Consider the following 202,286-nt stretch of genomic DNA (forward strand, 5'->3'; position numbering starts at 1 on the left):
CTTTGGTGCGCGTCCCCGCCTGGAGAAGAGTCTCACGGGCTCTGCTCCAGGTGTGACGGCACCTCTGGATAAAGGCGTTGAGGGGACCGTGACTTCAGATTCCAAACTGAGAAAAACTGTGTGGTAACCTACACTACATTCGAACGGCGACAGACCCGTGGATGACACTGGTAACGTGTTATGTGTGTACTCAACCATAGACTGTTGTTGACTCAAGGAGGAAGGATTCCTGGAGACCAAACATCGCAACACTCTCTCCAAATCTTGGTTGGCTCTCTCAGTTTGACCATTGCTCTGCGGGTAAAACCCCGAAGATAAATTAACAGTTGCTCCCAGAAGTTTACAAAACTCGCCACAATTTGGACACAAACTGGGGACCCCTCCCAGACACCACGTCTGTCGGTAGGCCATGTAACCAAAAGACTCCTTAGCTGAGGGTAATTTGGGTAAGGGAATGAAATGGGCCGCCTTCGAGAACCGTCTTGCCCTGGGAGGGCGGTAATAAAATCTAGTGCGATGTGGGACCAGGGTCTCGAAGGGACTGACAGCGGTTGTAATAACCAATCCGGAGGGCGATTTGGAAGTTTTACCAGTGGCACAAACCGAGCAAGCCAAGACAAAATCGCGGATGTCGCGAGCCACACGTGGCCACCAGAATCGTTGCCTGACCAAAAAACTGGTACGGTGAACTCCTGGATGACAGGCTATGCTGGAACAATGACCCCACTGAATAACGCCGAACCAATTTCTCTCTGGCACAAATAACCGGTTCGGTGGGCAGTCGGGCGGAGGCGTTACCCCTTCCAAGGCAGACAAAACCTTCGATTCGACCTCCCACCTGAGAGTGGAGACGAAAAAGTCTCGGGTAAAATACACACTCGGAGTAGACGGGCGTACGGATGGATCAAAAATACGAGATAAGGAATCGGGTTTGATGTTTTTAGAACCCGGGCGGTACGAGAGAGAAAAATCTAAACGTCCGAAAAAAAGTGCCCACCGAGCCTGCCTAGAGTTGAGTCTTTTGGCAGTTCTGATGTATTCTAAGTTCTTGTGATCGGTCCAGACAATGAAAGGTACCCCTGACCCTTCCAACCAGTGACGCCACTCTTCCAGCGCTAATTTGACGGCCAACAACTCTGTTACCAATGTCATAATTACGTTCGGCAGGAGTTAAACGATGGGAAAAATGCGCAAGGGTGCATCTTATCATCTGTGGAAGCGCACTGGGAGAGAACTGCGCCTACACCCACCTCTGATGCGTCGACCTCTACCATGAACTGACGTGATGGGTCAGGGGCCACGAGGATGGGAGCTGAAACGAAGCGGCTTTTCAGGTTGGCGAATACAGCCTCGGCTGTATCGGACCACCTGAACGTAGTTCGGGGAGAGGTCAAGGCGGTCAGAGGTGCGGCTAGTTGGCTGCAATTGCGAATGAAACGCTAATAGAAATTGGCGAATCCCAGAAACCGCTGTAGGGCCTTACAGGAATCTGGGCTTGGCCAATCTATCACAGCCATAACCTTGTCAGGATCCATGCGCACTTCCTCAGATGAGATGATGCACCCTAGGAAAGGAACAGACTGTGCATGAAAAACACATTTCTCCGCCTTGACAAAAAGCCCATTCGCTAACACTCTCTGAAGCACTCATCTGACATGCTGAAGATGATCCTGGAGAGAAGAAGAAAAAATCAATATGTCGTCCAGGTAGACATATATGAATTGGTCGACCATATCTCTCAGCACGTCATTGACAAGTGCTTGGAAGACCGCTGGGGAGTTGGAAAGCCCGAAAGGCATGACCAAATATTCAAAGTGCCCCCTAGAGGTATTAAACGCGGTCTTCCATTCATTGCCCTTCCTTATGTGGACCAAATGATAGGCATTACGTAAATCCAATTTCGTGAAGACGGACGCTCCCTGCAACCGCTCGAAGGCTGAAGACATCAACGGTAAAGGATAAGTATTCTTCACCGTGATGTTGTTCAGCCCTCGGTAATCAATACACGGTCGCAGAGATCCGTCCTTCCCCACAAAAAAGAACCCGCCCCCGCTAGAGATGAGGAAGGACGGATGAATTAGGAAGCTAGCAAATCAGAAATATATTTCTCCATAGCCTCTCTCTCTGGGACAGAAAGTGAATATAATTTGCCTTTAGGCGGAGACGTACCCGATACTAAATCTATGGCACAGTCGTAGGGACAGTGCGGAGGAAGAGAAGCAGCACGAGACTTACTGAACACTCTCCTTAGGTCCTGGTACTTCACGGGCGCGTTAGACTAATCTGCTGCCTCCACCTGGAACACAGACACAGGAACAGACGTACAAGCAGACAACAAACAAGACTCATGACACGCATTACTCCACTCAGAAACAGAGTTGTGGCCCCAATCCACCCTGGGATTGTGCTTGGTGAGCCACGGATGTCCCAGAACAACGGGTGCCAGTGGAGAGTGCATGATGTAGAAGTGTATTGTCTCAGTGTGGTTGCCGGATATGATGAGCGTGAGATGGTCAGTGATGTGTGCTATGTTGGGAAGTGGTTGGCCATTGACCAAGATGTGATGATGGAGTGGTGAGAAGGGGATTTGAAGTTTCTGATCTAGTCCAAAGTCCATGAAATTCCCTTCCGCTCTAAAACAAAAAATAGTGATTTTTATACTTTTTATTGCAAAGTAACACTGTCCAACAGCGATACCCACAGGTGAAGTTACAGCGGGTTTCCCCGAGTCCATTACATTTGAACAAATCTGCCAAAGTCACGAATTACGAATTATTCAAAAAGCAAGCCATGTGAACAACTTAATCAGAATATTGTCTTATTCAGAATAAGGTCAATAATTAGATTACTGCTGTCCATGTAAATGTAATCAGTGTGTGTGTGTGTGTGTGTGTGTGTGTGTGTGTGTGTGTGTGTGTGTGTGTGTGTGTGCGCGGGCTTAATAAACATTTTAAGGAACATTAAATGTGTGGCAATTAATATCTTAAGTTTTTGGTTTAACTACATGTTAACATTTACATTTAATCATTTAGCAGATGCTTTTAGAGCAATAGAAGCAACAAAACAAACAAGGCCAACAACCTGTAAGAGCTGTAAGAAGTCTCAGTTAATTAAGCACACTATGGTAAATGGTAAATGGACAGCATTAATAAAGCGCTTTTAGCAGACCCTATGGTCATCCAAAGCGCTTTACATCTTGCCTCACATTCACCCATTCACTCTCTCATTCACACACCAATGGCGGTGTCAGCCATACAAGGCGCCATCCAACTCGTCTGGAGCAGCTGGGGTTAGATGTCTTTCTCATTGACACCTTGACACTTGGTCAGGTGGAACCTGGGATCGAACCACCAACCTTCCGGTTTGTAGACAATCTACATGAACAACTGAGCCATTGACAACTGAGCCCCTTACAAACATTTTTTTTTTGTTTTTGTTTTTTTGGACAAACAAAATTTAAATGAATAGTTGAGTGCTATTCTTTATTGGTCAGGTGCAATTGGAAAAGATGTGTCTTAAGATGTTTTTTAAAAAATGGCTAGAGACTCGGCAGCACGAATTGAGGTGGGAACGGTCCAGGAAAATGACCGTAAGAGTGATTTCATGCCTCTTTGGGATGGAACCACAATGCGTCGCTCACTCGCAGAACGCAAGTTTCTGGAGGGTGTGTAAGTCTGAACAAGTGAGTTTAGGTATATTGGTGAAGAGCCATTGGTTGCTTTGTAGGCGAGAACTAGTGCGTTGAATTTGATGGGAGCAGCCATTGGCAGCCAGTGCAGTCTGTTGAAGAGAGGCGTAACATGCGCTCTCTTCGGCTCATTAAAGACCACTCTTGCCGCTGCATTCTGGATCAGCTGCAAGGGTTTGATAGTGCATGCTGGAAGCCCAGCCAGAAGAGCATTACAATAGTCCAGTCTGGAGAGAACAATAGCTTGAACCAGGAGTTGTGCAGCCTGTTCTGATAGGAAGGGTCTAATCTTTCTAATGTTGTATAAAGCAAATCTGCAGGACCGGGCTGTTGCAGTAATGTGGTCAGTGAAGTTTAACTGGTCATCAATCACAACTCCAAGGTTCCTGGCTGTCCTGGATGGAGTTATGGTTGATGAACCAAGCTAAATGGAGAAATTTTTATGAAGTGCTGGGTTGGTTGAGAAAACAAGTAATTCTGTCTTTGCAAAATTGAGTTGAAGGTGATGCTCCTTCATCCAGTTAGAAATGTCTGTCAGACAGGCAGCGATACGAACACTGACTGTAGGATCATCTGGTTGAAATGAGAAGTAGAGTTGTCATCAGCATAGCAGTGATAGGAGAACCCGTGTTTCTGAATGACAGAGCCTAATGATGACATGTAGATGGAGAAGAGAAGTGGTCCAAGCACTGAGCCCTGAGGAACCCCAGTAGCTAGATGATGTGACTTAGACACTTCACCTCTCCATGACACCCTGTAGGACCTACCAGAGAGGTAAGACCTGAACCACTGGAGAGCAGTTCCTGAGATCCCCATCTTCACAAGTGTTGACAGGAGGATCTGGTGGTTAACTGTCAAAAACAGCAGACAGATCCAGTAGGATGAGCACTGAGGATTTGGAAGCTGCTTTTGCCAGTCTCAGTGCCTCAGTTACCGAGAGCAAGGCAGTCTCGGTTGAATGGCCGCTTTTGAAGCCGGATTGGTTGTTGTCCAGGAGGTTGTCCTGTTCAAGAAACATAGAGTTGATTGAACACAACTCGCTCAAGTGTCTTTGCAATGAAAGGCAGAAGGGATTCTTCTGGATTCTTCCGGTCTGTAGTTTTCTAAAAGTGCTGGATTCAGAGAGGGTTTCTTAAGCAGTGGGGTTACCCGAGCCTGCTTAAATGCTGTGGGAAAGGTTCCCGTGTGAAGAGAAGTGTTGACAATGTGAGTGAGCGCAGGAGTGATTGAAGAAGAAATGGCCTGAAGGAGTAGCCTGGATGCCAGCCGAACTTAGCCCCGCCCACAACATTTTTTAAGGTCGGGCAGTTTGGTCTGGCCCTGCTCCATAGAGGAGTAATTATAGCCGAACTGAAACTGTTCGAACCAATGTAATCATCAGGGCGGGCTTTAGACGATGACGGACAGATGATCAACAGTAACGTAATCATCCGTCATCAAAGGGGCTTGGATTATATTTGATTGAATACTAAACGGAGAGCTTGTTTGTATATGCATTCACCATCACAATTTCTCTCAGAAATGATGATCATGTTGTGTAAGTACTCTGTGTATCATTAAATTATTTTATTTTTTTACAACACCGGCAAAGATCGTGTATTCCAGCCTGATTCCAGCGCGTGTGCAGACAGGGTTGCCAAGTTTTTACAACAAAACCCGCCAACTACTAACCCTAAACAATAGCTTCTCGGGGGGTTCTCCGAGGAAAAAATGGCGTTTGGGGGGTAAAATGTGTGTTATTTTGGCAAGGTTGCCTGCTAAAATTCGCACTCATGGGTCTCACACAGGTCTCACATAATAGTCGCTTCAACCCGCGGACATAGAAAACAACCCGCGGACTTGGCAACACAGTGCAGTTGAACTCTGTTGACATTTGACAATGCATCGCTTCGTTGCTCTGATTGGTTGTAGGTCTATCCAATTGAGGTCTTTCCTGGTTTGGTTGAAACACGCCCCATAATCACAGCCCAATGGAGCAGTTTCAGACTCATATTCTGACTAGAATTGACGTCAGGTCCACGTCAGGCTACTGAAGGAGGTGAGTGGGTATAGGATCAAGTGGCGAGGTAGTAGGGTGATTGGAAAGGATGAGTTTAGAAATATCTGCCTCGGAGAGCGGAGAGAAGGATGGAAGTGTGTTCGTGTTAGTTGTTGAGATGTGTGCGTCAGTTTGTGATGAGGAGAACTGGTTGCTGATGAGAGATGTTTTGTTTGTGAAAAATGATGCAAAAGTCATCCGCTGTAAGAGTTGATGAAGAAGGGGGAGGAGGAGGACAGAGGAGAGAGGAGAATGTTTTATAGAGTGTGCGAGAGTCCGAGCAATTGTTGATTTTGTTGTTGTAGTATGTTGTTTTAGCCATGGAGACATTTGTGGAGAATGAAGAGAGAAGAGACTGATACAAGGTAAGGTCAGTATAGTTTTTAGATTTCCGCCATTTCCTCTCTGCCGCCCTGAGTCCAGAGCGATGTTCACGGAGAACAATGGTTTGTTTTCAATCCTCAAATAAAGATTAAAACGGTCATGAATCAGCGTATTGATTCATGATTTGGATCACCAGTGTCACGTGATTTCAGCAGTTTGGCACGCAATCTGAATCATGAACCAATACGCTGATTCATAACCGTTTGAATCTTTATTTGAGGTTTGAAAACAAACAGGGTTTGTTGGTCTCATGACCAATTTGCATCATGCTAAAAAAGTCGGGTGTATCAGTTGAATGAGAAATATGAATGAGTGTGTTTGTGTTCTGTTCACAAAGAGGCGTGATCATCATTTCAATGACTAAAACATTAAGATCAACTTTGTTCTTCACATGAAGATGTCGTATGACTTCAGAAGACGTGGAATGCAACATAAGTTAAAGGGTTAGTTCACCCAAAAATAAAATTGATGTCATTAAAGGGGGGGGGGGTGAAATGCTGTTTCATGCATACTGATCTTTTTACACTGTTAAAGACTTGGAATCCCATACTAAACATGGACAAAGTTTCAAAAGTTAAGGTGGACGTTTGATGGGAGTATTTCTTTGTCAAAAATACTACTTCCGGTTAGTCATAAGTTTCGGCAAGTTTTTTGCGATCATGCGTCCACTTGACGTTAATGGGGGCGGAATTTCCTTGTATGGGCCGTACGGACAATTCTACCGGAAGAGCGTGAGAGAGAGAGAGGGAGAGAGCGAAAGTAACAGGCTACGCCCATCAAAGCGCTGGCTCGTAGGCTGCGCTGCACAGGTGATGTGCACATAACAATGTCACCAAAAAAGTGGGTTTTTGGTTGCCAGACCAAGACAGTCCTGCACAGATTCCCCAAAAACCCCGCGGTAAGGCAACAGTGGATGGAATTTGCTTTTCTGGATCAGCAACTGAGCTGCGCGAATGTTTATATCTGTTCGCTGCATTTCGGTGCCGACTGTTTCATAAACAAGGCCCAGCTTGACGCCGGATTTTCCAATCGCCTAATGCTGAATAATGGAGCAGTCCCAACGATAAAGGTCCCAACGTTAGAACCGCGGGCGGTGAGTTAGACTGCTTCAAATGTCTGTGTTTTTGCCTATGCCCATCAAGTAGCCCAAACATGATCACGTAGTTACTATATATATTACTATATATAGAAATTGATCAATGGAGCATGCGATGTGTAGTGCGTGTACATTTGTTTAGCTGGCCACTATATGTGTAACTTTATGTTTGTGTATTGTAAAAGCACTCCAAACAACAATACACAAAAAGTGGGGAAATATGTTGAACTAAATAAGCGCGCTTCTTCATTCAAATGCGCTACTATTCCGTGTCTTTCTATGTAAACACTAACTTGGTAAATGGTAAATGGACTGCATTTATATAGCGCTTTTATCCAAAGCGCTTTACATTTTTGCCTCACATTCACCCATTCATACACCGACGGCGATGTCAGCCATGTAAGGCGCCATCCAGCTCGTCGGGAGCAGCTGGGGTTAGGTCTTGCTCATGTCTTGCTCATGGACACCTTGACACTTGGTCAGGTGGAACCGGGGATTGAACCACCAACCTTCTGATTTGTAGACAACCTACATGAACCACTGAGCCACTGCCGCCCCCTTAGCCTTAACTTAGCCTGCCGTGCAAAACCAGTCCGCTTAATAACGTTACAATTGTCTACACAAACCACGCGTAAACACACACACACGTGCACAACTGCACTTCCCACATGTACACCTTCAAATACAAAAATACGACGATATAATTCAAGTATAAATATGTAAATAACACAAGTCGCTAAGCATATTATATAGTTAGTGTATAACTTGTACCACATACAGACGTCCTGCTCTAGTCGTTTTTGCTGCTGCTCCTGTTCAACTGCAGCCTCTGGGTCTGAATCCGGATCATAGATGGATGGCTGTATCTGATTAAAAGCCATATTTTTATTTTGAATAAAGTTTTTCCCGCTGTTAGGGATGACACAGCTTTACGACGCACTCGACTCAACACAATAGCAGCGGCGCGCACACGTCATTATTTAGCTCCGCTCACACGATACGCCCCCACCCGCTCGGCTTTTTTCGGAAAGACTCGGAACAGCGCATCTTTCTTATATAATTATAAAAAAAATAAAGACTTTTCGGAGATATGCAGGATGCAATGCTACTCTATAGGTACTCAAGATTGACATGACACTGACTGGCTAATTATTTTAGTCTATAAAGTTTTAAATATGGATATTTTTCTTACACAAACCCATCCCTTTGCTTCAGAAGGCCTTTATTAAGCCCTGGAGCCATGTAGAGCAGTTATATGATGTATAGTATTATCGACTTCAGAAATGTGACAAGAAGTCACTGCTATTATGAAGACTGGAAGAGTCAGGACATTTTTTTAATATAACTCTGATTGTATTCATCTGAAAGAAGAACGCCATATACCTTGAGGGTGAGCAAATCATGGGGTAATTTTTAAGTTTGGGGTGAACTATCCCTTTAATGATTTTCAGTTTTGTTCAAGGTAATTAAAGCAACAGTTTTTCAATAATGGAAGAATATTAAAAGTATGGCATTTGGGGTAAAAAGTGCCCCTACTGTCGGGCACAATAATTGGCATGGTAATAAGCAGTCGCTGACTTTTCCATTTGGTTACATGAAATGGTTTCCGATGGGAAATATCATACATTAAGTTGGGTTTCCTTTCCTTACCTAAGCGGTAATCACCATGTTTATATTGAAGCAATCTTATTTATGTAACATATTCCACTGGAGGCAAGTTGTAGTTAAACCCAAGTGCAGCATTTATTAAATCCAGAACGTGAACAGAAAGACAATGAACATACTTGGCATATAATCGTCAAGAACCATCCACTCACCAACAATGGTAGAGGTGATAATACTCGATCAATTGACAAGACAAACATAAGGACTATACAGAGACTAGGAGAGCACATGATGACAACCAATGAACAACCAGAACCAACCAATGAGAACATGACACATAGACAAGGGAATCAGAACAAGAAACATTAAACTAGGGATCCACATGACATAATCAAGTAAGGGCAAGGTCAAATGAAAAGAACCAGGAGAAATGACAAAGTAAAAAGGCATGTATGGGTGTTAACCAAAAATTGTCATACGTCCAGGAGGGTGAAAGAGTGGAGGTGGACCAGGGGGAGGGATAGAGGGTTAGGCCAGTGAAGGGGAAATGGACAAGGATTGAGGAGCAATGGCTGCTCTGGATGCTGTTCATTCATTCATTCATTCATTCATTCATTCATTCATTCATTCATTCATTCATTCATTCATTCATTCATTCATTCATTCATTCAAAGTTTACTCAACAAACTCTGTTCAGTCAGTTTTTGAGAAGGTTACAACTTGTGTTCAACATAAGCCCCTTTCACACTGCACGTCGGACCCGCAATATTCCCGGAACATTGCCGGGTCGCCTTCTGTGTGAAAGCAACCACGTCCCGGCATTGATTACCGAATTCGACCCGGGTCGGGGACCTAGTAACATTGCGGGGTTCGACCTGGGACGAGCGCTGTGTGAACAAAAGCCGAAACTAATGCCGCAACGTGTACGTAGTTATCGTGCGACTCCTAGAGCTTGTTTTTTCAATAATTCAACCCTGCAGTGCCAGAAGAGCTCGTCGGTGTTTTAAACGCAGAGAGTGTTCGTATACAAAAGAAACTAAAATTAAACATGCAGAAATGTGCGCAAACTGGACACAAGTCGAGACCACAAAGCTCCTTACTATCCGCGCTGAAGCTGAGATCGCTCACCATTATACGTCACATCCGGATGTCACGTGTCAACTCGACCCGTGACCGTTACGGGTTGTGTGTGAAAGCGCACATATTACGGTATTTCGCTGGCAGTGTGAATGGACCAAATCTAGCGGCCCGGGAACAAATGCCGGGTCGCATTATCCGTGTATTTGCCGGAATCGCAGTGTGAAAGGGGCTATATAGTATCAGAAATGAAAACAATTAAAGATATTGAAATTTCAACATCATTTGGTTGGCTTTATGTTGTTATGACTATTTGTATAAGGGAATATGATTATTAAATAAGGTTTTAGAAGAAGTAAAGTATCTTAACAATGTAACATGGGTTAGACGGTCCGTTTACAACCAGATGGTGCAACTTAATTACTGACTTTACCTAACCCAGCGTAAATTAAGCCAGAGGAACATAATATATATATATATATATATATATATATATATATATATATATATATATATATATATATATATATATATATATATATATATATATATATATATAAAAAAATATATATATATATATATATATATATATATATATATATATATATATATAAAAAAAAATATATATATATATATATATATATATATATATATATATATATATATATATAAAAGAAGCCATCTTTGTAGAACCTTTTGTCATAGATACGTTAATTGTACTTCTGCCTAATTTCCCCTTATATATATATATATATATATATATATATATATATATATATATATATATATATATATATATATATATATATATATATATATATAAAAATATACATATATACAGAGAAGATTACTGATAAATTATCTTTACGAATAAGTTTATGATTATTTCGACATATACTACGTTATTATTAGGCTATATATATAAGATGTAGAAGATGATCTCAATACAGTTAGATACTAAGTAGTAATTTGGAAAATGTTATTATTATGACTTACATAATCATATTTTATACTCAACTACGGCGGAAACGGCCTTTCAATTCAAACATGACTTGTGAACTCTACTGTATCGCCAGTGCTTCTGCATATCGAGATTTAAATAAAGTTTGCTGTATTTGAACAAAATGGCGGCGCCCGTGTAGCGGTGTGAGTCTGTCAAATGTCAGTGTATCGTGTGTTTATGCGGCACCAGATGGAAGCTGTGCATGGATTTATAATATATATCACGTGGAAAAGATCGTGATATATCGGGACAGGTCCCATTGTTTGTCGATGGTTGTCGTGTAAGTAGAACGCGATCCTTCTGTTATTATCATTTGACAGCTGATGTATTCCTCACGTGCTCCTAGAAATGCTGGCTTTCTTACTGAAACTTAATACTTTAAGAATAACGTAAGGCTAACACATCCCAATGCTTTAGAGCTGAGCTGGTGTGGCTCTTTTAACACTTATTATTATCATATCTAACATTGTGTTGTATTTGGAGTTCAAGATCACAATGCATCTTTCATATTGCAAGATGGGTAACCATAGCAACGTGAACATCTCCCTCACTTCTCTTGCACACACACGAGGCCTTGAGTGTGTGTGAGCTTGTGGGCGGCTGTCAGAGAAACCCTTGTCCTCTAATGTAACCGTACAGTATGATTTCAAGAGCCGCATGTGCGTCACAGGTTCGCAGCTGTTTGATAACCCAGGTCACTGGATGAAATGACTGCTTATAAAAGGTAAAAATGCAGTTTCATGATGTATTTCATGCTGGTTCATGGGGACAGGCCAGTGATTTTAAAGGCGGTATGAAGTTGCAATCGTCATTTCTTACCTGCTGTGACGTAGTGACAGGTTGCCCCGCCCTCGCGCCCCTTAACACGTCATCACAAACGAGAAGAGATGTAAGTGCAAGTAGTAATAGATTATATTTACACTAAGTAGAAATAGCAGTATTTTTCTTTTTGTGTGTGCAATAAGTGTGAATAGTAGTTGGTTGCTATTTTAACTTAGGCCTATAGTAGTGTCAGATTTGCACCTCTGTGTTGTTGTAAATTAAACGGTATGGAATATTATGGCGAGTTAATTATTTTATTTTATTAAAATTATTAAGTGGATGTCGCCTTTTTGAGCTAATAAACCCTAAACACTTTATTTTATTTTATTTCTGCTTTTCAAATATTTTCTTTTGGGATGCACAATATATTGGCCACCATTTCAGTATCAGCTGATATTTTTTATATGTCACCGTTATCGGCCCGATAAAAAAATGGCCGGGATATTATAGCCGATAAGTAATGTTAAATAAATGATTTAATTCCGCCGAGACACTTCAGATGCACACTTCACCATGATGGGTTTTAATTGCTTGAAATTTGATTGAAATCACTTCAAAAAAAGAAAATACAGTTCAGTGCAACAAGTCTGTCATATAGACTACATAAAATCATAACGTGATAATTATAATTGTGTATTTGGGGCATTGCATTAATGGTGAGACTCATGCTCTCAAAAATTATATTAAAAAAATTAGGATTTAGATTTATTGGCTTATATATCTGTTATCGGCTTTCAAATATAAAGTATTATCAGTATCGGCCAAAATGTTCATATCTGTGCATCCCTTATTTTCTTCATTTTTATTGAAAATAAAGGTTTCCGATCTGATACGTGATGCGAAAAGGGAGTAGAGCGAGTTCGGCAAAAGACAGAAACAAGCTTGGGTCGATTTGTGTCAAATTTCTGCTACACAAAAATGTTACCTGTACACTATTGCTATTGTTGATAATCCAGCATCTTCCTTAATTTTGTCTGGCCCAATGAGACGTCACTGGGCGGAGTTAGTGTAAATAGCCTCTGCCAATAAGGCGGCCTATTTGCACTTAGTAAAAAATAATGATGTGCAAAGATAAATAATTTATAATAAATACTGCAATTGTCCATAACAAATTGTAAAAAAGAGAAAGTTTGTAATGTTAGTAATGGAATGATTCATTACTTTTTAATGAGATCAATATGATGGCAATGGGCAGAGGTGGAACTCTGAGGCCCATTTCAAGGAAACATTCGGACAGTTGCACCTGAAATTACTTTATCTCTGTTATATTTACAGTGTTATCTCATACTCTAGTCTATTTCTAAATTCAGTTTGTCTCTTTAAACAGAACTATTGTTACAATTATGACCGAAAACAAAAAACGCATTCATTCTTCATCCCTCAGCTAAAATAATATGAGACTAAAATTGGTAGTAGGTGACCAATGAGTTAGTGATTGAATCATTTAGTCAAATGATTTGTTCAAAACGGCTGGTGACAAAACTGGGACAAAACTGAAGTGAGTGAGCCAATCTTTAGAACGATTTATTAAAACAACGAAAAGCAATGGCTCTACTGTTTGGAATTAGCCTAGAAATCTAGACGCACCCTAGCGGCAGCAAATTTAATTTGCCCGCAAGTGTGGTCTAGCAACCCTCAATTCCTATCTGAGCTGTATTCCTCAGAATCTGGACGGCCCAATCACATCGTGTAGGTAGGCTATAGAGTCGGTGGGCGGGGCCATAATGACGACGGCTGAGTTGCGTTTGCGTGCTTCTAGTAACACAGTCTTCTAGTAAACACAGAAACTGGCGAACTGCGGCGGTCTTTCGAATCAGCTCTGCCCGCGCCTCCGGAAGACTTGGAGTTAAGCTTTCCTCTGAGAAAAGAACAAAGAGCGGCACTGAAGTCATTCTTAAAAAGGGAAGATGTGTTCGGAGTTTAGCCGACCGGATACGGCGAATGTTCAGTCAGCGAGGAGCGAGCTCCCCTTCAAGGGGGTAATCTAGCGCTCGGAAAGCGTTCCACCCCTAGGGGCTGCCATTGCTAACCAAGCCATCACCTGCTGATAGCATCCCATTGACTCCCATTCATTTTTGAGTCACTTTGACAGTGAATAACTTTACATCAGAGGCGTTTAAAGACTCCATTTGTCCATTGTTTATTTCTAAAGAAACACGACAATGCATAAAAGGCTCCGTTACCTTGTATCTTACACTATCGCCCCGTAGAAGCTGTTTTTGTAAAAATAGGCTAACTATTGCGTCATAACCAACGCGACTCTGTCGCACAGTTGAGAAATTACCGTATAGACAGGAGGAGACGCTCGCAGGCAATCTTCTACTGTCTATGAGACAGTCGGGGGGACGTGGAGACATAAAGTCTGATAAAGTCAAAGGGGAAGAATGGAGAGAAGCCCATAGTGAGCGAAAAGCAACGGGAGAAAATATTTAAACAACGTGATTCAGATTTCACTTTCCACAACTACTAGAAGACCTCCAGCTGTCAGACAGGAGGCTCACGTCACATCTACGTCGTCAAGCTCAGTCTGAGCCTGCGCAGTTCGCTCAGCCATCAGGAAGTGAGTGCTCCTCTACTGACATCACTTAACGCCGTAGAAGGCAATGGGATCCCTCCGTCCATTTCTTTTACTGTCTATGCTCCCCTTCACCGTCGTTGCTCCGGTTGGTGTACCGCTATCCTATCGCGTGCAGAGGGAGTTTGAAAGACAACCGTTTATCCCGCCCCTCGGGCGGTTTCCAGACCAAACATCTTGATGTGGGTCTGGCTTGTCAGGCTAGTTTGGAACTATTTTCCTAGGCAAAATAGAGGAAAAACAGAAAATATCATGTCTAATATGTAAATCACCTAATAGCTTATTAACTTATTTAACTTAATTGTTGTATAAAAACAGTGTCACCTGCAAACGTGCTGAAATGAAAAACAGTGCTTTTGCTTGTGTGATATTGCTTATAAATATTAAAAACAAGAACTTATACAGACACTTTTTTTGCACCATGTCTTGTTTTTTTTAATTAATTTCGGTGGCATTTTTGCCCCCAGCCCCCGTTCATTTCTGACTCCTGGTGTGTGTGCGTCATAATGGCGGGGGTGGGCCTCTTAAAACATAGCAAAGGCTACTGGTAATAGGTTGACAGATAACCTGATTTACCTGTTTTTAAGGCAAACCATTGTTTGTTTGTTTTAAGGCTCTGGTCAATTTTGAGTTTTGGGGCTATTTTGCATCTTCTTTTAGGCTAGTGGAAAGAAAACATCCAGGACACTCATTTAAGTGTTTATTTTATTTAACTTTATTCATTTGCGTTTTTTAATTACAATAAAAGGCCGTTTTCTCAAAATGAAGTCAGAAAACTTTACTTGCATACACCAAACTTTACACTTGTACCCCTATCTAATATATCTGCAAGGTTTTACAGAGGGGTTTGTTCATGAATAATTCATGCACATTTTATTCCTTAAAAACATAGATTTTTTTTCAGGCTAGTAACATTATTTTCTTGTTTTTTGGGAAAAAACAAGAAATTCAAAATCCCCTCTGCAAAAACATTAACTCTAATATGGCAACAAAATAAAACTTGGCTTTATATCCCTTGTTGAGATTTCTCTTCTGGATAATTTTTTTAATTTTTTTAATTTAATTTTGTTACTTATTCAAACATGCAACAAAAAAGTTACCGTTTTGTCTAAATGTGCTGTGATTAATCAGCTAATGATTATTAGTTTACTCCTTAACACCTGCTGTCTTTTTTAATGCATAATATCAGTTAAAATTTACAACAGAATAAAGATGAACGTTTTCTATAACTTAAAGATAATATAAAATACAATGCTTAATGCTATTTTTACTCAGATTTAAAGAAGGATCCATTAAGCTAATTTTGTCCTAGAGTGAATAATATAATGCTTTTTCATGAGAAAATAAAAGTAACTCTCCTTTTTCTTTCTTTACTTAAACGTTTCACAGTGCTCTACATGCAATGTGTTTGTGCAGATTGTGCTGGTGAATTAGTTTTGTTTAATGTGACCAGTATAGGAGTTTTAGTAGGTGTTAAAACATTTGTTTCCAAGGGGACAGGTTTATTGCCACCTTACAGTATTGCATGTTGCTATAGTGACGCTGCAATATATCAGAGTCTATTTGTTTCTCTGACAGAACAGACATCTGAGCACAATATACCATGTCAATCTGTTTAAATGAAGAAACATTATATATACACTACACACACACACACTAAGGCTGTGCGATATTGAAGAAAAATGCGATATGCAATATCTTGTTAAATAATGCAAATATTCGATATGCAATACAATATTGCTATTAGTGTGTAAAATCTATTTAAATTATATTTAAAAAATATATTTAAAAACTGAGAATGATATTATTAATGTGTTTCACATTCTTTCTGGGTAAAAAAAAGCATCGCTACAACTTCTGAAAGTGACCAGGAGTGTTTTAGCAAAAATGAATGTCACCAATCTGACAATATAATTTTAAAATCAATGTAAACAAACAAAAAATGTAATGCCAATATTTAAAATATCAAAGCCTCTTTGCTTGACTTGGAAATATAATTCTATCAACCTAAAATTTTACATCAAGAACATCCAGGTAAAAAAACCTCCTGAACTAGGGGTGGACGATTATTTTATTTTATTACTTTATTTATTAAAAATAAGAACTAAAAACAGTAGTCTTCATATGCATTAAATATACACTGTGTACAGACAGCAGCAGGTTTACTGTATTAGCAGACTGTCGCTTTAAGATCTAATGCACAGATCCTATTTATACGCATTTGGCTTTTTTCCCCAGCGGATATCGTTCACTTAAAGCATAACCGACTGAGTTTACATAAATATCCATCAATACAGCCATTTTGACATAACTGTGTGTGTATTCACAATTTTGAAGTAGCCTTTTAAAATCATTCAGATATTGCGTGCCGATATGTACATTTGCGATATTTCGATATATTGCACAGCCCTAATATATACTGAGATGGTGAATTAGACATGCATTAGACATCAGGCCATGCTGTAACCTTACTCTTTTTACTCTTTAGTTGTCAGGTTCCCAGTGTAATCACTGACCGCCTGCGCTCCTGAAGGTCTCAGAGTCCCGCCGATGGCTGTGTGGAGGGTCGCTGTGTTCCCGTGGAGGCGTGTCCAGCTGATCCGGGTCAGCGTCCGAGGGCTGTTCAGTGAATGTGGGGAGTGGGAGCGGGACTACAGGGCCGAGACTCGGCGGCGAGTGGAGCAATGCTGGAGCGGCCGCATACAGGAGCAGTGGCAGACGCATGAGGCCGCTCAGGTAAATTCGGTCATGATGTGCAGTGGATGATGGATTCTCATATGGAAAGGTGCTCAGAGCTTGTCTGGCTATCACCATCGTCATCTGAGACATCAGAGAGTGACCAGTGGCTAGCGCTCTGAAGAGAAGTTTGTCCCTTTAGGGCTACCGTAGAAACACAGCGGCACAAAATGGCGACTTCACTTTAAGGGACCTGCGGTGTGTGTAGATAGAAACTCATTCTAATGTAATAAAAACATAACGGTTCATTATTTAAGGTCTTTATACTCCAGTGAATACATAGTTATGCATATTATATTGCATGTAGATCCTTATAAAGCTCTCAGTTCTTTTAGCTGTGCAAAAAATCATATCATATTCAAATAATTTTCGTATTATTTTTATGTATTCATGTAATCATAAACACAACGCATACAGTCGAGCTATGGCGAATTAAGTCTCGTACATGCACAGAAAACTGAATTTAACACCACAATTTTGAAACAAATTAGGTTAAATATTTAAAGAGGATTACCAATATTTCAGGACTGTACGTTAAAGGTTTTTGCACATAGCACTGGTGCTAGAGAAGCTGAAAGATTTGTAGCACAAAAGTAAAAAGTGTAAGTAGTGCAGTTCATCACTTCAACAAGCATGGGACTGACAAAGGAAATGAATGTTCAAAATAGGGCACACACAATACAAACCTTAACAAGAAATCTTTTCACACAAACATTTTCTTTATTTGCCAAAAATTGCATACTGCAGTAACATAACACTTCTTCAGTCCAAAGTCAGTTTTGTTTATATAGCTAAATATCACTGATCACAATGTGGAGCACTTGAAAATACTTCTCATTTTCATAAGAAAAGTCTCATTTTATTATAAAATATAAAATTATTATGATAAAAATAGGTGATGGTCATTTCTTACGTTTTGCCAGGAAATATTTTTACATCCACTGAGAAAAAAAAAAAAAAAACTCCTGTAGGCCTATTTTTTCTACACTGGAGAAAAACGAATGTATTCACGTATATTTTCTTTTTTTTCTTGTTTTAACCAAAAGGGTGTTGTGAGAATTAGTGAAGCATCAGTAAAGTCCACGATTTTGAAATAAATTGTTGTGGCATCGGATAATAAACCTAAACTATGACTGTTGACATATGAAAAGTCCTCACGTCTCCTACACAGCCTGAACATGACGTGTGTCCATAAGAGTTGCCGTTTTTGCTATTCTAAAGTGTCTTTGTTTACCTGCAGTCCCAATGATTCGGCTCCGTCAGTTCTGCCCGACAATGAACATGTTTGGACAGATGCAAATGTTGGGGGCGTGCATATAAACAATCCCCAACGCTTGCGTCACGGTTGGCGTTATGTTGAGAAGCGCTTTTTTTCCCGTGGTGTTTTTGATTCACGAGATTTACATAAGAAGTAGGAGGCAATGAGACCCACTGTATGTGATGTCCATGCACTGAACTCTTATTATTTCACAATGGCAAGGTTAATTCAATTTTTAATTGTCTCTATGTCAGATGAAGCATCACTGACTGGCTTAAACCATGGTGGCATAGTGTGCATTTATACAACAATAATAAAGTAATGCGTTGACATAAAAGGGAATTTACTATTGATACTTAAGTACTTTTAAAATACTTCTGTACTTTTACTTGTAAAAATCAGTTTTTACAACTTTCATTTGTAGTGGAGTAATATTTGACCTAGTGTTGTCAAAAGTACCGACCGCGATACCAAATCGGTACTGAAATGTTAAAAATATGACGCTTCGAGCGCTGTTGAGCTGTAATCGTAAACACCTCTGACTGGTCATTGTGCTCACGCGCTCATCGGATGTGCCTATGATTGGCTACAATGATCAACGCACGGCAGCGGCTTGAAACAACACGGAAGTGTTTGAAAAGTGGTTTGAAAGCGGTAGCGGGAGCGTTTGAAAGCACAAGCAGGTGTCGACCAGCGGACCGGTAGGCTGATGACACCTAAGTTTCAAACGCTCTGTGTGTATCTGTGCAAGCGCTCCGTGAAAAGCGTCATTGATGTATTTTTACAACATGTTTGCGAAGCGCTGATCAAAGTAGCCAAACATAGACCTATTTGATGAGCGCGTGAGCACAATGGCCAGTCAGGGTGCTTTCACACCTGCCTCATTTAGTTCGGTTGAATCGTACTAGAGTTTGTTTCCCTCTTTGGTGCGGTTCGTTTGGTCAGGTCTGAAAGCAGCAATCGCACTCGGGTGCGCACCAAAAGCGGACCAAACAAGCGTACCGAGACCTCCTGGAAGAGGTGGTCTCGGTACGATTTCAAACGAACTCTGGAGCGGTTTGTTTGTGGTGAGAACGTGATCCGACCTCGAACAGAACCAACTGCAAAAGTACTGATCATTTTTGGACTGAACCAGCTGCCGTAGCTGCGCTGACATTGTGTGCATGATATTATTACCTGAAAGATCGTTGGCAATATTTTCGGAAGATGGAAGCATGTCAAGAGTTAATAATTAATGCACGCCTCCTCTTGAAGTGACGAGCGATGCGCGCTCGCCGTCTGCAGTGCATTAGAACGTTGTTTTCACGTCGCATCCGCGCTTCATTATAGAAATGTTTTGTTTGCATACTGTGGTTAATACACACAGTGTAGTAGATTATTGCCAGGGACAAAACTGGCCCGCGCAGTCGTCTCTCCATAGTGTTATTATAGTTTGCTGGCTTTGCCTCTCCTGTTGGAATTTTCCCACATGTAAATTCTGACCAATCGAAAAGCAGTTTAGGAAATACGCCATGGCCAATGAGTGATGTGGATGTTATCACATGCCTGCGTTTTGGTTCGTTTCAACTGGTTCGGACCAAAGCAATCAGTGTGGTGTGAAAAGGAACCAAAAAATCTGAAAAATGCAACAATGTATAATTGTTTGCCCTTGGTTCGGACCAAATGAACCGAACTAGAGATGTGAAAGCACCCTCAGAGGTGTTTAAGATTCCGCTCAACAGCGCTCAAAGCGTCATATTTTTAACATTTCAGTACCGAATTGGTATCGCGGTCGGTACTTTTGACAACACTAATTTGACCAGTAGTACTTTTACTTTTACTCAAGTAATAGAGTTGTGTACTTTGTCCACCTTTGCCTGTTATAAATGTGTGTTATTCATTGATTGAGCCACTCTGAAGCGCTGTCGCGTGAGCTTGTTGAAGCAAATGTTTTTTTGTGCTACTGAGAAGGTGATTAGCTACACAAGATTGGGTTTACAAATCATTTTTAGAAGGAGTGTGATTCTTTTTCCGACTCAGTGATTCTTTAAAAAAAAAATTCTGACATGTTGGCATTATATCTTTCACTTGGATGTTGGATTGTGGTGTGATTCTTTTCTATACCCACTGTATACTGTCTTTAAATTGTTTCGACTTTAATTTAGAGAGATTACAATATAAAATATATTGAAAACTTTAATGTAAAAAATGGATGAATGGATGCAACACATAGATAGAAATTAGGGCTGCAGGATTTGGGGAAAATATATAATTGCGATTATTCTGGGTAAAATTGCGATTGCGATTTAAAATGCGATTATTGTTATTATAGTTTTTTACAAATGAAAAGTGTGTGTATATAACATTTTGTGTTTTTATATTAATGTGACTAATAATAATAATTATGATTATTATTACTGCTAAAAATATTTTTAAAAATAAGAAATATTACCATTACAATAACATTTTCATAATTACAAATAAAAAAGAGTATGTCAGAATAAATATAACAATATAATACTAACACTAATTATTATTATTATTTTTGTAATATTTTACAGAAAACTTATTTTACAAAAAAAAAACAACTGCTGGGTTACCTATTAATATGCAGACAGCCTATGACTAAAAAACATTAGAAAGGTCTAAGCCTAAGGAGTTATTCTTAAAGTCTGTCTTTCATATGAAATACGAACCTCTTGTGCATCCACTGTGGGGGAAAAAACTCCTGTACATTGAAGAAAAACATGGATTGTCCAACAAATTTCTAATTTTTTAAGTTTATTAAGTTTTAAAATACATTAAGCATTATTTTCTTATTATTGATAATAATATCTTATTATTATAACCCAAAAGTTTTTAATTCATACTGAAAGCCAGAGGGCGCCCTCGAGCGGAAAACGCCACATTTGCCTCAGAGAAGTAATTGACGTTAATTTTCAGGAAACCCCTGATGTGACGCTAACGCTGTAAACAGAGAATAGGCCTATGTCACACTTCCTGCTTCCGGAACGCGGAGTAGGGAATCATAACTTCCGGTCGTTTCTAGCAATAACAATAATAATGGCAGCCTCCGCCCGCAGTTGTTCTTGTAGTGTACCGGGTTGTTCTACATCAGGACGTAGACAGCCATACCTCAGTTTCCACGCTTTCCCAAAGGATGAAACACTCCGCAAATCTTGGGTAAGATTAATAAAGAGGGATGAGGGCCCTTCTTTTCATATTCTCCGGGACAGCACTTTCGTTTGCAGTTTGCATTTCGATACAGACAGCATATACGTCTCAGAAAGTGGTCGGAAGCGACTTAAAGTTAATAGTAGACCTACCCGGTTTCCTTGGAATAACTGGGGGAACTTCGGGGAAGTTCGCCCGAACTGCCACTTCCATATTAACTAAATCTGACACTGCAGTAATAGAGGGAAAGATTATCACACCATACAGCAAAATATATGGCAATTGATAGCCTATGACAGCAACCCAGCCACATTTCCCCCCAAATAATATTTCTCAAATATGTTCTATCAGTAACCTGGAGCTTATCTGACATGCTAGCTACATTTACCTGTACAGTAACGTTAGGCAGTGCCAAGTTATGCTAACTTACTCAACATCTCGGGGCTCGTCAGGCAAAGTTTCGGAGCCACTGAGAAACTAAATACACATTACTACCAATGATTAAAAAAAATGTTTCGATTAATTAAAAAAGGATGTTTTATCTGACACACATATTAGACCTATGTGACACATTTATGAGCTATAAATACACGTGACTTTGACAGTCAAGCTAGCTAGCGACAGCGTGTCAGCAGAATTCAAACGCTTACCTCTGTAGTTGAAAATGAATTTCTCCCAGAAGAACTTGTACCCCTTTCGCAGTTTTGAAGTCTCTACTTGAGAGTGTTCATTCACAATTCGAACTACATCCTCGTAAGTGACTTCAGGCAGATTGCGGAGAGACTTGGTCAAGCGGTATATATCAGCCTCCGCCATTGTATACCGCTAACCGGAAGAGCCGTATCCCCACTCCGAGACGTTCTTCCGGTCTTCAATTGTAGCGTGACATTGGCCTATAGAGACGCTTTGATTAAACATGACGACAATAAACACGACTGCAGCAAAATATGGTGTGTTTGAGTTCTTCAAGCCGTCAAGGGTATTTTCATAGTAATAAAGTGTATTATAATGCAGTGCTGATCCACATAGAATACTACAAAATAACGCATCGTCTGCCTCACTCTGATGAGAAGCCATATCAGCTCACAAACACTCGACTGACAATATGAAGTGAGGTAAAACGTTATTAAACGTTGTCTTTAGTTGAACAGGTTTATGAACGCTTCACTAGTTTGTGAAGATGTTTGACTCGTGTTGCTTTTTCAAACACGTTATAAGGGACTCAAAACTCGCAGTCTTTCAGACGGAGCAGCTTTTATCACAGAGCCGCTCTTCGCTAACAGATTTATTTATTTAATTACAATCGCAGCCTTTGAGCTTTCATAATCGCACACAAGCCAAATCGCGATTGCGGTTCGATTTCGATTAATCGTGCAGCCCTAATAGAAATGGATGGACACAGATAGACATGGATGGATGAATGGATGGATGGACACAGATAGACATGGTTGGTTGGATGGATCAATGGATGGACAAAGATAGAATTGTTACCCATTCACATGCATTATGACTGGCAGACAGCAACGGTTGGAGTAAAAAATCTTCATTTGTGTTGTACTGAAGAAACAGACACACCTACATGTTGGATGCACTGGGGGTAAGCAGATAACAATAACATTTTCCTTTTTGTTATTATATTGAGATCTATGGCATTATATTGAGATCTCTGGCATTATATTGAGATCTCTGGCATTATATTGAGATCTATGACATTATATTGAGATCTCTGGCATTATATTGAGATCTATGACATTATATTGAGATCTCTGGCATTATATTGAGATCTCTGGCATTATATTGAGATCTCTGGCATTATATTGAGATCTCTGGCATTATATTGAGATCTCTGGCATTATATTGAGATCGTGGCATTATATTGAGATCTCTGGCATTATATTGAGATCTCTGGCATTATATTGAGATCGTGGCATTATATTGAGATCTCTGGCATTATATTGAGATCTCTGGCATTATATTGAGATCTATGACATTATATTGAGATCTCTGGCATTATATTGAGATCGTGGCATTATATTGAGATCTCTGGCATTATATTGAGATCTCTGGCATTATATTGAGATCTATGACATTATATTGAGATCTCTGGCATTATATTGAGATCGTGGCATTATATTGAGATCTCTGGCATTATATTGAGATCTCTGGCATTATATTGAGATCTATGACATTATATTGAGATCTCTGGCATTATATTGAGATCTATGGCATTATATTGAGATCTCTGGCATTATATTGAGATCTCTGGCATTATATTGAGATCTCTGGCATTATATTGAGATCTCTGGCATTATATTGAGATCGTGGCATTATATTGAGATCTCTGGCATTATATTGAGATCTATGACATTATATTGAGATCTCTGGCATTATATTGAGATCTCTGGCATTATATTGAGATCTCTGGCATTATATTGAGATCGTGGCATTATATTGAGATCTATGACATTATATTGAGATCTCTGGCATTATATTGAGATCTATGACATTATATTGAGATCGTGGCATTATATTGAGATCTCTGGCATTATATTGAGATCTCTGGCATTATATTGAGATCTCTGGCATTATATTGAGATCTATGACATTATATTGAGATCTCTGGCATTATATTGAGATCTATGACATTATATTGAGATCTCTGGCATTATATTGAGATCTATGACATTATATTGAGATCGTGGCATTATATTGAGATCTCTGGCATTATATTGAGATCTCTGGCATTATATTGAGATCTCTGGCATTATATTGAGATCTATGACATTATATTGAGATCTCTGGCATTATATTGAGATCTATGACATTATATTGAGATCGTGGCATTATATTGAGATCTCTGGCATTATATTGAGATCTCTGGCATTATATTGAGATCGTGGCATTATATTGAGATCTCTGGCATTATATTGAGATCTCTGGCATTATATTGAGATCTCTGGCATTATATTGAGATCTATGACATTATATTGAGATCGTGGCATTATATTGAGATCTCTGGCATTATATTGAGATCTATGACATTATATTGAGATCGTGGCATTATATTGAGATCTATGACATTATATTGAGATCTCTGGCATTATATTGAGATCTATGACATTATATTGAGATCGTGGCATTATATTGAGATCTCTGGCATTATATTGAGATCGTGGCATTATATTGAGATCTCTGGCATTATATTGAGATCTATGACATTATATTGAGATCTCTGGCATTATATTGAGATCTATGACATTATATTGAGATCTCTGGCATTATATTGAGATCTATGACATTATATTGAGATCTCTGGCATTATATTGAGATCTATGACATTATATTGAGATCTCTGGCATTATATTGCGATCGTGGCATTATATTGAGATCTCTGGCATTATATTGCGATCGTGGCATTATATTGAGTTCATTATTTTTTTACAGTCTATGGTTTGTCCCCTAAATTGAATATCCACGGGCACCAATTGAATATCCTCGGGCGGACTACCCATCCTCCACCTCGGCGCTGGTCGGGCGGCACCCCTGCTCGGGACCTGGGAGGGGGAACAGGCTTAGAGGTAGAATGGGCGGGGAAAGGAGGAGAGAGAGAGAGAAGAGAGAGAGAGAGAAGAGAGAGAGAGAGAGAAGCTGCTGGCAGGGGCTCGCCGACCCCGTGACACGCCACCATCTGGTCCTCCGCCAACTGGATGGCCTGATTCGCGGCGAACTGCTCCAGTACCATGCGATCGAAGACTTCCTTGACGTCGCTTTCGCCGGCCATCAGCCACTTGCGGCACGAGTCCCGGAGCTGGCGCGCAAACACGAAGGACCGGCCTGACTCTTTGAGCGCCAGGGTCTAGAACCACTGGCAATGCTGTTCCGGGGTCCAGCCGACCCGCTGTAAGATGGCGCGCTTGAGGTCGTCATAAACCAAAAGATTCTTGACTGGCAGTTGGTGTGTGGCTACCTGCGCTTTCCCCGATAACAGCGGCAGTCATCCTTGGGCCAGTCCAGAGCCTCGGCGGACCTCTCGAAGAGGTCGATGAACGCCTCCGGATCGTCCATCGGTCCCATCTTCGAGAGCGAGATGGTGGTAGCGGTATCGCTGGCGCGTCTGGGACTGGCCTGAACCTCCCGGTCTATCCAGCTCTGGAACTGCTCGCAGTCCTCATGTTGGGCCTGGAGGAGTGCCTCGAACCTCTGTTGCTGCTCCTACCTGATGGCCCGCAGATCTTGGTGGGTTTCTTGGTGGAGGCCCGCGAGCGATTGCACAAGGTCCGCAAGTGGGGTGCGTGACTGAGTCTCCATGGCTGCGTGAAACTTCTTCCTTCCCGGGTTTTCGGCACCAGTGTGGTTCGGTTCGGCAGTGTGAGGGGTGTGGAAGGAAGAAGACGGGATCGGCTTGACTGGGTCTCGTAACCTTTCTTTAATTCAAGTAGTAACAAAACAGGCACACGTAGGCGCGTACTCAAAACACTCGATATGGATTGCTCCAGTTCTCTCTTGTTCCTCTCCGGTTCTCATTCAGCCTCTTCCGTTCAGGCAATGGCTACGAGATCCCAGTCCAACTCTCTCTTTCCTCTCTCTCCCGTCCGCCGGCTTTATGCCGTCTCTCCACGGCAATTACTGCAATCAGACACAGGTGTTATTTATTTGCACTTGACCCACTTACGCCCCGCTTGGCTCCGCACGCTCTCTCCCTCCACAGACTCCGTCAAACCACGCCCCCTTGCCGCAGTGGCATTTTATTGAGATTGTGGCATTATATTTAGATATATGGCATTATATTAAGATCTATGGCATTGTATTTAGATTATGGCATTATTTTCAGGTCTATGGCATTCATATCTATGGCATTATATTAAGATCTATTGTTTATCCCGAGGTTTACTGCAGTCGACCGGATCCGGGCCTTGTCTGGATTGGATGGTGGACCTGCGTCTGGACATGATCAGCTCATCCTGTAGTGTCAATTGGTGTCTCCTCTGAATTTGCCTCACTGGCACGTCATCCTCAACAAACCCGTCTCCGGCGCGATGACTCAGATCTTTCAAGTTTTCATACTCTTGTGTAATCGACGCGCCATCCTAGATAAAACTGCGTGATACCCAGAAATTTGTAATATTCGGATCTAATATGATTTCTGACCGGTAAGGTTGCCAGAATAATAATCATACACTGTCTGTTAAAGGGTTAGTTCACCCAAAAATGAAATTGATGTCATTAACTCCTCACCCTAATGTCATTCCACACCCGTAAGACCTCCGTTCATCTTCACACACAGTTTAAGATATTTTATATTTTAGTCCCAGAGCATAATGCAGTCTATGTGCACTTTACTGTCCATGTCCAGAAAGCTAATAAAAACCAAATATAGTCCAAAAATATAAAAAACTATGATTTTATTCAGCATTGTCTTTCTCCTCCATGTGCCTCCAAAAAGAATCAAATTGATCGATTCACTGATTCATTAACCGTTTGATTCTTTTTTGGAGGCACATGGAGGAGAAAGACAATGCTGAATAAAATCGTAGTTTTTGTTATTTTTGGACCCAAATGTATTTTGGATGCTTCAAGAGACTCTAATTAACCCACTGATGTCTCATATGGACTACTGTGATGATGTTTTTATTCCCTTTCTGGACATGGACAGTAAAGTGTGCATTGACTGCATTATGCTCTGGGACTAAATATAAAATATCTTAAACTGTGTTCCGATGATGAATGGAGGTCTTACGGGTGTGGAACGACATTAGGGTGAGGAGTTAATGACATCAATTTCAGTTTTGGGTGAACTAACCCTTTAATAGGCCAGAGGAGAACCGGCACCCAGACTGAGTCTGGTTTCTGCCAAGGTTCATTTTTCTCCATCATGCCCTGATGGAGTTTGGGTTCCTTTGGTCGCCTTTGGCTTGGCTTGCTCAGTTGGGGACACTGAAATTATGATCCAAATGATTATTTAACTAAATATACAAATAAAACTAATTAATTAGGTCTTATTTAATTCTATAAACTATAATACTGATCTGCCAACATTGTCACTATATGATAAATTAAAATAAGCTGATAACATCACTGTTTTCTCCAGCACGACTGTACAGCCAAATCTAATTTTGTTGCAATATTGTCCTGTTTGACACTGTGAAGCTGCTTTGAAACAATTGTCACTGTAAAAGCGCTGTATAAATAAAGCTGATTGATGGATTGATTGATCTATGACATTATATTAAGATCTATGGCATTATATTGAGATCGTGGCATTATATTGAGATCATTAGCTTGGATCATTAGCTTGGTAGCGAATGTGCGAATCGGTGGGCGGGGCTAAACAGGCAGTGATGAACGTTGATCTTCTTCTGTAGAGGCGGAGCTTCAGCACATTCTGAGAGCTCTCGTTTTCTGGGCCTGGTGTCTGTAAAAGCTTTTCTTTGACTAACAAGGACGTTTTCAGCTCGGAAACTTACAGGATAATCTTATATTATCATGACCTTTTATATATATCAAAAACTCATTGGAAAGTTTATTTCTCAATTCATCACCTTTAATAATTCTCTTTTTAAAGTTGGGAGGTGGGTGTTTTCTCCGTATGGACTGTAGAGTTACAGTGTGTCATTTCTACTTTAAAGTGTTTCTCCGCTGAGATTTTCATTCAGATAATCCCTTCCGTCTCCCAGAGGAAGCCCTTTGTACAGTAAGAAGTCTGGCTTCTGAAGCATTACTCTTTGTTCAGGTGACCTTTTAGCCGTATATATATCTGGCTTTCAGTGGCGTTGATGTGTTTTGGTCTGCTCTCGTGAGCACGGCGTCTCTCCGTCATGTTCCTCACTTCTTTAATGGCATCTTTTAAAGATGAAATCGTGGACTAAAGCTCAGGTCTAGATGTAAATGTCAATATATTTCCAGGCATTTACATCTACACACAACTTTTATAATCACCTTATTAAATGTTGACTTTTATGTCATATATATAAGTTCAACCAATTACTCCAATCAATCAGAATACTAGACTGTTAGATCTATATCTATCTATCTGTCTGTCTGTCTGTCTGTCCGTCTGTCCGTCCGTCCGTCCGTCCGTCCGTCCCAATTTATGTGTGTATATATATATATATATATATATATATATATATATATATATATATATATATATATATATATATAATTGTGTGTGTGTGTGTGTTGTTTGTATGTACATATTTTAAAACTTTTTATTTTATAACACTTGCCAAGATATTAGAAGTGTAGTAATATTGTTATGTGTTAATGTTGGTTTCATATGGTTTAAAACATTTTTTTTATACAATTTTCAAGAAAGGCTAACTCTACAAAAAAGTGATAACACATTTTCCTTACACCTTAATCTTTTTAAAAAAGCAAAACATATTAAATGTATTATTCAATTTAATCGATTTTTATATCATAAATTATAATAAATTTATAAATATCATAAAAATCTGCAGCCTGAACCAAGTTGTCATAAAAAGGTAAATTTTTATATTGTGCGTATTAACCTCGACACAGTCTTTATTATATAATTTCTTGTTTTTTCCCCAGCATGCTAGTTTTACCGTATGACTTTGTTGGGCGTATCACACGGCTGTCATTAATAAGCTTTGGACGATTTCTTCTAAAATGTAACCTTAATACAGAATCTTATATAACCTTAGTAATAAATAATAACAAAATATTTGCCAATAATAAAAAAAACTTTTATTTTGCATAAAATCATCTTTTGACAAATTATCTTTCTCATTATGATATCAGGTCAGTTGTTATACCGTGACATTTTTGACTGTTGCCATATAAAAAATAAAAATAAAAAAAGGTTTCCTGTTTCCTCTTAAAGTGCGGTTTCACTTTGCAGTGTTAAGCATCTGTAAATGGCCGGAGATGTGGTCTGACTGACATCCATCTGGTTTGTCTCAACCCCAACATGCATCTCAAGTGCACATGTGTTGCTTAGTGTTTTCTAAAATATACTGTATATTTAATTGTCAAAGTAAAACAAAAGTGCAGAATGTCCTTTTTCACTGATATCAAGAATTTTTGCGGCGGTGTCTCTGTGCTGGTTTGAAGGCGCTCATGGCGTGGCTTCTAAAAATAGTCTGACTCGGAGCCGAGACCATTTAACACCTTTTGCTTTGATTCCCCAGACATGTGTGCAGCATCTGCTGGGTTTTACATTAACCATTCTCTCTATTGTTTTCTCACACTGTTTGTCTTCACATGTTCTCACTACACGAAGGGCTTCTTGTGCAGTCATTGTGCTTTAAATAAAAAATATGGTTCTCTTGTGCTCTGAATAGATTCCAGTAGGGTCGAGTCTGTGTAAACTGACCTCAATTGTTTATGTACCAAATTTATCAGAGTTTGCACTTGCCGTACACCCACCTGAAGACTGATTCACATGCATGAAGGGAAAAGCTTCTCGGAGAGATGCGGTGGAGATGCATTCTCCTCCGAAATGTGTCCTTGTCTTTTTCAGCTGCTGAATAATTCAGGCCTTTTTGACCCGTGCTGATTAATGCTTTCCCAGTGCGGCGAGCTTCTTCAAAGCCGTCATGAATCATTAAAACTGCCGTGGAGAGCGTGACTGAATGTATGAGCCTAAGCGTTTGTCGCAGGTCAGCCTGCGTTTAAACAAGTAATGTGAATGCCTCATATTAGTTTGAGCTCTGCTGTGAGAACTACTCGACGATATTAAGTCGTCACCTTGAGTTGCCGCTTCACTAAACGGGATTGCATGCTTTTGACCAGGATGATCCTGCCCGAATTTTACGACAAGTAACGTACAGTAACAAAAGTACTGTTTCACAACCATGTTTTGGACTTATTGCGAAATATTGTCTGCAAATCCAGTCTCGTTTACAAACGAATCATTGATCAGAAATGAAGGAACAAACGCGTAATGTCTACCCCATGTAAGCTGGATCTTCATTAAAAATAAAGTTCATCCATGCATTTATGCTGTATGATTATTGCTTAGAATGTAGGGCTGTGCGATATTGAAGAAAAATGCGATATGCCATAACTTGTTAAATAATGTGATATTCGATATGCGATACGATCTTGCTATTAGTAAAATGTAGTGTAAGTGTAGTGTCAAATCTATTTAAATTATATAAAAACAATTATTTAAATACTAAGAATGAAACAATTTTTGCTTCACATTCTTTCAGGGAAAAGAAAGCATCGCTACAACTTCTGAAAGTGACCAGCAGTTTTTTTTTTTTATGTCACAAATTGTTCACGTCTCGGTGTGTGTGTGTGTCAGACAGTGCGAGACTGCAAGTTATTGTTTTTTGCACATTATTGCATTAAATAACTATTTTTAACATCAAGCAAGTCCCCTAAGTATCAGTTGTGTGCCCAGTCTATTCTCTGCTCAAAGCATCGACCTAAAACGTACACTTTTCACAATGTCGAAGTAGCCTATTAAAATCATTCAGACATTTCGTGCCGTTGCGATGTACATTTGCGATATTTTGGTAATTTCGATATATTGCACAGCCCTAGTTTGGTGTTAAAATGCCAATGTGAACGCTAACTGGACCAGGACTAATTGTTATTTAATTTTTTTGTGGTCTGGACCAAATTAAACAAGTGAACCGAACTACAAGTTTGAACACAACTTTAAAGGGTACATAACACACACCGTTTCTGGCAGTCTCATGTTAATCTTGAGTACCTGTAGAGTAGTATTGCATCCTTCATATCTCTGAAGAGTCTTTAGTTTTATCATATTTATAAAATTGTGTGTGTGTGTGTGTGTGTGTGGGTGCATGCTCATCCGGGAGAAGTATCCATACAAGAAATTCTGCCCTTTATGACGTCATACATTATACTCTAAAAAAACGTTTCGAAACTGAAGGAGTGTGTTTGGCACAGAAATACTGTCATTTGTTGAACTTGTCTTTTGAAACGTTGGCCATGTTTAGCATGTGAATCAACTCTTTAACAGTGTCAATAAATCAGAAAGCATGGCATAGCATTAAACACAAAATGTTTACTTAAAGGGTTAGTTCACCCAAAAATGAAACTGATGTCATTAACTCCTCCCCCTAATGTCGCTCCACACCCGTAAGACCTCCGATCATCTTCACACACAGTTTAAGATATTTTATATTTAGTCTGAGAGCGTATCTAAGTGTATGCACACTATACTGTCCATGTCCAGAAAGGGAATAAAAACATCATCACAGTAGTCCATATGAGACATCAGTGGGTTAATTAGAGTCTCTTGAAGCAGAGAAAATACATTTGGGTGCAAAAATAACAAAAACTACGACTTTATTCAGCATTGTCTTCTCTTCCGCGTGTGTTCTCAAACCTCAAATAAAGATTCAAACGGTTATGAATCAGCGGATTGATTCATGATTCGGATCGCGTGTCAAACTGCTGAAATCACCTGACATTGGTGATCCGAATCATGAATCAATACACTGATTCATAACCGTTTGAATCTTTATTTGAGGATTGAAAACAAACCCGGAAGAGAAGACAATGCTGAATAAAGTCGTAGTTTTTGTTATTTTTGGACCAAAATGTATTTTGGATGCGTCAAGAGACTCTAATTAACCCACTGATGATGAACGGAGGTCTTACGGGTGTGGAACGACATTACGTTGAGTCATTGATGACATACATTTAATTTTTGGGTGAACTAACCCTTTAAAAGGAAAATGCACATAATAACACTTTTGTTTTTTTATGTTTAGAGCTCCCGGAAAAAGTTTTACGTCCTATCCATGTTCCCGTACCCTTCGGGCCGGCTCCATATGGGCCACGTGAGGGTTTACACCATTAGCGACACCATCAGCCACTTCCAGAGGATGAGGGGCCATCAGGTAATTTTACTCTTAAAAAAACAGTAATATCAGAATTTACAAGGCTCTGTCATCAACACACACACACAGTTTGATGATTTATCCATTTTTATATTCACCCACCCACACACGGACACACCAAAACACATTCCCATGAATGTAAAAGCTGCAGTCAAGGTCTGCTGGAATGATGTGTGTTTTAATTATGAGGTGTCTGAATAATGGAAACGGTGCGAATATGTTCTTAATTAGAGCTGCTCCTCCAACTTTGTCATGTTCAGAATGTGCTCACAGCTTTTGAACGGCACTTTCTAAAAGGACCGATGGCATCATCTGTGAGAGTAGAAAAATGCTGTCAGTTTATAACAAGGAACGGCAGGTCATTACGGTCATCATTATCCTGATGCCAGACTGATGGAGGATGTTTTTTAAGGTTGGATGCGGTGACCTGAGTGTATATCACTGCTTGATTAATTGTATGTCATGCTACCTGTACATAAAGTAGTATTTAGAAGACTCATGTTGCTGGTAATTCGACATGATTTATGATATAAATATATATAGCTCACACCTGGTACAGCATTGCACTTGTGATGTAGAGCGCTCAAACACTATTCATGATAAACAAGTTAGAAGCAAGTTCAAAATGGAATGGTTGCTTCAGCAGGTTTTTGTTCAGGATTACATGTTTAAAAGGGATTTAGTGTAGGCGGTACTTTATTTTCAAGCGCAATAGAGCATTAACCTTTTAGCTTCACTCACTGGACATTTCACTTCTGAACTGCCCTGAAACGACACAACAACCAATGCAACCAATTCAAGCGTCGTGAAACAAGCAAGAAGCAACATAATATAATTTTGCAAAAAAAAAGTATTTGAGCCCGGGTTGGTCTATTTTTAAATCAATACGTTTTAAATAAAAGTTTTTTATTTCCTTAAATTACTTTCTTTTTTAGAACTTAATTTAGAATTAGAATTAAACCTTAAAGGGGGGGTGAAATGCTGTTTCATGCATACTGAGCTTTTTACACTGTTAAAGACTTGGATTCCCATCCTAAACATAGACAAAGTTTCAAAAACTAATGTTGGACGTTTGATGGAGTATTTCTGTGTCAAAAATACTCCTTCCGGTTTCTCACAAGTTTCGGAGAGTTTTTTTCGAGTATGGCTCGACTTGACGTTACTAGAGCGGAAGGTCCTTGTATGGGCCGTACGGGCTCTTCTCCCGGTAGGGTGCGCGCGCGTGACTAGAGCACGCCGTTAACAGTCTCTCAGCTGCAGATCCAGTCGTCCGTGAACACTTATGACGCGCCGCGCTCCACTTTATTCCTATGGGTGACGTCGAGCGACTTCAACGCTTCAGCACAGCATTCCGGGAAGGCAGCGCTGCATTTGAACCGATTTGAACGCAGAAATGACGGGAAGCTTCACAACATCGCTTCAGTCGCGTCTCAAAATGGATTTACACGCCACTGCTGTCAGGACTTCACCAAATCATACCAAAGGAGTGTGTTTTTGACGGAGCGTCCCAGCGATAAAGGTTCGGTCCTGCTTTGGAAGCAGCCGGTGAGTTAAACTGCTTCAAATGTCTGTGCTTTTGGCTACGGACGCATGAGTAAACATCAGTAAACGACACGATCGCGTGCTTCGTCATTCAAATGCTCTAACGGTTACTCCATTGTTGTTCTGGATAACGTTACAGTATTCTGACGTGCAAAACCGTTTTGCTTGCTACTTCTAAGGTCTAGTCGCATACAATAGTCCATAAACCGAATCATGCCCTCATAAACTGAGAGTAAAGACACAGAAATGTGGAGAGGCCACTAAATACAGTAACTTAAGCCTAGTTCAGACTGCACGATTTTCAAACTCGTCGGGTCACTGCTCTATTCACACTGCATGACTATCTGGGGTATCATTCAGTCACTGCTGTGTCCACACTGCACGATGGTTTGACGACAGAGGAGTTCACACTGCATGACTGAACAAGAGGAAGAATCGCCGACAACTCTCTCTCTCTCCGGTGCGCAAACTACCTTTCCCAAACACACGTGCGATGTGCCGAGTAAACAACGCGAGATCACACGTGCGTCAGACCGGAGTTCTCGCGCGAGACTTGGAATTGTTATTAAAAATGATAAACTGCACAAAGTTTGCTTCAAATTGTATGTGCGCTGATTTGTGGAGAAAAAGAAAAAAGATTATGGCGGAAGAAATTGTTGGAGAGACAGAGGGAGCCAGGATTGTGTTCTGCAAAGACAGTTTGAGGTAAATAAATAATTATTTAATGCGCTGCTGCTGCGGCTGGATGTGCAAATGTTTGGGCTTTGTTTCTGTTTGATAGAATTGTAAATATATCTATTAAAATACTGATATTCTGCTCTATAACTCCTCCCTGAACGTCCTGCTGCCCTGTATCTCACTCTCTCATTGGCTGTCGGTCATCGCCGATGTAATTTTCAGTCAGAACGCAGTTCACACAGCAGGAGTTTGAATCGCCGACAGCTCCAGATATTTAGCATGCCAAATATCTCACCGGCGTCGGCGACTCGTCGGCGATTCTCTCTGATCGCGTCTTTGATTATTCACACTGCGTGATTGTCACTCGCGTGCACGAGCACCGATTTGCCTGTGATCTCGGGCATTTGTCGGCGATTTCGCAAAACCTGTCGGCGACTCAAAATCGGGGCAAAAATCGGGCAGTGTGAACTAGGCTTTACATACCACAGAGACGGACGTCCTGATGTTGCCGTTTCTCCTGTTCAATTTATTTCTCCCTCAGATTTGATTCTGGATCATTATCTGTATTAGCTGAGATAGATGGGTTTCTCCACGCTTGAGGACGTCACCGCTTTGCGCGCTTGAAATAATGAAAAGACAATGCAGAAAATCTGAACGAAAGTGGCGGAAGACAAAACTTGTAGTCCATTATAACATCTATAAAGACAGCCTTCATGCTTTCAATGTTGAACTAGGCAAAGCTAGACAGACCTTCTTCTCAAATATTATAAACAAACACATAAACAACACGCGCACTCTTTTTGCTACTGTAGACAGACTAACAACCCCCCCGAGTCACATTCCCAGAGAAATGCTCTCAGACAGCAAATGCAGTGAGTTTGCTTCCTTCTTCTCAGAGAAAATCAAAAATATCAGAAAGGCGATCAGCACATCCTCTAGTTGCTCTGGGGTCAGTCAGATCAGACCAAACCCTCGGAAAATTACTATGTCTGATTTCGAAACAATTGACGGTAAAATTTTAGAAGACACAGTACAGCATCTTAAAACATCAACCTGCACCCTTGACGCACTCCCTACTTGTTTTTTCAAAAGTGTGTTTAACTGTTTGGAAGCAGATCTCCTAGAAGTGGTGAACTCCTCACTTCTCTACGGGACTTTTCCAACCGCCCTTAAAACTGCAATAGTTAAGCCTCTTCTGAAAAAGAGACATCTAGATAACTCCATACTGAGCAACTACAGACCAATCTCAAATCTCCCCTTCATAGGCAAAATCATCGAAAAAGTTGTTTTCAATCAACTAAACAAATTCTTAAACTTAAACGGATTCTTTGACAATTTTCAATCTGGTTTCCGACCGCATCACAGCACAGAGACAGCGCTCATAAAGATTATAAATGATATTCGCTTGAATACTGATACAGGCAAAACATCAATTCTGGTTCTACTCGATCTCAGTGCTGCATTCGACACTGTTGACCACAACATACTTCTAGACAGGCTGGAAAACTGGGTCGGGCTTTCTGGGATGGTCCTCAGATGGTTCAGATCATACTTAGAAGGGAGAGGTTATTATGTGAGTATAGGAGACCATAAGTCTGAGTGGACGTCCATGACATGCGGAGTCCCACAAAGGTCAATTCTAGCACCTCTCCTGTTTAACCTGTATATGCTGCCACTGAGCCAAATAATGAAAAAGAACAATACTGCTTACCACAGCTATGCTGACGACACCCAGCTCTACTTAGCACTATCACCTAATGACTACAGCCCCATTGACTCGCTGTGCAAATGCATTGATGAAGTTAACAACTGGATGTGCCAAAACTATCTTCAGTTAAACAAAGACAAAACTGAAATTATTACATTTGGAAACAAAGATGAAATTCTCAAGGTGAACGCGTATCTTGAGGCTAAAGGTCTGATAACAAAAAATCAAGTCAGGAATCTTGGTGTAATTTTGGAGTCAGACCTGAGTTTCAGTAGTCATGTCAGAGCAATAACTAAATCAGCATACTATCATCTGAAAAATATTGCAAGGATTAGATGTTTTGTCTCCAGGCAAGACTTAGAGAAACTGGTTCACGCTTTCATCAGCAGTAGGGTGGACTATTGTAATGGCCTTCTCACTGGCCTTCCCAAAAAGACCATTAGACAGCTGCAGCTCATACAGAATGCTGCTGCCAGGATTCTGAGTAGAACCAGAAAATATGACCATATCACACCAGTCCTCAGATCTTTACACTGGCTTCCAGTTACATCTAGGATCGATTTTAAAGTACTATTACTTGTTTATAAATCACTCAATGACCTAGGACCTCAATACATCGCAGATATGCTGATTAAATACAAACCCAACAGATCACTCAGATCAGCAGGATCAAGTCAGTTAGAAATACCAAGAGTTCACTCAAAGCAAGGAGAGTCTGCCTTTAGCTATTATGCCAGCCGTAGTTGGAACCAGCTTCCTGAACAGATCAGATTTGCTCCAACAGTAGCCACATTCAAATCCAGACTCAAAACACATCTGTTCAGCTGTGCATTTACTGAATGAGCACTGAGCACTGTACGTCCGACTGATTGCACCTTATCTATGCATCATTTTTTAAATAATTTTTTATAACTGTTTTAGTTTACCTGTTCTTTTCTTTGGTTATCATCATTTTATTACTATTAATTCTCTTTACATTGTATTCTTTTTCTTATGCATTTTTTAGCCCTATTTTAATTCCTTTCTATGTAAAGCACTTTGAATTGCCATTGTGTATGAAATGTGCTATATAAATAAACTTGCCTTGCCTTGCCTTGCCTTGCCTTGCTTGTCATTCTTTAGCTCCGCCCACTCGATACGCCTCCTTTTTTTTTCCGGAAAGACTCGCTACAGCCTATATTTCTTTTATAAATATGATAAAACTAAAGACTTTTCGGAGATATGAAGGATGTAATACTACTCTATAGGTACTCAAGATTGACATGAGATTGACTGAAACTGAGTGTTTCACCCCCCCTTTAAAATAGTCAAACTAGAGTTCCTACTCTAAATTCTGATTGGGCAATTGATGCACAAACCCACTGTAAAATAGAAAAAAGTCCCTTTAAGGTCATCTACTAATTAGTAGTTACATATACACTCACCTAAAGGATTATTAGGAACACCTGTTCAATTTCTCATGAATGCAATTATCTAATCAACCAATCACATGGCAGTTGCTTCAATGCATTTAGGGGTGTGGTCCTGGTCAAGACAATCTCCTGAACTCCGTCAGTCTCTCTTAAAAGTGCTCAAAGGAAGGAACAGTGGAGAACCGGCCACAGGGTCATGGGCGGCCAAGGCTCATTGATGCACATGGGGAGCGAAGGCTGGCCCGTGTGGTCTGATCGGTGCTAATTCTAAAGGGACAGTAAAATGTACACGGCCATTCATAATGGTGCTTGTCCATTGGCGTGGAGCAGAATGACTGTTTTAAGTTCATTCCTATGGAAGCACAACTTTAAAATGAATTAATTGAAAACACTCACTCTGCTCCGCACCATTGTAAATGCCTGTGCGGCCGAGAGCATTTTACTTTCACGATTTAACGGGGCGGCAGTGGCTCAGTGGTTCATGTAGGTTGTCTACAAACCGTAAGGTTGGTGGTTCAATCCCCAGTTCCACCTGACCAAGTGTCGAGGTTTCTATAAGCAAGACACCAAACCCCAGCTGCTCCCAATGAGCTGGATGGTGCCTTACATGGCTGACACCGCCATCGGTGTATGAATAGGTGAGTGAATGGGTGAATGTGAGACAATATGTAAAGGGATTCGGTGGCCATGGGTCTGTTGAAAGCGCTGTATAAATGCAGTCCATTTACCATTTAAACGTGAGGTGCAAAAGAGGGAAAACTCAACATCACCTCCTCCCAGTGATACCTGTATTACTGGTGCTGGCACACGTCGCTATGTAGCTATTGTGAATGTGAACATACAGGTCCTTCTCACAAAAATTGCATATTGTGATAAAGTTCATTATTTTCCATAATGTAATGGTAAAAATTTAACTTTCATATATTTTAGATTCATTGCACGCCAACTGAAATATTTCAGGTCTTTTATTGTTTTAATACTGATGATTTTGGCATACAGCTCATGAAAACCCAAAATTCCTATCTCAAAAAATTAGCATATTTCATCCGACCAATAAAAGAAAAGTGTTTTTATACAAAAAAAGTCAACCTTCAAATAATTATGTTCAAAACTCAATACTTGCTGGGGAATCCTTTTGCAGAAATGACTGCTTCAGTGCGGCGTGGCATGGAGGCGATCAGCCTGTGGCACTGCTGAGGTGTTATGGAGGCCCAGGATGCTTCGAGAGCGGCCTTAAGCTCATCCAGAGTGTTGGGTCTTGCATCTCTCAACTTTCTCTTCACAATATCCCACAGATTCTCTGTGGGGTTCAGGTCGGGGGAGTTGGCAGGCCAATTGAGCACAATAATACCATGGTCAGTAAACCATTTACTAGTGGTTTTGGCACTGTGAGCAGGTGCCAGGTCGTGCTGAAAAACCAAATCTTCATCTCCATAAAGCTTTTCAGCAGATGGAAGCATGAAGTGCTCCAAAATCTCCTGATAGCTGCATTGACCCTGCCCTTGATAAAACACAGTGGACCAACACCAGCAGCTGACATGGCACCCCAGACCATCACTGACTGTGGGTACTTGACACTGGACTTCAGGCATTTTGGCATTTCCTTCTCCCCAGTCTTCCTCCAGACTCTGGTACCTTGATTTCTGAATGACATGCAAAATTTGCTTTCATCCGAAAAAAGTACTTTGGACCACTGAGCAACAGTCCAGTGCTGCTTCTCTGTAGCCCAAAAGTGTCTTGACCTGGGGAATGCGGCACCTGTAGCCCATTTCCTGCACACGCCTGTGCACGGTGGCTCTGGATGTTTCTCCTCCAGACTCAGTCCACTGCTTCCGCAGGTCCCCCAAGCTCTGGAATCGGTCCTTCTCCACAATCTTCCTCAGGGTCCGGTCACCTCTTCTCGTTGTGCAGCGTTTTTTGCCACACTTTTTCCTTCCCACAGACTTCCCACTGAGGTGCCTTGATACAGCACTCTGGGAACAGCCTATTCGTTCAGAAATGTCTATCTGTGTCTTACCCTCTCGCTTGAGGGTGTCAATGATGGCCTTCTGGACAGCAGTCAGGTCGGCAGTCTTACCCATGATTGCGGTTTTGAGTAATGAACCAGGCTGGGAGTTTTTAAAAGCCTCAGGAATCTTTTGCAGGTGTTTAGAGTTAATTAGTTGATTCAGATGATTAGGTTAATAGCTCGTTTAGAGAACCTTTTCATGATATGCTAATTTTTTGGGATGGGAATTTTGGGTTTTCATGAGCTGTATGCCAAAATCATCAGTATTAAAACAATAAAAGACCTGGAATATTTCAGTTGGTGTGGAATGAATCTAAAATATATGAAAGTTACATTTTTATCATTACATTATGGAAAATAAAATACATTAACGCAAAAAAAAGTTTATATGTCACAAGCTTTTGAACTGGAATAGATGAGTTTGACATGAGTTTTCCACTTTTTATTCTTCTAAATTGCATCTTTTCTTTTGTGAGCACATTGGCCCTCATTTATCAATCTTGCGTAGAAACGGGTGTATATGTTGGCGTAAGATTATGCTTACACTCCTCTCATCGCCTGATTTATGAAGCTGTGCGCACCTCTGCAATCCAGGTGTACGCAATACCTGCCCTTGATAAATGCGGCGGCTGAAAACGATCGTCATTAGAATAACACGCCCCTATATATTCAAGTCTCTGCCTCCCGCACGCCCTCATTTTACGCCATGGACAAACAGAAGACGGCAAAGAAGCGAAACTTCTCCGACGTGGAGATCGGGCGCGCTCAATCATCTCTTTAGTCCACTAGTCAGGGCACTGATTAGGGCATAAGTCAATGGGCTGACTCCCTGATCAGTGCCCTGACTACTGAACTAGTGAGATGATTGAGATGCGCCCATCGAGATCACCAGGGAAGTGGAAAAAACCCCCGAAATTGTTTTATTTGGGAGTTTAAAGAGTGGGATTAAAGGCACCTACAAAAACAAAACATGGACACAAATAACGAGTACTCTTAGGAGGTTGAGAAGCGCACTCCAGCAGTTTAAAGCTGTTTGGATGATAAATTACCATCACAATGCATTATTTTACAACACGTTTTGAAAAAATTAGCATTTAATTTCGTATCACGGCACATGTATTGGGGTGTACAATAGTGATGATGATGTGATGTGGAGTAAGATTCATTCACATTAATAATTACATGACAATTTGTAAGATTCTTCTTATTATTATGATTATTATTCTTAATGACGCTTGTTATTCAGAAGAAGAGTGTCGTTTTTATTGATTTTATTATTATTTAAAAGAAGAAGGTTCTTAATAATTTTTATTATTTTGTCAGTCTGAGTTATTTTAGTCCCAGTCCGTGCGCAGCTGCCGGGCCAGGCGGGCCTGAAACGTCAGATAAAGCGCACAGGCTCGCGACTGGAGGAATACATATGCCTACAAATCAAACGCTTTGGTAAAGTCACACAAATTAAACATTGACGTTCATGTTGCACAAAAATAAACACTGAATGTTGTTGTTGTGGTTTTTAACAGTGGGTCATAATACAGCATATCTTGTCAGTGCGTTTTGTGGTGTTAGGAATTGCTTTTCTGCGCGTTTTCCCACTAACTCAAACGTGCGTACACCACCTCCTGAGCTGGCGTAGGATTTGAGCGTGCCGTACGCCAACGTCCATATTGATAAATCTCAAAGTCACCTTGGGTTTGGGTGTACGCAAGGTGTACGCTGGAAATTTGGTGTACGCACTTTTGATAAATGAGGGCCATTGTGCTGTGCTGCTCGTCTTAATAAAGCAATAAAAATGGCCATTCCTGCGGCCAAAAACAAAGCTGTCTGTGGATAACAGTGCGAAGCAAGGACTTATGGGATGTTGTCCTGCTCCACTTCACAGACGATGAGTGGAAAAAGATATTCAGAATGACACAACAGTCATGTTTGACACTTCATTCAACAGTAACAACAGCTCGTTCATTTCTATGTGCAGCCCTTTCCAGTTTCAGTTTTCGATCTGATCAAGCAGTTCTCTCGATCAAATTACAAAAGGTTTCAACCACTCCTTTCAATCCAAGTGAAATTTTAATCATATTCAGCCAATTAATTCTGATTGACGTGGTTACATGTGATTTATTTTTAAATATTATTCCGTCTGTGCGTCCAATTACAATTGGGTTATTCAAGCCCATGTAAATGCAGCTGTTGTTAATTGACTGTTTATTATAAAATCAGTAAGTCGTGCTGATATTCGGGTAAAACAGCTTGTGGGACATTTCTTTACTGTATGATAAGGCAAAACTCGTGCTTGGAAAATGTATTTAGCTTTTTGTTTAAAGTGAGTGACATTCTCGAAAATGTCAGCTTGCTCATGTAATTATAATATTATTGTATACGATGCGTCGCACATCCCTGAGCTTTTCTGTTTCTCTCTCTCTCTCTCTCTCTCTCTCTCTTTTTCCTCCTCCCTTTAAACCATCCCCTCATCCATCTCTGTCCTGACTGTGACAAATCTCTCTCTCCTCAAAGGACAGGCAGCATCTGGTGTGTGTTGTAAGCACAGCACTAAGTGTGTGATGATTTAATGGAGCTTGACGAAGCGCTGCTGTTGATTGAATTGGAATTGACAGCGTTCAGAACTGAAACTGACTGAGCGAGCGGCTCTCAATCTCAGCGTGTTATCATTGACTTGAACTGGGATTTACCCCATGTTTGTTCTTACATATTTAGAGAACAAATAAAAGAAAAAGCCTTGCTTAGTCAGTCGATGACTGCAGGTCTTTAGTGCTCACGTCTCAGCAGAACAAGGTTGAGTTGAAAAAGATGAAGACAAACACAGTACCTGTAAAAGTTTGAAAACATTACAATTTCTTATGTTTTTGAAAGGCTGCATTTATTTAATCAAAAATACAGTAAAACTGTAATATTGCAAAATAATATTTTTGATACAAATTAAATTTAACAATTTTGTACAAATTAAAATAACAGATTTTTATGTGAATGTAGTAAAGTGATTTATTCCTGTGATCAAAGCTGAATGTTCAGCATCATTACTCCAGTCTTCTGGGTCACATGATCCTTCAGAAATCATTCTCATATGATGATTTGATGCGCAAGAAACATGTATGATTATCATCAATGTTGAGAACAGATGTGTAAATATACATGTTGCCTAGGCTTAGATACTTAATTGGTCGATTTGTATTGACCAGTGATAGAGGCATTCACTCTTAGGGCCCTATCATCATACACCCAGCGCAATGTGACGCCAGCCGCGACGCAAGTGTTTTTTTTTTTTTTTTCAACCTGACACAGTTTTAATTTTCACATCCAGCTCCCCAATGTTTAAAATGCAAATGCACTGGCCCATCTGTTCAGCCATGGGCGTCCGGTCTGAAAACCAGGTGTGTTCAGGAGCATTGTTGGCGTGTTGAGGAACTGAAAACGACTGAAAATTAATATTTATTAATTTTAAATATTAAAAATAAAAGGATTCCTCTCTGGAGAAGCGTTCATGGTGTAACTGGCTTTTAAAGGGAAAGGGAGATAAGACTCTGATTGGTTTATTGCATGTGAAAGGGCTGGTGAAATGCTGTTTCATGCTGTAATGAATGTTCGTGGGGGTGTGAAGGAAGAAGACGGGGTCGTCTTTGACTGGGACTCGCTCTCTTTATTCTTGTTTAGTCTTGTTCAAAAACAGATAACAGTCACACATATGTGTGTGTGTGTGCAAAACTCAGTTTCTCCACGATATGGATCGCTCCTTCTCTGTTTAACTTTCTTTCTCAGTTTCTCTCAGTTTCTCTGCTGTGCACGCGAAGTCCCAGTCCAGGTCTCTCTCTCTCTCTCTCTCTGTACTGTTAGGCTTTAAATGCTGTCTTTCCACGCCAATTACTGCAAACAGACACAGGTGTTAGTGATCTGCACTTGACCTACTTACTCACCGCTTGGCTCCGCCTCCTCTCTCCCGCTACAGACCTCGCGAAAACACGCCCCTCCTGCCACATACCCCCACCGCCTGACTCAGGCCGGGGAGCCATCCGGCCTGCAGCCTCCCCCCCCCCCCCCCCCTCCTCCTGGAGAGGAAGTCAGCCACAACCATCTGAACACCCGGCCTGTGGACCACCTTGAACTTTAAACGGCTGTAAAGCGAGATACCAACGGGTGATCCGCGCGTTGGTATCTTTCATGCGGTGGAGCCACTGCAAGGGGGCGTGATCCGAGCAGAGGGTGAACTCCCGCCCCAGGAGGTAATAGCGAAGGGTGAGGACGGCCCATCTGATGGCCAAACACTCCTTCTCTATGGTGCTGTACATCGTCTTTCTTAGAGAGCTTACGACTGATGTACAGCACCGGCCGCTCCTCCCTCTCCACCTCCTGGGACAGGACTGCGCCCACGCCCCTGTCCGAGGCGTCGGTCTGTAGGGAAAAAGGGAGAGAAAAATTAGGAGCTTGTAAGAGCGGCCCACCACACAGAGCAGCCTTTATCTGGGTGAAAGCCTGCTGGCACCGCTCCGTCCACTGGACCGTATCTGGTACTTCCTTTTTAGTTACATCAGTCAGCGGGCTAGCGAGGTCCGAATAGTTAGGCACAAACCTTCTGTAATATCCCGCTAGCCCCAGGAACTGTCTAACCTCCTTTTTGGTCTTGGGCCTTGGACAGGTTGCAATCGCTGCCGTCTTATCAATTTGGGGACGCACCTGTCCATGACCCAAGTGGAAGCCCAGATATCTTACTTCCACCCGCCCAATCGCACATTTCTTAGGGTTTGCCGTGAGCCCCGCCCTTCTCAGCGACTTCAGGACAGCCAGCAAATGCTGCATATGTCGCTGCCAGTCTGTACTGTAGATGATGATATCATCCAAGTACGCAGGGGCATATGCAGCATGCGGCCGGAGAATTCTGTCCATCAGACGCTGGAAGGTTGCGGGCGCCCCGAACAAGCCGAAAGGAAGGGTGACGAATTGGTGTAATCCGAACGGCGTGGTGAAAGCGTTTTTTTCTTTAGACATTGGAGACAAGGGGATCTGCCAATAGCCCTTTGTTAAGTCCAGTGTCGAATAAAAGCGAGCGGTTCCTAGCCGATCAAGCAGTTCGTCAATCCTCGGCATTGGGTACGCATCAAATTTTGACACCGCGTTCACCTTTCTGTAGTCTACACAGAACCGGATCGAGCCGTCAGGCTTTGGAACCAAAACTATCGGGCTCGCCTAATCACTGTTTGACTCTTCTATTACGCCCATATCCAACATAGCCTCTAATTCTGCCTGAACTACTTTTTTTTGTGTTCTGGCAAACAATACGCCCGGCTGCGAATGACCACGCCTGGCTCCGTCTCAACGTGGTGCTGAATGAGGTCGGTGCGACCCGATAGGGGCGAGAACACGTCCGCAAAAGCTGCCTGTAACGTTCGTATGTCGGTGAGTTGCGAGGGTGAGAGGTGATCCCCCCCCCCCCCCCCCCCCGGAGCCAGAACGAAAGATTGAGGTTTTTGGACCGCTTCTGGCCCGAGATCCTCCTCTCCGCTCCCTACCGTCGCTAGCATCACCGACTCCGCCTCTGACCACTTTTTTAACAATTTGAGGTGGTAAATTTGACGTGCCCCGTCCCTATCGGATCGTACCACCTCATAGTTGAGGTCTCCCACTCGCCGTGTAACCTCAAAAGGCCCTTGCCACTTCGCAAGTAATTTTGAACTGGAAGTGGGAAGTAATACCAACACTTTTTTTTTTTTTTTATAACTTTTATTTATCAAATGCAAGAGTACAAACATACAGTGCATATCAAAAATACAATGTTTTTTTTATTTTTTTTTAGAAACTTAACATCCCCCTCCCTCCCGTCCTCCCCCCTCCCTAGACCATGATTCACTTGTACATTTAAAGAAATAAAAATAAAATAAAATATATAAATAAAAATAAAAATAAATAAAACATTTACATTTATACTACTTGAAATTATTACACAGTAATGATTAAAAAATACCAGTGCAAGTTGCTAGTGCTACTCATTAACTGTACAAAGTAAAAATCAAACAATTGCTGCCTACTCCTCAGACATCAGAGCAAACTATCTATTGTGTTGGAGTGTCTCAGAGTGGATAAATCATGGGGGGGGCTTTCTGCCGCTGGCGGAGCGGAACCGAGGAAACAGCATATATATATAACAATACAGTGGGACTCTACAAGGAGACTTCTCGAGCTGGCAACTTATCTAGATAATTAAGTAGTGGTCTCCACTGAGTATAGAACTTGCTAGCTGACCCTCTAATTGAGAATTTAATTTTCTCCAGTTTCAGGAGACTTAAAATGTCATGTAACCAGACTTTTATTAATGGTGGTTGTGGAGACTTCCACAATAACAAAATTCTCTTACGAGCAATAAGGGAAGCGAAGGCAATTACATTATTTTGAATGGTTGTGGTATGGAGGTCGTCTGGGGGCTTGCCGAAAATGGCGATATATGGGGTTGGAGTTACAATTATGCCTAATATATCTGAAATTGTTTTGAAGAATAGTCGCCAGAATTCAGACAACTTGGGGCATGCCCAAAACATGTGGGTAAGATTGCATGGAGCCTGCGAGCATCTAATACAATTCTCATCAAATTTGTCTGGGAAGAGCTTTGATAGTTTGTCTTTACTATAGTGTAATCTGTGGAAGACTTTAAATTGTATAAGTGACAGTCTAGCGCAGCTGGATGACGAGTTAACAACCTCCATGGCTCCCTCCCAGAATTCTTCTGAGAGATTCAATTGGAGTTCTGACTCCCAATTCGTCTTGATCTTATGTAAAATGGATTCACTGTTTAAGGACAATAAATTATAAAAAAAGGAGATATGGCCCTTTGACAGGTTTTTAGCCTTAAGAGCCAGGTCCAGCCCACTGGGTGTTGGTATCTGTGGGAATGACATGGCGTGTGTTTTTGCAAAGTCCCGCAACTGGAAGTATCGAAAAAAGTCTGATTTATGTAGATTGAAGGTAGAAGATAATTGATTGAAACTTGCAAATATACCGTCAATGTACAGATCTCCCAAACTACGCAGCCCATTGTTTTCTAATACTAAAAATCGTGAGTCAGTTTTTGCTGGAAGGAACAGGTGATTGTTGCAAATAGGAGTTACTAGGGGGGGAGTAAGCCATCCGAAGTGGCGTCTTATTTGCGTCCAAATTTTTAGAGTTTCAACAACAACCGGATTAGATGTGAAGTTTGACGGTGAGAAGGGTAAGGTGCTACATGTTAAAGCTAGCAGCGATGAGGAGCAGGAGGCTGACTCACTCTGGCACCAACTGGTTTGAGGGGATGTAAACCAAGACATTATCTTATGCATGTTGGCTGCCCAGTAGTAGCCCATTAGATCTGGTAGACCCAGTCCTCCAGCCGATCTATCCCTACAAAGCAGTGTACGGCTTGCCCTTGGCCGTTTACCGGCCCAGATGAATGATGAAATAATATTGTTTATAGCTGTGAAATAGGACTTGGGGAGGAAGATGGGGAGGCATTGAAAAACATATAAGTATCTTGGTAACACATTCATTTTTATAGTTTGTATCCTACCGGCCAAGGACAACGGAAGATAATTCCATCTTTGCAGATCAGACTTAACCGTCATTGTTAATGAAGTAAAGTTTTGCTCTCGAATTGTTCGCAAGGATTGTGTAACTGTAATGCCAAGGTATCTAAATCCTGCGTTGGCTATTTTAAAGGGTATAGTTGATGGTGATATGGCTGCAGCTAATTGGTTGATTGGGAAGTATTCACTTTTAGAGATATTTAGCTTATATCCCGACAAACGACCAAAAGAATTCAACAAAGTCAGGATACGTGGGATACTTGCCAAAGGGTTACTTACATAGAGAAGCAGATCATCTGCATATAAAGAAACTTGATGCATTATGCCCCATCTTTCAATCCCCCCAAGTCCCCCCTCCATTTTTAGAGCAGCTGACAATGGTTCAATCGCTAGCGCAAATAATAACGGGGATAGTGGGCACCCCTGCCGTGTTCCCCGAAAAAGTGGAAACGGAGTAGAGCGTTGATTGTTTGTGCACACTGAGGCGCAGGGTGAGGAGTAGAGTAATCTGACCCATGAAATTAAGTTACTATTAAAACCAAACTGTCTCAGGGAGAAGAGGAGATAGTCCCACTCCACCCTGTCGAAGGCCTTCTCGGCATCAAGAGATATTATTGCCTCTGGGACTTTAGAGGAAGATGGGGAGAGGATGACGCCGAGAAGCCTTCTTATGTTGGAATGTGAGTGTCTTCCCCTTATAAATCCCGTCTGGTCCTCTGAAATGATCTTGGGCATGACAGATTCCAATCGGCGAGCTAAGATTTTTGCGAGTATTTTAACATCTACCGGAAGAAGTGATATTGGTCGATAGGAAGCGCAGCTCAGAGGGTCCTTTCCCTTCTTATAAATTAGAGAGATGGAAGCTTGCATAAGCGTGGGCGGTAGGGAGCCTTGATTGAATGAGTAGTTAAACATTTCAAGTAGTAAAGGGGCTAACTGATCTGAAAATTTCTTATAGTACTCGACCGGGTATCCATCGGGGCCTGGGGATTTGCCACTGTTCATTGAGTTTATCGCTTCTTTAATCTCTGAGAGAGTGAGAGCGGCGTCTAGTCTCCGATTGTCCTCGGGTGACACTTTAGGTAAGTCCAATTTTTCAAAAAAGTTATTTAGTTGTTTTTTATCTGTGAGGGACTCAGATGTATATAATTGGGAGAAGAATGATCTAAAGGTGTCATTTATTTTATCCGGGTTGTTGGTTATTGAGTTTGAATCATCAATTATCTGAGTAATTTGGTTTGATGCTGCTTTTGCCTTCAGCTGATGGGCTAAAAGGCGTCCGGCTTTGTCACCATGTTCGTACACCAGCCCCTGAGAGCGGAGGAGAATCTGCTCAGCCTCAAAAGTGAGAAGGAGATCAAGTTCTGTTTGGAGTCTTATTCTTTCTTTATATAAATCTGGTGTATTTGCGGACGAGAGTGAGTTATCTACATCTGCAATAGCTTCCTCCAACTCTTTCTGCCGAGATCTGCGCAATTTATTCGTATGTGATGTGAAAGAGATGATTTTACCCCTTAAGTAGGCTTTGAGGGTATCCCATAATACGGATGGGGAGGTTTCGTCATTCTTATTAGTTTCACAGAAGAAAGTGATCGATTCAGAAATATGCTTGCAAAAGTTGGCATCTGCCAGCGAGAGCGGGTCTAGCCTCCAATGTCTGAATCCCTTTGGTTTCATACTAAAGTGAAGGTCCAAGATCACTGTGGCATGGTCCGACACTGTTATGGGAAGGTACTGGGTGGAGACAGTTGCTGGAATAAGCTTTTTATCTATCACGAAATAGTCTATGCGCGAGAATGAACGATGTGCATGGGAGAAGAAAGAATACTGTCTTACAGACGGATGTGAAAATCGCCATGGATCCACCAATCCATACTGACCCATAAACGTGGAAAAAGCTTGGGACATTTTCATGGTCGAGGTTGATCGTAGACTAGACCTGTCCATTGTTGCATCGATCACGCAATTCATGTCTCCTCCCATTATCAGAAGGTGAGAATCTAAATTTGGAATGGTAGCAAACAATGAACTCACAAAGTTATGGTCATCCCAATTGGGAGCATAGACAGATACCAAGATTACCTGCTTTTCATATAACGTACCGGTAACAATAACATAGCGACCGTTTGAATCTGTTATTACTTTATCTGAGGTGAAGTGGACATTTTTCCGGATTAATATAGCCGTGCCCCTAGATTTTACATTGAATCGCGAATGAAAAGTTTGGTCAATCCAAGGTCTATTTAATTTTCTATGGTCAGAGTTGCATAAGTGTGTCTCCTGGAGAAACATAATGTCCGCATTTAGGTTTTTGATATGTGTCATAACTTTTGTGCGTTTGATTGCAGCGTTTAGCCCACCAGTGTTTAGTGAGCTAATCCTCACAGCCCATCCGCCAGCAGCACCCCCCTTAGTTACATTAGCCATGGTTCAACTTCCCGTGGTAGGATTGTCAAGTCAGTCTCAAGGAGTAAGCAGCGAGCAGCGAGTGGGATCTTCTGTACAGAAACAGCCCAATGTAAAATGAGTACCCACATAGCACAGAACACAAAATAAACAAAATCAAGTGAATACATCCCTGCCCATCCCTTCTCCCCTATCCCATTCATCAGAACTAAACCCAAGTAGTCATACTTCCCTTTCTGCGTTGTCTTTCCTCTTTTCCTCTATTTGTCCCTGCTCCCGCAGCTTAAAGGAGCTAGTTGGGACCCCTAATGTATTGAACGTGAACCGTAAACAGGTTTTTCATAATGGTTATATAGCATGAGTAGATTTTGAGATAGATTGAATGACATAAAGTGATTCAGAAATAACAAACTAATTTATGAGGAAAAAAAAAAAAAAAAAAAAAAAAAAAAAAAAAGGGGTAAAATAAAAGTAAAATAATGGTATTTATCCATTAATCATTGAGTGAACTGCAGGTTCAGTACCTCTTCCATCATAGTAATCATTTGTAGCCATATGTTGGCTTGACAACCTTCTAACTTAAAGGGTTACTTCAGCGATTAGCATATGGCTTTGTATCAGTAGAAACCCTGGAGTATATTCAAATGATCGTGCTCCCCCCTCTTATATCCCCCTGAGACGAGAGATTTATGCATTTTATTTCTGGAAAATTTCCTCTTGTGACGCAAATTGACGATATTTGCATCACGAGAGGAATGATTGCCCAGAGCCTAAAGACTACAGCCAGCAGAGGGAGCCATTTCCGCATGTTTTCAACTCATGCATGAGGAATGGAGATCACACTTACAGCACAGCTCAGCTACAGGCGTTAATTTAAACGGATGCTAAGCAATGTAAGTGTTTTAACTTCTCAAATTAATTTCTATGAAAGTTAAGCTTCCAAAGGCATGAACTGAAAACGCGTTGTGAATGTATGTTGCGAATGTGGTCGCGATTACCTCAGCTCTCATCACGAGAGCTCATTTATGATGTTAAATGTAATCTGACTCCTAATCTGAGTCTGCTGTGAGACTCACGCGGCAACTCGATCGTTATATTGAACACACACGTTCAGTATTTAATTGTACTTTCTGAACTCAGTCACTGTAATCCAGTAGCGGTGGCTTTGGGAATGGCCTCACAGGGCAGCTAAGCATTCTGGGAATTGTAGTCTTTCATCCCCATGAGACAAAAATACATTTTCTGTCTTTTCTCAGTCTAGAAAGCACCAAATTCAAAAATAATTTCACATTTCTACTACATTAATGACCCAGTTTAAATACAGATTCATCTTCCCAGCACTGAAGTACCCCTTTAAATATGAGATCAAATAACATAAGATATTATTTTAATATCTTATAAAAAAAAAAAAAAAAAGGGGTGTTTTCTTTGAATAACTTCACATTATAATTAGGTGAAGTGTAATACACAGTCCTGACTTCTGAACTCGCTGGATATCAAAAAATGGTTCGGAAGCAACAAAACAAACAAAAAGGTAAAGGTAGATGTAAAGTGAAAAAGTAACATATAGGGTATTAATCTCGATTAACATCGAGTGAACTACAGGTTAACTACCCTTCCAATCATAATAATCATTTATAACCCTATAGTGGCTTGAAACCTTTCTTAAACATGAGATCATACAAGCTGTTATTTTCTTTAACTTCAAAATTAGAATGAAATGGAGTTTGATACACAACATCATATTTTGAAACCGCTGAACTAGATGTACGGCTAGTCCAGCATAGCATTTAACGTTAAGTGGTAAACATCGATCCTAGGCCCTACTGAGAAACCAGTCCTTACATCTCTTTGAGAAAAACACAATAACTCACTTAGTATATCGTCATTGTAAAAATGATAAACGCTAAGGCTCAGCAGGTTTCCGTCTTACTCTTAAGACTTACCAATACGAGCACAGCTCCTCCCGCAAGGGAGCCAGCTAGGTTAACATGGTCCACAATAGCCGCGGGTAAAATAGCAGTCAAGCTAGACAGGCCCCGGGGCTTGTTGAAATTTGGCCGCAAAGGCGGTGGCTTCTTCAGGGTATGAGAATCTCTTCTTCGCTCCGTTCTCCAGAGTAATCTGTAACCGGGCCGGGAAGAGAAGCGCTGGGCGAAGAGCAAGGTTGTAAAGTTCGGCCATCACCGCTCGGTATTTAGCTTGTTCCCCGGCGATTTCTGGTGTGTAGTCCTCAAATATTTGGATTGGTATCCCTTGGTACTGAAGTTTCCCACGTCTCTTACGAGCCTCCCGAATGATCAGATCCTTGGTCTGATAGCGATGGAGGCGAAGTATAACCGGTCTGGGCCGCGAGCCGAGTTGTGGTTTAGCTGTGAGCGTTCTATGTGCTCGGTCCAGTTCAGGGGGAGATTGAAGGATCTGGTCACCCAGTACTTCAGTCAAGAGCTCGGCGAAAAAGCTCGTGGGCCTGGGTCCCTCGATTGATTCTGGGAGGCCGATTATTCTAATATTATTTCTGCGGCTGCGGCTCTCAAGATCGATAGTCTTCGCTGTTAGCTTAGCGTTGTTATCTGCTAATGCGAGACACCTCTCTTCCAGTGCTTGGATTCGTTGGGCTTGTAGCTCAGCGTGGGATTCCAACGAGTCCATTCGCTGACCGTGTTCTGTTATCGTTGTTTGCATTTTGTCGAGCCTCGATTCCAGGGTAGCGAATGTTGCTTTAAAGTCGGCTGCAATACTAGCTCTGTGATCTTCTAGCATATTAGCTATGGTAGCTAGTGTTGTGCTGCTTTCCGTAGAGCAGACATCTGCTTCAGTCTTTTTAGATGCTTTAGATGCTTTTGACATTGCTCTAGGATGTTCCAGATTCTAATGTTAATACTTCCACTTTCCGTTTTTTGGGGTTTTGAGGAAAAAAGATAGGTTTTCAAAGTTACTGCTGCGGGAGCCTGATACAACACTGCTTTCACATGTTACCCAAACCGGAAGTCTACCAACACTTTATCTCCCGGTGCGAATTGACGTAACCTAGCTCCCCTGTTGTACAGCTGCCTTTGTCTGTCCTGGGCCTGTAACAAATTCTCCATTGATAGCCGCCCCAACGTGTGGAGTTTTGTTCTCAGGTCCAGGACATACTGAATTTCATTTTTCGCCGCGGAAGGTCCGTCCTCCCAAGCCTCTCTAAGGACATCCAGCACCCCCCGAGGCTGGCGCCCATAGAGAAGCTCGAAGGGGGAAAACCCCGTGGAGGCTTGCGGGACCTCGCGTACAGCAAACAACAGAGGTTCTAGCCACTTATCCCAATTTTTTTTTGTGTCCTCGTGAACGAACTTACAAATCATGGTCTTCAACGTGCGATTAAAACGTTCTACCAGACCATCTGTTTGTGGGTGGTAGACGCTGGTGCGAATCGATTTAATGCCCAATAATTCATATAGTTCGCGGACCGTCCGTGACATGAACGCCGTGCCTTGGTCGGTGAGAATCTCTTTCGGGATTCCCACCCGGGAGATTAAAGAAAACAGTGCGCCCGTCACACTCTTTGCCGAAATAGTGCGGAGGGGCACTGCTTCCGGGTATCGCGTTGCATAGTCCACTAGGACCAATGCAAAGCGATGCCCTCGTGCAGATCGCTCTAATGGCCCGATGAGGTCCATATCAATTCTTTCGAAGGGGACCTGCACTAGTGGAAGGGGGCACAATGGTGCTTTTGGGGTGGCCGGTGGATTCACCAACTGACATTCACGACAAGACGCACACCACCTGCGCACGTTCTCGTGAATGCCCGGCCAAAAGAAGCGGGCCATTAGACGGTTAAGTCTTGCTTTTTGTCCTAAATGCCCTGCCATCGTATTACAATGAGCCGCCTGGAATAGCATTTCCCGACGGCTTTTAGGTATCAACAACTGGGTTGTATCCATTTTTGTCTGGGTATCTTGGGTCACCCGATACAACCTATCTTTCAACACTGCAAAATACGGATAGGTGAGCGGTTGTCCTGGTTAAAGGGGGAGGCTGTCGATGGAACGGACCTGCTCAAATGCATTTTTAAGCGATTCATCTTGGGACTGTTCCAGGGGAAAGTCATCGCGATCTGTGAGAGGAGCCATCTCCAGACCACTCGGTTCCCCTGAAACAGCTTCCCGAGGTCCCGAATCCACCTCTCCCAACTGAGCGACCACCTCCCTCCGCTGCATATCCTTCCCCCAAGAGGCATCCACACATAACTGCCCTAATAATTTATGGAATGCTGGCCAATTGGTTCCCAGAATCAATGGATGCTGGAGATGCGGGTTAACTGCAGCCTCCACACTATGCTTTTGTCCCCGAAATTGATTAACGACCGGCACTAAAGGATACTTCACCACTTCCCCGTGTACACACCTCACCGTAACCGTGCGGCTGTTACCCAATGCCTTGGGCTGTATCAGGCTTTGGTGGATGGAGGTCTGGTTACAACCTGAATCCACCAAAGCCTGATAAGCACCCCCCTTGATACTCACAGGTATTAGGTACAATCCAGCTTGATCGAGGGCAGCTTGCGGCGCGGCGGGGACCCGGACCAGCGCGCCCACCTCCATGATGGGGCACTGATCAATTAAATGTCCCGGATCCCCGCAGCGCCAACAAGCTGGCCCAGGCCTCACCGCCGCCCTAGTGGCCGGAAGCAGGTCAACAGATTGGCGTGGAGAGAGAGCGGGATTGGAGGGAGAAGAGACAGTGTCCGCCGCTGTCGCCCCTCCCCTCGGTGCTGGGCGGGGAGGTGGCCGAGGTTCCCCAGATCCGGCCGTCCGCCATCTTGGGGCCGGTTTGGGCGGCACTCCACCGCGAGACCTGGGAAAAGGGATAGGGCGAGAGAGAGGGGGATTTTTAGCAGGAGAGAGAGAGAGAGAAGCAGATGGTAAGTGTTCGCCGACCCCGAGGCACGCCACCAGCTGATCCTCCGCCAATTGGATGGCCTGGTTCAGCAACGTCGGGCGGTGGCACTGGACCCATTGCGCGGTCTGTTGGGGAAGCCGCGCGACGAACTGCTCCAGTACCACTTGATCTATGATGCCATTGACGTCGCTTCCACCTGCCATCAGCCACTTGCGACAGGAGTCCCGGAGCTGGTGCGCGAAGGCGAAGGGCCGGCCGGAGTCGTCAAGGGTCAGGGTCCGGAAAAGTTGTCGATGTTGTTCCGGACTCCGGCCGACCCGCTGTAGAATGGCGCGTTTTAGGTTTTCATAGACCAGGAGATTCCGGACTGGCAGTTGGTGGGCGGCTACCTGCGCCTCCCCGGACAGCAATGGCAGGAGCCGCATAGGCCAGCGGGGTCATCCCCTGGACTCGGCGGACCTCTCAAAGAGGTCGATGAATGCCTCCGGGTCATCCTCGGGCCCCATCTTTGAGAGCTGGAACAGGGTCGCCGAGTCGGATGTAGCGGGGGGGGGGTGGCCCGAATCTCCCGGTCGATCCAGCTCCGGAACAGCTCCCGGTCTTCATGCTGGGCGCGAAGGAGGACTTCAAAGCACTTTTCGTGGTCCTCCCTCATGGCCAGCAGGTTTTGGTGTTGCTCCTGGTGAAGACCGGTGAGCGACTGGACGATGTCCGCAAATGGCGTCTTCGGCGGGGTCTGCATGGCGGCGGCGATCTTCTTCCTTCCCGGGTTTCGGCACCAGTGTAATGAATGTTCGTGGGGGTGTGAAGGAAGAAGACGGGGTCGGCTTTGACTAGGACTCGCTCTCTTTATTCAGTCTTGTTCAAAAACAGATAACAGTCACACATATGTGTGTGTGTGTGTGTGCAAAACTCAGTTTCTCCACGATATGGATCGCTCCTTCTCTATTTAACTTTCTTAACTTTCTGCTGTGCACGCGAAGTCCCAGTCCAGGTCTCTCTCTCTCTCTCTCTCTGTACTGCTGGGGTTTAAATGCTGTCTCTCCACGCCAATTACTGCAAACAGACACAGGTGTTAGTGATCTGCACTTGACCTACTTACTCACCGCTCGGCTCCGCCTCCTCTCTCCCGCTACAGACCTCGTGAAACCACGCCCCTCCTGCCACACATGCATATTGAGCTTTTTACACTGTTAAAGATTTGGTTTCCCATCCTAAACATAGACAAAGTTTCAAAAAAATAAGTTGGACGTTTGATGGAGTATTTCTGTGTCAAAAATACTCTTTCTGGTTTCTCACAAGTTTCGGGGAGTTTTTTTCCGAGTATGGGTCCGCTTGACGTCGACAGAGCAGAAGGTCCTTGTATGGGCCGTATGGGCTCTTCTCCCGGAAAGGTGCGCGCGCACGTCGACCAGCGCGAGAGAGCAAATGCACGCCCATAAACACTGCTCTCAAGGTGCAGATCCACTCATCTGTGCAACACATCTGTCGCGCCGCGCTCCACTTTATTCCTATGAGTGACGTCGAGCGACTTCAACGCTTCAGCACAGCATTCCGGGAAGGCAGCGCTGCATTTGAACCGATTTGAACACAGAAATGACGGGAAGCTTCTGAGCATACGCTTCAGTCGTGTCGCAAAAGTGGATCTCAACGGTCACTGCTGTCACAGGACTTCACGAAATCAACAAGAAGTGTGTTTTTGACGGAGCGGTCCCAGCGATAAAGCTTCGGTCCTGCTTTGGAAGCAGCCGGTGAGTTAAACTGCTTCAAATGTCTGTGCTGTTGGCTATCGTCGCGTAAGTAAACAACACGATCGTGTAACGTTACAGTTAATTTATCAATGGAGCATGCGATCTATGGTGTGTGTTTAAATACATTTGTTTAGCTGACCACTATAGGTGTCAGTTTATTTATTATAAAACCACCCAAACATAAACCTAGGGGACGTTCTCACAAAGCATGCTTCGTTATTCAAATGCGCTAACGGTTACTCCATTGTTGTTCTATGTATAACATTACACTAGTCTGACGTGCAAAACCGTTTTGCTTGCTACTGCTAAGGTTTAGTCGCATACAATAGTCCATAAACCGAATCATGTCCTCATAAACTGCGAGTAAACACACACAAATGTTGACAGGGCACTAAATACAGTCCATACCACAGAGACGGATGTCCTGCTGTTGCTGTTTCTCCTGTTCAATTTATTTCAGCCTCCGGATCTGATTCTGGATCATATATGTATTAGTTGAATCTGATTGATAGCCATGGTTTATTAGAGTAGCGTTTTCTTCTCCACGCTTGAGGACGTCACCGCTTTGCGCTCGTCATTCTTTAGCTCCGCCCACACGATACGCCTCCAGGTGCTCGTTTTTTTCCGGAAAGACTCGGTACAACCTATATTTCTTTTATAAATATAATAAAACTAAAGACTTTTCGGAGATATGAAGGATGTAATACTACTCTATAGGTACTCAAGATTGACATGAGATTGACTGAAACTGAGTGTTTCACCTCCCCTTTAAGCCCAAAACACACCCATGACTTATTAAGAGACGAGGGACAACCCTTTTGGACCATACGTCTGGCGCACCAACCATTTTCTCTTTGTTAAACTAGCAAAAGTGGATTCAGACAAGTCACACACACGCACACACACGCACACACACACGCACACACACGCACACACACTTGCACACACACACACACACACGCTTGTTTTTGTGACATATGGGGACATTCCATAGGCGTAATGGTTTTTATACGGTACAAACCGTATTTTCTACCCCCCTACACTACCCCTACCCCTAAACGTACCCATCACAGAAAACATTCTGCATTTTTACTTTATAAAAGAAAACTCATCCTGTATGATTTATAAGCATTTTGAAAAGTGGGGACCTGGCCAATGTCCTCATATTTCACCCTCTCCTTGTTATACCTATGTCCTACCCATGTCATTTATACATCCTCATATGTCACAAAAACATGCCCACACACACACACACACACCTGCGCCATGAGCTTCAGATCTGTAAAATAGGGCCTAATGTTTTAAGAGGCGTTCACACTTTTCTTTCCATTGACTTCCATTCATGCAAATGTAAAGGCAAGAGACAAGTTAAAACAAGCTCATGCAAAGAAGCCTCAAAGTTCACTGCATTATAGTTCAAGTTTGGTGAGTCCTGACCTGTGAATTTGTGTAAAGACGTGTGACCAATACGAGATTGACAAGTAAAAGCACGACCATTTACCTAAATGAAAAGAACACAAGGATTGCAGCATTGCTGGAAAGTGGTGTAGATTGTAACTTTTTACATTTTGGTTTTATGAATGTTTGTTATGAGTTGAATTTATGTTTTTGAAACTGGCGCTGCAGAGTGTGACGTCGTATCATGAGAATTGCAGAAACATTATCTCCATAAAGACATTAAAGTCTGAACGGAGCACAAGGTCTAATGTGTCCGCAGCTTCAGTCAGAGTCGCTGATGGTCTCTTATCTTGCAGATGATGATGCTTGTTTTTTTTGCATTATCTGGTAAAGCTGTGCTCTTTTAGCAGATGCCTTGCAGTCATCAAACCCCTCAGCTGTCTGCGAGCATTAGAACACAAAACTATAGACATTTTCTTAGCCGTGATTGACACTTGTGTTTGATGGCTCCGTCATTGTGTTGTTCTCTCTGGTTTCTGGTAAAGATTTTAAAAAAGTATTTACAGTACTTAGTTGTACACACACACACACACACACACACACACACACACACACACACACACACACACACACTTGTCGTGTTTCCATGTTTTATGGGGACTTTCCATAAGTGTAATGGATTTTATACTGTACAAACTGTACATCCTATCCCCTTACACTGCCCCTGCCCCTAAACCTACCCATCACACACACACACACACACACAGCCCCTAAACCTACCCATCACACACACACACACACACACAGCCCCTAAACCTACCCATCACAGGAAACATTCTGCATTTTTACTTTCTCAAAAAAACTCCTTCTGTGTGATTTATAAGATGTTTACCTCATGGGGACCTACAAATGTCCCCACAAAGACAAGGATTTCGGATATTGCCATCTTTGTGGAGACATTTTGTCCCCATAACGTAGGGATTACCAGGTCTCACACACACACACACACACACACACACACACACACACACACACACACACGTTTGTTTTTGTGTAATGTGGGGATTTTTCATAGGCGTAATGGTTTTTATACTGTACAAACCATTTTCTATATGACGCGCACATGCCTTCAAATATCAACTAGAGACTGGGAATAGCAGATCTAGAATGGAATATAATGAGATTCATCGGCCTGCCGGGCTTTGCGAGCCCTGGCCCATACATGTCTGAGTCCAGCGTGCTAAAGGTATGCTCTGTTAGACACGTACACATAAGCAAAACGATCTATAACAATGCAGTACTATTACATATAAAACCACGTTTTACTCACATAAGTGTGTTGCACCATTCCTGTCGGATCCAAATCCAGCATCGACCGGAGATTTGATTACAAACGATCCCGCAGTGAACTGAAGTGAACATGTCTTCCCCACGTGAGCTGGAACTTCATTAAAAATAAAGTTCAACCACTCATTCCTAATATTAGGATCAGAAGGAAGCTTATGCAGCGACTGTGTTCTTCCACAATCAGGAATAGCGCAATATCTTAATCTTCCTCGTCATGTTTATTGTTGTTGACCAGCTAGCAGGAGCCCTCCATGAGTCGGTGGGCGGGTCTACTGGATTAGACTAGTCGTTGGGCGGGGCTACTGGATTAGATGAGTCGGTGGGCGGGGCTACTGGATTAGATGAGTCGGTGGGCGGGACTACTGGATTAGACGAGTCGGTGGGCGGGGCTACTGGATTAGACTAGTCGTTGGGCGGGGCTACTGGATTAGATGAGTCGGTGGGCGGGGCTACTGGATTAGATGAGTCGGTGGGCGGGGCTACTGGATTAGATGAGTCGGTGGGCGGGGCTACTGGATTAGACGTGCTGTAGAGGTGTGTGTTTTGTCGCGCACTGACGTCAGTATGAAGCACAGGACCGTTTGCTGAGCCTGGTGTCTATAAAAGCTTTTCTTTGACTAATAAGGAAGTTTTCAGCTCTGAAACTAAAGGATATTCTTATATTACCATGACCTTTTATATATCAAAAGCTCAAGGGAAAGTTGATTTCTCAATTCATCACCTCTTTAATACCAGGTGTAAACAGCCTGAATGATTCTTGTAAGACTTCTGAGTAGTGCTGTCACAATACTGGCGTTTTAGCAATCAGGGCCAAGCACAACAGAAGCAAACAAGGAAGCAGCAGACTCACTGCAAAAAATGTCAAGACATTTAGAGACGATTTTAAGCAAAAAGGTTGAAAATTCTCATGAATACATTATTATATAGAGCCAATGTCATGTTTTGTTTAATTATAGCACCACCAAGTGGCACATTTCCACCACTTTTTTGTGTCCTCAGAGTGCCCCATACATAAGTTTGCCAATTTGGTGAAAATATCTCATTTTGTTTAGGAGTTACATACATTTTTATTTATATAACACATAAAAACATTTGTGTTTAGTCAACCTGCTATGATCCTGATTTTTCTGTGGTGGTTTCATCTCGATCAGACTAACGGTTTTAAAGATATTTGCAAGAGTTGTTTAAACGTTAAATCACACAGTTGAACAAGCCATGAGGCAAAACCTAGCATGTTTGGTTGGACTCGGTAAGGATTCAGGAATCTAAGGATATGACTCTTGTGAAAATAAGTCAACTAAATCCAAAATTAGAAGCATGTGAGCACATGAAGCATGTGACGTTAGAGGGATTATTGTCCCCCAATAATAATAATAATAGAAATCATTTTGAATTTACAGAATCCATATGTAACACTACTTCTTAGGATGTGTGAATATTTGGAAACTGGAAATACATTTCTAATTGCCCTTACATAGCATTTTTTTACAGACATTTTATAAGTGCCATGAATTCAATAATTAGCCATCATTTACAAATTCATTTAAATTTTATAAACTGGCACGCAGTGAGAAATCAGTTATTTTTGTTGCATATGCATTTGTAGGAGTTTCCCTTTGAGACACAACATTTATGTGAGGAGAGTATTTAGATGAATCATCTGAGGTGATTTACTAAGGTTTGTGCTCGTCAATTTACTGGTGTTAGCGCCATTATTTACCAACCAAAAAAGGTCTTAAACCAGAAGTTAATTTGGTAGATTGTTTTGGTCATTTTGGAAATGATCCGGCTGGGTCTTTGTTCTTCAATGTTTCGTCAGTAAATCAGCCACAGGATTTTTTTTTTTCACTCACGCTAATTTGCCCTGTTTGTTAAATCTGTCCATCTGGTTTGTAAGCAATAGTTATACTTGCTTTAACAAGCTTCACTAACAACATCTTAACTAGGTTTCCACCGTGATTAATCACAATGACACTTGTGTTATAATGTAAGGCATGTCAGTAGTTTATTGTTAGTGAGTGTTGTTATATGACAGTTGAAACGGGTGCTTGCGCTGGCTTATTAATGTTCATTGTCTTCACTTAATGAATGAGATGCAGTCAGTTGCCAAGGATACAGCATCTCCTTCTCCACTGCTCACTCTGTCCTTCCTCTTCACACATCCCCAAAAGAGTCTGCTGTTCACTTAAAGGAACAGTACAGCCAACATTATGTCGTTATTTACACACTCTTGTGAAGTTTGGAACATGAAAGGTGAATTTTTGAAGAATTTTAATGTAGCAATTTATGACAGGTTCATAGTGATCATGTCTGTCAAGGTCCAAAAAACGAAAACAAAAAACACTTTGAAAGAACCATCCGAATTTTCTTAAGTCATACAGTATCAACCTCATTGGTTTTTGAGGAAGCTCAAATGTGATGCATAACACGAGAATGAACCTCATTGGTTCTTGCTGAAGCTCAAACGTGCTGCCTAACTCGAGAAAGAACCTCATTGGTTCTTGCTGAAGCTCAAACATGATGTGTAACTCGAGAATGAACCTCATTGGTTCTTGCTGAAGCTCAAAAGTGCTGCGTAACTCGAGAATGAACCTCATTGGTTCTTGCTGAAGCTCAAACATGATGTGTAACTCGAGAATGAACCTCATTGGTTCTTGCAGAAGCTCAAACGTGCTGCGTAACACGAGAATGAACCTCATTGGTTCTTGCAGAAGCTCAAACGTGCTGCGTAACACGAGAATGAACCTCATTGGTTCTTGCAGAAGCTCAAACGTGCTGCGTAACACGAGAATGAACCTCATTGGTTCTTGCTGAAGCTCAAATGTGCTGCCTAACTCGAGAATGAACCTCTTTGGTTCTTGCTGAAGCTCAAATGTGCTGCCTAACTCGAGAATGAACCTCATTGGTTCTTGCTGAAGCTCAAAAGTGCTGCGTAACTCGAGAATGAACCTCATTGGTTCTTGCTGAAGCTCAAACGTGCTGCGTAACTCGAGAATGAACCTCATTGGTTCTTGCTGAAGCTCAAACGTGCTGCGTAACTCGAGAATGAACCTCATTGGTTCTTACGGAAGCTCAAACGTGCTGCGTAACACGAGAATGAACCTCATGGGTTCCTGCTGAAGCTCAAACGTGCTGCCTAACTCGAGAATGAACCTCATTGGTTCTTGCTGAAGCTCAAACATGATGTGTAACTCGAGAATGAACCTCATTGGTTCTTGCTGAAGCTCAAATGTGCTGCCTAACTCGAGAATGAACCTCATTGGTTCTTGCTGAAGCTCAAAAGTGCTGCGTAACTCGAGAATGAACCTCATTGGTTCTTGCTGAAGCTCAAAAGTGCTGCGTAACTCGAGAATGAACCTCATTGGTTCTTGAGGAAGCTCAAACATGATGTGTAACTCGAGAATGAACCTCATTGGTTCTTGCTGAAGCTCAAACGTGCTGCGTAACACGAGAATGAACCTCATTGGTTCTTGCTGAAGCTCAAACGTGCTGCGTAACACGAGAATGAACCTCATTGGTTCCTGCTGAAGCTCAAACGTGCTGCGTAACACGAGAATGAACCTCATTGGTTCTTGCTAAAGCGCAAACGTGCTGTGTATCTCGAGAATGAACCTCATTGGTTCTTGAGGAAGCTCAAACGTGATGCGTAACTCGAGAATGAACCTCATTGGTTCTTGCAGAAGCTCAAACGTGATGCATAACTCGAGAATGAACCTCATTGGTTCTTGCAGAAGCTCAAACGTGATGCGTAACTCGAGAATGAACCTCATTGGTTCTTGCAGAAGCTCAAACGTGATGCATAACTCGAGAATGAACCTCATTGGTTCTTGCAGAAGCTCAAACGTGATGCGTAACTCGAGAATGAACCTCATAGGTTCTTGCAGAAGCTCAAACATGATGTGTAACTCGAGAATGAACCTCATTGGTTCTTGCAGAAGCTCAAACGTGCTGCGTAACACGAGAATGAACCTCATTGGTTCTTGAGGAAGCGCAAACGTGATGCGTAACTCGAGATCGAACCTCATTGGTTCTTGAGGAAGCTCAAACGGGCTGCCTAACACAAGAATGAACCTCATTGGTTCTTGAGGAAGCTCAAACGGGCTGCCTAACACGAGAATGAACCTCATTGGTTCTTGCTAAAGCGCAAACGTGATGTGTATCTCGAGAATGAACCTCATTGGTTCTTGCTAAAGCGCAAACGTGATGCGTATCTCGAGAATGAACCTCATTGATTCTTGCAGAAGCTCAAACGGGCTGCCTAACTCGAGAATGAACCTCATTGGTTCTTGAGGAAGCTCAAACGGGCTGCCTAACTCGAGAATGAACCTCATTGGTTCTTGAGGAAGCTCAAACGGGCTGCCTAACATGAGAATGAACCTCATTGGTTCTTGCTGAAGCTCAAATGGGCTGCCTAACATGAGAATGAACCTCATTGGTTCTTGAGGAAGCTCAAACGGGCTGCGTAACACGAGAATGAACCTCATTGGTTCTTGCTGAAGCTCAAACGTGCTGCCTAACTCGAGAATGAACCTCATTGGTTCTTGCTGAAGCTCAAACGTGCTGCGTAACACGAGAATGAACCTCATTGGTTCTTGAGGAAGCGCAAACGTGATGCGTAACTCGAGAATGAACCTCATTGGTTCTAGAGGAAGCTCAAACGTGCTGCGTAACACGAGAATGAACCTCATTGGTTCTTGCAGAAGCTCAAACGTGCTGCGTAACTCGAGAATGAACCTCATTGGTTCTTGCTAAAGCGCAAACGTGATGTGTATCTCGAGAATGAACCTCATTGGTTCTTGAGGAAGCTCAAACGTGATGCGTAACTCGAGAATGAACCTCATTGGTTCTTGCAGAAGCTCAAACGTGATGCGTAACTCGAGAATGAACCTCATTGGTTCTTGCAGAAGCTCAAACGTGATGCGTAACTCGAGAATGAACCTCATTGGTTCTTGCAGAAGCTCAAACGTGATGCGTAACTCGAGAATGAACCTCATTGGTTCTTGAGGAAGCGCAAACGTGATTCGTAACTCGAGAATGAACCTCATTGGTTCTTGAGGAAGCTCAAACGGGCTTTCTAACACGAGAATGAACCTCATTGGTTCTTGAGGAAGCTCAAACGGGCTGCCTAACATGAGAATGAACCTCATTGGTTCTTGCTAAAGCGCAAACGTGATGTGTATCTCGAGAATGAACCTCATTGGTTCTTGCTAAAGCGCAAACGTGATGTGTATCTCGAGAATGAACCTCATTGGTTCTTGAGGAAGCTCAAACGTGATGCGTAACTCGAGAATGAACCTCATTGGTTCTTGCAGAAGCTCAAACGTGATGCGTAACTCGAGAATGAACCTCATTGGTTCTTGCAGAAGCTCAAACGTGATGCGTAACTCGAGAATGAACCTCATTGGTTCTTGCAGAAGCTCAAACGTGATGCGTAACTCGAGAATGAACCTCATTGGTTCTTGAGGAAGCGCAAACGTGATGCGTAACTCGAGAATGAACCTCATTGGTTCTTGAGGAAGCTCAAACGGGCTTTCTAACTCGAGAATGAACCTCATTGGTTCTTGCAGAAGCTCAAACGGGCTGCCTAACATGAGAATGAACCTCATTGGTTCTTGAGGAAGCTCAAACGGGCTGCCTAACATGAGAATGAACCTCATTGGTTCTTGAGGAAGCTCAAACGGGCTGCCTAACTCAAGAATGAACCTCATTGGTTCTTGCTGAAGCTCAAACGTGCTGCGTAACACGAGAACGAACCTCAGTGGTTCTTGCTGAAGCTCAAACGTGCTGCCTAACATGAGAATGAACCTCATTGGTTCTTGCTAAAGCGCAAACGTGATGTGTATCTCGAGAATGAACCTCATTGGTTCTTGAGGAAGCTCAAACGTGATGCGTAACTCGAGAATGAACCTCATTGGTTCTTGCAGAAGCTCAAACGTGCTGCCTAACTCAAGAATGAACCTCATTGGTTCTTGCTGAAGCTCAAACGTGCTGCGTAACACGAGAATGAACCTCATTGGTTCTTGCAGAAGCTCAAACGTGCTGCGTAACACGAGAATGAACCTCATTGGTTCTTGCTAAAGCGCAAACGTAATGCGTAACTCGAGAATGAACCTCATTGGTTCTTGCTGAAGCTCAAATATGCTGCCTAACTCGAGAATGAACCTCATTGGTTCTTGAGGAAGCTCAAACGTGCTGCGTAACTCGAGAATGAATCTCATTGGTTCTTGCAGAAGCTCAAACGTGATGCGTAACTCGAGAATGAACCTCATTGGTTCTTGCAGAAGCTCAAACGTGATGCGTAACTCGAGAATGAACCTCATTGGTTCTTGCAGAAGCTCAAACGTGATGCGTAACTCGAGAATGAACCTCATTGGTTCTTGAGGAAGCGCAAACGTGATGCGTAACTCGAGAATGAACCTCATTGGTTCTTGAGGAAGCTCAAACGGGCTGCCTAACACGAGAATGAACCTCATTGGTTCTTGCTGAAGCTCAAACGTGATGCGTAACTCGAGAATGAACCTCATTGATTCTTGCAGAAGCTCAAACGTGATGCGTAACTCGAGAATGAACCTCATTGGTTCTTGAGGAAGCGCAAACGTGATGCGTAACTCGAGAATGAACCTCATTGGTTCTTGAGGAAGCTCAAACGGGCTGCCTAACACGAGAATGAACCTCATTGGTTCTTGCTAAAGCGCAAACGTGCTGCATAACACGAGAATGAACCTCATTGGTTCTTGCTGAAGCTCAAACGTGATGTGTAACTCGAGAATGAACCTCATTGGTTCTTGAGGAAGCGCAAACGTGATGCATAACTCGAGAATGAACCTCATTGGTTCTTGAGGAAGCGCAAACGTGATGCGTAACTCGAGAATGAACCTCATTGGTTCTTGCAGAAGCTCAAACGTGCTGTGTAACTCGAGAATGAACCTCATTGGTTCTTGAGGAAGCTCAAACGGGCTGCCTAACACGAGAATGAACCTCATTGGTTCTTGCTAAAGCGCAAACGTGATGTGTATCTCGAGAATGAACCTCATTGGTTCTTGCAGAAGCTCAAACGTGCTGTGTAACTCGAGAATGAACCTCATTGGTTCTTGCAGAAGCTCAAACGTGATGCGTAACTCGAGAATGAACCTCATTGGTTCTTGCAGAAGCTCAAACGTGCTGTGTAACTCGAGAATGAACCTCATTGGTTCTTGCAGAAGCTCAAACGGGCTGTGTAACTCGAGAATGAACCTCATTGGTTCTTGAGGAAGCTGAAACGTGCTGCGTAACTCGAGAATGAACCTCATTGGTTCTTGAGGAAGCTCAAACGTGCTGCGTAGCTTGAGAATGAACCTCATTGGTTCTTGCACATCAAGTGAACATAAAATTTAGTAAACCGCTCAATTTATCTGGATTAGTCTTATGATCTCTTTATGAACTTTTTGAGGTGTCAAAGTGGTTGTTGGTAGACTGTCAATGAAGGGTCAGAACGATCTCTGATTTAATCAAAAAGATCTTCATTTGTGTTCAGAAGATGAACTGAAGTCTGACATTAACGACATGAGGGTGAGTAATTAATGGCAGAATTTTCATTATTGGGTAAACTAACCCTTTAATCTTTTGTAATCCGTCTATTTATCTCTGCTTTGCTGTTTTTCCTCTCGTCCTTTGCAGAAACACAATATAAGGGAAAGAAAGAGAGCAAAGAGGATTGAGTCAGAGTCAGATAGAGATGTTATTATCTCTGTGATCGTCTGTGGTGATGAGGGCACAATGACATGACTCCGCATTAGTGTGAAATATAGATGATGCTTTCAGCGAGGTTATGCTCTCCATTTGCATTCTCCATTAAACACTTTACCACACACAGTCTTTATGATGATGACTACATGCATTTTATTAGTCACATCTCTTCTGAGTTATAGTATGTCACATATGTTGTAACTTTTCTGGATTTAGAGGCTGATATCCATGCAGGAACAGGGAGATTCATCCAGCCTGGCAGAAAGTCGAAAAACCCTTGATTCTGAAGGTTATTTAACTGTAAAAGGGAAGACAGATTAGTAGTTTTGATGATTTTGGCTGGTTGCTATAATGTTGAGCGGTTGCTAAGGTGTTCTAAGTGGTTGGCCAAAGGTTTAGGAGTGCATTTTCCATACAACAAAAGCCAGGTTTTCATCCAAGGATTTTTTTGTGCAAAAAGTTTTAGTGCCTCAACATTTTAACTGATAAACAGTATATGGATTAGGGCTGTCCCCGACTAAGGATTTACACATTCGAATCAGAATTGTCGAATCTTTCTATAGTCGACTGATAGTGGAATCGTGTGTGTGTGTGTGTGTGTGTGTGTGTGTGTGTGTGTGTGTGTGTGTGTGTGTGTGTGTGTGTGTGTGTGTGTGTGTGTGTGTGTGTGTGTGTGTGTGTGTGTGTGTGTGTGTGTGTGAATGGGTGGGCAGGGGCACGACACTAGTCACCAGAAGGGTAAAACTATTTCTATTTTCCTTTAGACACTGCAGTCAGCAACAACTTTTAATAAAGCGACCAAAACTGCCTGCCAACTGACAGACGAACTCACAAAGGCTCTTATTTAGGTTTTAAAAAAAAAGGTAATGTGGTGGATAAACATTTATAAAACATTTTCTCATAAAATTTTAAAGCTGCGATCGAAATACAGAACATTAAGAACATTTTGATAAATAAACTTTTAAAAAAAACCTGCCTAGAGAGAAAAGGAACACTTTGAGTGCGTTTACATGCGCGTTCTTAAGCCGATTATGCCTAAAGGGGGTCGCACACCGGACGCAAAGCTCAAGATATCACTCCGGGCGTGCTCATTACACACAAGCTCAATTTTGAATTGACAGAAGAGCTGCACGATGAGTGCATCTTGTAGCACTGGGTAAAATCAGTATGTACAGTCTTGTTCAAAATAATAGCAGTACAATGTGACTAACCAGAATAATCAAGGTTTTTAGTATATTTTTTATTGCTACGTGGCAAACAAGTTACCAGTAGGTTCAGTAGATTCTCAGAAAACAAATGAGACCCAGCATTCATGATATGCACGCTCTTAAGGCTGTGAAATTGGGCAATTAGTTGAATTAGTTGAAAGGGGTGTGTTCAAAAAAATAGCAGTGTGGCATTCAATCACTGAGTTCATCAATTTTGTGAAGAAACAGGTGTGAATCAGGTGGCCCCTATTTAAGGATGAAGCCAACACTTGTTGAACATGCATTTGAAAGCTGAGGAAAATGGGTCGTTCAAGACATTGTTCAGAAGAACAGCGTACTTTGATTAAAAAGTTGATTAGAGAGGGGAAAACCTATAAAGAGGTGCAAAAAATGATAGGCTGTTCAGCTAAAATGATCTCCAATGCCGTAAAATGGAGAGCAAAACCAGAGAGACGTGGAAGAAAACGGAAGACAACCATCAAAATGGATAGAAGAATAACCAGAATGGCAAAGGCTCAGCCAATGATCACCTCCAGGATGATCAAAGACAGTCTGGAGTTACCTGTAAGTACTGTGACAGTTAGAAGACGTCTGTGTGAAGCTAATCTATTTTCAAGAATCCCCCGCAAAGTCCCTCTGTTAAAAAAAAGGCATGTGCAGAAGAGGTTACAATTTGCCAAAGAACACATCAACTGGCCTAAAGAGAAATGGAGGAACATTTTGTGGACTGATGAGAGTAAAATTGTTCTTTTTGGGTCCAAGGGCCACAGGCAGTTTGTGAGACGACCCCCAAACTCTGAATTCAAGCCACAGTACACAGTGAAGACAGTGAAGCATGGAGGTGCAAGCATCATGATATGGGCATGTTTCTCCTACTATGGTGTTGGGCCTATTTATCGCATACCAGGGATCATGGATCAGTTTGCATATGTTAAAATACTTGAAGAGGTCATGTTGCCCTATGCTGAAGAGGACATGCCCTTGAAATGGTTGTTTCAACAAGACAATGACCCAAAACACACTAGTAAACGGGCAAAGTCTTGGTTCCAAACCAACAAAATTAATGTTATGGAGTGGCCAGCCCAATCTCCAGACCTTAATCCAATTGAGAACTTGTGGGGTGATATCAAAAATGCTGTTTCTGAAGCAAAACCAAGAAATGTGAATGAATTGTGGAATGTTGTTAAAGAATCATGGAGTGGAATAACAGCTGAGAGGTGCCACAAGTTGGTTGACTCCATGCCACACAGATGTCAAGCAGTTTTAAAAAACTGTGGTCATACAACTAAATATTAGTTTAGTGATTCACAGGATTGCTAAATCCCAGAAGAAAAAAAATGTTTGTACAAAATAGTTTTGAGTTTGTACAGTCAAAGGTAGACACTGCTATTTTTTTGAACACACCCCTTTCAACTAATTGCCCAATTGCACAGCCTTAAGAGCGTGCATATCATGAATGCTGGGTCTTGTTTGTTTTCTGACAATCTACTGAACCTACTGGTAACTTGTTTGCCACGTAGCAATAAAAAATATACTAAGAACCTTGATTATTCTGGTTAGTCACATTGTACTGCTATTATTTTGAACAAGACTGTACATTGACGATTTAAGGGAAATAGAATATAAATTGAATCTAAAACCTTGAAATGGCGCCGCAGTATTTTAAACAACTTCCTGAGTCGCCGCGGACAGGCACCGAATGCCGCCACCGGTGTGTGTACACTCATCGAATGTGTTCGAATTTTAAAGATTTTACAGTGCAAAGCTCAGCGCCCTTAAAGGGGTCGCACACCGGATGCGAAGCTCAGTGCCGCGCTACGTCTTTAAAATATTGAGCACCCCCATATTGCCAAAATGGTATGATCCTCGTTTCATAACACCCGCAAAGATTCGACCATGAGATCGGTGGTCGAATCAGGCTCCGCATATCGATGCATCGAATCTTCGACTCTTCGGGGTCACCCCTAGCCTGACGTGGTCATACTCAACTCTAGTCAGAATATGAGTCTGATGCTCCATTGGGCTGTGATTATGGGGCGTGTCTCAACCGAACCAGGAAAGACCTTAATTGGATAGACCTACAACCAATCAGAACAACGGAGCGACGCATGACGTTAGTTGTCAAATGTCAACAGAGCTCAACTACACTGTGTTGCTAAGTCCGCTGTTTTTTTCCGCGGGTTGTTTTCTATGTCCGCGGGTTGAAGTGACTATTATGTGATATATAGACCCATGAGTGCGAATTTTAGCAGGCAACCTTGCCAAAATAATACACATTTTATCCCCCAAATGCCATTTTTTTTCCCTGAGAACCCCCCCCAAGAAGCTATTGTTTTGGGCTAGTAGTTGGCGGGTTTTGTTGTAAAACTTGGCAACTCTTTTTGCACGCGCGCTAAAATAAATTATCTTTGCCGGTGTTGTAAAAAAAGAAAAGAAGTTACTTACCAACATGATCATCATTTCAGAGAAAAATAGTGAAGGGGAATGCATATACAAACCAGCTCTCCGTTTAGGATTTGAACAAATATAATCCAAGCGACTTTGGCGTGCATGATTATGTTATTGTTTATCATCTGTCCATCATCGTCTAAAGCCCGCCCTGATGATTTCATTGGTCCGAACAGTTTCTGTTCATAATTACTCCTCTATGGATCGAGTCCAGAGTGAACTGCCCGAGCTCAAATATTGTGGACGGGGCTGAGTTCGGCTGGCATCCAGGCTAGGTCACCCCTAATATGGTTTCTGATGTTGATCACAGCAGTTTATGAAAGCAGACCAGAGGGCTTTGACTTTACTAACAGCTCGATGTTGTTTAACTTGCAGGTGCTGAACCCCATGGGCTGGGATGCGTTTGGTCTGCCGGCTGAGAACGCGGCCATCGAGCGAGACCTGGACCCAGAGGCGTGGACCAAAAGGTGCCGTTTCTCCACTCGATCAGTCACACAGCAACCCTCAGCGATGTTCATCCAAACACTCACACAACTACACACACAACGATTTACACATATTGTCTTGTCCGCCTCTGTGTGTCTTACAGTAATACCGAGTCCATGCGGAAGCAGCTGGACAGCCTGGGGCTCTGCTTTAATTGGGAGCGGGTGAGTGAGCGGAGGTGGACGGAGACCACATTCAACAGATGTGGGAGCTGACCTGCATCTCTCTCTGTTAACTTTGCTGGCTTACGTCATTGCATCGCTTCACATCAGGAGTTTTTCCTCAGACGCACACACCAGACTGGCATGCCTGAGCTAAAGAGGCCATGTTGTGTTTTGAGCACTAAAGGGCATCGTTAGTCACTGTGTGCATCACAGCTTCATTTATTACCTTCTTACAATAGTTACCATTGTTTAAACCATTAAACTATTTTTTTAAATCAGTTTCCTAAGGTAATGCAAAATATGAAAGTCATGGAAAAGTATATAACACACTTAAAGTGTTTAACCCTCGTCCTTCCCTCGCTCTTTGTAACAAATCCTTTCCCCGCGGGTCAAAATGACCCGAAGCCCTTGAATTATACTTCATTTTTTCTTTGTCCAGAAATACTTATATTTTTTCCCCTTTTTTTTAAAGCAATTTTTTATTTGGTTTTTAATAAATAAATAAAAAATGTGTAGCGCTTTTACAATGACGATTGTTTCAAAGCAGCTTCACAGTGTTAAACAGGACAATATTGCAACACAATTTGATTTGGCTGTACAGTCGTTCTGGAGAAAACAGTGATGTTATCAGCTTATTTTAATTTATCATATTGCGACAATGTTGGCAGATCAGTGTTATTTTTAAACAATAAATAATCATTTAATCACATTCTTTGAACTTCAATTCAAATTAACACACATTTTCATGCATAACCTTTTTAATTCAGCTCAAAATTTCTTACATTGGGTGTCTTTGCCGACATCTTGTGGAAAAAAGATAATATAACGTGAAATTTCATGTTGAGCTATACGGCCATCTAGGGGGCAGTTGTGGCCTAATGGTTGGAGAGTTGGACTTGTAACCCGAAGGTTGCGGGTTCGAATTTACGGTGGGAGGGAGTGAATAACCAGCGCCCTCCTCCACCTCCACTGCCACGACTGAGGTGAGAGCAAGGCACCGAACCCCCAACTGCTCCCCGAGTGCCACAGCAATATGGCTGCCCACTAGCCTAACGTGGTCATACTCAATTCTAGTCAGAATATGAGTCTGATGCTCCATTGGGCTGTGTTTCAACCAAATCAGGAAAGAACTCAATTGGATAGAGCTACAACCAATCAGAACAACGAACGAAGCGACGTCAACAGAGCTCAACTGCACTGTGTTGCCTGCGTTTTTTTTTTCGCGGGTTGTTTTCTATGTCCGCGGTGAAGCGACTATTATGTGATATATAGACCCATGTGTGCGAATTTTATCAGGCAACCTTGCCAAAATAACACATTTTACCCCCTAAACACCATTTTTTTCCCAGAGAACCCCCCGAGAACCTTTTTCCAGCTGCGTCTTTTAGCCAAAGTAAAGCCTTTTCTGTGCCGCAGTGATCTGGAAAAGGCAATCCATGCTTTTATCAGCTCACGCATTGATTACTGTAACGCACTCTACATTGGCATCACACAGTCTTCACTCCATCGCCTCCAACTGGTACAGAATGCAGCTGCTCGTCTTCTAACTGGTACATCTAGACACAGCCATATTAGTCCAGTTCTCTGTTCCCTCCACTGGCTCCCGGTTCGGTACCGTGTTGATTTTTAAAATTTTAATGTTTGCCTTTAAAGCTCTTAATGGCCTTGCGCCACCTTATTTATCAGAGATTTTAAGTGTCCACCGTCCAAACAGAGCCCTCCGGTCGGCTGACCAGATGAGGCTAGTTGTTCCCGGTGCAAGCAGTGGGGCGATCGTTCATTTGCTTTTGCTGCTCCTAAACTTTGGAACACTTTACCTGTATACCTGCGTGTTCTTACAGACCTGGCCCTGTTCAAGTCCAGGTTAAAAACGCATTTATTTAGACTGGCTTTTAACACATAGTAGCACTGTGGCACTTTGAATTTTATTTTTGTATTTTGTGTATCTGTTCCTTTGGTTATTGCTTAATGTATTAATATATTATTTATTGTAGATGTTCTTCTGTTTTAAATGTAAAGCACCTTGGTCCTCCTTTTGGTTGTTGGAAGGTGCTATACAAATAAAGTTTGATTGATTGATTGATTTTGTTTTGGGCTAGTAATTGGCGGGTTTCGTTGTTAAAACTTGGCAACCCTGTCTGCACGCGCACTGGAATACACAATCTTTGCTGGTGTTGTAAAAAAATAAAAGAGTTTAAGGATACACAGTTACTTACCCAACATGATCATAATTTTTGAGAGAAATAGTGAAGGCGAATGCAGATACAAACAAGCTCTCCGTTTAAGATTTGAACAAATATAATCCAAGCCCCTTTGATGGCGTGATGATTACGTTACTGTTGATCATCTGTCCGTCATCGGCTAAAGCCCGCCCTGATGATTTCATTGGTCTGAACAGTTTCTGTTCGGAAATAATTACTCCTCTATGGAGCGATGCCAGACCGAACTGCCTGACCTAAAAATGTTGTGGGCGGGGCTGAGTTCGGCTGGCATCCAGGCCCACCCACTGCTCTGGGTGTGTGTTCACGGTGATTTGGCTTTATCGTTTATAATTAAAAGAGCCTTTAGAAGTTCAGAAGAGTGCTGTAAGTTACTCTTAAAGTAAATTACCAACTACTAATTGCATTATCAACAGTGTAATTAGATTACTGTACTGATTACTCTCTAAAAACTATTGCCTTACTTATTACTAATTACTGGACTTTCTAAACCCACATCAGCCTCCACCAGTTCATCAATACAAGGATAGGCATGAAACTGCTCTTTAAATTATTTTCAAATAAATCATAAAATTGCTCAATTTATTCTTGAACTGACCAAATGCACTTTAAAAACGTACATTTTAACATTAGACATTACATTTTGATGGTAAATCCACAATTCTTTGGTCACACTTTAGTTTAGGGTCCAGGTCTCACTGTTAACTACGACTTTTGCCTCAATAAACTCCTCATTTACTTCTTAATAGTTAGCACGGTAGTTGTTAAGTTTAGGTATTGAGTGATTAAGGGATGTAGAATATGATCATGCAGAATAAGGCATTAATATGTGCTTTATAACTACTAATACTAGTAATAATAAGTACTAACAGCCAATATTGTAGTTAATAACTTGTTAATGGTGTAGAATTGTTCTATACCGTATTTGTTGGTAATGCAATTAAGAAGTAAATAATTTAAATGACAGAAAAATGAAGAGTCATCCCTTACTTTACTTTTAAAGTACTTAAATTATTGTAATTAATTACTTAGTAATGCATTACACCCAAAACTGCTCAGAACCTCAGACTTATTTCAGAATTGATTGAATTCATTTTTCCTTAAAGGTCCCGTTCTTCGCGATCCCATCTTTCAAACTTTAGTTAGCGTGTAATGTTGCTGTTAGAGCATAAATAATACCTGTAAAATTATAAAGCTCAAAGTTCAATGCCAAGCGAGATATTTTATTTAACAGAAGTTCCCTTTCAAAGCCTACAGCGAGCGGTCGGTTTGGACTACACCGCTGCACTTCCTGCTGTAAGGACGTCACTAGAACCGTTTGTTGACTAACCCTCCGCCCACAAGAACACGCAAAATAGGGGGCGTGGTCTTGTTGCTCTCCCACGTGGAGAAGAGCGCACATTCAGCGCTTGCATCTCCCCGTTATGGTAAGAGGCGGGACCTTTCCGGGCAAAGTGCGCTAAGCTGCTGTCCAATCACAACACGGGAAGCGCTGGCCCAATCAGAACTCGTTACGTGTTTCTGAAGGAGGGACTTCATAGAACAAGGAAATCATCAGGCCGTTTTTAGGACAGAGGAAACAGCGGTATACGGATAAGTAAATTGTGTGAAAAATACAGTGTTTTTACACGCGAAACATGAACTCATGTTATATTGGACACTGTAAACACAATCAAAGCTTCAAAAACACATGAAAAAACGGGACCTTTAAATTAGCACAAAACACAAAAGAAGCCACACACAGTTAAAAGCCAAAAATAAATCTCTTGAGTGTGTTACTGTTCCTGTACCCAGAGCTCCTGTCCTCTTTCTCAGCAGGATTGTGTTTGACTGTATCTATGGCGATGGCCAGCTGATGAGCAGCTCTGGGCTGGTGCCAGACGGGCCACTTTGAGTTCAGCTATGCCTAATTGGATTAGAGAATGCCTTCTTAATGCTTTTAGAGTTTTATAAGTGATGCAAACTCTGGGTCTGGCTGCCTTAAGCTCAAGACTGCTTCGGTTTCGTCGCATTACCATAGAGACCAGACAAATACAGAGATGGTCGGCCTTCCATTACTGGATCATTTTATAAATGTACTTAAATTCATTTTGTTTTAATTCATTTAGAATTAAAATTACATTTAATGAGCTAAGCAGCTCGTAAACATACTTTATCTCTAGAAAAATTCAAATTAAACATGAAAGTATTGTTAATCAGTTAAAGCAGTTCTCTAGCCTAGAAATCTAGACGCACTCTAGCAGCAGCAAATTTAATCTGCCCGCAAGTGTCGTCTAGGAACTCTCAATACCCTTCTGAGCTGTATTCCTCAGAATCTGGACGGCCCAATCACATCGTGTATAGAGTCAGCGGGCGGGGCCATAATGACGACGGCCGAGTTGTGTTTGTGTGTTTCTAGTAAACACAGAAACTGGCGAACGGCGGTCTTTCGAATCAGCTTTGACCGTGACTCTGGAAGACTTGGAGTTAAGCTTTTCTCTGAGAAAGGAACAAAGAACGGCACTGAAGTCATTCTTAAAGGGTTACTTCAGCGATTAGCATATGGCTTTGTATCAGTAGAAGCCCTGGAGTATATTCAAATGATTGTGCTTTCCCCGCTCATATCCCCCTGAGACAAGAGATTTATGCATTTTATTTCTGGAAAAATTCCTCCTATGATGCAAATTGACAATATTTGCATCATAGGAGGAATGTTGGCCAAAGGCTAAAGACTACAGCCAGCAGAGGGAGCCATTTCCGCATGTTTTGAACCTGCGCATGAGGGATGGAGATCACACTCAGAGCTCAGCTCAGCTACAGGCACTCATTTAAACGGAGCTATGCTGAACAATGTAATTCTTTTAACTTCTCAAATTAATTTCTATGAAAGTTAAGCTTGCAAAGGCATAAACTGAACTTGCTGAGCAGCGAGGCGTTCTGGGAATTGTAGTCTTTCATCCCCATGAGACAAAAATACATTTTCTGTCTTTTCTCAGTCTAGAAAGCACCAAATTCAAAAATAATTTTACATTTCTACTACACTGATGACCCAGTTTAAATACAGATTCATCTTCCCAGCGCTGAAGTACCCCTTTAAGAAGGGAAGATGTGTTCGGAGTTTTGCCGACCGGATACGGCGAATGCTTAATCTGTCAGCGAGCTCTGTTTCACCTTCGTTGCTCTGGTTGGTTGTAGCGCTATCCTATCGCGTGCAGAGGGAGTTTGAAAGACAACCGTTTATCCGCCCCTCAGATTGAGCTGTCAGTGGTGAGTTTCCAGACCAAACATCTGGATGTGGGTCTGGCTTGTCAGGCTAGCAGTTCTCATGAGACAGAAAGAAAGAGAGAAGGAAATACTTTTTTTTAAAGACTTTTAGTTTTTCTTTACTTTAACAATTAATCAAAGTATATAAATATACAAAACACATAAATGTTCGCATAAGCTCAATAAATAAAATGGAAAAAAAAGAAAAACACAACAACATTAGAGAGAGAGAGAGAGAGAGAGAGAGAGAGAGAGAGAGAGAGAGAGAGAGAGAGAGAGAGAGAGAAAGAAAGAGAGAGAGAGAGAGAGAGACCCAATAGCCACTAGTAATCAACTTTGAGAATCTATCCATCATAAAAGTCCATCTATCCATTATAAAAGTGCATCTATCCATCATAAAAGTGCATCTATCCATTATAAAAGTCCATCTATCCATTATAAAAGTGCATCTATCCATCATGAAAGTCCATCTATCCTTTATAAAAGTGCATCTATCCATTATAAAAGTCCATCTATCCATTATAAAAGTGCATCTATCCATCATGAAAGTCCATCTATCCTTTATAAAAGTCCATCTATCCATTATAAAAGTCCATCTATCCATTATAAAAGTCCATCTATCCTTTATAAAAGTCCATCTATCCTTTATAAAAGTGCATCTATCCATCATGAAAGTCCATCTATCCTTTATAAAAGTGCATCTATCCATTATAAAAGTGCATCTATCCATTATAAAAGTCCATCTATCCATTATAAAAGTCCATCTATCCATTATAAAAGTCCATCTATCCATTATAAAAGTCCATCTATCCATTATAAAAGTGCATCTATCCTTTATAAAAGTCCATCTATCCTTTATAAAAGTCCATCTATCCATTATAAAAGTGCATCTATCCATCATGAAAGTCCATCTATCCTTTATAAAAGTGCATCTATCCATTATAAAAGTCCATCTATCCATTATAAAAGTGCATCTATCCATCATGAAAGTCCATCTATCCTTTATAAAAGTCCATCTATCCATTATAAAAGTCCATCTATCCTTTATAAAAGTCCATCTATCCTTTATAAAAGTCCATCTATCCATTATACAACACATGGTACGCAAGTCGACTTGCTCTAAAAGAGTAACCCTTGACCCATGAACCCTTGACGCATGCGTATTGATGATCTCAGAAGCGCAGAGGAAAGAGCATTGGTCATGAATTTAATTCTAAAAGGAGAATTTTAAAGAGAAATAGCTGCAGATTTCGATAAAAGAGAAGAGAGGCTTGAGTTTGTTGGCCAGCCCGATCCACGAGAGGCGTCAAAGCTTGAGATGGTCCTGTACATCGCATCCTTACTCTTTCAGCGCAAGTCGACTCGCGTACCGCTGACAGCCGGAAGATAGTTATTTTAGTCTAAAAAGGTTTAAATATGGATATATTTCTCACATAAACACGGCACTTCTTTTCAGAAGGCCTTTATTAACCCTGAAGCCGTGTGGAGCGGTTATATGATGGATATATGCACTTTTATGGACTTAAAAAATTACCCAAGTCACTGCCATTATAAAGCTTGGAAGAGCCAGGACATTATTAATATAACTCTAATTGTGTTTAACTGAAAGAAGAATGTCTTATATACACAGGATGGTAAATTATGGGATACTTTTCATTTTTGGGTGAATTAACCCTTTAATATATAGATTAGTTCACCACATCATGAGACATCATGAAATGTTGCAGAGAAGATAACTCACTGTATTCTCTGTCATGATGTTGTCAAATGTCGTCCTGGTAGTGGGTTGCATCCTTATGGCTCGGTCCGATTAGTAATTCAGATTTGTTTTCGCCATTGCGGTGTTTTCACGGATCCACTACAATTATCATAATCCTAAAACAAAATGCTATATTTAACTTTTTTTGAAATATTGTTTGTGTGTAAGTTTGTTTGAAAAATGTCTATGATATCCTTTGTTTTTCCCTGTAAATTGAAATTTGACTTCTTTAATTTGAATGCGGTTTTGTCTGATCTTTTCTCAGGAGATCACCACCTGTCTGCCTGATTACTATCAGTGGACCCAATATCTGTTCATCAAGCTGTTTGAGGCTGAACTGGCCTATCAGAAAGAGGTAAGAACAGCTCATGTGATCAGGCGGTTTTTCTTTGACGGTTGAAAGTTAATACTCCATAAGTAATATTTAATGATAAATAATAAAACAATACACTTCTATTCAAAAGTTTAGGATCACTGTTTTTTTCCGTAAAGAAACGGATACTTCTATTAACCAGGGATGCATTAAAGTAGCACTAGGTAACTTTTCAACCTTCATAATCTATTTTCAAGACTCTTGTGACGATACATCGACTTACAATAGGTTGAATGACACGTCTGCCATAGCCTGATGGGGTCTGTATCGTTTTTTAATCGTACTTTTAAACTTCGGGTTTTGGGTAGTAACCCGAGAACAAAAAGAACTACAAAATTCGACTGCTTTACGGCAAATACGTCACTTCCACCAACACACACACTTCCTTAAATTCGGACGTGCGAGCCCAACTTTGTTCATCGGATAATATAGTCATGTCCGAAGCAGCAGAGACAAATAAGAAAGAAAAGGTTTTGTTGGAGAAAAGCAATAAGAGGAAACGAAAAAGTGATGGGATTAAAGGCAGGACGAGGATCAACATGTGACCAGCGTTTGCTCGTCGGCGTGAGCTGAAGGAGGCGTGCCCGACCGATACTGTCCTGCTTGTTATGATGATTACCTACCACTCAAACATTGAACTGCAGTATCATATAGATTCTGTAAAACGCTAACCAACAGACTACTATAATGACGCTGGCTTGTAAACGTGAGCATCGCGATTATTTGCCGTTTGAAAAAAATAAAACCCATGAAATTATATTCATAAGACATGCTGAAACATATGCCACTGACTGTACCTGGGATGAAGACATTTCACATGATGTGAACTCCTCCTGCAGTGTTCAGGGGAACTGTTAGTGCTGCACCAACCCGCGGGACGCTTTTATGAAGTTATTTGGCCCGCCCCGCACCACTGTATATATTTTTACAACCTGCCGCGCACCCGCGACCATTAAATAGACACACAGGGTCCGCGGGTTATGAGACGACCCGTGCATCACTACTTCAGGGCTATCAGGGCTGTCATGTCAACAAATGCACGCGAGATGGCATCCCCTGCTGTAGGATGACCGAGCTTACGACAGTAGTTGAGGACATTATTTTTTCCCAACTGTAGGGGGACCCCGAGAGCAAAAGTTACCAAGTGCTGATCTAAGTTCATCAAGTTACAATAAATACATCTGTTTTTTTCAAGATATTTCTATTTCAACTTTATTAAAAATTAGAAAAATTACATGTTGCACTTGCTTTCCATAAAATATTGCTCAGCACAACTGTTTTCCACATTGATAATAATCGTTTTACCATGTGCAGGCGCTGGTGAATTGGGACCCTGTGGATCAGACGGTTCTGGCAGATGAACAGGTGGATGAAAGCGGACGCTCGTGGAGGTCTGGAGCTCCGGTGGAACAGAAGCTACTTAAGCAGTGGTTCATCAAAACTACCAACTATGCCAAGGTACGACACCCTGAAACGGATCCTAGAAACCTCTTCATGGCTTTTAACTGGGTCCTGTGATGCTGATGGAGTTCTTCTCTATATCAGTGTCACAGTTTCTGAACTCCCAAAAATGCCTCAATTGTAGTCTTGAGTTTTCTTCCGGGAACAAACACGTCATAATATTCCTCATTTAAATAATTAATACGCAGAATAAAGGTTGAGTTAGTTAGTCGTGTTGAAACTGGTGGTCATGGTAAGGGGCGGGACATTTCCCAAACACTCAAAGCGCTTGACCGATCACAACACATTGCTCCAGCTGACCAATCAGAGCAATTTGTGCTTTTCAGAAGGAGGGGCTTCATAGAGACAGGAACTAAATAGAGCGATACTGACAAAATGGGTAGAGTCAAGCCGCAACAATGGAGAATATGGGAGAATAATCAACATTCAAGCATGAAAACCTGTTCAAAACCTGTCCAATAACACAATCAAGATTTTGTTCAGCGCTGGGAAGATGAATGGGTTTTTAAACTGGGTCATTTATGTAGTAGAATTGAATTTGGTGCCTTATAGACTGAGAAAAGCCATAAAATGTATTTTTGGCTCATGTGGATGAAAGACAACAACTCCCAGAATGCACTTGCTTCGTTTCCTTATGAGGCCACTCCCAAAGCCAAAGCTACTGGATTACTGGATCACTTGCCCTCCGCAGCTCCGTCCCATCGTTGTTTTCATTGTCATAGTAATAAAATAATTTATTTCAGTTAGAGAACAGACACTAGAATTAAAAACTGAATGTGTCTGTTCAATATAATGTGAGTGAGCCGAATGAGTGTCACGGCACAGCCGCTGCAGGAGCTGAGGTAAACGCGTCCGCGGCAGTCATTCACAGCGCGTGTTCAGTCTGACGCGTTTTCAGTTCATGCCTTTGGAAGATTAACTTTCATAGGAATTAATTTGAGAAGTTGAAACACTCTTTCAACACTTTGCTCCGCCGGCCGCACCGTTTCCATGAATGCCTGAGCCAAGCTGTGCTGTGAGTGCGATCTCATCCCCCATGGGGATTGAAAACATGCAGAAATAGCTCCCTCTGCTGGCTGTAGTCTTTAGCCTCTGGCCAAAAATTCCTTCGACGATGCAAAATGACGATATTTGCGCCATCTGAGGATTTTTTCCAGAAATAAAATGCATAAATCTCTCGTCTCAGGGGCGTATGAGGGGGAGAAGCACGTGTAATGCAGTTAGTAGCTGGGAAGGAAGGAGGCGGGAACCGGCGAACGTTCAAACAACTTTTATTCAAAAGAAATAAACAAACCGAAAGTAAAACCGCGGGCAGCCCCTCACGGACGACTGCCCGCAAACACATAAACAAAACATAACATAAAATCCAGGCCTGGTCCTCTCTCGTCTTCCGCAGCCCTTGTTCCTCCTTTTATGCTCCCGTCACATGGCCGCGAGACGAGACCGGTGTGCCACGCAGCTGGCACTCGTCAGCATTAATCACCGGCCCGCTCTCGCGGTCCCTCGCCCCGCTGCCTGTCACACCACAGCACGATTATTCAATTATAGTCCCGGATTTCTACTGAGACAAAGCCATATGCTAATCGCTGAAGTAACCCTTTAAAGGGCATAATATGAAGCTTTGATGGGTTCCCACAGTAATGGAGAATCATGTGGGTTTTTTTGTTGTTTTTTAAAGTTCTGTAAATGTCTATGAATATTAAATGCTATGCTTGGTTCTAAAATATTTCTTTGGCTAGATTTTGGTCTTCTGTTAATTCAAAGAATAATTCCCAAATTTGACATCACTAGGGTTTGAAGCTAGCCTGACGTGTTCAGTTTTCTTTTTGGTGAATTGGTCAGACCAGTACATATATTAGTCAGTATTGGGACTTCATATCACACAACTGCGAATCTATATCTCATAATTCTGACTTTAAAACTCGCAGTTGTGGCATCCACCTTTTTATTTAGTGGCGGAAACGGGCTTCCATAATATCATGCAATTTAAAAAAGAAAAATCAAAATTGCTTTTATTTTTTCTTCAGTGGCAGAAGGCTTCATAAGAACAGCATGTGTTCTTATGAGATAATCAGATTTGGCATTCAAATGCTCTCAGTTACAACAAAGTACTTCAGTATGACTCCGAATGAACATGTCTGCAATTTATTATTGTACAATATCTGCTGCAGGGAAGGATGGCTAGAGTGCACTCGATCTTAATTATACTTCCTCTATTCCCTAAATCCACCCACACAATAACTGGTTAAAAGTCCTGAGAGTCTAAATCAGTTTAGACACTCAAGATCTCACGGAGGAGGTCTGTCTGTGCTGAGGATCTGGAGGCTTATGAAGCACTCGAGTCATGTTGAAATGATCATATTTACAAGATGAGCGTACATGAGTGCCACTGCAATCTGGTAATTATCAGTGGGGGCGTCTGCCTAAGAATCATGTTGGAAGCAAAGTGAAATTGGTCAATAAGTTTAAATTGTGCATGTCGGCACAGAAATTTAGTTTTGTGTACTGCTAATGAAGAATAGCAATAAAATATAACTCATTTAGCCAGTTCATACAACAACAGAAATGTGGCAGCGCTAAAGAGATGACATAATGCTGCAGTGGCACACCTAATGCACATCATTTGCTGTTCATTTTCTTTCAATAACACTATAAAGCTTCCTGTCTTTGTGAATAAGCACAAACAGGGAAAAGGAATTCTCATATTTTTCTGACCAAATGGCAGAATTAGTTTTGGTTTCAGCGCTGTCACCTGTCATGTGACATGCATCATCCGAATAGAGCCTCGGCTCTCCCGTACAATCCGTCAGTATTTCCCACAGTGCTCAGTCCCGAATGAAACGACCCTGTTCTTCGTGGTTCAGATTGACTCCATCTGAGGTGTGACAGCTCTGGTTCGTCTGGTCCTCCACCTCTGATTATACTGGGATTGAGAGCCACTGCTGAACCCACACGTTTAAAAAAAAAAAAAAACTAAAACTTAAAACTTGCCAGCTTGCTCAATAAAATAAAGTGTAATTTTTCCAGAAAAGGACAAAAACTCTTAAAGTCCCCTCGTAGTCAATAATTGCATCCCTTAAAGGTGCCCTAGAATGATTTCAAACATGTTAAATTGTTCTCTGATATCTACATAGAGGGTATGTGGCTTATTTAAGGGGAACAATTGTCCAGATACAGTTTTACAGGTCCATTTACAAACCTAGAAATTGTCCCTAGGATGTAATGCTCTGTTTTTGCCTTGTTTGGAAGAGTCATGAATATTAATGTTGAGCTCTGCTCTGATTGGCTTATTTCAGCAGCTCACAGCAACTCAGCGAAGCGTCTCGTGAGTCCTGACAGAACACAGACCGACTGAACGACACTTTAAGCAGAGCATCTCAAATGGAGATTGATAAAATGCAGCTTACTTGTTTATTGGGATTTTTAGATCATCCGCACGCGAGAAAGCGCTCGCGTGCTTGCGGTTGCCAGATTTCAGTAATTAAATCCCCCAAACAGAGCTTTTCTGTGAAAAGAACTCGTATACTATCCGGTGTTTTACCTAAACATGTCCAATCTGGCAACTTTATGCACGCTCTCTCTCTCTCTCGCGCACAGATTATCTGAAAACACCAGTAAACAAGTAAGCTGCATTTTATCAATCTCCATTTGAGATGTTCTGCTTAAAGTGTGTCATCCAGCCTACATTTTAGACTTGTCTTTTTTCGTCAACGATATTGCATGTTTATATAACGTTAGTCACAATGTAGGCTAAAGCTACGCAGTGACTGTGATGTACTCTGAAATACAAGCATGCAAAAACATCATAGGCCTACTTCAGTTCTCAAAAATATAAATATGAATAGCCTTCTCAAATGACTATCATTTTAATTTATATGGTGGAAAAGGTGATCTACGGTTGTATTTTGTATTACAAAATAATATTACCCTTTGTCATTAGACACACTATTTAGTTTTGTATGGTACTTGGAGTTTCCTGTTGTTACTGTACTAGCATCTTGCGTTATCTAGACAATGCTGTCTGTCTAAGAAACTTTCAATTTAATCAGAAATTGTCAATAAGTGGATAAAATCGCTACTTACTGCTTGCAGGAATATAGTTGCCCCTTTCTTCAGTTTAAGAAGCTGAGTGAAGCTTGCTTGAAATGGGCCGAGAAAACGAACGATTTTGAAATAAATTGTTGTGGTATCCGATTATAATAAACCTCAACCATGACTGTTGACATATGAAAAGTCCTCACGCCCCCTACACAGCCTGAACATGACGTGTGTCCATAAGAGTTGCCATTTTTGCTATCCTAAAGTGTTTTGTTTACCTGCAGTCCCAATGATTCGGCTCCGTCAGTTCCGCCTGACAGTGAACATGTTTGGACAGATGCAAATGTTGGAGGCGTGCATATAAACGATCCCCAACGTTTGCGTCACGGTTGGCCTTATGTTGAGAAGCACTTTTTTTTCCGTGGTGTTTTTGATTTACGAGATTTACATATGAGGTAGGAGGCAATGGTTTTTTGAGACTCACTGTATGTGATGTCCATGAACTGAACTCTTATTATTTCACTATGGCAAGGTTCATTCAATTTTTCATTCTAGGGCACCTTTAAAAATCCTCTTTGATCACAAAATGACATATTTAAAAATTTTGTCCTGTGGATTATTTTAAATTAATGCCTTACAATAAAATAGAGCAAATCAACTTTTGAAAGTAACTTGATGCTTTACAATTAAGATTCAATTAAGTGTCAATTAAAATTAAGTGTCAATTACTCCGTCACACCAGTAGGTGGCGACAAATGACTTTTAAAAAAATGTATTATTCGGCATTAAATCATTCATTCAAGAGATCCGTTCAAAATCACTGAATCATCTGGCAATGAAACAAGTTTTTATGAGTGAGTCGTTGAATCATTCATTTAATCCATTTTTTAAATATAATTCACTGCAGAAATTAACATTTTGTCTGAGCCTCTAGTAAATTACATGTTGTTGTTTTTTAGTTGTTCAGAGTCGTGGGAGAGTCGCAATCTGTTTTTTAACCAAAAACGTTTGATTCTCAATTTATCCAGAATCATGCAGATCTGGTCTGAAGTGGTCTAGTCTGTCAGAGATTGTATTTGTATTCCTTTCTTCATCTGACTTACTTTCTGCCTGACAATAAGACCTTTGAACCTCAAGCTTTTAAAGCAGTTTCATACTTTCAGACAGGCTTTGTCAAGCCAATATCAAATTAAACTTTATCTATCCATTTAACAGCACACTATGCTTGTGTCATTAGTTTAGCAACATGCTAACGGCAAACTATTCAAATCAGTCACAGCAAGTTAAGTCTCTTGTCATACACTACATTGTGTTTGTGTCTAGATGCATCATATGTAGATTGTTCCAGATTAGATCAATTTGGTTTCGGTTAGTGTGTGTGTGTGCGTGTGTGCATGTGTGTTGTGTGTTGATTCACTCTATCTCTGTCGGATGTGTTGAAATGACACTGCATGTTCCTGCGATTCACAGAGACACATTTTCTCAGTTGTGTGCGTGTGTGTGTGTGTGTGTGTGTGTGTGTGTGTGTGTGTGTGTGTGTGTGTGTGTGTGTGTGTGTGTGTGTGTGTGTGTGTGTGTGTGTGTGTGTGTGTGTGTGTGTGTGTGTCTGCATAGCTGTGCTGTCAATTAAAGTTTGTGATGTTAAAAAATGTTAGGGCAGGGTTATAACATGTCAAAAATGTGAATATTGTGTAAACATTAAGAAACATATTTTCCTTACACCTTGCATAAATGTGTGTACACATCTTTATCATTATTTTCACAACTGTTCACAATATATTGCTAAAAGTATCATATATTTTAACAAGTTGCACCACATGACATTTCACTACCTGAGCGTATCTTGCCTTGTCAATTTATCAGATTTTTGAAGAGATTTGTTGGCCTTGACACGTATTCATTTCAGGAGAGTGGTCGTGATATCATTTATATATTGCATGTTGGTTGCATCACATGGCAAATTTCCAAATATTTATATTATTTTTGGCCAAAAGAGTGTAAAATTAATTGTAAAACTTAGAGTTGTTCAAACTTGGCTACTGTGCTGCATATATTTGATTAATATTTGTGAAGTGCTAGGGTCTTTTTTTTAAATTTTTAAATCATATAAATATTCAGATTTAAATTTATCGGCCGATATATCGGTTATTGTAAAGAATTATCGGTTATCATTATCCAAATTTTCATATTGGTGCATCCCGACTTACCACACATTCAGGAGGGTGATCATGATATCATTTATGCACAATTTACATGTTGGTTATTTATATTTATTTATATTACTTTAACAAAACGTGTGTGTGTATATATATATATATATATATATATATATATATAGCCAAACTATTTAGTATGGTTTTTCTTTCAGGAATTGTATTATTTTAATGATTTTTTTTCCCTTTTTGATATCATGACCGTTATGACCTAACATTTTTACCTGCATTACAAAATATATTTTTGAATAAGTTAATAGATCTGGACAAAATGAATTAGCTCTATTTATTTGAATTAGAAATATTGTGTAACTTTATTTGCTGTCACTACATGCAATAAATGTAATGCATTCGCGCTGAAAAACAAATACAAAAACCTACTGGTAACCCCAAATTTTTTACCAGTGGTGTACATTGAAGGAAGAGACTTCTTCTAGGATATAGGCAATTAAACAACCGTCCAAGCAGCCTCAGACCTCAAAGCACCTCGCTAGCGCCATGCCGGTGAGTTTTGCACTGGCAAACAGTGCTCATATTTTCATTAGAGCGCTGGACATGCAGTCATGCATCATGTATGCAAATATCTCCGTCTGCACTAAAGCAGATCGCTGAACAGATCGCCAAACAAAAACCTTGCATCACTTTTTCCACTGTTTAATAGATTTGTGCGTTGCCATGGAGACTCTATAAATGGCTTCAGAGATGTTCTCTATAGCCTTGTTGAACCAGGTTTTATTTGAAAACACGGGCAGGTTTGAATAGAGAGATGTAGCCTTTGGTTTGGCTGTTCTGCAGCTCTTGGCGCTTTGAGCGATTTGTTTGCCTCTTACACCTCGCAGTGTGTCCAAGTCAGATCCGAGCGTGTTTGCAGACTGAACGCTGGCAGGCCTGTTTGGCTGATAAAACCCTCGCCTGCAATCCACGCAGAGAGAAACCAAAGCACAAATTACATGAACATCTTTGCTGAGCATTTTTTGGGTCCTTGTGTCTGTGGCTGTAGTTCTAGTTACAGCTTGGCTTGTGATAATTTCCTAGAAATATTAATACAAGTATTTTTAGGTTTCTGCCTCACTGGATGACTTGAAACAATGTGATTTTGTTTGGGTTTTCACATGGTTTATGATGAAATCTTGCCCTCTTCTGTTGGAGCTCTGTCAGACAACAAATAATAATGAAAGAGGACTGACACTATACATATGTTGTTTTTTTTCCTATTATGTTGGCTTAACAACATGTTAATTCATGCTAACAACATAAAATTATGTTAAAAAAATGTTAATTCATGTTAACAAATGTTAAAAACATGCTTGCAACATGCTAATTCATTTAAATTCATTTTAAAACGTTTGCCAAATGTTAAAATAAGTTGACAACATGCTTATTCATAATATCAAAATGTTAAATTATGCAGTATGTTAATTAATGCTAGCAACATGTTAATTCAATGTTAATGTTAAAAATGTTAGCAAAATGCCAATTCATGCCAGCAACATGCTAATTCATGGTGAAATATGCTAGTAAACTTAGCTAATTAAAAATGCTATAAACTTTGATTCATGTTAGAAGCAATGTTAAAACATGTTGGTAACATGTTAATTTGTGGTAGCCAAATGTTAATTAATTTTAACATGTTAAATTAATGCTAACAACCTCATACTAAATATTTCATAACATGATAAAACGTTAGCAAAATGTTAATTACTGCTGGAAGCATGTTAAAACATACTAGCAACATGTTCATTCATGTAAACAACATTGAAAAACATGAAAAAACCAAATTGAAAAGCTTCCCATACACACATACAGTGGTCTAGGTTCAAAATGTTGGTGTCATTTTACAGGAAACCCTTTAAAGTTACATAAAACACTGACAAAGGGGATAAACATGTAAGTATATGTTGTCTAAGCTGTAATAACCCCCCAAAAAAGTATTTAAAAGTAAGTTTTTTTTCATAAATTCATTTGTGAAAGTGTGTTACTCAGGCCCTGTGTGCTCTAGGACCCTGCTGACAGTTTGGGTTGGCCAAATCCAGGCGGAAATGGCACCAGAGTAATTTAGTGTAAATACATTACTTTGTGTAAAACAAATGCCAAAGTGATGCATATCTCCAGAAAGAAGAGACTCTAAGCTTTCAAATGGTCCCACATATGAGGTCAGAGCTCCTCCAAAGACATTTAAAATTGAAAGTATATACATGACGATGTATATATACCAAAAGAGGTTAAATATTAATAATCTTGATTTTAATTAAGTAATATTTGTGATTCTTGAAACACCAGTTTAATTCTCCATTCTCAAATATTTTGAAAGAAATTTCACAAAATGTATTAAGTATATTTAAAATAAATAATTGGTTATTTGAATACTAAATTATTTTTGTAATTAAATACAACTATACATTTTAGACAAAATTAACTGATTTTGGTATGTTGAACTAAAACCATTAAGTAAATGATATTGAGCGATTTTTATTAAGTTAATAAAGTTAATTATTACTGTGATATTTAAATAATTATTTAAATTATTTAAAAGAGTCCTTTAACTCTTTCCCCACCAGCGTTAAAAAAAAAAGTTCTATATTTAGTTATAACTCAATATAGAACTTATAAAACTTTAAAATGGCTTTGTCAAGCTAACATCAAAGTTTGTCCTAACAAACTTTACTCATTCTAGTTTTAAAATGCTTGCAAGGTTCACTTAAATTGTTAAAAAAGTGTTTTGCTCAAAAACATTTAGGCCTCATTCTGACCCTGTCTGAAATTATACATTTTTTTAAGGGGCGGCTCCTTTAACTCTTCCCCCGCCAGCGTTTAAAAAAAAGAGTTGCCAGCCACCGCCAGGATTTTTGACCATTTTCACCGAAATTTAATAGCCCATAGAATAATTTATTTTAGAAATATCTGAGCATGTATATATATCAATATCAATATATGAAAAGATGAGCAGACCCTCTTCTTTTAAACAAAAAAAAAACTGTTTTATTCTAGCTTCAAACAATCCTTTTTTATCAACACTTGAATAGGAGTTTCATATGAATAAATAACAATTTGAACAAAAGCTGAGAAACTCAAGTTTTTGTCAAAAACTGCATTCAGATTAGATTCAGAACGATTTTTTATTCACGTTATTTTACATATGCATCTGCTTACATGCGATTGCTTGTTTTACTGCGTCTTCCTCGCGTGTGTTTTGATCAAGGGGGTAATCTAGCGCTCGGAAAGCGTTCCACCCCTAGGGGCGGCCATTGCTAACCAAGCCATCACCTGCTGTTAGCATCCCATTGACTCCCATTCATTTTTGACAGTGAATAACTTTACATCTGAGGCGTTTAAAGACTCCATTTGTCCATTGTTTATTTATAAAGAAACACGACAATGTATAAAAGGCTCCATTACCTTGTATCTTACACTATCGCCCCGCAGAAGCTGTTTTTGTAAAAATAGGCTAACGATTGCGTCATAACTAACGCGACTCTGTCGCACAGTTGAGAAATTACCGTATAGACAGGAGGAGATGCTCAGGAGCAATCTTTTACTGTCTATGAGGCAGTCGGGGGGACGTGGAGACATAAAGTCTGATAAAGTCAAGGGGGAAGAATTAGGAGAAGCCCATAGTGAGCCAAAAGCAACGGGAGGAAATATTTAAACAACGTGATTCAGATTTCACTTTCCACAACTACTAGAAGACCTACAGCTGTCAGACAGGAGGCTCACGTCACATCTACGTCCTCAAGCTCAGTCTGAGCCTGCGCAGTTCGCTCAGCCATCAGGAAGTGAGTGCCTCTGATTGGCCTCATTTTCCGCCGTTGAAGTCAATGGGATCGCTCTGTCCATTTCTTTTACTGTCTATGGTTTTGATCAGGAGATTCAGTGCTCATTCAGAAGATGCCTAATAGCGCCCTCTAGCGTCTGACAGTGAAAGCACGGAAGACTGGAAAATTCCGTGTTTGGATGGGAAGCGTGTTCTCACAAATAACGAAACATTGTGTTTGGCCAGTGTTTTGAATGAGACATCACAGTATCAACACCCACTCATTATTGCATGCAAGTAAGTCCTTTGAAAATATTAAAAGACAAGCATTATGAGATAATTTAGTTACAGTTTGTGATGCAGCTGCTGTCAGAACCAGTTGGCTGCTTTATCTTTCAACAAAAGTTTCTTTGCAAATTCTCCATTACATTGTCCCTCATTACTAAACAATCTGCAGTCAAATGCTCTGAACAAACATAAATGTCTCTGATGGGACGCTATTAAAAATAAACCAACCATTTGTTCCTGACTCTGGGGTTCTTCTGAAGTCTGTACAGAGATGCAAACAAGCTGTTTAAACAGGCTGTGTCAAAGCAAACATTCCTTTGCTCTTCCATTTGTCCCGTTGTTGGGACTTGTGTCAGGTAGACATGTCAGCTGTTAAGTAGTCTCGCGTAGCCAGATCTTCAGACTTAATGGCAAAAGGCCTGGACTCCTTTGCAGCTTTCACTTTCCAAGGACCATCCAGAGGCCGTCTGACTGACAGGTAACGCCGTTTCACACATACTCCATTTGCAGTGTGTATGCGGTGCAGATATTTTCTGTACCGATGTGAACGGATTACAGCTTTCACACATTTCTGCACATGGATGCGGTCCGGCGATCTGTTCCAGGAGCGGTGCGTATACAGCACTGCGGCGATCGTTTCTGCACCAAGTCTATTTTTTGCTGTGCTGGATGTGCCGAATTAAAGTGACAGTGCATTGTTCACATTTAAATAAACATGTATTGACGGGAAAACCTAATTTAACCAGAGATGCATATCATTTGAATATAATTTATAATTCTACTCTGTTTCAAACTCCTAAAGTTTGAAATCTTTAGTAAAAAAAAAAAAAAAACTTTGAAAACTTTGGTAAAGCAAGTAAAAAACAACACCATACCTGGCATTTTTAGCTAAATTGGGAGACATAGTGGATAACACCCATTCTACCTCCTTTCTTGGTAGTGGAAAAACACAGTTCTTTAGGACCTTTTTTTTTTTTTCAGATTTGTGAAATAACAGACATGGTTTTCTGTCTATTGTAATGATAGTGATTTTAAAGGATCTGTATGTAAGAAATGTATTTCAATAAATCATAAAATGACCCCTGATATGTCAGTAGATAGTGTCCATATGTGTCGAAGGCACCTATTTTAATCGTTGGCGTTCCTGTTATTATTCTCTGTTATTATTATTATATTATTCTCCTGCCGTTTCTTCTGTTCTGGAAGTCTATCGCAGCCCATAGTACCGCTTGAGGGAAAGTAATGAAATTCAGCACACTTATAGAGAACAGTCTGAACTCTCACCATAGTACTTTTGGAGTCTCTAACTCAATCCCTCTAGCACCATCACCTGTCCAAAATTGCACTCACGTTTATGCTAATTCTTTTTTTCCCTCGGATTCCTTTGTTTAAGCCAATTTATTGCACCCTATAACTTTTTTTTCCACCATTTAGATTTTTTTTAAACTCCTCTTAGGCCGTTGCTCCGATTGTTAGAAAAATGTTACCAGATCATACTCAGACAATACCGACAAAAAGTTGGAATTCAAGTTGATTCGTCAAACCGTTCTTGAATAAAATGCGAACGAATTCGACAAAGTGCCCGAAATGAACGTGAAGCTATATCTCCGCATAGCTTTAGCATATTCTGACCAAACTTGGTGTGTGTTATGACAACCATAGATATCCATGATGAGGGCTAGATGTCTTACGGCGGAGTCACCATCGTCATCACCGGCGGCCATCTTGTCACAGGCAACCTTTCTGTCGGACTCTGTGGAACCTGATGTAAGATGAGTGATCTGTACGAACATAAATACTCTTATCTCGCTGAAATCTTGACGGATTTACAAATGGTTTGGTTTCTGACAAACGTTTAACATGGCTACAAATCTGGATGCTTTAACACGTTGAAATTGCAGCTTTTCGTTTCAGTAAACGACTTAATCGTGCAGCTTGTGTATCACGGCTAACTTACGTGCACGTTATCAAGGATGAGACCACAATCGAGCTGTTCAATTATATAGGTTTATTGACACCAATAATGATTTTATGACAACCAATCTTTTGTCTAGTTAAAATAAACTTAGTTTGCATGTTTTTTTTTTTTTGTTAAAAATTTTTTTTCATACAAATTATTTTATTATAATAGTGATATTCTTATTATAAAAATGTATGTTTATATGTATGTATGTATGTATTAGCTATAGCTAGCTTTGGAAAAAAAAATCAGATTACATTTTCAGAGCTGTAAATGTGTGTGTGTGTGTGTGTATATATATATATATATATATATATATATATATATATATATATATATATATATATATATATATATATATATATATATATATATATATATCCATATATATATATATATATATATATATATATATATATATCCATATATATATATATATATATATATATATATATATATATATATATATATATATATATATATACATATATACATATCCATATATACATATCCATATATATATATATATATAATTTCTCATGGTGCCATTCGGCACACAGTTTTAGTAGCCTATATATTGATTTATAAATACCTTGTGCTTGTGTATATTCATTGCACTTATCTTTTCTGTTCAATGTTACTTTCATATTGAAGTCCATGGTTATAATTATTGTTAAGTATGTAGTGTCATAACTACATCTCTGACGTTTATAACAAACTAAACATTTTGAAAATCAGTTGAAAATTGAGCAAGTTATGGTTATTTAAAAGTACATGCACCATTAAAACACACCATTACGTGTGAGCGAGCTGCCTGTGACAAGATGGCCGCCAGTTGCGGACTGCGACCTCCATTGGCCAACAGCGCGCACGAGACATCTAGCCTTTATTATGGATATCTATGATGACAACTACGACCTGAGGCTATCTGCAGTGTTTCGATGCAGTGGCACTTAGTGGTCCGGAGATACCAAATAAATATACTTTTAATATATGAACTTTTATTTTGACGTGTTGCCGTGAAGACCTTTGAGTGTCTGTGTTCATGATATGGCCATTTTCTCAAATGAAACGGTAAATGATATGATGGTTCATGTGATCGTGTCCTCATATAGTGACACACGGCAGTTGGCAGTAGTGTTTTTACGATACCAAAATTATGACTTCGATACGATACCAGACTAAAATATCGATATATCGATACTAAATCGATACCACAGTAAAAAAAAAAAAAGATAAGATGCTTAATATGACAACAGAACTTGTTATTATTCATTGTTATTTTTTACTAAAAATTAATGTGGCCAGCATGTTCCTTAGGGTTGGGCATCGTTTTGATTTGAACTATTATTGATCAATTGATCAATTACTATTAAAATTATCTCACAAATTTTTGCTATCTCAATGTATTTTTTACACTGGGGTAATTGTGTTGCAATAGCTTACACACAGCACAAGAAAGCTTGATTTCGAATGGTAAATTGAATTTAAAAAGACGAGTAAACAGTAATAAAATAAGAACAAATAAACAGATTACAAACAATAGCACAAATAAATGCAATAGAGTAGAAGATACAAATTAAACAGACTGCTTTATGTTTTCAGGTAGGTCTAACATTCAGATAAGAAACTGAATAAAAAAAATGCATAGTAATTACATTTAAAACAACATTGGATAATGTTCTTTGTAAAAAATTCAATAGCATACAGATGAAACTATTAAAGTTACACAAGTTGATCAGTCAAGAGCAGTTTGTCTTTTTGTAGTTTGAATAGCAAATGACTGCGGTCCCTTTAAGACTAACAGACGCATGGATCCTGAACACTGTTCCTGTTACTCGTTCTTCCTGAACTGTTTGCGACTGTGTTTACGTTAATACTCTTCCAGATGTGCACTGATAATTCTTTGAGTGTATTTGACCAATAATAAGCTGGAAAAAGAAGCAAATGTTTGCACTTGTATCATGTCAGAGGCGGCTTTATTACGGTAGGCTACGTGTGTGTGCGCTTCAGATGTGAGCACGAAATCTGCGGGGATTAGTAGAATTAATTTATGTGCAATCCCGTGCGAAATTCAGACCGATCACACACTAACACTAACACACTGTCATGAGGAAAAAGTCCAGCAGAACGCGCGTTCGCCGTGCTCAGAGGTTAACCGGGCTGAGTGAGAATATGCCGGTGTGTGTCAACTCGCTTTCGGTCGGAGAGGAGAGCGCAGCTGGTATCGATACTGTAAAAACTGAGAATCGTATCGTTTCAGATATTCCAGTATCGATACATATCGGAATATCGATATTTTTGACAACACTAGTTGGCAGAGGCTACAAAGACAGCGAGCTGAGTATCATGTGTGTGCGTGTGTGTGTGCGCATCGGCGCCTGTCATTCACACAGAACAACAGAACATGCACAAGTAATATTTTAATAGTATTTTGCAGTTTAATATTGACAGACGCTAGTATTCGGCTACAGTCTGGAGCCCTGCGCTTAGATTAACACAGAAGCGACTGAAGAGCTGCAGGTACCGGATATATATTTGGAAGTGGGTACTACCGCTACTACAGAAATGCTGGTATCGTCACATTTTTTAAATTTCAGTACCGACTTGGTACCGAAGTACCGTTACTTGTGACATCCCTATATCGCAGCAACAAATTTGAGGCATTAGCCAAAATGGTTCTTGAGGCTGTATCTCTGCAGTGCTTTGTCAAATTGAAACCAATCTTTGCATGTGTCATTGACACCTTACTCTGATCATACCACATCAGTTTCATAACAGGGCCACCTATTTGCCAAAAGTGATAAATCATTAAATCACATTACTAGTGAGTGACTGTATTCATTGAATGATTTTTCAGCCATTTTGCCTAAAGTGATCTTAATGTCTTTAAGTGCTTATTGTTAAAGTTCATCTGATGCTCCTAGTCATGCTGGCATGACTGCTCATGGCTTCTTTGTGCTTGGCCTCTTAATGGCTGCTTGTAGCTATACTTCTAATTATATTTATTAATTAAATAAAATACATTTTACAGGTAGTAAATGTGGATCTTTTAGATGACTTGAGGATTACTGGACTTAATTCACCAGATGCTGGTCTTGGTTTAGGTTCTCTTGACTACAGAACTAGTTTATAATGAAGGATTATTGCAGGATGTTTTAATGAAGACCTTTAACATGTTAAACGATCAAAGGGAATTTGATTTCATATGTTATGACCCCTAAAACCTCCACAGTGTTTATACACTTAAAGAAGTCAATCTACTCTCTTAGGTATTGGTCTCCCTACACATCAAACTGAATAAAAAATGACACTCATGGCCTTTTAAGCATTTCAAAAAGCGCTCTCATTGTGTTGTTCAGAACTCATTTGCTAACTTGCTCTGCTCAAATGAGTTGAAGATTTGAATACCCTGATTAGAGCGCTCTCAAATGAGACGGCTTCATCTCTAACCTCTTCCGCCTCTTTGTGTAAGTGTGAAATGTCCTTCCTGCGAGTTGGTCCGAGTCGCTAATGACTGGAGTGTTAAGGAAACGTCAACATTTGGGCCCTTCAATTATTTTCTATTTGTTCTGCACTCAGGGAACGAAGCCTCTTGTGAGTGAGACCGCTAATGGCTAGTGACAGAAATGAGCGAGATCTCACAGCCCAACTGTTGGCTTTTCATATCCCATCCTTTCAGTACTCGCAGCCCAGCTGAGCCTTTTGGCCTGGACCTTCGTTATTATGCATAGCTTCCTCTTTTCCATCTCATCCTTTCTGCCTCACCCCCAAGAGTTTCTTTTTTCAGCCCGAGTCTGTATGCGTGCGTGTGTGTTGAGACTTCGAGCAGTTCATGAGGCTTTCTTCAAGCCTCATTCTTCATTTGTAATGTGAGGGCAGCCGCTCATTTTATGCCAGTAAATTTTCTGCCTAAACAGCTGAGGCTGTATGACATCCACTCGGAGAGATGAAGGGAGCTGATAACACTCGGATAAAGAAGCCCGTTGGCATTCCCATTCCTCTTAATGGTGGTAGCTCCGTTACTACAGGAAGTATGCAACCTGCAGACAGCTTTGCTCTGTTTTATTGCCTACTGGATGATGCATTTGCTGCATCCACCAGCGGTGATTCAATTTCTCATGATTAACCCTGACCGTTTAATTTTAGTATTGCAAATAACAACCAAAATAGAGGTCCAGAACACTTATGAATCATAAAGTAATGACAATGAGTTATTGAATTATTCACTCAACCAATATATTAATAAATATTGATTCATTTAATAATGCCACTATAGTGAGATGTGGGTTGATCCTGCTTTGGTTTTGTATGAAAGTATGGTGACACTTTAGTACGGGGCACACATATTCACTATTAACTACAACTTTTGCCTCAATAAACTCCTAATTTACTACGGTACGGTACAGTACGGTAGTTTTTGAAGCATTTAAGTTTAGGTATTGGGGAGATGTAGAATAAGGTCATGAAGAATAAGGCATTAATATGTGCTTTATAAGTATAAATAAACAGCCAATATCCTAGTAATATGCATGATAATAAGCAACTAGTTAAAAGTTAATAACCGAACCTTAAAAGAAAGTGTTACCGAAAGTATTTTAGTTGGCAGACCAGAAATAGGTCATGCATTTACATGCAAGTTTGGGGTCAAATTATTTAACAAAGATGCATTCAATTTATTTAAGTGAGTGCAAATAAATGTATAATGTTTAAAAATAATTTATGTTTTAAATAGATGTTGTTCTTTTGAACTTTCTGTTCATCAAGATATCCTGAAAACTGTTTTCAACATTGATAATGATGTTTCTTGTAGGGATGTCCCGATCCGATCACGTGATCGGAAATCGGGCCCGATCACGTGATTTCAGACTCGATCGGAATCGGACGTTACATCCCGATCAGGACTCGGATATATATGTATATTCTGGGGTCAGAGACAAAGTGAGCACTTGCACCGCGGTTCATCTCACATCTGATGACGCAATAATATAGGTTGTAACTTGAAAATAATACTTTATGTAGGCGCCTATGTTTCTGTAGATGGATACACGTGCTGGCTCCTCAGTGATACATTACAACAGCGCTAATAAAAGAAAACCGTGGGCAAAACGGTCTATCTGTGTAAACTTTGTTCAATTCATGCGAGTGCTGCCGTATTGTCATTGAATATGAGCAGTCATTTTCACAGTCATGTGTAGAGAAGACGCGAATGAGAGCGCGCGCGCTGATCTGTCTCTGTGCATCATCTGAAAGCGCGCACTCGTCTCACAGCGCGCAAATATTGAGTTCTCTTTCAAGTCTTGTGGTTAAACGGACCAACTCACACAAGAAGTATGTCAACATGTCCATCTTGATGAGTATCCAAGCAGACATAGTCTGAATATGCTTTAAGAGGACTTTATGCAGCCGAGAAAGACGACGCAGAGCCTTCCGTTAGGTCTTAAAGGGGCAGTAGCCGTGCTGTCTGTTTAATCAAAGAAAAGATAAGGAATCAAATCACCCACTGCTCTTGATTGAATTGCTTTTGTAAGGATTAGTCTTTAATTTAAACAGTTAAATATGCATTTTACATTTGATTAGCCTACTTTATTCAATTTCTCTACCTAAAAACTAATGTTAGACCTATAAAAACCTGAAAAGCATTGTTAATTACACTTCAGTCAAATTACACTTCAAATATTTTTTCCCCAAAGTTAATTTATGTCATTGTAGGCAGTTATCATCACGATAATTTCATTTCAAGTGTTCGTTTTTTAAATAAGTTTAGTTTTAGTTAGTTATTTGATGCTATAAAAACGGCTGTGTGATGTCATGATTGACAGCTGAGATCGACATCATCTGAGTGAAGAAATTGTCACTAAGGCACTAACAGACTTTTTTCGGGATTATTGGGAGCAGATTATTTAATTTAATTTCCATAACTGTTTATTTCACACCAACATAATTAATTGTTCTGCATCTGCAACTCCGGTCCAGGAATTTTTTAATTTTAATGTTGCACTAAAATCCAAAAGTGAAGAATTTGTTATTTATTACTTGATTGTTCAATCTACCTCACAGAAGTGCTCTGTTTGTTAGAGTTGTTGAATGTTAAAATAAGGTGAATAAAATAAAAAATAAGGAACATCCTGGTTTGTTTATTCGCTCTCCTTTATTCTTTTTTTATGTATTATAGAAGTATCGGATCGGGACTCGATATCGGCAGATACTCAAAATCAAATGACTCTGACTCGGACTCGAAGGCAAAAAAACCTGATCGGGACATCCCTAGTTTCTTGAGCATCAAATCATCATATGAGAATGATTTGTGAAGGATCATATGACACTGAAGACTGGAGGAATGATGCTGAACATTCAGCTTTGATCACACGAATAAAATACATTTTAAATTAGACAGTTTTTAGTGTAGTATCTAGCATGATTTAACAATTTGCTCTAGCATGTTTCTATCATGATATGCTGCCATGTTATGATTACCGTATATTTGAGATGACAACGTGATGTTCTACTTAAAGCTGATAACATCCTCGACTGTGGGAACTATGCGTCTCTATGTAGCAACACTATCAATGGCCAAATGAATCCACAGCGTTTACATAGTGCAAGTATAATCTCTCCGAAAATTGCCAGTCTACAAGCTGTAATTACGAGTTCTACGTGGATGGAAACGTTTTAATTTTTTACAATACAAGAAGTGTTTTATTAATGATAACTGAACAGAACCCTAAACTTTTGAACAGTAGTGTATATTTTAGATAAATCAATAATTTAACCAAAAAATGTTATGTGATTTATTTGTTCATTTATTATTTATCATTTATCATTTATTAGTTTTTAATGCAGAATCCTATCCTGTCTTGCAGCCTCTTCTGGATGCTCTGGCCGATCTCCCTGAATGGTATGGAGTCAAAGGCATGCAGGCCAACTGGATTGGCGACTGTTCAGGCTGCTTTTTCAACCACATATTGAAGGTACTGAATGCTTCATCTATGAAATTCCCTTACAGCTCATGTGCATCCAGACAGGATTTGGATTTATTAGCTCCGCAGCTCTGAAGTGTATTTACTGCTAACCGCACACATGGCTCTGGCTATAAAATAATGAATTTCCATGCTGGCGTATGAGCGCGTGCATTACATCAGGTTTGATTCAGAGTTTGGCTGCAGGTTGTGTACAGCTTTGTTTCTTCAAGTCTGTTGTTGTTTCTGTTGTGGGAGTATGCTTGTGCTTATAAAAGTCAAAATTTGATTTCCAGCACAGAAGAGTGGCTGTTCATCTCTCTCTCTCTCTCTCTCTCTCTCTCTCTCTCTCTCTCTCTCTCTCTCTCTCTCTCTCTCTCTCTCTCTCTCTCTCTCTCTCTCTCTCTCTCTCTCTCTCTCTCTCTCTCTCTCTCTCTCTCTCTCTCTCTCTCTCTCTCTCTCTCTCTCTCTCTCTCTCTCTCTCTCTCTCTCTCTCTCTCTCTCTCTCTCCCAGGTGGATGGTCATGACACAGGTGAGGTGTTATCTGCATACACCTGTTCTCCAGAGGCCGTGTTCGGAGCAGCTTATGTCTCAGTCCTGCCGTCCCACCGGCTGCTGCGCGGCTCCAGTGCCCTTAAACCGGCTCTGCTCAGAGCTCTGAGACCTGGGAGAGGTGAGCAACACACACACACACACATCTGGTGCGCTATCTTTCTGGGGACTCACCATAGACGTAATGGTGTTTATGCTGTACAAACCATATATCTATCCCCCTAACACTGCCCCTGACCCTAAACATACACATCACAGGAAACTTTCTGCATTTTTACATTTTCAAAATAACTAATTCTGTATGATTTATAAGCTTTTGTACCCATGGGGACCTCAATTTAGGTCCCCACAGTGACACGAGTCCCCATGAGTCTGTGTGCATTCAGGTTGAAGTCCCCACCAGAATAGAAAAACACACACACACACACACACACACACACACACACACACACACACATGTCGTGTTTTCATGTTTAATGGGGACTTTCCATAGGCGTAATGGATTTCATACTGTACAAACTGTACATCCTATCCCCCTACACTGCCCCTACCCCTAAACCTACCCATCACACACACTCACACACACACACACACAGCCCCTAAACCTACCCATCACAGGAAACATTCTGCATTTTTACTTTCTCAAAAAAACTCCTTCTGTATGATTTATAAGATGTTTTCCTCATGGGGACCTAAAAATGTCCCCACAAGGACAAGGATTTCGGATATTGCCATCTTTGTGGGGACATTTTGTCCCCATAACGTAGGGATTACTAGGTCTCTCACACACACACACACACACACACACACACACACACACACACACACACACACACAGAGAGAGAGAGAGAGAGAGATGTTTGTGAATAAACATTGATTCTCTCAGGAACAGGGTTATTGTAGTTACCTAAAACTGAAACTATAAGAAAAACATTTTCATAACTTGAACAAAAATAATTTTTTCAAAGACGATATATGATGCCTTTTCACGTGTAAAGTTTTCTTTACTGTGTAATGTTGCTGTTTTAGCATGAAAAAGCTATCTAAGAGGAGTTCTTCTGTATCAGTGTCACGCCACAATATTCCTCATTTAAATAAATCATACGCAGAATAAAGGGGCGGATCCTGGTTGAGTTAGTTAGCAGTGTGTTGAAACTGGTGGTTATGGTAAGGGGCGGGACATTTCCCAAACACGCTTAAAGCGCTTGACCAATCAGAATACACTGCTCCAGCCGACCAATCAACGCACATTGTGCTTTTCAGAGGGAGGGGCTTCATAGAGACAGGAACTAAACAGGGGTGTGTTTCCTGAACAACCACGTAACTCACTGCTTATCTACCACAGTACGTTGCATCGTTAAAGAATCGACTAGCTAGTCAAGACTGTTTCCCGAAGAAATCAAAACGACAGTAAAGAATAACTGAATTAATGTTCTGGTGATTTACAGATGTTTTTGTAGCGTGTCTGTGTGTTTTAACCCTGCAGGTTGCTAGTTGTTGATCTTGTTGTCTTGCACCAAAACACGAAATAACCATAAATCCCAAAGGCTTTGGAAGAAAACAGATTTCTGCTAATGAGATCTCAGATTCAGCCTTAAGTATGAGATCAGTGTTAGTTGATTGACCTTTGACCCCTGCATGTGCAGACAGCCTGACTGAAGTCTCTGCCCTCAATGTGTTCACCGGCCGTGAGGTTCCAGTGGTAATCTCTGCCAAGAATGAGTTTGATGGACATCTGGACACTGTGATAGGTGAGGTGTGTGTGCGTGTGCGTGTGCGTGTGTGTGTGTGTGTGTGCGTGTGTGTGTGTGTGTGTGTGTGTGCGCGCACTAGTGTGATAGTCTGTAAATCTTTAGCTTGTTAATGTAATAATCTAGAATTGATCTGCAACAGAGACAGCAGGGTCATTACGTGTTGTGTATGTTCAGGTGTGTGAAATCCCTTAGGAGACTCTACAGTATACGTCAGGGGTGTGTTTAGCTGCACATATACCATAGACACCTCATTATACCATTTCCCAGCAGGCTGTCCTCCAGCATCAAGGATTTCTGTAAGGGCTCTTCAGCCACTTTTGTACATTGGTCATTGCATGTACAGTTGACCCAAATGTATACAATGAAACTATTTTAATTTCTGAATTAGGCAAAATATCAAAAAAAAGTTTAATAACCTGCAATTTCAATGGAAAAATAAGTAACTAAATAATTAAATATATATGGCCCTACTTAGCCTCAATAAACTCTTAATTACTGCTTATTAATAGTTAGTGCGGAATTGGGGAATTAGGGGATGTAGAATATGGTCATGCAGAAATAAGAATTTAACATTTGCTTTATAAGTACTAGTGTATATATATATATTGATCAGGAATAACATTATGACCACCTTCCTAATGTTTTGTTGGACCCCCTTTTGCTGCCAAAACCGCCCTGATCCGTCGAGGCATGGACTCCACTAGACTCATAAATCTGAAATACATGATAGTCAGTGATTCTGACATTCAAATAATTATTTACGTTTTTCTTGATGGTTATACCTCCCAGGCATCCCAGATAGCAGTGAAGAGGATGAGCGGTTGGCTCAGTCTCTGGGCTTGAGCTGGAGCTCTGTTCTGAAGACAGAAGAAGATGGATCACAGACTCTAATGAACTCAGATGAGGTAAACTCACCATCACAGTTAAACACGAGGGCAGAGGTTCCAGTTAAAGGGTTAGTTCACCCAAAAATGAAATTGGTGTCATTAACTCCTCCCCCTAATGTCGTTTCACACCCGTAAGACCTCCGTTCATCATCACACACAGTTTAAGATATTTTAGATTTAGTCCGAAGTGTATGCACACTATACTGTCCATGTCCAGAAAGGGAATAAAAACATCATCACAGTAGTCCATATGAGACATCAGTGGGTTAATTAGAGTCTCTTGAAGCATCGGAAATACATTTGGGTCCAAAAATAATTCGGATCGCGTGTCAAACCGCTGAAATCACGTGACATTAGTGACCCGAATCATGAATTAATCCGCTGATTCATAACCGTTTGAATCTTTATTTGAGGATTGAAAACAAACCCGGAAGAGAAGACAATGCTGAATAAAGTCGTAGTTTTTGTTATTTTTGGACCCAAATGTATTTCCGATGCTTCAAGAGACTCTAATTAACCCACTGATGTCTCATATGGACTACTGTGATGATGTTTTTATTCCCTTTCTGGACATGGACAGTGTAGTGTGCATACACTTAGATACCCTCTCGGACTAAATCTAAAATATCTTAAACTGTGTGTGAAGATGAACGGAGGTCTTACGGGTGTGGAACGACATTAGGGTGAGGAGTTAATGACATCAATTTCATTTCTGGGTGAACTAACCCTTTAACTGGCTGCTGCTGATGATCTTTTTCGCTGTAGTTTACAGGTCAAAGCCGGGAAGAAGCTTTTAACTCGGTTACCCAGAAAGCCCGGGAGAGGAACATTGGTGGATACCTCACTAGTACTAAGTTACGTGATTGGTTAATCTCAAGGCAGCGGTACTGGGGCACACCCATTCCCATAGTGCACTGCAGCTCATGCGGGCCCGTGGCAGTTCCAGCAGAGGACCTGCCAGTCATGCTGCCTAAAGTCCCTTCCCTCACAGGGAAAGGGGCGTCGCCTTTAAAGACAGCACAGGATTGGCTGAGATGCCAGTGTCCGAAGTAAGTGCAATCTTTCTCTAATGCCGGCTATTTGAAAGTAGCTCTGATTTAACACAGGGCAACTTTTTGAGCAATGTTGCTGTGGGCTTTTTCCAATCGGGAATGGGCAACAAATTTATCTTTGGATATTCAGATAGAAATTTGTTGCCCATTCTCACTTGGAAAGTACTTGAGCAACATTTTTCAGCAACATTGCCCAGCAACATTGCTCAAAAAGTTACCCTGTGTATCATCAGCTTAGGTGTTAGCAAATATTCATATTATATGCATTATATTTTATTATTATATCACACCAGCTGATCCTTTGCGTGAAGATTTTTTTTTTGTATTTTATTTTGTTGCTTGCTTTCTGTTTTGTTATAATATATTTATATTTTATTACTTTGATATTATATATTATTTATCTATATATTAGGGATGCCACAATACTCAATATAATATTGAACCGTTCGGTACGGCATTCACAGTTCAATACGCGCTGGTGAATTGCGTTTTTTTCGGCTTTGCATTTAATAAATTTTTTATATTTCCCTCCGTTTGAAATATTTCTCTGAGTTTATTTCGGCTCTGTTTGAGTGTGACTGTGAGTCTACGCGCTGATATGAGCAAATATCCAATCATATGTACTAAAGTTAAGGGGTGTTAGCCACGTTTTAAAGCCTTGCCGGTTAAACATTTCATGCACGCGAATGAAATGTTCCATGCATGCACTGTTTTGCATTGAGCGTGCACACTAAACGTCTGTCAAACACACGTGATTACTGGACAGTCTTACTGCACTACTGTCAAATACACACAAGGTTCTCATATAAACACAGTCAGTTAACTTATGCCTAAAGTGCAAGTAAAATTGCGTGCGTCTAAACATATGAGAAGTGAGCAGGTCTTCAATTGACCGAAGCAGCCTATAGTGAACACGCTGTCCTTAAAGGGACAGTTCTCCTCTAAAATGATGTTAATAAAAAAAAAAGACCTTTAATACAGTAGCTTTTAATAAATGTTGTGTATTGAAGACTATGTAGTTTTAATTTTAGCCTACATTTATTCATTCAATATCATACTTGAATGCTACTGTACATCTCTGAGCTGCCACTGTAAATCTTTATATATATTTATTTTATATTGTACATTACTCTGAGTACAAGGGTTTTTTAGGTAAAGTTTTAATTTTAAGTAAAGGTTTTTAAGTCTTTTAAGTAAAATAAAGAAAGAGTATTGCAATAAAAAAAATTCTCCTTAACCTTTTTCTGTTCATGTTGCCTAAGAATAGAACAGCAAAAAAACGTGGTTAAAAACCGAGGTATGTATTGAACCGTGGACTAACTGTATTGTTGCATCTCTAATATATATTATATTTTAATATAAAGAATTCATATGAAGTCATACACCAGCTGAGCCACTCCCATGGGGATTTTGTTTTTAATTTAGTTTTGCTTTGTTTTTACATTATTATTACATTTTTACAATTTATATATTATAAATAAATATTATTATATTTACACCCTAGCTGAGCATCTGCATGAAGATTTTGTTTTGATTTTATTTTTTCAATTTATTTTGTTATAATACAATATTTTATAGTATATTGTATTATAAAGCAATATCATTATATTCCCGTATAATTTAAAGTCATACTCCAGTTGAGCCACTGCCATTAAGATTTTGTTTTTATTTTAGAATTTTGTTTTGCTTTGTTATATTATATTTATATATAATAAAGAAAATGTATATATATATTTTTTACATATTATGGAAGGTCATATGCCAGCTGAGTCAATTCCATGGAGGTTTTGTTTCTTTTTATTTAATTTGTTTTAGTTTTTTGTTTGTTTATTGTTTTTTTTTTTGTTTTTTTTGCTTAAATTATTTATATTTTGTTTTGCTTTGTTTGATTGCCATTTGATTTGATAGAGACAGAAAGTTCAGTGAATTAAAAAGGCGAGATGGGGCAAATAAAAGAAGTAAACATAGAACTGAACATAGAAGTATACACAGCACATTTAAATTTGAACCTGCATCCCCCATATGAGCACTCAATGTGTCTGGAGCATGTACACTAATCATCTGGACTTGTCTCAGAGGAAATTTCTTCTCACATTTAGAGGTCAGACAGTTTGATATCTTTGAGAGTATGAATTGAACTCTTAGAAAAATGGAAAATAAAAAGTGTTTGATTAGAGATTCATCTGGTGCCATTGTACTTTAAGTGGAATCATTTCCTTCCATTATCTGAGTCTTTGTACTCCCACTCTGTCATGTGAAATAATGGCAGACTGGACCAGAACTCATTGTCTCAGATATCATCAAAACAGAGCCAAGTTCAGACTCAGCCAGACTGGAGTGGCTTGTTTCTGGGAGCACTTGTCCCCTGGAGGCTACAGGGATCATTACCACTGAGTCATGGAGGTGGTGAAGATGTGCGCACAGATAGCACCTCCTCAGTGTGAAGGGTATTAATAGACCCGTTCTGACCATGAAGCATAGTAATGCCGGCAGAGCTGCTGAAAGCTGATGACATTTTTACTAAAATCATTTGTCTGATAATCACATGAATGGAGAGAACGTGTCTTAACTTCCTCAATTCATGCATGTATATACATGCACACAGAAATATGGTTCAGTAGAGGTCGCCCATTATGTTTTTGTTTTTTTTTGTGGACGATGCTAATATTTAGAAAGAAGGGTGGCAGATTTAATGCTGATATTTGCCATTCAAATTTGGCTTTTTGTTATTTTTGTTTTAAAAATAGGGGCAACAGAGGAAGTGTGCGCTTTGCTCACACGATCAGCTCGTGATCCAGTGTTTTCCGCTTCTCAGAACGGCTCAGTTCACGGTGAATGAATGCAGTGAACTCCTTCTCTGGATGTGCTGAGAGTTTAGCGTTCATTTTTGAAAATAGCGGGCCCGCACCCCCCATCTTTTTTTCTTACATTTTACTATGGTTTTAACAAAAATATCACAGCTAAACATTTTCCCTGTGTTCTGTTCCTGTTTGCCTGTGTTCCCTTTGCTAGTTTGACAGGTGTTCCTGATTTGACCACCGAAACAAACAACTGGTCAAAGCAGAGCCGCACATCACCCTCAGACTAGAAGGGGGAAAAGCCTCTGAAACCACTTGCTGAGATGAAAAAAATTACCCTGACCTAGGTCGTAAGAGGACTTAACCAGGCCTCTTAAAATCCATACAAATTTAACAAGTCCATACAAGAAGGAACACATTACTGCCTGATATATTCCGTATCATCATAGCAACCAAAACTCCTCCTAAGCACTCTCAAGTGTCACCAGCTGAGCTCCTGGCATTTATTTAAAGATTGCTATTAGTGCTGGGCAATGATTAAAATGTGTAATCACGATTAATCGCATGCGTTCCTGTGTTTAATCGTGATTAATCGCAGTATGCACAAAATTCAATAATGAATACAAAAGTGCTGCTAAATGAACAAATGTGCAATAACACATGGTTTGCAAACACTTTAAAGAAATAAGGTGCTTTTAACAGCAATTAAAAGTTAGTAACAGTCACAATATTTCTTGTAAATATCAACTTAAACATTAATTTAATCAAATTAAATTAAATTGGTGGTATACATATTGATTCTGAAGTAATATTGTCTTCAGTGTTCTGTCAGCTTTAACATAGGCCGACTTAAATCTGCATATTTGTGATATTCACCCCAGGGCGTTATTTAATTTTATAAAGGCCATTTTTTAAAACTTTAAATTAAATGTATGCATCATCTTTAATGATTAATTCTTACATTTGATTAATGAATTCAGTTATAATAGTAAAACAATATAGGCTGTTACCAATCAAATTAAATAATTTAAACTGCAAAAAATAAAGCTACAATAAATAATGTTATAAGATTGATGTTCTCAATAAAACATGCAATCATACTTTTAAACATAACCGCCAATAGGGACAGCAAGTGATCGTCTTCATGAGCGAGTCATTGAGTCGTTTATTCAAATGATTCATTCAAAACGCTGAATCATTCAGTAACAAAAGTGTTGCTTTCCTCTGGAACTATTTTCGTCGGTGAAATCATCAGTGAAATGTATGGAGCCAGAATGGTGACTTTAAAATTTGGCATCACAAATAAAAATTGTCATTGAAAACAAAAGCAGAACTGAAAAAGGAAACATTGGCATTGAAACATTTGCATTGAAAACAGTTGTATTGGCATTGAAACAAGTATTTGCAATGAAAAAATACAATAATTAAAATCTTACAATCTTATTCTTTTATTGTATTGGGATTTATTTGTATTTTTCAATGACAATCTTCAGATTTTTTCTTCATGTCACTCTTTTTCAGTGACAGATTTTTTTTACAATGTCAGTTTTTTTTCAATGTCACTGATTTTCAGTTTCAACTTTCTGTCACTGTTTTGGCGTGGAGAGGGGCGGGGTCTGAGGGGAGGGGTAAGTAGAGCGTAGTTTGCATATCATTTGCATATAGATATACTGAAGCAGTAGGCCGAGCGTCACTTTACTGTAACTCGTCGTCAGCTCTGAAGCCTCTGGCATGACAAATGTCCAGTTTACCGGGAACTTTCAAGCCGCAAGTAAAGCCCCGTTTCCACCACAGGAACTTTACCCAGGAACCAGGAACTTTGGGTGGTACTTCGTGTGTTTAGACCGCAGGAACCAGGGTATAAATGAAGTTCCGGGTAAATATTTCCCCCTCCAAACGGCCCTGCTCGTGAGGTAGTACTTTTTCAAAGTTCAGGAACTTTCGAGGGCGGGACTTGGGCGCTGAACATACTGATTGGTTTAGCTCACGCAGCATTTTATTTCAACCGGCATTTTTAAAAGTCTTTTGCGAGGTTCGTTCTGCGTTCAGTAAATATCAGTCTTGCTCTCTGTCTGGTGGCGCGCGGTCGTCTCAGCCATCTCACGTTCAATGTCCGTAATAGCTGATAATAATATACATTGTCATTTTAAATCTAGCTTTACAAGCTTTCTGAATATGCTGCATGCTGCTGAATCTGCATATTAGTGCTCTTTTCTGTCGTTGTTAATTACCTCTTTAGTAAACCTATACATAACCAGCAAAAGCAGCACAGCTTGAATATCTTCCATACTCGTTATTCATTTTTTTTCACCATGTAAACGACCTGACCGATTACTATAAGTGTGTGTCCTTACATGACGTGACGGCGCGCGCCGCGCTCATGTTGACAAGAGAGGAAAGTTAATTTTTCTGAGGGGTAAACTTTTTATTTCGTAAGTTATGAAGATAATGTTGGAGTAATGACACAGCGTATATTGCCCCAGGCAGTTTTTACTTTAACTGTGCCTGACAGAAGATTTTTTTTTCTGAGATGATTATTACACTTTACAACAAATAGCTATAAATAAAACTGTATTAGTCCTGGTGGCCGTTAAGAGTTGCTATGGCTACAGTAAACACACTCCAGCTGCTGGAGAAAACAGCGTTGACATTTTTGGTGCGGCAGACAAACTGCATGTGACAAAATGATTGCGATTGAAAGTCATCACATGTAAACACCAGATCGGTTTAGATAACGTCTCATGTAAACAGTCCACTAAATCTTTTAATCGGTACACTTAAAAATGATTACTGTCCTTCACTGATTTGGAGGAGCAGTCACGTGCAGTCCTACATCACCGGACTTAATTTGCCTAATCTTCTCGGAACTTTAGATCGCGGTGGAAACGCAGACAGCTGCAGGTCTGGGGGGGAGAAAAGTTCCTGTAAAAAAGTTCCTGGTACAAATTGTTCCGGGTAATTTTGGTGGAAACGGGGCTTAAGTCTGTTTTTTTTTATCTGCCATTTACATGTTTATTCACGTGCAACCTGGCCGGTTTGCTTAACTTTTAACGGCCGTTATGCTGTTTTTTTTCTCCCGACGTCGACTGGAACATGTAAATTACTAATATTAGCCGTGTTGGCTAGCTGCAGGGTCAAATATAAACACTGGTCACCGAATAAGGCTAAAAGTCCGGTTTGGCAAATACATTAATTAATGTTAGGTGTCTGTCGGTAGGCTATATTGTTGCTGCTATATGAGTACATCACAACAGTGGCTAACAGTAACATAGCCTGTGACATTTACACTGACATGATAAACAGCAGGGCGTCGGCTGTGTAGCCTAAGTTACACTACTGACATCCCCACCTAGGGCCGCGAATGTGCTTTTATCTGTATTTAATGGTAGTTAGCGTTAAGTCTCCAGCCCTGTGATGTCTCCTTTCATTTTTCTTTAGGAGTTAGAGGCCAGTCTTATTGCTGCTGCACAAGACCTCATAAACGTGCTAACGCAAAACGTTCAGCCGTAACTGTTATCACACCAGCACAGCAGAATCTAGTGCCGTCACATGAGCACCATTAAATACAGATAGAAGCACATTCGCGGCCCTAGGAGTTACTGTGTAACGCTGCGTTTAAGCCGAACTAGCGGCTCTCCTGTGTGTGTGTGTGTGTGTGTGTGTGTGTGTGTGTGTGTGTGTGTGTGTGTGTGTTGGGGATGTCAGTGTGTGTGTGTGTGTGGTTGGGGATGTCAGTAGTGTAACTTACACAGCCGACACCCTGCTGATAATCATTTATGTGTTAATGTCACAGGCTATGTTACTGTTTAGCCACTGTTGTGATGTAGGCTACTCATACTACAGCAACAATATAGCCTACCGACAGACACCTAACGTTAATTCATTTTTTGCCAAACCGGACTTTTAGCCTTATTCGGTGCATATTCATGGTGACCAGTGTTTATATTTGACCCTGCATTAACCACAGTTAAGTTAGCCAACACGGCTAATATTAGTAATTTACATGTTCCAGTCGACGTCGGGAGAAAAAAAACTGCATAACGGCCGTTAAAAGTTAAGCAAACCGGCCAGGTTGCACGTGAATAAACATGTAAATGGCAGATAAAAAAAAAAACAGACTTACTTGCGGCTTGAAAGTTCCCGGTAAACTGGACATTTGTCATGCCAGAGGCTTCAGAGCTGACGACGAGTTACAGTAAAGTGACGCTCGGCCTACTGCTTCAGTATACCTATATGCAAATGATATGCAAACTACGCTCTACTTACCCCTCCCCTCAGACCCCGCCCCTCTCCACGCCAAAACAGTGACAGAAAGTTGAAACTGAAAATCAGTGACATTGAAAAAAAACTGACATTGTAAAAAAAATCTGTCACTGAAAAAGAGTGACATGAAGAAAAAATCTGAAGATTGTCATTGAAAAATACAAATAAATCCCAATACAATAAAAGAATAAGATTGTAATATTTTAATAATTTTATTTTTTCAGTGCCAATACTTGTTTCAATGCCAATACAACTGTTTTCAATGCAAATGTTTCAATGCCAATGTTTCCTTTTTCAGTTCTGCTTTTGTTTTTAATGACAATTTTTATTTGTGATGCCAAATTTTAAAGTCACCATTCTGGCTCCATAGAAATGGAACAAAAAAAGGTTGTTTGGATCTAAAATGTAAGTAACTTAATATTAATTAGGCTACTTGTTTATTGAACTAGGCTTCACCATTCATGCTACACAATTCACGATTGCAAAGTCGACTTGTTACAATATCATGAATCATAAATATCAACAACTACAAAAAACTCCTGTATGTAACTGACCCCAGTGTGTTTCTTCTGTGAGTTTATATTGCTGCTCAATTGTTTTGATTTCTCCACGAATGTCTCTCACAAAGAGACAGGCAGCGCGAGCCTCAACATGGCTTGTTAACATACCAGAGGCAGAGATACACTCATCAATCGCTGTTTACATTGAATATAATAAAACCAACAAAAAAATCTGGATCATTCTCGCGTTTCTGGTTAGTTTAATATTTTATTTGTCCCATTTGTCCCAGACAAAGAATGCCAAGACCTTGGCTTAGGCTACAGACAGCCCTGCATTCTCCCGTGACCAATGGTTTGTCTGTATGTGTATTCAGAGGCAGTGAGCAACGGCCTTTCAATATAATAATAAATAACTGCGTTAATGCGCCATAAAATAATTGTCAGCGTTAATCAATAAATGTGTTAACGCGATAATAATGCGTTAACTTGCCCAGCCCTAATTGCTATAAATATTTTGGTGGACACATGCTAATTACATTTTTAGGCCCAATTCAATTTTATACCCCTTTCGCCTTCCCATACCCTACCTATTCCCCTTGCCCCTTGAAACAGAGTAGCAAGGCGTAGAGGTGAAAATATTCCCTTAAGAAATGGGACAGCACTACGACACCATTGCACGTCATATACGCCGTTTCTTTAATTAGTGTCCTGTATCATTAAACCAGTATGAACAGCAGTGAAGTGCATGGGCTATACCTAACAGTAATCAGGCGCAAACATGCTTAAATTACTCATAGTTTTGTGCTGTAGGTCTTAATAAAATGGCGCTCATTTTCAGTTCAAAAGTGTATGAGCCTTCGAGTTTCCTAAGGTCATACAGAATGATCAGGAACATACAAGACTAATGGAGCCACTTTTCCATCGGGCCAAACTGTTCTCTTCGTTTAATTAGCCGTTCCATTCTGAGCCGATCCGAGCCGGCCGGTACGGATATAGTTTTGTTTTTTACTGGGGTGCTGCAATAACGGATAAGTTAGTCATTGCCTTGATAACGCAACAGTTTATAGACGCTACGCGACGTAAATATTGACTGCGTTATGAAGGATGACCAGATATGTAATTTGAACTATTATTAATTTGTGTTGACATCACTCAAATAGTGAGTTTAGCACAAGAAACTGGCAGCCAGGCGACACACAAGTGATCGATCCCGAGTGGCAACGTCACTACTAGTGTTCGGTGTATGGAGGGAAACTCATCATACCCCATTTGTTCAAAATGTGGTCCTAACTGGCCATTCCTCTTCCCCTACCACTCCAGCCAAAAGAGAATCAAGACACCCCATAACCCTTCACATGAACCTGCAAAATGAAGGGGTAGGGCAAAGGGAAGGGCTAAGGGTAGAAATGGGATTGGGCCTTATTGTTAGGCATATGGGCATTTAGTCTCTTTAGCATTTATGTAATATACTGGAGCCAAACATGAGAAGGGAGTCCAGATGATTCCACAGCGTTCCTGGACACGTAGTTGTAACTCATGGGTGGGGATTATGCTAATTGTGAATGAGTGTGCACACGCTCTATTTCTGAATGATTGGAGTTCACTAAAGCCGGGTGCACACTGCGATTTTGCCTACGATTTGACAAATTTAGCAAATCCTAAAAGATTCCTCAGATCCTAGGCTAAAATCTGAGGTCTTTGGTCGTTAGTTTGACATGTTCACTGGCAGCCGATTAATGAGCATGTTGGGACAGGAAGGGGCTGTCCCCAAACTGTTCCCACAAAACTGGGAGCATGAAATTGTCTGAAATGTCTTGCTATTCCAAAGCATTAAGAGTTTCTTTTCTACTGGAACTAAGGGGCCATGCCCAACCCCTGAAAAACAATCCTCCACCATAATGCCCCCTCCACCAAACTTTACACTTGGCACAATGCAGTCTGGCAAGTACCATTCTCCTTGCAACCGCCAAACCCAGACTCATCCATTGGATTGTCAGACAGAGAGGCGTGATTGGTCACTCAGAGAACACGTCCCACTGCTCTAGAGTCCAGTGGCGGCTGCTTTACACCTCTGCATCCCATGCTTTGCATTGCACTTGGTGATGTAAGGCTTGGATGAGCTGCTCGGCCATGGAAACCCATTCCATGAAGCTTTCTACACACTGCACACTGTTCTTGAGCTCAGCTGAAGGCCACAGGAGTTTGGAAGTCTGGAGCTATTGATTCTGCAGAAAGTTGGTGACTTCTGTGATTTTACGTAGCTTACCACTGAGTTGATGATGTTCCCAATTACTTCCACTTATATATATAATACCATAATACAAATATATGGAGCGTGGAATATTTAGTAGTGAGGAAATGTCAGGAATGGACTTATTGCACAGGTGGCAACCTATCACGGCCCCACGCTTGAGTTCACTGAGCTCCTGAGAGCGACCCATTCTCTCACTAATGTGTGTAGAAGCGTCTGCTGACCAGTGCTTGATTTATACACCTGTGGACATGAAGTGATTGAACACCTGAACTCAATGATTTGGAGGGGTATCGCAATACTTTTGGCAATATAGTGTATACAGTTGTCAAGAAAAAGTATGTGAACGGCTTGCTGAATCTGTAAAAATTTAAGTAACTGTAACAAAATAAAAGCAATCATACAAAATGCGTTATTTTTTATTTTGTGCTCTACTGAATAAGAAATATGTTATATATATTTTCTAAATATATGACCTAAATATATGTTATATATATTATATATATATAATTTCTTATTCAGCAGAGCACAAAATAAAATAAAAATTTGTGTAAAAAAATATGTAAAATATCTTATTCAGGAAAGAACTAAATAAAAATAACATGCATTTTGTATGATCTCTCTTATTTAGTTTTCAAGCGGTTCACATACTTTTTCCTGCAGCTGTATATTGTCACTGTTGAGTTTCAGCTAGATTTTAAAACATTCTGAAATCTTCTCACTGGCATTAGTCAGGTTTCATTAAATTTGTCTGAAATCTGATGGTGTCTATCCTGCACATATTTATAGTAACCAGTAGAATTACAGTGTTTGATTCAGACAGGTTTCTAAAGTTTTGGTCAGTGAGCATTGCTGACGAGGAGACTGGATCATCTCTTATCTAAAGAAGACCTCGAAGAAAATCACCTCAGTCCTTTAAATGATCACCTACATTCAGTGAAGCGGCTGCAGAGAGAAAGAGACGGAAACAAGATAAAGAGAGAGATGGTGCTTATCTGCCTCGTCCTTGAGGAAAAGAGGAGTCATTTCCTGAGCTGTGATATTGTCTCTGGCTTCGTTGTAAGAAGTTTAATTGAAATCTGAGGATAAAAAACAGAGTAAGCTCTCACAGCCGGATTTTGGTACTGATTATATTTTTGAGTGATTGTTATGGGACACTAACACACACACACACACACACACAAAAAAAACAACAACACTCGCAATCCTTTATTTTCAACATAGACTTGTTGGAAAAACATGTTACATTCTGGGTCAGTTTTCATCAGTTAAGCATAAATTACAACAGTAACACTTTATTCTAGAGTTCAATTATCAGTATTAACTAGTTGCTTATTATCATGCATATTACTAGGATATTGTCTGTTTATTAGCACTTATAAAGCACATATTAATGCCTTATTCTGGATGGCCTTATTCTACATCCCTTAATCCGACCCAATACCTAAACTTTAACACTACAAAAACTGCCGTACTAACTATTATCCGTCTTTCGGATGAGACGTTAAACCGAGGTCCCGACTCTCTGTGGTCATTAAAAATCCCAGGATGTCCTTCGATAAAGAGTAGGGGTGTAACCCCGGCATCCTGGCCAAATTTGCCCATTGGCCTCTGTCCATCATGGCCTCCTAATCATCCCCCTCTCCTGATTGGCTTCATCACTCGGTCTCCTCTCCACCAATCAGCTGGTGTGTGGTGAGCGTTCTGGCGCAATATGGCTGCCGTCGCATCATCCAGGTGGAGCTGCACATTGGTGGTGGTTGAGGAGATTCCCCCTTCTATGTGTAAAGCGCTTTGGGTGTCTAGAAAAGTGCTATATAAATGTAATTAATTATTATTATTATTTATTATTATTAATAAGCAGTAAATTAGGAGTTTATTGAGGCAAAAGTTGTAGTTAATAGTGAATGTGTTCCCCATACTAAAGTGTTATCGTTACAACTTAAATGTAGGGTGGATAATTTTGGAGTGGCTAGCAATAGCAAGCTAGCTTTGAAAGCATGAGATCAATCACAACAGACTGAGGTGAAATGAGGTGATGTGCAATGTATATTATGAGAAAATTAGAGAATTTTTGACCTTTGATGCATGTAAACCTGTTTTAGGAGACTCCAAAACAACATTAAGAACATTTAAAATAGCATAATATGGGCTAATAACTTGCATCTAGAAAATAGGGTAACACTTTATTTTAAGGTTCAGTTATTAAATATTAACTAGTTGCTTATTATCATGCATATTACTAGGATATTGTCTGTTTATTAGCACTTATAAAGCACATATTAATGCCTTATTCTGCATGACCTTATTCTACATCCCTTAATCCGACCCAATACCTAAACTTAAAGCTTCAAAAACTACCGTACTAACTATTAATAAGCAGTAAATTAGGAGTTTATGGAGGCAAAAGTCATAGTTAATAGTGAATATGTGTTCCCCATACTGAAGTGTCACCAAAAATAGATACACTGAAATGTTATTTTGTGCCAACTTTGTTTTCTCACTCGTGTGTTTAGCTGTCACTGTCGAGGTGCTGTATCCTGTCAGTGTGCATCTAATGGCTCCCTTTCATGAAATTCTGTGTTCAGTCTATTATCTGTCCAGCCACACACACTTCCACCATTCTGCCGATAATGAGTTGAAAAAATAAACCTGAAACAAAACTGTAAAATAGCTTTTTATAAAAATAAAAAAAGAAGCATAAATCAATAATGCCCTGATTTCCTAGTGTAGATCAGCTGTAAACTCACTCCTCTGAGGCACCTCATTACGGTTCATATGTGGGATGCTCGTCTCTCAGATGGCACCTGGCTTTCAAAGAATTAACCTGCTACACCTTCGCCCTGTTGCTAGGCAACCGCAAGGCGCTTGGCTCCCGCTGCCGGCGCTATAATAGGCAGGATTGTCTGAACGTTCCACTGATTATCAAAGACGGGTGGACTCTCTTCGACTGGAGTGGCCGGACACACACTTTGGGATTGACATTAGCAGGGCTGGAATCTGCTCAAGTTTGGCCATTAATGAGTTTCTTTTGATGCTGCTGATTAGCCGAATGAAGTCTGCCGAGAGCTGTTAGAGTAAGTGTGACTGTCTTCTAAGTGACAGATGGTCTGGGAAGCAAAGCGATATTTGCTTTTGGTGTTAGACAGGCATTCAGAGACAAACGCACGGGACTGTGTTCGGCAGTGCCAGCTGAGAAACCCCACAGTGGGGTTATATTGCTTACAAAAAAATCACTCGATTCATTTCATCTAGCTTTTTTATCTTCATTTGCAGTTTTGGCAGCAGCCATTTGCAATAGATTCTACAAACCTAATTCCCAAAAAAGTTGGGACACTGTACAAATTGTGAATAAAAAAAGGAATGCAATAATTTACAAATCTTCTAAAACTCATATTTTATTCACAATAGATAACATATCAAATTTTGAAAGTGAGACATTTTGAAATGTCATTAAAATATTGGCTAATTTTAAAATTCATGAGAGCTACACATTCCAAAAAAAGTTGGGACAGGTAGCAATAAGAGGCTGGAAAAGTTAGATGTACATATAAAGAACAGCTGGAGGACCAGTTTCCAACTTATTAGGTCAATTGGCAACATGATTGGGTATAAAAAGAGCCTCTCAGAAGTCAAGATGGGCAGAGGATCACCAATTCCCCCAATGCTGCGGCGAAAAATAGTACAGCAATATCAGAAAAGAGTTTCTCAGAGAAAAACACTGTCGTGAACACAATCCACCGTGCCATTCGCCATTGCTGGCTTAACTCTAAAGGTCAAAAAAGAAGCCATATCTAAACATGATCCAGAAGCGCAGGTGTTTTGGTGGAAACCTGTTAAGTGGAAAACTGTTCTGTGGTCAGTCGAATCAAAATTAGAAGTTCTTTTTGGAAAACTGGGACGCTTGTCATCCGGACTAAAGAGGACAAGGACAACCCAAGTTGTTATCAGTGCTCAGTTCAGAAGCTACATCTCTGATGGTATGGGGTTCATGAGTGTGTGTGGCATGGACAGCTTACACATCTGGAAAGGCACCATCAATGCTGAAAGATATATCCATGTTCTAGAACAGGGGTGGGCAACAGTTTTAGTCTGAGGGCCACAGTTACTTTGGCAAAGTAAACGGAGGGCCACACAGGACAATTGCAGTTAGACATAGCTACATGATTAAATCGTACAAAATTATTAAATGCAGATATGTATAAGGCTACAGTTACTTTGACTTTTGCCAGCCTAATTCAAGGCCTGATAAATATTTTTTGCTAGGTCTGTCTGACATAGACTACTTTAAGGTTACAATAACTGGATTTACTACACTACCCCCTGCATATTTTTCAACTCTCATTCAAACCAGCTGTTGCTATTCAAGATCGGAAACTATTAACAAAACTGCAAATGTATGTATGCAGATCACATTAACATACAGACATACAGGCAATCTGGCTTGGAATTATCAAATTTAATTGGGGATACCTTCATCACTAAATGAAAAAAACATATTCAGCTTATTTCACTTGTTATTATTCCTTTATTGTAATTTCTTTTTTTTTTAACAAATGTTGTTTAAAACTTTTATGAAATGGAACACAATTTAACTGCAGGTCAACTTCATCACACGTATGCTTGCTTAAGGTTTAAAGAACAACATGGAATGGTTCTATGCGTCTCACAAAATTTAAATTTGATTTAGCTGGATCATCATCCCCACGTGAAATTGTTAAGGGGGCTTAACTTTATACCATCAATGATCAATACACACTGATAACTATCTTAATAAAAAGATAAGCCAGTGTCCTTTATTATGCATTACTTTCACGCTTAATTTTATTATTCTAACTGACTCCCGAGTGAGTTTTTTCAAGGCAATTCCTAGTTTAGATTGTTCCCCCTTAATGTTTCCATGGCAATGTGTCATATTTGTCACGTGACACCGCACCGACAATAACACTGTATTACAGATGCATCGCTTTTATTCCAAAAGAATCCGGGTCATCAGTTTCTCCTGAAATACATGCAAGAAAGTGGCCAATAAACTGTGACAAGAATAGAGTAAAATTCCACTATGTTTGTTTGATATAATATTACTTTCGGAAAAAATATATTTGAATAGATTCTTATTGCTGCTTCCACAGCCATCAGTGTGTATTTTACTCCAAATGTATTGTTTTACTCGTGCTTATGTGTATTGAAATGTCTGAAACCTAAAATAAACATGAGTGTGAAAAAAACTGCATAGTTGTGATATATGACAGCGCTGAGGCTGAGCTTGTCCGTCTCTGGCTCAGTGCCAACCAACGAGCAAAAGCACAGTTTGAATCCGGCATGCGACATCACTGAACATTCTAAATACCATGCGGGACCGTACTCTCAGGGGCACAAAAGTAAAAATCCCATATATGCGATAGCGATCAACAGCTTAAACGTTTAATTTGTAATTCACATACTGCACCAATTACAACATCATGGATCCGGATTACTGGGATCCGGATACTGGAATGGCCAGCCTGCAGTCCAGATCTATCACCCATAGAAAACATTTAGCGCATCATAAAGAGGAAGATGCAACAAAAAAGACCTAAGACAGTTAAGCAACTAGAAGCCTGTATTAGACAAGAATGGGACAACATTTATATTGCTAAACTTCAGCAACTTGTCTCCTCAGTCCCCAGACGTTTGCAGACTGTTATAATAAGAAGAGGGGATGCCACTCAGGGGTAAACATGGCCTTGTCCCAACTTTTTTTTAAAGATTTGTTGATGGCATGAAATTTAAAATCAACTTGTTTTCCCCTTAAAATTATACATTTTCTTAGTTTAAGCATTCGATATGTCATCTGTGTTGTATTCTGAATAACATATTGAAATTTGAAACTTCCACATCATTGCAATCTGTTTTTATTTACAATTTGTTTTGTACAGTGTACCAACTTTTTAGGAATCTGGTTTGTATTTACACCATGTAAAAATAGCAGTATTTCTTTGCAATAATTGTATAGAAAAGCAATAAGTGTAAAAATAGCAAAGTTTAAAGGGTAACTGAAACCCACTTGAGTAAAAGTACAGCTTCCTTACAGAGAAAACGACTCCATTACAAGTTACCAATTCCAAAACGACTTGAGTAAAAGTCTTAAGAGTATCTGATTTTAACAGTACTTAAGTATTTAACTGATACTAAACATAGGCTCAATGATAGACTAATGCTCAACACCTGACAGACATTCTAGTGAAAATAAAACTATTGATTTGTCAGATTAGAAATCATGATTATTTTCTAAAAATCTAAATAAAACTGAACACCTCAATATTGCAATAAATCAAGGTTGACACAACAGCTTCTTAAACGTCTACAAACTCAGGGAAAGTCTCAGTGAAGCCATAAAGGCCATAAATAAACCAATATCGCTCAAAAAGCTCTGGTCAATATAGCAGATAAATAAAGTAATGTTAAGTAAAATTAACTTAATCGGCTGCATGGAAGACATGTGGTCTTCACCTCACAGTCGGTGGAAAATAGGACTCGGGAAGAAATCATGTTCATGGATGCGGTTATTAACGTTACTGTAGTGTAAAGCAGAGCAGGACCGAGTGTTGTGGAGCTGAGCGAGGCCACTGGAGCGATTGTTACACAAACACACGGCTCGCGAGTACCGGGACTTTTATTATGACGGGACGGGACACAGTCGCCGGGGGGGCGCGCATTTCCGCTGTCCCGGTCATGATTATAAGGTAAAGCCAGCAGCTCTGTTTATCATATTAGATACAGTCTTGTTCAAAATAATAGCAGTACAATGTGACTAACCAGAATAATCAAGGTTTTTAGTATATTTTGTATTGCTACGTGGCAAACAAGTTACCAGTAGGTTCAGTAGATTCTCAGAAAACAAATGAGACCCAGCATTCATGATATGCACGCTCTTAAGGCTGTGCAATTGGGCAATTAGTTGAATTAGTTGAAAGGGGTGTGTTCAAAAAAATAGCAGTGTGGCATTCAATCACTGAGGTCTTCAATTTTGTGAAGAAACAGGTGTGAATCAGGTGGCCCCTATTTAAGGATGAAGCCAACACTTGTTGAACATGCATTTGAAAGCTGAGGAAAATGGGTCGTTCGAGACATTGTTCAGAAGAACAGCGTACTTTGATTAAAAAGTTGATTAGAGAGGGGAAAACCTATAAAGAGGTGCAAAAAATGATAGGCTGTTCAGCTAAAATGATCTCCAATGCCTTAAAATGGAGAGCAAAACCAGAGAGACGTGGAAGAAAACGGAAGACAACCATCAAAATGGATAGAAGAATAACCAGAATGGCAAAGGCTCAGCCAATGATCACCTCCAGGATGATCAAAGACAGTCTGGAGTTACCTGTAAGTACTGTGACAGTTAGAAGACGTCTGTGTGAAGCTAATCTATTTTCAAGAATCCCCCGCAAAGTCCCTCTGTTAAAAAAAAGGCATGTGCAGAAGAGGTTACAATTTGCCAAAGAACACATCAACTGGCCTAAAGAGAAATGGAGGAACATTTTGTGGACTGATGAGAGTAAAATTGTTCTTTTTGGGTCCAAGGGCCACAGGCAGTTTGTGAGACGACCCCCAAACTCTGAATTCAAGCCACAGTACACAGTGAAGACAGTGAAGCATGGAGGTGCAAGCATCATGATATGGGCATGTTTCTCCTACTATGGTGTTGGGCCTATTTATCGCATACCAGGGATCATGGATCAGTTTGCATATGTTAAAATACTTGAAGAGGTCATGTTGCCCTATGCTGAAGAGGACATGCCCTTGAAATGGTTGTTTCAACAAGACAATGACCCAAAACACTAGTAAACGGGCAAAGTCTTGGTTCCAAACCAACAAAATTAATGTTATGGAGTGGCCAGCCCAATCTCCAGACCTTAATCCAATTGAGAACTTGTGGGGTGATCTCAAAAATGCTGTTTCTGAAGCAAAACCAAGAAATGTGAATGAATTGTGGAATGTTGTTAAAGAATCATGGAGTGGAATAACAGCTGAGAGGTGCCACAAGTTGGTTGACTCCATGCCACACAGATGTCAAGCAGTTTTAAAAAACTGTGGTCATACAACTAAATATTAGTTTAGTGATTCACAGGATTGCTAAATCCCAGAAGAAAAAAAAAATGTTTGTACAAAATAGTTTTGAGTTTGTTCAGTCAAAGGTAGACACTGCTATTTTTTTGAACACACCCCTTTCAACTAATTCAACTAATTGCCCAATTGCACAGCCTTAAGAGCGTGCATATCATGAATGCTGGGTCTCGTTTGTTTTCTGACAATCTACTGAACCTACTGGTAACTTGTTTGCCACGTAGCAATAAAAAATATACTAAAAACCTTGATTATTCTGGTTAGTCACATTGTACTGCTATTATTTTGAACAAGACTGTACATTTAAGTATGTTTAAAATGATGTTATGACGTTACTCCGTGGGTTCACTTGTTCACACTGCTAAGAGTAAAGCGCTCCTGCCAAATAAAAGCCGAAACCGAGGGTAGCGCAGATATAGACGACTCGCTCAAACGCTATGCTGACACGTCCCTGTCCTTAGTTAAAATAGCAATTTTCTCACAATTTACAAATAGTTGGAAACATTTGGGATATTGTAAGTACTCAAAAGCCTAGTGGTTTTTGGATATTTAACTGCAAAAATACTACATAGTGCACCTTTAATGTAATTTTAGGTAGCTTTAATTGTTCATAGAAGATGACTGTTTGTAGTTTTCATCCCTTATTATAGCAGAACAATCATACAGCTGATTAGTGTCTAATTAATATATGCTAACTTCCTTTTAAAGTACAAGTACTTATTATTTATTATCAGTAAATCGGAGACCTACCCTGATGCTACAGGATTTCAGTTATGTCTCTGTAAGTTTGGAAATCATATACGCTACCAATCAATACTTTGGGGATTTTTTAAATGTTTTTGATATTCCCCAAGGCTGCATTTATTTGATAAAAAATACAGTAAAAAAGGTAATATTGTGAAATGCTATTCTAAAGATAAACTGACTTTTTTCTATGTAAATATATGTTTACATAAAAAAAATATATATATAAAAATAGCTGAATGTTCTGCATCATTCCTCCAGTCTTCAGTGTCACATTATCCTTCAGAAATCATTCTCATATGATGATTTGATGCTCAAGAAACATCATTATCAATGTTGAAAACAGTTGTGTAAACCGTGATACTATTTTTATTTCAGGATTATTTGATGACTAGAAAGTTCAACAGAAATCTTTTTTCAGAAAACATTATAAATGTCTTGACTGTCACTTTTGATCAATTTAATGCGTACTTGATGAATAAAAGTATTTCTTTCTTTCAAAACAAACTCTTACTGACCTCATAATTTTGAATGGTTGTGTAAATTAAATCATGATTTGAATAAACGGTAGTTTCGCCCGATTCTAGTATCTTATTTTAGTAAATAGTTTCATTTAACAAATAATTTTGTTCGATTATTACTCAGTAAAAATGCTTTGTGTCAACCCTGTTACACTGTAAACATGTCTCATTAGACCACATGTAAACATCTGTTTGAACCATGTGTTCATCAAGACTCTGATGATATATCTTCTTAACTTTAATGACATTTATAGTCCTATCCCAAACTCATACCATTGGTTTTGAGGTTACGTTGTTGTTGTGTCGGGTTGGTTTGGATGCTGAAACAAACAGCAATGTTTTGTTAGAGTCAGTGCTTACATTATTCAGGAAAATCAACCTATGAATGACTTGTTACCCTGTATATTATGGGTCAGATTTACTAACAGCTTGCTCCAGCGCAAACCCTTTTTGGTGTTAAACTATTGTCAGGATTTACTAAAGACACGCAGTGAAAAATAAGCTCTGAAAAGGTGTGGACAGGGTTATTTTTGCAGCTGATCTTATTGTATATGCATTTGTTGGAGTTTCCCTATCAGACGCAACATTTATGTGAGGAGAGTATTTAGATGAATCATCTGAGGTGATTTACTAAGGTTTGTGCTCGTCGATTTACTGGTGTTAGCGCCATTATTTACCACCTAAAAGAAACACGTCTTAAACCAAACACTAATTTGTGCTGCTCTTGGTAGATTGTGTTGGTCATTATTGAAATGATCCAAATGCGTCTGTTTAATTGTGGATCTTTCCGCTCCCATCTTGTGCTAATTTGCCCTGTTTAATAAAGCTGGCCCTATGTTGGCATATGAGAAAGTGTTTTAGCTTTAAAAAGCATAGCCCAGCACTTACAATACTATTCTTCCCGTTGATGTCAGGTGTAAAGGGCCGGCGGAGAGAGAAACAGACACCATGGACACCTTTGTGGATTCCTCCTGGTACTATTTCAGATACACTGACCCTCACAACCCGCTGAGGTAAGGAAAAGATTCAGCTGCTCCCTCTGTCCCACCAGGTGTTTGTGGAGACTGTCCTATTCTGAGATGCTGAAAAAGCAAGACTCGGAATGGAAGACCATCTGGCTGTGCTATTTCAGATTAACAACTGTGGTTTTAAAATGTCACATCTTTGTCCCTGTAATGCATTGCACACAATGAAATGGCACCAGCACACTCACACTCTGTTCCAAAGCTTTCATGGGCAGCATTAGTGCATCATATACTTACAGTAAGAAGCAAAGAATTTTTTTTTTTTTTTAAACAACATTGGAAGCACTTTATAATAAGGTCTCGTTTGGTAAAATGGCCATATATGCCATTTTTTAAAGTCTTGATTTTGTTTTTTTTAGGCTCTACTAGGATATAATGTTAAAAAGCACATTATTCTTCTCATATTCTCCATTGTTGCGGCTTAGCTCTTCCCAGTCTGTCAGTAACGCTCTGTTTAGTTCCTGTCTCTATGAAGCCCCTCCCTCTGAAAAGCACAATGTGCTCTGATTGGTTGGCTAAAGCAGTGTTGTGATTGGTCAAGCATTTCCAGTGTGTTTGGGAAATGTCCCACCCCTTACCATTACTGCCAGTTTCAACACACTACTAACTAACTCAACCTTGTCTCTTTATTCTGAATTTAAATTATTTAAATGAGGAATATTGTGCCGTGTTTGTTGCTGGAAGAAAACTTAAGACTACAATGGTGGCGTTTTAGGGAGTTCACAAACACTGACACTGATATAGAGAAGAACTCTGGAGGGACATTGTGCTTTGCAGAGCTTTCTCATGCTCAAACACATGTAAAAAAGCATAGTAGGTCCTTTTTCACATCAATATATTTTCAGTCAATATATTAGCCAACATGAATGAACTAACAATGAACAGCTGCATTTATTAACCTTAGTTCATGTTAGTTAAAGTGCCCCTATTATGGTTTTTCGAATAGTCCCTTTCATGCAGTGTGTAATATCGTTTTTTTTGTGAATGAAAACAATTTGCAAAGTTGTGAGGCCGAACGTGCACCAGGGTTTCCGTTGTCCGGTAATTACCGGACATGGGCCGGGGAAAAAATTAAATGTCCGACAAAATGAAATCTTTTCGGTCAAATTGTCAGATTAAAACTGCCTCTTATCGATACCGTAAGCCTGCGACGTGATGCCCTCGCTGTCATGACAGCGCTCCGTGGCTATGGAGGATTTCAATTCTCCACAGCCTGCGAAGTCCTCATATGTGTTTTCAGCGAAATGTATCCAGAGTGGACCAAGCTCGCCAAGATAGCCTGTGTAATCCATGTCTCGAGTGTTCCTGCAGAGAGGGGGTTCTCGCTGCAGAATCGGATAAAGACGAAGCAGCGAAGTCGCCTTGCGGAGAACAAGGTTACGTGGCTTATGCGCATTGCAAGTTGTTGAGAGACACTGGAAACTTTTGATTTTAAGTCGGCAGCTGCACAATTCAGCACTGCAAAAAAGCGTAAAAAGTAGCCAAAATGACACGACACAATGTTATAGGTAATTTGTTTGTTCAAGTTCATTTGACAAGGAGTCATTTCACACGGTGGCCAATTTGAATGTTACCAACTAAATGAGAGATACTGAGTTTATAATAAAATTTTCTTGAGTAAAAACAATGCTATATTCGGATATTTTATGTGGGGGTTGGTTTGTTAACCTATGAAATGTGAAACCCAGTGTCGTAACTTTGTTTTAAAAAGTTGGTGGGATATAAATTGCGTATCATATGCACGTGAAAAACTGCGTACCATATGCACGCCAAAGCTCATTTTGAAGTTTGAGGGGCGCTCATATACGTCAAAATGAGCTTTGGCGTGCATATGGTACGCAGTTTTTCACGTGCATATGATACGCACTATATGGCTGTAGCAAGCAGCGGGGCGAGGGACAGCGAGAGCGGGCCGGTGACGAGTGGTAATGAGTGCCAGCTGCGTGACACACCGGTCTCGTCTCGCGGCCAAGTGACGGGAGCATAAAAGGAGGAGCAAACACAGCAGAAGACGAGAGAGGACCAGGCCTTTATGTTAAGTTTTGTTTACGTTTTATTATGTGTGGGTGGGCAGTCTTGCAAGAGGGGCTGCCCGCGGGTTTACTTTCGTTTTGTTTATTTATTTTTACATTAAAAAGTTGTTGAACGTTTGCCGGTTCCCGCCTCCTTCCTTCCCATCTGCGAACCTCGTTACAATGCCGTATTAAGAGGGGTAGCATTGCTGATACAATGTTATATAGGATGTAAAATATGTACAATAACAATTGCAGAAAAATTTGTATTAAGATGTCCGGAAATCAATTAAATAGTTAATTTATTGATATAGATCTCGTTTAATTATTGCATCTAAACACAATATAGCGTTGTGCCAAGATTTTTCACGTGAATAAAGGCGTATAGATTTGCACACTTTGCTTATAATCCCTGGTCTAGTCTGTTAAACTTGTCAGAAGTTCTCGTTTCTAATCTGCCCTCGTAGCCTATTTTCTCTCTCATCAAAACCGAATACCATCAGTGGTTGTACATCAAGAGCGGGGACAGTTTTTGTGCATTTTGTTTCGTGATCTGACCGGAAAAAAAAGAAAGTCTCTGAAACGGCGTTAAGCGTTAGATTAAAGCGCTTGTCTGTGTGAAGACTGCAGGAGCCGCGAGAGAAATCTGCTCCACTGATAACAGCGGCAACGAGCGCCAGATCGCCTCTTATTTAACAAACGAACAAAATGATGCTCTTCTAGTTAACCAGAGATGTTTTGTTTGTATTAGTTAGGTTCATCCGTGAAGCAAGATGTTTTAAAAATAGTGGTGGGGACATGTCCCACCCGTCCCACCCGCAAATTATGCCTATGGACTGAAACCATAGTTTACAAAATTGGTTGATTGACGGTTCATGTTTTTTTTTTACGTCGATTCATGTTTTTTTTTTTACGTCTATTTGAAAATTAGGCTAATAAACATGTTGCATATACGGCCTGATTATGTCTTTTTTTTTTAAAGTTACATAAACTGCTTTCAGTTTTCCTCAACTTTACTAATTAAGAGGCGATATTTGACCGGCATATCATCAAAATGTCCGGAAAACGAAGCCTCTTCCAGTCACTTTGACCGGCACCATTTTTTTCTAGCAGAAACTCTGACATGCACAATAAATAAAGTTATTGTCTCTCAAAAGAAAGAATCGACTTTGAACGGCCTAAACGAGTCGCCAGGAATTTGAATCCCAATCAGTTACGGCTAAACGTCACTAGAAAAGACATGTCCACTTACAAACGCAGGATTCCCAAAACACTTGCTCTTTAGAGGTGGGTTACTACTCAGTTTATTTGGACCGGCTGCTCCTGTACAGCCTACAAGTATGAATAATTATTAATGTATACTATTGGTGTTCAATATGTTATATTGTATACACTTCCGGTTAACTCACGTTATTACTGTCTAACTGAAATACTTCTGCTCATCAGCTGTAGGACACTATTACCTAAAACTTTATCTGTCAATGCAGATTGTCTGTCATTTGTACTACTTTAGGTAATGTTGAAGGATGGAGCAAGAATTGTTTTGCAAATCTTGAAGGGGTGATGAATTGAGAAATCAACTTTTTGTTGAGTTTTTGATATATAAAAGGTCATGGTAATATAAGATTATCCTGTAAGTTTTAGAGCTGAAAACCTCCTTGTTAGTCAAAGAGCTTTTATAGACACCGGGCCCAGAAAACAATCCTGTTCGCATCTTGACGTCATCGACTGACGAAACACCGCCTCTACAGAATAATAAGCATGTGTAATTCAGTAGCCCCGCCCACCGACTCATCGGATCACGCTAGCCAGCAGCAATAACAATGCGGAAGAAGATAGCAAGATATTGTAGAAGAACACAGTCGCTGCATAAGCCTCCTTCAGATCATAATATTAGGAGTGTGTGATACTTCATTTATTTTTAATTAAGTTCCAGCTCATGTGGAGAAGACCGTATACGTGTTTTTGCTTCATTTCATTGTGGAATCGTTTGTAAACAAGCCTCAAGTGCTGGATTTGCAGACACAATGATGTGCTTCTATATTGGATCCGACAGGAATGGTGCAACAAACTTATGTGAGTAAAACGTCTTTTTATATATAATAGTAGTACCGGGGCTGTGTGTTTTCCAGACGGGCTTCCAAGACATAAATACCGTATTTTCCGGACTGTAAGTCGCACTTTTTTTCATAGTTTGGCTGGTCCTGTGACTTATAGTCAGGTGCGACTTATATATCAAATTTAATTCATACTGACTGACAAGAATAAGAATAGCCGCGAGAATGCGCTCTATGCTGCTCCTGTAGCCTAATATTAACTTAAAGACAACAACTTAGAAAGACTGAACACAAACAAAATGCCCCCATAAAGAAAATCTTATTCTGCAAAATACAAACAGCATGTAGTAAAATATGCAGCGGAGAACGATTCACACAGTGTCGCGCGGCTGAGCCTCTCCCGGCAGAGATTTCAAGCATCTGTGGACTCGTTCTTCAGCTCTGGCCATCTTGCTTACAGTCCGCAAGTAGCTTTCTTTTTCTTCTTCATCACAGTTAAAGTAACCTCTGCTTTTCGCCTGTCCCTTACAAGTTTCTCACTCACTTCAAACTTTCTTTCTTCTGCTCGGTTATGCGGTGAAGCGGGCACGAGCGGGTGCTCGCATGCGCGCGCGGCTCCAGCTCTGCCCTAATGCGACTTATAGTCCAGTGTGACTTATATGTTTTTTTCCTCTTCGTGATGCATTTTTTGACTGATGCGACTTATACTCCGGAGCGACTTATAATCCGGAAAATACGGTAATATTTCTTTCTTGATCCGGGCGCACGTCGGTCTGTGTGTGTTCACATTTATATCCACAGATCGTGCGGCCATGTAATACAGAGATAATATTCCAAGCAATCACGGGTGGATGAGAAATATATCATTTTGTTTGTTTGATAAAGACGGTTACAAGCCCTGTGATTGAGAGAATCATTCCGGTTGCCTCTTTCAAAACAATCCCTCCCTCATATGATGTGAACTGACAGGGCCATAGATATGACAGCGGAGCTGAAGCTCATTAAATATGCAAATGTTATCCAATACTAGCAGTGGGCGTTTTCTTCCAAGTCTCCAGTGGCACGTCCACCAAAACCCAGCGTTCAGGAGAGAGCCTCAAAACCAGTGTAGAAAACAACCTATTACTTATTAGTTATGATGTTTTTGAATGTAAAACACACAAACATCATTAGTTCACCTCAGACAACAGTATAAAAAAATGTAAAAAGCCAGTTCATGACACCTGTAATGTTACATCAATCGTCCACGTCAGTGCTGGGCTATGGTATGTGCTGTTATTAATACAGTTCCTGCATGTGCACCGCAATAAATCAGAAATACACACGCTCTCTAAAAACGGCAATTAATAAAATGTTGGAAGAGCAAAAAAATATATGTTGAACTAATTTTCTTACCTGGGCTAGTTAAGAAGACATATTATATTAAGTCTGCAGAAATATATTTTAAAAAACATAAAATTTATTGATATTTTCAAATCCAGTTAACATTTAGAATTGCAAATGTTCACTGGACTAAAAAACGCAAATCCAGTCAATAGTTTATAAAAGAAGGCTATTAAGGCCAACACATAAGGATCTGTATTGCTCGTTTGAATTTGCGAAAGGATTGTTACAGATCAGAGGACTTTGCGCAGTTCGCGGGTTTCACCAGCAGGAGACAGCAGCAGCACAGCAGTAGCAATTTTGAGGGTGCAGTTTACGCATCAGGTTAGTGGTAACGTTAATGATTAAATTGCAGACAAGTGTGTCGAACTTATGTGGTCTCTAACCATGTTTAAGTAATAAAACTTAATTTAGTGTTAAACTATAATACTATAATGTATTTTAGATTTAATCTCTGCGTGCTGTGTGTGCTATTTTTGTGTTATGCTTTTCTCTCATATAGCCTAGGCCAAGGTCATTAGTGCTGAAACATGTCAAATGTGTAATGTAAGCCCAATAAGTTACGCTATTTAGGGTTATGTGGTTGTGTTGAACGTGATTTTTCGTGTTCCAACTTTTGAAATTGTCCCATAAGAACGACATAACCACGAGTACTATGATAAAATGGCGCTCATTTTCAAGCGGGACGAATTCTAAACAGCGTAAGAGAAAGAAAGCCATGTATGTTACAATATAGGGTTGACCATCAATGAGTATGAGTGTGACCAATTAGTAAGGAACACCTGAGGGCTAAATACAAGAATAAAATTAATGTTAACAATGTTGCATCTCTATCACTCTCCATAATAAAACGATCCTGTAAATATGGCTGACTTAATAATCAATGCACACTGTACTGTCTTCTAAAACTTACTAAAACTGCAAACATCTGTATAGTAATACTGTTGTGTATCCGCTTTAACCATTTAAATTCATTGACACAGCGCTAGAAGTATTGAGCGCTCCATGAGCCACGTGACTGCGCACACCGCCGGGAGATGAGAGCCTACCGCAACTCCGCTTTTCAACGCCTCTGGCTTTAACATTAGCGGCAAAACGCTATTTATTGTTTGCATTTCGCAGAATAATAATAATAAAAAAAATTATAGGCATAGCTTTGTTTAATATCAAAAGCAGGTTTGGCAATTTGGCGTGAGATGAAGTTGGGCAGCGTGAGAGCGTGACACAGAGCCTGAAAGTGTGTGTGTCACGCCAAATGCGTGAGAGTTGGCAAACCCTGCATTGGGGCGTAAAAAAGTCGGGGCCCGTCGGGTTCGAGCATAAATGCAGGACTTTAGAGTCTGATTCATCCATCCAGTCATTTGAGAATCTTTGAAAAAAATGTGATGATGTGCAGTATATATGATAAAAAAGAAAGTGTTTTTTGACCTTTGATCCATGTAAACCTGCTGTAGGAGACTCCAAAACAAGATTAGGAGCCTTTTAAATTGTAATGATTTGGTGGTGTAAACAGCATTCCACAGAAGGAGTGAAGATCCAAATGCAGTTTATTTACAAGTATAATTCAAAAGTCATACGGTTGTTAAGACTGACGTCACGCGGCAGCGCTTCCGGGTCCAAACTATCTATCTTATACCACAAGAAAAATTACAAACGGTGATAATATACACACACAATGTGGTGTAATACTACAAAAAAAAGCTATAATCATAACCTTTTTCTCCATAGCAAAATTCCAGATGGCCAGACAGTGATTCATCTTTTTTAAATCGTTAAAATATTAATGTATGTGACGCTGTGAGCACAGAGACTGTTGTGTAGACTGTAAGTATTTAAAATGTTAAACTTTTTTAAACGTTTGATGTTTAATATGAATAAATCACGCTCATAAACGGGCGTCAATGGCATTCTCAAGTGAAACGAGTTGAGGCTTGGACCCAGAAACGGTGTTCCTTACGTCACAACTTAACAAGCGGATAGTCCACGGCAGGCAGAGGTTCAAGCTCAATCAGTCCAAATATACAAAGGAGCAAAGAATCCAAGACTCTAAAAATAATTACCAGACAAAGAGACTGCTCAGGAGTGCTTAACATGCAAACCAATACAAGCAAACAAGACTTCATAATGAACGTAGGGCAAACAACATTTAAACAGACAGGGTAAATGATATGATTAACAAGACACAGATGAAACCAGTAAACCAATAATGAGCAGTGGGTTCTGGGAGTCTATTGAGGAGACATTGAGGAATGAGGCCGCCATTAGGGCTGTCAACGATTTTATATATATATATATATAATCTTCGAATAGTTTTTAAAAAACAAATTTCGAAGATGAAAATTTATATAAAATTTTTTTTTAAAGTGAGGAAAAAAGTGAAAAAAACAAAAACAAAAAACGCCCGCGGTAGTCGAGGCGTGTCTGCTTTGCTCGCTCACCTGAGGGCTCAGGGACAGGTCACAGGAGTCACTTCTGAAAGTGGACGCGTCTTGCAGTGAAGATGGCAGAAAGTGCAGAGCCCAACTCGACCGCAGCAGAGAAAGAGATTTTAACTCTCCAAAATATAAAAAGCTATGTCTGGAAGTACTTTGGATTTTGGTCGTTAGGAGGTAAAATTGTTGAGCCGCGAGATAAAGTTGAATGCAAGCTACAGTTAGCATACCATGCCTCATTTTATTTAATGTTAAACAGAAACATTAATAAACTGTAGGCTACTGTACCGACTGAAGAGATATTGAATGAATAAAGGATAAATGCACTGCTTTCACTGGTTTGATAATTTACCGTTTCATGTCAAGGAAAAGCTCCATGTTTAGCACAGCTCGCTCGGAGCGTTCAATATGCTGTAAAACGTCATTAATATTAATAATATTTGTTTCAATCACTGAATAAAGCCTGCTATATTTGGGACATGAGTCGCGACCTTAAAGCTACACTGTGTAACTTTTTTAGTTTATTCTTAGCTAAAAAACTTAGTTCTTTCAAAAATATATGTGCTCATTAATGTATATTTACTTGTTTCAAGTAATAATGTATTCTCGTAAGTTTATAATATGCCATTGAAAATACATACGGGTGAGCGGTTCGAATGCCGGTTGCCATGTTGCTCCTCCATCTTGAAAGGACATTAGCCAAAGAGGGACATACCCATAAATTCAAGCTTCGCCTTTCGCGGTTTAACACTCGATGGCACCGTGTCGAATGTGAAGAGGAGGATTGCCATGTTAATCTTGGACTAAATCGGCCACCGTAGGAGTTAAAACGAGGAACAGAAACTAATATTCACTGGATGGTCATATACCTTTACACCGCTAGATGGGGGAAAATATCACACAGCGTAGCTTTAAAGGTGCACTATGCATCTTTCCGTCCACTGGAGGGCGCCATTATAAACAAAGGTGTAGTTTGATGACGGCAGGTGTGAGCGCAGTATCTTGGGACATGTGGTCTTCACTTCACAGCCGGTGGAAAACAGGACTCGGGCAGAAATCATGTTAATGGATGCGGTTATTAACGTTACTGTAGTGTAAAGCAGAGCAGGACCGAGTGTTGTGGAGCTGAGCACGGCCGCTGGAGAGATTGTTATACAAACACACGGCTCGCGAGCAGCGGGACTTTTATCATGACGGGACAGGACACAGTCGACCGGCGCGCGCACTTCCGCTTTTTCCGGTCAGGTAAAAACAGCTATATTTATCATATCAGAAACATTTAAGGGGCCAAGGGCTTCGGCCATCCGTCTGCTCTCTTCTCATATTTGTAATTGTTGAAATCATGTCAGACATTGTCAGTAGACTTTTTTTTAATCAACATGAAAATAGATGCATTAACTTCAATTAATTTAAGTGCATTGTAATAAAAATTAACATTTAATTTCTGTAAATGTAATTATTGAGTTTGTATACTAGTTTAACCTATTTAAAATACTGCAGTACAACTGTATAATTTTTTGCAAGGGGTATGTTTATTGTTTTCAATAATTTACAGATTTAAAGGACAACTCCGGTGAGAAATGAACCTAGGGGTAATTAACAGATGGTTACCGAGTAGATCGTTCTCTGGGATGCGTTTTAATGAAAATCTAATGTAAAGAGTTAGTCTTATTAACACTAGTCTATGGGGCACAGAGTAGTGAAATTAAATCGCTAGTTAATACCACTAACAAGGCTCAAAATAACCTCACACTAACACGGCAGCATAATGAGGGTCCCTACATGCAAACCGAAGCATTGAGAACTTTGTAAGAGCACAAACAATTTAATAAGAAGACACTTTATAAACATAGTACATTACGCGTTCACGGACAGGCGCCATCTTGGAAAACAGTCTCGACTCATCGAGCGACGAGAGCTCTGCTAAGTGATGAACTGTGACTTGGAATCTCATATGGTCCGTTGTTTCCGGAAGAAAACACTGAACACAACAGAGAAAATAAATAAATAAATACAAAAATGTCCATGTTATTACATTTCACAAACTTAATTCCTATCGACCAGCTCACTTAGAACAGCGCTCATAGATCGATTCATCGAGACTGTTTTTCGAGATGGTGCCTGTCCGTGAACGCGTAAGGCACTATGTTTACAACGTATCTTCTTATTAAACTGTTTGTGCTCTTACAAAGTTCTCAATGCTTCGGTTTGCATGTAGGGACCCTCATTATGCTGCCGTGTTAGTGTGAGGTTATTTTGAGCCGTGTTAGTGGTATTAACTAGCGATTTAATTTTACCACCCTGTGTCTACCCTGTGCCCCATAGACTAGCATTATAAGCTAATCTGTTTTTAGAGATAAAATTATTTACATTCGATTTTCAAGAAAACGCATCCCAGAGAACGATCTTTTCGGCAACCATCTGTTAATCACCCCTACACTGTAAAAAAATATTTAGAAAAAAAGTTACCTGGTTGCCTTAAAATTTTGAGTTAATTGAAATTACAATTTTGAGTTGATACAATGAACATTTTTTGAGATTCGACAACCTTTATTAAAAGATTATTAAAAGATTTTGTAAGCATATTGGGTAATTATGTGTGTGTTATTTCTGATGACGCAGTGAAACATGCCAAATTGTGCTATTTTCATGATTTATCAAATTTTTTATTTGGTTCAGATACAAAAATATTTTGAGTTTCTATTTATTAAACTAATTTCCTTCATTGTATCAACTCAATTTTTTAATTTCAATAAACTCAAAATTTTAAGGCAACCAGGTTACTTACTTTTTTAAGTTAAACCAACAAAAACCACCACAAATTTTTTACAGTGTAGGTTCATTTCTCACCGGAGTTGTCCTTTAATGTGTAGCGACATGCACTCCCGAGGGACCCACACAACCGAGTGGGATAATATTTGATGATGAATGCGGATGCGGGCGGCAAGATATTATTGTGTGCGTGTCCCGGGAAAATAAAATTATTATGCCGCACTCCCGCAAAGTGGAAATATCTAACAAAATAAATAACTAGAACCACATAAACCTTTATTTATAATAAAATAAAATCGATTTACAGGCGCATGGACGGACGGTAACTCTCGTGTGGTTCATAGGAACAGCCAAGCCTACCACACAGTGGCAAAATGTCTGCGCCGCATAACTCGGGTGAATCGCGTAGTGCTACAGATATTAGTAAGTTATTGTAAGATAGTCAGATCCATGCGACCATCTGGGACATGTGATCATTTTGCCTGAAGCGTTGTTGTAAAAGTCTACTCCTGAATCCTCATAATACAACCAAACATTTAGCTGATAACAGTACAGACCAACGTAAACCGGAAGTTCGTTACCGGCGTGTTCTACATTGCCATAGTGATCATGGGAAAGGTCAGAGTTCGGGAAAGTTGTGGATACAAGTATTTATGTCTCTTTGTCCTGTTATTGACGTGATGCGTCACAGAACACCCAGATGTTCAAATAGTTTGAATATTTGTGTGTTTTTTTTAGAGGGAATATTCGAATGTCATTTTTGGGCAATTTTGACATCCCTAGTCGCCATCTGCTGGTACTGACAAAAATAGCATAATAGGGGCACTTTAACTAATGCTGTACATTTTACATTTTCTTTCAGAGTACCTATAAAATGTTATTTTTAGTCAGTAGAATCACTGTTAGCAATCAGTCATTCTCTTAGTAACACAACTTACAATGTCACAGTCACTGTAACTCATTTAGAATAAAACAAATACATGCCCTTTTATTGTTCTCAACTGTTTGTGCATCTGGTTGGGTTAAATGTACGATTAGTTGAGAGCTTCTGGCAGCTGGTTATAGTGTGCGATGTGTTTGTTTATCACAGTTTAAGTGTGCTTATTGTTTTAATCCTCAGTTGAATGTGTTATTGGAGCGAGCGGTCGCTCTCGTGTTTGAGTGTCTGTCTGTGTGTCACTGACCTCTAGTGGCCGCTCTCTCAGGACACACTCTGAGGTTTTCCTCTCCTCTCTCAGGCCCTTTGAGCGTTCCCGAGCGGATCACTGGATGCCTGTGGATGTCTACATCGGAGGCAAGGAGCACGCCGTCATGCACTTGTACTACGCACGCTTCCTCAGCCACTTCTGCAGAGATCAGGGCATGGTTTCACACAGGTGCAACACACACACACAGCAACAGCCACAAGTCATGTCCGGCCTTGGGAAATTAACATCTTCACCATTTATTCAAATATTATTATGAATGTGTTAAAGGTTAAAGGGTTAGTTCCCCCAAAAAATGCCTGTGGATGAAATTGATGTCATTAACTCCTCACCCTAATGTCGTTCCACACCCGTAAGACCTCCGTTCATCTTCACACACAGTTTAAGATATTTTAGATTTAGTCCGAGAGGGTATCTAAGGGTATGCACACTATACTGTCCATGTCCAGAAAGGGAATAAAAACAGCATCATGTAGTCCATATGAGACATCAGTGGGTTAATTAGAGTCTCTTGACGCATCGGAAATACATTTGGGTCCAAAAATAACAAAAACTACGACTTTATTCAGCATTGGCTTCTCTTCCGGGTTTGTTTTCGATCCTCAATTAAAGAATCAAACGGTTGTGAATCAGCGGATTGATTCATGATTCGGATCACCAATGTCACGTGATTTCAGCAGTTTAACACACGATCCGAATCATGAATCGATACGCTGATTTATGACCGTTTGAATCTTTATTTGAGGATTGAATACAAACAGGGATCTCCGGATAAAAATGGCGTCTGGGGGGTAAAATGTGTGTTTTTTTGGCATGGTTGCCTGATAAAATTCGCATTCCTGGGTCTACTTATTTATCACATAATTGAGGTCGCTTCAACTCGCGGACATGGAAAACAACCCATGAAAAAAACGCAGAGTTTAAGCTCTGTTGACATTTGACAACTAACGTTATGTGTCGCTCCATTGCTCTGATTGGTTGTAGGTCTATCCAATCGAGGTCTTTCCTGGTTGGGTTGAAACACGCCCCATAATCACAGCCCAATGGAGCATCAGACTCATATTCTGACTAGAATTGAGTATGACCACGTCAGGCTAGCTGCATACTGCTCCAGCGCTGAATGCCTTTGGAGCGTGACAGGATATTATTTCTACGAATCTGCTTTGGACTTTGTGTGAGAGAGCATTGCGGCTTCGAGTATGAATTAGTGTTAGCGATCTATAGTGTTCAGATCGCCTCATTTTTAGAAACGCCTCATTTTTAGAAAATGACAGGTCATGCAGTTTATTTTTGGTCTCTGAATTTAAATCTAGATGTATTCACATTGGTTTCTGCGCAAATACACTTCCCCGTGACCTCAAGAGGCAGGCTATCGACTGATGTTAAAGAAAGCTGTCTTTAGCATCCTTGTTAACGTGCCCGCCTCCCGCGTAGGAAATGTGATTCGAATCCCGCTCGGAGCGGGTCGACTACCGCCAGTGAGACCCCTTAAAAGTGCAGGGGACGAAAGTACATTTTATTAAAAGTGCAGGGGACACGTCCCCCCTGTTCCGTGCATAATCGACCACCCATGCGTGCAGCATTTACTGCAGTAACTTTAGTAAAGTTTTATTTTATTTTATTTTATTTATATAGCACACATAATACAAAAGGTGCTTCACAAATAGTATGATAAAAAACTTGATTAAAAAATTACATAAAACAAACACTACAATATAACAACAGAATAAACAACAATTACGACAGGAGACAGCAACATATTATATCACTTTCATCCAACGGGCCAGGCCACTTTAGACTGATCCCTAAGCTACATCTAACAAGTAGGCTTTTAACAATGACTTAAACATATAGCCAACGGCTTTGCTGATCCGACTGAGTGCGGGAGGTCATTCCACAGTTTAGGACCGACTTAAGAGAACGCTCTGTCACCTTTACGTTTATAATTTTGATTTTCCGATCTCAATGACCTGGACGGGATAGACAATAACTCAGAAAGGTATGGTGGGGCCAAATTATGTAGTGCTTTAAAAACCAGAACAGAACTCTTGTAATGTACTCTATACTCGTATGTGTAACATTATCCATTCTCTTGGCTGACTTAATCAATCTGGCTGCAGCATTTTGTATGTTTTGCAAGCGTGTCAGAGCTTTTTTATCAATCCCAGCATAGAGTGAATTACAATAATCCATCCTGGAGAAAACAACCACAGAAATAGCTCTCTCCAGATCTGTCGGAGATAGAAAGGGCTTGGCTTTTTCTAAGAGCTTTAAATAAATAAAAAAAAAACTAGATTTAACTACAAAATTTATTGTTTATCCATTTTTAGCTCAGAGTCTAAGATAAAGCCAAGGCTTTTTACCTTGTCAGAAATGGCAACTGCCAAAGGGGTCTCTTTTAATCCCTCGGAAATTAAGTGAGAATTGGAACCGAAAACTATAACTTCAGTTTTCTCCTCGTTTAGTTTTAGTAAATTAGCTGCCAACCAGTTTTCACCTCCTAAAAACAGGTTAATAAGTTACAAAAAGTATTGCAGTTTGACTGTTTTACCGAAAAATAAATCTGAACGTCATCCGCCTAACAGTGAAAAGACATGTTGTGTTTCCGAACGATAGAACCAAGAGGTGTCATATATAGAGAAAATAAGATAGGAGCTAAAATCGAACCTTGGGGAACCCCACACAATAACGGCGACCTCCGGGACATGCAATCTTTTACACACACAGAAACAGATCTATCAGCAAGATGTGATTTAAACCACTTTAAAACATTCCCCTTGAAGCCAACCAAAGATTCCAGACACTGCTGTAAGATGTTGTGGTCCACCATATCAAACGCAGCACTGAGATCAAGTGTCATCAATAGGTTTCCCCTTTGTTCAGAGTCAAAAAAACATCATTAAGCACCTTCACAAGTGCTGTCTCAGTGCTATGTCTTGATTTAAACCAGATTGAAACACCTCTGTTATGGAGTTCGACCACAGGTGGTCTTGAAGTTGCTTAAAAACAACTCTAGCACCTTAGCCAAAAATGACAGATTTGAAATCGGCCTAAAATTATTTAGGTCGTCCATATGGAGGTTTGTTTGTTTAAAAAAGGAGTCACAACACCATGCTTGAAATCAGTTGGACAGATGCCCTGGCTAAGGCATTTGTTGATTAAGTTCAAGATATTAAAATCCACAGTATCCACTGTTGAGCGAGTGGATCTCTGAGCTGGTGCGAGTGAGTGGGGGTTGGGCTAATTTGCATATTCATGAATCCACGTATAATGCATGAAGCGAGGATGGAGAGTTACATTTGAGCTATTTTAAGGCACAAAGACTTTTTTTTCACAGGAAAGTGACATTTACATATGACATGTCATTTTGGTGATCAAAGATGAGTTTTAAGAGATAAAATTATACATCTTGGATGGTCTTGAGATGAGATTTTTTGTTTTGTTTTGGGTGAACTATTCCTTTAAGTAAGTAAATGTGGTCAATTTTTATTTCATGCACAAAGCTCTGTGCTTTTTTACTTCATATGGCAGGTTGTGTGTCCATTAATGTGCGTCCGTTCTCTTTCTTGTTTTCAGGGAGCCCTTCAGAAAGCTGCTGGTTCAGGGTCTGATAAAGGGGCAGACGTTCAGGGTGGCAGAGACCGGACAGTACCTGAAGAAAGAGGACATTGATTTCACAGGTGTGTGAGAGAAAGAGAATATAAATAAGTCAGTATATTATCGCCATCTGTGCAGGCGTTAGTGTTGGATTCCTACAAATCTGCTCCACGCTGAAGTTTCTTTTGGCTCAGAATTGGGGCCTGTGTTAATGATCTGAGCTCATGGTCTAAAGCTCATTGTGCAGGTGGATTTAGGGCACATCCGAATCCACTTTTGCTAGTTTAACAACAGAAAAAACAGTCGGCCTACCCGGCACATAGTCTAAAAGGTTTGTCCCTAGTCTCTTAATGTACGATGGGTGTGTTTTGGGCATAACGTGCAATAAACCAATCAGGGTCTCATCTCCCATTCCCTTTAATAGCTACTTGCGCTCTATTGACATGGAGTAAGGACTGAATGCTTCTCCAGAGAGGAATCCTTTTATTTTTAATATTTAAAAATGTGTGTGCTGATGTGCGTCCCTGTGTGTGTAATAAGTAGTGTGTACGCTCATTGTGCACTGTCTATAGGCTCATATTACTAACACACCCTTTAAATAACACTAAAATACTGCACTTTTGACTTTAGAGCAGGTTTGTGTTGGTCAATGGTCAGTCGTTTTCAGTTCCTCAAAAAAGCAACACGCCAACAATGCTCCTGAACACACCTGCGAACAGATGGGCACGAGTGCATTTGATATTTAAACAACGTGTCGCTGGACGTGAACATGAGAACTGCATCGGGCTAAAACTAACAAAACAAAAAAAACAGCGCCTGGCATACGAAACTACATATAAATCTGATAATAAAGAAGAATATACAGTTTTAGATTTGCTAACTATGGGAATTGAAGCCTGCCTTCAGCCTTATTAAGATTCCAACCGGAAAAAAGCAGGTAACTTTGTTTACTTGTGGACTGATACAAATATGTGCGCTCTGACCCCAGCAAATCATCCTGAAGTGTCAAACTGTGGGACAGCTTGTGCCATTTTAATGTGTAAAACTAGCATCTCACATTTCTCACTCACTTCCTGTATGCTGTTCACTTTATGCTTTCTGGGGATATTGCATCTAGAATGGTCCTTTTTTGTGTTGCCAGGCAACAATGTATACAGACTTGCAGGAGCATCTGAATTGGTTCCCAAAAAACGGCTGTAATTTCTGCGATCTTAGGCAATGAGGGTTTTATAATGTGTGTGTAAACAGTGTAGAGAGAAACACTCATTACAGTAAACACAGCTGCCTCTCTTCCCGAGGGTTCAAACATGCCAGATCACACCAAACACCGTTTAATCATCCTGAGCATCCGATGTCAGGTGCTCAGCTCTTAATACAGGTGGAGCCGAGCTGTGCGCAAACAGGCAAGGCAACAGTCTTTTCTGCTCATCAAGGCTGCATTTATTTGATCAAATACTGTATACATTTTTATATTGTAAAATATTTTATTATATTTATATTTATTATATTTTATTCCTGATGGCAAAGCTGGATTTATCATCATTACTCCAGTCTTCAGTGTTACATGATCCTTCACTAATCATTCTTATATGATGATTTGATGCTCAAGAAAAATGTATGATCATTATCAAGGATTTATTTTTCTTTGATAGTAATGAATAGTCAGTAAATTTATTTGAAACACTGTGAATTTATAAATGTCTTTTCTGTTACTTTTGATCAATTGAATGCATCCTTGCTGAGTAAAAGTCTTGATGTTGTTTTTTGGGCTCTGCTAGAACAGGTTTTCATGCTTGCATGTTCAAAAAAGCACATTATTCTCCCATATTCTCCATTGTTGCGGCTCGTCTCTTCCCAGTCTGTCAGTAACGCTCTGTTAAGTTCCTGTCTCTGCGAAGCCCCTCCTTCTGAAAAGCACAATGTGCTCTGATTGGTCAGCTGGAGTAGTGTGTTCTGATTGGTCAAGCACTTTGAGTGTGCTTTGGGAAATGAACTGCCCCTTACCATGACCACCAGTTTCAACCATAGACCGTAAAAAAATATGGACGACGTGACATCATCTGTTTCCGCTTGGCAGAGTTAAAGCTTTCAGGCGGCCTGCACGGCGCTGACATCTTGGGACCGAGTCTGAGCAGTAGCGATTTCGGGACCGGAGTTGCGCAGTAGAGAGCAGGAAGTACAGTCGATGTCAAAAGCCCGCCCACACTCTCACAGAAGCAGAACAATGAATTATGCTGGTGTGAAATAAACAGTTATGGAAATGTAGAAATTAAAGCTAAAGCTCCAATCTGCTCCCAAAAATCCTGAGAAAAACTCTGTTAGTGCCAGATGTCGAGCTCAGCTGTCAATCATGACGTCACACCCCCGTTTTTAAAGCATCAAATAACTAACTAAAACTAAACTTATTTTAAAAACGAACACTTGAAATGAAATCATCGTGATGATGACTGCCTTCAGTGACATAAACTAACTTTGGGGACAAAATATTTGAAGTGTAATTTGATTGTTTAGTTTGCCTCGCGTCCATTAGAAAACACAGAGGGGCGGCTATACTGGGACCGGCCACCGGGGGGCGATGGAGGCACAAAAGCTTCAGTTTCTGAGAGGGAGACTGCAGGCTTGGTTTCAACACACTGCTAACTAACTCAACCAGGCCCCACCTCTTTATTCTTTGTATGATTTATTTAAATGAGGAATATTGTGCCGTGTTCATTCCCGGAAGACTACAATGGAGGCGTTTCAGTGACACTGATACAGAAGAACTCCTCTTTGCAGAGCTTTTTTATGCTCAAACACCAACATTACACCGTGTCCACACCAGACGCGACGTGACTACAAGATGCAACAAATCAATCAAAAATCACAACCAATCAGAACAGCGCGTGGGCGGGCTCTAGCGGCAAGTGCAGCCACCAGAGATTAATCTTGACAGCACTCACAAGGAAATTAATAAGTACATAATCAAATTCACAAATACGTATTACACCATATAAACTACTAAAAATACATACTGAGTTACTAAAACAGAATATGCTTGTTTGTTGAGCGCTCTTGTTTAAATTCAAGATCTAAGGTGAATTATCCTTTGCTGCTTTTAGTATGACAAAGCTGGTAGCACTAAATGATATTCAAAGTAACATTTTTAAGATTAAATAAAGCACATACACACTACCTGAGATTAGCATTGCCATGTTTTGTGTTGTTGTTCCAGCCTCGACGTCACACAAAAATAGAAACCGTTTCTAAAACAGATTCATCGCGTGCTGCCATCGCGGCTGGTCAGGAAAAGCACTCAAATGAACATGGAAAAGACGCCTTTTATCGCGTGTCACGGCGATGGTAGTTAGGACACGGTGTCACGCACTAAAGAAAGATGAACATGGGAAAAGGCATAATATAGGACCCCTGATGAAACACACACGTTCTCTCTGGCAGGTTCAGAGCCCGTTCAGAGGGACACCGGGAGCCGACTGCAGGTCACATGGGAGAAGATGAGCAAATCCAAACACAACGGGCTGGACCCGCAGGAGGTGGTGCAGCAGTACGGCATCGACACCATGCGCCTCTACCTTCTGTACGCCGCCCCCCCTGAGCAGGACATCTTATGGGACGTCAAGAGTGAGTACAGACAGCACTCTTAAAGGGTTAGTTCACCCAAAAATGAAACTGATGTCATTAACTCCTCCCCCTAATGTCGTTCCACACCCGTAAGACCTCCGTTCATCTTCACACACAGTATAAGATATTTTATATATTTAGTCTGAGAGCGTATCTAAGTGTATGCACACTATACTGTCCATGTCCAGAAAGGGAATAAAAACATCATCACAGTAGTCCATATGAGACATCAGTGGGTTAATGAGAGTCTCTTGAAGCATCGGAAATACATTTGGGTCCAAAAATAACAAAAACTACGACTTTATTCAGCATTGTCTTCTCTTCTGCATTTGTTTTCAATCCTCAAATAAAGATTCAAACGGTTATGAATCAGCGTATCGATTCATGATTGATTGATTTTTTTCCCTTTCTGGACATGGACAGTATAGTGTGCATACCCTTTCATACGCTCTCGGACTAAATATCAAATATCTTAAACTGTGTGTGAAGATGAACGGAGGTCTTACAGGTGTGGAACGACATTAGGGGGAGGAGTTCATGACATCAATTTCATTTTTAAGTAAACTAAACCCTTAAATTAAATTGCATTTGAGTTCATTAGAGAGTTATTTTTATTATAAATATTATATTTATATTCAAATAATTTACACCCACCACCCACCCACCCCTATTTTCACGTCTATTTGAGAACAGACATGAAAATACACTATCCAAACTTAAAACGCTGTAATTCAATAATGCATTGGAATATAAACCTAAGTTTGGTCATCAGACCAATTCAAAATATGAAAGTATAAAAAGTTATGGAATTTTAAATTAACTGTAAATGAAAAATACTGTATTAAATAATTTTTATTTTATATAAAAAATATATTTTATAAAAATAAAAAAAACTCTTCAATTACTTTAAAATCAAAGCAATATGTCTAATCCCATGAGATTTTGTTTAGACGCTGTACCAAAAATAGCCACCGGTTGTCACCCACATTCCATTGGTAGTTTTTTTTAATGCATTTTCCTGTAAATTTCTGTCCAGATATCACTTCCATCACAAAACAGTCACCAAATATGGAACGCTGAGACTCTGACCTTTCTGATGATATGTGTTTTGTCAAGATTAGAATAGATTTTGATTATAAAGTAGTTAAAAAAACAATTTGTAACATGGCACCGCCCACTGAGAGGAGCCTGCTAGAAGAAATCTGAGTACCGTTTCCATGGTAACGCAATGTCTGATTTCAAAAAGGTTTTCACAGGATGAATTTTGAGTTCGTAAGCTTTTGAATGACACCTAATTTATTACTAAATTACTAAAATATAGTATACGATAAACAGGCCATCAAAAAAAGAGCGTCAAACATCTCTACCAAATCAAATATTTTGACATAACTATAAAAAATGTATATCGGTACCTGGGATGAAACGGTATGAAAATTTCACATCATGGTTTTATCACAAAATTATCACGGTTTTGTTTCAAATGAGATAGTGTTCAAAAAGAACCAATGCACACACTGAAAACATTTAAACAAGTTTTATATTTGAAAATCAACAAACAATAAATAAATCAAGCTGCTCTATGCACTTTTTAAAGCAAGATTATATTCTTTGGGATTTCCTTCCTTATATTAACCGTCGTCAATAGCACCACATAATGCATAAATAATAATTTGGTCTACATATAATCTCTAATTTTATCTTTATAAATATGTTAAAGAAATATTCTCATCAGTGTCCTATCAGCTGACGCATTTACGTCAGACCATCTCAACGACAACAACCTTTTTTTTAAAGTGCCAATCTGGCTTCCGTTCTGGCCACAGCACGGAAACAGCCTTAGTGAGAGTTACAAATGACCTGCTAATGACAGCTGATGCCGGGTCACCATCACTCCTTGTCTCCTGGATCTTTCTGCAGCGTTCGACACAGCTGACCATGGGATACTTCTCAAACAACTGTCTTATTCTATTGGACTTGATAACACTGTCTTGCAATGGTTTGAGTCTTACCTCACAGACAGATCTGAATTTTGGCCATGGGTAGCTCAAGGTCCCTTTCACATGCGGTTGGTTGCGGAGTACTTCGGTTCTCAGTTCTAGGACCTCTCTTATTCAATCTCTACATGCTTCCTCTTTGTAAAGTCATCATTCGCTTGGGAATTTCATTTAATTGCTATGCTGATGATACACAATTATATCTGAAAATTGTTTCAATACATCATTATCAATACTTTCTGCCTGTCTGGAAGAGATAAGGAGGTGGATGAACTACAACTTTCTCCAGCTGAACAGCTCTAAGACAGAAGCCATCCTCATTGGTTCCCCTCTTCAGATCAGATCATCCACCATAACCTCTATTACATTTTCTGGCCAGGACATTCCTCTGTCATCCATAGTCACCAATCTCGGTGTTTGATCCGCACTTAACCTTTGAGGCCCACATTAAATATCTTTGCAAAACATCCTTTTGTCACCTCAGGAATATAGCCAGACTCCGTCCTTCACTCACCCTTCATGATGCTGAGAAACTTGTTCATGCCTTTGTCTCCTCGAGACTGGATTATTGTACCACTCTTCTCGTTGGGATTCCTAGCAAGAGCATCCAGAAACTCCAGCACATACAAAACCGTGCCGTTAGGATCCTGATGAGAGTGCGTAAATATGAACACATCACACCAATTCTTCAGTCTCTACATTGGCTTCCTATTTTCGCTCGGATCGAGTACAAAGTTTCCCTCCTCACACATCAGTGCATCCATTGCAATGCTCCCACCTATCTTAAAGGGGTACTTCAGCGCTGGGAAGATGAATCTGTATTTAAACTGGGTCATTAATGTAGTAGAAATGTGAAATTATTTTTGAATTTGGTGTCTTCTAGACTGAGAAAAGACAGAAAATGTATTTTTGTCTCATGGGGATGAAAGACTACAATTCCCAGAATGCTTCGCTGCCCAGCGAGTTCAGTCTGCCGCGTTTCAGTTTATGCCTTTGCAAGCTTAACTTTCATAGAAATTAATTTGAGAAGTTAAAAGACTTACATTGCTCCGCATAGCTCCGTTTAAATGAGTGCCTGTAGCTGAGCTGAGCTCTGAGTGTGATCTCCATCCCTCATGCGCGGGTTCAAAACATGCGGAAATGGCTCCCTCTGCTGGCTGTAGTCTTTAGCCTTTGGCCAACATTCCTCCTATGATGCAAATATTGTCAATTTGCATCATAGGAGGAATTTTTCCAGAAATAAAATACATAAATCTCTTGTCTCAGGGAGATATGAGGGGGAAAGCACAATCATTTGAATATACTCCAGGGCTTCTACTGATACAAAGCCATATGCTAATCGCTGAAGTAACCCTTTAAAAGAACTCATTACTCCACTGATCTCAGCCCGTTCTCTTCGCTCCACAAACACATATCGACTCAATCCCCTTTGGATTAAGACCCGCACCATTGGGGACAGAGCCTTCTGTGTCGCTGCTCCACGCCTGTGGAAAGCCTTCCCTGAACATCTGAGGGCTCCACAAACAACTGATATTTTTAAAACGGGACTAAAAACGTACCTGTTTAGAAAATGTGTTTTAAGTACAATTACAAAGCAGTTATTTGGTTTTGTTTAACTCTGAAACAATTTTCGAGTTGCGTTGTGGTAAAAATAGCTACGGGTAGCGCCAGCTGATTGCCGAATGCAGCCATTCTACGTCATCAACCTAGAACGCAAACAAAATGGCGCCGCCCATGGTCCATATATAAAATCGATTTTTTTAAATAATGTAGATCTTTCATGGGTTTTCTACTACATATTTCAGTAAGAGACATCATTTACATTATATTAAGCCATACAAGTCTCAACACCAGGGGATCCCTTTAAGCCCCGCCCACCAACTCTATACACGATGTGATTGGCCTGACCAGAGTTTGGCGTTTACAGCTCAGAAGTGTATTGAGAGTTGCTAGATGACACTCGCGGCAGACTAGATTTGCTGCCGCTAGGGTGCGTCTAGATTTCTAGGCTAACTGCCTTCTGTCATTTCTTCTCATTCAGAAAACACTGTTGCGTCGTATGCTGCGCGCGCCTGCACCAGCCTAGATATAATTTACCGTGAGTTTCAAAATCGTGATAATCACATAAACGACATTACTAACCGTCAGTACATTTTATCGTGATTGATCATGAAACCGGTAATCGTTTCATCCCTAATGAAACGATTAGGTGATCATTATTTAAATTTCTGTGGCATTTGAATGACTTCATTCATTTCCATGACTACATATTTTTAATTATATTACATTTTTAACTGATTAAATGTTTGGATTAAAAGCTGTGTGGAAGAGATAAGGATGTGGATGAACTACAACTTTCTCCAGCTGAGCAGCTCTAAGACAGAAGCCATCCTCATTGGTTCCCCTCTTCAGATCAGATCATCCACCATAACCTCTATTACATTTTCTGGCCAGGACATTCCTCTGTCATCCATAGTCACCAATCTCGGTGTTTGATCCGCACTTAACCTTTGAGGCCCACATTAAATATCTTTGCAAAACATCCTTTTGTCACCTCAGGAATATAGCCAGACTCCGTCCTTCACTCACCCTTCATGATGCTGAGAAACTTGTTCATGCCTTTGTCTCCTCGAGACTGGATTATTGTACCACTCTTCTCGTTGGGATTCCTAGCAAGAGCATCCAGAAACTCCAGCACATACAAAACCGTGCCGTTAGGATCCTGATGAGAGTGCGTAAATATGAACACATCACACCAATTCTTCAGTCTCTACATTGGCTTCCTATTTCCGCTCGGATCGAGTACAAAGTTTCCCTCCTCACACATCAGTGCATCCATTGCAATGCTCCCACCTATCTTAAAGGGGTACTTCAGCGCTGGGAAGATGAATCTGTATTTAAACTGGGTCATTAATGTAGTAGAAATGTGAAATTATTTTTGAATTTGGTGCTTTCTAGACTGAGAAAAGACAGAAAATGTATTTTTGTCTCATGGGGATGAAAGACTACAATTCCCAGAATGCTTCACATATTTTTAATTATATTACATTTTTAACTGATTAAATGTTGTTGTTGTTATTATTATTATTATTATTATTATTATTATTATTATTATTATTATTATTATTATTATTATTATTATTATTGACTCAATAAAATAATTTAAAGCTTGGCATTAATCCAAAAATCTATATCCTACTTATTGAAATTCCTTTTAATTTTCAAATATATAGTTTATATATTATACTTTTTTTTCAGGTCTAGAAATCACACTATTAAAATATCCTTATATATCCTGGTTTTGCCAGAAAAACAGAAAAAGACTGATGCTTGATTTAAAATATTTAAGAAAATATGTCAGTTTACATGTTAATTTTTAACTGTTTTTGCTTATTTTAATGCTTGTTTTAAAATAATTAAACATATTTACTTAATTTAAATACTTCAACATAATTATTTATTCTATATTGAATGATTTTTGAATTGTGTGTCCCCCTCGGTAGTGTTTGAGAGCCACCACCCTAAACTATTTTACATTAATTTATTATTATTTGTGAGATTTAATTTATCATGAAAATGATCTGTTGAAGGAAAAAATGTATTAAATTACAAATGGTGAAAAACCCATAGAACTTACATATACTTTCACTTATATTCTTAGGAAATTCAACCTACAATCCAGATGTTGAGTTAAAAAAGCATCTTATTCTTCAATTAAACATTAGTGGTAGTGTATGGGAGTTAATGTGCGTGTGTGTGTGTGCGTGTGCGTGTGTGTGTGTGTGTGTGTGTGTGTGTGTGTGTGTGTGTGTGTGTGTGTGTGTGTGTGTGTGTGTGTGTGTGTGTGTGTGTGTGTGTGTGTGTGTGTGTGTGTGTGTGTGTGTGTGTGTGTGTGTGTGTGTGTGTGTGTGTGTGTGTGTGTGTGTGTAGCTGATGCAATCCCTGGAGTGTTGCGATGGCAGGCCCGTCTGTGGGGTTTGGTCACCAAACTGAGAACTGCCCGCGAGGGTCAAGAGACGCCCAACCCGTCCGTCCTGAACAAGAGAGAGCGGTCCGAGGCCAAGAAGATCTGGGAGAACAAGAACTACGCCATCACACAGGTGAAGCCACAGTGAGGTTTCATAAATGCATTTCATAGTGCACCAAAATACACATTTACCTAGTTGTAGAATAAAAGAGCTTGATAATTGTGGAAATATTTTAACTTACGAACAATTCATGCAAACCCATAGTTTCCGTTTGCATTTAATTCTGTTGAGAAAGCTATTCCTCCTACTCTGGTTCAGCTTGTTAGAAGTCATATTCAATAATAACTCAACAATAATGACAAACCCAAAATTAATATTAAACGGCTATATTAATATTTTTTACTTTTATAAACACATTAAACACAGACAACACAGACAAGGCTGCCAGGGCAGGACCCTGACAATATTATTATTATATTCTACTGTTGAAGAATATTTGAACTATATACATCCATCTGCTGTACATTAATATCTTAAAGCCACAATATGTCATTGTTCACTGCTAGAGTTTGTTTATTATAATTAGAGGTCGACTGATAGTGGATTTTACCGATAGCTAGGTTTGACCTCACTTGCCGATAACCGATTAATCAACCGATAGTTTTTAAAAAGATACTAGATACAAAAAGATATAAAGTTACATTAAAATATAATAATAATACATAAAATAACAGGTAAAAAAGCAGTGCTGATTATTATTAAAAGAAATTTTAAAAAGTACTGAACCATGAAAATGTTACATTTCATATGTAAATATAAAAATATTAAAATGAGTTCTAACAGAAAATAATTCTACAGAAAATAACTAAAACATTAAAATATTACAAATAAATGTTTCTTTAGCTATAACCTAGAAACATGTATGTAAATGTCAGGTAACAGACTGCAAATCCCCTTTGTTAACAAAGATGTATTTATTTAGCTTACATGAACTAAATGCATTATGTAATGTACATTTTACAGCATGTATTAATATTCGAGGAATACAATTCTACCTTAATCATTCATGTTAGTTCATTGTGCATGAAAAAGGTTAACAGATAAAACGAACAATGAATAATACTTCTACAGCATTTATTAACCTTACTTAATGTTACAAATTGAATATTATTGTATTATATTAAGTGTTATCATTTCATATAAATCCAAACAGTTCGCTTTTTTAGAACAACGGTTTTCTGATCAAAATAACAACATATGTATTAACGTCTAATGCATTTATATTTCTGTCGGATGCCTGATACAGTTTCTCACATCAAAAAAGTTTCTCAGTTACATTGTTTTAAATGCTTGAGGTAACCGTTGCTGCTAATATTAGCGTCCTGTCAGCCTCGACGACAAAGTACATATACTGCTGTTCTTCCCCTGCTAAAGCATCTAGTCAACAAATCAATTACTTTATAATGATTTGGAAACATAGCGTGTTCTGTATTCATACCGTTTCTCTGTTGGTGTTTTAAATGCGCATCAGATGAGTCAGCACTCTGTGCAGCGTGAGCTGTAAAGCGCGCAGCCTCGCGTGTCCTCACGTGTTAATGTAAACAGTGATAGTTTTTTATTTGGCCTCTAGAGGCCGCTCCCGCGCTATATAATGCCACAGACCCTTCTCAGAGCTCTCGTAGGCTACGGTGTAATGACAGCACCCTTCTCAGCCGCTCCCACAATGGATGCAAACCGGAAAAACTATCGGTATGAATTTTTGCCGATAACCGATTGTTCTACCAATCAGCTATCGGTGCCGATTAATCGGCAAATCCGATGAATCGGTCGACCTCTAATTATAATAGCTTGATGACAACTTGATTTCACGTTTTTACGAGTTTTTATTATGCTGCAGATGACCGCTTTGTCCGCTAATGCGTATGTTTGATCATATTAGATACATTATTTTAGTTTATTCAAGTTTATTTATATTATAATGCTACTCTTTTCGTTTGATCGGTGGCTAGTACGAGACGCTTGTTGCATTCTGCAGTAAGCTAGATCAATATCAGGTGTAAAACTTGGTGTTTGCGTTAAATCAAGAAAACGAGATTTAATCAATAAGACTAACTGTGTGTGAGCTATATAACCATGATTCGTTTTCTGATCGATGAATGTATGCACACAGTTGCTCAACTTTCTAATAAAACATAACATATTAAAGCGTCTTTTTTAATACTTACTAAATATTGAGCATTAAATGTAGTTGACACCACGTAAAAATCAAAAACTTACTGAGTAATGGATAGAATAAATCTGTAAGTAATATAGTAAAATTTGAGCTACTTTTGAATTTTGGCTATTGTGTGATGCTAAGTAGCCAAACCCTCAGCTTTAACCTGTCCAAATACCCACACTTACAGTCTTGGCCACTTGAGAGCGCATGCACGCTATAGGAAGTGTGTGAGCAAGACTGTCCCATGTCTTAAAAATGCCAAAGCACAGTGCCCTGAACACACCCTAAACCCACACTGTCTCGAATGCTGCTTCGGAGTGGTATTCAATGCTAAACGTATCCCATCATGCATCGTGTTTGCTTTATTTGTGCAAAGACGAGTAGGCTGTGTATTTTGCTACTGCTTTTTATAACTTAATTAGAAGCACCACAATTTCTTAAATGGTGTTTTCTGTTACATAGGGACTACTGAACAGACATTTAGAAGTTTATTTTAAAATGCAAAGCAATGAAAATCAAAATAAAGCTCTGCAAACACCACTATGAGTGTGTCCCATCGGTATTCAAATACAGGCAATGTGTTGTGTGGGTATTTGGACAGGCCCTAGTTTTGTAAAAGAGTGTGTGTTGCATTTTTTAACCAGTGGAGGTCACTGCAGCTCCCATCTCTATCTGTCATTCTGGTTTGTTTAGAGATGCTTGGGTTATAATAGATTTTTGAAAGAACCAATCATGCAGTCTCTTAGTTAAAACTTCATGTATAAAAATTACAAAAAATACTCTTTCTTCCCAAAGAAGATACTGTTTAAAAAAAAGAAGAATATTTTTAATTTGCAGCTACTTAAAAAATCGTATTTGTCAACTAAACAAAAGGTAATTTCAACTTCTCCTTGTCTAGTTGAATCTTAAAGGAAAAACATTAATTGCTATGATTATTGATCATATATATTTTTTTACATTGAAAGGAATGGTTGGGTGATGAACGTGGAAGCGTGTATACAGCTTAATAAAAAACCTATAGACTTATAGATGGAGGATAGACAAAACTTAAATTCTCACCAGAGCGTCCTACGTCATACACTGGGACGCCAGTCTCTCGTGAACACGCGGACAACTGCGGAAGTTAGAGATTACAGATTGTAAAGTTTTAAAAATGGATATTTTTCTTACACAAACCCAACAATTCACTTCAGATGGCCTTTATTAATCCTCCGGAGCCATGTGCAGCAGTTATATTGCGGAAAAATGCACTTTTATGACAGAAAGATACACTTTTATGACAGATTCTAGATGCACTTTTATGATGGATAGATGGACTTTCATGATGATTAATGCACTTTTATAATGATTGATGGACTTTTATGATGATTAATGCACTTTTATGATGATTGATGCACTTTTATGATGATTAATGCACTTTTATGATGATTGATGGACTTTTATGATGATTGATGCACTTTTATGATGATTAATGCACTTTTATGATGATTAATGCACTTTTATGATGATTGATGCACTTTTATGATGATTAATGCACTTTTATGATGATTAATGCACTTTTATGATGATTGATGGACTTTTATGATGATTAATGCACTTTTATGATGATTGATGCACTTTTATGATGATTAATGCACTTTTATGATGATTGATGCACTTTTATGATGGATAGATGGACTTTCATGATGATTAATGCACTTTCATGATGATTGATGCACTTTTATGATGATTAATGCACTTTTATGATGATTGATGCACTTTTATGATGGATAGATGCACTTTCATGATGATTGATGGACTTTTATGATGATTGATGCACTTTTATGATGGATAGATGCACTTTTATTATGGAAAGAGGCATTTTTATGATGGATAGATGCATTTTTATGATGGATAGATGCACTTTGATGATGATTGATGCACTTTTATGATGGATAGATGCACTTTTATGATGATTAATGCACTTTTATGATGGATAGATGGGCTTTTATGATGATTAATGCACTTTTATGAGGGATAGATGTACTTTTATGATGATTAATGCACTTTTATGATGGATAGATGCACTTTTATAATGATTAATGCACTTTTATGAGGGATAGATGCACTTTTATGAGGGATAGATGCACTTTTATGATGGATAGATGGACTTTTATGATGGATAGATGGACTTTTATGATGATTAATGCACTTTTATGAGGGATAGATGCACTTTTATGATGATTAATGCACTTTTATGATGGATAGATGCACTTTTATAATGATTAATGCACTTTTATGAGGGATAGATGCACTTTTATGATGGATAGATGCACTTTTATGATGGATAGATGCACTTTTATGATGATTAATGCACTTTTATGATGGATAGATGGGCTTTTATGATGATTAATGTACTTTTATGAGGGATAGATGTACTTTTATTATGGAAAGAGGCATTTTTATGATGGATAGATGCACTTTTATGAGGGATAGATGCACTTTTATAATGATTAATGCACTTTTATGATGGATAGATGCACTTTGATGATGGATAGATGCACTTTTATAATGATTAATGCACTTTTATGATGGATAGATGGACTTTTATGAGGGATAGATGCACTTTTATGATGGATAGATGGACTTTTATGAGGGATAGATGCACTTTTATGAGGGATAGACGCACTTTTATGATGATTAATGCACTTTTATGATGGATAGATGGACTTTTATAATGGATAGATGCACTTTTATAATGATTAATGCACTTTTATGATGGATAGATGGACTTTTATAATGGATAGATGCACTTTTATAATGATTAATGCACTTTTATGAGGGATAGATGCACTTTTATTATGGAAAGAGGCATTTTTATGATGATTAATGCATTTTTATGATGGATAGATGCACTTTTATTATGGAAAGAGGCATTTTTATGATGATTAATGCATTTTTATGATGGATAGATGCACTTTTATAACGGATAGATGCACTTTTATAATGATTAATGCACTTTTATGAGGGATAGATGCACTTTTATGATGATTAATGCACTTTTATGAGGGATAGATGCACTTTTATTATGGAAAGAGGCATTTTTATGATGGATAGATGCACTTTTATGTACTTTAAAACAGAAACAGCCATTCACTGCCATTATAAAGCTTAGAAGATTCTGGACATTTTTTTATATAACTGATTGTATTTGTCTGAAAGAAGAACGTCGTATACACCTAGAAAGATTTAAGGGGTTGAGTAATATCCCTTTAACTGCATATAATGACCACATCTGTCACCAATAAAGACAAATGGACATATAGAAATCCATTGATTTGAAGCCCATTTAGGCTCTTTTGGAGCTTGACAGTCATTGTTTCCAAAAGAACATTCGGCTAAACGTCTGCTTTTGTGTTGCGTGGAAGAATGTCAAATAGGTTTAACTTATAAGAAATAGAATTAGTACTTTAATTCAGCAATGATGGGACTGTAAAGACTGTATAATGTTACAACCACGAATTTCTATTTCAAATAAATGCCGTTCTTTTGAACTTTCTTTTCATCAAAGCATCACAGTATCACAGTTCCCATGGAAATATTGCGCAGCACAAGTGTTTTCAACATTGATAATAATCATAAATGTTTCTTGAGCAGCAAATCCTCATATGAGAATGATTAGTGAAGGATCATGTGACTCTGAAGACTAGAGTAATGATGATAAATTCAGCTTTGATCACTGGAATAAATTACACTATTACTATATATTCACATAGGCAACAGTTCTTTTAAACATATTCACAATACTGTATGTTTGATCAAATAAATACAGCCTTGGTGAGCAGAAGAGACTACTTAAATAAAACATTAAAACCTTACCGACTCCAAACTTTTAAACAGTAGGCTGGTGTATAATGACATGGAGGTGCATAAATTACATCACTTTCGTTTTGAACTGTTTCTTCAAATGAAAGGGTGTGTGCAGAGGGAAAGTGATGTTACATGTGGAGTGTGTATATATAGCCAGTATAAATAGCCTCTCCCGGGCTGAGATTGATTTTGCCTCTGGACTGGATCCAATCCAGAGCTGCTAAGACTTGCAATCTTTGATCTTCTGCTGGGAAAAGCCACTGTCTTCAGTGCAGTCCTTCCTTCGGTCAGGGCCTCTCGAGTATAGTTGTTGTTCTTTCCGTTCTGATGTGGAGCCTTCCTGATCTGGACTGTCCAAAGGAAACTGGTGATCTAGTCTCAAACCACGACAAAAGAGCAGCTTCCACCAGCAGAGGTCATGTGTTCACATCAGGCTTTATCAGTGAATAAACCTCCATTCTCCATCCAGAAATGATGCACCTAGTTTCATTCAAGCTCTGAAACACTGCATAGGCAACTGCCTTTTAAGAAGCACCTGCTGAATTGAAAGGCTCTACATAGACAGAAGCACTCTGAAGGCTTGACTTATACTCAGAATCGAGTTTGGCATTAGCATTTTTGTTAATTTAAAGGTGTCCTATAATGCTTCCTTTTACACGATGTAAACTTGGTCTTTGATGTCCCCAGAGTGTGTCTGTAAAGGTTTAGCTCAAAATACACCACAGATAATTTTTTTATGTTAAAATTGTCACTCTTTGCGGGTGAGCAAACCGCGCTGTTTCTGTGTGTGTCCCTTTAAATGCAAATGAGCTGCTGCTACCGTCCCCTTTTAAGAAGAGGATGGAGCTTCAAGAGCTTGTGTTAGCAGCTCCGATTACCTCACGCAGACACACACTGAAAATGCCCGAAACTGTTCAGCCTTTTATGTTCAGACTGGAGTCGGACATTGATGGAGAGACTTAAGAAGTGACGACACGTAGATTGAGACGGGATGTTTCTGAATGGCTAATTGATGAATTTATGAGTTAACAATCTTCAAGTCATTAATTAGCATATTCTGTCATGTGTGGCAGGGTGAAGGATCACGCAACAATGAAATTGGTGCAAAACCCCCAGAGAGTGGATTTATTTGTAGAAACAGTGATTTGTAGGGCACCAAAAAATCTGGGTCGTGAAAAAATCATCACAATAGGCTATTAGTATAAATAACAAATACAATATTTCTAAAAGCATGTTAATATACAAAAGCAATACAAAAGTGATATAGGCTGTTATGAAGGACTGTCATGTCATGTGTACATAATAATGTACTATGATTGTTTAAAATTTACCGCAAACTGAAAGTAGGCCTATTAGTAGCATAGATCCTTATCTATCGCAATCGTGCATAGACAATTCAGATGGAGAACAAGTATTCCTCTGTACTATAATTATTTACAAGACATGTTTACATATATTTACCATGAGTGCTATATGCTTTGTTGTACATTCGCGAGCTAAATGTGTATGCCGTAAATGCACCGTTATTGTTTACATAAAGGCAGCCGGAATGGCGCTAATTACGTTACGGCCGCGAGTTCGAGCCCCGCTCACAACAGGATTCTTACATGATGATAAATAAGCCTAGCCTACATGACAATATATAGGCTAGTAAATTCGGATTTCATTGCATGTGTAACAGTTTAGTACTTTGTACTGTTATTTGTCCATTGTTATCATAATTACACATTATTTATGTGTACTGCTATTGGTATCCTTTTGTATATTGTTATTTACAGTGATGCCAGTAACGCGTTAATCTGACTACTTTTTTCCAGTAACGAGTAATCTAACGCGTTACTATTTCCAAACCAGTAATCAGATTAAAGTTACTTATCCTGTGAGTCACTGTGAGTTACTATTTAGTCATTTTCCTTAGTAAAAACCGACAGGTTATCAAAATTCTCAGCCCGAGTCCGGCTGGAGCCCGTGTTTTTTATTTATTTATTTTACTTTTTAGATTGTTGCTGCCATTAAAATAGTTCAGTTTTGTTTTTAATGTCAAAGTAGTTATTTTTCGTTTCGTTTTTTTATTATCCTAATTTAGAAAAATGTTCAGAGCAATTTTTTGTTTGTTAAATTAAAGTTTATATAGGCAAGACAATTCAAGAGTTGGATTGAGAGACTAGGCTATTAAACATGCGGTTAACTCACTGGGTCGTCACATAAAAAAATTTAAACTTTAATTTAACAAACAAAAATTGCTCTAAACATTTTTCTAAATGAACTTAATAAAGAAACGAAATGAAATATAACTACTTTGACATTAAAAACAAAGTAGGCTAGTTGTTATCATACCACCACAAAGGCATTTTTGACGAGCTGAGGCAGGCTGATAGATTAGCCTACTGCTCGCAACGGCCCTCAAAAAAAAAAACGAAACGGGCTACACAATCTAAAAAAAAAAAGGACATGCAGGTTGTCTTATAGCCTACCTTACACTTCAGCAAAATTAATATAAATCCGATCTTCAATTCCCGCGGTATATGCTCATTTAACGGAGCTCACATCAAAGCAAAAGATTCTAGCATTTTATTCAGCAGCTCATTTCAAATTCAAAGATCGCAATATGAGAGAGAGCGACCTAAGCACTGGTAAGATCATTAGTCTCATTAATTTATATTGAAGATGATTGTGTTTTGTGTGACTTATTTTAAAGTTTCATTTACGGCCATATGCGTTGGCTTGCTTTACTCATTTGCAGCGATGTTGCAGTAGCACCATTATATCTATCTGACTACACCATAACACGCTCTCACACATTTATTTTTTAATTATTTGCCAGGAGTAAAATTAACACATGTGGTTTAAACAACCAGATATATTTACATTTGTCCGGTTTAGTTTGAAATGCTTTCATGCACCTTCTGAATTGGTTTGTTTGAGTGATCGGAATTAAATACGTCTCGAAAGACTCTCGGAAGGCATTTAGGCCTATCCTGGTCATTTCGCAATCAGATAGATACCTGGTCAGAGAAAACGAATGAAGGAACCAGTTGTAAAAAGGCCATAACTCTAGCAGTTGCACTAAAGAGACGGACTCTTTAACCCTGCGCGAGCCATATCTTGACAGTGGCGTAAGCTATCATGGTCTCATGTTGTTTCCACCAGCACATCTCATTGTTCATTTTAATTATTAAAATAAATATAAAACGAAGGAGAAGCCTAAAAAAAGGGGCGTAAAAAAGTCGGGGCCGTCAGGCTTGGGCATAAATGCAATAAAGTGTGTTGCCAAAACCGGTTGTCATTTCTGTGTTGAGGCGGCAGGGGTGTTGTCGGCAACTGCTGAATGTAACTAATAAAGTAACTTGTAATCTAACTTAGTTACTTTTAAAATCAAGTAATCTGTAAAGTAACTAAGTTACTTTTTAAAGGAGTAATCAGTAATCAGATTACTTTTTCAAAGTAACTGTGGCAACACTGGTTATTTACCAATTTGTATGTATATTTTCAGAACCACAAACTTGCCCTGACTTATGGTGGAGAATAAATGTTACAGAAGAAACATCAAAGTCCTTATTGCATTCTAACTGGATGTGCCATAGTGATTGCAACCAATTACAACCAGACTATTTAAGTACTTCAAAACATAGGCCTAGACCAAATTAGTCGAGAAAAAGGTGAATCTCTGTGCCAGTCTCCCTCTGGTTTTCAGTAGAATCCCTGAATATTTTGTCTTGTGGTTATCAATGGGGACGTGGCTCAGAAACTGTTATATGATGACCTGATAGCTGATTTTGCAGCTAGGAAATGTAGATGTGTGCCTCTGTAGGGCCTCTGACAACTGATGGTAGTGAAAATGTTTAATATAGTTCTATAGAATAGCAGAATGGACTCTTTATAGAGATGTAGTCCCTCTGTTGAGTAATTTCTACTGTGCAGTTATGCATGGCTATTAGCAGTTTAAAACGTGCACTTTAAAATTCATACTTCATAAAATTCATACACTTATACTATTTGCACTAAACTTGTTTTGCACTTTTAACTTTCTGTGTTTACATTGTTCAGTTCCAATTATTCATTTGCAGCAGTTATTTTGGAAGTAAAGAGAACATAAATAAGAAATTCTGAATGTTAGTTATTGCTCTATAACTAGTTGGGGGGGGTTGGGGGGTTGGGCACCGCCAAGCATTTGTGCTTAGGGCACCCAAATGGCTAGCGCGGGCCCTGTGAACGGGTCTTTATCATCGCTGTAGTGAGCCACAATACGATCGCAAATGGATGAACAAGCGAACATGACACACGAGCATATTCAAGCTAAAGCCAGCATATATTAGTTCTTTCTTGGCTAATGTCCGTCCTGTGTGACTCGTGTGTTTTGAGTATTGTTGTGCACCGAGCCTCTCTTATCACCATAGACACGCCCCTTACCTGCTGATTGGCTACAAGTTTGTTATTCCACTCGGGCCGAGTCCTTTTTCTAAAACGGTTTTGAAATAACACTTACCCCACCTTTAAGACCTGCCTTATTTGGGGCTGTAAATAATGGCGCTAATACCAGTAAATTGAAGAGCGCAAACCTTAGTAAATCACCTCAGATGATTTATTTAAATACTCTCCTCACATAAATGTTGCGTCTGAAAGGGAAACTCCTACAAATTCATATGCAAAAATAACCCTGTGCTCACCTTTTTTTAACTCTAATTTATCACTGCGTGTCTTTAGTAAATCCTGACAGTAGTTGAACACCAAACGAGGGTTTGCGCTGGAGCAAGCTGTTAGTAAATCTGACCCTCCATGTCTTTTCTTTCCTGTTGTGCTGTATATCCCAGTTAAATGCTTTCTGGCTCAAGAACAAATGTAGGGCGGGGCTTGATTTTGTCCATTGGGAATTGATTGGTTGGTTATGGTTTGCTATTCATAGTTTTCAGTCACGTGACCGTCACAGAGGTCTGGAGGGCAAAACAGCCGAAAAACTGCAGCACAAACCTATCCATTTTCAATCTTAAAAACTAAAATATGTGAACAAGATGCAAGTTTTAGGCACTTGTGATCCATATACAGCACCTGCCGCAGTATTGCACTAAAAACAGTGGGGCGTTTTTAAAACACATAACGTGAAAGACGCTACAGGGTGAGCTGCACTAATAAGGATTAAATTAAGCAAAGTTTAACGCTAATCAAGGATTTGTTGATCTGGGTTTTATTTCAAAAGGAGTTGTGTTGCACCATTTAATTTTAAGTGTAAAACCATTATAGAGCTGATCAAGCAGGCGGAGGGTAAACTGACGGCAGGCTAATTGATCCTTATTAGTGCAACCCAGCGTTAAAGTGATGTAATGTACTAAAACAGGGATATTAAAAGATCAAATTCAGTTTAAACCTTGTTAAAGAGGCATACTATATTCAGGCGATCAGATGAGCCACGAATAGGAACCAAACACATTTTCTTTATAATGGTTTTCGATGGGAAAAAACACTTAATTAGAAACCTTGTGTTGCATTAATATTCTGCGTTCATTTGCTTGCCTGTATATAGTATTGCAACATCGATAAGGTGTATATTGAATTTGGTGTTTTAATATCACTGTCTTACTACATTCAAACTTAAACTTAGCCTCAATGTGGATTGGACAATTTCAATAATTACCGTCCAATCTCTAGAAAAATTCTTGAGCGAACTGTCGCATCGCAATTGGTTTCTCATCATATGATTAACGATGTTTGAGCCCTTTCAATGTGGCTTTAAGGTGGTTTAAATCTTGCCTATCAGACCGTGGGCTGTTCGTTCCCATGGATGGACACAAGTCAAAAAAGGGCTCTGCCAGATTTGCCGTTCCCCAGGGATCTACTCTGAGTCCCTAACTCTTTAGTATGTATATTTCTCCCCTTGGTAAACTTCTGAGAACACTTGGACTCAGGTTTCATTGTCTGACATCACATGATCACTGATTTGGTGGACCTTATGTGAGGGTTGTGGCTATAAGGGGTACAGCAATGGTCGGAAATGAGGCAAAATCTAACGATAAAAAAATAACAATTAATAAATTTGCTGTTTATCAGATTGTGTTTTATTAACGCCTACACCTACCAAAACCTTAAACCTACCCTTACAATAATGCAAATACAGTAATTAAATGACGCAATATTGATGTGCACATAGGGCTGTATGGGGAAAATAATCTTATTTCTGTTTGAAACATTGGTTGCGTCCGAAATCGCGTACTTCCATACTATATAGTATGCGAAAAACAGTACGCGAGCAGAGTAGTATGTCCGAATTCATAGAATTCGAAAAACAGTATGCGAAAAGTACCCGGATGGCATACTACTTCCGGCGAGATTATGAAGTGCGCATACGATGGACACTTTACTATCCCATGATGCCACGGGAGAGAGGAGCTGGCGTTATATTTGAAAATGGCGGAAAACGGAGATGCAGCTGTTTTCAAGTGTAAGTACTTTATAAACAACTTTTTGTTTATTTGTGGTTAAATTGTTTTTGTTTAACATCATATAAGTAAACGACTGTCTTGTTAGAAGTTTATATGATGTAAAGTAAGGGTGTCCTTTTCCAGCCAATTCAGAAAAATTATAGTTTTATCATTAGTAGACTAATATAAATCAGCTACCGATAGCACTGTTTTCACAAAACAAAGACGTTCATTGTTTAGCAGTTTAATGAGATAATTACACAACTTCAGTAAATTAAAACGATGTATTTCTCCTTTACCAGTGTTGATATTATCAAAATGTTGTTGGTTACACAGCAAACTGCTGTTAACAAGTTTAAATTACCTCAGCTTGTCCATGTACGTTACCGTTAGCATTAATAAACTGACCATGGTTCATCACATGTTAATCTCTGTGTTGATTTTGCAGGGGCTGATGAACACCCACCCGTGTTTTAACCAAGAAGTGAGAGAAAGAAAAGATTCCTTCGGCTACTAGAAATAATTGCTAAACAATGATGTTAATAAAGAAATCAAATGATACAGTGTCTCCTTTCATTTGTTTGTAAATTCACCGTCATGCTGTTTAGCAAGTTATATTACAAAACACTTAATTCCTAGGGCTTTACAGTAGCTATATTGTCAGTGGTAAATTGCTAATATATGGCCTTGAGTATTTTTTTAAAAGGGTTCTGTATGTGTTGCTGGTTTTTGAAACAAGCTAATTGCACGTGTATCTGACAAATATGCTGTCTAACTCTGAATACGAGTGCTGCACTATAGAGAAAAACACACTCCAGACACCATTAAAATGTATTTGCTTTATTTTTGTGTATTTAACTTTCAAATGGATACGTAGGATACAAAGCTTAAAATAAAATCACATAATTTTGCCGTACATAGCGTAAAACACCACCAAAAGGAAAGGTATTAAAATGTTTTTTATTATAGTGTCATCACGAGGAAGGAAGTTTAACTTAAGCAGCTTCGGTAAGTAACTTTCACAGGTTTCAAAAAGATCTAAAAGGACTTTGATAACTAGTAATCTCATTTATAGGGCATCACTTTAAAATAGTTCAATAACGTTAAAGTTATATGTTTCTTTTAAAGCGTGTACAAGATGAAGACTTTACGATCTCGGTAATTTTTGGATTTACTCTTGAAGTAAATAATTTGTAAAACATGAAGCTCAAATATGTGATATGTAACTATAATTTCAAATGTTTGGCACACAAATTCACACTCAGCTTAAGCCATTGTGCCAGTGGTTGGTGGGTGTCGCCTCTAGGGACCACTGTAGCTCCATTAATAGAGACACGCACACACATTTGTTTCTGAGGTAATATTTAAAAGCTAAATACATTATAATACTTGCATTATTTGAGAAATTCCGCACAAGCTCTCGACGTAGGCGTGACCTGCGAGGAGCTGACCGACGCCTCCTCTGGATTGTGAGCTCGAACGATGTAAAAACGCAGATAAAAGCGAAGCAGATCTAAAAACATCGCTGGCGAATGTGTGCAGTCGGTGGAATGGGCTCTTTAAATCTCCGCGCTGTCATGACGGCGTCTATCACGTGACAATTCCATCATGGCGCATGTAGTACGTCCGACTCCATTCATACTACCCGTATTCATACTATATAGAACGTACTTTTTTAACGGTCGCGAAGTACGTTCTAATTCAAATGTAGTACCTACTCACATAGTACGCGATTTCGGACGCACCCATTGTTTCTTTTTTCTGTCTCTAACAGAAATATTATTTTTCTCAACCCATTGCCAGATAATTCACTTCATTTCAAAAACTCACTTCATTTACACCCCCCCCCCCCCCCACACACACACACACACACACACACACTCACACACACACAGAAAACAAGAAAAAAATATCTTATTGTCCTTTTGCTTGTCAAGTAAATGCATCTTGATTTAAGAATTTTGGAATATTTAGACTGTAAACAAGAAAAAAAAATACAAAATAAGAAGAGCATTTTTTGCAGTGTATGAATTTAAAACATAATGTGGTCAGATTTGTGATTTTGATTTCATGGTGACTTCTACCTTTTGAAATGCTGATATGAAGCTGCTAGTGTTCTGAATGAAACTAAGCCGGATGGTTCTGTTGACAGGTCACAGGTCACTTCACAGAGGACTTCCTGTTTAATGCGGCCATCTCTCGGCTCATGGGCCTGACCAACACACTCTCAGTAAGTCTTTCAGGATAATGTGCTTGGAAATTCAAATGATTGATTGAGCTTTCTGAGCTGTCCTTTCTCTGTCACTGTAGCAAGCCTCCGCTCGAGTCGTTCTGCACAGTGTGGAGTTCGAGGAGGCTTTGGCGGCGCTCTGTGTGATGGCGGCGCCCATGTGTCCACACTTAGCTTCTGAACTCTGGGCAGGTATGACAGACTCCTTCCCCTCAACAGCACTACCAAGCAGAGGTGGATTAAGGTGGTCAGAGGCCCCTAGGCTGCTCTTTGTGTGAGGCTCCCCTTAATCACTATGCTTTACTGGAAAAATGAATTAAGTGCCATAGATGATCCACAAGCAAATATGGTGAACAGTCACGTGCAGAGGGGGCAGGGGCGTAGCCATCTTTTCAGAAGTGAGGGGGACAGAAATGTCATAATACCATTTTTTTTTTTTTTTGGACTAATATAATTTATTGCATCTCTTGCTTTTAATTGGGCAAGATATCAAATACACTGCTGAACAATAACCACTAATATCTATAATAATATTCTCCTATTTTTTATGCCAATTTTATTGGTTTATATACTACAAACACTTCTGCATTAAGACTCCATAGATTTTATGCAATGTAAAAAAATGTATATATTCTGATGTAAACCATGCTGTTCTCTGTGTGAATATATAGTAAAGTGTAATTTATTCCAGTGATCAAAGCTGAATTTATCATCATTACTCCAGTCTTCAGTCACATGATCCTTCACTAATCATTCTCAGATGAGGATCTGATGATCAACACACATTTAGGATTAATATCAGTTGTGCTGCTCATGGTGTTGCTTAATTTGTGTGAAAACCATCTAAACATTTGTGGTAAAATTAAAAAAGAGAGAAATTAATACTTTTGTTGATCAGACATGCATTAAATTGATCACAAGTGATATTTTTTTTATATTACAAAAGATAATAATTTATTTAATAAATGCAAATAAAAGCTGTCCATTGAACTTTCTATTCTTTAAAGAATCCTGAAAAATAACATGTAGGCTATCATGGTTTCCACAACATTTTTAAGCAGCACAAGTGTTTTCAACACAGATAATAATCATAAATGCTTCTTGATTATAAAATCCTCATATGAGAATGATTAGTAAAGGATCATGTGACACTGAAGACTGGAGTAATGATGATAAATTCAGCTTTGATCACAGGAATAAATTACTATATATTCACATAGGGGAAAAAAGCTGTTTTAATTTGTAATAATATTTCAAAATATTACTGTTTTAACTATTTTAGATTACATAAATGCAGTCTTGGTGAGCAGAAGATACTAAACATTAAAAGCTGCATTATTCATATGATAGGCTACTTTATTGTCAATAAATAGGCTACATTGAGATGACATGAAAAACACACATAAAGCATATTGTCCCAATTTCACATTGTCGTCGTCACGTTTCGTAACTCATAACGATTGTTTTCCTTCAGCTGCAGCTCCAGCGTGACAGGGTATTTCTTCTACGAATCCGCTTTGGACTTTCTGTGAGAGCGCCCACCTCATATTTAGATGCGAATAAAATAACAAGTCATGCATAGATTATTTTTTTGTCTCTGAATTTAAATCTTGATGTATTCACATTGGTTTCTATGTAAATACACTTGCCCGTGACCTCAAGAAGCGCGCTATCAACCGAGATTAAAGAAAGCTGTCTTTAGCGTCCCTGTTAACTTGCCCGCCCCGCGCAGGTAACGCCGGTTTGAATCCCGCTCGGAGCGGGTCGACTAGGATCGGTGAGACCCAGTAAAAGTGCGGGGGACGAAAAAACATTTTATTAAAAGTGAGGGGGACACGTTGTCACGTTACACATAAAGGAAAAGTGGTGCGAGGACTCAAGTGCAGAAAAATGATAATTTATTTACAAAAACAAAACATAAACTCAAAACAACAACCCACGAGGGGGAAAACATAAAATAGAATAATAACATATAAACTTAAACAAACCAACAGAATCACGGGGAGGACGGAGGACGGAAGACGCAGACATTACACAAGGATCCAACACAGACTGACAAACACAAGGAGATTATAAAGGGAACAAACAAGGCAGATAATGAGGGAGAACAGGTGGGGCAAATTAACCAATAATCAGATAACAAGGGGGAGGGAACTGACAGGGACACGAGCACATGCTCAACATAACAAAACCCACAAGTGCACACAAGACAGGACAGGCATGTGACATTACCCCCTCCTTAAGGAGCGGCTACCAGACGCTCCACTAGGGACGGGAGGGACAGACCCGGGAGGGACAGACCAGGGAGGGACGGGAGGGACAGACCAGGGAGGGACGGGAGGGACAGACCAGGGAGGGACGGGAGGGACAGACCAAGGAGGGACGGGAGGGACAGACCAGGAAGGTACAGACAAGGGAGGGGTAAACAAGGGAGGAACGAGGAAAACAAAAAGTTCAGGAGGCCATGGTGGCCCACAAAGTTCGAATGGCCAGGGAGGCCCACCAAGTTCGAATGGCCAGGGAGGCCCACCAAGTTCGAATGGCCAGGGAGGCCCACCAAGTTCAAGCGGCCGGGGCGGCCCATAGAGTTCAGGCAGCCAGGGCAGTGCGGGTAGAGCAGGGCGCCAGGGAGGCGCGGTGAGAGCAGGGCGCCAGAGAGGCGCGGTGAGTGCAGGGGGCGCCAGGGAGGCGCGGTGAGAGCAGCACGCCTCAGCGGCGCGGTGAGAGCAGGACGCCTCAGCGGCGCGGTGAGAGCAGGACGCCTCAGCGGCGCGGTGAGAGCAGGATGCCTCAGCGGCGCGGTGAGAGCAGGACGCCTCAGCGGCGCACGGAGAGCAGGACGCCTCAGCGGCGCACGGAGAGCAGGACGCCTCAGCGGCGCACGGAGAGCAGGACGCCTCAGCGGCGCACGGAGAGCAGGACGCCTCAGCGGCGCACGGAGAGCAGGACGCCTCAGCGGCGCACGGAGAGCAGGACGCCTCAGCGGCGCACGGAGAGCAGGACGCCTCAGCGGCGCACGGAGAGCAGGACGCCTCAGCGGCGCACGGAGAGCAGGACGCCTCAGCGGCGCACGGAGAGCAGGACGCCTCAGCGGCGCACGGAGAGCAGGACGCCTCAGCGGCGCACGGAGAGCAGGACGCCTCAGCGGCGCACGGAGAGCAGGACGCCTCAGCGGCGCACGGAGAGCAGGACGCCTCAGCGGCGCACGGAGAGCAGGACGCCTCAGCGGCGCACGGAGAGCAGGACGCCTCAGCGGCGCACGGAGAGCAGGACGCCTCAGCGGCGCACGGAGAGCAGGACGCCTCAGCGGCGCATGGAGAGCAGGACTGCTCAGGGGCGCAGGGAGAGCAGGACTGCTCAGGGGCGCAGGGAGAGCAGGACTGCTCAGGGGCGCAGGGAGAGCTGGGCGCCTCAGGGGCGCAGGGAGAGCAGGGCGCCTCAGCGGCGCAGGGAGAGCAGGGCGCCTCAGCGGCGCAGGCAGGGCGTTGGGGAAACTTCTCCAGTCCAGCAGTATCCACCGGCACTGGGACCACCGGAATACGATCTGCTGGCATTGGGACCACCGGAACATGATCTGCCGGAACTGGGACCACCGGAACACGATCCACCGGCACAGGGACCACCGGAACACGATCCACCGGAACTGAGACCACCGGCACACGATCCACCGGAACTGGGACCACCGGAACTGCCTCCGGGGCTTCGGATAAAGCCCTGTGCTCCTTCCACGCATGCAGGACTGCCACCACAAAGCATCCCATCACAGCCCTCCAGGCCGTTTCCGGACTCGGGACCACCGGAATGGAGTCCACCGGCACAGGGACCACCGGAACACGATCCACCAGCACAGGGACCACCGGAACACGATCCACCGGCACAGGGACCACCGGAACACGATCCACCGGCACAGGGACCACCGGAACACGATCCACCGGCACAGGGACCACCGGAACACGATCCACCGGCACAGGGACCACCGGAGCACGATCCACCGGCACAGGGACCACCGGAGCACGATCCACCGGCACAGGGACCACCGGAACATGATCCACCGGCACAGGGACCACCGGCGCACGATCCACCGGAACTGGGACCACCGGAGTGGTGGATGACACCCTGTGCTTTTCCCAAGCATGCAGGACTGCCACCACAAACCCTCCCATTACGGCCCTCCAGGCCATGTCTGGACTCAGGATTCCCGGACTCGGGACCCCCGGAACTGGCACCGAGGGAGAACTTCTCTGCTGAGTCCTCATAGTATGGTTGGATCCTTCTGTCACGTTACACATAAAGGAAAAGTGGTGCGAGGACTCAAGTGCAGAAAAATGATAATTTATTTACAAAAACAAAACATAAACTCAAAACAACAACCCACGAGGGGGAAAACATAAAATAGAATAATAACATATAAACTTAAACAAACCAACAGAATCACGGGGAGGACGGAGGACGGAAGACGCAGACATTACACAAGGATCCAACACAGACTGACAAACACAAGGAGATTATAAAGGGAACAAACAAGGCAGATAATGAGGGAGAACAGGTGGGGCAAATTAACCAATAATCAGATAACAAGGGGGAGGGAACTGACAGGGACACGAGCACATGCTCAACATAACAAAACCCACAAGTGCACACAAGACAGGACAGGCATGTGACCCGCGTCCCCCGCATAATCTATGCCCATGAGAGGGGGGAGCTTTGGGTGCTCAAGCCCCTGCCCTTTTTCAAAATAAATCAAAAGTGCCCCTCTCAGACAAATGTCAATGATAATATTTGTGGTCCATAAAACAAAATAAATTTGACTTATAATAACATGACAATGTGTACAATAGTAACGAATGGCTCAAAAGTCAGAAAATGTGTTTATTTTTTCTTATAAGTCGGTCTGAGGCGTTGCCATAACGCGTTGCTATGGGTTGCGTGCGGTTTTACTGGCTGATTTTCCACAGTCTATTCGGAAACGGCTCTCGAGCCATATATGGTTCTTTCAGAGTGTCTGTGGCTTTACAGGGCAAAATTAAACCAAAAGTTTCTCTCATCAATAATCAAAGCTAACGTGTCGATTTAATCAAAAATCTCTATTATATAATTTTAAATATTACATCATTCATAAATGCCTGTTTTTCATGTATTATAACGTTACACCAACCAATCATGAATTGGCAAAACAAGAAACAACTCGGTTGAAAATGTTATAAATCAAATTGCATCGTTGACAGGATGTTAACTGACAAACAAAAAAGAACTGAACATAACCATGCAGCGCCAAAAGTCGCATTAGTGGTAAAGTGTTACTTTGTATTTAAATGTAAATTGATACACCGTTTACTATTTGACGAAACTATCAAAGTTAATGAAGCCCAAGTGCCACCGGCAGCCTATTATGTGAAGTGTAGGCTTTGCGAAATGTTGACATAAAAGGACTCTATTATATTACCATTTTTGATAGTTATGCAGCATTATGAAAGAAGTCTCTTATGCTCATTAAGCCTGCATTTATTTGATCAAAAACAGCAATATTGTGAAATATTATTAAACTAATGGTTTTCTATTTTAATAGACTTTAAAATATAATTTATTCCTGTGATCTAAGCTAAATCATCATTACTCCAGTCTTATGTCACATGATCCTTCAGAAATCTTTCTAAAATGATGATTTAATGGCAATGTTAGAAACAGAGTTGCTGCTTAATATTTTTCATAACCTGCTGTGATACTCTTTTCAAGATTTTTTGGTTACAAAAAAGTTAAAAAGAACATCATGTAATAATAATATTTTACAATATTGGGCAACTACTTTTGTTTTTTGATTAAATAAATGCAGACTTGATGAGCATAATAGAGTTCTTGCAAAAAAAGAAGAAAATGGGATCCAATTTGTTTTTGTTACATATTGCCCTTTTTTACATGAGCCCCTGCCCCTGAAGAGCTCTCTGCACGTCCCTGATGGTGAACTGGCATATTTGACACACATTGAGATGGCTAATACTACCATGTTGCCTCAACATTCCTTCAAGTGGTGGACCACTACAGTCCCTGACAAAAGTCTTGTCGCTTATCTATTTTCTAGAAATACCTGATATTAACCTGACTTTTAATTAATTCATTGGTGTTAGAAATAGCTCATATGAAAAGCTAAAACCCTCCCAAATGATGTTTAATGCACTGAAATAAATAATTTTCACAGAAAAAATATTTATCATTTAATCAAGACAGAAAGGTCAAATTTTGGCATGACAAAAGTTTTGTCGCCTATACAGAAATTGAACAAATTTACTGCAAATACAAAAATATGTCAGCAAATTAAGTTGTGGTGCTGTGAGATCCAAATTTAATATCTTGTATGACTTCCATGAGCTTGAAGGACTGCATCCATGCGGTTTGGCAAGGATTCATACAATTTATTGATGAAGTCATCAGGAATAGCTAAGAAAGCAGTCTTGCATGCCTCCCAGAGTTCATCAATATTCTTTGGTTTCGTCTTCCATGCGTCCTCTTTCATCCTACCCCACATATGCTCAATGATGTTCATGTCTGGTGACTGGGCTGGCCAATCCTGGAGCATCTTGATCTTCTTCGCCTTGAGGAACTTTGATGTGGAGATGGAAGTATGCGATGGAGCACCGTCCTGCTGCAGAATTTGGCCTCTTTTATGGTTGGGAATATAAGAGGTAGCTAAGATTTCTTGGTATTTTAGACTATTGATGTTGCCTTCCACCCTGAAGATCTCTCGCACACCCCATACTGGATGTAACCCCAGACCATGATTTTTCTGCCACGAAACTTCACTGTTTTCTGGGTGAATCTCGGATCCATTCTGGCTCCAGTAGGTCTCCTGCAATATTTGCGGCGACTGTGGTGTAATTCAACAGAAGATTCATCTGAAAATCCACCTTCTGCGTCCATCCTTTTAGCAGGCTGTGGGCCTTGGCAAATGCCACACGGGTTTTCAATTGTCTTTTGTTTAGTGCTGGCTTCTGGGCACTGATTCGACCATGGAGGCCATTTCGAGACAGAATCCAACAAACTGTTCTGGTTGACACAGGGACTTCAGGTGACCAGGTCTCGTGGAGCTCTGCTGCAGTGGAAAATGGGCTGGCCTTGGATTTTCGAGCCAACAAACGGTCCTCTTGAGCAGTTGTCTTGCGGGGTCTGCCTGACCTGGGCTTGTCAAAAATGTCTCCAGTCTCTTCAAATCTTTTTTTTATCCTCTGTACTTGACGCTGAGACACATTGAAGGTGTCTGCCACATCAGCAGTGGATCTGGTCTTCAGCCTCATGATAATCAAAACTTTAGTCTCAGGGTGAATCTTAGGCATGTTTGCAGAGGTCTAGTTGCAGTTGATGTGAAGGTCTAGTGTACTGGGGTTCTTTTTATACACACTTGAGACCTAATTGATCCATTATTAGTCACAGGTGAAGCTCATATGACAAGGTGACAACACTTATGTCTTTGCAATAATTGACTCAATGGGCTTTACCAAGCTGTGAATATTAGAATACTTTTTGAAAGTTTAGTTTTTCACTGAAACATCATCACAAAAGCTGGTGGGATTAAAATGAGCCATTTCTTTCAAAAAAAAATCTTGATTAGAAATATATTTCAGCGGCACTTTAGGTCAATTTGTACACAAGCGACAAGACTTTTGTCAGGGACTGTACAGTACAAAAATGACCACCACACCACATAGGTAAAATGAGAAATTGACATTACAGATGAAACACAAATACAAACAAGCACAAGGCCCAGTGCTTAGAAGTAGCCCTTTCATGCATGAATTATGAACAACATTATCTAGATTTTTTAAAGATTATTTTTATTTCTTTAATATGATGCTAAAATTGAAATCCATTTTCATTTTTACAAAATTTAACTTTATTTAAAAGTTATTTAACTGTCCACATATGTGGACACCATGCAACTAAAGCGTGATGGGACATAAAGCCACAGATGACAATATGGAACATTGTGTTCCATAGTCATTTTTAATGGTTATTTATGTTGATATATTTGTTTAAAGTCTCTTTTATTACAATATAAGACAAATCATAACATCTGTGTAAAAATAGAACAGATATACTAGCAGGTTAGAGAAATCAGACTTTATGCAATCTGACTCCGCTGTTGCATGACGTCCACAAACGTGGACAGTTATGTTTTGGTGCATAAAAACTACATTTTACTCTAAATTTTGTTTATAAAATACTAACATATTCATCATACTTTTTTGTATCTACTAATATTTTTATATATAATATATATCTACTAATTTTTTTAGCTCAATTGACCTCCTTGTATAAAAGTATTTCACAGATATGCCTGGGGCATTTGGCACATGGCTACTGCTGTCAGCCATCTTGGCTTAATGATCTAATCAAGCAACGAATATTTGTAATACAAGGCAGTAGCCACTGTTACAATACTGCTGTCAGTCTACTGACACTGCCCTCAAGTGGTTTGGAGATAATAACCATGAGAAATGACCTTAAAATGGAGTTAAATTAACTGTCCCCAAATGTGGACACCATGCATGTATCGGAGATGGTGAAAAAATATTACCCTCTGCAATCGCAGTCACAAAACAATTACAAAGAAAATATTTAGGATAACTATAAACAGGAAAGCAACAATTTACAGCATTCACAGCTCAACTGCAAGCTGGTTTAGCTTTATAAACCTGAACTGTGTATAAAAAAAGCCTTAATAAAAACGGCAGGGATTCCCTCCATCTCCACCGTCGGCCCGAACTGTTCATGTTGTGTTTCCACCATAGACTGTAAAAAAATATGCATTGTCCGTGACATCACCCATTGCATTCCGATAAGCCGTTCTGAAGCGTAAAGTAGGGGCGAGCTGACCGTTGCCATGTTGTGAGCAAGTCATCGCGTGTCACTCCCGAAAAACAGAAAATGGGCAAAAAGGCGGGATGTGGGCGGAGCTAAGGTGACGCAATGACTATAGACGGCAGATAAATGGCTATCCACCTGTCACTCAAAGTAACCACTTCCTTAATTATGCAGAACTTTAAGGCTTTATATAACGTAAACGAATGAGTTATGAAAAAAAAATCTACCCCCTCACAGTTGCTTGAAGGTCAAAATTAGCCGAATAGGCAAAAACCACAATTTGTACCAGGCTTTAAACATGTTTTTTTCTGCTGTAAATTTGGGAACTTTAACATGAGCTCAATGAGATTCTGCTCCCTTCTGGAGCCTGGAATTGCAGTTTACATTACTTCTGTATTGCCTTCAAGAGAGATCACGGGAGGTTGCCGCTTGGTTTCCACTTGAGTCTGGAACGGCACGGCAAAATAGAAGATCGAGCGCGAGTGTGTTAGGGAAAGATGTCATGCGCGCGGGTATAAAAGGAGCTTGCGGGCTCCCGTTTCCTCGCGTGTTTCTGAAGAAGTTATTTCCTGCACGCGCAAGCATCAAATGTGCACTCGGGTATTAATGCCATTTAAAGGGTTATTAATTCAGCGATTAGCATATGGCTTTGTATCTAGAAACCCTGGAGTATATTCGAATGATTGTGTTTCCTCCCCTCATATCTCCCTGAGACGAGAGATTTATGGATTTTATTTCTGGAAAAATTCCTCCCATGACAGAAATATCGGCAATTTGCGTCATTGGAGGAATTTTTGGCCAGATGCTAAAGACTACAGCCAGCAGAGGGAGCTATTTCCGCATGTTTTCAACCCGCATATGGGAGATGAGATCGCACTCACAGCTCAGCTCGGCTCAGGCATTTATGTAAACAGTGAGTGTTTCAACTTATCAAATTAATTCCTATGAAAGTTAATCTTCCAAAGGCATGAACTGAACACGCGCTGTGAATCTATGCCGCGAGCATGGACGTGTTTACCTCAGCTCATCATGATCTCATCCACGACGGTCAATGTATTGTGACTCCGCAAGCGTTTGTGCCGTGACACTCCCTCAGCGGCTAAATCACATATTGAAAGGACACATTCCGTTTTTAATCGTAGTGTCTGTTCTTTAACTGAACTGATTTTATGAAAATGAACGCAGTCGCGGTGGGAAAGTGATCCAGTGATTCAGTAGCGGTGGCTTTGGGAGTGGCCTCGTAGGGCAGGGAAGCATTCTGGGAATTGTAGTCTTTCATCCTCATGAGACAAAAACACATTTTCTGTCTTTTCTCAGTCTAGAAAGCACCAAATTAAAAAATAATTTCACATTTCTACTACATTGATGACCCAGTTTAAATACAGATTAATCTTCCAGCGCTGAAGTACCCCTTTAAAAATGCTGCTATTCAATATGATCTAGTTAGTAGAATGCGTGTAGTGATATCACCACTCAGGATTTGTCACTTGTCTGTTGCCTGGTTACCAGTTTCTCTGTAGCTGGCTAAGCGCGCTATTTGAGCGATGTAAATACAGATTTACATAACTAAAATAAATAGCTGAGCGCACTTTATAACGCAAAATTAAAAAAAAAATAGAGCCAGCCTTAAAGAGCTGCTGCTAGCTAGCAGGCCTCCTGCTGCGGATCTCGTCTTCGAATGAAGTGTCTTCAAATGAAGATTCAGCAGTCTTGAAGTATCCAGGCAATTTAGGGATTTTTGTTCTCTCTGGTTATGTCGTTCTTTTTTTCCTTTATATTTTTCATTTTTTTGCTTCACTATCGTACTTCCTTTAGCGATAGCAGTGAAATGAAAACCAGCACCTGATTGGACAGATGCACAGACCCAAGTCACATATATCCAATCACCTGCTTTTTTTTTTTTTTTTTTGTGCTAAAGCAAATACATCGTTTAAAATAAATTAAAAATAAGTCTGGCCAATCCGGGGCCCCCTCTACACGTGGCTGCAGCCTAGGCAAGCCTGTGCATTAATCCGCACCTTAGGTACAAAAAGAAAAATGTCATAAAAGTGGTCCTTGAGACTTACTGTATGTGCTAAAAGTCTTCTTAAGCCATGCGATGAAAGTTGTTATTCTTCTTCGATGTTGCCCTCAAAGCTTTTTGGTGTTTGCACTCCATGTTCAAATGTGCCACAATAGGTCTGCATCAAACCTAGGGCGGCTCAATTATGGCCAAATCACGATTATTTTAATCAGTGAGCACGTTTACATGCACACCAGTAAACTGACAACGCAAGTAAACCGCGTTTACATGACTTTATTAACAAACCGGGTTATTTCCTTGTAGTGACGTCAAACATAATAATGTTTGTATCTGACTCTGAGATTTTCACGTCAGTTGTGATGTTAAATAAAGCGCGCACCGTGTCAGCGGCTCACATTATCCCTCATCAGTTACAGACGCAGCGTTTTGACTGAACCTCTTCTGCTTCTGCTGCGTGAGATGAGAACACATCTTTACAATTTTTTGGGTCTTAAAAGAGTCTGTGTTTGTTATATATGTCCTTATTTCATGCAAAACACTCGCTGGATGCGTTTAAATCTGCTCTGAGTTTGCGTTTTTGTCACCTATCACACATGCGCACTTCAGTAAGCCGACAGAAAGCAGGTTAATGCGTTTACATGCCACGCAAAATCAGGGTAAGAGGCAAAAAACTGCCTGTGTCGACCGGTTTATGCTTACGCCGTTTATGACCTTACTTCGATAAAAGAAAACGGGTTACTGCGTTTACATGACCATTATTGGTGGGTGATATAATCAAGTTCTTATTTCCCGACATGAGTCTTTTAAATATCAGTTAGGGCTGCACGATATTCCAAAAAATCACTGGCAGTGTGAATGAACCAAAACCAAACAATCCAGGGATGCATTATCAGTGTATTTTCCAGAACCTCGGTGTGAAAGGGGCTTTTGTGTTCATGATTTGCAGTCGCAAAGTGCCATCTTATCTTGAATCAGAGGGCAAGATATGCTTCGATGTAACAAAGCTAAATTAAAGGGTTAGTTCACCCAAAAATGAAAGTTATTTCATTAATTACTCATGTACCCTCATGTCGTTGGACACCCGTAAGACCTTCGTTCATCTTCAGAACACAAATGAAGATATTTTGGTTGAAAGCTGAGAAAGGCTTCAGAAAGACCTCCATTGGCATTCAGTACATTCCCCCTGACCCGCTCACAGGACCCATAAAGGCACTAAAGACGTCGCTACAAAGTCCATCTCACTACAGTGGCTGTACAATCATTTTACAATGCGACGAAAATAGTTTTTGTGCGCACAAAAATCTAAATAACGTGAACTTATTGACGTGAACTCGACACATGCGCGAGAATATCTATCGCCTGAGCTCACGGCCGAGACCTACACAGAAGACAATAACTTGGCGGATGAAGTCATCATTTAGATTTTTTTTGCACACAAAAACTATTCTCGCCGCTTTCTAACATTTTTGTACAGCCACTGTAGTGAGATGGACTTTGTAGCGGCGTCTTTAGTGCCTTTAATGGTCCTGTGAGCGGGTCAGGGGGAATGTACTGAATGCCAATGGAGGTCTTTCTGAAGCCTTTCTCAGCCATCAACAAAAATATCTTCATTTGTGTTCTGAAGATGAACGAAGGTCTTACGGGTGTCCAACGACATGAGGGTACATGAGTAATTAAAGGGGGGGTGAAACACTCAGTTTCAGTCAATCTCATGTCAATCTTGAGTACCTATAGAGTAGTATTGCATCCTTCAAATCTCCGAAAAGTCTTTAGTTTTATCATATTTATAAAAGAAATATGGGCTGTACCGAGTCTTTCCGGAAAAAACCGAGCGCCTGGAGGCGTATCGTGTGGGCGGAGCTAAAGAATGACAAGCGCGCAAAGCGGTGACGTCCTCAAGCGTGGAGAAACCCATCGCTATCTCAGCTAATACAGATAATGATCCACAATCAAATCTGAGGGAGAAATAAATTGAACAGGAGAAACGGCAACATCAGGACGTCCGTCTCTGTGGTATGGACTGTATTTAATGGCCTCTCCACATTTCTGTGTGTTTACTCGCAGTGTATGAGGACATGATTCGGTTTATGGACTATTGTATGCGACTAGACCTTAGAAGTAGCAAGCAAAACGGTTTTGCACGTCAGAATACTGTAACGTTATACAGAGAACAACAATGGAGTAACCGTTAACAGTTAGCGCATTTGAATGACGAAGCACGCGATCGTATCGTTTACTGATGTTCACTCATGCGACGGTAGCCAACAGCACAGACATTTGAAGCAGTTTAAGTTTACTCACCGGCTGCTTCCAAAGCAGGACCGAAGCTTTATCGCTGGGACTGCTCCGTCTAAAACACACTTCTTTGGTATGATTTGGTAAAGTCCTGACAGCAGTGGCGTGTAAATCCATTTTGAGACGCAACTGAAGCGATGTTGTGAAGCTTCCCGTCATTTCTGCGTTCAAATCGGTTCAAATGCAGCGCTGCCTTCCCGGAATGCTGTGCTGAAGCGTTGAAGTCGCTCGACGTCACCCATAGGAATAAAGTGGAGCGCGGTGCGACATAAGTGTTCACGGACGACTGGATCTGCACCTGAGAGACTGTTTACGCCGTTCTCTAGTCACGCGCGCGCGCGCACCCTACCGGGAGAAGAGCCCGTACGGCCCATACAAGGACCTTCCGCTCTAGTAACGTCAAGTCGAGCCATACTCGAAAAAAACTCGCCGAAACTTGTGAGAAACCAGAAGGAGTATTTTTAACACCGAAATACTCCATCAAACGTCCAACATTAGTTTTTGAAACTTTGTCTATGTTTAGGATGGGAATCCAAGTCTTTAACAGTGGAAAAAGCTCAGTATGCATCAAACAGCATTTCACCCCCCCTTTAATGAAATAATTTTCATTTTTGGGTGAACTAACCCTTTAAGCAGACGGTCTGCTTATACTCTCATGACTGCTAGTTGGCATGCAGGTGTAAAGTTACTCATAGTTAGTCAAATGTCTTAATTGGACCAACAAAATAAAGTGTTACCTTTTCTGGGCGACCTGTTTATGGGTAATTCATAAAGTCAGTGTCCGGTTTGCTGCGTCAGTGCAAATTCAGTTTAAGATTTTTCTGCCTGAACTGTGAATGTCTGACTGGTGCTTTCTGTGCAGATCAGTGCAGATTATTGCTAGAATAAAAAAGGATTTAAAAAAAAAAAGAAAAAAAAAAGAAACTGACTCTAGATGAAATTGAGTAATTGTGAGCTGTGTGAAAAGTCGTGGAAATGCTGGTGGTGAGGAGAAAAGGAAACTGTTGGCCCCTGTTGTCCATTCCCTCACATCCCACTATTGTAACACACACACACACACACACACACACACACACTCTCTCTCTCTCTCTCTCTCTCTCTCTCTCTCTCTCTCTCTCTCTCTCTCTCTCTCACACACACACACACACACACACACACACACACACACACACACACACAATAAAGACAAGCGGAAATGCACATCCTTCCTGAAGGCCATGTTGAGGTCAGGCTGAGGTTTCTAAATGTGTAGTATGGACCATCGCGTGAGCAACAGACACTGTGTGTGTGTGTGTGTGTGTGTGTGTGTGTGTGTGTGTGTGTGTGTGTGTGTGTGTGTGTGTGTGTGTGTGTGTGTGTGTGTGTGTGTGTGTGTGTGTGTGTGTGTGTGTGTTACTCCATCATATTTGATAGTTTTCTGATAAAGCTGTTGCACACAATCTACGACATGCCTTCTGTCATCGTGCGGCTCACGTGTCTTTCTGGTGTGAAATCATTACAGATTATTATAAATTAAATATAAGAATGTAATTAACAGTTAGTAATATTTTAAGATGAACATTTACTGGAGCAACTTAGATGAGCATTGATCAAACTAAGCATTCAAGCACACACCGTCCCACTGAGATATTATTGGGAGAGTGATAACCGATATGAGGATTTAATGCAAGTCTATTTTTGTCTTTGAATTATCTTGTTTTAGCTTTTCTCAGCAAATATTAATATGTGATTCCTGTGATTAATTGTTAGCACATTTTAATGGTGTTGAAACTCATTGGCGGTTTCTCGAATGCCCTCTCAGGCTTGTCTCAGGTGAGGACTCCTCCAGAATGTGTGCTGTCTGCGAAGGGAAGTGTCCTTCAGCAGCCGTGGCCTAGTGTGGACCCAGAGTACCTACAGACCCCCGACACACTCCAGCTCTCCGTACGGGTATGTGCCACACACACTCACACACATACACACTCATGCACACACAGACACACACACACACAGAACTGTCAACACAGCATACACACAGACACGCACACTCATGCACACTCATATACAGACACACACACACACACAGACACACACACACACAGAACTGTCAACACAACATACACACAGACACGCACACACATACACACACACACACACACAGAACTGTCAACACAACATAAACACAGACACGCACACACATGCACACTCATACACACACACACACAGAACTGTCAACACAACATAAACACAGACACGCACACTCATGCACACTCATATACACACACACACACAGAACTGTCAACACAACATGCACACTCATGCACACACACTCATGCGCACACACGCACACATTAGGTTTTTGTGAATTGTGGGGACTTTCCATAGGTGTAATGGATTTTACACTGGACAAACTGTACATTATATCTCCCTACACTGCCCCTAAACCTACCCATCACACACACACACACACTCTCTCACACACACACACACACACACACACATTTGTACACACGTGCACACACACAGAACTGGCCAAACAACATACACACTTGCACAATCATACACACACACACAGAACTGGCAACACAACATACACAATTTCACAATCATACACACACACACAGAACTGTCAACACAACATAAACACACACACAAACATACACAGACACACACTCACATGCACACACACACAGACACACACTTGTACACATGCACAGAACTGGCAACACACATACCCACCATATACACACATTATTCGCAGTGTCTCTCAGAGAACGTTTCCTTTGAGGAAATTAGGAATGTTTGAACGGGTACCTCTGTGTTTCGGGGATCATCAGGATGTTTGTTTGCTGAATATTCAGCACAGGATGTTCTCTGGGAAAGTGGCAGAGGGAAAGTGTTTACCTCCGACTCAAAAGCCTGTGTTTCAGTACAGGCGCTCTGTAATTTGTGTGTGTGTGTGTGTGAAGGAATTGGCCTCTGAATTTGGCATGATGAGTGAACGATTATTACAGACTTCATCCATCTGGGGGCTGAGTTCTTCTTCCCATGAATGTCTTTTAAGGTCTCGGGCATGTGTGTGTGTGTGTGTGTGTGTGTGTGTGTGTGTGTGTGTGTGTGTGTGTGTGTGTGTGTGTGTGTGTGTGTGTGTGTGTGTGTGTGTGTGTGTGTGTGTGTGTGTGTGTGTGTGTGTGTGTGTGTGTGTGTGTGTGTGTGTGTGTGTGTGTGTCTCTACTTGCCCTCATGCATGTGTTAATGTTCAGAAGTCTTGGTGTTAATTGGTGAATTAATGCTGCCTTGTTCCTCATTTTGTCTGAAATCAGAGGCAGCATCACTTGAATTCTGCATGGAGAAGACAATCCCTGAATCCTTTGCAAGAAAGCTTAAGGATTGTGTATCGATTGTGCTTATATTGTAATAAGCGCACAAAAGTTTTGTGTTGTTAGTAGGGATGCACAATCAGTTCGGCCAGCATATCAGTACAGGCCGATATATGTTCATTTTTAATGTTGATTCAGGCTTGAATTACTCTCTTAGATATCTGGCTACAGGACTCTTTTATGGGGTCTACACATGCCTAATTTCATAACAAAACATAAAATTAAAAACATTGTCTACTGCAATTAGGGCTGTGAGATTATGACAAAAATCATAATTGTCGATTATTCCCTTGAAAATGTAATTGCGATTATTAAACACGATTATCACAATTTACATTAAATGATGTTTTGAATAGCTTTATACTAGGGGTGTAACGATACACTAGTGTCACGATTCGATATAAATCACGATACTTAACTTATCGGTGCACTTACTGATATTTATGACAAAATAAAGAGTTTTTTTTAAACTTTTTTTATTTTGTTTTTTTATTACAATTTAAATAGTGTTGTTGTTGTTGTTGTATTATTAACAGGGCCCACAAATATCCCCCCATTGCATCATTATGCATTATATTCAACATTATATATGTAAGGGATAATGTACACCCAGCCGGTTGTCCCGACAGAGTGATCAGGACCCCGACGCGAAGCGGAGCATCACTCTGAAGGGGTTTATTCTGTGAAAACAACCGGCTGGGTGGACATTATCCCTTACATATATAATGTTGAATATAATGCATAATGATGCAATGGGGGGATATTTGTGGGCCCTGATAATAATACAACAACAACAACACTATTTAAATTGTAATAAAAAAACAAAATAAAAAATGTTTAAAAAAAACTCTTTATTTTGTCATAAATATCAGTAAGTGCACCGATAAGTTAAGTATCGTGGTTTCGTAGCCTTTATCTATTGCTGCTAAATGTTGAAAATGAATGCTGAAAGGGTTAGTTCACCCAAAAATGAAACCAAGCCTATGATTTACTCACCCTCAAGTTATCATAGGTGTATATGACATTCTTCTGTCAGACAAATACAATCAGAGTTATATTTAAAAAGTCCAGGCTAACGTTAATCCAAGCAGTAGTTGTAGTTGTGTTTGAAGTCCATAAAAATGCAGCTGTCCGTCAAATAACGTGCTCCACACGACTCCGATGGGTTAATAGAGCCTTCTGATTCGAATCGATGCGTTTGTGTAAGAAAAAGATCTGTATTAAAAACGTTATAAAGGAAACCCGCCTTGAAGTCTTCCATTGTAACCCACGGCTGTTTAAGCCACAAGATGGCGCCAGCGTTAAGCACAGAAGTAGAACCGGTCAAGATAACTCGTAGTACCCGTATGAGCGGGTGTTATCTGGAAATAACGTACCGCTGGAATGCGCGATTGACCAATCAGAATCAAGTATTTCACAGAGGCGTGTAATAATTTGGTTTAATGTCACTGAAACTCCGAAAACGTAATTTTTTTTTCCCCCAAGGCACCACGCTTGAGTTCACTGAGCTCCTGAGAGTGACCCATTCTCTCACTAATGTTTGTAAAAGTGTCGGCATGCCTGGTGCTTGATTTTATTTGTCTGTGGCCATGAAGGGATTGAACACCTGAACTCAATGATTTGGAAGGGCATCCCAATACTTTTGGCAATATAGTGTATAAACTCAGAGTTGAAAGAAAGGAGGTCAGAATTGTGGGATAAGAAGTCGAGCGGGTCCATAAAAGCTTTCGGGCCTACGCTCTATTGCTGTGGATTTTCGTCCACCTGTCGTTGGTTGGTATGCGGGCGATTTCCTGCGCTAGAAGAGCTGTACCTGAATTACTCACTCAAGCAAAAAAAAAGTATTATGTCTGAATCAATAACAGAAAATCACTTGAATGCAGTTGGTCAAACTAGCTCAACTACTGTAAATTAAATAAACAAAGTCAACCGTTTTAATGTTTTTCTCAACCAAACAATTTGCAAAACTCCTTGGAAAGAATACTCACCCATTTTTGACACATATATAACTGGTATGACAAAGGCAGCGAGAAATAATGTAACCTACAAATAAGGAAGATGTTACAGCATATCCTGTTGAAAAGTACTACCCAGAAAGCTTTGCTGCGCCCACTCAGAGCCCGGCCTCAGACGGGCACCAGCCTGGTGGTATTTTAGGGAATCCCCTCTTTATGTGGACAGCTGAACTACTTTGGGACTCATAATAACAGGGTTGTTTTTCTCCCATGATGCAGTCCAACTGTATGTGTGTGTTTAATGTCACCACAGACACACTGAGGAGCAGATGCTGTGTTTCACACAAATACACACACACAACTAACAGCAGACCCTAAAGCTAGGTATACACCCTCAAAGGGTTTCTTTGTTGAGCCATCCCATGATACACCATAAGCACTTGAACACACAACAACTGCTGATTTAGAGGAAAATCTTTTTATATTTTGGCTCTGCTTGAGCATTTGGCGAGTAGAGCTAATTTAATTTCTCAAAGCAATTGTCTCAACTTTTGGAGCGTCATTTGGCAAAGCCTTGAGATTTTCATTTTCGTTTTACCTCATTTTTTTCCCTCACTCTTGGTGCACAACTTTTTTCCATTATAAATACAGAGACTTCTTGTTTTATAGTTCATATTTACACATTATTAAACCACACTTAAACAGTATACATATGGTAGTGTGTGTATATACACTATATTGCCAAAAGTATTGGGACACCCCTCCAAATCATTGAGTTCAGGTGTTCAATCACTTCATGTCCACAGGTGTATAAATCGAGCACTGGTCAGCAGACGCTTCTACACACATTAGTGAGAGAACGGGTCGCTCTCAGGAGCTCAGTGAACTCAAGCGTGGGGCCGTGATAGGTTGCCACCTGTGCAATAAGTCCATTCCTGACATTTCCTCACTACTAAATATTCCACGCTCAACTGTTAGTGGGATTATAACAAAGTGGAAGCAATTGGGAACAATAGAAACTCAGCCACGAAGTGTAAGGGCATGTAAAGTCACAGAGCGGGGTCAGCACATGTTGCGGTGCACAGTGTGCAAAACTTGCCAACTTTCTGCAGAATCAATAGCTCCAGACCTCCAAACTCCTGTGGCCTTCAGCTCAGTGTGTAGAGAGCTTCATGGAATGGGTGTCCATGGCCGAGCAGCTCATCCAAGCCTTACATCACCAAGTGCAATCCAAAGCATGGGGCGCAGAGGTGTAAAGCAGCTGCCACTGGACTCTAGAGCAGTGAGACGTGTTCTCTGAGTGACCAATCACACTTCTCTGTGTGACAATCCAATGGATGAGTCTGGGTTAGCCGGTTGCAAGGAGAACGGGACTTGCCTAACTGCATTTTGCCAAGTGTGAAGTTTGTTGGAGGGGGATTATGGTGTGGAGTTGTTTTTCAAGGGTTGGGCTTGGCCCCTTAGTTCCAGTGAAAGGAACTCTTCATGCTTCAGTGTACCAAGACATTTTGGACAATTCCATGCTCTCAACATTGTGGGAACAGTTTGGGAATGAGCCCTTCCTGTTCAGACATGACTGCCCACCAGTGCATGAAGTGTCGGTCCATAAAGACACAGATGAGTGAGTTTGGTGTGGAGGAACTTGACTGAACACCTTTGAGATGAATTAGAGTGGAGACTGAGAGCCAGGCCTTCTCGTCTAACATCAGTGCCTGACCTCACTAATGCGCTTCTAGAAGAATGGTCAAAAATTCCCATGAACACACTCCTAAACCTTCTGGAAAGCCTTCCCAGAAGAGATGAAGCTGTTAGAGCTGCAAAGGGTGGGAGAACTCGATTTCAATCCCTACGGATTAAGAATGGGGTATTATTAAAGTTCATCTGCATGTAAAGGAAGGCATCCCAAAACTTATGGCAATATAGTGTATATACTGTCCAAAGTTTTGGGTTAGGGTAATATTTTTATGTTTTTAAAAAGAACACCAAGGCTGAGTGTATTTGATCAAAATACAGTAAAAACAGCAATACTGTGAAACATTATTGCAATATACAAATCCTGTGATCAAAGCTGAATGTTCAGCATCATTACTCCAGTCTTCAGAGTCACATGATCCTTCAGAAATCATTCTCATATGATGATTTGATGCTCAATAAGCATTTATGATTACTATCAACGTTGAAAACAGTTATGCTGCGCATTATTTCTATGTGAAACATTTATTGTTCAGGATTCTTTAATGAATAGAAAGTTCAAAAGAACAGCATTTATTTGAATCTTTTGTAACATAAATGTCTATACTGTCACTTTTGATCATTTTGATGCATCCTTGCTAAATATAATAATAAGTATTAATATCTTTTAGGGATTTGGGGTAAGATTTTTACAGATTTATATATTTTTTGTGATGATAAACCAACACACAAACATCTCGAGACCAGGGCCCGTATTTATCAAGCTTCTCAAAGTGCTATTTTAGTCTTAAGTGCTGAGAATTCATGAAATTTACTCCTACTTTCAAACTTAAGTATAAAAGCAAGTTATCAAATTTCTTATAGCTAAGAATCACTCTTACTCTCCCAGTTATTTAAGACGGCTCGAGAGGTCTCTCAGGTGGTCAAGAGTGTCCTGTAGGGGCTTGTGATGGCGCTGAGGAGACAGAGACGTGCGCAAATCTTTCAAGAGAGGGAGAATGTGTTCGAAATGTTTGACGATGAGTTAATCAAACGGTATCATTTGGACAGAGCAGGCATCATCTTTTTCAGCGCTGGTTAATGTTGGGCTTATAATAAAAATGTAAAAAACGCGGTTCGACTAATTCAGCAAGCAGTAGCGATCGCTTCTTCCTCCTGCCAGTTCGGTTTTCTTTTGGAATCCATGGTGGCTAGTTTTATATTTTTTAAAAAAATATCTAGGGTATATATAGGCAGGTCAGTTAACAGCACATCACTTTAAAACTTTTAATTAAGACATGGTGGAAAACATGATTATCTTTCATGTCAAATGTGTATATTATAATGTATTCTCTTGAAAACTCTTTATTGTCAAATGTGTGTTGGATGTAAACTCCTCTTAGGAACGTCACCATTCAATGTGAATTTATCTGAGGATATTCTTAAATATAAACATCTATTCAGTGATTGGTTCATACGTATGACATCATCCAAAATCCCATTTGTGGCACAGCAAAGTGTCGTGAATCCACTCTTAGACTAGCACTTCAGATTTAGTCCTACACTTTACTTAAAGTATGATTAGGATGCTTGATAACTCACTTTAAAGCGCAGCTTTGAGCCAAGAATTGTCAATTCTTAGCTGTGTTCTTGTGAGTAATTCTAAAATGTTTGATAAATACGGGCCCTGGAGATCATAAATACTTGGAGATCTTTTGAGTTGGGCAATTAAGAAATCGCATCTCAACCATCAATGAGTTTCACCTAGCGGACAACCAAATGAGCAAATAATTCCCTAGAAATGACTCATATCTAGACAACAAACTCATTTTGCACTATTCACTACTCGTTAGAGAATGTCATACTTTTGCTTCACTTAGACTTTTACCTGCTTCTGGCTCAAAATGATGAAAATTATAAAATGCTTACATTTAGTCTCTAACCTCTCAGATGCCATCAATATTCTCTCTGTTTTCCCCTCAGATCAATAATAAGGCATGTGGGAATGTATCCGTGCCTCGTGAAGTGGCTCAGGATGCACAGAAGGTTCAGGAGCTGGTGCTGAACAGTCCTCTGGGCGCCCGACTTCTCTCTGACCGCGTCATTAAGAGAGCCATCCTCTCACCCAGAACTGCCCTCATCAACTTCCTGGTGGAAGAATGACACGGCAGGATGTGCGTTATTGGAGCTTTGGATCCAGAATGGACCGTACATGAATGGACTCTGATATCCAAAGAGCCATATCAGGAGTACTGCAACAATTTTTTGGAAAAGGGAACAATGAACGAGTAACAAGATGTTCTGCAATGTTTCTCTCTGCTCAGGAGAAAATAAAAAAATTATCTTTGCTGCTAAATAAAGAGGTTTTAGATGATTTCAGGTTTATGGGATACATTCTTTGCACCTCTCAGCCCTCGTCACCAGACTCTAGGCCAGTGTTTTGTAGCGAGCTATTTCTGAACACCCAGTTTTAGCCTGACATTACAACACCTCTGACATGGAGATGTGGAGATGTGGAAATGCTGTGCCTTTAGGTCCCATAACTAATATCGGTAACACTTTATTTTAAGGTTCAGTTATTAACTATTAACTAGTTGCTTATTATCATGCATATTACTAGGATATTGTCTGTTTATTAGTACTTATAAAGCACATATTAATGCCTTATTCTGCATGACCTTATTCTACATCCCTTAATCCGACCCAATACCTAAACTTAAAGCTACAAAAACTACCGTACTAACTATTAATAAGCAGTAAATCAGGAGTTTATTGAGGCAAAAGTCATAGTTAATAGTGAATATGTGTTCCCCATACTGAAGTGTTACCCTAATGTCTCACCCTGAGCTCATCTAACGCTCACCCTTTCCTGTATGGAGTCTTTAATCATATGCTGGTTGTGTTGGGCCTACACACTATAGATTGTGCTGTAGATAACACTGTGTGTTAAATTATTTTATGGGAATGCTGCATCACAAGTACACTGACATTTTTTTGGTCTAGGAAAGGATTTTTTTCTTCTTACTTTGAAGTTTGAAACAACTATTAGATGGTGTTTGAACAAAAAATGTGTGTTTGCAGTGTGTGTTTACAACCACCCTATAATGGTGAAAAGTAGGAGTGTAACGGTACACGTATTCGTACTGAACCATTTTGGTACAGGGCTTCGGGTTCAGTGCACGTGTATCGAACAGACTTCAGTCCGAGTTCCCACGAACATATTAAGTATTCAGTTCATTTTATCACAAAATTCAAATGATAAATGCCGTTTTGCCGCTCTTTAATGTGTCGTGACGGATCACCGTACTGTATAGGCGTGTCAGTTCAAGTGCCAGCACGATGCGCAAGTGAATGCGATCAAAGCCTAGTCAAAGAACAAACGTGTTGAAGGATACATTACTATTTACTGAAGCGTATCATATGTCGTGAAATCGCTCAATCTGTTTCATCCGCAGAAGGACGTCTATAAAACAGCTTGTAATGTCAGGTAGTATCACATTCACCTCAGAAGTCATTCAGTGTCCACAGCTGTTAGTTCACCAGAGAGATGAACTCTTTCGCTAAATATATGCCCTATATTAGCCCATATATAATAGTCTACTTTTTTGGTTTCTGAGGTCTATAACCCTAGTGAAAATCCATCCCATCCTCTTTTGGTAATTATAATCAATAAATCATAATCAGTGTCTCAGAATATAAAATATGGACGTAGTGTCCGTGACGTCACCCAGGATTCCAATAAGCCGTTCTGAACATAGACAGTAAAAGAAATGGACGGAGCGATCCCATTGCCTTCTACGGCGTTAAGTGATGTCAGTATAGGAGCACTCACTTCCTGATGGCTGAGCGAACTGCGCCGGCTCAGACTGAGCTTGACGACGTAGATGTGACGTGAGCCTCCTGTCTGACAGCTGTAGGTCTTCTAGTAGTTGTGGAAAGTGAAATCTGAATCCCGTTGTTTAAATATTTTCTCCCGTTGCTTTTGGCTCACTATGGGCTTCTCCCCATTCTTCCCCCTTGACTTTATCAGACTTTATGTCTCCACGTCCCCCGACTGTCTCATAGACCGTAAAAGATTGCCTGCGAGCGTCTCCTCAGGTCTATACGGTAATTTCTCAACTGTGCGACAGGGTCGCGTTGGTTATGACGCAATCGTTAGCCTATTTTTACAAAAACAGCTTCTGCGGGGCGATAGTGTAAGATACAAGGTAACGGAGCCTTTTATGCATTGTCGTGTTTCTTTAGAAATAAACAATGGACAAATGGAGTCTTTAAACGTCTCAGATGTAAAGTTATTCACTGTCAAAGTGACTCAAAAATGAATGGGAGTCAATGGGATGCTATCAGCAGGTGATGGCTTGGTTAGCAATGGCCGCCCCTAGGGGTGGAACGCTTTCCGAGCGCTAGATTACCCCCTTGGTTCTGAAGCGTAAAGTAGGGGCGAGCTGGCCGTCGCCATCTTAGTAGCGCGTCATCGCGTGTCACACCCGGATAACAGAAAATGAGCAAAAAGGCGGGATGTGGGCGGAGCTTAGGTGACGTAATGACTATAGACGGCGGATAAATGGCTATCCACCTGTCACTCAAAGTAACCACGCCCTTAATTATGCAGAACTTTAAGGCTTTATATAACGTAAACGAATGAGTTATAAAAAAATTCACCCCCCTCACAGTTGTCATGAAGGTCAAAATTAGCCGTATAGACCAAAACCACAATTTGTCCCAGGCTGTAAACATGTTAATTTCTGCTGTAAAGTTGGGCATTTTACCATGAGTCAATGAGATTCTGCTCCCCTCTGGAGCCTGCCTCTAGTGGCCAGTCGATGAATTGCAGTTTACATTACTTCTGTATTGGTTTCAAGAGAGATCGCGGGAGGTTTCCGCTTGATCCCACCCATGACTGGTGACAGACTCCGCCCTCTTCATATAGCTTCACCAGAGCACTTACAGCAGCGTTCAAGTAAGAAATGTGTTCTTAAAGGGATCCCATGGTGTTGAGACTTGTATGGCTTAATATAACATAAATGATGTCTCTTACTGAATTATGTGGTAGAAAACCCATGAAAGATCTACGTTATTTAAAAAATCGATTTTATATTTGGACCATGGGCGGCGCCATTTTGTTTGCGTTCTAGGTTGATGACGTAGAGTGGTTGAACTCCTCAATCAGCTGGCATTACCCGTTGCTATTTTTACCACAACGCAACTCGAAAATTGTTTCAGACTTAAACAAAACAAATGAATTGCTTTGTAATTGTACTTAAAACACACTCAAACATACATGTGCACACAAACTCACCTACACAAGTCACAAACAGATCGGCGGGCGCGCACACACACACCTGACTGCTCTGTCTCAATCGCATGCATCATCACCAAAACATCCTGCCTCTCTTCCTCACGTTACTTTATCCCATCGTCCTACCTAGATATTTCCTTTTGCTGGTCACATTAGGCATTATAGTTAATCTACTATCAACAGTCTATCTGGGGAACAGGATGTGTTGAACAGGATATCAACAAAGGGAATAGATTGAGGGTTATGTATGCGCGCGCAGTGCGTGCGTGTGTGTGTGTGTTCGCGCCGATCTGTTGGGCTGGGTGTGTGTTCGCGCCGATCTGTTGGTGTGTGTGTGTGTTGCTGTGTTCGCGCCGATCTGTTGGGGTGTGTGTGAGTCTGTGTGAGAGAGAGAGTTTGTGTGCACATGTATGTTTGAGTGCGTGAAGTCGGACAGCTGTTTGTAAATCGGCTTTACTCGTTATTGCGGTGGAACGTGAGACTGAATGACTGCACTCGAACATGTCCACTATGGTGTCGGACAACACTACAAATGTCCGTCCCTTCAAATAATGCCCTATTTAAGGGTATAGGGTCGATTTCAGATTCAGCCCCTGTCGTGGAGACTGAGCAGCCCAACATCTCGATTGAGACAGAGCCTGTCGTGTGCGCGCCCGCCGATCTGTTTGTGACTTGTGTAGGTGAGTTTGTGTGCACATGTATGTTTGAGTGTGTTTTAAGTATAATTACAAAGGAATTCATTGGTTTTGTTTAACTCTGAAACAATTTTCGAGTTGCGTTGTGGTAAAAATAGCTACGGGTAATGCCAGCTGATTGAGGAGTTCAACCACTCTACGTCATCAACCTAGAACGCAAACAAAATGGCGCCGCCCATGGTCCAAATATAAAATCGATTTTTAAAATAACGTAGATCTTTCATGGGTTTTCTACTACATAATTCAGTAAGAGACATCATTTATGTTATATTAAGCCATACAAGTCTCAACACCATGGGATCCCTTTAATAAAGCTACTAAAGTTATTCAGTCAAGAGCAGTGAGTGATTTTCTGATTGTCTTTGGTTTTGATTCATATTAACAGCAGATATATTGGTATTTGACCGTTTTAGCGCAATAAGACATGAAAGAGAACTTAGTTTAATACTCGCGGGACGCTCTGTCTGACATCCAGATTTCTTTGCATGTGTGCTCAGAAAACCATTATCAGAAGTTTAGACCAGTATGGCTTTAAAAGGGATGCAGATAATAAGCTTTCATAATGATGAAGAACTGCAATGTCACATAAGTGTGGACGCAAAATACATAATAATCAAAACCAGATTTTTTTAATTTATTTTTTGGCGAAGCATGAGCTGTACAGACTCCGCCCTCTTCTGTAAAGTGGGTGGAACAGCAGCTCATTTTGCATTTAAAGATACATGCATGAAAACTTAAACATGGGCATTTACAACATGGTGTAATACATGATCATGGGGTATTTAGAGAGATGAAACTTCAGACACATTCTGGGGAGGCCTGAGACTTATATTACATCTTATGAAAAGGGGCATACTAGGCCACCTTTAACAAATAATTACAAGAACACACTGAATTAAATGTGAACATTTGAAGTAGAAATACTGAAATGGCATTTTCTTGTCAAACATAGTCCAGTAATCTTGTTTTATTTACAACTTTGGGGAAAAAAAATCAGTGATGCAGAAAATCATTGCAAAAATATACACTTACATGAAAATTGTTGATGCAACATACCCTGAGGAATGTATTATCCAATAAGAATTGCTTACATAATTAGCTTTTCTTGCTCTAACCACACCCCCAAAACACACATACAGTTCACATTTCTATCCCTCAGAGATTTTGGTCTCAGTGTGCTTTAGTTATAGTCAAGGAAGGACAGATTTTACTGTATCTTTATGAATAAAGATCTTCAAAAGATTCTTCAAAAGATTCTTCAAAAGATTCTTCAAAAGATTTATTCAAAAGATCTTTATGAATAAAGATCAAAAATCTTCAAAACTGTTTGCTAAGCTAATGTTCCAATAACAAGCCAAATCAGCAATAAAATTGTATCAGAAATTTAGCTTTTGTGTTTTTCAAGCCGTTTCAGAAAACGCTGCATGTTGAAATTATAATTCATGGAGGTCGTGTCAGATCTCTTTAAGCATATTGTGACGTACATTAGAGTGAAAAAGTTTATAAAAAGAATAAAATGTGAGACAGGACTGGATTGAAAGAAAGGGGCAGAGATTAAGCAGAGTAAAAGATTGGAGAATCCTGTATACGTCTTTCATTTCACTGAAAGATCCAGTTAGGATATTTTAATTAAGAAATTACAGTCAAAAACGTTTTCTTTCATTTTTCTGTGGAACATAAAATAAGAGATTTTGATAAATGTCTCCAACCAAAACTGGTAACACGGGGTGAGTGAATTAATTTTTCAGAATCTGAATCTGAATTATTGCCAAATATGCTTACATACAAAATAATTTGTTCTGGTGAAGCTTCCAGTACACAGAAAAAAATAAAAAATAAAAAGTCATAAGATTAATAAAGTGAATATTTTTAAAGTTTTAATAAATATTTTTGGAGGATTGCACATTTAACAAAGTCAAAATTGTGACTTAATTGAATTTAACTGAATTGTGTACATAAAAGACAAGAAAAAGTATGTTTGCTCAAGAGTGTGTGTGTGTGTGTGTGTGTGTGTGTGTGTGTGTGTGTGTGTGTGTGTGTGTGTGTGTGTGTGTGTGTGTGTGTGTGTGTGTGTGTGTGTGTGTGTGTGTGTGTGTGTGTGTGTGTGTGTGTGTGTGTGTATTGTTTACGTGAATTTAAGTATTCAGTTGTTTGAAGTGAACATAAACAGTAGAGAAAGAAAACACATGTGTATCAGTGTAATGGATCTGTGCGTCCGCTCTTAAAGTGACAGCAGCCTAATAAACCTGCTGCCAAATATTGAGATAATATTAAAAATATCTATATGGCCGTTTTCTCCATTGTATCGATGTCAAAACTGTGGCCAGTGAAAATGCTGAGTGGTACTTTGGAAAACCACTTGCCACAGTGGCTGCTGAGCTAAAACGTTAATCTCAAGGCCTGCCCTTACGAAAGGAAAATATATTTACCAATATATTTTCTTGAAATATATTTTAATATATGGAATAATATATTGATGGTATTATAAAATATATTATATATTCATGCAATATATTGCAAAATATACAAATGATTGCCGCTTTCAATATATTGCAATATATTGGAAAATATAAATATTAAATCCCATATGTGTGAATATATTGCATGATATTTTCATATATATTGCAATATATTTTTGTTTCGTAAGGGTGTATTCAGCAATATAATGGTATCATAAGTTTTGGGTGAACTATCTTTAATTTTAAGTTAGGGAGCCTAACGGATGAAACCAGGACATATTTCCATTTGTAGTGACTAGTCGGGACACTGGAACACATCATGTGAAACCACAGAACAATAATCTGAAGGTAATGATCTCCTCTACTGAGGTCCTATCAGACCGCTTTAGCGATGCCCGTCATTCCCTTTGGAAATGAGAACGGAGAGACTTGAGTCATCACATTTCAACACTGGAGTAATTTGGCCCCATTTTCTCAGTCTCGGCAGCCCAACCCAATGACACAATGTACACTGACACCACGCTCGAGTTAGCGCCTCGCTAAATGGGTTTCGCCTTTATATGCTGACTGTCTGACCTTCTCCAAACGCATCAGAGAGTCTGTCTCTCAGAGTGAACAAAAAGATGGGAACTGGCATAAGGGAAGCCTTTCATGGCAAATGAAGTGTTATGGCTTCAGGGCAGTGCCGTCCTGGGACAGTCACTGACAGAACCTCTGTTGTTCATGTTACTCAGGAACCACACGTGATTCAGGCTGAAATTGATCTCCACTGCTGTCCCTGATGGTCTTATCTAAGTGACTCACTGATAAAACACGGAAGAATCATTTTCCCAGAAGTCCCACATTCCTCAAATCTGCTGACTTTAAAAGGAGGAAGGGATTTTTTCGTCCCAGATGACATGTGACTTGTGAACTTGATATTTTTAGAGTATTCGTTTCCTGTGTATTGTCTTTTTGTGTTGTTACTGTATTCACATTAGGGGTTTGTTCTGTTATTAGTTCATTTTCTGTCATCATTTATTCACCCTAGTGTCCTTCCTTCCAAACCAGTAGGACTTTCTTTCTTCTATGGATATTTAAAAGAAGATATTTTGAGAAATGTCTTTTTAGACCATACAATGGAAGTCAATGGTACTCAAAACATTTGGTTACCAGAATCCTTCCAAACATCATCATCTGGGCTTCCCTTTAGGTCTAAATGTTAAACTCTTCGTATTGTTTCCTCAAATCATGTTACTTGTTGAGGAGAGGAGTTTTATTACTTTTCTAAAGAATCGTATGATTGATTATTACTTGGCAGACGATCATTTAAGCTTAGAAATAACTTTTTTAAAGACCCCAAACATTTATATATTTAGATTTTAATAATATTAATTATATTTTTCCCCATTTACTTCTCATCTACCTTTATGCTGTTTTGGTGGATATGAAGTAGGGCTGAAAGATTAATTGCATTTGCAATAATATCGAGATATGATAAAACAGGATTTTTTAACCGCAAATGCTGCGATTACACTCTGGTCACATGAGAGTAAAGTCCAATACTTCTATGTCGATTGACTACAGCGTACACTCGATACAGAAGTATAAATTGGGCTTTACATATGCTCTATGTTAGCCTGACAAGCCAGACCCACATGAAGATGTTTGGTCTGGAAACTCCCCATTGACAGCTCAATCTGAGGGGCGGATAAACGGTTGTCTTTCAAACTCCCTCTGCACGCGATAGGATAGCGCTACAACCAACCAGAGCAGGGGTCTCAAACTCAAATTACCCCGGGGCCACTGGAAGTAGACTCTGGGTCAGGCTGGGCCGCACAACTTATTCAATCTTTATTATTAAGAGTTCTTCTGTTTGAACAGTGTATGTTCATACTTCAAGTAACTTGAACATTACTTTCTGAACATGAATGGTTCATATAGGCTTCTCTAGCCTACTCGTGTTTTTTATTTATTTATACTGCCAATATTTTTGAGATTTTTGGATCTGATTATCCTTCGTCCTTCGCACCTATCTATTACCAACAGGTATGTGATGGTAATTGTGTACTAATAAATATGGCCAATAGAAATAAAATCAGTATGTAATACTGAAATAATAAATGTTTTTATTTTTATTTAAAATAATAGACTAATTCAAAGCAAGGCCATAATAAGGTCAAACAGAACAGTGAACGAAATTCTAGATCTAATTCTAGTTGGGAAATAATCAATTTGGGACTATTTGCAAACAATATTTGCATTAATTGTCGTCAAATATATTGTTAGTCCCGAGATTATTCGCATGAGTGAATAAGTACGTACATCGGCTGCTTATATTTGAGTTCCTCACTGTTCTAACAGAAGACTTTTAGTAAATCGTCTCAAATGTTCAGAGTTCTAATCCGCTCATAGTTTTCTTCAAATGTTCATCAATGGTTGTATATTAAGAGCATGGACACGTTGCATTTTGTGTGCATTTGTGTGTGTGCAATTTAGTTTTCACCGGAAAGAATAGTCTCTCTCCGCAACGGCATTACGCGATATATTGAAGCGCTTGTCGGTGTGTGTGAAGACTGCGCGAGCGAGCATGTGCGCGGACCAAAAGAGAATGTATATCCCGCCTACTTTGATTTGATTGGCCATTTGAGCGCCGTTAAACCACATTCATTTCGACTGTCTGATTAGCCTCTGTTCATGTCAATCACGAGGTGTCAACCAATTATACTGCACAAGAGAGGGCTGAGGGGTGGGCGATACCAATCATTTTCTTTTCGATCCGATACCAAGTACTTTCAAGACCAGTATCGTCGATATCGATACCGATACCAATACTTCTATTAAATATTTTTATTTGAGTGATTTTATAATGCATTTTGAAAGCCATAATTATTAATATTAAATAAAAAGCAATAGACATTACTCCTTTTTTGTTACATTTATTTAAAATAACTGAACATTATTAATCAAATAAACATTTAACAAAAATATAATGTCACAAACAATTTTCAATGATGGTCAAATAATGTTTCTACATCCACAATAAAGGTTTTTGTGATGGAATAAGAGCATGATGGAAAATTTTCCACTTGAACTGGTTTCTGATCAGCTCTCTTGTTTTTGAAAAAAGAAAACAAAAATTCTGTGAAAAGGAATTTCCACTGAAATCCAAACCAGGGATATGTGAGAGGCGTAACACTTCAAATTATTTAAATGTCAAATTAACTGACCTTAAGTTTGAATCATACATTTTAGTTGGAATCTACATTTCTTCATGTACTGATACACAGAAATATTGTGTAATCCATTAAACTGACAGAGATTTGTAACTGCTTTATATGTTTTTGTTAAGGAACAAGAGCATGTTGACATTTTTCCCCTTTAGCCTGTTTCTTCTTTGACTGATCAGCTCCCCTGCTTTAGAAAAAATTCTCTCAGAAGGGACAGATGATGCAGTGATCCCAAGATATTTTTTTGCTAGTTTGCTGAGAGATGGGAAGGTTTGCTCATGATTTCTCCACCAAACTAACGGGTCTTGGTTTCGGGGGATCACCTTTTCCTCAGCATAGCGACGCATTTCAATTATAGAACCACTGCTTCCTGATTGTTGTTGTGCCGACAGAACTTGAGAGTCAAAATCCTCCCATATGCCTCCAGCTGTAGCTGATGCAGTACGTGGGGTCAATGGAGGAGTCACTGATGAGGCACAACTTGCTGTAGGGCCTGAGACAGACCCAGGGAAAGATGTTGAGGTAGCTTCTGGTGGTGCAGCAGCTAAGTCTGATGTGGCCAAGCGGACATCCTGCATTTCAGACAGTAGTCGCTTTTTTACAACTTCAACATGATCTTTGTCACGAAATGCAAGGTGCTTAAACCTAATGTCAAGGAAGGTGCTGGCACAGAGACTGTGTATTGTTTCAACCCCACGGAATCTGCGCTGACATTGCTGTGCCAGTTCTGTGGCAAAAGAGCTACCTTGACGCTCACTGACAGCAGTTGCTTTAAGAAGCAGTGTAACTAGGGGAATGATCTTTGAGACAGAAATGTTTTTTTCTGCTGACACTTCACGTGTTGCCTCTTCAAAAGGTTTCAAGGCCTCAATGGTCAGGTGGACAACTGACTGCTCTTCATTTGTAAAGCACAGGTCACTCTTCTTCAGTAGACAGAGGGCTGTGGTAACTGGATCCATTTGTTCATGTAGCCTCTCTAACATGTAGAAAGCTGAATTCCACCTGGTTTCAACTGAAATAATCAGTTTATGTTCTGCCACCTTCAGTTTCTTTTGTAACTGTTTAAGCTTTTCTGTGGCTTTTGTGCTGTGGTGGAAAAAGGATACAATGTTTCTGCATTTTTCCAGGAGGTGCGAGATCTCAGGAGATGCTTTTATGGCATCTTTGACCACCAAGTTTAGCGTGTGGGCGAAACATGGGTAGTGCTTCCACCAAGCCTTATGCACTGCAGAAACCATATTAGCACCATTGTCTGTGACAACTGCAAGTACCTTCTGAGTTATGCCCCATTCCTCAGCTATTCTTTTCAGCTCTTCACTGATATTGTCAGATGTGTGCTGTGCACTGAAATGGCAGGTTTCTAACACAAATTCCTGCATTTGCCAGTTGTCAATAACATGACAGGTCACAGTTAAATATGCTTCTGTGGACCTTGAAGTCCACATGTCCGTTGTGAGAATCACATGGTCAGCTTGTTGTAATGTTGCCATTACTTTGGCTTTGCAGTCACAATACATTTTGTTTATTGTACCCTCCATCAACGTTTTCCGACTTGGCATTTGGTAACGTGAATCAAGCGTCTTGACAACTGCAATAAATCCTCTAAACCCAATTGAGATTGGCTGCAGGTCCCTCACAATCATCTCTCCTATGCTTTTTGTAATTTCTGATGCTCTCTGGGAGTCATCTAAAATATAATACATAAAGCTATGTTACAGGCATTTAAGTAAACATTTCTTAGGCTTACTTGACACTTAAACTATAATTTATTTAACAAAAAAAATTATGAAAGTACCCTAATATAAAAATATTTAAAATACTGTTTAAATTAAAATGTCCAGTATAATCAGTATATTCCTCATGAAATACTGTATGTAATCTTCATATTTTAAACGATCTGTATTTTATAGGCCTAAAGGATTATATAAATAAACGTGACTAAACTATTTTATTAAAATAATTAAATTGATGTTATCATCACATGGTACCTGGATAATGCCTGCCTCTCTGAAAGGATTCTGCTAAAGAACTCTGCCTCGAGCCAGAAGATGGGGGTCGTGTCTGTGTTACCTCCTCTGCTCGCCTCAGCTGTACTTCTTCGTGCCCTATGGGGTGTTTAACTTTTAGATGCTTTATCATGTTTGTGGTATTGCCACAATGGCGAATTTTTTGGTGACAAATGTCACATGAAGCTTCATCGTTGTTAACTGGAGTGAAATAACTCCAGATTATGCTTCTTTTTCTTTCAGTCATGACCGCAGCAATGCATTCGATTCTGCGCTGAGTGTGTTTTGAAGTGAGAGATTGCGGGCGGCGCTCACCGCTCTGCCACTGACATGAACACTTGCATGCACAGACACCGCGGAAGAAGAAATAGTTCCCATTGACGGGAACTCCCATTTCATATTTAAGTAAATGTATACGGCCTACTACTATTTTAAACAGATACTAATATCACTTGTTTAAAAAAAAATCCCAGGTAAGATCGATATTTCAATTTGAGAATCGATCCTTTCAATGCAATGCTAGTATCGAAAATATCGATACTCCAGGATCGATCCGCCCATCCCTACAGCTAACTCTCTCATATACACACACATGAAGTGAGGCATAAAGCGCGGCACAGGCACACGCAACGACTCCGCCAAAAATGGTTTTCAGAGCAACGCGCGGGCCACACTAACACTAAACTTTGATGTCAAGTAGGGGGCCACAAAATATCATCCTGCGGGGCGCAAGTGGCCCGCGGGCCGGGAGTTTGAGACCCCTGAACCAGAGCAACGAAGGTGAAGCAGAGCTTGTTGACAGATTAAACATTCAGCGTATCCGGTTGGCAAAACCCCGAACACATCTTCCTTTTTTAAGAATGACTTCAGTGCCGTTCTTTGTTCTTTTCTCAGAGAAAAGCTTAACTCCAAGTCTTCCAGAGTCGCGGTCAAAGCTGATTCAAAAGACCGCCGTTCGCCAGTTTCTGTGTTTACTAGAAGCACGCAAACGCAACTCGGTCGTCGTCATTATGGCCCCGCCCACTGACTCTATACACGATGTGATTGGCCTGACCAGAGTTTGGCATTTACAGCTCAGAAGTGTATTGAGAGTTGCTAGACGACACTCGCGGCAGATTAGATTTGCTGCCGCTAGGGTGCGTCTAGATTTCTCGGTTATAGCGCTATGTCGCAGTGGGCTTATATATTTAAAAATAGAAAACTCAGTGACAGAAGGCTTTCCATTTCTTAACGCTCGCTCTGCGCTTTGTAGCATGCTCGTGCATATGGCTATGCACGTCTCAAAATGCTTTTATGACACGAAATGTAGTCATAAAGTAGTCATGTCTTAAGGAATTAAACAGACAGGAGAAACCACATCTTATATTTCAAAAGAGATCTGTGCTTTAATGTGAGTGCAGCTGCAGATCTCCTACTGACCGCTATGATGGCTTCATTAATAATCAAACAACAGTAAAGATGAGAAAGAGAAAAATCCCTCACAGTTGTTGAATGGAAAACATTCAGATACTCTAAAATACTGAAAGCACTCTTTGTTCATTGCTTGTATTATGTTTTTTGTTCCTCTTGTTTTGAAGCAATACTAGTAATATATTTTAAATTCTTAACAACCAATTTTTTTAAATAAATGTTTTAATGTGTTATTATTTTAAAACATACTTATAATTACATATAATAATAATAAAAAGATTTTAGGTTTAATTAATAAGATTAATTAATAAGAAAAAATTTGAATAATTGTTTTGGAATGGGATCATGAGGTGCCTAAAGATTCTCAACATTATGATTTATTGCTCAACTTAGTTAAATAATACAGAAGATAAAGATTTTAAAAACATAATTGTGTGTGTGTGTGTGTGTGTGTGTGTGTATACTGCCGTTAAAAGTATATATATATATATATATATAGTACATTATATCAGTATGTTTGTCTAACTTCTCTATCCCCTGCCTATATAGTGCACTGTCTAAATCATTTCCTATACCCTATATAGTGCACTATGTGCCATTTACCATGTAGAAAACAATTAATGTGTGAACAAGTGACCGATTTCAGCCGCAGGTTCAGCGCCTCTTTATAATGTAGGGGGCGGGGCTTCAGATTCTAGAGAGCATTTGATTGGACAGAAAATATGATGAAAAGCTGAAGTGCAGAGTGATGTCATCAAAACCATTGATCCTTATTGGTTAAAATGAGAGACTGTACGTTTTGAATATTTGAGCAGACTATAGCTTTTAGATGACAGTAAGGCTTACACATTCATACTAAAAGCCAAAAAAGTAACATTCAATATTTATGCTGCCTTCACGTGCTATCGGAAGTTTCCTACTTCCCACTTCAGAAGTCGTGATTACAAGCTTGTTGTGTTCAGGCGCTTTATTGTCGGAAAGAATGGAGGACGCCAGCTTCATACTTTTGTGCATCTTGACAAAATGTTATTTTAACACTATAACCATTTCAGTCATTTCCCGGTCCCAGAAAATCATACAATCACTGGCAAACATAGCAGCACATGATCGCATATTGTTTATAATCACATTCACAATAAAGTCATAATGTAGACAATAAAGGCTGCTTAAAGACTAAAATGGAAATAGTTTTCAGCCGTACATCTGATAGCTACTTTTACTGCTCACTATTCTGGAATGATGGTCAACTACATGCCGTTTTCGGTGTGTTTAAAATACACAATATGCTTCAAATGATTATTTATTTATGTAAATATGTACTACTTTAAAGAAAAGACGATGCCCTTACGAAAAATAACCATGGTTTTACTATAGTAAAACAGTAGTTTAACTGACTGTAGTAACCGTGGTATTTTGGTGCGAACCATGGTTTTACTACAGTTATATTGTAGTACTATAGTTAAAATGTAGTTTTAATGACTGTAGTAACTGGTATTTTTAAAAACCATGGTTATTTTTCGTAAGGGTGAAACTGTTGCGGAAAAAAAACGAATAAAACACCTGCCACAGCAGAAGTTCGTCTCCCATCCGCCATTTTTAACTGTTATGCCACGCCCATCTCGGGAACTTGGGTATCAAAATTATTTCCGAACTACCCAGGGGTAAACACCAAAGACAGTAAAAGAAATGGACAGAGCGATCCCATTAGATGTCAACGGCGGAAAATGAGGCCAATCAGAGGCACTCACTTCCTGATGGCTGAGCGAACTGCGCCGGCTCAGACGGAGCTTGATGACGTAGATGTGACGTGAGCCTCCTGTCTGACAGCTGTAGGTCTTCTAGTAGTTGTGGAAAGTGAAATCTGAATCACGTTGTTTAAATATTTTCTCCCGTTGCTTTTCGCTCACTATGGGCTTCTCCCCATTCTTCCTCGTTGACTTTATCAGACTTTATGTCTCCATGTCCCCCCGACTGTCTCATAGACCGTAAAAGATTGTTTCTGAGCGTCTCCTCCTGTTTATAAGGTAATTTCTCAACTGTGCGACAGAGTCGCGTTGGTTATGACGCAATCGTTAGCCTATTTTTACAAAAACAGCTTCTACGGGGCGATGGTGTAAGATACAAGGTAACGGAGCCTTTTATGCATTGTCGTGTTTCTTTAGAAATAAACAATGGACAAATGGAGTCTTTAAACGTCTCAGATGTAAAGTTATTCACTGTCAAAGTGACTCAAAAATGAATGGGAGTCAATGGGATGCTATCAGCAGGTGATGGCTTGGTTAGCAATGGTCACCCCTATGGGTGGAACGCTTTCCGAGTGCTAGATTACCCCCTTGGTAAACAGGACATCAGAGGGCGTTCATGTGCAATATTTAGCTCGGAAACTCTTATTTACGATAATTCCAACTTTAAGTGTAAATGGCACTTAATTTCAATATTTTGCAACATACAAAAATACTAAACCTTTTTAAGTGTCCACATTTGTTTAGTGTTCGCCTACTGCATGTTATGTGGTGGTGAGGTGTGAGGTGTGTGCTTATAGGGAAAAGCATTTCTGTCCCTCTTCACGCTGCAGATAATGTTGCTGTAGGAATGTTTGGCTTGCTGATCAAATGACTGGTGTTACCCATCACTTCCCTTTCCTCTTCACACCATCATGGTTTGGTTTGATGCTTTGGCTACTGGAACGCTCTGACATGATGTCTTCAGATGAGGTCATGATTATGTGGACTCTAAGTTATCAACTAACACATGCACAATGGCCCTCATTTATCAAAAGTGCGTACACCAAATTTCCAGCGTACACCTTGCGTACACCCAAACCCACGGTGACTTTGAGATTTATCAATATGGACGTTGGCGTACGGCACGCTCAAATCCTACGCCAGCTCAGGAGGTGGTGTACGCACGTTTGAGTTAGTGGGAAAATGCGCAGAAAAACAATTCCTAACACAAAACGCACTGACAAGATATGCTATATGACCCACTGTTAAAAACCACAACAACAACATTCAGTGTTTATTTTTGTGCAACATGAACGTCAATGTTTAATTTGTGTGACTTTACCAAAGAGTTTGATTTGTAGGCATATGTATTCCTACAGTCGCGAGCCTGTGCGCTTTACCGGCCCGCCTGGCCCAGCAGCTGCGCACGGACTGGGACTAAAATAATTCAGACTGACAAAATAATAAAAATGACCTTCTTCTTTTAAATAATAATAAAATCAATAAAAACGACATTCTTCTTCTAAATAACAAGCGTCATTAATAATAATAATAATAATAATAATAATAATAATAAGAAGAAGAAGAAGAAGAAGAAGAAGAAGAATCTTACAAATTGTCATGTAATTATTAATGTGAATGAATACTCCACATCACATCATCATCACTGTCGTACACCCCAATACATGCCGTGATACGAAATCAAATGCTAATTGTTTCAAAACGTGCTGTAAAATAATGCATTGGGATGGTAATTTCTTATCCAAACAGCTTTAAACTGCTGGGGTGCGCCTCTCAACCCCCACACTATTAACAGCTCGTAATGTTATAACGTATTTCAAACTACTCATATTATTACTCATATGAGC

General features: G+C 40.1%; 2 protein-coding genes across 3 annotated transcripts; one reads left to right on the forward strand and one right to left on the reverse strand.

Moving 5' to 3' along the window:
* The first annotated feature begins 10,991 nt into the window (after positions 1 to 10,991).
* On the forward strand, positions 10,992 to 193,823 carry lars2 (leucyl-tRNA synthetase 2, mitochondrial). Of its 2 annotated transcripts, XM_067449359.1 has the most exons (21): positions 10,993 to 11,171; positions 16,777 to 17,024; positions 32,154 to 32,282; positions 70,726 to 70,817; positions 70,940 to 71,000; positions 78,487 to 78,576; positions 79,909 to 80,052; positions 99,169 to 99,276; positions 99,779 to 99,938; positions 101,464 to 101,568; positions 102,361 to 102,476; positions 103,224 to 103,507; positions 123,602 to 123,700; positions 135,607 to 135,744; positions 139,150 to 139,253; positions 142,606 to 142,788; positions 148,713 to 148,882; positions 163,383 to 163,460; positions 163,541 to 163,652; positions 178,433 to 178,560; positions 185,600 to 185,990. In XM_067449359.1, exons 2-21 carry the CDS (start codon positions 16,839 to 16,841, stop codon positions 185,777 to 185,779), a joined length of 2,667 nt encoding a protein of 888 aa, XP_067305460.1. In that variant the 5' UTR covers positions 10,993 to 11,171; positions 16,777 to 16,838; the 3' UTR covers positions 185,780 to 185,990. The 2 variants fall into 2 exon arrangements, with proteins under 2 accessions (XP_067305461.1, XP_067305460.1); XM_067449360.1 differs by lacking the exons at positions 163,383 to 163,460; positions 163,541 to 163,652; positions 178,433 to 178,560; positions 185,600 to 185,990 and adding an exon at positions 193,688 to 193,823 and having other exon boundaries at positions 10,992 to 11,171.
* Positions 193,824 to 195,382: 1,559 nt separating this feature from the next.
* Positions 195,383 to 196,723, reverse strand: LOC137083948 (E3 SUMO-protein ligase ZBED1-like). Its single transcript, XM_067449880.1, has one exon. The coding sequence runs from the start codon at positions 196,721 to 196,723 to the stop codon at positions 195,383 to 195,385; it is 1,341 nt and encodes a 446-aa protein (XP_067305981.1).
* Between the last annotated feature and the right edge of the window lie 5,563 nt (positions 196,724 to 202,286).

This window comes from Pseudorasbora parva, chromosome 7 (assembly GCF_024679245.1).
Source record: "Pseudorasbora parva isolate DD20220531a chromosome 7, ASM2467924v1, whole genome shotgun sequence".
NCBI classification, from domain to species: domain Eukaryota; kingdom Metazoa; phylum Chordata; class Actinopteri; order Cypriniformes; family Gobionidae; genus Pseudorasbora; species Pseudorasbora parva.

Coding starts and splice junctions, on each gene's coding strand:
- lars2 (XM_067449359.1), top strand. CDS start 16,839: ATGGCTGTGTGGAGGGTCGCTGTGTTCCCGTGGAGGCGTGTCCAGCTG. Junction 99,939..101,463: donor AGCTCTGAGACCTGGGAGAG/GTGAGCAACACA, acceptor CTGCATGTGCAG/ACAGCCTGACTGAAGTCTCT. Junction 135,745..139,149: donor CAGGGCATGGTTTCACACAG/GTGCAACACACA, acceptor TCTTGTTTTCAG/GGAGCCCTTCAGAAAGCTGC.
- LOC137083948 (XM_067449880.1), bottom strand. CDS start 196,723: ATGTGGACTTCAAGGTCCACAGAAGCATATTTAACTGTGACCTGTCAT.